This window comes from Helicoverpa zea, chromosome 7 (genome assembly GCF_022581195.2).
Source record: "Helicoverpa zea isolate HzStark_Cry1AcR chromosome 7, ilHelZeax1.1, whole genome shotgun sequence".
Classification (NCBI taxonomy): domain Eukaryota; kingdom Metazoa; phylum Arthropoda; class Insecta; order Lepidoptera; family Noctuidae; genus Helicoverpa; species Helicoverpa zea.
In genome coordinates, this window is record NC_061458.1 from 4,578,737 (window position 1) to 4,867,094 (window position 288,358).

Here is a 288,358-nt window from a genome sequence, read left to right on the forward strand (position 1 = left end):
ATCTTACAATAGTAATTTTATATTCCATCACGAGCTTATGAATAGCAGTGACTGAAACTTATTTTGTCAGCAGAATACCAGGCTTCAGGAACGAACAAGATTGAAAAAGGTATGCAATCTTTTGTCAGCTTTTTACAGTATTGACAAAACTTTCACGACTCACAGACGGCTTTCAGCGAGATGCCACGCAAAAGAATTCAGGAATAAATTGGTATTTTTTCCTTATTTATTCTTCTATTATGAGGAAAACAAAATAAGAACGATGCAACTAATAATTCGTTGGTGATCTATGATTTTGTTGCAACCGCTATTCGAAGAGGTGCATTCGAGAGATTACGGTATTTTTTGGTTATGCTGCATTTTTTATACCCACTCATAATAGACTGAAATTATGTCTTGATTGATGTTTCTCTTCTAAATACAAATAAACTTAAATCCATTGATACTGTTAAACAGTTAAATTCTAAATCTTTGGGGGAATATTCCCAAAAAAACATAGCCTAGCATTTTTCCTAGTATGTCGGGGTTGGCTTACAGTCTTATCAGATGCAACTGAGTATCAGTAAGTGATTGCCTATCTCATCAACCATGTTATCCGGGTAAATTGATATGTAGTAATGAATGCTAAAGATAAAGTAGTGAGCCAAAAGCCGCTCATTTAATTTAATATCGATTAAAAATTTCAAACAGCCAAGATGACATATTTTACTAGAGTTAGAATAAAGAGTTCTTTGTTTATAAACACGGTACCTACAAAACAATACACTAAACCATAACTGTGTATAATATTATCTCCATGTAAAGTTCAATAATGCTTTAATGACTATTTTTATGAAATTATTTGACGCCAGACCCACCAAACTACAATACTTTAGTCCTGGAACCAAAAGTTTAAACTTAGGCTTAAGATACCTACCTATTTCATTTTAAACCATGCCTAAAAATAACAAACAAATCTTAAAAAGATTATATGAGCAATCATCTTTTATAACCTTAAGCACCGTTGAAAGAGCTTCTGAAACTTAATGACCTGCCTAGTTCCAAAAGCCATTCCAAAAATAATAATTATAAATAAGCTGAAGCTTGTAAGAGGTAGTGAAATTAGTTATTTCATACACTCTAAACAGGCAAGCAACTTTGAAAGGTCATCAAAGTGGGCACCTATTATGAAAACAGACAAGTTCATTTTGCAAGAGGCCTATTCATTTAATAAAGAAAGGACATACAATGTTTCTTGCAATTATATTTAATCAAATACAATATGTGAGTGTGAAATTTGAGTAACTTATTACTAAGTTGTTAATTAATTACTTTATTATTCTTCTTTCAGCAACTGAAAAGTTCGTTGACCGGAGTTTGGAGTAAAAGGTATTTCAATAATTTGTTCATTTAGAAAAAAACGAAGGGCCGGCATGTGAAAAGGTATACCTAAGTGGTAGAGAAAAAGCTTAGGCTTGCTATTTATTTAATATGAAGTATCTATTTTTTTATTTCTTTGGCACTAAACTGTATCATGTCTCAACCCTCTGTCTGATCTTAGTGTTAAAGTATAGTTTTGGTATGCTTTTATCCCAATTAAAAATCTGTGCAATGTTTAGCTGTTGATCTACATGTAAGTTTAATTGATAACGATCACCTGTCTGTTTGACGCTTGCACTTTATTAAAAACTGCTGCCCACTCACTGCTCACTCCTTGAATTTTAATTCGACGACTACAAATCACGAATCTCTCTTGTAAGTGTCTGTTGAGGATTATTGCAATTTATTAGGGAGTGTTACTTGTGAGATGTCGTCATATAGGAATGTAATAAAATTGTTCAAATAAATATCTACACACATAATCAAGCTTCCACAAAGAAAAAATATATTTAAGCGACGAGCTATTTTCCCGCGGTTTCACCCGCAACCCGGGGAAACTTCTGCCCGTGCCCAGCCAAAATACAGCCTAGCGGCGAAAGTCTAGCTCACCAACAGTGAAATAATTTTTCAAATCGGACCATTGCTTTGGAGCCTTTAAGGTACACAAACAAAAAAAATGATTGATCTTTAGAATATTTGTATAGAGGACAGAGTTCAAATGATATTGATGTTCTATTACCAATTTCGAAGAATAAAGTGTACGCACAAAGTACAATAACTTTAGCTAGTTCAGAAGCTTCTGAAACCAGTGAAGTGCGATGTTTGAACGAACTTTATGAACTGGTTCCGTAACTATTGTAGCTGAACGTGGAAACATTGTGTTTTACAAATCATGTTAAACTAGAGAATACTCCTAAAGTGTTAAGGAACATAGGTGGATAGAATAATCTGTAATGTATGAGGATTGGGAGTTTAATGTTTAGTTATGTTATTATCACCCTGCTCTAATCTAATCTTAACTTCTTATTTAAGGTCTTATTTAGGTTTAAAATATACGACTTTATGTTATTTCTAAAATAAGTTTACTTAAAGGAAACCATTTTACTATTTTTAATGAAATATTTACTAAATCGTTATTTAATTTAAATTAATTTATAACCAACTCCAATATAAAGCATCTATCGCTGTAATAAAACAAATAATAATTAATGAAACTTATAAAATAACACCTTTAAGTTAGATTAATCAATCATTATTTCTATTTAGTTTCAAATAAAAACTCTGTTACATAAATAAATACTCCTAAATACAAAACTTTCGTCCCTCTAGTTACAAAGCGAGCCACCCTATCTATTCCCCTGCGTATCTTTAAGGGTGTCAAACCGGTGGGGTGGCAGCAGCATCCAGCTTTGTACTAATAATATCATGTACTGAGTCAACCCTATGAGCTAAACACCATGACTAAACTAGTATATAACATAATTAGCAACGGTATTACACTTGTTTAGCTGAAAGGGTTAGAGGGATCTTCAATAATAATATAATAAATCAAACTTTATAAATTTGATTTTTTTAATAAATGTTTTATACGGGAAACTACACACTTGGCGCTGATATTACAAACGTGAATGTTTTTTATTAATCTGTAATTTTGGAATTATATGTACATATTTACATGACGTAAAAATAAACTTATTTACACATATATAAAAGTCTACAAGCCTGGCTAGAACAGATTAAATATTTTTTAAAGCTTTCCAAAAATTGGCCAATTGTTTATACTAAATGTCCTTCTTTTGAAGGATCAGAACTAGTTTGGGAGATGTCTAAGTCCAGCAGTAGGCTGCAAAAGGACTGTTTAGATAAATTGATTGCCATCATAAGTTCCTCATAATCCTTGATTGGTAGATAGGTGACGTTTATTTGAATTCATATTTTTGCAAGTATTTTTACGAAAAGCTTATTTCTGATGTATAGAAATAACTGACTAACACCTACCTACTCTCCCTTTTACCTTAGAGCAAAATGCACCAGACATAATTAATTACGTTTTACACATACAGATGACAGCGGATGTCGTGGTCTATTCCTCAGAAATATTCTTTGATATCATTTTACAACATTACAGTTACACCGACGCCACGTGGAGACGCACTAAAACAAATTCTTATCAGTCGTAAGTCGGGTCAGACAACTTTGAAGACCAATATATGCCTCTCTCACGGCAAACTTTTTTTCAATATAGTTTTTTTTGTTATGCTTAAGAATGCTAATATACCTAGTGTGTAAAATCTGATTAATGTCTAGCTTTAAAATGGTAATTTTATGCGAAAATATATTGGTTTCGAGTTATTTTTAAATGCGTTGAAATAGTGCGTGGGAAAAAGTTTAATAGTGACATAATGATCCATGCTAAAATACGACAGGGGCAAATATAGGTTGATCTGCCTTGTAAAAAAATGCAATTATATCACCGAATATAAAACGATATGTAAGAACAGAAAATGTTTCACAAAAATAGTTAAAATAGTGCAAATAGATGAAACCATTGCAAGTATCCTATACTACTAAGTACACAAATACAATTTTGCACTTACAAACACCTCGTTACCTATAAATACGAAACAAAACACCGTACAACTGTTGTAATATTCTTAGAATTCGGAATGTGCTTGCCTTAAATTTATGACTATGTTAAATTTTTGACGCGACTCGTTATGATGCAAAATAATCATACCTATTGTACTATTGCGTACTATTTTCACAGTTACTTCCAGGAAAAGATGTGGTTATGTAATATTTCTTACTTTTGTAGCTTAAAAATAATTTAAAAACATTTATGAAGTGCAAGAAGTAAAGAAGGTGGCATGCTAGTTTATTACGAAAGTGTTTTCTGAATTGAAATCTTTTCTTGAGTCTGTATTCAATTTATTGAAAAGCAAAGACATATGGTCCTGAAAGGACTAGACAGCGTTCGTTTTAAGGTTGTTTTCTTTTAAGCGCCTTTTATTAATCTAAGTAATGTGTCTGTATTAAATTATTTTAAATTGTACCAAAATTGCTAACAATCTTTGAATAAATGGGTATAGGTATCTATGGTTGCAAGTCTTGAAAATATCAAGTTTTCTTTAGTCTATTCTGTCGTCAAGAATCCAAGCTTGATCTAAAACAGAAAGCTCATCTAATAATTTATGTTAAGTATTTTCGCATTATCCTTTAAATATTATTATTTAATTGCATATTATAAACTTATTTCATCAACAATGGAAACTGGTACTGATGAAAATATATTTTTAAATCTTGTTGCCAACTTAATCCAAATATTAAGACTTTTCCTTATTTAAAAAACCTGTATAAAACTGCTGATTTTGAGTTTTTGTTAAGGATGTTAGTAATAATAATAGTATAGGTAAATTAAATTAGGTAAATGTTTATTGCAAAATAAAAGCTTGATTAAACATTGTCATAACAGACCACCACTTGTGCACAAATGTGCTAGTGTAATCATGAGGTGTAAAATCACTTTTACTGAAATAAACTATTTGATTTAATTGAGTGCCTATGATTAAAACCATTTTAGGGGTCATCATTCTCCGTGTGAAAGGAGGCCTGTGCCCAGCAGTGGGACGATTAAAAGGCTGCAACAACAACAACAACAGGGGTTATCCTAAATAAGTCTGAATTAAGCAACGCTGCATTAAATATATATTGCTTTACCATAAATAAATATGAGAAGATATTACTATGTCTAATGACAAATAGTTTTACACCATCAGTATACTTAAGTAGTTTAAGAGCAAACTTCGGTGCTAACTAAATTTTTCTAGATTCATCCTACTTACTTTTGCTTATTAAGAAATTAGAATCGCACTGTTCGCCCGTACGCGGCAACTAGCGATGCAATTTTAAGGCTGTGTTGTCGCAACCGATGTCGCGATAATTAACAAATTAACTTTAAATATAGCGACGAAAGACAATTTTAAATAAGCAAAAGTTTTTATGAACTTACGAAATACTTATAGCACTTTTAAATTATGTAAAAAATGGACGTTGCGACATTATTCAGCAGATGAAAATTATTAGAACACTTTAAGAGAATTTTAGCTGAAAATTATTATAAAATTGTTAGTAATCGAGACGGTCGATCTGCTACTACTGTAATACTTAATTCCAGTTTTTCGATATTAAACATCGGATATGATATTCTAGGTAATAGTGGCACAGCCATCCAACGAAAGAAAAAAATAAAACAGATTTTAGGAAGCTTACCCTATACTAACTAAAACAAACAGAGTACCTACTACATCTTTGCTGTTTTCTTTACAACAAAATATTAAAATTGTCGAATCTATAATGTCACAATATTATACAATAGACTGAGACAAAAAAACTAAGATCTAGTCAAGTTTTTCTAGCACCCATGGCCTTGGTCAGATCATTTGCATCTTATGTCGTTGCAACGTTTAAATTAGTTTAGATAAAATGGTTTTTAGCCAACTTATTGGGCACTTATGGCACAACATAAACCAAGTTTTATTCAATATACATGAATTTTGATTGATGTTTAAGTTCATCTTATTTACCTATGCCCAATTTCTCCGACAGCATATATAAACGGCCATTTTTCTGTGGTTTACTTTTAAAATTGAATGTAAAAAAACGGAATTTTATGTTGACGGTGGATTTGGAATCCGTGTATGTAACAATGAACTTCGTATCTTAGTAGCATCAGGACTTATTAAGACTTTTAAATAAAGTTACATTACATTATATAATTAATTTAATAAATAAAGTTGAGTAGTTTACACCTCAATAGACAATTCATTGTTTTTTGATATAGGAATTATAATTAGTAGTTCGGTTGACTAACTAAGAGAACTTAAAAAAAGTAAAAAATGCAGTTCTGAAAGTTAGATTAGATAGACAAAAAACAGTGATGCGATGAAATCATCACATGATGAGTATTTCTTTAAAATACCATTTTTTCAAGCAGTCTATGCTAGCAATTGGAATGTTTTTCCACATGTATTTATATAAATAAGAAGCCTATAAAATTATGAAGTCTCTGTCAACCTGTGGCTCTAAATCACAAGTACCTAAATACAAGTTACTTATAAGTGTTCTGTGCTTTTAAAAGCTAGTCCTGGTCTAAGTTTCCGAACGTCTCAATGCATATTCAATCAAATTGTAGGAACAATCATTACTTTGTTTAGGATCCGTGCAACTCAAGTGCAGTCCTTCGTTTACGAGAGTTTCCTTCACCCGCCCTCAACTCGCACGTACTGTCATAAACTACTGATGCAAGTGACGTTATCTTATTTTCGATGGATAAACTAATTAAGGTAATTTGTGCAATGTTAGTAAACTAAAATGCATAGTGAGATGACAAGTCTAAGGTGCAGAATAGGTAATAGTTAAAAAATAAGTTAAAAAGTTGTTGTGTTCTCTTTGAGTTCCGAAGTTTTGAGTTTGTAGTTACATGGAATGTAAGAATGCATCACTAATTAAACAAAATAGTATGCAAACATTCGATTTGGTTTATTTATTCAACAGGACAACAAACATGCAAAACAAAGTCATATTTGAATATTTCAGAGTCGTGCTGAAAGATGCTTCCTGTTGCATTATGCACTTTATTTAGCTAGGTGCAAGCATTGGTTGAAATGGTTCTCGTGGCAAAAATATTAGAAGGTAACAATGACCTTTAATGTCAATGAAAAATATTTATATGCACATGCATACGCTTTATCATCGGCTTTTTGGTTGTGATAAAAATTATGCTGTTTAATATCTTGGTGAGTTTTATCTAACCTTGAGTGAAACATATTTATAATATCAGTGATATTATGTAAACGAATAGCAGCGAGAGATAGCAGTGCAGGCAAGCGTCGGCGGCGAGTGGTGAGCGCGGCGACGTACAGTGAAAGGCGATGCGCTTGACCGTCGCGGCGGCAGCGCCGGCCGCCGGAGAGGACGCAAGGGCGCCGTGCGTCTTGCCGAAATTATTCGGGGCTCGCTGCACAATCGATTTTTCCCGCCCGATGCGGAAAATTCTTCGGGGCGGGGCGGGTGTAGTGCGACGGGAGGAGGGGGGCCGAGCGAGGGGGGCATAGCGCCAGGGGGGCAGGCGGAGTGCAGCGGGGCGGTGCAACGCGCGCCGCCGTCCCGGCCGTCGGGCAGACAGTAGGACGGCGACGCCACTGAGAGTCGGTGACCACGGCGCGAGGAGCGCGCTCGCCGCACAGTGACATGTAGCGCGGCCGCCGCGCCGCAGCCCCGCGACCACTCCGCCGGTGGCGGCGCGCCGATGCGCCTGCCGCCCGGCCCGACGCCGACGCCCGCGCCGCGATACCTTCCCGCGATCCGCAACTAATCCTCACCAGTGTCACTTTCACTGTTACACCTGAAGCGAGCCCTTCAGCCCGTCTGTATTGACGACAGTCGTCGGATGGAACCCGGAGTGCGCCGATTCGCATCAAGGTTAGACGAATATTTGAATGTGAGTGTTAGTGCGCCGCCCGCCGACGATCCAGCGCGCCCTAGCGCACCCCTGTACTTCAGCTGTACGCGCACACTACAGTAACACATAGGTAGGTCGAAAACACGTGAGAACCCACTCGCCACTGACTCATGTAAAATTCCAACAGGCCGTTTTCGGCGGAACATTTTCCCGAAAACTTCCTTTCATGCTCCCTGAAGATAATCTAATGCAATTGTTACATGTATTTGAAACACATGATAATCGTTATAATTCCAGTGTTCCAAACGTTGAAGATTAGGAATCGTTTTCCCGCGTTTGTGTATTTAGCGCCAAACTGGTTTGTTATCCTCGTAGTATTAGATTGTCTGAGATTTAGTTTTTATAGTAGCCTGTATCAACATACTATGAGCGCATAGATGAGTTTTATATAAAAAATGCTCGTGAGTCAGTATTGGACTATAACGTGACATCGCACCGGGCGGAGCATGCGGTGAAATTGGAATGTTCTAAGTTTTTATTTTTCACATATGTAAACTTTTATATAAATACTAGTGTCTATTAATTAGTATGTTATGAGTAGACGTAGTCACCGAATATAGATGTGCATGCAGGTGGAACCTGGTATGTCGCACTGTGCGTGTCGCACATACAGGGGTACGCTGATCGCACGTTCGGTAAATATTTAAAAAGCAGCTTTTGTCCACCGCATACATCGCGTGATATTACCAATTGGAAAAATACATTACCTTCCGTCTATGCAGCGCTGGTTTTACCATTTGCTTAAACGATTATATCGATAAAATCGCATCGAATTGTCGGATAGCTTTGGACAGCGCGCGCCTTCACCGAAAAGTTTCAAATGATACTTTCATTTCAGGAAAATTTTCTGTATTTACCCTCATGTACAATTGTTCTGTAACAGTAATCGTAAAGTCTAGTATTTAAGATGTGTAGACAAGTTATTAAGAGCCTTAATTATGTTCTTTAATTATAGCTTTAAGTCAAATGTCTAAGACAAAGCCTCATTGCCGCCAGAAATAGTTTGCAATTCACATGTTCAAAATTATGCACGTTTATGTTTCATTGAATTGAGAACTTCATGTAATAAACAATGGCTTATATAACGCATAATTAAGGTACAGACGCAAAGTTTTCATTAAAATCGAATTAATTTTGTAGTTAAGCTTTACAGCATTGTCTTAACGTTGGTTCCGACTAACTGTATTTGTTAAACTTATGAAGGAAGTTTTAGTGATCGATTAACTATAGGTTAATTTTAGTTACCGGCTTTATTTATTTCAACAATAGAAACATAAGTTTGACATACAAAAATGGTTTAATGCCAACTTAATACACCCCTCAGCTGAAAACTTGCCTTGGTGACAAAAGATAGTTTACTTTTGATAAGATCTTGATAGTAGGGAAATGAATAAATTTAAGATTTTATTTCATAGTGCCTATAGTCATATCTATATGTTAACTTTTTAAAATCTTAACAGTAAAGTAGACAGGTTTTAATTGCATGTTATAAATAAATATAGGTAATATATGTTAGTGGGTGTATTTTATAACTAGACTGCAATATTTATTTGTAGCAATAAATATTTTCACTACAGCAACCACACTATTACAATAAGTTATACATATGATTGATGTTAAATATAGACTTTACATTATCTAATAGGTCATAATTTATATTTTTAAGGAATACTGGGGCGATCATTTTCATACCATTAGAAATATAAGTGTTTGATTAATACGTCTTTAACTAAAAAAAACAGGCTAAAAAAACTTCTAACTAAACCATAAATTAGGTTCTTCTGATGTTTATTTGTAAATATCATGAAATGAAACAATATATCAATTTACAATGATTTAAAACTTAGTAAGAAAAAGTTTCTTAGTTTGCCGGCGGTACTTTCATAGTCCACATTCATAGCAAAGTGTAACATACCAGTGTTTAATGTACCTAATCTTTCTTAGAACAAATTGCAATGGAAATACTGTAGATTAAGTGTGATTTCTTTATTGACGCGTATTTTATCAACGACTACTGAAACCACGGAGTTGTGTTTTGTTAACTTTAAACAAAACTTTTGGCATTTTTTCTTCACGTTCAACATACATTATAGTACGAATATTACCTACTTAGTACAATCATTTTGATTTAACTGTTGATTCAAAATTAAATATTAGAATTGGTGCAAATAAGACGCAGGTATTGATTGTGAAGGGATATAGATTAACTACAGGTAATCTTAAATATTACTTCAAAATATACATAAAGTCAAATACTTGGTTTTAAATAAGTGTTGTATACCTACCTACTTATAGGTACGTATCTTGGTAATCTAGTAGTTCGTATTGAAAACTTATTATATTTTATTTAAATAACTTTAGTGTTTCCTCCAATTACACAAAATAATACACATTTAGGGTACTGTTTAACATCATTCAACTAAATCGTATTATTACCTATATAATCATTATTACATCACGAATTTTATCGATCTTATTATTGTTACATCATAAACTTACAAAGGTGTAGATTTATCTTTTTATGTTTTGCATGATTCTTTCAATAAATCGATAAACGGTAGATATCTATAGTACACACTGGACCAGTAAATCCGGGTCATTTACAAATAAACAAAACTTCTCAAATATAGACATTTGTCTTGTCTTTTCTTCTTCTCTTATTGTTTTCAGAACTCTTTTGTCTATTACTAAAAAAAGTATATGCATTTATAAACCTACTCCTTGGACAGTGTTCCTAAGTTAACAATGAAACAGATCTTATAACTTTTATTTCTTTACAACTGACCAGGAATAATTGCACTTGAGTGTACAAAAACATAGGTATATTATTTTAATGGGATTTAATTATAATTAATATTAACGGTTCTTGCATTATAATATACAGTTCTTAACTTACTATACCATAGTATGGTGTTGGTTTACGGTAAGGAAATATCGTAAAGTCTGCACGTTCCTTTTTTGCGTCTCATAATTATAACGTTATAGGTAATAAGGTTCAACTTATTAATGTGCTCATAAATTAGCTCTCGAATGAATTTAATTGTTACTTTATGTTCATTACAAATAAATAAATATTTTTCTGGCACTTTCAAATATTTTAAAGCGTACCTAAGTTTAGCCTCCAATATTATATAAGTTATATTTTTAAATAAATTAATAGAGAATTTATAAATATTCAATTAAAAATAAGAAGGTATTGTAGGGACAACAATAGCCAATTAATGTTACTCTAGCCATTTAATAAGTAGGTACATACTTCATTTCAAAATTATATTCACCAAGACTTCAGCAATTATTAAAAACAATATAATTACAATAATTTCTGAATACACAATCAAAAAAACAGATTGTGTTACAGCCATATCACTTGACTTAAGTATCAGTTATCTTGATCATTCAAATAATTAATTGCTTGATCTGATCTGAAATTTATTTTTCTTCAAGAGGCTCTTAACAACTGAAAGTTAGCCCAGTTCAACGAAATTGATCTTCTAATATTACATTTGTCTAATACAACTATTTATGAAGGTTGTAACAGGATAAGTATAGCAAAATGGTTCCTAGTTAAAAAAACACAAATGTGTAGAAAGATTGTAGAGAAAGTCTTAAAACTATATACACCTTTGAGAATGCCTAATTTTATATCAGCTCCATTGCTCACTTTTCCTGAAGCACAAATCTCCGAAATTATTTTTACTATTGATCCAACATTTTTATTTTTACATTAAAAACTTATTTTTACTATTTAAAATTGTACCTATATTGCAAAAGAGTTATAGGTAGGTACTTTTTAAAATGGTAATTAACAAGGCCTAAGTGAACATTAAATGTCCAGATTTACAATCTACTGAAATGCCAAACATGTCATAAATTCTTCAATGTCTAAGGGATTGTTCACACCAAACGTATTGTCCGCCGCTGACTGTGAGTATACTCACAGTCGGCCTCAGTGTGAACGTCGACTCAATCTGCAGTACGCGTACTCACCAAGCCGACAATAGGCTATAGCGTACGATACGCTACATGTGTGAACAAAAGAATACGCTCGTGTAGGTTCACACTAGATGCGTACGCTGAGCGGCCGACTATTCTACACATAAAAGAGCTCAGTATTTGAAGTTGCTCGTAGTATTTTATAAACGATCTCTGAGATCACTCGTGGTTCCCATACGATAAAACTAGTGTATTTAAAAAAAAAATCGGACGTTTACTGATATTTCAATTAAATGATGCGCATTCAGATAGTTGCCATTTGCGAAGCTCTAGAGGAAGACGAAAATAATAAAAAGAAGAGATTGTGGGTACATCCCTTAAATTTGAAGAGATGTTTTCTTGGTCAATTTCATACTTTATATTTCGAATATAGACTTTATCCAAATAAGTTCAAGAAATATTTTCGTATGACAGTAAAAACATTCGATGAGTTACTATCTTTAATACGTATAAGTTTATATAAAAGGGACACTAATTATCGACGTGCTATTCAGCCAGAAGAAAGATTGACAATTACTTTAAGGTAAGAGGAAAACAACTTGTACTGTAATCAACACTTATTTATTATAATCAAATCAATCACGTTTAAACAATTGCGAAAAGAACAATGTCAGACGTCCATAGTAACTTAGGCTCAATCAAAATATTTCATGTACAGTGAAAATTCTTACAGTTTCTTGTGTAGTTTCCCGCTGATCCCCCCAAAGGATTGTTCCCCCCAAAAAATCCCCCGTGGGCAGAAAATACCCCCAAATTTGGGGGGAATCCCCCCAATCTGGCATCACTGCGCGGCGGTGCGGACGCGGCGGAGCGGCGGTGCGTACGCGGCGGAGCGGCGCTATTCGGCAACTGCGTCCGCGTAGCCAATCCGCGTCCGCCGTGCATAGTCGCGTAGTAAAATAATCGGCTACTGAGAGTCAGCTACAACAGACGACGTAACAGCGTATAGTCGGTTCGGTGTGAACGACAATTTCAATATATATGGAAAAGCAATAAACTGCGTAACGCGCGCTCACAGTCAGCGGCGGACAATACGTTTGGTGTGAACGATGCCTAATACTCAATTAATCCATACAATGATAGTGCAATTAATGGTATCAGCACACTACAAACTTTTAGTCGGCCGATAGTTTGTTGGCTCCTTGATCAGTATGAAGATATCAGACCGACTGAAAACTTGAGCTGAATAAAGAAAAAAAAAATTTTACCTACCATCGAGTCAACTGTGGGCCGACTGCTTAGTCTACAGTATGCGGGTAATCTAATAAAGACCTAAGTAAAACTGCTAATTCCGTCAAAATTAGCCAATATTGCTACATGTCTAGTTCGCGTTTTGTTCGTAACTATAATTTGTTAAGAAGTAACGCCCAAAAAAGGCCGATACTTATACACGCTAATTCAGAACATCCTGTCTGTATGTAATACTCGTTTACGCAGACTTCATGCTTACATGAGTAACGGAAAACATGATTGAACTAATAGATAAGTTACGCAAAACCTATAGGATACTAGTGATGTGACGGACCGCATTCATGAATTATTTGTCAATTCGATCTTACTAAAAGACATCATTCAAATATACTTTAAATTGACAAAGAAATTAACTAAATATCAAAGAAACAGTCTAATAGTACGAACAAATAATCTATGCACGTGTACCTATGTACCTATGTTACGATATCATTTTTTACGACTCCACTTGAATGCAAGAATGATTTAAATACGTTATTAATTCACAACAAAGTATAGGCATATTGTAACAGCAATTAATAATACTTTGTATAAATTATTCGAGTAGAACATTGCGTTCGTAAGTCTCATTTTTTCATTGAGTGGTCTCCATGCGATTGTAACAATACGATTTATGTTAACTTCCATGCATCGCTCGATTACGTTTATTCTGAGATTAAACGCAGCCGCTTTTCACGTAAAATTAACCATGTAATTAAAAAACTATAGAGCCGACGGCGTGAGTCTAGACTTAGGCATTCCTAGCATTGATTTCGTTGAGTATACTCGCATATCGGTAATTAAGCTGTCTGAAAAACTCGTGTGCTTGCAGATTGACTAATGAACAGGTTATAGTGTTGAATCTTGCAATTTGCCATTTCTCAAAATTGGATAGGCACCTGGTATTTTTAGAATAAGTATATAACAGGTAGTACACAGGTAGTACAGGTAAATGGTTAATTTATGTTTCAAGAAACAATTCAAAATCTAAGCGGTATCTAACGGTGCAATCAATGATAACAAATTCGACATATTTTATAATTTAACCGCCATTTGACCGTAGTCGAAATTAGAATTCAAGTACACAATGAGGATGTGTCATGAAGGAAAATAGGTACTTGTAAAACTACTTTCTTATAAATATTGATTGAAATGTACCTATTAGCTTGGTCTACATTAGGTATCTATTTTAGTGTGCAGTACTCATTCATATACCCACATAATATACCTGAAAAAGCCGCTATTTGAGTCCTATTTTTAGTCTCACTGGTTTAATTAAAAAAAAAAATGAAATAATGTTTAGACTTTCAAAAATTACGTCGTCAAAATGTTAGAATTGTAAAATTAATATTAAATTTTGAATTTTAATTAGTGGTTTTACAAATGAGCTTTAAATTGTAGACCCCAAGTTACTACAATATAAATAGGTTTAACTTAAATATAAATTATTAACAATTTACAAACATAGTATGTAGGTAATATAATAACATATAACTGCATAGAACAGGTACATACAAATCTATTTATAAGTATTTAAACAAAGCATTACCTAATTTTAAACACAAAACAAAAGAATTCCTGTTGACCTCCATGCACTGAACTGAACAAAAAGAAAATACGGCTAGCGGAAAAAAACATATTCAACACTTTTAAACAAATCTAAAATATATATATATTTACAAAATATATATAAACATAAAACAAAAATTTGCATAAAATAAAAAAAATTGTTAGTCAGAATAATTTCTAATTAAACGTTTATGAGTTTGCCATTGGTGAGTCAAACATCAAAACAATTAATGGCTCATTTCATTATTGTAGTTATAATTGTACTGATTTATATCTTGTGGTTCAACACTTTTTATTTACTTACCTAATAAAGATTTAAAAACTCAAAATTGATAAAATTTTCAACAATTACCGTCTTACCACAAAAACTTTTAAACGTCAGTTTATGCCTTGTCTAAAAAAATGTCAAATTATGACGTTGACATATGGTTCATTTTGCAGCCAAAATTTTATTAGACAAGTGTAAAACAGGGTTTAAAGTTTTTGTAGTAAGGCCCTTAGTGTTTATTCGATAATTATTTATATAAATTGCCGTTGTCTCATTGTAAACACAAATTCATATTTGTTACTTCTGTCACGTCGTTTCAAAACTACAATGTAGCAATTGTACCTTTTACCATATCTTGAAAAATAGTTCACTGATTGATCATGGCTTTTAGATTCATTTAGGTATAATGTTATGAAAAATGACCAATAATTTCAGTTCGGAACGGTATATACTAAGTAACATCCGTATGCCTAAGTAGAAACTAAGTCTATAATGACTGGTACCTACATAATATTTTACATTATCACGTAACATACATACCGAAATAATAATATTATCAAATTAACTGAATAACATCATTAACCGACAAAAATATAAACCGATACCGATATTTCATGTAACCTTTCCTTTAAATTCAATGTCATGAAATGCATTTGGTACCTTTTCTTTTCTATTTTCCTGCGTACATTTGAAATTCAAGGGAAAAAAGGTAATTGTTCTAATCTCATTTACCGTTACCCATAAAAGCTGTACTACATCCTTAGTTATATGCCCAAATGCGAAAGAACTAGGACTGTCTGCTTATCCGACATTCATGCCAAAATTGCCGTACAGATTTAATGTTTGGTACAAGTAACTTAACTAGAAGAACATTGCAGAAATTGACTGCACGTTAAAATGACCAGAGGAGTTGGGTACAAAGGCAGTTTTAAGTCTATCTTTTTTGTCTGGTTATGTAATGGTCAACGTAGAAAATGTCACGAAGTAGAAGCTAAAAGTAAATATATAATTTATGAAGTATTTTCAGTATGTATAAATTACATCACGGCTTTGTCGTGGGACAGGAAAGGTGCGAACGAAAACAAACATGTGATGAAGTGCTCGTCCGCTAATAGAAACACCTTATTATATACACAACTGCATCCTATTATATCAGTAAATACCTATAACAATGTACTAGGCTAGGAACTATTTGCTAGATTAACAAGCCAATTACTGGCGACTGAACAAATGCTAAAGAAAAATTCTGTTCCAATTCTTTTTTTAAATCACTGCATTTTTTATGAATAAAATTTGTTTTTTCTTTTGATAACTAATATTGTTCAAAATTAAGACTTCAATTTTATATTATTTAATATGATGACTTTAACGTGATGTATTAAACTGAAATTAATTCATGTCATTAAAGTGCACGTGCCTGTGTTAATATTTTTTTTGTTTATAATAGGTACTGATGCTATTATAAGCTGTGCCTTAAAAAAATATTTTAATAAATGCGTATAAATATTATATAATAATAGATGAGACTGAGACCCATGACACAATGCAAATTCATGGTGTTTTATCATTCAAGAAGTTTGTTAGACACTCACAGAGGCCCATTTATTTATTTTAATTCAATCATATTATTATTGAATTATATAAAAACATTTACACAGCGCCTAACATCCAATATAATCTATAAAAAATCGTTTTGAGCGCTATTGTAGCGGCACACAATAGTTAGCGCACATTATCTAAACGCGCGGGTGGGTGCGCTTGCGTTGCCTACCGTCTGACATCGGCGCCGCCGCCGCGCACTGTAATGCCTAGCAATTAACATTGACGCGAAATTCATCCGCGTTATATTTCGGGCATAGCAACTATATCTGCAAGCGAAAAAGTTACCCGCCGTCGCTGACGCACCCACACTAGCAAACAAAACACTAACACGACATGTGCATGCAGCACACAATAGGCCTAGGTATATATCGCCTACAGCAGTCTACACGCACACATCGCAGCGTATGCACATGTGTGCGTCCGGCCGCAGACTTTACCCTTGAACGCATGCGAAACGCTAGATAATTCCACACCGAATTGGTGCATTGATAAAAAATGATAACCTGAATAAACCGTTGGCAGGTTTCAGCGATGACATACGTACTTCGCAATTTTTTCGATTTTTATAGTTATAGTGTCATAAAAAACGCAATAAACTGTATTAGAATTATTACATTCAGAACTAGACAAAGACATGCCTATTATTGCCTATGTGTTGTAGTTTCGAAGGCTGAGAACATTACAGAACATGTATTTTATCCGCCAACAAACTAGAATCTTGTAAGATTAACGAATTCAAAAATAAAAATATGAAAGTGCAATTATCGTTTTGGCAGCACTTCAGGTGATTTATCGGGAGAGTTTTATCTTTAAAGATGTATTTAATTAAAGCACAGTCTTAGGATTTCAAATTCGGAGTATTGGTTATTCTTCGAGGCCTGATGATTATTTTATCCTGCCTACGCAAGATGTCTAAAACGCGTCACGATGAGTGACAAGCGGCCACAGATCTAGACTTATACGAAATTAGTCAGTCTGGAGTGTAGACACATGTTGTTAAATTCGTTTGTACGACCGCATGTAGTGTGACGATAGCACACAATTGCCTTCCTCGTATTAGATTAGCTCACCATCAATGTCAGTCATTCTTATCGGAAGTTCGGAGTTCTAACTTGTAGGCTTTTAATATCCTCTTTGGTAGACATTGCAGTTATCGATAATTTTATATATTAGTGGTGAGTTTTTTCCTTCAACACATACTTCGAACACATATAATATTTAAAATATATAGTAACTCTTATTGACGTCTAAGATCTTTTTTGACTATTTCTCTAATTGCATATTAAGTAGGTACCTACTAGATTAAGAATTCGTTTTTGTCATTTAAGTTACTTAAGTGCAGACTGCGAATGCAAAAAAGTACACGAAAAATACAGAAAACATGTTCTAAAATTTAAATGTTTGCAACCGCCATTTTGATAGTAATTTTATTCGTAGATTCTATTCAAATGAATTATAATTTAAAATTATGAAACATTCAAATTTTTTTTGTAAAAATTAAAACTGTGTACCTGTTGAAAAACATTGCTTTATTGAGACAAAAATGTGTGTTTAAGTTACACAATACACGAATTGACTATGTTATAATTTTTAACAAGTTAATTGTTATGAGACAAAACAAATGACTATTGTTCCCAAAAAAAGTTCAATTTTTTTTTCCTGCAGACTAAACAGTCGGCCGACAGTTACCCGATGGATGTAATTTTTTAAATCTTGATTCTGATCAAAGTTTACGTAACACGTAACCCAAGTTTTTGGTTCTTGAAGGTGTATTTATTTCATAAATTATGCAACAATTTTATTAGGTCTCTATGCATCAACAACTAAATTAGGTAACTAATGTCGAAAACGTAATACCTCGTGTCTGGGCCTACAATAACCTTGTGATTTTATGCATTTTAATTTGCAATTAAAAATGTTTGCCAATTCAAAATTGATACACAAGAAACCTGTTTAGCAAATGCCTTAATATTTTACATAAATAACATTAATAACGACGCATTTCCTTGTTGTAATATGTTTATTTTAACTAAATGCCTATTAATTAATAATTATAATGTACTAATAATTTAGATTGGATTATAACTAATATTACAGCCATAATCTATATATATATTTTCCAACATGATGATTGAAATACACTCAAACATTTTGACTGATTTTGTTCTGTAAGTCAACGATACTAATCTTCTAAAGAGGAAACATTTTTTGGCATCCTAAAGGTTCATAATCGGTACAGGCAGTCGTTTCCACGTGATGCAGGTGAAAACCTGGGAAAACAGCTAGTACTTAATAAACTTGCATTTTAGCAACTCTACTTTCAGCAGAGATTTATTTACAAATCTATGGGATATCGAGTTCTTCATAAGATACATCAGATTGTATAGAAACTGATATAGTACCTATAATACGATCTCAATCGAACTGGCAATATCTATAAACGCATTGCTAATTCCTGCGATTGACGCGATTGCTTACGTTATACGTTGCTATCGAATGCCGATTTCTTAGCTTGTTAATCGATATTTGGGTTAGAAATTTCTGGATATCGATTTTATTTTTCAGAATTTAGAATCCCTGCTTCATATTGAAAGGTGAAAAACACATGGTTATTATTTAGGAGATATGTTCTACCCTGAGACTATTTCATCCACTTGGATAAAAAATTAAAACCTACTAATATCTGTGTAAAAATCTCAACTTAGATCATTTCTCGGCATATCTTGAATATCATAGGAAAGTATTGCTTATAAGACTTTTTGCATATTTGTTGTGAAGGTCAGTTTAATAAAACCTTTCTAAAAAAATGCATGTGACATCAATTCTTGTAATATATATTTGACATACAAATCACAAAACTTTTATTCTGTTTCCAACATGACACATCACTTCAAAACTGCATTTACATATAAGTGTTAATTAGTTTTTATATTCCTAGAAGATTTTGTCGTACACGGAAGAGTAATATTGTATAAAGTTTTACATAAATGAACATGATAAAAGGCTGGCATCGTATGATTTTACCAACAAAACCTACCTCAACACAGACTCATTTGACTTTGAAAAGCATATCTGAATTTACGTCGCGTTACCTCGACACTTAGACTCGCGCGTTCAAGGTACGACCCGTCTTTCTCATTAATATTTAGTGATTGACTTGTTATTGTTTAATTAGTTAAATATTGGGCCTCAAAATTACAGTTTATTTGAAATGGTCTATGGCCAAGACTGCTTCTTAGTTGGTCTAAATAAGCTTGAAAAATAATACACTATTTGTGAGTCTAATCCGGTTACAAAAATAGTAGTATAAAAGAAATTAACAATCTATATTTTTAGCAATAAACTTATCTTTACATGATAATAAAGCAACACTTGCCATTGGCTGAAGTTAAACAGCTTTTAATAAAGTAACAAAGCCTGAACGAATTATATCGATTAAGTTATCTATATGTTTTGAAAGTCATCTTTATCACATCCCTTATCAAATTAACCGATTACTTATTATTATGTAATTACGTAGCTTATTTAATGTAAGTATAGGTATATTGAATAAGGATAACATTTTTAAAATTGCAATAAAATTGACCTAATTTACATCTCATAAAATTTAATTATGCTGATGACGTAAAATAATAAAAAATATATTAAACTAGTTTTTCATTTTAATAATTCATTTTTAACTAGAAAAAAAAATACATTATTTTTATTAAAAAATATTATAATTTATAATAAAAATAATTTATATTGGTGAGCGCCCGTTGATGTCTATTGAAGGGTTTCCTTTCTTCGTTTGTAGGGACAGCCGCAGTGTAAAGTCATAAGCGTCCGCGGGACACGTTCTAACAAATATTAGACATAAAAACTTTTTGCCTGCCTCTGTTCAAATTACTATTATTCTAGCATGTAGTCGGGTCAGACATCATCATATTTAAGTTTATTTATAGAACACTTATTTACAGCCTTTGTTTAAAATTAGAATGACCTAACCACGACTGACAGATAATGATATCTGAGGGCACGGCAGTGCCCCAGCCAAGACTCGAGCAAAGCGGACACGGCCGTACCATCTTTTCTCGAAGCGTTTCGCGGCTATTTCAGCCCCCTGTATCTTCCATGTGAACAAAGCTAGGAGTTTAGGTTTTCGATGACCAAGAGTAAGTATTAGAACAAGCTTAGTCTCAAAATTACAAGACATTTAAATAAATAGTTTACGAGTTATGAGCGATCAAAGTTACACCATTTTGTCACTGACTCACTGACCGATCATCAAAAGTCTAAGGTACTTCTAGCAAACTTAGAACCTTCAAATTTGGCACCAAGATAGGTTATTAGCTAGATATAAAGGGAAAATTATAAAAACCTTAAAACTTAATAAAGAAATAGGAAACAAATTATATTTGCGGTTTTTCAAGAACATTGTGTATGAATTTTGACTGCATTGATAACTGTGTTATTTATTTATGTACAAAATGTTCCTATTTGTTTTATTGTTACGTAGTGTGGTATATTGTTATTATGTATTAAATATACATAAATATGAATAAAAAAGCTAGGTTAAAATGAAATGAATAATGATAAAATCTTTCATATTAATGCAGTGCGATAAATACTGCATGCTCGCTCGATAGATGGCGTTGTCTGGTCTAAATCGCGCTATGGTTTCGTTACATAGCTTATAATAGTATAAGTAGTACTTAAAACAAAACAAATAATTTCATGTGATAGCGCCATCTACTTCTGAAATAAATCTCTTTTATTCTAAAAGATATTTAAGTGTACATATTTAGTGAGTTGCATGTAAGTTAATTTAAAATTTGTTATATACTTAGAGAAGAGAGACCTACAAAAAATAAATTAGATCCCACCAAAAACATTAAATGTAAAAATAAAGCCAATCCTCTACGCAATTCCTCCACCGTAAAAAGTTTTGAAATCGCATAGAAGCCAAGTCCTGTTCAACTTTATTTGTAATAATAAATCAATATTTTGTGACTATATCAATAGTTTTGTTCACATTACAATAATATTGTCTTGGCCATGAGCACAAGTTAAAAGTCGCTCCTTGAAATAATGTGTAAATACCATTGAATTGATAAATTCTATATGGACATGATTTTACGATTGGACTGATTATGGACTGATTGGAATTTGGATCACCATGGACTAAACATGCGCCATAGTACATGTGCAGTTCATTGATGTTGGATGAAACTGACTGTCGGTCATTTAGTAACAATTGAATAAACTAAAAGTATTTAATTCTGTGGTATTAAACTTCATGTTTGACTTTCACCTCTCCAAGATATGCTGTATTATATTTGTAGTTTATTGTGCTCATGGCCAAGTCAATATTATTGTAATGTGAACAAAACTATTGATATAGTCACAAAATATTGATTTATTATTACAAATAAAGTTGAACAGGACTTGGCTTCTATGCGATTTCAAAACTTTTTACGGTGGAGGAATTGCGTAGAGGATTGGCTTTATTTTTACATTTAATGTTTTTGGTGGGATGTTTTATATTCGAAGATTCGAATTGGCGGTTACCAATTTTTATAGCAAAGTTTTCTCTCTCTTTTTTGAATATATTTTATATAAGTAGCTAGGGATCGGATATAGACATCGGCAACACAGTTAGGTTCAATTATCGCAGTTAGGTACATTACATCTCAATATCGCACTCCTTACCATATTTACCTCCAGGAAACAACGTCGATCTATGCCAAATATTTGTTCTAAATCCAATAAAAAACATCAGCTTGGAGAAACCAGATAGCATCGTGGTTAGGTATAAAAAATCGTCAAGGTTAACAGGTCAACATAATGTTAGGCGCAGCTACAAAAAGCCTATGACGTGAAACACTAACCTTCGTAACATCTATCGCGGCTCAGCATTGTGTATATCTATGACAATCGTGCGTCTACGCAGTTTTTGTTACCGTTTTTGTTCAACTCTTGGCGATAAAAGATTAATGTTTTGTAGCAGTAAACTATGTTGCAATGTTTTTGAAAAAGACCTGGGCATGTATTTGAAGTTTTTTTAGTCCGTGACTACCGAAAAATAAAAAGGAACTTTGTTATTACGAACAATATTAAAAAAGGGTTAACTTATAATGACTGGTTTTTGACACTTTTCTGCTGATACTTATTGTCTTTTTTGTGATTAATCCGGAATATTGTCAATTAACATAGAAGTAGGTAGTATGTATATAAAATTCTCAGTTACTGGGAAGTATGATCAAACCGTCCGTCACCGTGAGCTAATATGAAAACGCATACAAACTTCTATAATTGACAATTACATACCCACGATGTCATCTAAATGATGCAAGTGATACTTGTACCGAGTTCAAAAGTTTTTAAACAGGAAAATGGTGCAAGTGAAACAGTTAAAATTAACTGAATTTATTGAAAATAATGCAACAGACGGAGTTGGTGCATTGGTTAGGTAATTACATCATTTGCCATATTTACGTGTTAATTAGATTCTTGCCTTTTTTTAGAGGTTGCATCAACATCTGTACCTACTGCCTGGAATGAAAACTGAATTGTCTGGTACATATAAGAAAAACTTTATACTTAAGTTTTGCTTTTTCGTATTTTAAAATGTTACCTATAGTCATCCTCCGAGCCTTTTCCCAAACTATGTTGGGGTCGGCTTCCAGTCTAACCGGATTCAGCAGAGTACCAGTGCTTTACAAGAAGCGACTGCCTATCTGACCTCCTCAACCCAGTTACCCGGGCAACCCGATACCCCTTGATTAGACTGGTGCCAGACTTACTGGCTTCTGACTACCCGTAACGACTGCCAAGGATGTTCAATGACAGCCGGAACCTACAGTTTAACGTGCCATCCGAAACACAGTCATTAGTGTCTAAGATATACTTAGAAAGTACATACAAACTTAGAAAAGTTGCATTGGTACTTGCCTGACCTGGAATCGAACCAGCGCCCTCTTAATCGAGAGGTTGGTTCTTTGCCCACTAGGCCACCACGACTTTTTGTATTCAAATGTTACCTATAGTAATAATTATAAAAAAAATATAATTTGGCGAAGCATTTTCAGCATTTTTTATGTCAATTCTGATATAGCCAACCTACAGATGAAACTTTTTTTTAAGTTATCGTATGGAAAGATTACAAAGCATGGGATTTAAACTGATTTTTCTAGGACCCGTTATTCCAATCAAAGGTTTTTCCATAGACATCATGGTTGCTTAGGAAAATCCGTGACAATATCAAGTTAAAAATAAACCATTAGCACGAAGGCATTACGTAAGATGTATGCTTAATATAAGGCTTTGCGTATTTTGATGAAGTGCACCGCAGTAGCAGATGCTCAGAACCTCCGATCACATTAAATTGAAGAAAAAGGTTTGACATAATTGTAATAACCTTATCTTAACGATTAAGCACCTCCCCTAATTCCACACTTAAATGTAAGTAGATAAGCGTTCAACCTTTTTTGTTACGAATATGGGTATTACTTCATTAGTTTTGACAAATTGTTTTGCAATTTAGAAGCTCCCCGAATTTTTTAACTGCCCATAAAAAGGGAGTGTTATGTTTTTAACGATTACTGACCACGTAGTAAGAAATTCCTTTAAGCAGCGGAGATATTATGGGGCATTAGCCCTTTATAAATGATCACTAAAATGACACGTTTTAACACCGGAACCGACAGGTGGCGCTATTGAGCCTGGCCTATAATTAACTCTTGACTTTTATAAAGTTATTTCTCTTCGTTAACAGCTGGTGACAACATTATTATTAGCTGACCGCTTATAAATAGTGGGCTTGAATTATTACCGGATTTGATTGGACATCACTTCGAGCCGAGACATATCGGATATTAAATATCGATAATCCTACAGCACTACGATTGCACGGCCATGTCTATACTCAGAAAAAGGACTTTCATAAACATTCGTCGGAAAGCCGCGTCTCTATAAACAATTGAATGCGTCGAACTATCACGTTTTCAAATGATGAACTTTTATTTGCTCTATTATGGTTTCCTCGTGTACCCTAGAATTATAATGCAAACTCGAAGTTCAAAACGCAATATGCGAACTCACGTTATTATAATGCCATAACATTAAACATGCAAATCGAGTAAAATAAGATTCTAATCGATCCAGTGTTACTCGATACATGAATGTATAAGAACACACTCCGATGCTCTGGTTACTAATTGCCCGCCTCTAAATTGTCCTTAACGTTCTCATTACGACTACGCAATGCGTGTAATTGCAGCGAACTTTAACGTTTAATTTACATCGTTCTAATAAAAGTCGGGGCTTTGTTCTCCCCTGTTAATTCAAACAAGTTCAACAGTCATGGGACTATCTATATATGTAATAAAAAACCCATAACTGTTATTTCTGCGAGCGCATATTCGCATCACTATACAACGCCATTATAGGGGGTTGCGTGTGTGCGTGAGTCACGACTGCCTGTATTTTTCTTGTCTTAGACGCACACATGTAAATGCAGAGCATCTGTAGTTACATAATTCTGTATGCAGTAACGCTATGTATTGTTGTGAGATTTAAAAAACGTGTTGATGTTGAGCTAAATCATTTAATAGGGTCACGAGCTTATCAGGTTTTTTATCGTAATTCTGTTATTTAAATTTTTGCATCAATTTTTAACGTTATCGCTAAAAAAATGCAATGTTTTAAGCTAATTCTACAATGTAACTATAATGCAGTGTTTTTGTTACTGTACCTACTTAGTTCTTGATAATTCCTGACATAAAATAATATTAAGCCAAAATTACCGAAAGGTTTATACCAGAGTTAAAGGTAAAGAGCTTTATATTAAATAAAATTTTTAGATTGCAAAAAAGTAAATAAGCATTTAGTAGTTTATTATTCTTATATTATTCTTCTTAACCTACCTATATTGATAGTTTAAAAACCACTTCAAACTATACAAAAGAACAATATTTTACAGGTACTTACACTATACAGCGTAAACTATAGTAGACATTATAAACCACCATAGAATGACTCCCAGCCAATACAATAAGTTCTGGCATTGCTCATCGCATTTCTAGCGCGACGACCTCCAAAGAGCGAATTTTTTGCCGTCCTCACATTTTGGGAATTCCCATATCTGGCCTGTTGTTGATCTATAATTTAAAAATAATAACAGAGCACTTACTACTAAAGAAGCAATAAGCATTATTATACCACAAAAGAACATAGTATTTGATTTAAAACCTTATAACTAACATCGTAAATCGCCCCTTATATTTTACTATTCTGGAATTATTTATTAACTTGAAGTCTTTACATTTATGATTAAAATGTCAATAAATAAATTAACATATTTATGTAAACTAAAGAAGGTATATTTATGAAATTTAAATTATCAAAAATATAGACACATAAATTTTTGACTACTAAGTCTAGGTAAAAAATATAATTAAAACAAATGCGTTGACTTTTGGCTTTGACGTCGATAAGAATATTTTGAACACGGTCTAGAGAGATCGAGGAAGTAAATGTCACTAGCTACCTAGTGACATTTACTTACTTACGTAGGTTGACCACATTATCCCAATCTTATCTTCTTATTATGTAATGTATTGATAAATGAGGAAGGAGAGGACTTCAGATACCTACATGTTTTCAGGAAAACGTTTTCTAAATAAAGTTTGGCTTTTGTAATTGCCAATGATGATGATAAATTGTAAGAATTTAAGTAAAGTGCACATAATTCTACAAGTATGATATAAGTATCATATAAGTATGATAACAATATTTTATTAAAATATGCTGCAACAACAACTTCTCAGTTCCGCATCACCCGAACGTTATGATTGCATAACATTGATCAAATCTGTATTTCAAACAAATTTCAAATACACCGGACTAAAACCGCTAAAGTTTAGTCTAAGTCTCGGCTGGCTAGACAGGTTTCACGCGCCAGAATATAAACAAAAAACCAGCCGAAATCTTCGTAGGTATATATTTAGAAGTTTTTACTAGATTCCAGTCTCGTTCGACCGATGTAGGTGCATTCATTGAAAAGAACGTTGCATGATTTTTACAATGGCTAAGACACCAGTTTAGTAGATTTTGAATTCGGAATAAAAAAAGAGGTCTGAAAACCACGTGAAAAATTATTTAGGTACATGAAATATTTTCCAATCAATGTTTTTTGAGTTCTTAATTTACTAAAAGTCATAGGTACATTGACATTTCCAGAATTATTTTAGATAACCGATCCATTTCCTTTTCTTATCGTAAGTACACTACCTATTATTATATTAATAATACCTATACCTACCTACAATCAATTTTCACTTGCATTGTGGATAAGATAATGCACAAAGGACAGCTTAACCCAGAATTGAGTTTTCTTATATCGATAAGTGATAGCTTATGCATATCAGGACATTATCTTGTTACTACAGAACCAATCTAACTCTCATTTTGTAAACAATATATTATTAGAGGCATGAAATCATGCAAGTTAGTCAAGTTATACCTACCTGTACTGATATAATTGAGAGGAAACATTTTTTTACCCTAAATTCTCCGAAACTATTGAACCGAATTGAAAAAATATTCCAGTGTTGGAAAGCTACAGTCTTCCCAGGTAACATAAGCTATGTATATTTTATCCGGGTACGGGCAATAGTTTCCACGGAACGCGAGTGAAACTAATTTAAGATATAAAACGATTAGTGAAAAATATTCAGTGATATTTTTTAACCTGAATAATAGAATTTAATGAAGATGCACTCCAAAGCGAATAGAATAATTTTGAACATGTTACGCACACTAATGCAATGTTTAATGTTTAATCCTTTTGACACCCAGACATGGATATAATACGAACATTTAAATTTTTATTATCTCCTAATCTGTCTGCAACATGAAATCAAGTTTTGAGAATGCAGCTATCCAACAAACTTTCACAGACTTAGACTACAAGTAATATTTTAATTTATTAGATTATCTACTATCAACGGATTTACATAATGCTAGTTTAAAAAGCTTTTATTTTAACGTTTTTTAATATACCGTTATAAACGCTATAAATAGCACTTAATTATAATAAATACCTTTTAACATATTTTGTCCTTGCTTTATACTTTTAGGTTGTATTTTTCTGTAGTGTACTACCATAACCACATGATACATACCGATTTCATTCATTGGATACAGACAAAAGATTACCAACTAAGTATTTATTATTCTTTTTTTCCTAAACCTAAACGATTAAAGTCAAAAACTGAAAAATAAAAAGTTAGACCTGAAAGTAGCAAACTTGCTTTCATAATTGTAACTTTCAACCAGGAAGTGCTTTTCCCACGCTTAAGCTTTTGAATAACTTGCTTATCTCAGAGTTTGTAATAATACACAAGTGTGTGAAGGCCTTCGTTTAGCTATTAATTATTACAGTGCGATCCGGTACTGATAACTTTACACTCAGGCGCAATCGATTCGGGTCACTTATGAACACCTCAATAAGTTTGTTTTACATGTTACACTTTTCGGTCAACAATAGTTTGTTTTTTGCATTGTCTGATTTTTTGCACTTATATGTAAGGAAGCATGCACAGGAACACAGCCTTTATTTATTCCTGTACCCAAATATATATCATGGGATATCCACAACAATATGATGTTATCCATCAATATGTTACAGTAATATCGATATAGGGGGTCATAAATCGGACATTTCGCAGTGTCACGCCCAAGCCAGTGACATGGTTTCCTACAATAATAGTGGATTTATTGCGACGATGTCGGATAGGCGGCGTTCCGGGCAAAAATCCTGCGTAGGCGCAACATATGCTCCGCCCGCGCTATTTGTGTACCCCATCACTGTATCGTACGCATAGTAATATCTTATTTTAATGGCGAGTATCGCTTCTATTGTACCACTTAATTCATGCCATAAAAATATTGAAATGTAGTCGCTTTTAAATTAAGAGAATGCTGCGTCATAATAACATATAAAATAATAGTTTTTAATTGAACACCTACTGCAGCATACAACTTACACGTAGATCTTGAATGGATTAATTAAGAACCTCCTCCTTTGTCAGAAATCGGTTAATAGATACTCGTAGGTAACCTGATAGAACTCTGCTTTTCATATTAAATAATTTTATTAACGCATTTTTTTATCTTTCTAACAAAATGCATTATTATTTCTAAGACAGTGGCATATCAGATAATGTAGTTCTAAAACAAAGTAATTAATTATTCACTAGTGGGTTTACCAACAGACGTTAACAAATGCACTACTTTGTCAACGAGCAAAAGTTTTGTAAAAAGTCGCCGGGACTTCAGAAGTGAATGTACAATGCAATGCAAAGCAAACAGATATGCAACAGATTTTGCTAAAAGTTTTAATATTCTTTTTTTAATGGTGTCGATTACAAACTTTTTGAAATGGAATTGTATCAAGAACAGAATATTTATTTAGAATTTTTTGTTCTAATCTTTGTTTATACATTCGGTTGCATAATAATATATTCTTAACTCCTTGCATTTTTGTGACCTTGTACAAGAATAAAATGACCTTTATCAATATCGCAAATTTTATCAAAATATCAGTCTGATTAGCATAGGCTTACAATATTTCGAGCGATTTAAATTCATATTTTATCACATGAATGAATAATTTAATCGATATTAGTTCATCTATTGGTTCGTGTTATTTTAATTATTATTACCACAAACAATATTAGGACCTACATTGTTTCTTGACGCAAGTGTAGTTACTACGCGCGTTCTACGACAGTGCTACGAGAAAGTATAAAATGATGTCTCATTATGCTACGACGTTTGAAACAAAACAAGAACATAAATAATATTTTACCAGCAAATTAGTTAGACGGCCGACATGCAAACAGTCGTAACTGAGAAAGATAAATCTTTTCAAGTCAATAGGCACATAATGTGTATTTGGAAAACGATGATGACGCATCGCCCTTGAATTGACTAATATTGTCTCGTGTATGTCTTGTTAGATTGCAGATTTACGAATGTAGATATTCATCCTAATCGATAATGCATTCTAAAAAAACTGATCAGAAAAGCACTCGCTTTTATTATGCACATGCATAATTATTTTGCATTTATTTAATTAACCTTTTACAGTTTTCATTATTATAATAATAAATAATTATCGTTTATTAAAACGTTAGAAGTCCATAAGAAAAAATGGTTGACGCCCACAAAATAATGGCCTGTAGTTTGATTAGTTGATATACAAAACAAAATGGAAATAAGGAATTCATATCGTGCGTGCTCGCTTCGCTCCAGTGATGCTCAGCCCTCCCCCAGAGCTCTCTGCATGATCTTAGGAGGATAGCGCCAGTAATCACCAACTTGGGAGACCAGATAAGCAATTTATACTTACGATAATATGCTGGTGTTGTTACTCACTGTATTGCAAACTCTTACAACACAGAATTTGAATATTTGTCTAGCCAACACTTTGTATGACACCTGGACGTTTATCAAAAAAGTTATAACCCTGACAGAAGCTATTAAAATATTTTAATTACCTTCACGTCTTAGTATTCGTGACATTTAAAATTTAAAAATACTTTGACGCCCTATTTTTATCTTTTTGCACTAGTGTATACCTTACATATTAAGGAATATAAGTAAATAAAAAGAGCAACCTTGAATAAAACATCAGCTGTTTTTTCTAGCACTATGTATATCAGGCTTTATTTTTCTCCTTGCAACCGTCTACAAGTTAGGCCTATTTTTAGCGTGCCTAGTCGGCGACTCGCACTTGCCCATTTTTTATGAGATAGATACGTGTATAAAATGAGCAACCTTCAGAAAATGCAAATATCGGCAACTGCATGTCAGTCGTTGCCCGGCCAGTCTGGCAGTGATTAGAACCAAGGCCGATACTGAGCTTCGAATTTTTAACAGGCTACTGTTGTTTTTTTTACATAAAATTAATAAGGTAGGTATATTTCCACGATTGATTCTAATTGTAATATTCATAGTTTACAACTAAGTGTTATTTAATTATTGTTCGAATACAGTTTAAAGCAAGGTTGTAAAAGATGAAAAAATTTGACAATTAGACATGACAATCATTTAAAAAATCACAACTTTTAGATGTGATTTGTAATAATTCGATATATAAAAGCTACCTAAACAACTACTAATAATCTCTTAATCAGTGCTATTAATCGATTTCCTATCTACCTGTTATATTCGAATGACAAACGTTGCGTAGACGGCACATGTCCTGTCTAAGAGGGTCATTACTCACTTATCAAGTCCGCATTGACTTTGGTCCAATTTCATAGCCATTATAGAGATGTGCTCAAATGCTCACTTATGCGACGGCCGCGGTTGGTGGCGGACATCGAACAAGAGTACTTCAAAGAATATTAGGAGTTTTGGGTCTTTCTAACGAGGGGAAAACAAAATTGATCAAAAGTGAACTGTCTAATCTAATTCATGTTTCTACGCAGGTTTCATTCAGAACGTATAAAATTATCATGGTCATAAATGATATCTTTGATTTCAGGCGGAAACGGTTATGCACATTCCTAATTAATTTTCAGAAGAGTCATTACTGAAATAAGTTTCCGTATATTGCCATCCTGTTCAACAGGATACAAATACACAATATGTATCACAATTACGATAAGGCGGTAAAGAAGCCTGAGAAACTAAAGGAACAATTTCCTTTTATTTAAATTCAGATTAAATTATGAAAGCAAAACCTGTTGATAATAATTTTAATTAAATATCTATTTTGCAGACGCGTCTAGTAGACGCGAAAGTAAAGCCGAATTCTTAATTGTTTTCAGTCCGTTGACATCTAAAACTTTTAGAGCTGCGAGTCTATTTTTGTAATATTTAACTACAAGAAACGTGACTTATTAATTAATAGAAATTATAAGCTCAATGCAATGAAATAGCAATAATAAATCTATTTTAAATAGGTACATCTTTAAACGAACGCTGAAAATTGTCTATCACAATTCCTATATATCAGTTCAATGGAATATGGATAGGTATGTATTACCTAATGTTTTTCAAATAAGGTTCGAATGCCGAATTAATTAATTAACTGAAAAATAGCATGCCCAATTTTGGATTACGTACAGGAAATAACAAAGTATTAAAAAAAAAACCGAGTGAGTAGTGCCAAAATTGTGGTGGCACCATTTTGATAAGGTCTCGTGGTAGGTATTATAGATTTAGGCGCGACCGGATGCCCGTGCGTTGTCGCTACAGACCGCCGTCGGGCGTCGGGCAGCGTCGGGCCGAAGATACCGCGTCCGTCGGCGACGTGCACCGGGCATATGCGTTATTTTACGCGACCTTGATCCCCACGCCGCGCGGCCCGATCCGCGCGTGTTATGTAAGGCCACTGCCACACACTGCAGTTTCAGGACAACGAGTGACGTCACCCCTATTGATTAGAGAACAGAACAAAAATAGAAAATGTTTAATGCAATTATTATGAATAATGAGTCTCTGTGTGCGTAGGCACGCGTTTCCTGTTTCATTTGTTTTGTTTTAGAATTTTATAATATTTTATGAGCGCTGTAAATCGTGGAGGAGATCAATGGGCTGTTTAAGTTGATTGATAAATTAAATCATCGCTGGCTAAGTTATCGATTCAAGAAAAAAATATGGTTATGGTACAATTGCTCACTAAACACAAGATGACGGCAGCTTAAGAAAATCCTAACAGTAAATGTGCATTGATTCGTCCTATCAAGGAAAACGATATGCACTAAGTTGAGTACCTACCTAATTTTATTTTCCTATTGCAAAAATTAATATATAATCATTTATAAACACGATTAATGACAATGCTAACCATGTTCATACATCACTGGACTATACCTAGGTACAGTCAGTTACAATTCTGTACGTTCCAATAATCTTTATTCAAGTTTAGGTCATAGCTATATCGAGCCACGTGACATAGCGAGCTAACACACTACACCTAGTACTGTAGTATCTATAGGACAAGTGCACACGCAAAATGTACGAAGTGACATACAAGTGTGAAAGACACCTAATGTACCATTAAATTAACATAGGACAGCTCATGTGAACTGCATCGTTAAGCCAAAGGTACACTGATTACTACAACAAAAACTTTGTTTGAACATCTAAGTATTGTTTTTTCATTTGAGACTCGCTAAGTACCTATGATTTATTAGTTTTACATTTGCTGTGCGTTGCAAAACGCTGTCCGATGATTTATGTATACCTACCTTTAAAATATTATAGGTAGGTACATGATTATTTTTAACATTTTTAATGTATTATCCTGTAAGCATACATGATACTTTTTTCAATTACCTATCTCGTATGATATAAAGTTTACTTTAATTAATTCTTCCTTACTTAATGCTGTCGCTTCGGGGTTGCCTTAATTCATAGATTCTTGCTTACTCAGGACAAGGTGTATAGCATTTTATTTCGAGCTTCTGCCAGCTGTTCTCTGTTGGTGTTTTTTTTAAGTGATTGTGATCTGTTGGAGATCTTTTGATTATAACTGAGAGCTTAATATTATCAAAAGTTTAATCTTCAATTTCTCATAAGCAAGTACAAGGTGTCACAATATTGTATGATGTAGTCGAATCCTTCATGAAAAATCATCAATGTGGAAATGCTACCTATTTAATAAAATTACTGATGATGACGTACGAATTTAAATTTCCTCATAAATGATGAAAACATTATTTGGGCATTGACTTCGTAATTTCAGATGAATTCATAAAGCTGTTATGTACCCATAAATGGATAGGTACCTAAGAAATTAATCAAAATTTTAAGAATTCAATACATTCAGATAGCTGCGTACTTAGTCGTAAGTACCTATAGGTACCTAAGTAAATTATTCTAACACCTAAGCTACATCTGTATGATCTAACTAAACCTACGTACACATAAAATAAACACAATGTGGCATTCGTCAGTGTGTCCACTCCTTTAAACATGTTAGCTAGACTATTGTGCTGCGAAGGTCGTTCATAGCTATACTTACCTAGCCTTACAAATGTACGCTAGCATTTGAGCTGAAGCGCTACTCTAATCTTACTTCCTATACGATTATATTCATATTATAAGAACTTACTAAGTAACGGCATTTGCATTTTTCGATTTTAATGCAAACTCTTTAGTTGAATAAGGCCTTCGCCAAAAAGAAGACCAATAAAAAAAACATAGTCCTTCAAAAGTCTATGGTCAGGTCATATTTGAATGGTTTCGAAACAAAACAAAATTGAATCGAAAATATCGTGTGTGAAAAAACCAAAACGACGAGAAAAACGAATTGATTGTTAAGAATTTTCTCTTAGTTAGTGGTGAGTAGGAAGAAAATAATTATTTGTTGAAATATATGTTCATTGGCCGATGTCTAATTGCTACGCAAGGGAACGTGCCGTTGAGATCCAGGTGCATAGCCGCAGGCTACGAGAAAAAAAACTATTTAAAAGTAGGTGTACGTTTTTACGGAATTTATTGACCCTTAAAGTAGGTATTGGTAACTTTTGAAACATCTTAGGTCTTAGTTGCAATTTTTGTCAAAGTTTTAAGAGACGAGAATTTACGTTTTATAAAATTTGGCTTAGCCTATCAAAATGTGAAGTTAGTACTTAGCTAATTTCGTTTAGATTCTTGCAGTTCACAAATCTTCAAACATTAAGTCTACAATAAAGACTTACACTCCTCAAATGAAAACTTACTTAAAAATTTTCTCAGTAAAATCGATCGATCAAACTTATTTAACCTACCCAGATTTTCCCCATGAATAATATAATTTATGAATAAAACGCATGAATTCGCGCCATTACCCGATAATATCTGACGAGATAACATCAAATGTCTGCGTAGCGTGTTAGCGGCAATCTATTGCATTTTTATCAAGTGCATTTTAGGAAGGTCATGAGATTACAGCCGTTTATATAATGGAAAATATTGTCCTGATATGGTCCTGATAATTTGTGATAGATTACAGTTTTATCTTTAAAAAGCCTAAACTGTGTAAGGACTAAAATAAACTGAAACATGATTACCTTTCCATAGTCACCTACATTATTGTTTAGGAACAAAATAAGTACCCACACAGTGTCATCTTAGGAATAGTAGGTAGATAAATGACGGTGTAGTGTAGCTAAGCACAAGGTTGCATTTCCTGAAAATTACTTCAACTTGTTGGTATTTGACGTTAGCATGTGTTTTGGAAAGTTTAAAAATATAGTAAGTAACGTTATGCTTCGATCTGACGGATGCGATGAGAAAAGGATTCAAAGGCTGTAAAAGAAAAAAAGACGACCTAAACAAAAACCGTACGGTCAAAAATTTAAAATAGAATGTTCCGCGTCCGCGGCCTTTACAACGAGCGTGTGATGTGAGAAGTGAGGAGTGGGGGGGACACAGACGGACCGATGACATCACATCGAGTTGCAGTGCGGTGCGACCGCCAACTCTTGCGCAATCGTGCGCCCTTGATCTTGACTGCGTCGCGGCCGCAGCCCGCACGCGTGTGCGCACAACACCTACGTTTAAATACTAGGTACACTCGCAGCTATATTTATCTTCGCGCATGTAGGCGCGAAGCGGTAATCACAGAATAAAAAATAATACACAAGTGGCGTTTTGTACTTATTAGCAAACCTGAGTGTTCCGGCTGCTGAACGTTGGTAGGTAAATATTGTAATTAACTGCGGATGCCGCAATAAATTTGATTTTAAGTTCAAACGCAGCGGTGCATTATTATTTACAGTTGACAGGTATTTATCTGATTGAAAACAGGGAAGGAAATGAATATCACGTGGCACATAAAATGTTGTATTGAATTCAATATAAGGACTAGGACGCACAAAATTTTATAACAATTTTTAGCATAAAATAATTACTTACCTATCGAAGCCTGTGTTCGACAAAAACCATTTAGGTAGGTACACCATGATGTTTTCGAGGTCGCAGACTAAAACCGTTTATCTTCACATATAAATTAGTATTAGGTAAATATAGGTACCTAGACACAATAGACTTTTGTATTTATGTTCGTAGATCTATGACTTAACATGTAGGTACCTACCTATAATATATGTGAGTAGGTATATAGGTACGTACTGTACGTTAATAAGCGGTAAATGAATAATGAGTCGTGACTGGTGTTGAAAATAGGCCTTAAAATTGATAACGCAAGTCTGTGGCAGACGCAGAAATACACGTGTAACGATAACTAAGAGTTGGTAGGTACCGTCATGAACGCAACTAGGGTTGGGACTACATAACCGACACGATACGGAAATATATCCCGTGTTTTAAACCGGAATTTACGACGGTTGAAAGGGCAAAGTTTATTGATGGATATTAGTACCTTAAACAAAGGTATGATACGTGTGATGATAATGGCACATCTCACGATAAATTAATGTATTATTGGCAGCATCAGTTCCTAACGGCTTTGATAGCTTCGAGCACATGTTTAGTGCAGAAATAAAATAATAACTTGTAAAAACCCAAGTAACCGCAATTATGTTTGTGGCCGCTATGGGAAGCACCGTAGATAAACGTTAACGACATGTTATACTGATTTTGTGCGCCTGGGAAGATTTGTTTTATGTGATCTGTCTAGATACACACGTTCAGCATTTTCAGAGAGATCTCTACACGCTAGTGTACTGAAATGTCGCACCAAGTCTTTTACTTCTAAAAAAAAGCTACCTCTAGATTCAATGCCTGTGCCCCTGTGCCAAGGTTCGATTCCTACACGGAAGAAATAAATAAACACTGAGTGTGTCTTTACAACCTAACCGTACTATATGTACAAATGACATTCTTGGCGCAATCAAAGTTCACACGTAAAATTCATCACCCCAAACTCACATACAAAGTGACCTATATATATATATATATATATATAAGAGGAAGAGATTCTTTAGGTGGGCGTTCGCATTTAGGTTTTTAAACTAATGACTAGGAAAGCAAGAAGATTGCTTTAATAAGATCTTATATGTGTTCCAGCGGCGGGAGCTAGCTCAGACATGGGAAGTGAGCACTATTGCCTAAGGTGGAACAATCATCAGAGCAACCTGCTGGGAGTATTCAGCCAGTTGCTGCACGACGAGAGTCTGGTGGACGTCACGCTAGCCTGCTCCGAAGGTGCATCCATTAGGGCTCATAAGGTAAAGCTTATCAATGTCACCTGTGCACAAATTGTTTACGGAATGCGAGCGAATGCAAATTGATTATCCATTTCGCTTTATCACAATTGCACCTTGATTGTCAGCGAATTTGTTTCAATTGCACCTAAATACAAATATACCTACATTGTTACTCCCAGATTGAAGTTGGGAGAATGGTTAAAGAAGAGTTTCTTGGTCCACCACATATTATGTCCTATTGTCGCTGAGTAGACCTGTAAAAAATATGAAGTCATTAACAACACCTATGACGATTTTATGGGAATTGCAAGATTACTATCGTTTTCAGTGGTGGCGATACTATGGTGGTCGTTTGATCAGCATTTAGACAGATATAAAACAAATTAAAGTGGATACTTAATCTCTGATCATCCGATGCCTAGACTGTACAAAAATGACACTTTCGATTTCCCTTTGAAGTTCTCACAGTTGGCACTTGGCATTGAGTGAGCGATAGTGATTCCGTATAAGTTTAATGACTTCTATTTAGTACCGCACGTGTAGAAACCTCTCGTTACGCTTCATTTCGATACTTTGTAAGTAGTTATTGTTAATCTTCGCGCTTTAAGGCCCAATATCACGTCCTTTGCTTCGGTCGCGCTCCGCAAAATCTGTCCACTTTGCTATTAGCTGTTTTTACGATCGATCTTGCCGATGACCTAGAGTAGGTACACGTGTCTTGGATAAGTTTCGGTTTATAACTGGAAATAAGATCGATTCAAAAACTTACCAGCATTACAGACTAGACTCTAGCTAGACCTACAGCCCATCCAAATGACACAATAACCAAACTGACTGAAAATGACCGAAGTGCACAATTAGGTAAAAAGCTCTTTTCTTATATATAACGGTTATAATCTTATTGAAATGTACATGTATGTAACTGTCCAAGAGTCGCTTTAAAAACAAATTAGGTATCTATATCCTGTAAGTAAGTAGGTAATTTAATGGATTATATGTATCCTAAACGATATGTTGAGGAGGCAAACCTACTTAGTCGTTCGTAATCCAGACATGTTTACAATGCTTGGCTCGCATTAATCTAGCCAAATGTTACCTTAGCATGTCTACAAGACAAACATCAATTTATTCTTATTGTTAATGCATGTTCTTACATTAACTATTAAATTAATATTCGATTAAATTAATATTCATTGCATCAAAATTTGTCATCACGCACTGCGTTAACCGAATACCTAGGTATGTTATCGTCTTTTGTTTCTTATTAGGAATAGGAAGTCATTAATCATAGGTCTTGTGAGATTAGTACACCTAGAAGGTCTGTTCTAATCGTCTACCTATCTAGGCACTTGGAATAGAGTTGGTCGATACAACAAAATTGAGCAGCCTACCTATTACTAACTTAACATTTCATTTTTGTACTTGGGCCTGCCTACAAATCAATAAGTTGAGTAGACTATGTATTATTTTTACTTCCAATTTTACCCGTATTACAATGATATCCTGAATTGTTATTAAAAATAGGAAAACAAAAGCAGGATCCTCTGCTAAAAAGATCGGTACGAACATGGCTGTTAAATCGGCAACTGCACTATCCTACCTACCTAATTACAATACATAGGTAGATTAATCAGCACAACAGCCTGGTAATGATCCTAAATGTAGTAAAACAGTTACATCTCCAGCTGCAGATGAAAGTATGCAGTCAATCCCTTTTAACATTTAGTAGCCATTAATCGGCAATACGGGGAAATACTTTCATCTCTGGCACGATCAGTTTCCATGAAATGAAGCGAGATAGTTAAGGCATTTGCAGTAAACGACTTGTATTACCTAGCCACTAGATTATGATGATATTTCGTGTATTCTTCCAAATGAAGCTGAGGAAGTATGAAGAACAGGTTAATATTAGGTATTGCGTACAATGGACAACACATGAGGTCAAATAAATATGATAGCAAAATGTGATTTTAAAGTCATAATGGTGCTTTTGGTTATCAATGTCTATGTCCTCTTTAAAAAGCTATTTTAGTAAAGCATAAAGAAAAACGACCGCTCCATTTTCAGGTAGTGCTGTCTGCGTGTTCATCGTACTTCCGATCTCTGTTCGTGGACCACCCGTCGCGTCATCCAATCGTGATCCTGAAAGACGTGGGCCTAGAGGAACTACGGACCCTTGTGGACTTCATGTACAAGGGCGAGGTCAACGTCCAGTATTGTCAACTGCCTGCTCTCCTCAAAACTGCCGAGAGCCTTCAGGTACCTATAACCTCAATACTTCTGCTCGAAAATGTTCACTCAAAATCAATGACTTTTTATTAGATAGATAGTCTACAGTTTCACAGATTCAAAGTCATAAAACTAGCATCTATTGGGACTGGTTTTCAGTCTGTCTACTCCCGCAAATAAAATATTAAGGTCAAGTCTATTTCAATTACCACTCTGACTATAACTGTGCCTATTTTTTTGTTAGGCCAGAGCTGTAATGCGTTATTTATCATTGAGTAGGTTTCAAGTAAGAAATATGATTGCTAGTTGAAATGACAAATGTTATAAATAGATTTATTTTATTTTCTAGGTAAAAGGACTAGCTGAAATGACTACTTTAAGCGCAGCCGGCATTGAAACAAGAAAAGTTCAAGAACCAATGGAAGAGTGTCAACCACAGGAGACAAGAGAAAGTTCAGAAACACATGAAAAGTTAGACGGCAGAGATCACAGAGAAAAGGAGGATCGGCGCGAACCGAAAGAGACACGGGAAGTCCGTGAAAGAGAAAACAAAGAGACTCGTGAAGTAAGAGAAACTCACGTTAGAGAGAGTCACACAAGAGAACCTCGAGAGTCGAGGGAATCAAGAGAACATAGAGACAGAGAACAAAGAGAACCTCGTGATCTAAGAGAGTCACGAGATATTAGAGAATCAAGAGACCCTCGTGACTTGAGGGATCCCCGCGAACTGCGGGAACATAGGGAATCTAGAGAATCGAGGGAAATTTCACGAGATTTAAGAGAGGTTCGGGATCCAAGGGACTTACGCGAATCTCGGGAAACTCGTGACCACAGAGAAATGCCAGAAGCGTCGCCCCCAAGAATATCGCCGTTACTTTCGGTGCGGCGATTTAGGCCAGACCTGTCGGGCGAGGCTCCTTCCCTCACACACCCTCCTATACCAAAAGACGAACCACCTGATGAGCCCATGCGATCATCGTCGCCAGAAGACGATACGGTGTCGATTAGATCAAATGGTGCACAAAATGAAAATATTGGTACGTATTATACTAGATAGTAAAAACAGGTTTAGGTACCTATTAATTGATTGTACCCGAAGTCGTTTCAGCCTAGAAAAGCAAAATTGGTAAAAACTTAGCTTATTAATCAAATTGGATGTCATGAATTCTCGTTTACAGTTGTTACCTATCTTTATTGCCTTGTGCTCCAAATTGTACTGCTTATAAAACAATTGTTATGGATATTACAGTATTTCGAATCTAGAAGTTTTATTTTTACAAAGACAAAACCCAACTTTCTGAAATTGTGTGAAAAAATAACACATTGACAATTAGTCATAATTTTCTACTCGACTAACATTCAATTCATATAATCGACTAAATAAAGATATTTTAGGCACGAGCATCCCTAGTTTGTTTTGACTTTTTTGGATTTGACAACCGACATCCAACGTCAAAACTGTCGAGAAGTTGTTTATTCGTCGGTATTTTCAGTTTTCAAAAAGTTACCACTGAAAACAGTCGGCAATAGTTTACAAAATGCATCATAATATTTCAATAATATCATTATCATACCTTAATTTTGTTTATATTAAATGCAGTAAGGTAACAATGTTTAATTTGGATGCAATCACTTGAAACACATAAGGTAAAGTCGAGGCTTAATGCAACAGGCTTGAGGCCCAAACTTAAAGTAGCATTTTACTTGAACATCATTATCTCCCTAGCCTTTTTCCCAAGGCTGAGTACCAGCATTCTACTGTACAGTATTTAAAGTATTGTTTGATGTAATTCCAGGGTTGAACATGACGATAAACAGCCACGGTGGTGGGGCCCTGGGCGCGCACTACGCGGCGGAGCGGCTGAGCGCGCTGGGCGGGCTGCACGGCGGCCTGCACGCGCCGCTCGCGCCGTCGCCGCGCGCCGAGCCCGTCGCCGGGCCCTCCGGCCTGCCGCCCGTGCAGCAGGTGCCCTTGGTGGGTATATGCCCAGATTTGTAATCAATTCGATAATGTTCTACATGTTACTGGTCTTTTCTCCAGTGTTCCTGGGCAGCAACGTTATTGGTACAGCTTCCCAGCGAAAGAATTTTCCAAATTGATTCGGTAGTTTCAGAGCCTGTATTATATATATTACTATAGACTGTGTACATAGATGTATGTATATTGATGCTATCAAAATGACCAAATGTCACTATCACTGCATAAATATTAAGCAAAGCCGCTTCCCACTGTTTGTTCCAATGTTGTTCAAATTCAAATTCCAATACTAACATCTTTAAAACTATGGGATAGATTCTCATGCAGGTTTATACACATGTGAAGCCACAGGTTACAAGTAGACGATAATTGCATGTAGAATTTAAATGTAGAAAAGCTTTAGTTATAAATGTCCAAATTTTTAACCCTTCAACTGTAATGTATGTAGGGTAGTTGGTAGGAATAAATAATTCTTAAAATATTCAAGTATCTGCGTCTTACTTACCATCTTGAAGTATGACCAAAAGTAGTAGTTTATCAGTGATGGATAGGAAATATATTACATATTCTAAAATACTGACAGAGGCTTATTATTGTAATTAAACCAAAACTCAAAATTTTCCAGTCATTGAAGAAAGAAATTGACTGGGACAGGACCAATGAAGAGAAGGCTGGTGGCGAGACATCCTCAGAGTACAGAATGCAACATGAATCCGTAAGTACATTGCCTTTCATATTCGATGTGTAAATGTACTGTATATTTATGTAGATAGAACACAATTTTAAGTAATTGTTCATGTATTTGTTTTTTTTTTTTGCTATTGGCAAAATCAGCTGCGAATTACAAAAAAAGAGAAAAACAAACTATCTAGAAACATCGGGACTTTTTAAAATTTAATATTTAACCTTTACGTTATTTAATGTTAAAAATATTAAATTATTAGAATGAGGAAGTTACATTGAACTGAAATCTAAAAGGAACTGAATAAATTCCAGCAACAATGCAATAAAATTCATGTAAAAATATATTGTGACTACTTAAACCTTGAAATTGGCAATTAATCTCATATCAACACTTCACATTGTGTTCTTAAACTTTAAACATTGACGAATGTCATTATATTTGTTTTCACAATCTTCTGACATTTGCCGATATTTATTGAGCTGTATTTTGTAATGTAGATAATGTGCAATGTGCATGTATGTATAAGTAGCTTTTAATAAATGTCTATAAACATAATGATAGATCTGTGTTGTCTTGCATGTTTCATTATTTTTTCCACAATCATGTAACTATTTGATGTTTATGTATTTACTTAAGTTTAAAAAAAAAAAAAAAAAAATAGAATTGAGCAATATAAATTCTTCTCTCTATTAAGAAAAAAAATACAAACTTTTTCAAACAATTCAAACCAAATGTTATATTTGTCCTTGTCAAGCAATAAATACTAAATACAGACCAGACTGCCTGGTGCTTGTCAACATTACAATAAGTTTCTTTAACTTGTAACACACTGATGTATGTTGTGATTGGCTGCTTAACAATACTATAGGAACATTGTCTATGTATGCCTACTAATTTGAGTGGTGGCACAAAATTAAGTGACTAACACAGGCTAGTGAGCATCCCGTAACAAAGAAGTATTATTTAATTTGTTGTTTGTTGATGTTTTATGTGTAAATTGATTTGTTACACGCATGCTTGTTTGATATGCTGCGCTACTTTGAACATCGAGTATTATGCCTTGCTGTCAAGAAGTTGACCTTCATTTTGTTGGCCATCATTTTTATATCCATTCATTTTGTTTGATATATATTTTGGGCAGTTTTTTATTTTAACTTTGGCCATATTACATGCATACGTTATAGTACGAATCTGTGATTCAGTACGCGTGCGCGTTGCTAAACAACAAGGCATTACGCGTAGCCGGCTCCCGGGTCACTCCTGCACATTCTTTGGGCAAAAATGAGCGTCAACTTCTTAATTAGATAGTGGAAATTAAAAATATACCGAGACTGCATCTCAATTTAGAAAGTAGTGGTAGAGATATTGCACACAGTTTGGTCCGTGTAAAATGGAACAAGAAAAAAGAAGTTGATGTTCTTTTTTGTGGTTGCAGGAGTACGATGGGTCCGGTAGGGTGCGAATTGAGGAAGGGGAGAGGGGCTACCCGTGCATACACTGCGGCGCCGCCTTCCCGCATCAGAGCAAACTGACGCGGCACATACTGACCACGCACACGCTGGACACGCTGAAGTACCGCGACGCGCTGCTGGGCCGGCCGCTGGGGCTGCCCATGATCGGCCAGTTCTCCGACCCCGCCTACCTCGCCATGCACGCCGAGGCCGAGCCCATCGAGCTGGAGCTCGGCGCCGTGGAGCCCGGCAACGTCGTGCTCTGCAAGTTCTGCGGCAAGAGCTTCCCCGACGTGTCCTCGCTCATCACGCACCTCCCAGTGCACACGGGCGACCGGCCCTTCAAATGTGAATTCTGTGGCAAGGCGTTTAAGTTAAGGCATCATATGAAGGATCACTGTAGAGTTCACACAGGTAAGCCCTCATTTATATTCTACTTGTACCTATAGGTATGAGCATTTTATAATCTAATTGCTAATTTATACACACATAGCTGTCACAGAATTAGAAGTTTTAGTGTTAGTAAATAATACTTCTAGATTCCTTAGCTGAATTCTACTTAGCTGTTTTACTCTCACACCAAATGCTTTTTAGTTATTTCTTATTTAAAAATACGCTGTTTTATAACCCTGTATAATTATTATGATCATCTACTTTTTATTTCAGGAGAGCGGCCGTTTCGTTGCGGGCTGTGCGGCAAGACGTTTTCGCGCTCGACGATCTTAAAAGCGCATGAGAAAACGCACTATCCAAAGTACGCGCGTAAGTTCCTGTCGCCCAGCCCCGTGGACACTGAGGAGGAGAGTCCACACCAGTGAACATACACCTACTTACATAAACTATTGTTCGAGTACTCGAAATAGTCAATCGTGAGCCAAGTGATAGTTGAATGAACAAAAGAAGGACAATATGTTGTAATTAGTTAAGAATGTGATTAAAACGCCGCAACTGTGATCTGAATGATATGAATAATATTTGATATTTCACTAATAGATAATTGACACACTAAAGTTGATTCTTCAATTTATTTGAACATTCTCGGTTCCATTATGTTTGCTTCGTTTTCTTAAGAATTTTTGAACATTAGGTGCTTTCTTTATGCTTTAGTTTGTAATAAAAAGTAAACTCATTCTAGGATGGGTCATTAGACGGCATAGCCAAAGTTAGCTAGAGAAGTATGAATCCTTTTTAATAACGTTACTTTCGAAATCGAGATAATAACAAATGCTTTTTAGTATAATTTGCTTGTACAAAAATGTGTTTAATTGTCAAGTCGTATTTGGTTGCAATTTCGTAAATTATCGAAATTAATAAAGAAATTGTAAAATATCATATTAATTTAGAGCTGGCATAATCTTTAGAGACTTGCATATTTATTATAGTAGTATCTTGTCAGAGTTGATTTTATAAACAAAATTAAAGATTGATTAAGAGTGCTTTAATTATTATTATTAGAGACCATACGAAAATTGCACTCAACATAGTTGGTAACAATTAAGAAGTTAGGGATTTGAGATTTTTACTAATTTTACGTCTTTCGAAGTTAACGACGCACGCTCCCCTGAGGTAATTCAAAAGCAATATTATGACATATAAATGTAAATAACATATAGTTTGATAATATCGGATTTTTAGGAAATTTATTAGAATGTAAACGCTTCGGTAGTTCTGTATTCGGTATACACGGGGAGGGTTGTGGATGTGATCATGGGAATCAAAGCTTTAAGCGCTATTTCTGTTCTGTCCGAATGCCATGCCTTTTGCTGCGTGGCATGTTGCAAGCCGCTACTGTCGACACTCTACAAACTGGTGTTACCTACACGATGTAAGAGGCATGGTATATACATATAACTATATATAAAATTTTCTATCTATTTTCATACTGCAAAACCACATTGATTTATGATTATTTAACAGTTTCAAACCCTGCGTATATCGGCGTTTATTAATACCGCACCGCACTTTAGATTTTATTGTCTGACATAATCCCTTTCCATTAGTTTATATATTCAGACAATCACTCGATCATTCGATCGCATAACGAATGTGCCCAGAGTTTGAAACTCCTCACAATAATCGCTGTGTTCAATAAATTCAACAGAGTCAAATACAGGGATATTTTATTGATCGTAAGATTAATTATTTTTCAACACCACCATATTTTTGTTCAAAATACGATTTTAGACATAGCCTTTATTTTTTGGGCTCAGAATTTATAGAAAATATTTGTTTGTAATTTACAAAGTTTCATAGTTCGACATCAAAACCAAGAAATTTAAAGCTTTGATTTGGAACTGATTGGATGTTGGCTCATATAGTCTGTAAGTTCAATGGAAAATTACTTATACATAATTGTTGACCTGCCCGCGGTACTCTCCGGCCACATGCTAATATCTTTATAGAAATTTATATCATTATCTTAATGTACCTAAATGGTTTACGTAATTTACTAGTAGATAGACTGAACTGCCTAATCATTTCATAATCTTTTGGTCATGGGACATATCATTTTTATATAAAAAATACTATTTCACGGATAAAATAAGGGTGTCGTTACACTTATTTTTAAATCTTTATATATTTAAAAGTAGGATATCAAACATTGATTGTAAACGTTTCGTTTTGAATGTAGGCGTTTAAATATCTTTGATCGTAAATTAGATATTTAGTGGTTCATGATTTTGGGTTCACTCAAAAGAAAGTATTATGGTAATATAGAAAAAGATCTGTGATATATGTCTAATACAAGTAAGGGTATTACATCTGGGAATGTATGATGCGATCTCAGAATGTGATTTCAAATATTTAGGACTTTAGGCCACATCGTCGAGATCTTAAATCTCGACATTATAATGAATTTAATGTTTTAAATTACTTTTTTGTGACAAAATAGAAATTAGCCTTTTCATAATTATTGTTGCGACCTGAATTAATTTGTTTATTGCTAGCAACATTAAAATTTACTCATTATTTGAAACTACAAGTGCAAAGAAGCGCATTTTGTTGTGAGACGGTCGGCATTAAAATTAGGAAACAAAAATTCTGCAACAGATCTCATTGCTATTTATAAGTTGTTTAGGCATCATGTAGAAATTAAGGCCAGTATGATATTCATTGATTTAATTTTGGTTTTAAAGTACTTATTTTAACTCTAATACATATTTGGATTGCAAACGCCTAACATTCCAAAATTATTCCAGTGAGTTCTTGGTTATTTTTAGCGAATGCCACCGATACGTATAGGTAAATATTATATGAGCTATTTAATATAAAATGTCTAAATTGTGTAGCATGACGGCCGCTAGTACCGGGGCATTTCAAATTGTTTATAAATAAGTTTATTTCGTTTGAATGGAATGTTACGATAATAGTTATTGAATTAATGATGTGGTAGTGTTCTTAGTAGAACCTCTTCCAGCACTTGGTAATATTACACTTGTTTTCCGAGTATTATGTGATTGTTTATATAATGGTTGAGAATGTGTGCTTTATATTGATGAAGGTGATTTGAAAAATTACTAGCAATATAATTTACATTCCGTAAACCAGTAAATTCTATGTCGACGTCTAAGCGCTAAATACTAGTAAATGTTTAAATTTACTTTCAGCCAGTTGATATGTTTCTGTTGAAATTTCTTTTCTTTCTAGCACTTGGCCAGGTCTTAGTCGTTTTAAGTGAATTTAAACATTCATGAACGATGGTGTGAATACATTATTTCAAACACTCCTGTGTAAAGTTTAGCGAATTTACTATGAACATAACTTGGGAAAGTAAAAATTAATGTTGGTCTATTGTTAAAACTCACACAGTATATAAAATGCATTTTAGATAATAGATTGGTAGATGCGCTACTTTCCGGAGCTAGAAATGAGAAATGAATAAAATTCAATAAAAATGATAAAAAAATGAAACACAAGAATGTTGCTATTTGAAAAGCTGCACTCGCTTTTGTTTTGTCAGAGTCGAACGTTACCAAACTGTATAGCAATATTGAAACCTTGATTAATGTTCCTCTTCTTATTTTAAGAAAGATTAAATATTTACAATTTACAGAAATACTTAATAGCAATAAATAAATGGTTAATAATGATGCGAATTAACAAATTTGTACGAGTTTTTATCGAAATAGTTTTTTATAATAATACAGAATGCAGTTTAAAATACTATTTTGTTTCCTAACTTTCAGAGGTAATATTTATTATTAAAATAATGATATTCAGATAGATGTTTATCTATGTATTTACGTGTATATAGGCAATGTGGTAAATGTTGTTAGTAAAGAATAAAGTAGGTACATTATGAACAATAGATTATACTTCCCCCAAGTGCAGTTATTCAAATTTTAACATTTGCCGGTTGTTGCCACGTCCCATGCAGAGTTCACACGCCGTTAGCACAAATAAATGATACATATATAATATATATATATATATTGATAAACTTTATTATATCTATATTTTAAATTTACGTAGGTATCTTTCTAAGTACCTACAGAGCATGATAACTTTAAGAAAACACTAGCACGAAATATTTCATGTGTTGAAATAGATACGACGTAGATTCATTTTTATATTATCATAAATTGTGACCACAGTTTTATATTTAGAGTGCCTCTTGCCTATACAAGACTTATATAAAGGCTGCAAATCACGGATTAAACATAGAATATGTAGCAGATAGAGAAAAACTGTAATTTTTATGGTGAAAATTGTAAGTTGCGTTATGATATGTGACTTGCCTCTTCTGTCCTATGGTTTGTACGCAGCAAGAGCACCCAAGGCGATCGTCCGACTTGACGACCAGGCGACTAGTGCCCGATACCTATGAAAAAGAAACATTGGTTTTCTTACGAACGGTAGCTTTGTGACGTCTGTTCTAAGAGGCTACTATCCGTATCTAGGAAAGCGAATCGTTTCTTGTTTGTAGGAAGCCGGCATAGGCGACCTAGCGCATTCCAACCGATGTGGCCCGAACACCCAGTGCTAGATTATGTTCTTGACCAATATTACAAGCAGTTGTGTTGTATAGTGTTAGATAGTATTGTTAAGTTTCGTCCGACATGATCGAGCTAGAGGTTGCTGAAGCGTGAACTGGTTAACTTACCATTTTTTTAAGTGGCATACCTAAATATAGAACTTATATTGCAATTTTTCTAAGTTCCTGTAGGTGTATTAATTATTGTATATCGGTACAATTTGTTTTAATAATTATAATGTGTTTATTATAAATTATTTAGAGTTAAACTTTCGTGACTAATATTTGTATTGGCATAATATACGATTAGGTTTTAGTCGCTTGAGTTCCCGTAGTGAATAACGAAATTTTAATCTTTGCTGTTTACATTTTCGGTCTTAGAAATGTATGTAGGTAAATAATGTACTTCGTATATTATGCTGGTATAAAATATTTTCAGCACAAGTTCAAATAACGTAGGTCCACTTTATTTATAGAGCTTAATATAGTTGTCGTTTCTTCGTCAGTGAAACGATAATTGTTTTCCCCTTAAGCTCTTTTATTTAACATACATTGTTGACATTTTAGATTAGAGAAAATCTGTTTTGCCTTAACATTATTAATAGTTCATAATGTTGTAACAAAGAGCAGTACAGTTTTGTTGAAAAAGTGTTACAGTATATCAGAACGGATCAAGGATCAAACGGTGTAATGTTTTGTCAATTTTGCAACAATCTAAACAGAGACCCATCGCTGTTGATCATTGTAACTTTTGAAACAAATATAAGCATATCATAGCTGTAAAAATACAATTTTGACAAATAAAAGCTCTACAATCATTACAGACCTATTCTTTTATTGAAATTTTACCCTGAAGCTGCTGCATGGACTGCCACAGGTATAGAAATTATCATTTTTCGGCCCGGTTTCTTATAAACAATAAAAACCGTGTCTTGTTTTAAGAACTGATCAAATTGCCTCATATTAAAGCTGTGATGTTCGGTTTCAGATGTGCCTGGACATGTCGTGCGGGTCCCCGAGCGTGGCGAGCCCCATCCCGGCGCGCAGCCCCACCGCGCTGCCGCTGTGGTCGCCGCTGCTGGCGCTGCAGGCCTGCCGCCTGCGCCGCTACCTCAGCGACGACTGCATGCTGTACCAGCACCGCCACCTGCTGCACGCGGAGCGGCGGCGCTGCGGCGTGTGCCTGGCGTCCTTCCCGTCCGCCTGGCTGCTCGAGCGCCACGCCGCGCTGCAGCACGCCGCCGCCGCGCCGCTGGACGACAAGCCCTTCGTGTGCGAGCAGTGCGGCCAGTCCTACCGCTACCGCTCCGCCTACGTCAAGCACCGCGAGCAGAACCACCGCGCCCGTCTGCCCGCCGACAAGCTCTTCACCTGCGACGTCTGCGGCATGCAGTTCCGCTACCTCAAGTCCTTCAAGAAGCACCGCCTCAACCACACCCTCGAGCGTCTCCACACCAAGAACACCGACGCGCCCGAGACCGACCAGGTCTCCAGCACCAACGAGGCGCTCATCGGCCAGTGCGGGGAAATGGATCTCTCTATGAAGAAGAAAAACAGAAATGATGCCTCTAAGACACCTACAGCTGAAGTAATCCGAGACGCTGAACAAGATAGCACTGTCGATTCGAACGGCGCCACTGACTCTGTAGTCACCGTCGACGATTCAATAGAGTGTCGCACTTCGGGTGCCGAGAGCGAGAGCAAAAGGGATGACGACACGACCTCAGAGGAAAAGAGGCGAGTCCCCGTTTCCTTCGCCAGCATCAGTTCTATGGCGGACAGTTCAGAGAACGAGTCCCGAGCTGACAGCAGCAAACACGAGAGCTCCAGCTCGCACTCCGGGATACTCAGCTTCATGCAAAACGACGAGAGACAGAGGGACAGGGAGCGGCGGTTCGCGTGCCCGTTCTGCGGCAAGTGCGTGCGCTCGAAGGAGAACCTGAAGCTGCACGTGCGCAAGCACACGGGCGAGCGGCCCTTCGTGTGCCTGTTCTGCGGCCGCGCGTTCGGCGGCAAGAGCGACCTCACGCGCCACCTGCGCATCCACACGGGCGAGCGGCCCTACCACTGCGAGGCGTGCGGCAAGTGCTTCGCGCGCGCCGACTACCTCTCCAAGCACCTCACCACGCACGTGCACAACACGCGCTGACCGCCCGCGCCCTCTCCGCATACCTCCGGCGCAATATAACTCCACTCCATGCAGCTCCCTCGATAAAGGTACGCTATTGTGAACAGGTTTTGCGGAATTCAATGACCGACCGAATGTCTCGAACCGTTTCGGGACTTGATGTTTAGGCTGGCGCGTTTCGATCTCGTACACAGTTGATGTTTGACATTGATGATCGTTTTAATTTATCGTTAGTGACGAGTGACACCCCCGTAAGTGCGGGGTGGTCACAGCACAGGGCAATGAACTACTGCATGGAGTCGGTAGTTACATTGTGCCCCTATAGTTAATGACCGAGTCATATTATAACAGTAAATGGGAATATTTTTTAAAAACGTTTTTAAACTTTACAACATTATTGATATAAGCAGGTTTAATTAGAATTTTACAGGACTATTTTTCGTTTTGGAGTGTTTTATGTATATTTATGAAAATAATTTTCTATATTTATTCTGGAAACAAATAGTGAATGAAAACTAGTTCTGTTTGCCGCAGAGCAATAATAACTATAGATGCTTATTTTTTTCATGCTGCAATTACATTTGTGTTGAACACAATGGCTTGAAAAACTGCTTACTTACGCTATGAGTTGCTGTCTCAGGCGAAACATTATTAATGAATTAGTATTTAACTATGCACACTTGAATCGTTTAACGTAAGAATTTTGCATTAATGTGCAGTGTTTGCTTGTCTCTCATCATGCCAGTAATTTAGCAGTCTCGTTTTGTGTAACGTAGTTATACAATGCAGCGCATTTGTTTTACGATGAGGGACCAAGTGTGACGCTTTGAAGGACACGAGCATTTGACTACAACTTATGTTCATCTGGCTAACGACCACGGTGTCAGTATAACTTATCACGGTGAACATTCACAATGTGACATCTTGACACACGATTTGCGTTTTAGTAAAAGGCTTAAACATAGTTTCTTTTGCCATATTTTTGTATGCCTACGTATAATAAGATTTTTTAAATAACTCATTCCATTAAAGAGGAACTAGAAAATTGGTAGTCGTGACGATAGGTTATTAGGAGAATGCAAAAACTGTGATTCGTACGATTAAGACCAGTCAAACAAGTTTTAGAACATCGAAAAATGTTTTATGTAATTTAAAAATAACGTTATCTAACAATTAATATACCTACGTATTAATTAACTTTAGTTTTAAGAAATCTCTCTGTGCCAAAATATGTACCTCATAAAAATAAACACTGAAGTAGATAAATTAATTGTCAATAATTGTTTGTACACATTTTGTTTTATATTTGATATTACAGTACAGAAAACAAGATATAATATAATAGATAGACTGGTTCTTCAGTCGAAACTCCTACGAGCCTAAAGGTTAGATTATATTGTCTATGGATTTTATTCAGTCGGCAAATAGTCGTCCGCAATGTTCCAGGAAATGCGTCCGATTGCCCTAATTCGCGCCATTTCGAATTTTAAGAATAATATATTTATATCCATCGATATATATGTACTACGTACTAGATAGAACGTTCCGAACAAAAAGCTTACCACACTGAACTGCAGTGCAGACTATGCAGTGCCCAAAATGGCAAATCAGAGCGATTTTGGCACCTGCGTCAGATGGATGTCTATGAAACGACAATTATAAAATAGAAAATACATATCAAGGTATAAACTTACACATATAAACTATTCGAGAGTCAAGTTAGTAAAATTACACGCTGTTCATGCTATTACAACGCTTGTATATCATACTTTTCATTTATAATTCAATTTTACAAATATGCATTAATTTGTTCCCGCCCGCCATCTTAAATTATGGATTAAGAAAATCGTGCAGAAACAGATGTGCCATAAAACTGGCAGTAGGTAAAATATCAATGAAAACAGACTTCAGTTTGTCATGGTATGTTCTTACTTTCAAGAAAAAATAATTAAATTCGCGAAAATTTGTGATAGCCCTCTTAAGAAAAAAAAACATCGTAATTAATATTAAAAACCCTAAAAATAAGTTCCTGGTTTTAATATATTACATGATTTTGCATTCAATTAGATATAAATAAACTTTTTGATATATTACATGATTTTGAATTCACTTAGATATAAACTTTTTGAGTAATGAAAAATGTAGGCAAAATACGAGCGACGTTTCTGCAATTAACATCAATGAGGATGACTACATGTCACAATACGTCATCGAGATGTCAACAGACGACATAAGCGGGTAAATTATTTGTATGGATGTTCTTGTCTATCGCTAGAATATATGTCAATGTTTATATCAATGTTTTCCGGTTTTAAAGAGACTTTATTTTTCACAGGAATCTAGTTATATTTTAATAATTATTACATCTCGTCAAGACGAATTTTAACTGCCGATCTTGTGATATTCTCTATCTATACAATACATTTTAAGCGCCGGTTTTCATATACCTCTGTCCTTCTGTCCATAGAGATACATAAATGTAATCAATACTATTTTCTTTCGATATTAAATCAAACTTAAGATTTATCAGAGACGAGTCCGTCAATTGCCAAGAATGTTTTAAATAATTAAACCACCACATTTTAAATGTACAACTGAGAGCTTTATTCTTTAAAAATATTTTAACACTTCATTTGTAAACCGATAAAGCCTATAATAATACTGTATAAAATACTGTCAATTAAGTCTAGGATAAGTAATAATATGCTGTTTATATAACAGTTGTCAGATATTTTAATTAAAAAACATTGCGGGCGAATATTTTCACCATATTTTGGAGTAGTGTTACTCTGTGACAGCCGTTTCCATAGAATGCCTACAGTTTACCACAGTTAGATAGGAAGTCAATGCAACGAAATATTCAGGTACAGGTAATGTTAAACGAAACATTTTTAATATAGCGTAATTGATTTAGTTAGTACGTTTTAACATAAGCCGGTTTTAACTGAGAATATTAACTTTTTTTATAGTTTTATTTGTTCATTGTTATACATGATACAGTTAAAATAAAGTGTATTAAAATATAATAGTGACTTTGCCAGAGGGATATAATAAGTAAGATAGGTAGTCGAAAACATTTAGTATAAACGAGAAGCAATACTCTGAATTTTTATTTTTACTACCGAAATACTCTATTGCTAGAGGAGCGAATATGGAGATTCGTCATTTACTATACAAGGTGTTGATTTGCATTTGTGCCATACTTCAGGAGGAGGACATAAAATACGTAAATAATCGATTGGAATTACAGTTAACGGGAAATAGTTAATATGCGCTGCTTTTTATGTCATTGTAATGTCATAGTATTTCAGAAATAATCCAATTTTATGAATGAAATTCATGAGTGATCGTTGCGAATGCTTTGTGTTTGCGTTTGTGTGAGGGCGCAGCACAGTTTTGAGGCCAGTAACACACGCGCCAAGTTTGAAAACGGGTAGGTGGCATTGACGAATTTCCGAAAAAAAATTAAAATCAAAAATTTTCGTGCCAATTTTTTTGTTAATTTGGGTTGAGAATCATTAGTATTATTACGTCCTTGACTATGGCACGGATGCAAAACAACAGCTTGTATAAATGAAAGAAACATGATTTTTATAAAATATAGCTACAGTTTGTTGAAGATTGCCATCCACTAATGTTTCACAGGCAGTGTCCGTATTCTCTCTTGAGTGTTATACCAACAATACTATCAAATAAACAATGTAATGCATTCACATTGTGTATAATGTAGATATTTTGCCATTACTTCAAATTTAAAATATAAATATTATTCAAAATTGATGTTGACTGTTTTTATAAGTATATCAGCGGTAGTTACTTGATGTTGTGGTGTAATTTAGTGTCTTATAGGTTTAAGGTCATAAACCACTCAAAGTAAGTCATTTTGTCTTAGTGTCTATGTCCGAAATATGTCAATGGCCAGTTTTATAATATTAAAAAAAGTCGATTTGAGATTCAAAAATATAACAGTTACTTTGAGTGGTTCATTATTTTGAATTCTCGTAGTGTTAAAATTGGTGTGGTATTCTTTATATCTGTTCTTGTAACATACATTTTAACTCTAATATATATGTATTAGATAATTTAATTTTAAATCAGATTCTAAAATATAGTAAGCACAGCAGACGTTATGTAAATATGCATGTGCTAACCAGGTCAAATGTGATAAATTAGGATTTAAGTGATCTTTCATTTTGTTAAGAACTGTAAAGAATTTCAAATGTAAACATTTTACCATGATTAGTTTGAAAGTCTACCATATTTTCTGTTCTGATATAAGAAGTGGGCATATAATATTTTTGAGCGTTATCATTATACCTATTTTTGTCGACTGTGAGGTTAACGGGCATTATTTATTGTACTACTTTAATAGTCTTCATCTTAAGAACTTCCGTGAAGGGAGGATAGGTAGAGAAATAAGATTGCGCCAGTCTGGAATAATGTTAGAACGTGCAGTGTTACAGTGACGCACAATTTTGACACTTTTTAAAGCGTTTTATATATTATCTCCGTCCACTAAATATTGTGTGTCTCGTTTCATTATTTTCACCGACTGATGGCATTGTAGAGTTACATTTTGATTACTGTTCCATTTTAATATTTATTATTTCAACATCTTCTGCAATAGATACCTACCTATAGAATTAATGGTTATGAGATACGGTTACAACGACTATTTATTACAAGTTTTTACATGTTTATGTACAGCAATAGGAAAATATTATACTGACGATCTTGTGTAGCTGATGTTATCTGGTGGGTTTAGTTAATTATGTGATGTGAGGCAAGCGGCCACGCTTGTCTGTTCTGGGGTTTATTTGTGGGAGGCGGTTACACGGAGCGAGCCACGAGCCACGCAACTATGACAACGTATAGGATATCGAATGTAGCTAATAGTGCGGTGATTGCAAAGAATGTGATATTATTTTACGAGGCAGGCGATGGCGAGGCACGGAGCCTTCACTGTACAGCCAACGACGATCGAACGTAGATAGACTGATTTTCGGGTAGAAGTAAAAGTAGGCCAGAAGTTTCGCAGTCAATAACTAATATTTATAAATAGGTGTTGATTTAAAAATGTTTTACAAGCCAAAACACAGTCTCAATAGCTTACGACATAAAACAATAAGAGAGTTTATTTAATTTTTAAACATAATTATACAGAATCTTTTATATACCAATCTTAAATTATTTTTCAGATGTATTGATTTTTATACATCTCCATATACAACAATGAATAGAGGTAAGTGTAGACATAGATGGGTCTATTAACCGCGTGGTGCTACAATGTGTAATGATATGTGATAGAAACTGTTCTTCAGAGACATTTTATTTATTGAAGCTTCCATAGGTAATAAATATAGTCACATTACACTATGATATACCCACATCAGCAATAATTTGGTTTAGGTAATTAATTACATAAGGATTTATTTTGTCCAGTATTTTAAAGGTGTCATGTGGTTGGTCGAATGTCTCTTAGAAACCAAAGTATCCAGTAATGTAAGGAATTGTGTGCGTAAGACTAAGATGGTGTAACCATTCCACAATTTTAATATTGTATCTTTTCACTTGTAATTTATTTCTATGAGATTTAAGTCGACCAAATGCCATCGACGTGGTGGTGCGAGTTTTAAAATTGTAGGTTTTTTAATTAATTATTTCTTATAAATACGTCCAAGTCTTATTAACATTCATGATAAGGCGAGATCGTTAATGTATTTAAACGTAATGCAGACAATGCTAGTTAGGAAATTTTCATTAGGTTTTGGCTGGTCAGAAGTATTGGCTCTCAAACAATACTGGAATATTATGTGTAAATTGTTTTATGGCCTTATTAAAATAAAGTTATCTCGGAATAAATTGTATGTATAGTAATAACATAAAACTTTCTTACCTGTTAAAGTAATGAAAATCGGACAAAGAAGTATTTTAATGATTTCGTTTTTATTTTTAATATATTATTCGTACTTTGAAATATTCGTAGTGTGTACCTATGTGCCGATGTCGGGCGCTAAGAATAAATTATATTGTATTTGTATATAATTCTGTATTTCTTCGATGAACGGTTTTTGTTAACAATCTTTATTTATGCCTTGGGTCAGTTAATCCGAAACCTAGTTGATAGTACATACATACTGTTACATAATATATTTTTTTTACTTGTATATTTCAGATAATTATTATTGTTATACAGATCGTTTTATATTTTTATCGTGATTAACTATTACTTGTTTTCAAGATTTTAATTTTGCAATATGACTATTCGTCTATAAAATAGTCCATTTAATTTATAATATCTTGTCCATTGTCCAAACTAACTTAGGCATAGTTCCATATTTTGGATGTGTATTATACCACAGTCTAAATTTAAACGCTATTGTGTATATTATTTCATTTTAATATCGATGTGCAAAATTATAGTAAATGTCTTGGATCTCTAAAAATAAGAAAAAAAAAAAGACAAAAACACTTTACGAAATTTCTAAATGTGCAATAAATATGTGTGTTGTAGTGTTACCATTAGGCGTAAAATTTTTAGCTTTGCAAGTGTTGCCACTGGTAATATATTGGACGATGCTGTCGTATCTTCCACCTTATGTTGTTTAATATTACAATGATCTCAGAATATTAACAGTAGCAACATTTGCAAAGCATATTAAATGAATATTTGGCACTTATAAAAAAGGCACATTTCCCTATCATATTGAAAATGGTTTGAAAACGTGTTGAAAATGGATTTGTTGGTAATTAATTTCATAATGAAATATATTTGTTTCATTAATCGAAAGTCTTTCATTAACACATTTATCTGTCTATAATTATTTCACCCGCCCCTGTCCTTTCCGAAAAAATGCGATTGTTTACATGAAAAATAGGACAAAAAATCTTAACCTAGACAAAACATAGAAACCACTATTCTGGAAACCCTAATTACTTATTTGCCAGAAATTATTTTATATTTTTCACAACGTAAAGACTTGTTTATGGTTTGTCCATAAAGCTCATCATTATATCTCAAATCTTGGTAATTAGGTAGCTAATATTCGTATCCGTACACTGATTGTTACCAGCCGACCCCTATTCTGAGGTAACAGCCTGCCGACCCTCGGGTCAGGTAATTAATACCCATCCTTTATGAGATGTTCGATCGATCAGCGTAATTAATTTTAACGTTTTGCTGCAAAGAACTGCTCGGCAAAGCAATAAGCAGGTATTTTTTGGGTCCGGTGACTAATTCGTTGGTAGTTACCTATATTTTTTTCCTTTTAGTAGGTAGTTAGTTTTTAAGTGCCTTAGTTTCAGTGGTGGATCTACCGTAGTGGGCACTGTGGGCAAGCCCCAATTGACTTAGGGCCGTCATTCAATCTAACGTTACCTATATTTCCTTACGTACTACCCCTATGTACCGATCTTTTTCGCGGGTCCACAGAGTACCTACAAAGCGATACCTAAGGTCCCGGGGCTGTGGGATTGTTTGAGTTTCAGCGGTCTAGGTACACAAAGGGCTCCAGAAAGACCATAGTGGCTTGTGGATAGTCAGTACGAGTTTGACATTTCCTGACGCTGCACCCACAGCGGTTGATGATTTCCAAAAAAAAAACCTTACCAAAGGGTAAGTATTTTAACGGTCTTCCCCTCTTTTTTCGTTGAGGATTAAAAAGGTATCATTTAATCTTTTTTTTCAATCTACATATCTTCTTTCTAGATATCTATTTATATTTACATCTGTCTAATTATTCAGTGTCTCCTATTAGCACCTACGCGTCAACGTGTCTATTCGAAATTGATGAGAACGTTATAATTTCACAGCACGGACGTGATTTCGTGTAATACAACGTCATGAATACAAAATAGTGACGAAACATGGGTTAGGTACGGAGGTGCCTCGTGCCCGGGATATTCTACATTTACTTACTTACATTTGGATACAGACCTACCTTATCGATAAAGGTAGGTAGGTACCTACCTATAGTTCAGCTTCAGACGTCGTACAGAGAACTATAAGGTGTACATTACTATTTAACTCCGACTGTATTTGCAGGTACTATACCAATAGTAAAATAAAAGTACCTAGGTATTAAAGCTAGGTACTTATGTCCAGCTCTGGGACGGATGAAATATCATGATAATTGACCTATAGCTTACAGTGCGTGGGAAGGCTTTAAAGAGACCCTTTGTCCGAATACAGAAAGGATTCATAATTTTAGGAACGATAAACCCACCCACTTTGAGTAGGTAGAGTGAGTAGGTTTTTAGAGACAACATCGCTGAACTATAGGACTTAAAGATTATCTTAAGGTCAAGAAGTATCCAAGTCAAAATGTTTTTCTACACCTTTGACTTACCTCAAACTTTCAAGGCTCTCTCCTCTGTAGGCGAAGAGTTTTCACTACGCAGGTACCTATCCAATCATAGTGACGGGTCCATCTTCATCTCCCAAGCCTTTTCCCAACTATGTTGGGGTCGGCTACCAGTCTTAGGCAGCTGAGTACCTACCAGTAGATATTTTTCGAGGTATCCCTATGAATAGAGTTGTATTCAATATTCATTAGTTTGGTTCAACTTTTTCTAGCCCATATAATATTACCTAATTACATGTTTGAGGTAAAATTACAAACTTTTAGGCCTACTTACCTAAAAAAGACCTTCAAAGCGTACCTAGGTAATAATAGCGTAGCAAACCTATTACAATATTAAAAGGTTTAGCCACAATTTCCGATCAAAACGTTCGGCCTGTTTTGTAAAAGTATAATTAGTGCCTAGAAAAATATATGTAGGCCTATTGATTTAGAGAACACAAATGCGACACTGTTCTGATAAGTAATGGGATGGGCGCCGTGTCGACAGGCAGCCTAGCTTCCTAAGAGCTATTACATAACCTGTTCTAAAACTTACCGCGAAGTGGTTTCAATTTCGAACACCTGTTTTTTCTCAGCTTGATTTAGGTGTACCTACTCTATGGCTATGGCCTGATATTTTTATAATGGAGAGGAATCTGTCTAAGGAGAGGCCCTATGTAAGGAGTTTGCATTTAAATGTTGTATTATTTTTAATACCCTGTTCTAGCTATAGACAACGTTTCCCGCCTCATTAACCTACTATTCTTAAGCTTTTTAGGTCATTGCAAGGGTTTTTCTGCATCCCTTCCCTTTCTATTTTTAGTGCATCTTTTTATTAGCGCACTTTAGCTTTTAGCAACGGTTTACCTCTTCGGTTTTGGAAGCAGGTAAGAATAATTTAATTTAAAATGACAGTGTGTAGCGTGGGGGAGACATTCATATAATTGTGTGCACAATGAAAATGTGGGTTCATGGTTTAATACTCTTGATGTTCAAGTTAATACCGTACCTTGGTTCTGTAAAAATAATTTTTTTTTATTTTGTCGTATGCGTTTTGGTCATTGCAGATTAAATTATCACCTTCATCGTCTCAAAATGGTCAGCTCAGCATATTGTGATTATTGTCAATTGCAAAAGGTTCAAACACTACATCACATCTTTTTTGAGTGTTCGTCTTTCAACATTCAGCGCCTTGTGTTGTCGGATGAGCTTCTAAAACTTTACAAAAATCCTGAAATGGTCCCGCTTAGCTTACAGGAGTTGCTTATGAATGCTTCAACTTATATATATTTGTACAGATTCATATTGGAAACCGTTAATGACATTTAAATGTTCATAAAAGTTAGCACTACCTTTGTATATATAATTTATATATAGTTTTTTAAAATATTCTATTATATTTGTCTAATTTATGGTGTATATGAATAAATAATAGCATAAGAATAGGGGAAAAAGGTAAAACCTTTAAAGAATATCAACTTGACGTAAAAAATACGTTGATACTGTCTAAAAAAAATGGATATGACTTGACATGAAATTATGCCTTTAACGGCTGGATTAGGAAAAAAACCTGGATTAATAAAAGAAGACAATGACTTGACAAAAAATTATTGATTTGACATGAATTAAACACGTATGACAATTTTTTTTTTAAATATTACGAAAGAAATTAATACCTACGAAAGACTAGGCAGTATGGTCGAAAGACTTTAGTCTGCCCTATGGGCAAAAAAATAAAAAAATAAAATGACAGGTTTAATTTTATGGCATCCATTATCTTGTAAACAGTCCCAACGATTGGATATCCTCTTCATTACCGTAGAGTGTACTTATGTAAGTTTTAGGAAAAATACTTTTTAAAATAAGTACTTATTGGGTTTAATTTTCGGCCTGAAACTTGACTACATTATTTTGGAAAAATACTAGACGAGTAGAAAGAAAGACGAAAGTTGGTACATGACAATAGTAGGTACAACAACGTGTAATTATCTAAATAAAAGCCCGACAATTACCGTACTTACTTTGTAAACAAAACTACTTTATACCCGTGTAAAAGCATTGTCAGACGCAACATTTCAGCACATATCATGAGCTCAAGGGCTCAACTCGATTAAAAATGTACAGAGACACCTCTGTAGCTACAGCGTTAAGTTAAAGCGCTTTTATATTTCCAAAGCGACACAGACAGCCATAATGTTCACAGTAACAGAGTTACGGACGTCCTATATGGTTTAGAGTGCATTTTGTACCGATTTCATTTTATCTCCTTGCAAGAGCTTTTCTCAGTTTAGTATTGAGGTGTCTTTAAAAATGGAATGTTATGTAAACGAAATTGTATTGCGCCATAATTCCATCAATATATTGCTAAGTATAATGCTTTACATTTATGCAGCTGTTCAGAGCCTGTATTTTGTCTACATCTAAAATAACTTATGAAACATATAATTATTTACTTATTGAGTAAATGTAAGTAGGTATAAAAATCTGAAGACATTATGAATGAGACATACACCTACACACAAAATAGGCACACGTGTAAAGGATCGCGTAAGAAAACCTTTTATGGAATGCCTGGATCATGAATCAGAACTTTAGGATTATTTTAGGTACGTGGTATAATTAAGTTAGAGGTAGGAAAAAGTTCTACCATAATTTGTATTGATTAAGAACACATCAGGATGTTTTAAGTACAAAATGTGATTTGATCAGAATTGATTTGCAAGTTGTTGTAAGTACGAGTAGGTAATATCTACCTACCACCATCATCAAATCGCCAGTCTATTACACCATTTCTTTAAATTGCACGAGTTAGAAGTAAACAAAGGTTTCGAGTAACATACTTAGTTTCTGGTTCCATTTTCTATATTTTATGCATGCAAAATGCAATAAGTAATTAGCGTAAAACCATTGTAGGCGTAAATGATTCGATTTGCATGCAAATTATTTTTCATTCAAAGTTCTATATTTAAAATCCACATACATACACACGGCTGCTCGACGTGCTGCAAACTGCCCGGGACATCTGACCACGCAATGCCATGCGTAATCATCAAGACCAAGCACATTATTTCAGGACAACTTATTGTAAAAAAAAACGATACTTGATTTTATTATCGCTAAGTTTCGGTTGTGCCACATCACTATTTAAGAATTGCAATAAACGGACAACACTCGTAATGTCAGTTTAGTCTGCGAGATTAAAAAACAGACTATAAGAGAACACAAAACCATAGTAAACATTAAGCCCTGGGGGCTGAACTGTGCCACACAAAGGATAATAGGCTCGCCCCTATTATATTGGGAACTAGTAATGATATCGGTAAACTTTAACTACCAGTATGTCTACCCAAAGTTATGGGTACGTATATCAATCGATATGAATGGTACCTAATATGTGTTACTGGTTGATCAAGCGTATATTTTAATAGAGAATACTGAATGTTTTGACATGTTTTTAAGAGAGATAATTTTTTAAATCAGTCGAGAAGTTCTTGAGATATGTTCAACTACTCAAGCAAACAAACTCTTCTGCTTTATAATACCACAGATTACCTTAATAGCATATGTAGGTAACAACAAAAATAATTATGTAGGTAGAGGAGGTAAGTGATAGGTTACCTATACCTTAACCTAAGTGTTTGAGGAAAAGGTCTGCATACTTACTTAATTGGGCGCTGGAAAAACCGCTAAATGCATGACAGTGTGAAGGTACACGTATAACACAGAGTAGGCTCCTAAACACATGAGGAGGTGTTCTAAAACATCGTAAAGAAATGCGAACGTAAGTAGAGACATATTAAAGTGAAACGTCATAAAGACATACGAACGTAGGTAACCCCATATTAAGGCGGTTGACAAATAACACAGTTTTAGTAATTTGCTGTGAAGCCCCATAAATGTAATATAAGAATATGTAAGTGCTGAAAATTAAATTAACATTGTCGTCATAATAAGGCTATCGAATTTCATATTCAATCCTAGTAATCCTACATAGAGTACCAGGGGTTTGGTAATACTTTTTGTATGTGTCCCGGCCAAAGAAACATTTTGTCCTACATGAAAAGTCCAGAAATCTCTATAGCGCACTTAGAACCCGCTTACCCTCTTAGATGTCGTGATTCTCACAAAATTCTCGTCCCTATGAAACTGTCCGTGAATACAAAATGTACATGAATAAGAATGTTGATAGACGCGCGCTGCAACGAGTAGTGGCGAGTCGTTGCGCACGTACGCCATCCCTATGATGATACTCCGAGCGAGTGTCAACTGCAACTAGCGTATATATATTTTACTGTACCTGTAACTAAAAGAAAAATAAAATTGGATCCCAAATAAATAATGAAAAATGCTAGAGGTATTTAATTGCGGTTGTCTCTGGTGACGAAGTGTAACAACTAATTTATCATTTATTTAGGAAAACCAAAGTACCTAAGCCCAATATTTAGGTATACCTTAACGCCACAAATAAGAACTGAAAACAAAACCCTTCAAAACCACTCCATTATTTATTCATTAGGTTCAATGTAATCAAGAAACTTCCCACCGAATGCCCCAATTTCGTCGAAATTTCACGAAAGAGCCGAACCACAACCGCGAATCTGCAATTATTTAATCGTTTTCGAGGTGTTGCTCCACGGAAACTGTGGATTTATAACAATATCGGCGATCCCTTGTGTGATCCAACTAGTTCGCTATACATTGAAGTTCGATAATGGAATAGGGAATTGTTTGGTTAGTGAAGCGAGTGATGGAATCGACGCTAGTCGGGCGCAGCGTTGTGTGTGTAGGAAGTAGTATGAGGTCATCGTATGGGGTGCCCCGGGCGCGATACCGTTCGGGGAAGAGTGATCATCCATGCCGCGTGCAGGCAAGCTGGGAGATTCTCCCCGAAATGGTGTAAATTGAAACAGCATAAGGACATTTGAGCAGGATGACTAAAAAGCATTTTATAAGCGCAATTATTTTTTTCAGCTATTGAAAGAATTTGAATTTCAATTGAAAAATTTCAAATTTTGAGTTTCAATCCGTCACTTCTTTAGAGACTGAAAATACAGATCTACTAAGTACTTTATTCAAAACCTGTACGTATTTGACCCTTTTTCAGATGTGTTTTGTTAAACTTCGCCAGAATCAACACAATCAAACTGAAAATTAGAAAAAGAAATAACAGCACTAACTCGTAGAATTTTCAGTAACTATTTCATAATCCCTGCCTTTGATAGCAGAAAAAAAGAAAAGCTCAACTTTTATTGGAAAAGTGGAAAACGTATTCACGCGCTCGCAACCCTGGGAGGCACCGGGCCAATTTCACTCCGCCGTTTAGTCTACTCTGTCACGTCGATGGAGACGCATCGCGGTCGGCCTCTCTCTCAATATTATTACTTTATTACCATACAAAACGTGAGTGAGTGTCTGTGAACTTATTCCAACTTGAGTGACGGTTAGTCCGGACCCTACAGCGAGCTGACAGTTCAACCAAGGTCATCGATCAGCAATTTGACACCTGTTGTGTTTATATACTATATGTATGTAATTTCATATTATGTTATAAAATAAATAGTTGTATTGTATAACATTGTGAGTTCGCTTTAGTTGATGTTTAGTTGACTTGATTTGCAGAATTAATAGACTAATTAATTAAGTAACGTAGATGTCACGGTTACGTGACAATTAGCTAATTAGTGCTTAACCTGTGTCTTGTAGTTAGTATGATTGAAGCTTTGAAGTTTTAATTGCTTTTAAAAGACGTCGTAGTAACTTTTTTATTTAATTTGAAGTAGATCGATCGCACTTTTTATTACTTTTACGATTTTCCTACCTTCTTAGTAAGTAATAACCCTATAGTTATTATTACCAATAGTAGCACATTTTTTTATAGTAGGTACTTAGCTATACCTAGTGAAGTACTCACGGAATTTTTATTTTATCGATTAACGATTAATTATAGGGCTCTACGGGCAGCTCTTATTACTATAAGAGGAAAAGGACACTCTACCTTAATTAATCACCTTCAAGACAGTACTTTTTTCTTTTGTACATTTTCGCCAGATTTTCCAACATTTTATTTTTTGTACTTCAAATACTTAGCCTACCTATCCGAGTACCGATACTCTTTAAATTTGAATAACTTAGAGGTAAATAGGAATAAAATCTAAATCCCAAAATATGTTTTCAAAACTAGGTCACACAGATAATAATTTACCTACATTCCAGTCCGCGAGTTACATAACGCGACGAAAATTCAAACCGAAATGTTTATAACAAATACGTCACACAAGTCATGCACTAAGGGAACACAAACAAACAGAAATACATATTTTAAAGTGGCAATTGGTATATCCTGCAGAGTTGGTCGAGCGCTTGCACGGCGGAAGCGTCGGGCTCATTCAAATAATTCAATTAAATCTCGTGCTGAGCTCAGGCCAGTCTCACTTTATGCTCTGAAATAGGGATGTCTAAACGTTTTCCTTCTAAATGCTGTTTAATTATTTTATGGTTCAGCTCGCGGTTGTACTGGGGACGGGGTTTTGATTTTAGGAGCTGTATTTTGCTTTGATGTATAAGGTCTCTGTTTTTGACGAAATTTTATTTGGATGAGTACTTTTTGGCTATTAGATATCATAATTTTTAACAGTGCCAAATAGTCTGTATTATGTACGAGTATGTTTTATGTCCATATAGATAGATGGCTTAAATATTTTACCCTGTAAGTAAGAACTATCTGTTCTTCGGAAACGATAAAAAACGCTTAGTAATTTCCTTGAGAAAATATCTTATCAGAATCTAACATCACAATACTGGATAGTCTTTTGTTTTAAAATATCGGATCTAGATAAACCTTTCAATCGCGTAATCGCTTTCGACATTTGTCAATCATTGATAACGCGCTCTAAATCGTAAAATATTATAAAATAATAGTGACATGACCTGAAATGGATATTATATTAATGTCACAGATAAAAGCTCTTTTCGACACCAGAATTAATTTTCGTATTTGTTGTCTAAAAGCAGAAAAATCCGTGAATTTGATTGAAAGACCTTTTATTGAATTTTGTTCTTAAGAAAAGACTGTTAAATGTATTTCGAGAATATATTTGTTTCTTTTCATTAGTATTTGCATGGAACAAAATATTAGACAGATGTAGAGACATCATCATACTGCCACAGCTCTAGGTAGATTGAGAAATATATATACAGATTGGGTTTTGGGAAAATATTCCCTAGCACAGTTTTTACAGAAGTGTTCTTTCAAAGCTTTGTTTCTCAAATCTAAAATGGTTTCTTGATATTACCATCAACAACCTGTACCTACGCGGCCTTGTTCAAAGTAGTACTAAAATCTGTAGGACCCTAATGTAATTCCATACCAATCGTTTCCTTTGCTGATTAACGTGCCATCTACAAGCATTTCTGGGAACAGGTCGAAGCGTAACTATACAAAGCACAGGTTAATTTACAAGGCAATTTACTAATGGAGTTACTTAGCTATACTCTATACCGAAAAGAAGATTTCCTCGCGGGTTTACAGGTTCCCGAAATGTTTTCTTAGCCACTGATAAATTGATTCCATTAATGGAAGCTAACTTCAATAAATTCCGCGTTCGGTTCGCCGCTATTGAAAATAAAGGTTATCTGAGAAAAAAAACGCTTTCAAACTTTGAAGACGCCTATTGACGTCCTTGAAAAGCAATTTGTGCGTATTCGCGACGCATCCTTACAAAAATTAAGTTTAACAGCTTAAAAAGTAAATTTGTTTTTTCTGTGAAGCACTTCAAGTGTCTGTTTTGTAAGAGATATGGATATGAGATTAAAAACAAACAAAAGTCTTGACCTACTGAAATTGTCGAATAATTTTTTTTTATCGACTTTGTCCCAGCACTAACCCTGCATGCGGCTAGAACGTGAGTCTAGCGCACACGTTCTGACGTTGACAGATATGCATCACCACCTCGTAAATTCGTGGCGGATAGATATAGGAGAAGCTCATGCCTAAAATAGGCGTATTGTGTTTAGATGTTGAAAGCTTGGACCTTTGTGTTATAATAGTCAGTACATAATTGTCTGTAGGACATTTTGGAGAACAATTAGGTACTAAAACTCAACGTAGGTATTCTATATTTTTTTTATGTAGGTAAAATTGCCACGATACGCCATTGAAACTGACTTATTTATGACAAGAATCTTAAAAAAAAACATCCAACAAAAAAAAAATGTCAATAGAAATGAGGCATAACCCTCCGTGGGCATAACGTTCATGAGATCCATTTTGATAGCAAATATTTTGTTTCATGTTTACGCAACTAGATTTTGAACTGAACCTAAAATCCTTCATAATTTTAGGACTATTTGGCAATTCTACTCTAGTCGAAAATCAATCAGGCCAACCGCCAATCTTGTTAATAACCTTTAGGTATAAAACAGCGGCCACTGTTTTCCTAAATATTACCTACATACTACATCAAAGCTATGATTTATAGAAGCGGTAAGTAATTAAAACTGCGGTCAGAAACAATAAATAATATAACAAGTAAGTAGCCGTTTGTGCAAACAAATCATTATCACTTCGTTGTTCTATATTCTGTTATTTTATTAGACAGTCCCCCTTGTGCCTTGTGGTTTGATTGACAAGATCGCGTGACATGTAAATTAGCTTTAAAAAGTTTAAGTTTCATGGGCGTTTTATTAGCGGTAAATTGAAAAAATAATTATCAAATGTCTAAGAAAAAATGATACAAATTATTTTACATTTAAAACCGTGTCTTTGAGAAGATTTTTTCGGTTACTATACATAGGAATTTGAATGGTTACTGTGTCTTCTTAACGTGCTTCAGAAAAACAAATGCATTTTTCAAGTAAAACCAAACCAATTTTTCAAAAAAAATACTGCAGATAATGATTGTATAAATAATGTTCCCTATATTTCGCGTCGGTTTTAATCACACGTAATTAAAATAAATGCAGCTTAAAGAGATACATTTCAAGTAAGAATAATGAACGTAGACGGCATAATGTGAAGGAATTAAATATTCGTAGGTGTTGTAGCAAAGGAAACCAAACACCTGAGGGTTTTAGCTTTATTTCATCTTCACTTAATGAAAGGTTTTTTACTTTTGTTCATTAATTATCTTCTAATCTAGAATGAAAAAAGAATGAAGAATATAGAGACTTTTATGGCTCAGTCATCAAATATAAGTACTTGAGCCTTCAAATTGAATGTTCTTAATAATTTACCGTTACCAGGTGCTCTTTAAGTCGTTTGTAAAAGTCATTAATCTCAGCACCCCGAGTTTTAATAAGATGATAATTGCCTTGAGCTATAGATAATAAAATAACTCATACAACTTTGTAATTTAGAGCTCAAATGGTATGAATAATGGTTTTTGTTTGAGAAGAAAACTTTGCTTTTACTGATGACAGATTTTTATGAAATATATTATGCTTCAATACTTCAGTTTTAAGTGTTCCAAGTAATGGTTGTGTCTCGTACAGCCTCGTAATGACTTCGTAGAATTTGAATTGACGACCTAAGACACAAAATGACAAAAACTATTTATCTTGGTTTTACGGTTAATTCTTTACGTACCTGGTTAAAATATTACCCTTGTTATGTTTCCCAATACTGAAAGAACTTTTCAAAACGGCTTAGTAATTTTGAGGCCTGACAAACAGACAAAAAACTACTTTTTTACAAACTAAAAATCAATTTTCATTCTGCATATTGCTCAAAATTTTCTCATCTCTCGTCTTTTAAGTAAGGAATATCTTGTCTTGTAAGTAACTTTTATTTTCTTATAAAACTACTTCTTAGCGCGTGAAACTTATTTGATATCTTTTTAGTTTCTAGTCAGAGTTTTACTACAAGAAAAAACTCTTTGACATATAAGTACCTACACAAAACGTTTACGAATTATTCAAGTCACACTTATTTACTACACATGATTTCAGCCTTTTAAATAAATTTGAAAAGCTAGCGCTTTGGAATATAATAGAATAGAATTTCATTTTGCAAGAATGGGTAAGTACAGAGGTCATAAAATATAATAAACTAGCCGTTTTCCCGCGGTTTCACCCGCGTCCCGTGGGAGCTACTGCCCGTACCCTGATAAAATATAGCCTATGTTACTCGCAGATAATATAGCTTTCTAATGGTGAAAGAATATTTAAAATTGGTCCAGTAGTTTTTGAGTTTATCCATTACAACCAAACAAACAAAGTTTTCCTCTAAATTTCCATGCAAACATTAACACTATCTATAGTCTTAGGTACATAGACGAGACCAATTAAATTAAGCCATACAATCACATAACTTTATCACTATGCTATGTAAAATAGACTGAGCAAAGATGTCAAATAGTTTCAGTGATTTACAATAACAGTTGTAGCAAGGTTCACAATTTACGGCTGTGGTTATCTTACCCCTGATAAATTCTCAACTTTATGTTATTGTTGTGTTGTTTTATAGGATCACAGTTTTTGTTTTGACAAACGATTTTACTACTGTTTGTTACATTTTATATGTAAGGCATGTGGAATGCTTGGTAACATTTTTTATTTCCTCGTTGCGATGTTGTCCTATAAAATATTTTGTCTGTATCAAAAGCATTGAAAAGTTGACAGTAAATTACACTTAAACCTATGTAGGTATTGGTCCTTTACATAAAAATGTTTAGTTTATTGTTATTTAATATTTGTTTAGTATTTCATATTTGTTGTGCACATTTAATTTACCCTACCTCTATCGAATGTCTCTATCGCTTTAAGGTTGGCTGTAAGAGAACCCAATTCTGGGTAAAGCTCGCCGTTGTACATAACTGTCTGTATCCCGTATGTATTTACTGTTTAGTGTGCAATAAAGAATAAGAATAAGAATAAATAATACATAGGTAGGTTATAAGGTAGAAGAATAAACCTTCAAATAAAATATGGCATGCCAATATAAAATACAGGAAATATAACTAAACATAATTAATTCTGTGTTTTATCTATTAATTTTATTGATTCCTTGAAGATCGACGCTCGCTTGCTTCAGGAGAATTTACCGCAACAATAATAATTCATCTCATGATCATAGAGTTTACGACATGCTTTCTATTGTTTAAAGGTACAACGCATACGACTTTAGGCGTCACTATACCTCTTAACCAGCTAGTGTGTTTAGTACTGATGTCAATTCTCCAATAACGGATATTTCCAGTAGATTATTGGTTCCCCAAAACTCCCCTTTATCGGTGACATCGGTATTCTATTTTCGCGTCACCTTTACTTCAGTCCCGAAATAAGTATGTGACGGAAAATCAAATGCTGGTTGACCGGTCAAATGTTCAATAACTTACCTTCGGGTCGCAAAAGATGGAATCGGTGGACGTTTCAGTTTTACCACTTTTTTCACGGGTATGAAATAAAAAACGCGTGATACCAAGAATTCGTATGCGAGCCGTACCTTAGTTGGTTTTGGAGGCCATGCAAATATTTCAAGGACCGTATGTTTGTCTGACGACTTTAAAAAACGTCCAAAAGTTGTGATTGTTTAATACCTGGTTAGAAACGTTCTTTTATCAGAACTAACTTGATATGGATTTGTATTTACCTTAACTTTGATCTTGAAATATTGTTGCAAAAAAAATGCTACAGCACTGATTTCAACCCAAATCTTTATAAAAGAATCCCTTTACAATTTTGAACCCGTTACAGGACAATACAGAAATTAGTCTACTGCAATCAGATGTTGATAACCTCTCCAAAGACATTGTCCATACCATTGTAGAGGCATCCAACAAATTCCATATGACGTGTTGGACAAGATAATCAATATTACGAGGGGTGGCGCAACTGGGCCCATATTAACAACTAAAAGGTTCCATCCCACAATTTATTAGCTACCCATAACCTCTTATATTTCCACTTCAAGCTCTCTTATCCTATTACTGTCTTTTGAGTTACGCAATCAATAACAAAAGACGTTCGATGTCGTGAAGAAAAATAAGTAATTTTATCGGCGAACAACATCGTATTGTTGTGAAATTCTCTTATTACTGCGATTGCCGCAGTATTGTTAGTACCCTCTGTTTCTTAGAAAACTATTTGTCCTCCAAGAAAAGTTTATGTTTTATCAAGGAAACATAAAGAATCAAACAAGAGTGGATACTTGGGATAACATTTCTTATAGACATAATATGTCGAGTTATTTATTACTTTGTTTGGGTTCAAGAATTAATTTGTTTTATTACCTTTCTGGAGACAGTCACCTAAACGGCATTCATGAGTCAAAATAAATTAATGTCTGTGGCTTTCCTCGTACCAGTTTTTAACAGAAATTAGTAACATTAAAATTAATTTAAAGTAGTAACATTTTTATTAATAAAAATTGGTTACAAAAATGATATGTGCGACATTTGATGACAAGGAAACTGCCATCAAACTTCGCACCGCAATTTTCGTCGTAAGACAACTACAGGAAGCACGCTTGCGATAATTTCCTCTTCAACTTGAACTAATGGAACAGCACTCAATTGGACTCCCATTATAGTTCTGAGAACGTCATATCGACGCACTATAATGGCTACAAGGTCACGATAAACTCCACTGTAGCATATTAATGTTGCAGAAATCAATTCCTTACGGATTATTGGCCACATAAATTATTTCGAACAATCTCTTGAAATATGCAAATTATAAGCCTAATTGCATTTACAAATGCGATTCATTTATTACGGTTAGTTATGGGTCAAAAGGGTTAATGGCAGGTAATTGGAAGATTTATGGTTAAATATTGTGTTGCTAATGGGTAATTGAAACATTGTTATAAATCACTAAAGATCTGTATTATCTATCTACGTGATATTATTATAATCATCACTGTACATTTATTGCAGTGAATTGTGTTAGTCTGTTCACAAAGTGTAAACGAATAAAGAGACTGTTCTGTAGAAATTAATATCTAGCTTGCCAACAATAGCTCTGAACGCGTTAAAGGAACTAATCCAATATACGGTGCACTCAGAAATTTCTTCAATAGATATTTATTTTACAAGAAATTCTACTATTCCGATTTCCGTAGCTATCAGAGATTTCTTTTTGCTATCGTGTAATGAGGTTAGGAAATACGGAGTGGCTAACGTAGGTAATTTGTAGCGACGACGCCCAGCTAGCCCGGAAGGCTATTCTTTTAGAAATCTTTAGTCCGGAAAATGTGTTATCAATTTTTGTAATATAAAAATTGTTATAGGCTTTTGTTTATATGGTTAAATATCTTTTACTCGTACCTTTTAGTTCTTCCTCTTACTCTTCATAAAAAATGTTTGGTGTCTTATTTTATTGGAGGTTTCTTTATACAGGAAATAAGAACATGTAAAAAAAGAAATAAGATATTATTAGATAACTTAATGAATATCATACAACATAGCTGCGGTGCTCATATAATTATAGGTGTGAAATCTATATCATGCCTGCCCCACACGAAACTCAATGAACCGCAGCGATTGTGGAGCCGTCGAGCTCCGGAAACTACACTTACCGTAGGTAACGTTTCACTAATTCATATTGTATTGATATATTCATCATGGATTGCTTGTTATTACTGCCAAAGGGAGCTTTTAATTATTGTTTTTGATTCTGACCTGATTTTTCGTTTAGGTAGAGCTGGGGTTGCTGGGTTTCTTTTATCATTTGCATTTATCGTAGACTTTGTAAATGTCAAAGTGTGAATTAGTTCAAACGGGAACGGGGTTTAAATGCTGTTTGAATCTTGTTTCGAAAATTCGTTTAAAATGTATTTCATGAGGAACACCAAAGAAATATTTAAGGAAGCCTAACTTCATGTGGTTACCTAACAAGCCCCAAGGAATTATGCATATTTAAAGAGACGCGTCCGTAATGCATTTTGTATTACTTATGACATAAGTTTGTGAACTCGTACAAAACAACGAGAACATTATTCATTCACGTGGAGGGACGCCTTTTGTTTTCAACGTTATGCTGTTGTTGAACATTTTTAAGCTGCGCGATTACGAAGGTAGTTTCCTGGCACGCGTTTATTTTGGCGGGCGTTACAAAGACCGGGCTTAGTAACGCAGCGATGACCTAATATGATATGCCCTTTACATATTTCAAAGTCGCTGACAGGATTAAGATATAACTATGTCCGAAGTCTAAAAATAGGCGGCCTATTTCTTGTCGTGTAAAAGGAGACTAAAGGATTTTACCAGGTGACTGGGCAGAGCGTTCACCGATAATGTCACACAGGGAATTATTGAAAAATGCTTTTGTTGGAGGTCAGCGACTTTCTGATGAAGGAAAGAGAAGAATGGGTTGCGAAAGTATAAAGGTTTCAAGTCGTGTAAAGCCCTGGGATGACAAGAGGGTTCGTAGGGTGCCAGTAATGTTGAAATAAGCTTTGAAATAAAACAATCGAATGAACTGAAATGCATATGTATGCACCAACTCTTTAATAAGCTTAAAGTTATCGGCACGGATATTGAGCTCTCGGCGGAAGAGCGGGCAGTGGGTACACATAATGCAATAAACCAATAAATCGCTTCTGCGCAGCTGAAGGTCAGGGCTCAATATCCGTGCCGATAACTATACTTACAGATCAAATTGGTAAGCATTAAGCAAGTCGTTAACATATAAGTATGCCTAATATTAAATTTAATATGGTACCTTTTTCAACATTTCTTACATCAAAAGTTAACAAGTATCTGGCCCACATAAAATAAAAATCCAGTCCTGCGTACTCAAGTATTCAGGAATTTTCCGTTTTTCTCTCCATGAGTACTGTGTATTCAGTTACAATGTGTACGAATGTTCTCGTTGAATTAACTGGCAGGATGCAATGCAATGTGTGTCTGCATAGTAAATACTGCAACTACGGTAGGTGAATTGGAGTTGTTTTTGAGGTTCAATAAAATCTAGAATAATCTGGAATGAGTTGATTTGTCTCTCAGTGTTTAATATTATTTAATGATATTGTTGAACTTATATAGGCAGGTATTTTAGTTCGTGAAAACCATTTTCAGGTATTAGCTGGTCAAGAGAAGGAACGAGCGTTACGGCCACTTGTGCGAAGCTATTTGTGCTTGAAAATTAGTCACGAGCCGCCATAATGTTTGGCAAGGACTATACCAATCAATCAGGCAGGAATAAATACAGTAAAACGTCGCTCGTAGATCCTAAAAAAAGATTCACGTTGGCTGCTACCAGTTACACACAAGACATTATATTATACTTCCTTAATACGAGACGTCCTACTTTATCTGTGGTACAATTAAAAATGTCACTGTCATTAGTCATGTCAATGTCATCTTACACGTGCTTGTTCCTTTTCAAGGACAAATGAATAATACATTAATAAATGGTACGGTAATCAGTGGGGAAGTATGAGGAGTTACGCTTTTAATAATCTTAATGTATGTTTGAGTTATACAGCTAAGATTACACAAACGCGAACTAAACATTAAAATCAGTAATGGTCCTCACAGGTGCACTTATTATTGGCGTTAAACCTATTTGCAGTCAGAGTCGTAGGTCATAAGTCATAAATTAATTTGCGTACCACTAAAGTCCTACACACCGACAGGAGTTCGTTTCCAAATAAAAATATGCACTATATTAAACTATATATAAAAATATACCCATATTATAATCGTAGAAACTAATAGCTATCCCCAATATTTATAAAAAAGTTATACCTGACAGTGAAGGATCAATATTTAAACATAAATTATTAATATTTGTCATTATTTATATTTAATTCACTTCACTTTCTTAAAAAAATATATCAATACTTCAATACTTCAATACTTCAATACTTTATTGCACTCCATAAGTTTCGTGATGGTGTTACATAATTATGTTGTTTTGTTACATTATGGACCCCGTCGGGCACGGCAACGTAGAAGAGAGGAGGAAGCTAGTTTTATAAATGTTATTATTGTACTATTTTATTTTTATATTAGACGGAATGTATGAGTTAAAATTTTTATTGCTTATTTCATTCTGGTTGTACTTATTTAAGTAATTTAGTTAGAGTGATGCTTATTTTATATATTATTTATTGTTTTTATTATACCTAAAGAGAATAGATGTGTTTATTATATTATAGTACTTGTATAGTTTTATATTAGGGGTTTTGAAATTATTATTATTTTATATATACATATATATCCAAATATACTGTTTATTTATTTATTTTAAGTTTTTATCATTCATGTACTCGTTAATATTATAGTATGCTTTATTTATGAGTATTTGTTTTAACTTTTTAATAAATAATATATTACTAGTTACTTTTTTTAGGGTTTCTGGAATCTTATTATATATTTTTATTGACATGACATATGGACTATTCGAATGTAGGGTCATGTTTGAAGTAGGTAACATTAATCTGTTTCTATGTCTTAGAGATCTGTTTGTATGCTTGTCTCCACGTTTGGTAAAGAAAGTAAGGTTGTTTCTCACAAATTTACATATTTCTAAAATGTATATACATGGTAAGGTAAGTATTTGGTGTTTTTTGAAATAGGGTTGGCAACTGTCCATTTGGTCTATGTTAGTTAGGATACGGATTAGTTTCTTTTGAAGAGTGAAAAGGGAAGGTGTGTCTGTGCTATTACCCCACAATATTATTCCGTAGCTAAGCCATGCGTATGCGTAGGCATAATAAGTGGTTAAAGCTGTATGAAAGTCGGTGGTCTTTTTGATTTCCCGGAGAGCGTAGGCGAATCTAGATAATTTTGATCGAATGTTTTTTACGTGCGTCTTCCAGTTTAAGTTTGTATCTATAGTTACTCCTAATAATGTGAATTCTTTGACATTTTCTATTTTTGTACCATTAGTTGTGAAGTTTATTTCTAAGGGAGATTTTTGATATGGATAGAACGTGATTAATTTAGTTTTCTCATAGTTGATTTCGAGATAATGATCTTTCATCCATTCTGCAATTTTATCGAAGATGTTTTGAAGCCGCTCATTTAAACCGACCGTGTTGTCGCATGCAGTTAGCAGTGATATATCATCCGCGAATAGTACACATGGTTCTTTTGTAATCTTCGGGAGGTCGTTGATATAGATTAAAAAAAGTAGGCATCCAATGACACTGCCTTGAGGTATTGATGCGTTTATGATTTTTTTATCAGATCTAATATTTATTATTTGTTTAAGGTCAGGATTGCAACTTTCTATTTCAACATATTGTTCCCTATTTTTTAAATATGATGTGAACCATTTGTGTGCTTTTCCACGAATCCCTATTTTATATAATTTATCCAGTAGAATGCTGAATTGGACTTTATCGTATGCTTTAGTCATGTCCAGGAGTATTCCGACCGCATATTGTTTTTTGTTTACTATATTAATGGCTTCCTGCATATATTTATAAACAGCAAGGGTTGTTGAGCGATGTTTACGGAAACCATTTTGGCTTTCATCTAAGATTTTGTATTTTTCGCAAAAATTGTATACGCGGTTGCACATGGTCTTTTCGAAAATTTTAGAAGCTGTGGGTAATAACGCTATAGGGCGGTAGTTATGCGGGTCTGTTTTAGAGTTTTTTTTATGTATCGGTTTAATTATGGCTTTTTTAAGTAGATCTGGGAATTTGCCTTCTTCGAAGGATTGATTGATTAATATACAGAAGGGTAATGTAAGTTCATCAGCACATTGTCTAATAAGGGAAGGTGGAAGTTCATCAGTACCGAAGCTTTTTTTTATCAAAAGTATATAATTTTTATCATACACAATTAATCAACATAATTGATTACAGTATTACATGATTATTATTGTTTAATTGCTCTCATAAATAAGCTTATGCGACGCGAATTTTAATTACACCATCAAACCAAATGAACTCGTTTACGTATCTGTCATAAACGCAGTAAGTGACAACATACTAACACACTGATTAGTTGGCATTATAATCAAGTTGAAATAATGGACGCCCCACTTGACAGCGGCGACGTAATATAAAATTAATTATTAGCTGTTGAAAAGCGACAAATTATAACAGGGTTTGTTGTATTGATAAATGAGCTACGTAGACAATAATTTTACTGTCTTTTTCAGTGGTTACATTACAAGCATTATAAAATCAGTTAAAAAAGCGATCCCTCTGATTCTTTTGGTTTTTCAAATAACCGATTTAAATAAATGAAGCAGCGTGTTGTTCTAAACACAAATCACAATTTCCTCCCACATACTCGAAAATAAGTTCTTACATAATTTACGAAGACAATCTGATTTTTGTAGCCGATGAACCAGTCTTGCAGATACTCAATCTTGAAGAACAAATTAAATATAAAAACCCAATATCTCTTGTACCTACAAATGCCCTCAAAAAGTCAATCTTACGTCAGGTGAAGTTTGGCCCGCCTACGCTCCAAAAAGTACTGGGACCGGGACTCGAGATTACGTAAAATGGTGATAGATTCCGTGCGATTCCCCGGGGGCTGTTCGAGGTTCTTATGAAGAAGTATTAACTCGCCGAGGAACTCTGTTTAAGTGGCTCATTTAGAGAAAAAGGTTTGTAGTATTAGGGTAATAAACAACACATGTATAAAAGATATACGGTTCCGAAAGCAGTTTCGAATTCCAAAGTAGATGTTTGCATTTTATTTTAATGTTACTTACGTTCGTGTGACTGAATGATGAGTTTTATTCAAATAGTTGGATGTTTTCCTTAAATAAATAAGATAGTACTTGAAAGACGGTTTTATTTTATGTCCGTAATAGTCAATTTTGCTGTTTTGTACAGAACTTCACAGAAAATCAACGATAAATTGGCTTCTGGTCAAAGGCTAGACAAACATACTCTCTACATAGAATACTCAGTAAAAGTAGGCGTATCAGATAAGTCTGGTATAATTCCCAGAAAAAATGTTCATAGGAGAGATGTCTTTCACATAAAAAGAACTCGATAAGCATTCCGTCCACGAAAGAGGGGTTGGGACGAGTGGGTCTTGGAGTCAGAATTAAGTGTGATTTATTACTTTTATGAGCCACTGGTAGTCCCCGACCGCCTTATTTGCGTGAGTGAGTGATGTACTTTTACGATGGCTAGTTTTGACTGATGCTTTCTTCACTGGCATTCGTTCAATCATGTAATGAGCTAAAGAGCTTGGGTGATAAAGATCAGTGTGTAAATGAATTAAATGGAAATAAACAGTTAAACTAATAAAAAAACATTTAAAATCTTCAATTAAAAATTACAAGTGGATGTGTTTTACATTATTACGCTTCCTAAACGGCATATCATTTGTATTTAAAACAAAGTCGTAATTTGTAGGTATCAAAGCGAAATTGTTTTCCATTATTGAAAATGTTTTGTTATCATGGATCTCGAGCCATCGAGCCCTCCTCAGGTATAATAATAATGGGCACGCAACCTGGGCTCAGTTTTCACTTATTTACTTGCCTATCTACCTTTTGCAGACCGAATACAATAATGGCTATAACATTCAAAGATAGAGTCTCTGAAAGAAATGTCGGAAATAATATTTAATTTGTGCTGAAGGCAGAAACACTTGACCTAATTCGTTTTGATGAAAATACTGTAAACATTTCATGGGGAAATGTTGAAAATTAATTATCAAACAAACGTGAACTTGTAACGTAGGTGTACCAATCAGAATTTTATTTGAATGTTTTTTATAAACGAGGAAAATATGTTAGGATATTCATCCTGTTTTATAAGTCAGAACACTTTGAAGACAAAACAATACATAATATTATATTTCAGTAGAACTTTCCTGTTAGTAGACAAATCGATTACCTTTTTTATTCGTTATTTATGTATCAATTGCGGCGTAGGAGTACAAATTTGATCGAAGTTGAGTATCAGATCATGTTGTAGGTGTTTGTATTTATTTGGTCTCGAACTAAAAGATGATGTTATATGATAGTTATCAAACGCCTGTCTACGAAGTTTGTACTTTTGTAGGTACAAAGCTTGCTGTCTACCTAGTGCTTGTAAAAGTTTTAGAGGTTGTTTAAGAATTTAATGAGGTAACGCGATAAGATCTTAAAGATGTGACGGCCGATTTGCCACTCGCCAAAAGTCTTAGTAAGATTCATTATTTATTTTTTGAGATGATTCCAAGATTTGTAGGCATTATTTATATTCCTGCCACTCACAAGTCCCTGTAATTATTGATTGATTGATCGGTAGTTAAAAAAACCTACTAAGAACTTTGAAAAGAAGTTCAGTTTACAAAAAGAATTATTACATTACTTTGGGGATGTAGCTTGTCGCCTGAAAATATTCTTTTATCGTAAAATGCAATTTCAACGTCGATATTGATTCCGTGATTATCATATTTTATAAGGTTATTGTGAGGGGATACTTCACAATCCCCATATGAATTTGAATTGAGAACAAAATGTAATATAATTACGTAATACGTTGCTATGTTTCGTGTGTAAAGAATACTAAATGATGAAGTATTTTTATAAAATGCCAGTACCTTTTTCGATAAATAATCAGCATCACGACTTTATGTCAGCGTCAGTGGATTTAAAAAAAGAACGAACAATATTAAATTAATTCCCGAATATTTCGGAGCGTTAAGCGACATATGCTGTTTTGCCGGTAAATACGGTTTCTGTGTAATCGTTTATATTTTACAAACTCGGTTTGTTTCGTCGGTACATGAATTAAATTTTCCCCAACGGAAAACGTGTGCTGTGTTCAGTGCTTTGTTGTTAAGTAACTAAGTTACAAGTTCGGTAGCTTTATGTTCAACTTTAGCTTATGAACGTTTACTGCAAATATTATCTAATATTGTTGTTATTATGCGTGTATGTTAAATTATTAGCTTGTGTATCCTCCCGTTAATGGCTGTTTTTTTAAATCATATCCATTATTTATCTTATACGTAATATCATGCATGTTGTGGGATATGAGCAAGTAAATGCTATTGTAAGCAAATGGAAGGAAAATTTCGAATTCTGCTGTAAAATTCCACGTCAATAACAATTTATATTAAACATTGACCAGTTTCGCTTTTATTTCGCCAAAACTGTATGATATCGATACTTCACTATGATTAAATCGATTACCAGAATGTCAACATTCCATCTTTGCATGTCAACACGACCAAACGTAGGTACCCTATTTTTTTATCCCAATGAAAACTCTTTTCACGGATACAAACAACCTTTTTTGCCACGAATGTAAAACGTTTACGCAAACCAGATACGGTACGATTATAAATCTGGTTTTAGAAATACATATACCTAAGTAGAAATATTGTGTATTGTAATAGCCTTTGAATATTAAGCTATTGTTCTTCCCCACTTTTGTGTTAGGTTATTCATTGGTCTTCTTTTTGTTAGAGAATTAGGGCGGGTTATAACTGCCTGTTGCTAGCTGAGGTATATGTGAACTATGCTGTGTGCGAGTGTACTAAACGTTAAGTGAAAATGCCATATTATTCAAATTGAATTATTGTGTTCGGCATTTGAATTTTATTATTAGTTGGGGTTGGAGCTAGACTGGGTAGCATAAAGGTGTATATTATTAAGACTTTCAAAACATAATTAGGTATGCTTAACACGGTGCAACTATTTACAAAAAAAAAATATTGATATTACAAACGATAGTAGATACCTGCGTAATAACTTTCTTTCACACAATTTTTGTTAAATTACATTGTTATTCATTAAAGTTGTGGTGGCCTAGTGGGCAAAGAACCAACCTCTCAAGTATGAGGGCGCGGGTTCGATTCCAGGTCAGGCAAGTACCAATGCAACTTTTCTAAGTTTGTATGTACTTTCTAAGTTAGACACCAATGACTGTGTTTCGGAGGGCACGTTAAACTGTAGGTCCCGGCTATCATTGAACATCCTTGGCAGTCGTTACGGGTAGTCAGAAGCCAGTAAGTCTGACACCAGTCTAACCAAGGGGTATCGGGTTGCCCGGGTAACTGGGTTGAGGAGGTCAGATAGGCAGTCGCTTCTTGTAAAGCACTGGTACTCAGCTGAATCCGGTTAGACTGGAAGCCGACCCCAACATAGTTTGGGAAAAAAGGCTCGGAGGATGATGACATTATTATTCATTCATTTCATTACACTCTTGCATACTCGGATGCCAATTTATGACAATAATGACCCGCTTATGGCATAATTTAAGGACCATTCATTAAAATGGTACTTTAGCACCCCATCTTTGAAAGCATAGCGCATTTGCAGTTCATTTTGTATAATATATGTAATGTCCTAATTGCTTCTCAAATGGGAATTCAAGAAACTTTGAGCGTTTCACTATAACCAAGTTTACCTACAGTATTCTCTTGACACGTAATTTGATTCAACCTCTATTCACATGCATTAAATTACCTTAGTGGCTCATAAACTAATAAAGCAGTAAATTATAACATATTTAGCTACACAATAGTTCCCGTGTCGTGACTATGGGACACAACTCATGGCGGCACGATGTAACTCTACAACTCAGAACCGAACTACCCTATTAATGTCAAGGGAACATTCATCAAGGTCGACTTATAACCGTATCGTTTGTTAATTTTATCGCGATATATTTGCTCGTTATTATTTACAGTTTTTCGGTATCGGTAGTAGTGCGCGGTAATTATGTATAATGGTTTTAATGATAAAGTTTGTATCTGCGTTGAAATAAATTTGCTTTTTCGATAATTTATCGGATATTTAATTAGATTTAAGTTTGACGAAAGCAGAGACATGGCAACATAAATAGGGATACCAGGCAAAAAAAAGGGTATTAGAATACTTTTTGAAGTCAGCTTAATCTAGGAAATACCAAGAAATAATACCTTAAAATATCAAGAAAGTAGGTACCTCTCTCATATATTTTTTTTAAACTTGTAAAAAAGTATGTATTTTCAATACTTTTTTGTAACATTATATACGCAAAGTAGAAACCATAAATTAGAGTAATCGCATCAACTTTAATTCGTGGGGGTTGCGCAAATTGTTACGTATAACCGATAATGAAATACCACTAACATATCATTACTTGGCCATTTTCTGAGGTTTTTTTACCTACCCATATAAAAACGATTATATTGGCATTAGAAGGTGTTTAAGTTGTGCTTCGTTGCTAACCAGAATTAAGTTTTTTACTTGTAGGTACTGGCCATGTAAACTGTAGGCACTTAATTCTAAGTAATGTTCATTAGTTGCTTTTTATTTATTAAAAATACCTTTCAAATTATTGTTGAAAGTAAAGAAAGTTTAAATTGTTAGAGGGAGAAGTTTCTTTTCAATATATTTGTTACGATGTAAGGCATCCATCAAAATGTATTGTTCCAAAAGAAAAACAATCCGTCAGAAATAGATTCCAAAAAAAACTGTCCTTTACTTTACCTATATACACCCACCCAACACGGTATGCATTTGATATGACATTTAAATACAGAAACACGTTTCACAAATGCTTGAGCCCAAAAAGTTTAGAGCGAACGTGTAAAAGCTGCTAAAATTTCCCGCCTATTAGAACATAGCTTGGGCAAGAGGAAAAAAGAAAATGGAAGCAATTAATAGTGATAAATACTAGTGCCTGACAGTACTCTCATAATAATGTGATCATAAAAAAGGTTTATTATGAAAAGAGGTGATAAAGTTTTATTTCTATGGTAGGCATGTTTTTTTTTTGTAGAGCTCCAATAAAATGCAGTGGCAAACAAATCGGACTATCTTTTGATTGAATATTAATCTCTCGGTCTTAAAGATTCATGATTATTGTCAGTGAATATCAAAACACAAGAGTTGGCAGGTACATTAGTATTGCGAATTAAACATTACGCCAAACTTAAGACCTACTATTTTCAGTCTTCAGACTTAGTTTGTAATAGAACAGACGTCTCATTGGGAATACGAAAGCTACTAGCCTTGTACTTTAGTAATCAAAGATATAATTCCAGAGAATTTCAGATTGGCACAAATAAGACTGGTACTCGACGGTACGGTACAGGAAAAAAATGTTCATTACAGCTTTGTGCTGAAGTACCTCTTTGTTTTATGTGTGAAGTTCCTGAACTGCAAAACTAATTACCGAACTCACTCTGAACTCGCTGGCATCCACATTATCACTGTCAAACTCTATTTGCAGCAGCTTTCATTACATATAGTGTAGTAGCTCCGAGAGAGATTTTTTTATAAAGTACCACCGGTTTTATATCAGAAAAATATTTATTGAATATTTTCACAGATATCATTATATTTGCGATGCTGTCTTCATCTGTCATCATCGACCTAGAAAGGCATAATTTACTTTTACGTATTCAGTAAACATTTTCTTTAAGAGACTGTTATAGTATTAAGATAAGCAGTGAGTAGGACCCTTCAAAGATCGTGATAGGAATTTTATATTCCCTTACAACGGGACGAAAATACTAAACAGTGTACCGCGAAGGAGTCAGTCGGTACTTGATGTAACGGAGTACATATAAGGGCGGCTCGCCTATTAATTAAAGGTATTGTTGAAGTATTCATCAGTCCCCACAAGGTAACTGAGATGTATTATTAACTAAAACATAGGTAATGTATATGATGTCGCGGCCTCGTCGCCCCGGCCTTGCTGCTATTTCTAACCGAGTCAGGCTTTGAAGGACTTTTCCAGCTCAAAATATCTGATCTAAATGCAAATATGGTTATTTTCACAATGTGCATATATTGCTTTTGTTTATGCCCGAGGCTAAATGCGTGCCCATCAATATTGTTGGAAACACACCGAACTTTGGTGACGTTCGTGTATTAAAATGGTAGTTTAGAATTGTCAAAATAAATGGTTTTGTATATTTATGACCCGAAAATTTTCATGTTGTCTGGATTTGTTTTTGTTTTTGATTATTCAATGCAAAATACAGCGAACACGCTATGTATTCAATACAGTGTCATCAGCCTTTTTTAACTGTTCGACTGCAGGGCACTGGCCTCTTCTCATGCAGGAAAAGAGACGTGCTCAAGGCAGATTAGCGATTTCAGATTTCACGTATCTTTAAGATGTTTTCCTTCAACTTTAATCAGGCATTGCTGGCCGACATGCACTTATAAAGACCATGTACTTGTTAAAATAAGTCAGATAGGTATTTGATGAACATAAAATAAGAGATACCTAACTCTCTTTTTATACGATTTATTTGACTCCCAATAGAGCAACATAATATCTATAAGCTATCTGGTGTGACAACGTACGTGTGAGAACGTAATAATCCTTAAGATTTATAAAAGCGCTATCATATTCTTATAGGATTAAGATATCATTTCAAATAGATATATAAAATACAATACGAAATATCATATTGGAATATACTTATATTTATCACCACACTGGTATAAATCACCCTAATGTGTGGAACATTTATTTTACTGCTGCAAAAATGTTTCAAATTCAGGAGAGAAAGTAGTCCCTATTATTTAGTCATGACTTTGAGTCATAATTCAACATATGTACCATCGTAACGGTCGCCTTGCATTTACTCTTCTTTAAATATTACTGCAAAGGGAATTATTTATTATCATATGTTTTTCATAGATGTTTTATAAAGAAGAAAAGTTTGTATCAAAGATCGTAAATTGACTGACTAGACTTCTATCGGGGTCTAACTGAATAAAACATGTGAATGCATCAGTGTACATTGATTTACTCAACATAATCAGACATATACCTAATGTTAAATGGAGGACCTTTAGGGTCGTCTTACTAAGGTTTAGGCTGCTTTACTTACGGGAAAAACTTGAGATGTTTGTCAGGCTTTTTAGCAGAAACATTCTATCTTGAGCTTTTAGGTTACAGGTTTGTATTTAGCTTCCTTTTTTCATTTTTTTTAGGCACTGCTTTTATGTTTTTATTATTAGCTGCTTTATAGCCTGCGAGGCTAAATTTATAATGAAACTTTTTTACTAAATTGCCATCTATAAAATAGAGAGCTTACTAATGGCAACTTTATTGCTATTCATTTGTTATTTTGAAGCTATACACAGCATGACACATTTGTTAAAGTCACAGCCAAAACACGAAAAGTTGTTTTGTTTTTCATTGAATTTACACGAGGTAGTTTATAGACTAATTTAATTTTGATTTTGACTCCTGTTGGTATCACAAGCCTATTATAGGATTATTTCGTACATAAGACTCACTGCAAATATTTAATAGGTCTTCTCAGGGCAAGGGAACATTCAATTAGTTGCTTTTGTTATTAAAATTGGTGATCAAGAGCATGACTTATTGAACGACTTTTTAAATTAAATGTAGGTACACATTACACCCTAAAAAAAATATTGAATATGTCTACTACTGAGTAAGTCCTGACTAACCTAGATTACGAAATAAATAGTGAAAAATAAATAAACTTTAGATTCATCTGCCATTGGTAGATACAGAAGCTACTTGAAGTTTTAAAAGCATTTACAAATTGTACCAAATTCCTATACGATACTTTACTTACATAGGTTTTTTGTCAATTCGGCTCTTTTTTGACTAGAAATTAATGTTCAAGGCAAGCAGTGACAACACTTTCGGACTAATGAGATCAGCAATAGTTACTAAGCTGAACGATTTATTAATTCGGGTATTGACCACACTTGAACCAAAATTCGAGTATATGTTACGTTCAAGTTAAAATGTTTTTTTAATATTCCCGTAGATTTTAAAACTTAAAGATACTACATTTAATAAAGTAATTCAAAGAAAACTTAATACGTAAAATGCTTTTATCATTTATCGTCATTGTTTACAAACTATCAACATTATTACACTCCATTAAAATAAGTGCTGTAAAATGCTTATTTTTTACTTAGAAAATCGCATCATTCGTTACAAAATGACTTTGTACTTTATACATAATCTTAGTTAAAAAAAGTTTAAAAGCTCCGTAAATTAAGGTTGATAACTTATTTAAGGTGTAACACTCCATGGCGTTTAGAAGAAAAAGAAAAGAAATTCTTCTTAATATCGCAATAAGATGGGATTGAGACTTAGATTGAAAGTTTCAAGCCGAGTTCTATTCACGCTTTGAAAAGTAAAACTAATCTACACTGCGAAAACTTCGTAACTGACTTTGTGGCTTTTTAATGATGATCTGTTCGCACCGATCGTATCAAACTTTTAAAGATTATATCGAAATAAATACTTATGTTCTTCGTAGTCCTTAGCGAGAGACTTATACAATGATGACTTACCCCCTTACTTATAAAATCTCTAATCACCTTCTAAGCAACGTTTTAACCAATCACTACTTAAAGTCTCAAGCATTGATTAAATGTTAGTTAAGACATGCTTAAGCAACGTTTATAAGTAAGAATTTTCTTAAGCAGCCCTTAAGTATTACTTATATTTAATTCACGTTTATAAGTAAGGCTGTAAATTATTAAATACCTTTAGAGATAGTTTAGATAAGTTTTATACATAACATTTTCATCTACTGACAAATTAGAACACTCATTGACATTTTCAATCCCAGCGACAATTTTCCTCGCAATTAAAATGATTGTTTCTCCTTACCCGACTGGTGAATAACGAAAGGAGTGTAATATATTTTTTAGTACGTTAGTATGTCGGCCAGTACGCCACTAGAGCGTCGAGAGGCGGCCCCGGATAGCGAGCGCGTGTCGTGCATAAATCAAAATTGTTTTAATTAATTTATTTGCTCTCTCGTACACCACTTATTTTTTATTAACTCGCCACTACGTAAATGCTGGAACAAAGGTCCGTTTTCCGCTTTTTATTATGTGTCTGAAATATGATTACTTGTTTCTTGATGTTTGTTTATTGTTTTCTGTTTTGGTTGAGAGAGCTCTGTGTTTTCGTCAGTTTATTTCATATCGAAATGATTTGATAGCTTTAAACTTTTGAATAGTGAAAAAAACTAATCCGAAATATTTATTTATTTATAATACTTTTTGCACAAATAGTACAATGGCGGACTTAACGCCTTAGGCGTTTTCTCCCAGTCTACCTTTGGGTGGTGGGGAAATAGCAGTGGTAGGTGCAGTTTTTAATACAATCTACATGCAAAGAAAAAAAAATATATATATAGAATATATGGCCAATAATACATAAAATATATACATACATACATACATATTACATTTGCCATGAGAGACAAAGGAATAAAAAAAGAATAGAAAAAAAGCTATGGTAGCGATTCTGCCTATTTCTTGTGAATGTGGTCGCGTAGTTTCTTTATAAAGGTATATCGACTGTTAACCATCCTGATTTCCAGAGGAAGCTCATTCCAGAGAAGAATGGATTTAACTTCTTCTTCTTCTTGGCGACTCGATGGATTTAACAAAAAAGGAAGAATGAATGATGTCTGAACGGTGAGTAGGGCAGTGCAGAAGACGATTATTTGAAGAACGAAGATTTTTGGAATGTTGAGAACACATATATTGGAAGTGAGGAGTTAAATAAGAAGGTGAAGTGGGAGAATGTAGAATAGAGAAAAGAGTAGTTAATGCCCTCATCACACGTCGTTGTCTTATCGGTAGCCATTTAAGTTGCGCTCGATACGCTGACACGTGATCGTACTTGCGGAGATTAAAAACGAATCGAATGCAATTGTTGAGAAGCCGGTCGAGTTTATTGAGCAGATCTGCATTCAGGTCATAGTAGCAAACATCACCATAGTCGATTATTGGAAATATTGAAAAGATTATCATTGAAAGAACCCTCAATATGTAGAAACCACAAATATTTTACAAAAGAAAATAAGTTCTTTGTTATGATCGCCCCTTTGTACCCAACTTTCAGATCATCTACGATTTACGTAGCATGAACCACCACAATTTATTATTCAAATGACTAAATAGAGGGATGCTCGTCTCCTCTCGACATAATCCGTTAGTCGCTGCTTACGACATCAAGCAAGACAAGGGTTGACCTTTTCCCTGCAAAACGCGACAATTTTACGTAATACCTATTAGGTAACTGTTGTTTATATCTTACAATAAAATCAGAGGAAGCCTATTTCTGATATATTTTATTGGATTTTGTCCCTAAGGATTACGGGTGTTCTATATCTCCTCATTTTAGTGGGTTTTGGTCAGAAAAATTGATATTTGAAATATGTTTTTTCCTCTTCACAATATTTCAGTTATGATTCACGGGTTTTGATGGTTCATGTTCTTAAAAAAAACTTGGTGGTTATGAGAGCGGTGAGAATTGAATGTTGAACTGCAGTTTTCCATACGAGGCTTCCTTTACGTTACCTACTTAGTGCTAGAAAAAGTTACACTAAAGGTACTTAAAATCTGCAAATTCTCAAGTAAGATGCAATGTCCTACAAACAAGGCCAATGTAATAATTGTAATTGATATCCTCTTATGTAACAGTTATTTATATAAACGAAGTGTGTCTGTAAATAAAATCAATCAGTCGAGTGAATCAATATTCCCAATTGGATAGCCACTGGAATATTATTTACTTCATACAATTATAGTACTTACATTACACAATAGTTACCCATCCTACTTCCTACTTATATATATATATATATATATATATTGTAACTTTCACATATATAAACTTAACATATAAACTTTCACATTTATAATATATATATATATATATATATATATTACTTATATGGATGTGAGAATGTATGGATGTATGTTTGTTATTCAATCACGCAAAAACGGCTGGACCGATTTGATTGTAATTTGGTATGTTGATAGGTGATACCCTGGATTAATACATGGGCTACTTTTTATCAACACACCACGCGGGCGAAGCTGCTGGCGGAAGCTAGTTTATTATATTTATGACCTATTTTGACATATTTTTTGCATTATGACGACGAAATAAAGTAAAAACTAATGTTTGCTTTTTTAATTGTAGTTCTAATTAATTGGAATTTGAACAGCTCAAACTTTTCAATGTTAATTAAGTTTTCTTTCGTGACCCTATTTTAAGTCTATAAAAACTATAGGTAAGTCTTACATGCAATTATTGAAATTATTTTAGCTTTAATTGACTCGTCGAGTATTTTTTATAAATTTTTAAATCATTTTATTATTATGTAAGTATTTCATCTGTTAGAAAAATTGTACAATTTATTGAGTGTCACACGAACCAAAGACATTTACAAATGGCTGCTCACTTGTTAACGTTTGCTCCTTTTAAAAGAAACCAGTGAACACTATTTATTTTCTCCTATTATTTCAAGAAGACTTTAGACTTGAATAAATACTGTTGCACTTAACATTTGAATATCAAAAGCCATTTATTATCTCGCGTAACATTAATTACAACGCTATGTAGCTTTGTAAAGTCTTTGACTAACAAAAAAGTCACTTTAAAAAATGAAACAAAAGAAGTGGCGAGAAACTATCGATTCTAGTAACATCGATATATCACGAAATCAAAACTCATCGACTCAGGCGCCGCGAGCGTGGGAGCCACCCAATCACTGGCCGCACGAGGTGTAATCATGCGTCAGCGAGTAATTAGGTCAGATGATATTCATTCGCTGTGGAGTGAAGACGTCTCGTTGGTAATGAACTTGAAAGTAGAACGGGGGTGTGTCTTGCAGGCTGCAAGCTCCCAAGGCCGTCCCACCGCATAGCATTGTATTACCCACATCGATTTATCGAGCGGCGCGCGCCGGCCTCTTGCTCGCCTCCCCCTCCCCAACCACCTCTTTTCCCCACTATAAGGCAGCAAACACACAGGTGAAGCGATCGCGGTAAGCGACAATATTACTATTTTTCTTATACCTATAAAAAGTTAGAAAAAGTTTACCTCTGTTTGTTTATCTGCAATGTTAATGTTGATGGTTTTGATTAATTAGTTTTACAGTAATTAAAGTTTCGTTTTGAATCAAAAACAAATTCTGCACACGCAAACCATAATTAGTGTTATCTAACCTTGATTGCCCTTTTGTTTTAATTTTTGAACTTTTGAACTTGGAGTAAGTCTATGGAGCATTGGAAAAATTAAAATTATATTGCACATATAAAAGTAAATAAAACACATTCTTTAAGACAGCGTAACATATTACTTCACAAATCTTTAAGGTTTTCATACGTCTTCGCCATCATTCCATTTTTCTGGAAATTCCCAAGAAAAGGTAGTAACCATTTCAGATGGGTCATCTTTTCCCTGCCAATGCTACTTACATCTGAGAAGAAAAAAATAGGTCTTAATAAAAAGTAAGGCAAGAGATATTCTCAAAACGGATTACGTGAACTTTTAGGGAAAAAGAGAAGCATCAAACTGAAAGTCAACACTGAATAATGAGCTCGTTCATTTTGCGACGTTGAAAAAATATTTGGGAGGCACTGCTTGTTTCAGACTTCGTGACGACTAACTTTAAATGGAATTATTATACTTGCTTGATAAAATCACGCTGAATAATAAAATGTACAGTAAATCAATTTCGTACAAACAAAATAAGTGTTCTTGTTTGTTCAAAATCACAAGATTAAATACCGTGTTAAAAGCCTCCGATAATTTGACTCTGATAGTAGGTCTTTAGGTTGTATCTTAATTTATGTTATTAGTTTTGACTTTGAATCGAGTCCGAATATTATTAGGTTATGAAAAGCTGAGAGGCTACATAATACATAGTTCACTTAAACTTTGATGATGGTAATAACGCCTGGCGCTTATTCACAAGAGGTTTCATCTCGCCCCTTTAGGAGCCGAAAATTTAACAGCGATGTACGCTATATAAGTTAGAGTCACATTGTCGTTTCGTAAACTTGTAGAGGCGGGCGTCTCGGACCTCGTTAGATGGCTCGACAGTCTGCATACATAGTGAGTGTAAGTTAATTTAGCCCGTGGACTGGTCCCGCGGGAAGCCGCTACTGATCTCGACAAACGTACTTTGATATGCGCTACCGTCATACATGAAAGGAATTTATTCACAACCTTTAATGATCAAGTTTAAGTGGTTTTCGCTTTGCATGGAGATCTTTGCTTCTTAATATCCTTTGGTTGGTTTCTGAAGTGTATTATGTTTTGAAGTTTCTGTTGACGAAACTACTGTCTTATCTCATTTTTATTCTGATATGTTAATCTGATAAATTGACTCGTAAGCCTGTTTTTTTCTCTTGGATGTACTGAAAATTACAGCTCTTTCGGCACATATGACCTCCCTCTATTTTATATTACATATAATACTGACAAATGTAAACTCGCACAGCGTGAAGTGTAGCATGCAACGAGGTCGCACCCATCAGCTGATCCGGGAGCCGTGCCGATCGCGTCATCAGTAATTCATTGTCCGCGGCCGACGCTATCACTTCTACAAACATACCTGATGGACCTCAAATATTTGGACAATATATTATTATGACGGTACGCTGAAATTCTGCAAAAGCTTACATAGCCTGCACGTGAAGTGGGAACAAGCTAGAGAGTTTGCTTTTCCTGTTAAACAACAGCTTTTAAATGCAATTTTCGTAACTGATTTTTTTTATGGCGCACGAAGCGCAGCTCGCGCACGAAGGGTTCCGTTCCATTATTTATAAAATTAGCAAAAATATCCCATTTGTTGTATGGGAACCCCCAAAAATATTTATTTTATTCTAGTTTTCAGTATTTGTTGTTATAGCGACAATAGAAATACATCATCTGTGAAAATTTCAACTCTCTATCTATCATGATTCATAAGATACAGCCTGGTGACAGACGGACGGACAGAGGAGCGAAAACAGTAGGGTCCCGTTTTACCCTTTGGGTACAGAACCCTAAAAAACATAAAACATATGAAAATGAATTGTAAGGGTCCCTTGCAATTCATCATCATCACAATTAACTGTATGTGAAGTAACTTAAATAACGTATAAAAACTAATAAATAAAAAGGCCGTAAGGACCGATCTTAGCGATCGGTCCTGCACAAGTTTGCCCGAATTAAAATCCTTTACATTCCACGCTTTGTAAAATTTGCTGAAAAAGTGCTTTCGTTTATCGTTATATTATCGTTATATTCGTTAAAAATCAAGACAATTTAATTGAGCCAGTGAAAGTGTATCGGGGCACTGCCATTATTTGATTCTTAGAACTTTGCTGTAAAATATATACCTCATTTAAGTGGGAATACAATGCGAATTAAAATAATGTTCCTCTAATTTCTTTAATGTTACCAAGTGATTTGACTAGTGCATTTATGGTGTCGGTTTTCCCATGTTTTTAGTTCAAAAAGTAGAAAACTTTCCAGTTGTTTTTTCTTTCAAACCCTGAGGGATGTACATACATCTTGTCTTTACCCGGAAAAATTACGACAAATAGACATGGAACGTATATTGTTACTTACGCATTTCTTTTAAACTTTGCCCTACATTCTGATTTTTCTCGTATTGTCATTTTTCTTTTGTAGAGGGAAATGAAAACCATTGCTCGTGCGAGGTGTTGCCAAGCCAATAATGTTTTCATACAGTTTATTAACATAAAGGCAGAATGTATGATCGCACATAAAACTTACTACTAGATAACTTTTTTTAAAGAATGTCCTATGAAAAAATAACACAAGTATTTATTATGTTTATTCTTCACAAAATCTAGATAACTAGGTTAAATATCGTACATAAGGCCCAAACTCAGTGACAAGATTTCACAAAGAAACATAACGACGACATTATCGATTCAGTTCAGGTCTTCGTAAAAGTTATAGGGAAACTTCTTCATGAAGGTAATTTTTGTATAAAAATCCAATAAGATGGTTTTATTATACGCCCAAAGCCCACATGTTATCGTTTGTAAATTGCCTCACAAGTTTACGTGCGCTTTGTATTCGAATCACTTACTGTAAATAAATAGCAATAGAATTCTTTGGAATTGAAAACTCGTGTTAGATATTGGAGCCCGGTAGAATGTACGGCGGAAAACGAATAGTTTTAGTGGGTAAAACAAATTGTATAACCACTCTTGTGAGTTGAACATACACTGTTTGAGATTGCGATCTTTTTGTTGGATTCGTGAATGTGATCGGTTTATTTTTATCGAATGAATCAATTTTGTGGTTTTTCTTTTTAATATTCGTAGCTTTGGTTTGAAATGCCACCAGCCCGCCATTAAATAATTGAAAAAATAAAATTGCACTTTTGTTTTTGACAAGCGAAACCTTGACGACTGATCGACCTACCTACTTCAATCTATACGCAAAATAAGTAGAAACAAATGAACAAATTCTGAGTTCCAAACTTGACCAAAAAAAAAAATCATTTCCACGAAAAAAATAACAACAACGAAAAACAAATGTCCCAAGCATCTCTATCCACAAAACTATTCATCTAGTTCCTACCCGCCACCAAACATGTGGTTTCCCATACATATGTATTGGTCCAGCACGTTCACTTCCTAAAAGCCGGCCAAGGGATTACCACCGCTAGAATTGGGGGACAATCGGGGAATCTGAGCGGGAATTAACAACCGACAACGATTAGTAATCTGCTCACACGTGTTTGTCGTAGTAGATCGAAAACAAAAATTATAACATTATTCTATTCTCTATGAATTTGCAGTTTCTTATTTCATAAAAAAAAAATCAGAACCATATTCATAGAAGCAGTGGGGATGAGTTGAAAAGTTATGTAAATTCAAAGTGAGCGTTGCTCTTAAATTCAGAATGACGTTCTTATTGTAAGAAAAATCTGTATTATTGTGTTGTGAAGTTTGATGTTTTATTTATTTGGTACAGTAAATATGCCCTTTGGTAACAGGACCTACCTAAAACAAAAATGGAGGTCAAAAACCTGATGTATAGGCATCTACTTTCTATGTTCCGGATTTCTCCAGTAATTGCTCGGCATTTGTTTACAAATTACCAAAGCTTCGACAAATAGCTCTTTCGTCCTTTTTCTGCTTCGTAAAACAAGGTTTGCGATGGCAGCCCTCAAAATGATACCCTTCTGTTAATCACCCTTTGTTTCGTCCTACTGATTTGTTGTTGTTACGTTAATTTCCAAAGCTCCTATTTACCTGACAAAGGAAAAAATATACTCCGCCGTAATTGTGACATTGGTTTCGTAAACACTATAAATTAGGTCAGGCAAAGACGTAACAATGTGTCAGCATGATAATACATTGTTATGTTGAACAAAACCGTAATCCATTCAAAACCTCATTACACGGGTTGACAATAAAAATCACCATGAAACAAATATTATTACGGGCGTTATATTCACTCGGCGCGGTGGCGGTGGGTCGAGCCGTCGGTTATGTGTCCCCTGCGGCCGATGAAATAATGATCGCCCGATCGGCACCGAGATCGGCGGATAAGCGCGACCTCATAGCCAAGCGAATAGAAAATAACCCTCGATTGACTATCTGTTGAATGCTGTAACTATGTGTTAGTTGAACGCCATCGCGCCTAATATCACAGTTTATGCTCTTCGTGTGTAATCGCGGTTATGGAAGCTATAGAAAATTGTTGCCTGTTTATGGCGAAAACTGTTTTCTTTTATTTGTCAACTTTTTTGCTTTGACAATATTTTCTTTAGGCTTATACAAACCAGGTTAGCGGCGCAATGAAAAACTTTTGATTGAAAAAGTAATGACCAAATATTCTTTAAAAAATCCAGATATCTGCAGTATTAAAAAAAGCACATAAATTCTTCATTGTCTTAGCGCTGGTATTCAAGTTTAAAGAATCCAGTGAGGTCAATCAATTTTAATGACTGTCCAGAAACCGGTATCTACAATCGTCGCCGTAGTCACTGAACTCTGAAGTATTTCGTGATTTTAAGGATGCTTATTATTTTGTCCAAAGAAATAACATTCTAAAGCTTCTGGAAAGGATTAAAAGTTGTGATAGTGACACGGATACCTAGCTTTATGTTATGTTTACAGTAAATAAGGTTACTTTTAGGTAAGCGCGTTACACCTTCGACTAGTCCATCGTCGTAACGTGAGATAGCAAAGGCACGCCAATAAATGTAGCCTATAATAATAATTAGAAGCAAAAGTAAAACTTAATAAAACATTTCAGTCAACTATAGTGTAGGTAACTATTTTATTCACACTGATGAAACATACTACAACTCCTGCATACCGCACGAAGCAATCAACAGAACGCTAGTTATGCCATTCTTAATTCATTAACCACATTTGAAACTTCGTACAAAGATCATTTAGTTTTCATGCCGTCTAGTCTGTACATTTCAGAGTTCACATAGGGGCAAACTCGTTCAAACGTTCACGTTCGCGTTATCTTTTATGGTGAACATATCTGAAGGTGCGCGGTTCTTAGTTTTCTAGCCAATCACCATTGCATTACGGGTAGGAGCTTCTTGCTAATAAGTTTTCTAGCGTCTTTTGTTTTATTTTGTTTACGGCTGTGTGATTACTTGGCAAAGGGCGATGTTTATAGGTAAACGAATAATGTGATTCGGTTATTGAACAGGTATTTAGTTGGACTGGTGGCCGACCCCAATATAGGTACTTAAGAAAAGAATAGGCAGATCATTCGCTATTGTACACTTTAGCAGTGTAATTTGCAACCACAATAAGTAAAGATTAATTTAGTTTAGATCTTTAAGCAAAAGCTAAACTTATTAAATCCATCCCCCATTTCTTTCGCTCAATAATATTAAGAAAAACTCAACAAAAGCTCTCACATTTTCCATTACAGAATGTTTTCAATAAATGACGTCAAGCCGTGCAGTAGCCATCACGCAGATAGCATCATTACTTTCACAATCCACTCACGGCCCACGATGGAACATTTGATTGTGATTGATTTACCATTTTCACGACATGTCAAGTTTTTTGTGAAGTATCAGCTAATGGCTTCATAAACAAACACGCTTTTGTTTCCATCTTAAAAGGTTGTTTTTGAAATACAGTATGAGTTTATGTTATTATGCTCGTGGTTTTTGGATCTTTATGAACTAGTGTTCTAAGGGTTCCGGTCCCAAAGGGTCAAACGCGTCCCTGTTACTAAAACTTCGCTCTCCGTCTAGTCATCTGTCACTAGGCTATCTCAAGACACAAACAATAGTGGAGATTTTTTGGATATTTTAAATAACGGCACGGAAAATTGATCGTTCGAATCTATGCAAAAAAGACTGGCTAAACTTGAGCAGGGACTTAGGATTACTTTTTTTGTGAATGTATGAAGTAGTTCAAAATAAAACTAACCAGTATAGTTCACCATAACCACTTTACAAAACAACCTCAATACATCAACCGCACTGCTCTGTTATCCAAATCGGCTCTTTGTGTGCGAAACCCCTCAATCACATTCTGTCGCTCAATGCTAAATTGAAGGGCACGTGGCCTGAGAGAATACAAATCTAGGGTCCTACGATACGGACAATTTATGTGGTTTACCTCTAGTTATAAGGGTGCACTAGTGAAGTGTTTTGTGATGGACAAGTTCAGGTAATTTTGGGTAATATTGAATTAGTTCTCTCTCAGGTTCGTTGTTTGTCACTAATTTTACTATAGTTCTAATCAAAATGGATCACCTTCATATGTTCTCCTTACAGTATTTCATAATACTATCCGATATTATGCGAGCATATCTGTAACATACACATGTATTTAAGAGTACGTACTATAATCATTACATGTTATTTCGTTTTAAGACACAAAGGCAGCTTTGAATACAAATATGTTTAAAAAATCTTTTGAAGTCTGAAAAATGTATTATACATTCCACATTCCTTCTAGGCATAAGTTTAAAGGCATAAAGTTTGATGTCTCTAAAGCCTTGTTACTCTACACCGGCTGTATCGACTAATTAATTAATCTCCGAGCGCCCGTTGGCGCTGTAAACGATACGTAATTTTAACGGTAATAGTAATTTTGCAAACATTATAGGAAATCATATAATATCTGAGAAGATTTACAAACTCAAAGTTCGTGACCACTATCTTGGGAAATTGGCAGGAACATAAACAGTCAGTTTCAAATTAATTTTCTTGATATGTTATTAGTATTGTATGTAGTGTACATATTTATATAGTTATATATACACATATATATTATTATTAACTTATTTGTGTATTTTAATATATGTAGGTTTATGTCTCATACTAGTTTTTCGGTTTTGTTTGCACCTACCAACACTTTCTCTCCGCCACCCAAAGGTAGACTGGTAGAGAACGCCTTAGGCGTTATGTCCGCCATTGTACTATATGTGCAAGAAGTATTAAATAAATAAATAAATAAGATTAAGATTGAACTGCCATTTTATGTACGTAATAATGTATATTCTATATGTACACTACATAGACTAGTCTGATAAGAATTGCTATCCTAAACGTACTCGTATTTTTCTAACACATTTTTTCTTTTCCAGGTACGACCACAACAGAATACCGCGTGCCCCTAGAAATGTGTTTCAACAAGTATCTCATTAAGCTGGCGGATTACTTCAGATTAGTTTCTGATACGTCTCGTTAATGCCAGTGCGAACAACAACATTCGAAATGATCAGCAACACGAAGATCGTGTTTACCAAGCTCCTGCTGTGCTGCTTCGTGTCAGGCGCCGTCGCGAGGTCGTGGGCCAACCACCACGACACCACTACGTCAACCACACAGACCACCCCCACCACTAGTCCTGTGCCTAAGAACTTCCATAATGATCCACTCATCGTCGAAACTAAAAGTGGCCTCGTCAAAGGCTACGCTAAGACAGTTATGGGCAGGGAAGTACATATCTTCACCGGTATTCCGTTCGCAAAGCCCCCTCTAGGACCGTTAAGATTCCGCAAACCGGTACCCATCGACCCGTGGCATGGAGTACTTGAAGCCACTGCGATGCCAAATAGCTGTTATCAAGAACGGTATGAGTACTTCCCCGGTTTTGAGGGAGAGGAAATGTGGAATCCAAACACAAATATATCAGAAGACTGTCTCTATCTAAACATTTGGGTTCCCCAGCACTTACGAGTCCGTCATCATCAAGATAAGCCTCTTGCGGAGAGGCCCAAAGTGCCGATACTAGTGTGGATTTACGGTGGCGGCTATATGAGTGGCACGGCAACACTCGACCTATATAAAGCAGACATAATGGCTTCTTCCAGTGATGTAATAGTAGCATCTATGCAATATAGGGTTGGGGCGTTCGGATTTTTATACTTGAATAAATATTTCTCGCCGGGCAGTGAAGAGGCGCCGGGAAATATGGGCTTATGGGATCAACAACTCGCTATTCGTTGGATTAAAGATAATGCTCGTGCTTTTGGTGGTGACCCAGAATTGATAACTTTGTTTGGAGAGTCGGCAGGCGGGGGAAGCGTGAGTTTGCATATGCTTTCACCAGAGATGAAGGGATTATTCAAAAGAGGCATCTTGCAATCTGGAACGTTAAACGCTCCATGGAGTTGGATGACAGGAGAGAGAGCACAAGACATAGGAAAAGTGTTAGTAGATGACTGTAATTGCAATAGCAGCCTGCTAGCTGCCGATCCGAGCTTAGTGATGGACTGTATGCGCGGAGTCGATGCAAAAACTATATCAGTACAGCAGTGGAATTCCTACACTGGCATATTGGGATTCCCGTCAGCTCCCACTGTGGACGGCGTGTTTTTGCCCAAAGACCCGGACACAATGATGAAAGAAGGCAATTTCCATAATACCGAGGTGCTTCTTGGAAGTAATCAAGACGAAGGTAAGTTTTTGTTGTATCTGACGTGCCTCCGCGTAGTTACAAGAGCTCTCGTTATTATTTAAAAAACTAAGGCCGGGAGATGAAAAGCAATTATCTTATTAAGACAAAATTAATATAAGAATTTTATATTACATTAATCTACTTAGTTATGTTTTGATGTTGGATAATATTTACTGTGTTCTTGAAACTGGCGATGGCACGCCGTAAATTGATCGTAGTGCGTAGTAGTATCAAAGAGGGTAGATATTGTGTGTTCCCGACACAAACAAACGTAGCGGCTTATCGGATTGTTATGAAATATTTATTGGTGGATAAGTGCCTACTTAAATAAATTGGGAAATTATGGCAAGTCATTGCCACCAATTGTTAGGCGACACTTAATGAATTTTTTGTTCCCAATACTCTAATGTTATTGGGTAAACAAAAACAGCACACATTTCATGCGCGGTGGCAACATTTACATAATCTGACTTAAGCGTGAAGTTGCCACATCTCATGTTATGGAACATTGTCAGTTCAGCCAGACACATTTACAAAACGAACGAATAAAAGCTTAAGTACGACTTATCAATATTTGGTGTGGAGTTCGAGGTCGTTCGCGTAGTCCGCACATCGGGTACGTACTCGGAGCGACGCGCATGCGCAAATCTATGTAGACACAACAACAACACGCTGTAGATTTGAGTCGTGTGGTTCGTACTACAGACTCGCCCACGTACCACGCGGCCCCCCTCCATCCCCCTACTCACCCCCACGCTGTTGCCACGCACCCCGCCACTCGAGTCTCCAGCTAAGGACAACTTGTAGAAAATGAGATATTTTATTGCCACCTGGAGCTTTGCCTTAAACTAGTCGAACAAATCTCAGGTTTTAAAGTTCCCTTTTTATTTGTCTGAGCGCCTTAGATTTGTATTGCTCGTCAAATTGAGACGAGACCGTGATACTGGGAGACATTTTTTATATTGGATTGGTTCAACAGCGAATTGTAGCTTCGAAACTTAGTTACAACTGAAGAGAAATTGAGAATATAAAGTTTTATTAACATTAGTTTCCATTATTTGAATACCTGCGTTTTTATTTTTAAGAAGGTGCACAATTGTAACTTCTGCAGCTTTCATTCTTGCATTCAATGTAACTTTACAAGATGATAGAGCTCCATACGTAAGTAAAATTGAATGCCTTGGAGAATAGGAACAGAACTTGCTGGATCATAAATTGAACTGAAAGCTTTCTGTGCTCACCATTTCCCAGTATAGCACTAAATCTAAACCGACCTAAAACTACAAATCCTGAATCTTATCTACAGTTGGTAGACGTGTGATACGGATGTCGTAAAACTGGTACAACTGTACAAGTTTTCGTTTATCGGACAAAACATTAAAAGTTGGGTACTACGATAAACTAGGAAAGAGTTTATGCAACATCTATTAAGTTTACCATATTCATCATGAATTTTGATTAAATTATTCATTAGAAACATAACCAACCGGTAGAGGTATGATACTGAAAACTTATGAAAACTATGCTACTAGAAGGTATAATATTTTTATTACTGTAATATTGTGCTGTAAAGAACTAAATAAATGCTTAATAAAGTCTCAACTACAAGGTTTGTAATACAAAAACTAGTAGTAAACTATCATAGCTCGGGAGACGTCGAAAACTTAATATTCTGCAGCGCTAGATCGGAGCAGAAAACATAAAATCATATTCCACGAGTGCTGGAATAAGCGAGGAAAATGCAAGCAGTAACGTTATGCAATACTCAGCCTGTTTTCAGACGCAATGTATCTGTTCAAGCACTAGTCGGATATTGCAACGGGCACGCTTCATCCTTGAAAGGATTTGCCAGTACTTCTCGCTACTGGAATTCTAAATGAAAGACGATGGTGAAGTTCTATACAACGTAAGCCCATAGATACTCGCGAACAGTAGTGGGCCAGTGCAGTTGAGTTCAAAGAAATGTTGGTACAAAACATATTGTTCTGTCTGGATTCTTCTGTATTCTGTAATGGTGGATACGCTTGCATAAAGATTAATATACTTTCTGATATATGCGGTTTTAGATACAGTGAAATTCACTCGTCAACTTGTATGAACTTTCAAACTTAATCTTAAAAATCTTAGCCATAGCCAATTTCTCTCCAAGTTCTGATTGCACATTATTTTCGCTCTCCAAAACAGCAACAAAAATGACGGGCATATTGAAACGAAATAGATTTGTATGGATTCTGTCAAAACAGTTTGATTGATCGTTATTTGTTTAGATTTATTATTCAAGCTAAAATGTTTTTGTCAGTCTTTTAATTCCATTTTAAGTTGGCATTGTTTGTGTAGCCTTTTGCACTTTGTCGTAACTTTTTACTTTTCAGAAGTACTTAGGAGGTTTTATTACCTACATATGGATGTATTGATACAGTACAGTACGTACCTATAACAAAAGTATATACTTATCGATATTAGACGCAAGTAACTGACTCAAATAAAATATATTTCAGCAAAATATTGTATAATCCATTTTATTAGCATCCTTTACGTCCTCACTTACTTCGAATTCAATCACGAAAATGGGTGCTTGTTCTCAAAGTGCAGTAATACGCGTACCGTGCAAATATTCCCCTTTGATATGAAGATTGTTATAAAGAGATTTTCCAGAACATTCCACCCCTACCCTCTTCTACTTGACCTTGACCGCGCAAACGTGGATTGCGAAGTTCCAATGTCACGCCGTACGTACTCCGGCGGCCATTTTTACGTGATTATCGCGTGTGTAGACCATAAATCATAGTATAATGCGCTAAACGTTTCATTATGAACTAGTTCGAAGTATTATGCCAGTTTGTTATTTTGTTTTTGATTAAGTTATAGTTTGTGATTTTGTTTAACTTGCGTTTTATGTTATTTGATTGCTTCATTCGTTTGTTTCTATTTATTTGATTTTATAAGTCCTAAATGTTAGAAGAAGTTTGAAAAACATTGCTCCTCTATTAGCGATAAAAAAATATCTTACTCGGTATCTACTCTAATTTTTAAAGCCTTGTTTCGCGAAAGATCTCTTCAAGTAGTTCAATTTGGAAATCAACGAATGGAAAATCTTCGTTTCACTTTGGTTTCAAGTAAAATAAAAATTAAGCTTGTCTTTATTAATGGAGGTTTACATTTCTGCGGAGGTTTTTTTTTTCAAATACAAAATGGAGGAAGCTATTTGCTTACCACGGATCAGGACCTAAAGGACTAACGACCATTGAAAATCTAAACTGTGATTGGTAGGCATGTCACCTGTTCCACATTCAAACACTACGGGCTATGTCCCTTAATTTGGCTTTGACAAGAAACCGCACAGTTTCTAAATACAAGTTCGTTTGGCAGCTATTTCACATACAAAATCAACAAAAACGGTTTAGTGAAATAAAATGCATAGATTGTTATTGACAGAGTTTATTTTAAGTTATTTTTGTATGTACACAAAATAGGCATAAATATATTCAATCTATCAATTCAACAGTTTACACAATAAAAATGTATAGACACAGAAATACGAGTACAAATACATAGCTTTCTGACGGCCAAAATTGAATGCGCATAACACTTAAAAGCTTATAGCAGAATAATGTAGTTCGCTGTTAGCGAATTCTTGGAACTGGCAAGTGCAGAATTTACAGGGAAATTATTACATGCAAACTGACTAACTTTACTTTCTATTATGATTGCTAAAATGGATACGTTAAACCGATTATGAACTTTAAACAAACTATTCAGTTTTGCAGTTAGGCAAGTGATTATGTAAAACATAACAGCATTTTACTAACTTTCTAATCAAATAATTATATATCAACAATTGGTCATCTCACGAGAAATACGTCGCAACAGCGACACCACAGAGAAAAGATTGAAGCGTGAACAGTGTAGGATACGTATGCATGTCTGTCTGCAATTGGATATCAGAACATCAGTCATATTGTGAACAAGTATAGCTAGCACTGAAGACCTATTTCGTTTGGGTCAAGACAGAAAATAATTCGCTGAGCTGTCCCGCTGTCCCCCTGTTGTGAAGAAACACCAGAGAAAAAAATATGTAGCTTTAATCATGCAATCCAAGTTTGATTTCACTGCGCTCAAAAATATGAAGTACCAAGTCTCAAAAGAGGTGCAGAGTTAATATTTTTCTGTAATCTGTTTCTCTGCCGTTTTCTCTAGCATCCCAAAGGAGTTAAGTCGTCATCATCTGTCTAACCTTTTCACGACTAAGTATATTGCGAGTAATTTCTTTTTGAAAAGAATAAAATATTAACGACACTCAAAGGCAGAAAAAAAATACGCATTGTAAGGATTATAGTAATTACCAGTATCCGCAGAAATCCGTAATAATTAATAGTATAATTTTCTCTAGCAACAACGGCCGTATTTTCTGAGTAGCAACAAGATTTTTCCGGTTTGTTGGCGCGCTGGTTACGATAGTTCGTTAGTTCCTCCGACGCCGTGACAAGCTTATTTCGTCTTGTTTATTGGTTCAGGTGTCAACGCCGTCTAGGTCCAAATATTAATATTTCTCTCGTGACCTAGTTATCGACCCATATTACACTACTCACAACTATGGACTGCTAGTAGTTTAGTCGTAATTGTAATTTTTTCCAAGGCCTCGTAAACGAGGGTTTCATTTAAAATTTAGGGGGTTCCGTTTTTCAGGGTTGAGATAAATGTCAGTAATCATTACAAGAAAAGGCATGAAAAATTATTAGGCTATTGGAAAAGACGTTTCTTTATATGACCTTTAAACGCTTAATAACGAGGATGATGATTACAGGTTTCGGATTGTACCAAAAGCATGCAATTAATTGCAATTTGTATACCATGACTGAAGAGCCAGTTTATCACTTTTAATGACCACCGAAACTGGCCCCAAGTCACTGTCCTCTAGGGTACTCTAGAGGACAGTGACTTGGGGCCAGTACACACTAAGCATGCCACATAAAAAATATTCCTAAACTACTAATGTAGCGTTAAATATTCATAGAAAAGGCATCAACATGCTCACCCGAGCAGTAGCTCTAACGCTCGTGCAAACTTCGTAACTAAGATACGTCGAAGTACTTCGCTCGTCTTACTTCTTCGTCTTATAGTGTTGCAAGTAGTGAAAGTTTATAGTCGACTTTTGTATTTTGTTTTGTTTTCGCGAAGGGAGGGAACTGAGCCCTAAGATGTGTTGTTTAAACTTTAAGGGTAGCTTTCTGTTGTTGCGCTCTCGTTTTTAATGTCACGGCCTAGGGCATGAACTGCATTAGGCTCTTCTTCTTGGGGTCGATTCCCCGGTCGAAAAATTGCTTAATGGTCAGAAGCTTTCGCAAAAGACCCAAATCTGGAAGTTAGAAATTGATACCCGTGCATCCTGAGCACGAACTCTCTCCAATCGTGTTTGAGTAAACGCTGGTGTTATATACCCCTTGCTTCAGCGCAGCTAGCTGATCTCATTAGATATATATAGGCTACTTTTTATCCCCTTCGGCAACCAGTAAAACTTGCAAATGCCATGGTTTTCTATCAAACGGTTCTGGTAGAACAATTTGAAAACCTGCGCGACGATAAGTGCAATCATTATAAAGACTGATAGAATTGATTAGTGGACGTTATATACGCAGTATGGGCACTTGTTACCACTAGAAGTAGAATGAAAAAGTGGTCATTGTTCTTTTATCCACAAGTACTTACGTCCGCCACGAGTGGTCCCAAGTGCTTGGAATGGTGCCCGGTAAATGTCAATAGACTCTATTCGTATGTAATTTAAAAACTTATGAAAATGTTAAGCTACACTACATATGTATTCTGGGATTATTCATTACATAAATTATCTTGCTTAAGAATCAAAATTCGTTCAGGAGTTTTCGAGTTTATCGCGATATTACGAGAAATTTATTTTGTAATATTATTCATTGTTAATTTGTTCATGATGATTTAGAGACTAAATTTTCCCAAAATCAAATAGCAATGGAATCAAAGTGGATATACGTTAGATAATGAGCGCGTTTAATACCAAATAAATCATACATGAAACCGCAAACAAATGTACGACAATCCGGTCATTTTATTATGTACATTGTTTGTTGATCCACATAACAATGAAATTACGAAAATCATTAACACGGTACAAAATTTAAACAGCCCAAATTGATTCTGGTTTTCAATAGTACCTACGTAAAATTGCTATAGATCTTGAAAACACGTGATAATAAAAAAACTAAAAATAAATGAGACTTACGAATTTTATATATTGATAATTTAGTTACTTACTCAACCTTTAAGTTAACAGTTTATATTTTTGGGAATATACACCAATATTTATAATTTCTCTCGGAAATAAACACGCAGAATCCAATAATCAAATATGCAAACATTTTTCACCGTTCAATGTGCTTAATGAATGTTGAAGATCTTCATCTTCAGTATTTGCATTCCTGGTCCATCTTTAATGGAACATTAACATAATAAATTATGTATTCTCGTTTCAGGAACCTATTTCTTACTATACGATTTCCTTGACTACTTCGAGAAGGATGGCCCCAGCTTCTTGCAGCGGGAGAAATTTCTAGAAATTGTCGACACCATATTCAAGGATTTCTCCAAAATAAAGAGGGAAGCTATCGTGTTCCAAGTAAGTATATCAACAGGACTTATAACTAATTCATACCTATCATAAAAGGTCACGTTACAAGGATTACATTGTTTAAAATTAAACAAAGTTTCTTCATTATGGTGAGGGTCAAGACCTGTGTAATTAGGCTACTATGTGTAATTACCATTCATTGCAAAGACCAACAAAAGTCCGTATGTTTATTACTTTATCTTTCTATTGATTGTGTGAAGACTGTTTGAATGTTCTATGTATAAGATATGAATGACTTAAAATGAGATAATATATTAACACTTAATTAACCTTTGACAATTCGAATAGAAAGGCACATTATACTCCAACAAACTGTGTATGAAACTAATCTCTTGAGGAAAAAAACTTTCGACAATTCTTCGGGATGACACATAAAAATTCTACGAATAAAAATGGCGTTTTGACGAGGATGAGGAAATATTTTGAGTTGAACAAATAATCTTCAACGTCAACTGTCAACATACTTTCAAATCAAAATACAAGCTTTTATAGGATCAGTGGATTGATAGAGAGGTACAATACGAGCTTTACGAGCCGAGAGTCTTTTGTTTACATGGATTAAAAGGAAAAAAGGGACAGAGGACAACGATCAATATGCCTGTCTTGTCCATTACCAATACATGGAGTTGAATTCAATTGTTTTTCTAATGCCCATTCTGCCAACAAAATTCAAGGAAGAATAAAAATTAAACGTCTCTTTAAGTTTATGTCCAACATTAACCGGACAGCACTTAAATGCACGCACCAATACTTACTTCGTTCGTAGAAATTGGTGTGATTTCATCACATCCCGACCAACTTGTAATAAGGATGTCCATCTTAAATTACCTTCAATAATGCGAAAATGCTTTTCTCATTGCTGCACTTGAATTCTCATTTTGTTTGTCTTAAATGCGGAAACATTTATGCGAAGCCAATTAAATACTAAATGGTATGCAGACGAGTAATTAAAATGTTTGCTTTCATTAGCCGGCAGTTCGTTTATCGTTAGTTTGAATGACTTTCCAATAATTATGCTAATTTATATGGACATCGTTTTCATTATACAATATTTTAAGGCTTTTATTTACTGATAGCATAATATAAAACCAAATGTAGCAAAATACAAATACAGAGGTAGATAAGAGAAAGATGATAGAGAGTCAGAGAGAGAGAGAGTGAGAGTAGTAGAAAAAGAAAGAGAAAGAGTGGAATTAAAAAAAAAATGGTCTATCAAACCGTTAACTACCCAGATTATATGGAGAATGTTCTCGTAATAAAGTACCAAAAAACATGCTTTGTTTACTTTTTAAAGCATTAATAAATGGTTTCTGTTCTAGTATACGGACTGGGAGGAAATTACCGATGGCTATCTGAACCAGAAAATGATAGCTGACGTGGTTGGCGACTATTTCTTCGTGTGCCCTACTAACTACTTCGCAGAAGTGCTGGCCGATTCAGGAGTTGATGTTTACTACTATTACTTCACACATGTAAGTTTTTTTGAGATTTTTTTATTCGAATTAGTTATATTACAAAGGTGGCTAAATAAAGCAACGACTAAAAGGCTCTTTTTGATTCTGAATTGGCGTCGACAACGATTTTACCCGACTGAGGAAAATAGTACATTTATGTAAGATAATATTAGGTAGGGGGAGTCCGGGATAGTTTAGCAGGTAGGAGGCAATAGCCACTGGTCATAGAATCTCTGTTTACCTAGATATTGCGACGTTGCCACACTTCTTACAACCCATAGGTGCCTGCCACCTTACTTACGCGACGGTGTTGCGTTCGGCAGTTTCGTTTTAGAGTTACAAGTAAATACACGTTTTCGAGCCCCGCAAGTACTTTTTTTCAATTTTCGATATTTGACTATTGTTGCTTACTGTTTATAGATTCCAGCATGTGATGAATATATACCCTTAGTGTAATTATCCTTATAACCTTTACGACAGACAGATTTTACTTGGATATTTTAGTTTCTTTTGTAAATTGAATAACGGATAGCTTGGCGTGGGGTGGGAGACATTATCATAGCGACGGGAGGAGACTTTACCCAGGGTAATCTCCCTCTGTTTCTGTTGCAGTAATATTTTTAAATGAAAAATAAATGAAACTGCAGAGACTAGAGCGAGTTCACCATCAATTTTGACGGAGGAATCTGAGCCAGCAATTTCAATAATAAGACAATCAGCAGAGTTAGCTTCTATATCTCAAGATCTAGATAGGACAACGGTAGATTCTGATTCACGACAAAAAACTAAAATAATTTTGCCACAAACGATTCATCCCTTTCCCAAAGCTTCTCCTAGAAAGAAAATCCGTCGTAGTAGACAGCCCGGAAAAACTTAAATTTTAACAAAAACACCAGAAAAGGGACACCAAGATGAGAATCAAGATGTAATCGGGCCAAAAAAAAATTAAAATAACTAAACAGTAACAAAAAGGTAAAGCAAGGACAAATACAGTGAAAAGACAACTTTTACAGTCAAGTGACAGTGAGACAGACCCTGAAGACAAACCCAAGTATGATGATAGCTCTGATAGTCCATGAGCTATCATCATACTTGGGTTTGTCTTCAGGGTCTGTGTATTAAGATATTGTTAAATGTACCAGATATTTTGCTGTAGACAGACTGAAACTATATAATTATTATATGCCATGTTTTTTTTAAATATTTCTTTATTTAATTGTAGTTTGTTATTTTTATTTTACCAAGGGTAAAGTCTCCCTTGTCGGGTGGTCAAGTCTCCCACCCAGACGGGAGATAATAGCCAAATCTCACTTCGGTAGAAATCGTTAATTACTCAAAAAGTATTAATGATTTACAAAACTTTCTTCAGAAAAAATAAACCTTAATAATGCAGCTTAAGGTAAAATAAAAAAAAAAAATAGTTTTTTATGAATATAAAGAGATTTATGAGCATTTTAGTCGAAGTCGGGTAAACTCTCCCGGACTCCCCCTACATTTGTCTGTTTATTATTAATGACCCTTTTAAAATCAAAGAAGTGAAATAAAATAGGGACCTTTTAAAGCAACAAAGAGTACACTTGTACAGATTCTACATTAATATAAAGTTTAATGAACTTTTAAGTAGCAATTAAAATAAAATCAAGTGTAAGCTACAAAGGTTTTACCACGGACAAAGCTGTTAGCATGTTATACAGACTATACAATAAAATGAGAATAATATACCTCTTTATGTAAAAATTAGAATAAAACAACATTTTGACCAACCGACTTCCCATAAAGGAGGAGGTTCTCATTCGGATATTTTATATTTTTTTAATATAATTCGATTTTAAGTCTGTATACATATAGTATTTTTATATGTATAATTTTGACGTAAAACGTTTAAAATACACTAAAATTCAAATATCAAAAGCGATACGGTTAAACTATAAACGGACATGCAGGCAACATTTCAAAGGAATAGCTGTGACGAAGACACACTTGAAACGGCAAAACCGGTCTGGGTTTAACACGTTAATTTGGCTAACGAACCATATACGAGAGCTCTTATAGTTTGCCGTGTACATCTGCTTTTTGCTTTGCCACTACTTTTGAGGATGGGACGCGTTTGTGTCGAAGTGCCTTTACGGTAATGTGCAGTCATTATGTAGCCTGAATTATCTAATAATATAGTCTTAAATTTATAAAAAATTATCATATGGCTTTTCCCAACTAATTTGGGGTTGGCTTCCAGCCAGTCTCAAGCTTCCATGCTGAAGCTGAGTATCAGTGTTTTACTTGGAGAGACACCTTTCTGACCTCCTCATCCCGACACCCTTTGGTTAGACTGGTTGTCAGACTTTCTGGCTTCTTTTCGGAAATTATTTAAATGTAGTAAACCTCCTAAATAAAATGATCTCTTTGAATATGGAACAACCTATTCCATATTCCCTTTTTGTATCATAAAAAAGTAATTTTAGAAATGTTTCAGTTTTCTGGTCGTTTGGGCCTGTTCTAGTTTTTCTAATCTCGTCCCGTTTCATTTGGGTTTGTCGTCAGATGAAATCAATAACTTGATGCTAAATATGCAACTCTAATATTGTGGCTATTCGGATTTGATAGACCTACCTAGGTACCCATTGTAGGGCAGACACAATTCTCTAGAACGTTTAAGTCCTATAATTAAGTAAAATAATATTGTTACAGAATAATATAAAAGGTGGTTTGTGGGAAAAACATAATTAAAAAACATACATTATTATCTTTTTCTTAGAAAACCGCAATATTATTGTAGAAATTTTAAATTGTGGTTATTTTATTGTGCATTTATGACAAAGATATTATGAGTCATAAGAAGAACAAAGAGCTGAGTATATTTCAATTATATTACCTCCCCTTTATTGAATAGGTACTGTTTTTACTACTGTTTTTTTTTTAACTTTTAATAATACTTAGGTATATTGAATTGAGTAGAGGAAATAATATTTACTTACTACTTCTAGTCTAATAGGATGCCATTGAGAACTTTCCAGTATTTTAAATGGAGCGACTATAGTTTGTACAGCTCGGGGAATCTGATACCCTTTAGTAAGACTAGTTGTCAGACATTCTAGCTTGGTCAAGATGTTCAAATAACCGCTGAGACTGTAAATGTAACGCGCCTTCCAAAACATGGACAAACGCGTCATGACCCATCCACGGATTGGCCGCCAAGCGTAGCTTAACCCCATGATCGATAGGCCCGTGGGGCTATTATATACGTAGCCATATTCCGTAATAAATCGAGAAAAGCTCACAAAAGTTATGAACATCGTGTAATAACGTTGACAAAGCCATAAAGAAACGCAAAGAAATATCGCTAGGGCCGCAATGTTCATTATTTTCAATTTGATAAGATACCTTTCCTCAAACGTAGTGTCAAGCTTGTTCGCAAGAAAATGTTCATTATAATAATTAGTTTTTCTTTCTAATAAGAAGTCTTGCTTGTTGTTCCTGCCTTACTTACACGTGCACTTCTTAGTTTTAATGAAATGAACAGCGGGATAAAAGCATGTGATATACTCGAGAATATACATACTAATGTGAGCGTGTTTTGTTTTTTTATAATGAAATGTTGTAATGGAGTACAATGTAAGGAATAGGGGCTTACTATTCAGATAATGGTTATTATTTAGTTCAGGAAATTGACAGCGAATAAACAATGAAAAGCATGACTGTCAATGTTCTGGAGAAGTATTATTTTACAGTGAAAAATCTCAATATAAGTATTAATCTTACATGACGCGTTTTTTTGGAGAAAAAGTGTCCAAAGATCCTTGCTGTCCTAATTTCAATTTAGTATAAATGGCATCTAAATATCAGTTCCAGCAACAGAACCCACACTTAATCTAACGACAACAGAGATCAGAATAAGTCCAATACATATTTCACGGGCGCGTCAAGTGCGGTATTCAATTGCACAGCTATCTGGCTATTGTCCGCGGATCTCACTCCACCCTCGTAGTTTTACTCCCTTTGTCATTCAATTCTGTAGAATAACCACTCAACATGCCCCTATTGTGGATCGCATTGGAATTTTCTCACGTTTGTCTTTTGTCCAAAATGTACGTATGTACCGAAAACTGTGTGTTGTAGAAAAATAGAGGGAAGTTATGATAGTTAAATTCAAAAATGCTGATATTATCGGTGATTAAATAATATTTAATTCACAAACGATGTTTAACTATTACAAGTAGATATCGATTTCCGAACATAGTTTCAAGTTCTCGATGACTCACGGTAAAACACTTGAACTACCAACAAGTTTTGTTACAAACTGACGGCTTTCCCAACAAATAATAACTTTACAAATTAAATAATTCTGTAAGAACGTACCACGCGACCGTTTCTCATTAATTAACCAAACGTTCTGAAATAAAACCGTCTAATTAACTATTAAATTCACTAGATCGATGTTGAATCGGCAACGAAGAGCTGGCCACATGAATTCTGTATTCTGAAAATTGGAGTTGAGGCCAACATAAATAACAATCTGTCTGTAAATAAAATGAAATGCTGTTTGATTGTAAAGGCGCGGCTCCACCGCAGTGCACGCTGTGCACGGACACGCGGCGCATTTTAGCTGCGTGTATTCATTTGTTTGACAACGTGGGTCTACGTTTCCACTGAAGTACACGAATATAACCCACGACTATGTATAGCGTGGCACGGCGCACGGGTAGACCCACGCTCACAGCGTTGAGCTACGTAACCGCTTACAACAACTGCTCTGCGATAACCGAGCTGTACATAGTCGTGGGTCTTATTCGTGTACTCCAGTGGAAACGTAGACCCACGTTGACAGCGTTGAGCTATGTAACCGCCTATTCGAGCAAGCCACGCGTGTATCAATGACGTCAATTCATGCGTAGCCTCTCCGTGGGTTGCAGTGGACACAACCACATACATTTTCTTACAAAGCGAAGCTTAATACACGTGCGTAGCCTCTCCGTGCACCGCGGTGGAGCCGCGCCTTTATGGCTTCCCTTGAGAATTACTGCACGGGATTTTCTGAATAACGCTCTTAGAAAAAGAAACGAGACGGGAATTTCTGAGAAAGACTGTTATATGTTGACGTTTGGTACGTTGGCTGTGCTAAAATGTAAATTAAGTGCACAATTAACCTATTAGGTTGATGACGTTTCAATTATAACTACAGACAAAGATACCAAAAAAAACTCACTTTTTCGTAAAACTACATTAAAATGATATCCGTTATCACCACTACCATCTCAAAATTTTCAAAAAAGTGCTAGATACAGGAAAGGGGAAAAATGTGTTACTGAAAAATGAACGTTGCAACATCAATCGGGTCAGCTAGTTTTAAAATAAAACTTCACTATTTTGTTACAGTTTCTAGCAAAGTTGATTGCCCAGCTATTTTAAAATGATGCTCTGAATATCGATTTTGCGATGCAACGTAGCTCACTCGCATCTATATAAAATTGAGAATCATAATCGAGTATGCTCTCCTGTCTGTAATAACTATTTTATTTAGCCCGTTTAATACCGGTGATTATTAAATAGACCTGTAATTTTTTATGATTACAACACACTATTGGGGCTACTAATATCATTTTATATTTACACCATGTCAAACTGTTTGTTGTGTTTCACGGAGTTTTAAGTGATCATTGTTATTCCATTCCGAATGGTTTCAGCTATTGTTATTCTGAAAAGGAGAATCGGCATTAAGTAAGGATTTATAAGATGACCTTTATCTTGGAATATTTCCTAACAGATTTATGTAGTAGGTAGGTACCTACCCATTGTTACTAATGCAGGTGACCTTTAGATTTCATGCTTTGAACCGAAAAATACTCTTTTGGGTGAATTAATATTTCTATACAGATTTGTTAAAAAGTCATCTCAAACTATAAGTCATTTTATCTTTGATCAAAATTACATTATAGCTGTTAATACCAGTACTATTTTCAAACAAAAGCTTTGGTATATAGGTCTAGGTACCCTTTCACTTTCCTTCCTATTAGTAGATAGCTTCCTCTATTATAATCAAGATCCAAACTACAAAAATACGAGCGAAAAAATCCCGAAAGAAACATGATAAATGACAGGCTACCATCTGCTGTAACTTAAAATGCGAAAGGTGTCGCCAATGATCCCGATATAAGAATATCGAGATAAATGGCCCTCTATAAATCAGTAAGTTAGTGGTGCGACAAGACTCGGGCTACCTCGCGATTTGTCGACGAAATACCAATTTGACGGACAGTGGTGACATAAAACCATTTTGTAGGTCAAGTCACGAGTCAAACCAGCCCTCTGCCTTTGGTGCTTTGGTGTACAACATTATGAATACTAAATAAGCTCCCTTTGAAGACTGGAACAACATAATCGATTGCATTCTTTCAGTAAAGATGTAAAAGATAGCTGCGTGCTTAGCGTGCTTGTCGTGAAAAGAAACATCATAATCTTGTGTTGTACGAAACAGTTTTTATTGTAGAAGATAAAATATTAAATTTATATCTTGCTTGAAATGTTTTACGGTGTAAAACCCGAGACAGAAGTTTTTGTTTCACGTAAAACATTAGTTCCTGTACATTCCGTAACAGATGCACATCATTTGATCATGTTTTTGCTCTAATTCCATATTTATTTGGAGTTGGCGCAGTGTTTTTTCTTTACGTGCACGAAAAATAATAACCTACACATTGGATGTCTCCTTCCAAGTTTAAACCATTAAAAAATATTTTAGAGGTGCACCAAAAAACAAAAACAAAAGAGTACGGTACAGCTGCAAATTCAAGGTTAGCACTAAAATTATCATTACAAGTAGCAAACCAGACGACGTGTATTTGTCAGTTACAAACGGCTGTAGGCACCTTTAATAAATTAGGCATGGCATGGGTCAGCCCTGGTCGGCGAGTCAAAGGTCACAGATTAACAACAAGCTATTTCGGGTTGTGACCTGTCGCCGTTCCATTTCTGCTCCCGACGTGCGTCTATTTCACTTTATAGCTTTATTTCCTGTATATCTTAGATGGGACCATTAAAACAATCGATTTGTGTCCTACGCTTCGATGTACGGTTGGAAAGGAATTGGGTTTTGTGCGTTCGATAGGATAATGTACGGCTGCGGTATGTATTATTTAAAGTAGGAATTGGTCTTATACGATTTTTCTATTACTGTGATCTGTGTGTTCTGTTCAGTTACAGTCAATTGTTTCTTCCTATTACATAGACAACGTATGCCGTAAAATTCTGAGAGAAATATTAGTCAAGTTGTACAAGATACGTTAGTGAAGAAAAAAATAAGTTGCTCAAGGCATGGTAGCCATTATAGGTACTATTGATCTTCCAAAGTGGGTGATCGATAGTGCAAGTTTCAATAATAAATTGTGTTGGTTAGGAATTATTTAGTATCACTTTGTACGGACTAATATTACCTGTGCATTTGTTTATCTAACATTGTACCACAATTTACAAATGGGAGCTTTCTTTTATAGCTCGTTGAAATCTAAGCGTTACATATTTTAAAACGATACTACTTTAAGTTGCACACAGCGGGCACCGCTTGTAGTTAATGTACATTATGTACTGTCTGTTTTATTACAGTAGTCCACGGAATTAAATTTATGTTTGTAGTGTTCTGAAATGTAAGCGTCTGACTTTTATATGTGTTAACATTCTTGCATGTGGTACTAACATAGTATCATTTGTAAGTGAGAGGATGATCTGCCTTGTTCGTTCAATGGTTTAGAAGCTTATGAAACTATGAGGACATAATGTCACTAAGTTATGTGAAAAAGTGATATTGATACCACTTGCCACGGAACTTATAATTTTGATTGTATAATAACATGTTTGACGTCAACTATTGATAAGTTTACCTTTTTATATTTTAGTGTAATTTATTATGGTAAAGTTAATCACCGCTTAACCATAGGCCATTTTTCCCACAAAAAAATCAATAGCAATATCAAATCTGGGAATCGAGCTGTAAGATTCATGTAGAAATAATCACAGAAGACTTTTTCTCTAACAACTACTCATATTGGAACGTGGTTAGTTTATTTTCCTAATCGTTTCAGTGATTACTTAAAGGTACCTATCTATCAGCTATCTAGGTAAGTCTTTGTGACTCCATAAAAACGACGTATGTAGGCGGACAGTAACAACGTTTACTCAACCAATAAAACGCTTGACAAGCGATAACCTAATTTCAAGTAAAAATATTACAGGCATGCGAACTTGATTTCCGCTAACAAGTTGGTTAGTAGACATTTTTACCCTATCCACGTTCTGCCATTCAGTTGTAATTCTTATGTCTTGTAGGTTATGATAAGCTTACTTTATGAAACATGAAGGAGTAAGCTTGAAAAGTTACTATGTATATAAGTAAGTTGTATCAAAACTGAAGGAATTTAGGCATTATTGTTCAATTACACTGGTAATTAGTATTCTCTTAAAAAAATGTACCAACTGGCAAACTAATGTATCAACTTCCAATGGCAATCTTTTTCAGCTTTAATTTTGAATTAGAACCGTAAACAAATAATAGCCAACTGTTGTCCAATTTATAATTCAAGATGGTTTGACTAACACACGACCTAATCCACTAAACCAGAAGGTACTAATATAGCTAAAATCGATTCGAAATCAGGTTACTAAGTAAATATTCAAGCTCCATATAATGTGTCGTGAAACAATTTTACATGTATCTTGCAAAAAGAAAAACCTGAAACACACATGTAGAATTCGCATTCATTATTCAATTTTGTTCGACCTTGGCCCACATTCGTATTTCCCTCGCACATTCAAACGATTAAGACGTCTTGCGAAGACTTTTCAGCAAATATGACTCGAGATTACACACACTTCGGAGCCGTTTCAGATGTTCAATTTGTTTTGTAACCAAATGTAATTCTGAAATTATGAAATCTGTACTTTTTAACGCGAAATTGAAAGCTTAGATTGCTGGAAAATGGATCTAAAATAAGTCATTGTTCCATTCTTCGACACGCATTGTGTTGACGTGTGTAGGTGGAACTATTTGTTAGCTGCTTAACCTTTTTCATTGTTTCTACTACGCATATAGATCCGTCTCCTGTCGTTACCAAATCCCGATACCTCACGCTGGGTGCTATTTAGATTCAGTTTTATTGAATGTGCGATTTATTAGACAGCTTCTGGAAGGTATGTCAGGCAAGTTACTTTGTGTAAGAGCTGACCTTTCGTGAGTGTGTAGGTTCAGGCTACCGACGTCACACTCATGCATGACAACGCATAATGTTGGCTGCCGACCGCGTGCATTATTAAAAGGGCTCTGCGTACCAAACGGCCGCTTTTAATTTAATGTCTGTGTCTAAAAACCTTAGTGGGAACGAGGGAATTGTTTTCAAGGTTTCAATTCAAAAGTTAGCATTGTTTGTGGGTATTTCGGATGTAGAGTATCCGTTGACTGGCAAACTAATGTGGCAACAATTAAGCCCCTCGTTTGTGGACCGAAACGGGCAATTACCTTATCTGCCATTAGTGCGTGGCGTCTCAGGGAGGGCGTGTGATACTCCTTATCCATCGATCTGAGGGTTTGACCTAGATTATATAGGTGTTCTGGTTTGATTGACAGTTCATACTTCCAGCATTTGCTTTTAATTTTTGATGTGTCACCATCATTTTACAGGTTCGTTTTTATTATCAATACATGTTGACATCAAAATAATAATATCAACATCCGTGTTTCATTTTGAATAACCACACTAAATTGTTAAATTACCATAGTCAGTATTGTGGTTGAGGCGGGTTAATTAACAGATAAATAAGCTGCCGTAGGATTTGTTTATGTTTTCCCCTTCAAAGGAAAAGAGGTATTTTTTATACCTACCTATTTATTATTTGACGAAAATGATTTCTGTCGCTCAGGGTTGTAGGTGTAATAATATTAAACTTTATGACCTTTTGATCGCTTTGATAGAATTTGAAGTTAATTATGTCAATAAAACTTTGTACGGTAGCATTATGGGTGAACAAACTTTTACTTGTTAAAGGCAAAAGTTTAAAGATTAAACAAATAAAGAACTGGGTTAGTGGGAATTCAATGCATTACCACCTACTTTATGTAAGGTAACTAGAAACAGAATATTTGATCTTTTATATTAAAAAAATATATATATTGGGTACCTACTTATGTAATTAATATTACATTACATACTTGCTTAACGAAATATTAGAGAACCACGTTACGTCCTTCCAGCTTCTATATTAAATAATCTAATATTGACTTTTGCTACGTCCAAACTAGGTCATGCAATACCGGTTAACCGGTTTCGTTTTTACCGGTAAATCGCCCATTTTTGCGGGTTTTAAATTACCGGTAAAAATAATATGAAACCGGTAATTTACCGGTTTTTACGTTTTTCTGATAAAATATAGCAATTGTTCATTTAACGTCAAATCTTTGTTATGTAGCCTGAATATAATGTAATGTTGCATACATTACGTATTGTAAGAGTGTTATAGTTGCTGTTTTTTAGAAAAGTAAACTTGTTTGTCCTTAACTATCTCTAGGTTAGATACAAATCTTCTTTCTCATCTTAATTTATAAAATCTAAACAAATTGTATTCATTCAGTTATTCTGTTTTTCCTCATAGCTGTCAGCTCATACTAGGTACAAATGTAGCTAATGCTTATTTTACCTACTCTATGACCTTACTGAGCAAGGGCTTTTACTTCACCACCATGCGGACTGCTCTGAGGACACGGTGGAGCACACAGTCCAGGTGTGCACTGCCTGGGAAGGGTACCGCCGTGTTGTCGTCGAGGCAATAGGCAGCGGCGACCTTTCGCGTCCTTCCCTGGTTCAAGCCATGGTCCGGAGCTAGACGGAATGGGAAGCCGTCGCCCCTTCTGCGAAGCAGTCATGCTCGAGGAGACGGCGGAGCGACTGCGAGTAGCACCTCTCATCCCAGCCGCTGTAGTGGACCAGGAAGACACCACGGGCGCCAAGGGTCGAGAGACGACTCCCGGCCACCGTAGGCGTCGGTCTGTGGGCGGTGAGTTCGAGTGGCTCATCGTTCCACCGTCTGCATAGACAACAGACCCTTGTCAGCGGCGCGCGTTGTTCCACGGGCTCCTCAGGGAGATGTCAGCAAACCCAGTGGGGCCCAGCAGGGCCAAGGCCTGCCGGGGCCGCGGGATTGTTCGAAAGAGTTACCGCTACCCTGGTCCATAAAACGCCTACTAAAAAACATGGGTTTTAGACAGAAAGAGTCTGTCATTTGATGATTTACCATAAAAAAGGGCTTTCCCTTCAATGAAAAATATATTTTTTACGGTAATTCTTAGCGTTTATCCCGTCTTGTGACGGGGTCGGCTTTCCGTATCTTCCTTCTTCCACTTCGCTCTATCCTCCTGAATAGACATCTTCCTCTTCGAGTTCGCATTTTTTTTTTCATGTCATTCATTACGACACTCAACCACCACGGTTTCGGCCTGCCTTTGCGCCTTTGACCGGGTATATTGAGATTGAGTATCTCATTCACACTGCCGGTGTCCTCAGGTGTCACTCCTTTTTAATGTCCGTACCATCGCAGCCGTTTCTCTTGCATTTTGTCGGCGACATCGCGTACGGATGGTACTGACATGTTTTTTGTTACGGCCCACGACACAAAAAAACGTTTACCACCTTATACTTTGCATATTTATTTAGTTTTTGCTTTAAGACTACCCAATCTTATTGTTATAATATCACATTTTAAAAAAATTACAAAAATTACCGTTTTACCGGTTTACCGGTAAAAATATTTTTATTACCGAATTTTTACCGGTAATTTTTGTTTTACCGAAATTGCATGCCCTAGTCCAAACGGAATATGTTATGTAGTTGAAATATGATACAGTGTTTTATCAGGCTATTTGAAATTGCCCCAAATTCAGAATTTGTTAGTAATTTTAGTACTTATCATGATAATAGTTCCTACGATAAGCCTTCCAATTTTCTAGTTTTTTTTTTACTTCGTTTACTAGACTAGTTTACTAGAACTAGCACAAATTAGATTGCACTAGGCTAAACTTTAAATTGAAGTAGATGCTTTCAAGATTCAAAATCAGATCGCTCCAGCCGACTCGACCATCGATCTGTGATTATTCCCGTTTACATCGAGATATTGTCAATTACGTAATAGATTTCTGGTCAGGACTGATATAAGCACAAATTACTAAGACAACTGAAATTACCTGTAAGTCTGACAATCAGTCTTACCTATGGGTATTCGGTTGCCCAGGTAATTGGGTTCAGGAAGCCAGATGGGCAGTAGCTCCTGGTAAAACACTGATACTCAGCTGCATCCGGTTATACTGGAAGCCGACTCCAACAATTGGGAAAATGCTAGGCAGATAAATGAGATGACTGAAAATTGTGGAAAATCGCTCAGAGGTACGACATTGGTTAAATGTCTCTCCGAGGAATATTTTTTGAGCTTGCTGATGCAATTTTCAAAAGTCATTTTAAAATAATTGTTTTAGTTCTCTAAAGCACATAATATTAAAAAAAACAATATGTTTTTACAACATATAAGCCGTTGCTGTAAAATTATCTTTTGTTCAAAGAAGCTTTGCCTTTGTCTGTTGAAAAGAAACATTAAAACTGGGTAGTTTTAATGTTTGTACACAGGACATTAGGGACATCTATCCATTTACCCGTCCATATGTAAGAACTTACTTTCTTTGTAATCCTGTTTCAAAAAGGATGTTGTTAGTTTAAATCTTCAGTTACAATCTCAAATATCAACCACAGTTTTTGAACTTGACATATTATTTTTAGAGGTCACAAATACATTTTTAACAATTTTCCTCAGTAGTGAACCTGACCTAATTTTTTTAGGAGAGCATGATTCTTTTGTGCCTAGAAAAACCAAGATAAATGACGAACAGAAGTTGCTTCTAAATATGTTTAACACCATGTTTTAATAATTTGATTAAGCTAATTATGCAGTATGTAAGTTTTAGTAAACTACAGCACGATTAAATTCTCGCGTGTTAATTCTCGTACGTTTTGTAGTGCCTTTACAAACACCTTGTGTTGTTTTGGCCTGAAATAATACTGTTTGAATGTCACTATTTGTTAAACCCTAAGGCACTGGGGTACTAAGTAACTATTCTAAAACAATATTCAAACATAAAGCTAAAGCTTGATACTGCGTCAATAAAAAAAAACTGTAATTTATATATTGTAAAGTCTTCTATAAAAACTTAGCCTCGATATAAAATAATATTTTGACATTGATCAATCACTAAATTACAATATGACAGTTGTAAATTGAATCTCTGTGGAGCATCGAAAACAATGCTCAAAATAAACAATTGCAATCCAAAATCTAGTTTGTATTTTATCAGTAAACTATTTTAAATGCATCTCCGGACGTCCATTAATCTGTGGTTAGAAATGCATTATTTATTTATTGTTTATACCTATAATAAAACTCAATTAGCCGCAGAAGAGTATCAATAGCTCAACAAGCTCCAGTATGAGTCGACTATCTTACTTATTTTTCGAGTATTTTATTAAATATAAAAGAAAATGAATAGTTTCCCTTTCTTGTAGTATCAGTTGAGTACGAACAAATACGTTTGAGATTGTATAAATGATACAAAATTTGAACGATAAAATTCGTCGAATTGTAAAAAGTCTGACCTTTGACATACAACTTGATTGTACCAAAACTCAGTGCTGAGGGCTACAATTGAAAATTTATGACGTAAAAGCGGGCCCATTGACGATTTTGCTCCAAGTTTTATTAATTTGTACAAAGTTTTGCTATTGTTTCTTAGTAATTATTTTGTGTGTTTGTTGTCTTTATTTTTGGGGTAAACTTAGTTTGATTAATGTTAAAAGCATCCGCCTACGTAGGTCTCCTGAAGTTCACGTTACGAAACAATATATTTTGTCAGTTTAAGATTTGCTTACGACTTTTAACGGCCTTGTTTTAAGTAATGTTGTAATTTGGGTTAACCCCTATAACTTTGAGTGGAATGCTTAGACCTGCTTTTAAGATCTTAATGGGAATCTGGAAATAGCACTTATTTTTACAACAAAAGCAGTTAACAACATAAAATTATGACAAGAATTTTCTCCTTACTTAAAAACAAGGCCTTTAATGGGCTATGTAGCTATGCATTGAACATAATATTTTCATAGTAGTTAAGTAAATAGTAAGTGAGAGAAAGCAAAGCAAATAAAGGAAATACAAAGAACTGAACTAACAATAAATATAATTTCAATCCATTGCCGCTGAGAGGAAACTGCATGGTTCTTTCACATCCTCACTCACTTCAATAAAAGTAATGTTGTTTATTTGTCTGTGTAATATTATGCTTATACGATAAACGATTTGTTGAATCATGTCTCTTTAAATTAAATTTAAGTTTGAAGAAAGAAATCATGGGAGAATCTAATGTGTTGCGCCGAGGCCAAGAAAAAAATGGGGTAGGCTAGTTTGGAAGGTTGATGCTGTATTCCTGTTCAAGAGTAACATTAACACAAAATATTATTTAAACTTGCACTATTTTGAACAATGAACAAAGTCAACTTTCTCTGATCTTAATTATGTATAAAAGGATATAAAACTTTCACTATAGTTCGGCCATTCAGAGAATGCGTTCCTGACACGTCGCGATTGAACTGACGACGTAATAACATTCATTGATTATTGATATAATAATGTTGTTTTAATGCTCCTCAATTGTTAAAACGGTAAACAACCAGCAAAAATATTTTTATCGTAACTGCAACGCCATTGCAAAGTTACGTCGTCAGTTCAATCGCGACGTGTCAGGAACGCATTCTCTGAATGGCCGAACTATACCAATAAAAAAATTCCCAGCAAAATTGTTAACGTGCTTAGAAAGTTAGCAATAGAGACTGGTATAGAAACAATGTTGCAACGTCGCGCCATGGTACGACAACCACACTGCGGTTAGCCCGGGACGTCATTAAGCCCCAATCTAAACTCGGTGCTTTCGCCACGGAGACGTTAACTTCGAATTCGCAATTTACAGACGATTTGAGGAGCTATAAACATTGGTGCAATCTGCGATAATAATATAGCTATATGAGAATGAGGGATACCAAGAAAAATAATATGTAATATATTTTTTGTTTATTCAGAGGAGATTTAAGTTCGGATCGTCTAGTAGATTCTAGAAAAAAATTCTAGTCACAAATTGCTGATTTTAACACATTGTTATAAGACTAAATCACTTGTTTTGTTTATTTTCTGGGAACTCCGCTCCGATTTATTACCTTCACAGCAAGAATAAGCAAGTAATAGATAGAATAAAAATTACTAGTTTTTACTAGTAATTTTTACTTCCTGTGAAGGTAATAAAATACCTACTTACAATGATACCTACTCATCGTTCCTCCATAATATGATGTACCCCTTTCACTTACTTTCGTTGCAAAGCTATAAAAGTACACTTTAAGACACATATGTATATTATGTTGGTCGTAAACGAAGGGTTTAACCCTTCTACTTATAAACCCTAATACGTAAATTTAATCTCTCATATTACTTATGTATGTATTGTGTACCCATGCCACGGTTACTCTGATTACAAAGCTAAACGTCAAATTCACCAAATTTCGATTCACGAAAGTTCAATTTTCTTCCACCTGTTAAGAAATTGGTATTGCTAATAGGAAGATGGAAATAATACGCTTGAAAACCAAACATGGTGGATGATATCAAATGTGCAGTGGGTTAAATTGTTATTTTTTGTTCATTTATATCATTTACCAAATCCAAAAATATTAATTTCTATCAACCAATTGACATTGTGTCAAAACCTTTCATAATAGGCATATATGTAGGTACACAAATATTTACCTAACACGGTCCTTATTGGTAAGAAATTGGAGCGTGGGGTCCAAAGAGACCTCGCCTGTGATGTTAAAGGTGAAGTTTCTCAATCTCATGAAATCAATTTCCCTGTTCCAATGGTCTGTTTGTTTATGGCGACTTGTTACATATTAGTTCAAACAACATCGAACTGTGATATTTACATCAAAGGTTATAGATATTTACTGGTAATAAACATACAAGTTATACACACGGGTGTATTGATTTAATAACTGTTCTGATTTTATTTAAACGAAGTATTTAATAGCTGTCCATACTAAGATGAAAAAAAGAATTTTGCAATCTTCAGTAATCAACACACGAATTGAACAAGGTGGATTAACGATTCTAGATTTATTTATTTTCATAAAAAAGGTACTAATAAAACCAATTTCTGCTCATCAGAATGAGCTTATAAGCTTTAAGTTTCCTCATTTTATTTATATAAGAAAGGAAGGACATGCTTAGACAAAAAATCCAACAGGATTTTCAAAATTGATATTAACGTCATATTCTAATAACAAGGCGTTTTTAATTTGACTTTTTTTCATTCTAGCGCACCAGCACAAGCCTCTGGGGTGAATGGATGGGCGTGATGCACGGCGATGAGATGGAGTATGTCTTCGGGCACCCGCTGAACATGTCCCTTCAATACCACACCAGGGAGAGGGACCTTGCTGCACACATCATGCAGTCCTTTACGAGATTCGCTCTGACTGGGTAAGTTGCCTTCCTAAGCTTGTTCTAAATAAACGACTTTTTCATCTAATGATTTGTTAAAAAAAATCTTTTGACGTTTCCTGAGACTCTGCTTGTTCTTTGATTTTAGTCAATTTTGGTGATAGTCAATTTGTTTTGGCGTTTAGGATTAGTTCGGGTTAGAGTATGAGTGTGTCCTAAAACATAAACCGTCTTACCACAAAAACTTTTTAACGTCAGTTTTAGACTTGTCTAAAAAAATGACAAATTATGACGTTGACATGAGGTTCATTTTCCAGACACAATTTTTAGACAAGTGTAAAACAGTTGTTAAAGTTTTTGTAGTAAGGCCAAAAATGTTTGGTGTGTTAATTAATTTCTTTGTCAACATTATCTGATCCTCTATATTTCTATTTTTATCCAGTCCAACAAATGCATACTTATAGATTGCACATTCGCGCATTCTAAGTATGGAAGCCTAATAAAGATGAAAAATACTTATGTAATTTATTTACATAGATTGACATGACAGCCCACACAAAGGCAATATGAGATCAGGAACTTCATATCATAATAAGACTAATTACTGCATTTGAGGGCAATATAGCTTCGATACCATGTTCTGGAAGCATCACAGCGGGCGTCTATAATTGGCTTTTGCCTCTGAACGTCAATTGTTATCGATATTCGGAACTAGCTGACCTATAATTGGAACTATGTTGTGCTAGGCTCTATTGTATAGACTCGATAGTGCTCCGGTGGTTTCAAAACGGCAATTTAATAGTTAAATTTAAAGTTAGTTCATTTTGTATACGATATATAAATTATTTAGGTACTATAATTGGCATACCTAGGTGTAGTTATTGAAGAAATGTACCTACCGTTTATATTTGTCTGTAAGTTAGAGCTTATTTCTATCGAAAATACTGTTGTAAATTCCAAATTCTATAATTATGTATGTAATCAAATGATAGAACTAATCAAAGCCCTATTGATTTAGCAAGTTTCTCAAAGCACTTCCCTCGCTCCTTGAACTTCAGTTTAATAGGGCAATGTTAAACAACTTGATTTATCTTCGGGATTTAGGCCAAATTATCGGGTAGTTCTACATATACAAATGTCAAGCTATTGATTTTAGGCTGGTACTGATATAGGAAGACTATTATAGCGACTATTTTGGGGTTCAATATCGATTTGAATATTTAATCTGCTTTGTGAGTCGTTTGCCTATTGGTTTTGTTTAGAAGTCATTTGGAAGAGATGACAGATAATAAAAGTATCTGTACAGTACCATATCGAAGAGTTGTTTTGCTTTAAAACCTCCTCAATGAACGCTTTAAATCTAACAACAGGACACCATCTTAAATACTGCATTTTTTTAATACACCAAATTATGCGACAGAAGTCCCATTCAAAAGCTAAATTTCTACAGTGCACTACCGTCATTACTTGATAATTGCGTCAGCTTATACAGAACAGTCTTTGCACCAACGTAATCATGTAGCAGCGTAACTGATGGCACTCTAGAGCGCTCTTAAAAATATAATTTGTGAGATAAATTCTGTCGTGTCGAGCTCTCAAAGCTTAGACGCTTCTTTCCCATATGACATAACAAGAGCGTTTTGCTATTGCGTTTCGCATTTCTCTCAAAACCTTAGCGTAATCCATATCACACCGTCAGTTAAAGCTTCATTAAATCTATTGCTGACACTTTTTATCTAAAGAGTCAGCAATAGATTTAAAGAAACTTTAACTTTAATGGAGCTTTGTGCAACTGATGGTCAGACTTCTATATAGAACACATAGGAACTTAACACACAACAACCTAGAGACAAAGCAAATATTGGTTTTGCTTGATATTTGCTTCCGTTTTAACCAAAAACCTCTCTTTCCTACTAAAAAGTAGTAACATGTGTAAAATCAACTTCCAGTGTTCGATTGGCCGCCTATCCATCGGGCCTCCACATCAGTTTCCTATTGTTTGCGTGCTAGATTAGCTGTGGCAATTATCCGACCTCACTGCTGTGGCCTACATGGATCAACTATTGTTCAACCTTCTTACTTCTTACAGCTTTCTTGTAAGCCTGTAATGACTTAGGTGCCAGTGCTTGGGTTTCATTAGGAAGTTAGTTTTTGTAATTACCTGTACAAGTTGGGTTTGGGTTTTGGTGGTTTCTGGGTAGTAGAGGGACGATGTCTGTCCTACAAAAAGCTGTTCCAAGACTTTGATCGTGACTTTGATGGTATCTAAGAATTGATGAACAATACAATAAGATTTATAATTCAAACTGACACTATGTCGGAGCTGGTTAGGGTTCGTCTAGAAATTCAAAATAAAAAAAAAACCTACGCAGCTATTAAAAAAAAACATAGTTAACTGCATAAGTTCTTATAAGAATCCGGGTTACTACTAAAAAAAAAATACAGAGTGGAAAATCCAATTACACGCTACATCTTCTCCACTAAGAAAACATCCCACATTACCATTACATACTTGAGATCCTCTAATAACTCCAACATTTATAATTTCAGCAAGCCTCATAAGCCGGACGAGAAATGGCCGCTGTACTCTCGCACGTCGCCTCACTACTACACTTACACCGCGGACGGGACTAGCGGGCCAGCCGGGCCGCGCGGGCCTAGGGCCTCCGCTTGCGCTTTCTGGAATGATTTCCTTAACAAGCTTAATGGTATGTATATGATTATTTGTTAGTGGCGATAAAATGAATTGTGTTGTAAGAACTACATAGTAAGAAATATGTGAAAAGGAGTATGACATAGGTACAGGGGGTAGTAGGTAGGGGGGTTACCAGGAATTTTGATACGAAGGTGGTTCTATACTTCTAGGAGGTCACCCATGTATCATATTACTTTACCCAAAGATCGATTAAAATACCAAAAGTTGGCAATCGCAACTTATTGACTAATTACCTACTAAGTTTTAAGCGCATTTTTTTTGTAATTTGTATCATGTTTAGATACAGTAAAATATGTAAACTATAAAATATCCAAGTATTGAAAATAAGACGTCTTTTGACGAGTTAAATTGAGCTGCATTGAAAGTAATCGAATAGTCCACAGGGAACAAACAGGCTTGAACAAATAATGGGATCATTCATCAAAATCAAACTTTATCAAACTGGAATTTTCAACTAAGTTGTTAAAAACCTTCAAGACATAATATTCCACATTTTCTTTCGAACCAATTATTTTATTATTGGATTTACCCTTGGCCTGCTGGCTTCAAGGTTTTCATAATGTCATATGTCAAGTGCATACGCATATATCATTAGTGTAATAATGCCTACGAAGAAATCACGGTTACGATATAATGAAAATTGTGTCATTTAAGGGAAGTTATGAAGGTTAACTAAACTAGGTAAATTGCATTCTTATAATGTTATAATGTATAGGGTCTTCATTGAAATCACCTACTCGTACTTACAGAAAATAAACTTATGGAATGAGCAAACGACAGTTTTCAATAACTTATCAACTGAAGATAAAAATTAACGTCACTTGAATTTTAAAATCTTAAGGCAAACAGTTACTATAATCTTTAGTAAGTGCATATTGTATACTTTACAAAATAATCATCTTCCGAGCTTTATCCAAAATATGTTGGGGTCGGCTTCCGCTTCCAGTCTAACCGGATTTAGCTGTGCTAATGTATACTTATTTTACAAGTAATGCCATTAAAATAACCTCATTGTAAGGTGCCCTAAATGCTCACACCGAACGTCCTTTTGCAACAACCTTCAAACATTTTATTCCAAATGCACGTGTCTGCCTTAAAGTTCAAACTATCACAAAGTAGGTCCAAAACTTGCAAGAAGCCCACTCAACGACTCCAAACTGTCTCGCAGTTAGTAAAATGTCCCATTTAAAACATTAACTTGAACCAAAACTTAAACTTTGTTAAATAAGAACTACTGAAGTTTTAATATTCACTTATGTTCTTGTTGAAACTGGGGTTTACTGTGATGACTTAACTAGACAATTATGTAATTTAATGTTAGCGTAACTGCTATATGAGTTTTTCAGTCACATTGCAATTTACGTACGTACATGAACATATGAGGTGATTTTTTTACATAAGTGTCACTGTACTGTAAGTTTAGAGTTTTGTGAGCCTTTTCCACTTTATTGACTCCTACCTACGTAGCTGAACCTATGTAATGCCCATTGCACAAAGACGAATATTTTGGCACTAAAACACATAAGTACTTACCGATTACTTTGTTATCTAAATTAGGGCTACTACTTTGTATGATTAGCTAATATTAATTTATTTATATTTAACATAGTTTTTATAACTTATCTTAATATTTTCAGAGCTGGAACACATGCCGTGTGACGGGGCCGTGACCGGCCCGTACAGTAGCGTCGCAGGCACCACCCTGCCGATAGTGCTGCTGACCACGCTCGCCACTACCGTCGCACTCTAAGCGACCGGCATTCACTCGTAGCAAACAGTAGACAAATTATTTATACAAACTAGAACAATAACGATGCAAATAAATGTTTTCACTTCATTAATAACCATAAAGTCAAAAATCTTAACTGAAATGAACTTTATGATTGTCAATGAAGGTCTAGAGTACGCAAATCGTATTTCGAATTTTAATATCGGCTACTAAAGTACTAGAAGTAAATTGTTGTATTAATTAAATATATTTTATCACAATCTTACATATCAAGCGTGGAACGTCAACAGGACAGTGAAAAGGAACGTTACAAAAATGGAACTTTACAAAAAAGTGATAACGTGATGTGAATTTGTACGTGAAATGTGAAGGATAAACATTATGAAAAAGCTGATTATTGTATTTATTTTCCTGTATAATAATTATTAATATTGTAGCAAAAGTATGTTGAATGTTAAATAATTTAGTTTACGATGTTCCTGTAACTAGTTGTTTCGTACGTTTGATGTTTCATATATTTAGTTAATGTGTATTTCATGTTATGAGTATTAAAGTATAATGTCGGCGGATTATTATAATACCTGTGCGTATATAATAATATGATATACTTAGAGAAAGTATTTATACGTCGGCTTTCATTGTTAAAGCGAAGCTTTCACACAGACAGTTTGATAAATCACTATACATATCAAAGTGTGCCTCTGCTTGAATAGCAAAATGACATATCTTATTCGTAGCAAATTTTACGATTTTATATATTAATGGTAAATATAGAAGTCGAGTGTATACTGTGAGATGAATTTTTATCAATATATTTACTACTGTTGTATTTAGGACGCTAATAATTCGTACCACTTGAGGATCTTATGAACTCCAAATTCTTATGACTTCGAACAGATAATAGTATATTTTGTGAATAGTCCCTTCTCTAGTATAGATTGCGATATTCTGAACGCTAAGTAGTCTTATCTGTACCTTACTTATTGTATTGATAGACAAAGCACAAGATACCGTAAATCAATTTAGTATAACTAAGTCAAACGATTCTGACACGTATTGTAAACACTGTATGATCGATTTTCCTTGATATTTTCAAAATCAATATACATATCATTAATATTAACCTAATTATTTAATATGTATATAAATATTTGTGGAAATAATATACAGGAATCTATTCGTCTTCACAATAGCAGTGAATTCCGAAACCGTACGTAAATCGTAGCTTAATAATGCTTTAAGTGAAAAATTATCTTATGAACTTAGTAACAATTGTTATACTTTTAACATAATATTTGTACTAATGAAACGTTAGCGGTAAAAATATTTATACCTATGCGATCGTCAATTACTATCCTTGAACAAGATGGAAGATGAAGTGGGGGACGTTGGAAGCAAGTGGACATGCTTAAGCGAAGTGACAAGAAAAAATGTTGATTTAGTACCGAATAATATCGATATTACCCTTACCCTAAAGTAATGTATTCATAACTGTCCTAAACACACTATAACCCTTTTTATAAGCACGAAGTAGTTTTATAATTTCATATCCCACCATTAAATTTCTTTCTACCAATCCTTACAGTGTATTTATATAAAAATATATAGGGTATATACTAAAATTGGCAAAAGATGCACGACACTCGCTTTCTTGTTGAATTAAGCACAATTTGAGAAGTTGTATGGGATAGCTTTAATTAGTAAGGATAAGATGTAAAGTGATCTAAATAAGGATTGTATTATAAGTAGCAATTTCAATAATTATAAGATCTGTTTTAACCAAAAGTATAATTTTAAACAAGTTGTAATAATATGCTTCATCAAATATAAAACTGTACACAAACATAAATATATTTTGTAGAAATATAAATAGGTAATATGTTTCATTCACGTTATATATTATAAAGCGAGTATTGCACTTAATTTAAACACGGTTTAACTTTGGATTTGCAAAATCTTTTTATTATATAAGAAATTACTGTTATACTTGTGTACGTGTAATCAACCCTTAAGGTTTCTCACGAAATTTGAAGAAATTAATAATTAATTTCAACCTAAAAATAAGTTATCCATCATAAATTATCTTTTGTTAAATATAAAGAAAAATATGTAACCATATTGATTTAAAAAAAGTGTAAAGTAATTATATAAAGCAAGTGTAGTGAGAGACATATTATTTTTTCTAGAACTCAATTGGTGAACGAAATCTGGTCATTATTTATTTCAATAGGCCTAAATTTGGTTTTCACTCATAGATCTATCTTAAAGTAGAAGTAGGGACTACCCTACATTCTATCGCTGTATGAGACGATATCAATACGTACTGTTTGTTAATATATTTGGTAAATAAGCTACTCATTAGGCGTAGTATATAGCTTAGCATATAAGACTTAGATTTGATGTGATTGCCATTAGAAGTTTGTGTAATACTGGACTCTTATTTTCTTCTACAAATACGGCTATGTAGGCGAACTGTCAGAACTATTATTGAACGGGGAATCTCTAAAGTGTATGCGTAACAATAATCACACTGTATGTATGTAATACAGCTCTTAAATGTGTAGTCAATTAGAAAAATCTACAATGGTATTATTTGTTAGATAAAATAAATGTTTAATGTTATTTGTGTAAAAGCTTATCTATATCTGTTATGCAAACGATAATAGTAGTTACTGCTTTACAAATTAGGTGCTAATTTAATGTGTACATGAGTGTGCACTTATTCGTTTGTTCACTGGAAACTAAATGCGGATGACGTCGACAATATGTGTTTTATGTGTTTGATCCATGTTTGATGTCGTGTGCTGTTAACGCTTTCAGTAGGTGAAACTAACCATGTTTTGTAACATGTTTCTTTCACAAGTTCATGTAATCGTAAAGCTAAATTACTATCAAATTAGTTATTATTATAATTGTCATAGAATTTAAATGTCGAAAAAAAATCTAGTATATTTTTATTATTACGTAAATTCGTTTGTACAGTTGCACTAATATTTATTTCACCGTAGCGGGAATAAACTATTTTTGTCAGAATACTGTTACACAATAGTGTATATTGCTTTTAAATAAGTATTTGTTTATTATCTCTATCCAAAAAAATACTCAATAAAATTTAATTAAAGGTTGTCCTTTTATTTCAGAAAAACTAAACAATAACCATTACCCAAACAAAGGCGAATAGCGCCATCTATGTGTTTATTGGAGCACCTTGTATCATCCTGGTTAGGTTAGGTTAGGTTAGGTTGTAAGCCAACTGGCTAGACCTCCGAACTCTAAGCATAAAGGTTTGGCTGCAAGCTATGTATTATAGAGGTCGCTAATATACATACTATTTTGTAAAATATTTTATTGGTCGTAAGGACTTTCTTTTTCTAAAAAGGTTTTTATTCCATTTCTATTCATGTTCAGCATCGCTGATTGTTAACAGAAACATTATTGGTTTATATTCGTAACGTACTTACTTTTATTTGATTCAAAGATCGTACACCATTCACCTTTATGTTCGGGTATTCCGGTTCGGTTCAAAAGGGCTTTGGTCCAGTTACTTTGATACAATTATTTTCATAAAGTAGTCATCCATATCATTTTGGTGTTTTATTTTGTATGTTATTGATATCACGAAGTCACTATAGCGTTATCATATTTGAACTTTTACCTCTAACGAATACCCCTTACTAGAGGGAAAGGTACGCAAGTAGATAGATACTTATCCTTTATAAGGTACAGCAATTTACATAACAAAAATAGATTTTATTGTGAGACTCCTTCTGACAAACACCCTTCCGGGTGAATGGATGATGGATTGAGAAAAGAAGAAAAATAACTAGGTTGTAATAATTCGCAGTTAACGAGCTTATATTAGGCATGTTAAGTAAACAGCTAAGGGTTAACAAACCTTTTTAGTACCTAATTGTCGTAACCTTGCCCTTTACATATCATTAGAATTTTGTTATGTTAAGTATTTAATTGAGGTCGTAAAAAAATATTGTGACAGGCATAACAAAATTCGACAATAGGTATCAATATTATGTAACTACGCTAGTGGTGAGTGATTGGTACTTACACTATTGATGATTTTTATAAGATAAATTCATCAAAGCAGCACCGTAGCAATAGTAGCGTAGTGTTTTCGTAGCCATAACGCGTTTTTGTAGCATTGTCGTAGCACTGTGATGGTGAACTTTTTTGCAGTTTAGTGTCAGAAAAGCGCATATTTCTAGAGATAGCTTTTAAATTGAGAATGGTCAGAAAATACTTCAACTTTTATTTGTTTTGATACGTTTACAGAATTGGTAATTAAAGCTGTGTGACAATAAAAACTCTCATTTTTTTAAAATATGTATCAGGCTGTATCAGGTACAAAAATAACCCTGATAAGTACCTATACGAATTTTTAAGAATACAAAATATTGATTCAACCCAACGCACTTATCGGTCAGTCTGCTTTATTTTCATGAATTGCGTGGTCATTATTGACCATACTAACTGATTATTTTCTGATAACTTCAATGATAAAGACATTGCCAGTTAATAAGTGCAAGTCTGCTAGTGAAACGCTGTTAAAGCTGGGATAGATGAAGTAAAAGAAAAACAATTGAACATTTACATTATTTATTGACAAATAGCTAGAGCGTTAACATTTAACGCAATCGTCTTAATGCATGACTAGATAGTGATACTGAATTTGGTAATAAACTTTATTTATTTCGGTAACACACGAACTACGTAACATTACGGCAAACTTATCAACAAAAGTGTCTTAAAACTACATTAAGTGATGTTAAGTATGTAGTCTACTTGTAAACTTAACTTATATCTAAACTGACACGGTGTGATACAATTTAGGGGTAAGTTCTCTCGCAATCAATTTGTGGCTACCACTTCCAATGATCCCTAATTTCGATGCAAGCGCGCGTCCTAACAGGCTTCGTCTAAATCTGGCATCGACGCTAAGTAGTGGAACTTACCTCTAATAGAGATGAATTGTTTGATCGAAGTTTGCGTCTAAGACATCAAGCTAAGTCCATAACGGCGCAAACTTTCACTCACTATTAATTGATTGATTATTCTAATATCTAGTTCTTATAATTTTTAATACACATAGTCTACCGTCATAATGTAGTGATAAAGTTAAGATTGATAAGTGACGTCAGCGTTTTAATATGTAGCTATTCTATCAACATCCAATCAGTAATTTTATTAAGACAAGAGAACGGAAAATCAACGGTCAGTTTATACTTCCACGTGGCTACGATATACGATGGAACTCGTAACATAGAACGTGAAAAAAGTTTGACGTGAAAAGAGTTTTGCATCCAAACGTCGTCCCCAGGGCCGAGATCGAGAGGCTTCGTGGCAGCGCGTGTTATTTCATTTACAGGTCATTCAGTCCGCACATAAGGTCAGCGTGCTCTAACTCCTCGAGGGGGAGAGGAGCGAAGGCGAGAGTGACGGAGTTGTGGTACCGGCCACTTGACACCAGCCGCACTACGGTGTCCTCACAAGCGATGAAGGCCGGACGCCGAGCTGAAAAATACCCTTTGTGTTAACATTTTAGCATAAATTTGCATTCGACAACATTCTCGCAGTGCAATAAGCCTTCTGGGCCTCTTTTAAGTGATTGCGAGGACAATAAAAACAATAAAGAGTGAAAAGTCTGACAGAAAAGCAATTTGAGAGTTACCCTGACACGGAAAATTCACAAAACAATCAATCCTTGAATTAATGCAGAGCCGGGACATATGAGGAATATATTTTGATGTTCCTAGAAAGTAACATCAGTTTTGAATTTTAAATCGGGGAAAACAATGAATAACACCAAGTCGTTTTTGCGTAGGGGGTTAAAAAGAATAAAGAGAAACGAAAATAAACCCCAGAATAGGTGGTTAATTGACTTTGGAATATAAATATTTCTGATTCTGATATCGCGTGCAAACAATTCCAAACTACATATATAGGAAATATGACAATTGATATATAGGGTAATTCAAAATGTATTTCACATCCGAATTTCCTCTTTGTCACCGAGTGTTAAAGATGAAAGAGCCCTACTTTATTTACACAGTCACTGCTTGCTATATATTTGAATACCACACAAGGGAAAACTATATTCAATTCCATTGTGAATATCATGAAATGTTCAAAAGACTTATATGCCAAGTAGCTAGAATGAAAATATTGTTGAAATTCTAGAAAGTATTGGTTTGTTAAACATTTTTCTATCATATCATCCTTCTTAAATTCAAGACTTTTACTTAAATAATATAAAAAATATTATAGGTCTACTGGAAGAGATTTCATTAGAAAAAAAAACAATATTATTTTAGAATATTTAGTACTTTTTCTGTCATTTGTTTACTATGTATATAAATATGTACATACTATTATTACAAAAGGACATAGATACATCTATTACATAGATACATAAACAATATTATGTATTTCAGGTTCCAGCGTACATAACTCGTTCAATTTTTTTTTTAAGAATATTATTGTAGCTTGTTTAAAATAGAATAGTTACCCTCATTAGAATCAAGTCCACACACGCTGTCCAGTACCTCCATTTTGGTATGGTCGAGTCCACTAGCGCCTCCGATATCCACGTAATCATACAAGCCGCGCTTTGGGCACTGTTGGAAACAAAAGAACTCGTTTACGTCACAAAAAAGAATGGTAACAATGACTGAAATATTCAATTATCCGACTTAGAAAAGGAATACGTGATGCTTTTGTTTTTTATTGCAAAAAACTTAGGTAACGTAACTCTACGTACGTTGTAAGGAAATGTAAAAGAAGTTTTAAAAAAGTACTCGCTTGGTTCTAGTTATAAATCATTGCTCCAAGCAAAGTCAAACCTAGCACTTAAGTCGGTACTTTGTAAGACCAGGTATTTTTTTTTCATAAAATAACAATACCAACTTAAACCTTTTATGTTGTTTTGAAATTGGTTATTTTATGTAGTAATCTATATTTTACAAAAAACGACCTATTTGAATTTTTGCCCCTATGGTTTCCGGATGAAAATTATTTAAACTACTTTCCACACATTTTCTATAGCGTGCCGAAAGAAATATCACATTTTTGCCAATCATTCGGGCTTAAGGGTTCAGCTCTAATGTGGTTTAGGCCCAAATTTATTAAAGGCCAAATTCTTTAGGGATATAGTGATTTACATTTATGAGAATCGAGATTGCATTTTTTGGTACCTATATATAGAGTTTAGGTATATTTATAGACGATATGTTTTTCCTTTTTATAATATACCTAAAATTAGACGTACCACTTAGTGCCGTCACCCATATGTATTTCAATATATCGATTAAGCTAAAATGTTTCACGTGCTTTTAGTACAACCATCAATCACATTTTAGGCCACATTTTAGACGAAGAAAGTACAAGAAAGTCCTTCACATTTTTATGACTTTATGCTCCTGTAGTTAGGTTTATACTATAAAAGCTTCTAAATCAGTAAAACAATAGGGCACCGGTCTATTCTTTGCTAGAACACGAACCTCCGGTATAGATCGATATCTAATTAACGGTACAGGGATGAAAATAATTCTCTAAAGAAATAACGAGGAACAGGCAAGCCATAGGAAATAGTTGAAGGTTTTTATCCTCCTATGTCCCTTGTATTACAATTTCAGCATGCATATGTGTGATCAATGCGGAAGTCTGTGAGTTTATATTATAAGAAAGGGAGGCGTTTTTCGGGGGTACTGTACAATGTAATTTAAAGTGAAAACGTGCTTATTTAAGAAACCTAATTTCAATAAATGAAATTTACTTTGTCACTTCATCTTGAACAAACATCTTAATGGAGTTTTAGGAAACTTGGCATTAACAGTATATATCAGTTTAAGAAATAGTTTAATTTTTATCCGGGTGCGAGAAATGGTTCCATCGGGAAGAGCGTGAATCCGCTGGCAAAAGCCAAATAGAACCTAAAAACGTAAATCGTGCGTCAAGGATTTCAATTTCAGTACAGGTATGTTATCTCAATATTGTATAATCCGGGTGTACTCAGATATTAATACCTGTGTATCCTGAACGTGATTCCAATGATGTTTTAATTAATATTGTATGGGCAATGGTGAGTATGAACATGGATTGTGTTGCGTTCTTTTCCCGTGGGCGTTGTTTATCATGGGAGGATTTAATTGGAGAGCAACGTCCTGCTGTGTGCTAATAAAGCTGTGCGTCAAATTATTGTGGCGCTTCATAGTTGTGGCAACATTTTCATTGGCGTCTGAGGAGCGTCTTATGAAGTTTCGGTACTTGATTAAATATAGAAACGACAAACCTATAAAATGTTTTATTAAAAAATATAATTTAAACGACTATTTTCTCTGTGTTGAGATTTAAACTAATATTTTTAAGTAAGTACCAATAAATATTATATTTTCAAACAAATCGAGGCGTTATAATAAAACTATGAGTAAGTTATAATATTCAAAATTTGAAACCACATCTAAACACCTTTCAACGCCAAAATACTCAATTAAAACGATGAACTAACAAAATAAATTAGTTTACTTTGACGAGCCTTTAAATTAAGTTTTACGCGTTTGTAAATTCATGGTCTCTTAATTTGTTGGAATTGTATCACTTTTAGTACCTAATCTCGCGGCATTTATTATGTAAATACCTTTGATGTCGTTTAAGTAATCTAGTTTCGAGTCTGATCACTTTCACAGTTAATTAATCTACAATTAATGTCGTCTATGCGAATAATAACGTTGTGTAAGACTGGCTGTTCCCCGCGGTTCCAAACGTGTCTTAAGGAATAATGACTTGTCGCACACGGATAAAAAGTAGCATCCTTTCTCAGTGTCCGGATTGTCTACCATTTTGTCAAAATGGGTTATCAGTTTATGCGTGAAAGTATCACAGACAATTAGCTTCGCATTTTTAATATTAAGTTAGAATTTTGTTTATGGTACTGCGTAAGTAAAATAGTAGAATTCATAACTTTAGATAAGTATGACCATGGTTTTGATGCTCGACTCATTTTTATCTAGCCTACGGATCTTCGTCCAACTTTGACATAACTGGCCAGCGATATCTCAACGGATTAAAAGAAAGTTTGGACACGTTTCCAATAAAAGAGTTCGGAAGAATATTTTCGTCGCGTCTGTTTAGTTTAAAAGTAAAACTGACGTTAGGCAAAGAGTAATGTGGCTTAGCTTCGTACTTCATCAAAAACTTTGTTCAGCTTTGGATGATAAAAACACGTTAAGAGATTATAGCGGCTTCAATACACTTCTACTAGCTTCTACCCACAGTTTCACCAGCATCTTTTGCGAACAATTTCAAGCACCTGACTCAAAACCCTTTAGAATTTCTTTGTTAGACAGTGACAGAATTTAAGGGACAAATCGGATCGTTAACTCCCCATACTTGCGCATTCAACTTGGTTCAACCAAATAAACTCCAGCTCTATATTATTGGCATCATTAAATATGTCAACAATTGTTCATTTTATTCAGCTATAACACCCAGTTTCATTTTCACACAACATTAGTGAAATTCACCGCCAATTCAATGAAACAATGTTTCCAACAGCGTCTGTCTATCATTGTGTCAGACAGAAGCCACTGGTGGCCACTAATTGTTTAATAAATTACAGTGACGTGTGCTATCGCATGCTGTTGTTTTATCGCACTGTTATTGTCAAGATTAAATTTTATTAAATTCGTGTGTAAACATGAGTTGCCAGAATTCTGCTTATGAAGAGATGCGATAAGTGTCATGAAATCTCTCCTTGTGGCTAATTTATCAGTTTTCTGATATAAGGAAATTGTTATTAAGTAAGTTGGCTTTCTTCCTTCGATTTTAGGTGAAAATATTCATTTTCAGCTACATATCTACCAGTCTATTTTCTTTTTTATTGGGCTCTCTTTTCACTCGTGTATTTTTATCATCTCCGTATTCCTAAAGCTTCTTTTGAAATTAAGCCGTATTTTCAAAGAACTGTTTAGCAGTTTTTTTGCACATGGCTTAGTGGCGAATATTTTCCTCGTATACTTATATAACTAGATGATAATAAAGAAATATTACCGACTTCTAAAAGCTTATAACTTAGACACGAACCAAGCGTACACTATTTTCTCCTCTTGAGAAACGCCAACGCCGTATATTTTACATACCGATTTTGAAATACCTAGTAATTAATATGTAAATCCACATGAAGGTACAAGATGTATTGAAAACGCCTCTGCTAAAGTAAATTTGAAGGAACTGATCCATGTAATTATCATTCTGGTTAATTTAAACTAAGCTGCTTTCAAATTATATTGATGTTTCTAACTAAAACTAGAGACTTGTAAATAAATGTTTAATTAAGAGATTCGATAACAAATTAAGAAGATTAAACTGTAGACAACATCCCAAATAACCAATAACATAATTTGAAACTAATACTCAAAATATTAATATCTTGTACTTTCAGGTCTTATCAGTAAACTTAATAATATAGTAAAGAGGTCGTATCCAGTTAAATATTCACACAAACCATAAATGATTCCGCAATAAAAACAAAACACTGGCTGGAAAGAATTATAACTAATCAAGAAGTTATTCTTTACTAGCTTCCGCCAGCAGCTTCGCCCGCGTGGTATGTTGATAAAAAGTAGCCTATGTGTTAATCCAGGGTATTACCTATCTACATACCAAATTTCAATCAAATCGGTCCAGCCGTTTTTGCGTGATTGAATGACAAACATACATCCATACATTCTCACAAACATTCACGTTTATAATATATGTAGGATTTAAAACTAAAGTATTCTATTTTTTTAACTCACGTGATGAATCGTCCCAGTTTCCATTTCAAGTAAGCGTCCCTTCTTGATGGTGACACCCACATTGAGGTCCAACACATGCACAGACGCTGGGGAGACGGCCAGCATAGAACAGTTGCCAGTCTCACCATGATTCCTCAGTGTGTATACTCCCTCGGCACCAAACAGCATCACATTGCAGGCTGTGGTAAACAGAAAATGTTATTTTCTACTTCATTGATTTTTCTTTTTCTTTAATTTTCTTTGACAGGTAATTAAGTGGAAATGAGATTGTGTTCATATGTGTATTGCCGCATTTTATTTATGTTTTAAAATGAAATGAAATGAGCAAAAGATGATATTCCCTAATGGCTTGGGTATATCCTAGATATGTCACAAAGCTTCAATGCAACTGATAGATAAGGGGCATTAAAAGGCAATGTGCAAAGGATACACCTAAAGAATTTAAGTTTAAACAATATGGGAGATTTTTCATCAATTTTCAATGAAATTACGAAGTTCAAAACTTTTTAGGAAGTGACTCGATGAACGTTTTTAGACTATTACCTACTTTTACAATAGTTTTGTCCTGTAAAAGGCAGCGGTCATAGTTTATACTCAAATAACATGAAAGTTTACATTGCTATTATTAATAATAATTTTATAAACAGTCCTAAACTCTAACTGACACAACCCAAACGTGGTACAATAATGTTTGCTTAAAATACCCATGTAGTGACCTCCATTCAAACTAAAAGTTTTACAGTTATGGCTACATTATGAACACTGACAACTTAACTAATGGATACCTTTGTTTATATTCCTCGTAACTAACCCGGTCGAAGAGGTACGGGGTAGTAATTACCATTAATATGTTTGAATAGATTTTGTAACTAATTTGCAAGGTAGCTTGTTGCGCCTCCGTGAAGTTCGAGCTAGCCAAATACGGGAATGGGTATTCAGCACGAATATTAATGCTATCGTAGAATATCTAATAATATATCTAATAATTATATATGGGTTAATTAAACATATCTATGAATAAATCTTTGGAAGCAGACGTGTGTGTTAGTTTTAATGCAATTTGTGTAGTCTTCTATTTGGATAAGTAATAAGTGGGAAACCAGTAGGTTCTTTTAAACTCAACAATTTATTTTGAGTCTCGTAAATAATGGAAAAGGCAGAGCTGTTTAAAAGCGTATTTGTATGACTGTATTGAAACACGTTTTTATTTATTTATATAAAGAAAAATAATAACGTAAAAGCCACAACTATCGCTATTTACTAGTTCAATAAATGGACCATCACAATTTGCGTGGGTGTACCTTTCAGAAGTCATCAACGATTTCCCTCAGAAAGCGTTTTAGTAGTTTTATTTTCAGAAACCGAGGGATAGTTCATCTTCCATAATGTTAATGTAAGTCATAAAACAAACCGAGAGTGAAGTGAAAACTACTAGAAAAACATTCGCTTATCGTCGTGTGCAAGTTGTTTTGTCCTTCGGGAGTTATTCTTAATGTGCCATTCCACAGAGGTAGATGTTTGTTTACCTAGTTCAGAATTTACTTTAAATATTGCTAGACATACTTCAAGTAAAGGCCAGCAATATTGTGTCTGATTGATATTTTATTTTGATTAAAAATAAATAACAAGTTCATAACTTTGTAATTTAAGCAAGTTTATCCATGTTTATCCTATTGCTAGGAAGAAGAACAGGATTTTTGGTATGAATTATAATATGATTTAGTGATATGTTTTTGTTTACTAAAGAATATATGCTAAGCTTTGACAAAAAGACCGACTATCACAGCAAAATTTAGTAGATCATTTAAAAATTTGCTTGCTGACCAATATATAAAAGTACTGACAGAACATTTTAGTGCTAGCTTAATAAATTCAGCACATGTCATACGTTCATTTCCTTTATAAAATATGTATGTCAATCCGAAACGTGTTTTGATGAGTTATCCGTGTAACAGATTTGATTAGCCTGCTCGATCGTGACGTCACCAATACATTGGTGAAATGGCAAATCTTGTAACTGAGTATGTTTATTCGTCGTAAGCACGTTTCAGTCGTAACTCCATCAATTTAGAAAGTACACAGCTTGTGTGACATAGTCACGTTGTTATTGCAAACAAAGTATTTATTCAAAAAACTAATCTAAATGAACGGGGCTTTTTTTTTTCCGACGTCAAAAATCATCAAATGACCCCTCCCGCTGTGGGTTAGCAGCGGTGAGGGAGTGTCAGACTCTTACTGACTAAAAACCGTCGTGTTCCGTCATAGGCCTTTTATGTACCAGGGCCGCGGTATCTCTTTCGAACAACCCGCAGCCCCGGCAGGCCTTGGCCCTGCTGGGCCCCGCTGGGGTTGCTGACATCTCTTTGAGGAGCGCGTGGAACAACGCGCGCCGTCGACACGGGTCTGTCGTCTAAGTAGACAGAGGGACGATGAGCCACCCGAACTCACCGCCCACAGACCCACGCCTACGGTGGCCGGGAGTCATCTCGCGACACCCGGCGCCCATGGTGTCTACCTGGTCCAGCGCGGCGGCCGGGATGAGAGGTGCGAACTCTCTGGCGTTCCGCCTCCTCCTTCTCGAGCATGACCGCTTCGCAGAAGGAGGCGACGGCATCCCATTCCCTCTCGCCCTGGACCATGGCCTGAACCAGGGCCGGACGCGAGAGGTCGCCGCCGCCCAAAGCCTCGACGAGGACCCGGCGGTGCCCTTCCCATGCGGGGCACACCTGGACTGTGTGGTCCACCGTGTCCTCGGGGCTGTCCGCACAATGGTGACACCCGGGCGCCTCCTCACGACCGATGCGGTGCAGGTACCTCCCGAAACAACCGTGTCCGGTGAGGACCTGCGTCATGCGGTACGTGAGGGCGCCGTGACTCCTCCCGAGCCACTCCTCAAAGAGGGGACTTACCGCCACGATGGTGGCGTGCCCTAAATGAACGGGGCTTAGTTGGAGTATCCAGTACATCACAAAAGTTAGGAATATTAAGTTCTTCTGATCGTTTTTATAAGACCTACTTCGTATTGGGCCACTAGTTTTCATTTCCATACATTAAAAATTCGTTTAACTGTACATATAATCTGATAGAAACACAAGACACTTTTTGATTTAATTTCTACTCAATTCTTTATCAGCATTACCAGCATCTTATGTACATTGTACCAGATAGACAAAATATGGACCCATTTATTCCAACTTTCATCATGATTTATTGTCATAGGATAGTATTTTTTGCACCCAAGTGTAGGGATGCTCACTGATTTACATATGTACAGAATCTGTAAGAATTAATATTCTACAAACGTTTGGACTCTAACCACAGTTCCGTTGCAAAACAAGCTCTCATAACTTGGAAAAACTGTTTTGATTTCTGAATTAACATTGAAATGGTAGGTACCTAAACAAATTTTGGGTGAAAATGATTTGAAAATATAATACAGGATTTACAGGCTGTATGTTTACTTATGCTAAACTTACGAAAGTCAGTGTACCTATTAGAAAAATACAGTGTGTGGATATAAAAGTATACGCACTGTGGTAATTGCATCATTGATAGTTTTAAAGTGATAGTGAAAAATATTATAGCAACGTAGTAGTAATATTAAACTCTCATTTTCATGGTATACTTAGGTAGATGTTTACATCTTCTTTTGAAACTTCCGTTTATTTCATTCATTTATTCAACAAAGTCAATCTTTATCCATTTTTTTTTTCATCAAAAACCGCTAAACATCATGTTACCACATCGCCGGCATTTCATAAGCGAAGTTTTAAAACAAGTTGTGCGACATTGAGATACTTCAAAACTAATATCTTCAGCTCGAGGTAAAGTTTAATTTACTATACTTTTACCGTGTAAGTAAATCTGTTTATACGTTCCTGAACGAAAGTGATAAGAAAACTTAAATAACATTAGTTTTGGTAATGCAAGGAATGTAGCTCTTTATGACACTAATGATTATGATGTTTGGCTTATTAAACGGTTTTATTTTAATCTGTAGACTGACTGTTATTGCAATAGATTTGTTTGTTTTATAGAGGTTTGTCAGACTTGCCCATGTAAAAATAAGGTGGCACTCGGTAGAAATAGGTGTCTTCGGTTTAAATATTGCTTTTGTCGGTTTACCACTTGGACAGTTTCATATTGAATACTTCCCATAGCAGAAGTCAAGTGGCATGCGTTTATGAAGGTTTTTTAGGGAAAGATAGGTAAAAAAATACGTATAAGGTAACATAGTTAAGTTATTGGACAAATGACGGCATTGATCTTCTTTTTATTTTTATATATGACTCCTTCGTTTTTTATTACATAAAAATCAATCAAATAGTCCAGTTATGACAACTCCTATAAAATAAAAGACTTACGTTTAGAATTCTTCAAGTGTCGTATAGTAACAGCAAAGCCCTTCCCTCTGGCGGGGACCCGGTACTGCACCAGCGCTGCATTCTGCCGGGAGACCAGTTTGCGTGAAGGCCTCTGGTCACAGGACTCCACGACCCTGTCGTCGTCCCAGGAGTCAGCTGGCCAGACTTGGCCGTTTAGCTCCCAGCCGTCCACCCACTGGAATGACCCATTGCTTGTTTAATATGTTTGTGCTTCAGCTTATATATAATAATATTGATTTTTAGTGCGTTTTTCAAAAAGTTTCGAGAGACATTGAAGTCATAAAATTGAAACTTTTAAAGAGCAATAGTATATTACATTAGGAAAAATAGACACACAAAATCATTGTAATAAGTTAAGGCAGCAGAATTGCATCCGTCGAAAATATAACTTAACTTCAAAGTCCGCTTAAAATAAGTTATTCAGATCAACCTGTACAAAGTTAACAGTACAAGAATAAAGATTATATAACACCGTTTTAAATAGACTGTAAAAATAATAAAGTATAACAAAAACGTCTGATCTAGTAAGCTACAGCGTGTTCTAACTAAAATAGGCGTCCGCACTAAGTGAAAAAAATTCAATTAAACTTTGCTTGGCAACTTTATTGTGATAAAAGTTTACGACACTTGCAGACTTATGATATTACGTCATCCGTTATCCCTTTTAGTGTTTTTGTACACGATAAATTAAGTTATTTTAGGAACATTGCAGTGAACATCTGGGAAATTAAATTCACTGCCCAAAATCAATAACAGGTTAAGGTTATCAATCAAAGAACTCGACTTCCCATTATATCGGGTGTGTTGTTCACAATCACATTAAATTCTATCGCATATACTTTATGATATTCTATGGCGAATTGTAAAAAAAATAACCTAAGTAATCCATTCAGTGGTTTAGTCACAGGAGTCATTTTTCGTTTTTATAATTTACAACATCATGTGTAAAGCAGAGATAAAGTTAGGAGTATCGAATGTTTTGATCAGTTGACAGCTGTCAGTTTTCAAGGGAGAGTTGTTTGTAATGACTGACTTTTATATGGTGTTCTAATTTTCGCACATTTTTATTCTATTTACTTTGTTTGAAAAATTCATTTTTTTATTTTTACGTATTTTTCTTTTCTCTTTGTGTTAATGGACATATATTAACCAGTATATTAACGCATTTCATTTAATGTGATTATGAACGACACACCCGATATAAAGTACCTACTGAAAAGAAGCAAAGTATGTATAAAAAATTTAAAATTAATTAATAAAATTTTTCACATGCCCTTTGCTGTAGCTAACCTACCTAACCAAAAGAGAAAAGGTTAACCCATTTTTTATTCCCAGAATTTTATGAACTATTTCACAATGTTACACCCAACTTGATCCCAAAAATATTGTTTATACCATGATTTATGTTCCAAGAAGGATACCTAAAAAGTATTTATAAGCCACTCCTACACTACCCTAAGTGGCATCAGCTGTTCTATCCCGGAAATAGCTGCATTCCCTAGAGAAAGCCCGCGAAGCTATGATACAAGCTGTTTCAAAAAATACATTACCGCGACCAATCCGCCGTTCTCACAGGGCACATCCAAATAGTTGAATATGACCTCAATCCTCTTGTCCGGTTCGGCTATCATGTAAATGCCACACACGACGGGGTCATCCGATGGGGACTTGAAGAACAATTCCCCTTCATCTGACGTCACCAGGAAACAATCTGCGCAAATTCAAAGTATAAGTCAAAGGTTTTTATTTCATACTAGCCGTTTTCCCGCGGTTTTACCCGCGTCCCGTGGTAACTACTGCCCGTACCGGGATAAAATATAGCCTATGTTACTCGTGGATAATGTAGCTTTCGAATGGTGAAAGAATTTTTAAAAACTTTCCAGTAGTTTTTGAGCCTATTCATTACAACCAAACAAACAAACAAAGTTTTCCTCTTTATAATATTAGTATAGATAGACCTATTGCAAGTGCTTAAGAAATGTCAAGCTAGTTGCGCGGTTCCAAAAAGTGGGTCTTAGTTACTGTATCATCATGTGAATTAAGAAAACAATTTGCTTCAACGATAGCATAATGAATTTTGAAGTTGGGATGAGTTAATAAAGTGTTTTAGCGAAAATGTGTAAATGTCGACGGGGTCATCCGACGGGGACTTGAAGAACAACTCCCCTTCATATGACGTCACCAGGAAACTGAGCAAATTGCTCTATCATCATCGACACTAATATTATACAGCTGAAGGGTTTGTTTGTTTGTTTGTTTGAACGCGCTAATCTCAGGAACTACTGGTCCGATTTGAAAATTTCTTTCAGTGTTAAATAGCCCATTCATCGAGAAAGGCTATAGGCTACTTTTTATCCCGGTACGGGAAGTAGTTCCCACGGGATGCGGGTGGAACCGCTGGCAGAAGCTAGTGTGTAATAAGAAAACAATTTACTCCGACAATTGCATTATGAATTACGTTGAATTTGGGATTTATTTATTTTATTTATTGGAAACTCAACAGCCTATTATAAAGGTGAAATTTTTAATGAAATTTTACCCCACTGTCAATGACCAGGTCATCCGATGGGGACTTGAAAAATAACTACGTCACCAGGAAACAATCTGCGCAAATTACTCTATCATCATGTGTAATAAGAAAACAATTTGCGCCGACAATTGCATTATGAATTAGGTTGAAGTTGGGATGAGTTAATAAAGTGTTTTAGCGAAAATGTTACCTTGGGTGTGTCGAAATTATGCGAGGTTAAAAGGAATACATTATAAAACGCTGACTGAGTTAGTATATGTAGTAATGAATTCAGGCTTTTTTCCTGTGGTTAATAATAAAATTAGAGATCTGTTTTTCCACCTGATAATAAATGTAAGTATATTTTAAATTAAAAGAAGTAACCCTACTCTTGTATGCAAATTTTCCAAGACCAAACAGGTTTTAAAATCTCACACAACCTAGACACATTGTCGGTAGCCTAAGTAAAGAAGGTTGTACGACACATCATAAATCTGAATATTTTTTAGCTTTCAGTTTTATGTACGTTACATTTTTAACAGTATAAATTATTTAAAAATATTGAAAGCAAACCTTCTTCAGGGTTTATAACGCGATGCGATGGTCTGGGTAGCCTCCGTATCCTGGAGAAACGAGATAAGGCTGATGCAGAACTCCTTTGCCCATACTCTTTGCCCTGTGAACAAAAAAAGTTAAGTTTAATCAACAGCACATCAGATCTATGTAACCCTTTCATTCAACGACTACATTGTTATTATATAATTCTAACTAAAGAATATATATATTTTGGCTGTACTTTTGACACTCCAAAAAAAGTTCCATTAGGTATCTTTGTACTGATGCCAGTCTCCTAAAAATAACCCAACGAAATCCTTAGCTTACTGTGCTGTCAATATAGCTTTACCCTAATTAATACTTGCATGTCAAACGTAATTAATTAGTTTGATGGTGTCCCTTCGCGACTCACAGTCCACTTTTAAGTACGGTACACTAAATACAACAAAAAATAAAGGATCCACAATTTAAAGTGGCTTTACAATTTTCTTTAATGCAGAATACAGTAGCATAGTCAGTCAGTCTCAGTTAATAAACTTAACTGAAATTGTAAAGTATAGGAGTTAATGGAGGAAGTATCTGTCTGACCCTTTATGGAACATACTTAGGCGTAATGTTATAATGTCAAACTAGTTGCATAACGCCGCTCCACTCGTGAAGCTGTGGGCTGTGAAACTAATCCCGTTACATAAAATTAATTCATGCAGAACACTATTTACAAGTAAACTGGCATCATAAAGCTAATTTTGCGTAACTATAATCTGAGTTCAGACCTAATATGAGCGAGTGGGCAGAGAGATAAGGAACCACAACATTTCAGAGGTCCAAGTTTGAGCGGATAAACACACAGGCGCCACTCACAAGTCAAGATAAATGTTCCTATCTGAGTGATTTTAAATGTAACGTGACCTTATGTCTCTGGTACGTGAATTCCATGCAAACGATCCTGTGGTGAGTTTCTTTTCAACTTCACAATGCATACAATGCTTTGAGATACACTGAAAAGACTCGGAACGTAATCCCGCAAATATTAAGTTGTATTCGGAGCTGTAGACGCGTATTTTCTAGCAGTTTTAAGCTTGTGGCACATTATAGCAGCACCGCAACAGCACGGCTGCAGCACGGCGTCGCCTCGAATTAAGACTACGGCTAGCTGCCAGCGCGCCAACCACGCGCTGTCCGCTCGCCGTCGGCGCGCCGGCCGCGAGGTGTAAGCTTGCTGTCACCGCAAACTCAATATTATTTTAAGACGATTATGATTGATGTTATGATTGAACACGACGTAATGACGTTGTTTCGGAGTCAGCGCGCAATCAGCACGCCGTCGCACAGTGAAGGAATCTCGCAATCTAGGGGGATTTAAATCAAAATATAAATTCTAATAATATATAATATAGTTATATCCTATTTATACCTAAGACCCCATTTGTCATAGCTACATATTAGAAATTCTTGTAGGTACTTTAAAAAAATTATAAAAAAATGTTAAAGTGGTAAGACAATAATCGTTGCAACTTTACAACACGAACAACAAAATTAAGGTGTCATCTTCACTTGAGATTACTGATCAAATTAATGTATAGTCTTATTTATTTGTTTATTATTGCATTCTGTACATCTTTCAAGGTAAGTTATTGTGTATTTTATGTAAGTAATAGTTAAACATTGATCTAATGACATGATTTAAAAGCACAGTTAAATTAAGCATTTTTTAGAGATGATATGCAAAATAAAAGGCGTGTAGAAAAAAATGCTCTCAATATCCCGGTGTTTCTATTGTTTCAGTTTATAGCTTAGAATCTTAACTTTTGAGAACAATTTACAAAACTTGCGATTTTGTGCGACCGTCAAACATTTTTTTTCGGTTTCCAGAATGACCGCCGAAATTACAAAAAAACAAATTTTTGATATTTGGACCTCAAATGCGAAAGAGGAGCGAATTAATGCTATTTTTGCATTTATAATAGGTAATTACCCTCAAGTACAGTTTTCGGAAGGTGCTGTTAATGAAATTGAGTTTTTTTAAAGAAAGTTCTGTAACAAACTTAACGAAAAATGGACAGCAAGCGTTAGATATCGCGAACGCTTTTTAAACAAGAATGTTACTTGGTTGAATGAATGCATTAAATTACCAGATAATGTTTTAAATGAAATACCATCTACATCTGGCCACTCACAAGGAAGACCACATAATTTTTTTGTAGAATGTTGCGATAAAACCAAAAAAACGCAAAGTTCAGAATCTAATATCGTCTACTAGCCCTGAAGAAATAGCGATTGCACATGAATGTAACCTTCGAAAAGCTGGTAAAAGGGACTCTGCAGCTATCGTAAAAGAACTTTCTATGAGTTCACCTAAGAGAGGTTCTATCATGAAAAGCGTACGAAAAAAATTCTTAGCGATAGCGTTCAAGTAACTGTGTCGGCCGATGAAGCATTAAGCATGATGGTAGTGCTGATATTACTGGGGTAAATTTAGAATTAATAACGAGGTTTCATATCATTTTAGGTTTCATATCATACTCTCGGGTCGGGTTTTACAGTCGATTTGGATTCCTTCAATAGTTACACAGAAGAAACCAGAAACTTGTATCTTAGGGAACACTCATGGTATAACATGCCAGTTAGTGTGCACAAAGTCTTATTTAATGTCCGGGATGTCATAGCTTCGTGTATTTTGCCGATTGGCCAGTTATCAGAGGAGGCACAAACCCGAAGATACAGGGAATTCTTCACTAGAAACACGACACGAATAGACACCAATACCGACCTACTTAACAGACTTCTCATATCATCAGATTCATATATATTCATAGCTTGGGACTTATAATGAAGAGAAAACGGAGTCCTTTAGATCCTGATGTCCTAAAATTGCTTTCTGTACCCACCGTAAATGAGGCCGAAAGTGGAAATAGTGAATAAAATATCAAAATTTATTCATATCGCATTTTTTCAAATAAAACTTTATTTTCTCTCACTATTTAAGTATTTTTATTTATTTGTAAACCAAGAAATATTATTTTTTAACTTGTATATTTTAATTAATTCAATTTGGAATTAAATCCCCCTAGATTGCGAGATTCTCACACTGTGCGTCGGCGCGCTGTACGCATGAGGTCCGCTCGCTTGCAGCACGCGGGCGGCGAGTCGAGTTGTGTGGAAGCGGCAAGCACGCTGACTGCTCGCCGTTGGCTTTTTCATATTGACATTACGAAATATATTATAATATACACGATTTAATGCTCTAAATTGAATGACAACTTAAATGCTGGTGTGGAGCCGTGCTGTTGCGGTGCCGCTATAATGTGCCATAACCTTTAAACCACATTTCATTTATTTACTATACTATTTACTATACTAATTTGGTATCGAAACAAAATTGGAAGTTTAAAAGTAATTAACGAATACAATGACTTCGGTTGGTCGGACACAGGCGATGTCTAGCTTAAAGGTCCGTGGTGTTAATCAAACTATAGCAATTTCTATCCTAAAATATACAGAAATAGTCTATCATTCTAACGAGGTTTCAGGAATTTTATAATGAATACCTCGAGTGCTTGTTTTGTTTGCAAAATAATGAAAGAGATGAAAGGGAATGAATGAACAAAATGATATACTTAGTGTGTATTCAGAATATATTATGCAAACCATTTTCGGTGGTAAAGAGTCATTTAACTTTTTTCTCATCAAGTGGGTTCAAAATGAAGGCGAAAAGCTAATAAATAATTTTTAGTAAAAATAGACTGTCTTTTGATCAGTTTTAACCAGCCTGACAAATGAAACAGTAGAAATCAAGCCTTAACTTTACTTATGTGAATAATATTTATACATTGGAAAAAAATACTTCTACTGTAAAGCATGCTTTCCATATTTTACATGCACTTTATAGCATACGTCAGCTTCGACCAACGTTAATATTTGGCCTGTTGAATAATGAACAGAAATCTCGGTACGCTACATACTCGTGGAGTTTTGTTTATGCTAAAATGCGGTACAGGTAGGTCACTTGGCTTAAAATGAAAGTTTTTTTTTTTGTGATATTGCTGAAAATCTCAATAAAGCCTGGTTCTTTACTAAGTACCTAGACCTAAATTTATGGTTTTATTGCATCAATTCAAGAATAAGTTGTTCTAAAGAAAAATGTGGAGCAAATAATACATCCGATACTCATTTAGAAGATTACGCACTTCATAAGTATTAAAAGCATAAAAAGTAACTTATTTGACTAAAGTAATTACGCAGGAATACTTTTACAGAGAGGCTTTTATATGTATACTTATTATTTCCTGAACTGTATCATATAGTCAGTAAAAAGTGATCTAGTAAAGAGTATCCTATAAAAATATTCTTACATTAATATCAATTTGTGTGAGCAAGCTAAATATTTTCAAAATACTCACAATTATTCTTGCCACAAAATTCTGATCTCAACTTAATTTTGCGTACATAGCTCAACGTAAGATTATGTTATAATGCCTTTATATATTAATAATAAGCACAGTTTATAACCTAAGCCGATGATACTACAATATTTTAAGGCTTGTACATAACTTGGGTACACTAATCCGTAGTAAGTCTTGTCCATAAAATATTTAAGTAAATGAAAAAGCTCATTTTGTTATGGTGCCTTAATTTTATTTATAAAGAAGACTAAGGTGTGCTATGTGATATATGTATAAACAATTAAATGTAAAAAAATCAGAGAAGGAAAATACAACATTTTTACACAACCTAGAATATAAAAACAAAATGGAAGAGTGAAATAACGGCTGAACGTTCCGTTATGCACTTATGCACCAGTAAGTCGAGGATTTGATAAAAGCGCGGTATAATTTGCCACAAGGTTCATACATAAGTTCCAGTATTCAAGTATGTTTTCGTGATTCTTTCATACACGCAGTTCCTACGTTTCAATTAAGGCATCTACAAATAAATAAAAACAAAGCGAATTTTGAAAGTTTGCAAATATCGCAAGGAAATTGTACACAAAATTCCCATTTGAACTTCTATATTGTACCTACCCAGTTAGTTGGAACGGGAGATTTTCGTCCAATAAAGGATTTAATATGTCCATTATAATTATGGTCAGTTTATTGGATCAGAGGGGAAATTTCCCACATTAGTGGGTATTTGTGGTGACTCCACATAGTGCAGAAATTCAGTTGTGGTTTTTACTCCATATTCTTAAATATAATAGGATTATATTTTATTTTTACACAAGCAAAGCTATAAAAGTTGTATTATTTTGTTTTGTTTATTTTTATTATGAAGATTATTTCTGTGACAAATGATCGGGTTCTAAAAACGATTTCAGTTATCAAAAAGCTTTTTTCTTCATCTATAAAAGGTGTTTTAAGAAAGCCGGTGTTTCTGCCTATATTAATTTTCTAAGAGCCATTAGGAATTTAAAAATATCACCTACGATATATCCCAACGCATTGTTTAAACATGATACTCCAATAGAAATAGCAAACAAGAGATAGGTTGTTTACCAATCTTATTTAAACCAATTTGCTCAGCGTAGGAGTAGTAACACAAACGTATTATGATACTATTAATACCGTAACTAATAATATTTGTCCACACCTACATACTAAATCAACCGGATCCGGAGTTAAGTCAATCTGGAGCCAGTCAATCCGGAGTTAGTGACTCCGGAGTTAGTCAATCCGGATTTGGGGATGATGGACGTAGACAATTTAGTGCCGGCCGTCTGACAGACAGTTTGCACGACATCGGCTGGTCGCGGGTAAACGTGACTAAATTCCGATCTGACAGTTACCCTTGTTCTAGGCCAGATTCCCATTTACATGGTACGATTTAGAATTGGAACATTTAATTGGGTGTCTGGTTTTTTTGTTTAGTTCCCTGGACAAAGCCTTTTTTTAACAATCTTGCATTGTTTTATAAGTGAGTGAGTATGAGAGTTTAAGATTTAGATCGTCAATGTGTTCCTGAAACGAAAAGTATTGGCTCGTGGCTAAGTCGCTTAGCGCGGCTAATAATGGATGGGTGGCCATAGTTTAGTAGATCACTGTACACTACTATTCAGCTGCATCTGTTTAAGACTGAAAGCTGACCCCAATACAGATAGGAAAAGGCTAGGCAGATGATTAAATTCCGTTCACCAAAAAATATTGAATCAATTACCTCAAGCTTGGCTAACAAGGCCATGTTTCACATTAAAGTATAAGTGTCTTGTAGAAACTGAACTGCAAGTTGATTATGTACAAAGTTTGTTTCGAACAGTCCAGGAACTCGGTTATAATGTTTTAATTAAAGCTTTTCCTGTGGTTTTACTAGTAAATCCTTGCCATAAATACTGTAGCTCATTTCAGCTGGTTGAAGCTTAGAAGGATTGCACAAAGTAATCTTAATTAGAAAATACAACAGAATTTTAAATTAAATGTTGCTTTAGAAACATCTGCTCATCAAGCGCTTGAGTGCAAAGAATCTGTTACTGGCTTTACCTGACAGCTTATTAAATTATCACAGTTAATTTGAGATAGTTGAGCATACATCGAAATGATTTCATAGACCAAATCATGCGGTTTCATACCATTTTGAATTCATTAAAATAATTAAGCATTGTACATAGGTATATTTATGCGTAGGTACCTACTTAATTATGTATACTATACTATACGGATTCGCAATAGTTCATATTCGATGAAAAATATACATTATATTCGTAAATGCGAAAACATGTTATTGGTCAATAGATGCATAATTTGTTATTTTTGTTACCTAGTTGTTAATACTGTATGTTTTCCGATTATAGTAAAATAAAATAAAATAAATAAAGTATATTTTTAAATTCAATTAAATACGTTAATACTACCGAATATTACTCTAAAATATACAAAAATACCTTTTTGTACTTAAAGGTCTGAATAAAATATCTGTAACGTAAAAACACTTAACTTTTATATTGCGTTGATTTGTTGAAAGAAATCTATGAATATTAATATGCTTCAGATGATTTTAATCTAGACACCTTTTCATCGTGCTAGAAATAATTTCAAATCAGATCTGAAAAATACTTTACAAGGTTATTGTTCAATATTATTAATTAATACTCACTTAAGCTTAAATAAAATGCTTAAAATAAAATGCTTACCTATAATTTGTTCCATTTGGTACAAAATGTTTTCATACAATCATTTCCGAGATATTCGATCATGTCCTAATAAATTGATAGCCTCAACAAAATCACTATTGACTCAAAAGCAGATTTGGTTCACCAGAATTTAATAAGCTTACCCTTGTCCATGTCAAATATGACTTTTCCCTTATAAAAAAAAACCGTAAGTAATCCGCTCTATTGACAGAAACTGTATTTTTACCACAACATCAAGAGATATCAAAATGTTGAAAACAAGCGTAACGGAACGTAAAGATGTACCTATGACCTTTGAACTTTTTTCAATGAATAGTTATAGATTACTTTCAAAGTATAGAAAAGTTTGTGATTGAAACCCTTTCAAACTGTTCATTTCAATGACTTTTGGATCACCTTTATAAACATCCAATCACAACGAGCGGATGTTTAATTACTTTCTTCCGATCGGTTTCATAATTTGGAACTGTATTTCGTTCACAATATTAAATATTAATGAACCGTGAGTTCGTGCAATGGCATGTTAATTCACTGGACGAGTAATGTTTGTGACACAAACTACACTCGTGTCACTCAATTGGTTTTGCTGTTTCATAATCGTTAATCGTTCACCGATATCGAATACTAGTTAACGAGTTAGCTTAGTCATCATTATTTCAACTGACGATTAACAATTGTAAAAGTGCATATAATAGATATCACTCTTCGAGAATAAAACTGTCTTGACAGTACACTATTCGTCACTTTTCGCATTTTTCAAACGTACGAGAACAATCGTTTAGAATCGAATGCTCGCGCCTACTGAAGCGAGAAATGCATTGCACTCCACTCTGACTCGTACCTTATCGAGTTCCTGTATCGATATTTTTTACGAAAACAATTCAAGTGCAAAAATCTATCCTAAAAGCGTTGGGTGTACAAAAGCGAATCTTTTTAGGGAAAAACGAAGAACGTTTTAAAGCGTTTGTAGTTGGCAACGTTTTGTAGTACTTTTTAAAAGATACTTTTATAGAAGGTACTCGATTAAAACGGCTAAAGGCAATTGAAACTGTTGATTCGATCCTTTCGATGCTGTCTATTGAATAGAATATTTAGTGAGGTTCATACAAAAGGGTTGTTTCGTTTCAGAGTTTACAATTTTTATGTCGGACAGAAAAATATTTGCTTTTAATTCAGATGAAAGAAAATACGTTTTTTTTTTTAATTTCGATTTTTATTTTTGCATGTTGCGATTTAATACTGATGATGAAACAAATTAATGAAGAAATAAAACTAAGCCCTTTTTAATAACTAACTCACTATTTATTGCTTTCAGCAATCAATTTACATGAGAGGAATAAAAATAAACACATTCTTTAATGGACTCACTAGGAGTTGCACTAGATGATAATGTATTATTCAAAATATTTTATTTACACTTTTTATTTAAGTTTTCAGCGAGAGAAAAAAAAGTGAAGTGCAAAATTCTCTCCGATAAAACTCAAAAACGTATCCAAGCATTTATAAATTGAAAAGTTTATACTTTTTGGACGTTCTATTTTATTTTGTTTTTTTTAGCCTGCACCTTAACTAAGATTTTGTTTACGTAAGCACAGCCTTTTCAAGCTACAAACAAGTTGAAGAAACTTTTCAAAGTGAGAACTAGGAGTAATTACGACACTTCTAATTTTGTACTTCATTAATAGCCATTCATAATATTATTTCGTTACAACCCTATTTATTTTTAAGTGAGGAAAGAAAAGTATGACATTGCTCTCTTACGTCGTTTAATTCAGTAATAAAACACGAAACCTCATTAACTTTTATGTTCAATGAAATTTGAGTGTTACGTTACCAGTGTAGTGAAAATATTTTATATTGACTTCTTAAATTTTGGACAGAAATTAAATTGCAGGCTCTGTGAAGGCATTTATATATCGGAAAAAAGTAAATTTTAAAAACTACTATAACAAGGAAAATATATAAGAAAAGTCGGTACCTATTTCGCTTCATCAATTTCCTATTATATGCGATGGAAGACTGCACATGTGTGCAATTTAAAGTCAACCTTTCACTGACTACCCATTAGTCATACGATCCCCTGAAAGACGCCCACACACAAAGAAACGTGTCGCATTCATAGTTCAGTACATCATATTCCACTATACATCAAATCAAAGTACCGAAGCTATCAGATTTCGATACAGGAAATCCCTAAGCTTATCTCGGAAGGTTTCTATTCCTTCCAAAATTTCACTAAGGGTCTAATAATATTATCAGGTTGTTACAAAGTCGTGTTACAAGATCCAATGTGCTCGAAGGTGGGTACAATTCTACATATTATGGACTGAATTACACGCAATAACAACCCTTTGACCTGAATAAATACTTACGGCCAAGTAACACACGTCAAATATTTGGAACCAACTAATTTTGTTAGGAGAATTGGTTGGTCACAAATATTGGCCATATTCAGCCTCTTTTATTATCAGAGCTTTTGAAAATGGAACCATATTTTTTTTTTGTTTTTTATCTATTAGGTACTTCTTATTCGAATATTATTTTTTTCAGTCAGTATTCCACGAACTGTACTAGCGAAATAAGGATTCAATAAATATGATAATTTTATTGGATGAATATATTTTATTATCAGCAATATCCTCGTAAAGTGAAGATGTTAGCTACACCTGTTTCTCTATAATAATCGTGTTCATATTCGCATGTTATTAAGTACAAATTGTATTTGAGTGCGGTTGTAATATGGTTATTTACAGCCTCGTAGTTGCAGCCAAGCGTGAGTTGTGACAGTATTAGTTTGCATTAATTTGTGAACGTTTAGTGGCTTCGAGTGAGAATTAATTACTGATGGGCATTTAATCAGGAGCTGGCGAGCATTGAAAGCGAGTTTTGAACCACAAGGTTTACAGGATTTTACAGATATCAAATGAATGACTTAAAGAGTTTTACTAAATAAATGTAAACCTACTACTTTAACAAGCTACATATATCAATTATGTACATTTGGCTACCATATTTTCACCAACACGAAAATATAAAAATATTGCTATTAATATATTAGACTTATATAACTTTACTATTATATTGTTGAGACTCGGAAGCCGAAAAATGGATAATCATGATCGTCACAGTTGGTACACGTAGGACATCAAGCCATAAAAAGCTTAAGTGCTCCGTGAGTGGTAATGTGCTTACAACCTTATTATATTTATTCCCGTTTTATTAAAAAGAACATCTAATTTTCCTTTTGCTTTTGGATAAAATGGTATGTTAAAAAAACTAACTATGGCTATAAAAAAATACAACAACATGAATTATTACTTCAATTGTGACTTACAATTCCTTAAGTGACTTACTTACACGTGCCATTTTTATTTATTAATACAATAATTATATGATGTTCATTCATGTTATTAGTGTTCATTTCAAACCCAGCAATCTGAAGTCAAAATTAGAACAAAGAAGAACAAAATGCGTTCATTCATTACCGAATACTTTTGAAATGTCCCTTTATTTCTTTCTAGCTAAAAACAGAATAAAATAATGTTCATATTGACAACCAAATTACTTTGACAAGTGATAATAATTTCAATTTTCAGAAGTAATATTTGCAACTGAAACAAAATGTCGAATGAACGAATGCAATAAAATATGACCGCTTCAAATTGAATTCGCATTACTGTCTCCTTGTATCGACATGTTATTGAATTTAACGTGCTGATACGTAATTTGCGATGTCAATACATTATATTGAAAGACATTTTGTAAATGAGTTATCTTGGCCTTTTTAGAATAGTACTACCACGCGTGCGTCACGTCATTTTATTACTGTCTTGTTCATTTCAAGCGCGACTAGTGGGACTTAAGGTCTCTGCACACAGCGGGCGCGGCCCGGCGGGACGGGACGGCGACGTGACACAATGTACTAGATCGTCGCGTCGCGTCGCGCCGAGCGCGACGGCTCTGTGTGATGTCGTCCGTAATATCTAGTACATTACAACTGCTCCGCGTCGCGTCGCCGTCCCGTCCCGCCGCGCCGCGCCCGCTGTGTGCAGAGACCATTAGCTTGGGCAAAATGAGTGTTGCATTAAATCCTTGAAGAGATTTTAAAAATCTGGTTCTACTTCATATGTTGCATATGACAATATTGGTTTATGCCTGATTTACTTTATCCTACTTATATTATAAATGTGAAAGTTTGTGAGAATGTATGGATGTATGTTTGTTATTCAATCACGCAAAAACCGCTGGACCGATTTGATTGAAATTTGGTATATAGATAGGTGATACCCTGGATTAACACATAGGCTACTTTTTATTAACACACCAAGCGGGCGAAGCCGCTGGCGGAAGCTAGTTATAAATATTTTTTTAACAAACTTATTTTTTGTTCATGAATTCATGTAGGTATTGCTCTACACCCTTTTATAAGGTAGGGAGAAAATGATTTCGTCTTCCTGATGTTGTCCAATCAGGTTTTCCTATATTATGCTGTATTTCAAACAATATTACTTTGTTCCTTATATCTTTTTGTGTCCTTTTATGGGAGAAAAGTATGGTTACCTATATATTTTTATTTGCGAGGAAAATATTCAAGTGACTATTTTTGATTATTTTGAGATTTTCAAATGCAAGGATATTGTTAGAACATTCATTTAACCTTGGTGTTGTTTTGCGCGTTCTAATAATATTAAGACAGTTATAATTGTATTTACAAATCTGCTTGCTCTTGACTTGTTTACGATAATCTTAAACGGTTTTTAATTAATTAAATATAAACTTGGTTAATGTAATTCGCAAAGCTTCGTGACGTGTTTAACTTTAAGCACAGCTTCCCTATTTGTTTTATTATGTTAATTGATGTAATGTAAATACAATATAACTTAGCTAAACAGTCCCGTATTCAAGGTAGGCCGTTATAAAAAATAGGTTTGATAATATTTAATGTTATTTTATAATACCTATGAGTTTCTGCCAGCGGTTTAGCTTCCAGGAACCACTTCACGCACCAGGGTAAAAAACCTTTATAGCATCCGTCGGTAAATCTGCTGTAATTATGTGCATAATCCAAATTGGACATTGGGTACTTTCATGTTGAGACCCCGATTCCTAGTATGAAAATGATGCTATTTTCCTGTTTACGTAAAGACGCTCAATGTCACTGTGCTTATGCAATTATGTCACGTATAATGATACCTGAAAGTATATTTAACACAATTCTGTCTTTTGCTTTATCTGACTCAAACAAATTAACTCTCTTTGACATTGAAATGGACACACTTGGTACCTACGAGTTCGTTTTCTTCCCGGGAATTTTTCAAAAATAGAATAAGATCACCATGAAGCGGTTAACCGAGATGTATGACCGTTGTTAGGAATCGGATAAAAAGGCTTCATAGTTTTGAGAAAGTATATGCAGACATAACATAGTTATGCCTGATCTAAAAAACAAAGGTATAAATAGCAATATAAAGTAAATAAAATAAAATCAGCCTACATAACATCTAATATGATAAGTAGATTACAATAGAACAGTTGTTAGAACTTCAATGCGGCGGGATAACAACCTCTATACTCGAGATTGTCCGGTTCTCTAACGATTTGCGGCTTCAAGAGGACTCGATAATCATGTACCGTGTCTCTGATACTTAAGATCTTCCTCATATTATGTCTGTACATATGTACTTACAGTAAGTACCTGTGATCCGATATTTACATCATACATTTCGTGTTTCGGAATAGCCACATTGCTTTGACAAAGTCAGCTTGTCTGTCACAGGGGTCTATTTTTAGAACAGTCCCTATGTATTTCAGTGCACTACAGAGTATTGGTGAATTCTACTGTCTCTTGCTTACCTACATGGTGAAAATACCTTGTAATAGTAGGAAGTTAGGATCAACTTAGACTGTCCGTTGACTCAGTGTCAGCTAAAAGTCTTTTATTGCATCGATGTAACAAATGTCGATGAGCAGAGGATTTTCAAAAGAAAAAAAAAGAAAGAAGGAAAGACACAAACTTTTTCTTGTACTATAAAGTTGGCACTTAAACTTACAAACTGTTAATTTAACACATTTTTTTCATTAAGACTCGAGTTTTACAAGTTAATGGACTTTTTATTTAAGTTCTGTCCCTCTACTTAAAAGTTGTGAACTGAAGATTCTGAGAGCATTGTCACCTCACCTTCTTTTACGCAGAGTACAAAGTACTTTTAACCTAGTTTTGACAGACTTGTCTGTTGCGGTCATCAGATACGCAAAGAAAGTTTAACTAAATTCGACTTTTAGTATACTAACGGCCAGTTTCTACATCAAAAGTTAAAGTTAAAGTTATGGCTAAAGTAATGTCTAAAGTAAAAGTAACGGTTAAATTCAATTTTTCTATTAGTTTTGCTGTCACTTTAGCCTTGAAAAAACGAATTTGACCGTTACTTTTACTTTAGACATAACTTTAACTTTAACTTTTGATGAAGAAACTGGCCGTTAGCAAGTACAATATTTTTTTTAGTATGTACGACTTGCCGATATTATGTGATTGATCACGTAAGTTAGGCGACTGTAGTCAAAGATGAGTGATTTTTAATCCACGGGGCAAAAAAAGTGTTACAAGTTTGACCGTTATGAGTACCTATTTGTCTGCCTGTCTGTAGCACCGTAGCTCATATCTTAATGCATTGTATCAATAAGTATTGCGAAAAATATTGTAGTGCCGTTGACTTGGGCTAAAAAGCAGACCTTACCAAAATCGTTTAAAAATGATATTATTAAAGGAAAGGTAGTCAACGAAGGATAAGTTAAAACTCATCTGAAATCGGAAACTTACCGAAAAATCTTGCCAATTTAGATTATATAGTAAAAAAAAGGAAAAATACTTATTCTCAATCTCGTTTTATCGCTTACAATATCGAGCTAATTTCAAGTGCATTGTGTTATCTCAACCGTGAAAAATACGAAACAAGAAGCTCTTTCGATGAACCTGAACGAAAAGGAATATAAGAAACATTTACCTCAAGAAAAACGGCAAAAAGAAAAAAAATAAGGATCCCATATAAAAATCATTTATGTCAATAATTTTTACGAAATATATTCAAGTTGTGGTAAGTAACTTATTTATTTTTGACAACTCACTAACTTATCAGTTTAATTTCGTATGCCCAACCAATGTTGACACGATATTTTGACGGCATCAAGATTATTGTAACTGATCCAGATGGTTATAAAATCATTAAAACCCTTCCTTCCTTGCTTTCCTTCGTATTTATGAAACAGTGCAGTGCATCATCTGCCTAGCCTTTTCCCAACTATGTTGGGGTCGGCTTCCAGCCTGACCTGTTGTAGCTGAGTACCATTGTTTTGCAAGGAGCAACTGCCTATCTGATCTGCTCAACCCAGTTACCCGAACTACCCAACACCACCCAGGTAAGAATGGTAACAAGACTTACTGGCTTCTGACCAACCAAAACGACTGCCAAAGATGTTCAAGTGACAGCCGGGACCTACAGTTTATCATGCTCTTCGAAATACATCAAATAGCGCAGTACATTTGTCAGTTATTACGAATGAACGAGCATTACGTGCACGGCGGTAGACGCCGCGTGATTTTACTCACTTACCGGTGTTCCATATTACGACTAAATTCCGAACCTTGATGCATACGAGCGCAGTTTATTCGAGACAGTTTTATATTTTATCCTCTTTTTCGATTGGAGTAAGCGACATCGCTTACTCCGCATTATAAATTATTTAAAAGCTAAATCATTATAAAGCTCAATCCGGTCGTAAGCCCCGCTGCTTTCGGTCGTGTTTAACTTAAACTACTATCGTCTTCTAATAGAAAACCAGTGTTTCTCAAAGATTTTTTTTTTCCCTTCGAATACGTTATTCAGCCACTACATTATAAAATGGAAAAGTGTGGTGTGTGCAGTGAAAATTTATCGGAAGGTGCTCATTGCGCAACATGTGAGCATTGGTTGCATTACCAATGTGCAGGAGTCACCAAGTCGGGCTACCAGAGGCTCTCCAAGGACAAAAAACTTAATTGGCATTGCGTGAAGTGCAAACCAACAGAATCTGCGCATCCACCAAACTCTCCTAGACCTGACTCAGAATCGGACCCCACAGGCACCGAAGCTGTCCTGATTGAGATACGTGCCCTGTCGGCAAAATTTGCACCATTAGAAGGCCTAAAAGAGGAAGTTTTAGCCCTGAAAAAAGAATTTCTGGACTTTAAATCTTCTATGAATACTCAATTCTCCGACGTCGTCAATGAATTCAGATCGAAAATTAATGACATGGAACAGCGCATTGTCCTAATGGAAAAAGTCCAATGTCAAGTTGATAAACTCCAGGAACGTATGGATAATCTAGAGGAAGGTTCGAATAGGAATGAACAGTGGCTTCGCATGAACAACATCGAGTTAAAGGGAGTTCCACAGTCTCACAATGAAAACCTTATTGATATTGTGACCAAGATTGGAGCTAGGATTAATTATCCGGTATCTAAAAATCTAATTAACTTTATATCTAGAGTTCCATCTCAGCAAAAAGAACACATCAAACCTATAATAGTAGGATTTTGTAACAGATATATAAAAGAAGACTTCATAGCTGCGGCCCGATATGAACTGAAGACATCGCCACTCACGGTCAGTCAATTAGGGCTGTCCGGTAATCAAAAAGTATTTATAAATGACCACCTTACCGCAAAAAACAAAAATCTTTTGTCAAAAGCAAAGAAGACCGCGGCAGAAATGAATTTTCAGTATGTGTGGGTCAAACACGCAAAGATCCACGTAAGAAAATCGGATACCACCCCAGTGATCTTGGTCAAATCAGAAAAGGATCTAACAAAAATAGTATAATTTTCATATATTTACATAACATTCGCTTAGTTGTATTGTTTAATTTGTATTCATTAGTTGTTTATTATCTTCAGTTTGAGAATCACTTCCCACGGCGTGCTAATCGTGTTTTCCTATTGACGCTGCACAGTGTCACAGTGCGTCAATGCAATATTCTTAAGTTCAACTTCTCTAATATTAGTCTAGCCTATTACATTATCAGCGTAAATACGTTTGCAATAAAGTCCTTTTTTCCACACCGCTCATTAACACTTCTTACTAAATGTTACTGGTTACCGTCGACTTGCTACCGGTTATCGCCTTTTGTTTTTTCTATTCAAAAGCTGCACTCAAAATACTCATTTGTGGTTTACTGTGTATTGCTGTGCCTACTAATCTTTTCTGTTAGGTTATTTATTTCTACCTGCATTTTTAATTATTATAGTATTGATTATGAATTAAATGATGAAATTTTGCTGTGCCTTTTAAAATACTACGTAAATTTGCATTATGAATATGTAATTAATTTCGCTATAGTTCATCTTGGGAATGGCTCCACTTAATATTTATTATCAAAATGTGCGCGGACTGCGTACGAAGACGGTTGATTTCTTTCGTAGTGTTTGTTCTAAGTCGTATGATGTTATAGTTTTAACCGAAACATGGTTAGACGAGAGTATTTATAGTAGTGAGTTATTTGACAATCGCTATCTTGTTTGGCGACGTGATCGCGATTATTCTCGTACCGCACAAAAACGAGGTGGTGGTGTATTGATTGCGGTCAAAAGTGAAATAACGGCAATTGGTAAAAAATGTTGGTGTAGCACTGCTGAAGATATCTGGGTGTCCCTTAGACTAAAACGATCTAGACCTCAAGTGACTTATAGTTTACATTTATGCGGGCTGTACCTTTGCAGTGAAAATACAGGTAATTCGTTCAACATTCAGTTATCTAATTACACAAATAAACTCAATAATTTATTGCTAACTCATCCATTGGATAAGTTTGTAATTTTGGGTGATTTTAATTTTGGAAAAAATGTAGATTGGTGTCAAAGTACGACTAACAATGCGGAGTTATTACCACGGATTAGTTCAGGTGAGCATATTATACAATTCTTCGATACTGTTCAGACTTATGGTTTATCGCAGTATAACGGTCAACGTAACGTTAATGACAGACTTTTAGACCTCGTTTTTTCTAACGATATCGTGCGTGTTACTGAAAATGCTGACCCGTTAGATATCCCCATTGATTCACATCACAAACCATTACTTATTCTTGCCGAGTTCGTAGAAATTCATAAGTTAGACCACAATATAACTAATCGGTATCACTACTCGATCGGTGACTACTCAGCCATTGCGTCCGAACTTAACAAGGTAAACTGGACCCCATTGTTACATAAAGATTATACGTCAATTGATGACGCCGTAGCAAATTTTTACAATAAATTATATGAAGTAAGAGACAAGCACATACCATTAAAATCGACAAAGTTTTCCACTTATCCTCCTTGGTATAACTCGGCCTTAATTAAAATTCTTAAAGAAAAATATAAATACCATCAAAAATATAAAAAATACGGCAACCTATCCGATTATCACTCATTTTCTTTACTGCGTACAAGGGCAAAGGACATGGATAAAAAATGTTTCAACATTTATATAGATAAAATTGAATCATCTATAATAAAAAATCCTAAAGCTTTCTGGTCGTATGTTAAGAATAGGATGCAATCAGGCACGTTACCCAATGTAATGCAATATAACGACATAACAGCGCATTCTGGTGAGGAGATTAGCAACTTGTTTGCTAATTATTTTTATTCCACATTCCAAGAACCAGATCTAAACATTTCTTTTAACAGTACTTGCCGTGGGGATGGGACTATGTCTATAAGTAACATTGAGGTAGATAAGTCACATGTGTTAAAATTGTTAAAGACATTAGACCTCTCTAAATCAGGTGGCCCTGATCTTATACCACCCATCTTTATAGTTAACTGTGCTGATAGCGTAGTGGAGCCTTTATGTATTTTGTTAAGACGATCTTTAAGTGAGGGGTATGTGCCAAAAATTTGGAAGTCGGCATTCGTCACTCCAGTCTTTAAGAAAGGGGATAAATCAGATATTAGAAATTATCGACCTATATCCAAAATATGTTTATTCTCAAAAATACTGGAGCGAATAGTATATAATGACGTTTACTCGGCACTACAATTTAATTTTGGCGATGAACAGCATGGCTTCCTTAAAAAGCGTTCAACGACAACTAATCTTATATTATCACATGAATACATAACTTCGGGTATGGAAGGGCACGCACAGGTTGACGTGATTTATACCGATTATAGTAAGTGCTTTGACCGTATAGATCATCAGGTACTTTTAGAGAAATTACTATCAGTCGGTATACACGGTGACCTGTTTCGTTGGTTCACCTCTTATATTAACAATCGGACTCAGGCTGTGGTACTTCATGGATACACGTCAGCATGGTGCACAATCCCATCGGGCGTGCCACAGGGCTCAATCTTGGGACCCCTATTATTCAATTTATTTATTTCGGATATTAGGCAATGTTTTAAGCACTCTTACATCATACTCTATGCCGATGATATGAAGGTACACAAAGTCATACGTAATTTTAGCGATACACAACAACTACAGGACGACCTTAACAGATTTTCTGCATACTGCACATGCAATAAGCTCCAATTAAATGTAGCAAAATGTTATCATGTGGCCTTCACACGTCGAAAATATGTAATAGATTCCAAATATACGATTAACAGTGAAATCATCAGCAAAGTTGGAACAATGAAAGATCTTGGAATCACACAAGATAGTAAGTTACTATATGACCAACATATTGATATTATTGTGAATAAAGCATTCAGAGCCCTTGGATTCATAATCAGAACTACAGCCTGTTTTCGATCATTAAAGCCTATTAAGATATTATACTGCTCATACGTACGCAGTCACTTGGAGTATGCGTCCCAGGTTTGGAACCCACAATATGCAATATATAAGACACGCATTGAAGGGGTTCAGCGTAAATTTCTAAGATATTTAGATTACAAGGCACAGCAATGGTCGGAAGATTATGTTCATCGTTGTAAGAGGTACCACTTTTTACCCCTGGAAAAAAGGCGTGAAATCAATGACGTATGTTTATTGATAAATATCGCGAATGGAGCGGTCGACTGTCCTGAACTACTAGGAAAAGTACAACTGCGTACCAATCACATTGGTTTCCGACAGCGACCGCTGCTTCACGTACCTTTTGCTTCCACGAAGTATAGACGTAACGCGTTCTTCTCACGTAGTGCACGTAGTTTTAATTCACTACCCCGGGATCTCGACATAGACCTTTTTTGCACAAAGTCTAACGTAGTAAGGCGACGTTTGGCAAAACTGTTCTTTTGCGAATGATTTTAAATAAAATTCTAAATAATGTAACTGGCTAGCAATTGTAATCAAACTGAAGGTATCTAGGGTATAAAGACTGTAACATTATGTTAATTGTTAATATGTTAAATTATGTTATAAAGACTGTAACATATTGTTGTAAATATCGATAGATTGAAATTATCTGTGGAGGCTTGTTGTTGGCAATTTAGTTATATAATATGTTACTTATAATATTGTGATTAGTCCGTAAGCCTTCTCTAAGAATAAATAAATAAATAAATAAATAAATAAATAAATTCCTAATGTATATTTACTTAAAGCAATAAAGTTATTTTATTTAGTTCGATTAAGATTTTTTTTTATTACATGTGAGTTTTTGAAACCCAAATTTCTCAAACTAATTAAGTTGTGATATTTTTTGTCTAGTATTTTTGTGGCATTGCAGTGAAGTTGCAAGTAAGTTTGTATAAGTTCAAGATATCTTTTTATTATTTAAGTGGAAGCCTTTGTTTTAGAAATGGGAAGTATTGGAGAGTATTTTTAATGACTGAAACCCGCCTCTGATTCCTTCTAAAGCTCTTTGATTGTGTACCAGGACCGCGTATCTTTCGAACAATCGACCAGAAGTAGACGCCTTATATATAAAATAAAAGATTTTATTCCAGAAAAAGCAACACAGTAATTTTTAAACCTTATGAAGTCTCAATTTTCTTGTACATTAAAAAAAAATCAGGCGTTTTGAATCCTAAAACTAAAGAAAACAGAAAACTTGTTCTTAATGGAAACACGTAATTGAACGGGTTACTTCCAAGAACTAGTCCTTAATTTCGTGTCGTTATGTCTATAAAGGTTTCTAACTTGTTTAAACTAAGAAAAGGAAAACTTTCACTGCCTTCATTTTGCTAAAATTGTTGATTTTATAAAACTTACACCGTGATTTGAAAGCTTGCGTTGAAAATTTTTGTACTTACTAGGTAATAAAACTATTTTGTGTTGGCCTTTTTAAATTGATGCATTCTATTTTCGAACATAAGTAATTATTTTTTCTTTGTAATCAACAAAATACGTTGTTCTTTATTCAATCTTTCCAGCACAAACAAAGCCAAGTTGATAAAAGAGTATTTATTCCAAAAAAAGATGCGTAGAAAAGATTTTCGTTCAATATTTATCTCAATATTCGTATTAGCGACGGATAATATCTAAGTAATCAACTTAACCAATGGACCGAACTTTTTCTTTCTGTGACGAAGTGATTAACAGCAGTACCTATTTCTGATGATTGGACAGTATTTTGTTGACAGTGTCTTTTTGTAGAAGATTTGAAATGGTGGCGAAATAAGATTTCTGTTTATACAATATTATTTGGCAATATTGGTTCAAACAAGAAATATTTCATATAAATCTTAAGTATTGGCATTGAAAGATGATTTTAAATATGTACTTAATGCTTAAGAGTACTTTATGGGGCTATGTTGTATAAATAAAATGTAATTTTTACGAAATAGTTTCAGGAACTTCTTTATCTTACAAACTTGAAACGAGAAGAAATAATGAGTCAATAAAAATGTTAATTGAAAAATACTCTTATTTACATTGTTGAGTGAGTCTAAAGTCTAAAGTTAATTAACTGGCTATTACGCTAATTATTTTGCACACACGTTAGAAATTTATTAATTACTGTTATAATGTAGTCAAACGTGACGCAGAAGTTCCAACGTAAAACAAATACGACTTTTAGTTAAGCTCTATTTGATCACTTAGTAGATAAGCATTAAAGATTGACAAATAGAAAATTTACGGCTATAAGATTACGGATATATGTTAAATTACTTAATTTTTTTACACATTTTAAAAGGTGTTTTATTGACCAGTTTTGTTAAAGATTAACTTCAACTTTTTTCTAATCATCGATTCGCATGAACTTTCTTATAAAAGGCAACAGTTGTGTTTAAAACTTTATAAAAAAAAAACTTACCGGTAAAAACAATGAATTAGCGACATCGCACGCCAGTACCACAGCTACCATATACAGGAACGCTTTCATTTTCAAAAGTAGCACAAAAACACTTCACGAAAAGAATTCGGGAGCGCAACTGAAAGTTGGGCTGGCTACTCCCAACTTTGCTGTGACGTCGGCGTCGGCTCACTTGTGAATGGGACGCGTATTCCCTTCCCTTTATAGGGCTAGTCAGTGTTACTGCGCACCCTGTACTGCGCTCTCTACGTCTAACACACGTGCCACTTCCGTATAATTCAAAAATTTAGATCTTTGACAGCACTAGCCAAAATAATTTAATACCTCCAAAAAATTATAAAAATAATTATTTGAAAAAAATATCTCGCCGAATATTTTTTGAATAATAAATATTCGATAAAATCATAGTTTTTGAATTAAAATTATACATTTTAGCGGTGTAATTAAAACACGTTGTCAGAACAAATTCTAGCGTAATGTGTTATCTGTTTGCCGCACGAGCGGATTTATCAGTGCCTCTTATTTGTTTTTCATCGGCAAATATTTTGAACGTTCCATTTATACAGATTTTATTATAGAGTAGACCAGTGTGTTTTGAATTAATTAATCTAGTTTGGTGGAATATTAATTATGGGAGCGAAAAACAGTAATAAATAATATTGGGTAATAATTTAAATCCCGCATTTTTGCTAATTATTTGTAGGCAACGCAATTTGAGTTACATTCTTATCTGCAAGACTTTATCTTTACTTCTCTAAGCCATTCATCCACGTTTATACTCATCACACGCGTAAAGATACGACGGTGTTCACTCTCCAGCAAATCTTATAACATGGCAAAACCACGACAAACAATTGCTTCTACAACATCCGCCTGTCTCAAATAAACGTAGGTAATTAAAAAAATATGTTTTTGAGGAAATACTTCCCACGATGTCATTGAGTGATTACCACCGAGATGAGTGGTAATCATAGCTGTTATCACTATTATTAAGATGGTTATAAACGCCTATTAAGTCGCCGGGGCGTGTACTAAAGGAGTCGTACCTATTTAAAATGTGACGACATATCTACGATTAAATAAATATCTGATAGTGTTTCGTATTTAGTCTGAGGCTGCATGTGGGGTATTTTAAAACTTGTAACACAATTACTCAGTAAACAAAAACCTAGACCATTGATCAGCTCACTTAAACTTGATGTAATTATTTGGTAGAGTTGTTAAAAAATATTAATCAAATATTCCCCTTAAAAAATTGCAGTTGTAAAAATAAATATTTATAACCATTTGAAGCGGAGTGTTCAAACACTATATCTATCAAAGCGGTAAGCTTATGCACGAACTGGCTTAACAAATAAAAACCAACAGGAACCGGCCATGTAGAAATAGAACTACCTGAAAATAGCTGAACTTAACAGCTGTAACAAAAATTCAGTCATCTGTTCATTGTAACTACTGAGTGAAAATAACTTCTCAGATTGTACAGAAGTGTATATTTCGCACCCAACTAATTTATCATCTGTGAGTGAATGAAAACCCTCACCTGACCTTTAACAACTGACTCTGACTGCTAAATAGTTAGAAACAAAAGTGTTACGTAGAAGCCTGCTATTTATCTCCAGTTGTGCTGAATTCAAAGTTGTTAGAGGACTTTATGAAGGAGCAAACGGCCTTCTGTTTATGACAGTACCAGAGTTGGGAAATAATGAGGTAAACATTAGTTAAACGGAACCACCACAAAGTTTTTGTATAATATTTATTTTTAGTTAATATTAAGTCATCCATGGATGGATGACTTATTTATCTTCTGCTGCACTTTCTCTGATTATGTAATGCGACTCCTTGCCGTTTTAAAAAAAATGATAGCGTTCTTTTTGTAATTTGACACATTAATAAAATAATACCTAAAATGATGAAGTAATTTACTTAAGACTTCTTTCCTTTGTCTGGGCTGGATTTGTTTAGGTGAATGGGAAGCGAAAGACCAATCTGTATTTTATAAAGGTGTTCCAATTCCATAGTCACGCGATGGTCTTAAATTCTTTTTTATTGAAGGTAAGTTCTTTAACAGAAAATATTTTGCATATTTTTCTAGTTCACTATGGTAGGTAAGTGTATTGTATAGAAATCTCGAACTACAGTTTTAATCAACTTGGAGAATGCTTTAAGTAATGAAAGTTTTTGTTTCTTATTTTTATCCAAGATATGACTTTTAGGCGTCGAGTTTTTCTTGTATTTTACTAGGTTTATATCTATAGTTATGCACAGGGTTTCAGTGATCAAACAGCCTAACAAATATGTATCTATCCAATAGGTAGAAAATGAATGCCTAATATTTTTAAGTAGTTTTTTTATAAAAGGTAAGGTATAGTTTGGGAATTTTAGACATGTACCTAAATTGTGGCGAGATAATAGCTCACCAAATATACTACGATAAAGTAATAAGGTAAAACCTTCATTTGTCTTACTTATCTATATTGTATTTGCGTTTATTAAGTTTGGCGTTCATCTCAGCAGGTATTAAATTATGGAGAAAGTTTTTGTACTATCGGTAGGCATATATACTTTATAATGTATTACCTGGTAGTAGCGTACCTTGAATACCTATTTTTTTTTCTTTTGGCTCCGTGGGTCGCAACAGTAGGTCGCAGTTTGCAACCACTAAAACATCGAGACAGTTTCAAATTACCTGCAAGCAGATTGCATGTGTAAAAATACTCATTTGAGATCCTACTATTCTGTAGCCAATTAGTTAGGGAGCTGCAGCAAGGCAGCGTAGGAGATTGCAACGCCCTATGAATTGATAATTGCAATGTGGTGTGTGCACGTGCTCGGTATTTATTTTCTTTAACGATTGTGAGAATTCTTTATCTCGATTTCTTGAATGAACTTTGCTAGAGGGTAACAAGTTCGTTTGATAGTGGTAAGTTGTCGTAAAATGGCTCAGTGGTAAAAAAAAGGTACTTATCCCATTAACGTTGGAGTTATGTTATTTCTAAAATCATGCTTAATATAGTATGAGATCACTTTGAAAAACCGTGTAAAACTAATTAGTAAGAAATTTATTGCTATCAGAGAAACTAACATAATGTAAAAAAACTGAAAAGTGATAGCATTGTTCGTGTTATATAACAGCGAATCAGAAGCTACTTAAATAATGTATTAACTGAATGAACATCTAGAAATAGAACGCAAACATTTATATTGAGATAGGAGTGCAAACTACAGATATAATTACTGAGCATGAATGTGTTGCATATTGTGATTGCATGTTGATTATGTAGCAGATAAAAAATGTAGTCATACTTTTGATAGTAAAATAATTGTCGTATGATATTGATGATTTTTGAACCTGTGGGAACATAGCGGGCAAGATGAAATCTTATTTGTTATTTTTTGTTCAGGGATTGAGCAATGTTATTAAAGCAATTGATAGCTACTATAGTATATACTTTATAGTACTATAGTACATACTAGCTCTTTTTTTTTCAAAAAACGCAAGGATTCAAATTGTTCTGTAAAGGTTTTTTGTTTAATATCATGTAACTTATTATCAGCTAGCTCTTTTTGAAGTTTGAACGCAAAGAAAGTGCTTGTGGGCTTCTTTTAAATAAAGAAGTTAGTTGTTTTAGAGTTTATTCAGTTTTTAAATCAGATATTATCGCCTATTTTACGCGTGCATTGACTTTACTGTTGTGTTGTAGTTTGTAAACAAACACAACTAACAATAAACATACTACAGGGATATACGTCATAATAATGTGTCGACACCACACGTTAACGCCTATTACTAAATGCTTTATGTGGGAAACATTTCACCCACGTATGAGGAGATAATTTTACGTTAAGAACAATACTGCATGAATTGAGAAATGTAGGCTTACGCCCACTCATTCCTTATGTTGTCAACCTCTGTAACATTTTCGGGTTATTTTTATCCAACCGCACTAGAAATATGTGGGTGTCAGTAACCGAGATTCTGGGATGAGTTTCGCTCATTTTTCTACGGGTACCTAATTAGGATGCAGTGTCGTATTCGTTAATGCGGTGAATAACTACCGTAAATATAAAATATGTAAAAATATCTAATGATAAAACTCATCATTTGGTATCAGTTATTTTTTAAGGAGTCAAATTCAGTCAATCAATCTTAGTTTTTAAATTCAGATAATGAACATGTTATCACAAAATCTCCATTATGTCTAAAAAATATATCAAGTAACATTAGAGAAGACATTATTAATGTATAAAAATTCACAAGACGTCACAAAATTTGACTACAAAAGAAATCCAAACAAACATCTACCTACATTATTCGATTTAAATATCTTAGAATTCAGTTCAGAGCGATTCCCCTTGATTCCCGGAATGCTTCTCATTTCGGAATTCAACTTTGAGATAAATCTGTTATTCCAGTATATTTCAATTCATTGTTAATATCTGATAGTACTGAATAGTCTCAGGATTTGCAATTATATGCTAAAGTAAACAAAGAGACTTTGGAACAACTGTACTTATCATTCACAAGTTGTTGAGACATTCAAATGAGGCAGAAGTGACATTAAGTAACAATTAAAATATGGATAGTGAGCTATTGTAGAATTATAAATATCCTTTCTATTAATAATCTTAGAATTTTAGCCAATAATGAAGCTTTGAAAATATTTATCAGTAAAAATAGAAAGATTTTTAAATAACATTTATTGTGATACAATAATGAATTATTTTTAACAACTTGGCTGTGGGCTTAGCCTACACAGCACCTCTTATTTTCCTTTTTGAACAAATTAGGTACACTTTTTTCAGGCGAGAGCTACGAAGAAACGTCCATTTGTATTATATTTTGCTTTCTTTGGTACCACAACGAATTAAAGGTTTGTGGGTGTTTTTTAGAAGCAATACATTTGTTATTCTTAACAAAACTCCTACAGGTCCTAATTTAATTTATGACATTATTCCAATCGATATCTGCCTGCCATTTAGATATAACAAAAAGTAAAATTATTTTGTGGTAATTTAGCTTCGTTTAAAAATAAAATAATTTTCCAATACGTGCCAAAGAAATTGTTGAGGAGATGTAGATTTTCATTCTAATCACGCTTCTGTCTGCAGTGAAATGGAAATAAATTTTATTTTATAATCACGAAGAAACAATTTGTTCAGACGCTTTATTTTCGCGTGGGTAGTTCATTACAATTACGAGAAAATTAACAGCTTACAAAAGTAACAGTATCCTTTAATCTGCAATATCTATTTATACCCAGTTATCTTATATAATAAATGCCAAAATATATTTTATTTAGAATTTATTTAGCAGATCACCCACCGCAAAAATATTTTATTTTTTTTAATTCATTTCATTGGCGCCTGGATTGCCAAACTCCACTCAAAGTTAATTGTTTTACGCTTTAATGAAAAACACGTATCCTATACCTAAATAAATTAAAAAATAAAGCCCTATATAAATATGAAGTTGATCCAATTCACAAAATACCTACCGATGACATAACACGAAATACAAATAATAAATGAAAAGGGATTACATACGCACACGCTTGTTGCCCTTTGACAGAAACAAGTAGGGTTTTGTTGTTAAGATATCATGTTGTTGAAAACACAAAATAATATAAAATAAACCGGCCAAGTGCGAGTCGGACTCGCGCACCGAGGGTTCCGTACAAATCCTGGTTAGATAAAAAGTGAGTCTCGCGCCAACCGTTCAGTTTAGAACAATCATAGTTATGGTAATTTCGTGAGAGTCAAAATAGCTAATATTTTTTATTTTATAATATAACTAAAATAGTAGGCCAGTACCTTGTAAAAGTTATTTTATTAAAGTTATTTATATACAAAATTTTATAGTCATCATTCAGAAATCTGATTGAAAATAACTAATTATGTCTTAAAGGTCATTGGGCATATCTGACCCGCTTTGTAAAAAGTGGCGGACATGAATCAAAGTAGTTTTAAATCGTGGAGAATGGTATGACGTTTCTTTGAATGTCCAGGATCGTTTGAAAAATATAATAGACAAGCAGTTTCAGAGGATTTTACAGGTTGCAATGCTAGTTTTTATTGTTAAAGACTTTTCATAAAGAAAGGATCTGGAAACCCTGAGTAATCGAGGGCAACTCTTGAATATTGTAGTCACGCATCGAGTCAAAACCAGACATGTGAGTGTATTTTTGAGGGTACTTGTAAACAGTGAAGGTTTGGAGCTGATTTGATTATGGAGACTACAGAGAGTCGAGGGAACTCCTGAACGGTATGTTGCAACTACCACGTGTTTGGGCTTATTTTATTCGTATTGGCGAAGACTTTCCACATAGATAGGTTTAACTGCCATTGTGGGATCGATAGCAAAGATCAGATATAGTTATGGGAACTCCTTTACAATTTATAACGTAACCTTGTGTTGGAGCTTATTTTATTTTAGGTGATGAGAATTCACTACTAATGGGATCTATTATTTTTTTAAACATGCATAGAGTTCTCTCGACTTTCTCACTTCTCCATCATCAGGTAAGCTCTAAACTTTCACTGTTTGATAGTATCACCAGACATACATCTGAGAATCAAGTTTTAATCCTATGCATGCCTACAATTTTTTATAGTTGCCCTCGATTTCTCAGGATTTCCATCATCAGATCCTGACCTGATGACAATGGAAATAAACGGCGAGTATACTCTTTCACTACAAAGAAATGATTTCTCAAATCCGTCAAATTTGGTCGTTTAAATTCCCCATTGAAATGAGGAAAATATTTGATGTTTACACCTGATTTTCTCTAGATTCTCACGGTTCACATAGATGCGACTAATGCCATAGTAAATCAGAGCCTTTATCATTATACTGTGCTATATTTCGTTCGTATCCGCCGTGGGTATGGTTTTCATACTAAGGTGCCCAATGACCTTTGAATGATTTAAAATTTTTCATAGTTTAGTGGCAATTATATTTAAGAAGTGTTTGATATGAATTTCAACTTTAATATCTCTACGCGTTCATGTAAAAAAGGGTAGTTAGTAAATTTATAATTATTAAAAAAATATTTTATGTCGTGTAAGCAAAAATAATATTTTTATATTTTATGTAACTTCAAATTTATCATTTTCGCAATTTTTCCTTTATCTGTACTATATAACGCTGCTTCGTGGCGAATTTCAAGATTCTGAGTTCACGGGAAGTACCTTGTAGGTTTTGATTCCCTAGCGTGTGACAGAAATTCGTCTAAGGTGTCGGTATAACTGCTGTATCTTTTGATCGCGTTAACTTAGAAGTTTGTTTTTTTCACTGCCTAAAGGGACAATAGACTTAGGTATTTGGTATAAATTTCAATTTGATACCTTTATTCGTTCGTGAGAAATAAGGTAGTAAGTTTCATTTTATTAAAATATATTTTTTTATATTATATAACTAAAAAAATGAGATTTTCGTAATTTTTCCTATATTTGCATTATATGACAATACTTCATGCCAAATTTCAAGACTCTGAGTTTACGGGAAGTACCCTGTAGGTTTTGATTCCTTTGCGAGTGTCGAGAATTTGTTGAAAATATCGACATAATCGGTTGTATCTTTTGATTGGCTTGGCTTAGAAGCTTGATATTTTCACAGCTTAAAGGGACAACAGACCTGAGCATTTCATGTGAATTTCATCTTGATACGTCCACGCGTTCTTGAGATAAAGGGTCTTGACAGACAGACAGACAGACAGACAGACAGACAGACAGACAGACAGACAGACAGACGGACAACAAAGTGATCCTATAAGGGTTCCGTTTTTTCCTTTTGAGGTACGGAACCCTAAAAAACTAAGTACACGGAAAATGTGTCTCCAGAAAGTCATAAAAACTTTACAAACACTTGAACTTCACCTTTTAAGAATTTAGCTACAACACATTTCCTCTTATATATTTAAAATTGAATGTCAAGATAAAATAGTTGCTAAACTAACATAATGCTAAGTGCCTTTTAAAAGCCGTTCTTAGAAGACGAGGCGTCGCTACCGTTTAACAGCTTCACTGTTTTCCATATTCCAGTGTATGAGAAAAGCATACTAAACTTGCACAATATTCATAACATTATGCAAAAATACTCATTGCACGTACTTCCTTCTGTGTAAACGAGGTTTAATCTGCTAAGTTGGTGTTTTTATAATAGTTAGAGGCACACATATTAAAGAGTCAGCCGATAGTTGACGCAATGGCTAAAAAATGTTAAGAAAATCTTTATTGCAATCACAGTTTTCAGTCGGTCGATACCAGCTATGTACCTGAACTTATTAATGTGCATACTACCATTCTCCTTCATACTGATTTATGAACCCAAACGAACTATCGGCCGACTAAAAATTTGCAGTGTTCGGGTCCTCTAAAAGGGGGTGAAAATCATCGTCTTTTTCCGAACCTTTTCATTACATGAAACTTTTCAAGGGACATACTTTTGAAATGATTGATTTATGTCAGTTTGGAAAAGATGACTGGTCATTTTTGGAAAAGGTATCAATTTGATTCATGTGGGTGTAATTTCAAGTTGATTGAGTCGCCTCGGCTTCTCAATTCAGTTGGTTCTATTTCTGTACAGCTCTTCGTACTAAAGAAACAAAGTCGTCAAGTCTAATTCACTTAGCCAACATTTGAGCAAACTGCTCTAAAGCACTTTGTAGAGTTTTTATAATGAATGGAAATAGAATGTACTAGAATTCTAGTACCTAAATAAATGTGAGACTGTTAGGCATCTTTATTTAAATAATAAATTTCACTACCAAGTTAGTTGACAGCCCACTATTAATAAGTAGATATATAAATAAAAACCTGAATTATGTTATCATATTTATTAAGAAGACTAGCTTTTGCTGACTTCGTTCGCATGGAATAGTGACTTCCGGCATATTTTTGGTTTGACCAATAGATGGCGCTATATGTCCGGAATAAATTTTATTTTTTATTTTTATATATATTTTTTTAAATAAAAACTATCCTATGTCCTTTCTCAAGTTCCAAACTATGTCTGTACCAAATTTCACACAAATCGGTTCAGTAGTTTAGGCGTGAAGAAAAGACAGACAGACAGACAGACAGACAGAGTTACTTTCACATTTATAATATTAGGATTAAAGACTGCGACCAAGTCATAGGTATTTATGTACAAGTGTGTATGCACTTTCACAGTAATAATCATAATTGCATCTGCTGTACTGAAGAACTAAATACCTTAAAACAACCTTTGGCTCGCTAATTCAGCATTATACTTTGATTTTTATAGCAATAACAAATAGCATGACTAACAAGTGTAAACAGGTTAATTCGCTCATCAAATTGAGAATCTGTGCAACAATATGCAATATTTACATGAATTGTTGCTAAGGCATACATAAGACAAAATTGAACGTTAAATGCTTCACTTAGTCAAGTTCTTTTTATTATTATTTTATAGGTAATGTTGTTTAGCATTCAATACAAGGTAAACCTAATACCTAAATACTTAGTATTTTAGCTCTGCCGCCTCAGGCGAAATTGGAAACATATTTAATTCTGCCTGTTGCTCCCGGGTAACAAGCGCCTAATTTGTTAATGATATGTTAATGGTTTATTCAAAACAAGTTCAAGAGCTAGCTGAAATATCACACGTAAGATAATATTTCACGTAAAGTGAACTAAGGTATGTTATTTTCATTTACATTTACTATAGAGGTTTGAAGACACTCATTCTTGCTTTAATGAGAGACTAAATAAGAATACAGCTTTTTAAATGGGCCTAGTTTCATTCAGTTTTGTTTCTGGGATAAGAACCATGATATAAATTAAATCAAAGTATGCAAGAAATTATAAAGAAAATAACATTACTTAAGTAACCGTTCGTCTATTTGCAATATTTATAAGCAGTTTCAATGACACCTCTTTTAAACAAATTCATAGACTAGTCAAAACCTTCTTCTTAACAAAATCTCGCTTATCTGGCATCCAATTACAATAACTAAAGCGTCTCATCAGACTTAAGACCTAGAATGTGGAAATTGAAAGCGGCTCCGGATACTAAGAACATAAGTATGGCGTCTCATCTACATGATAGACTGGAGCAATATTCGTTGATGAATTGAACACTTGAATAATTTAAGGAGGTTGCATCATCACGTCTGGGTAACTGAATCCTATATTAGTTAGGATTATACATGTGAAAGTAACTCTGTCTGTCTGTCTTTTCTTCAATCCTAGACTACTGAACCGATTTGTGTGACATTAGGTACAACGATAGTTTGGAACTTAAGAAATGACACAAGATAGTTTTTATTACAAAGAAATATAATAATAAAATTTATTCCTGACATATAGCGCCATCTATAAGTCAAACCAAAATCTGCCGGAAGTCACTATTCCACGCGAACGAAGTCGCGGGCAAAAGCCAGTGGTTGTATAAATATATAAAGATATAGCTGGATTTCTCGTCAAGCAAAGTCTCGATTAGCAAAGTGGATAATTGAATCTGGCTCACCTTTTTCCCGTTAGGATAGGGTGGATTTCTAGTCTAACCAGATACAGTAGAGGAATGAGTGTTTTACATCAAGTGACTGTCTATTTGACCTCCTCAACCCAGTTACTTGAACAATTCATAAACCATTTATAAGAGTGATTTTCAGACCTGGCTTTAGAGTTCCCGTAACGACTGCTAAAGATGTAGAACTCAAAACAAGAACCCATAAGTTAACGTGCCTTCCAAAGCGAGTCATAATTTAAAGGTTCTATAGCTACATAAATAGCACTACAACAAATATATTTTCTTGCCAGAAAACAGACATGTTAATGAGAATTTCGAGCTTCAAATTATTAGCAGTGAATATAATTAACCTGATTTTACTTACTGAGGTAAGGTGAGAGAACATTTAGTACAATATACACTGGCATCAGTCTAACTTTGATGAGTAATTGAATAACTGACCTCTTAAAATGTTCCGAAGAATATTGATGATTAGTGCAGTCAAGATAAATGCATACTTAACATTATCGGTGTAATTAATTATTATAATTGTCTTCGTAATCATTCCAATGGCCTACTTTCTGCAGTTTGTTTTGACAAAATAATTATTAGCTCTAGATTAATTGTTACACAACATTAAAGTTCTAAGACTTGATATTCTTTACTAATAATATAAAGAGGAAACATTTTTGTTCGTTTGTTTGTACAAAAAAAGCTACGACACTACTGAACCGGAGTGAAACATTCTTTCACTGAAGGAAAGCGACACTATCCAGATGAAACTGCGGGAAAAGTGTGAAACCAATATGTTTGATCATAATTTTAATCTTTATATTCGCGGTCAAAACCGAAGATTGCAAATAGTTAATACAATTCTTTTGCTAAGAAATATTTTAGCCCCTCTCGTTTTCCTAGAAATTATCTTCACAGATAACAAAACGGCTAACGAGGGGTCTTATTTCTTGTCAAAACGATAGCATTACCTCTTTGTATTATTATAATGGATTCAGATATTTAGGTAGCTAGATTATCTATAATATAAAAATGAATCGCAAAATGTGTTGGTAAGCGCATAACTCAACAACGCCTGGACCAATTTGGCTAATTCTTCTTTTGTTGTGTTTGTTATTGTCAGAAGAAGGTTCTTATGAAAAAAAATAGGGTAAAGTAGAGAAGTCAGTTGACGGGAGCGAAGCCGCGGGCAAAAGCTAGTTTACTATAAAATAATTACGATGAAGATTGGATATTCGATTGTTTTAATAGTTGTGTGTCATATACACGAATACCTCTACGTAAGTTTTCATGAAACTTGTTAAATTAGCTTATACGTCAGAATAAGATAATAAGTTACCTACTACATATGTATATCTGGTTCATGTTCAGAAAGTAAGTTTCTAGTTATTTTACAAGCTTTTATTTAACTTGCAATGTATGTATGTCTGTAACTATGTGTGTTCAGGTGGAATTTTACAACTCAATTTTTACCAGTATAGCCTATTACTAAAACTATAATGATTCACAAAAAACAGTTTTTTATTACCCATTAGCTTTTATCTATTAGTTATCAAGGTAACGAAGCTGCCTTCATGCCTTTGTGATAAAAATAACTCTTCATCCCCAGACTTGTAGCGAGACTTTTTAATCATGTCTACCCACGGAAGTTACGGGCGGTTAAAGTTTTTTTTTTATAATAAAGACTAAATGCTGGTAAAAGAGATAATCTAATACAAGGTCTTCGTTTACTGTTGTGTTAACACTGTTTATAAAGAAGACGCTCTTTTAGGTCAGTTAGGTTCCTATTAAATCCAGAGTTTTACCCAAAAAATATAGTTTCAGGTTCACTCATGTATGTGCATGACATTATCATATACCCATAGCACTTTTTTAAGGAAAATCATCAAATGACTCCTCCCGCAGTGGGTTAGCAGCGTGAGGGAGTGTCAGACTCTTACTGACTAAAACCCATCTGGTTCCATCGTAGGCCTTTTACAAGGGTCGTGGTAACTCTTTCGAACAATACCGTAGATACCAATAATAGTGTCCAATATGGTGTCACTAGTGAACACTACACTTGCTTAACCATATTGCGAAGTTGTACTACATTTATTATTTAATTTTAAAATGATTTATTTTTCTTTTCAAGTAGGTACTTACAAACAAACATAGCAACAAAACCTTTATGTATTTACACTAAAAACATCGACAGCTTCTCTATTTAAGTATAAACATCAATTTGTTTGTATTTAATTCCCTGATCAAGTTGGAATTGCTTTTGATGTAACTCATATAAACAATAGCTGGCTTGAGGGCCTTGGTTAATGAACTTTCATCAGTAAGTGTGTTACTAGCTTCTTTCTGCGGCATTCCTCACCCAATGTTTTCACATACGCTCCTTCAAACGTTCGTAATAGTCTAAAACCTCGGAGATATTTTGGATTCATTATAAATATTATCTGAAAATATCTTCACCTGTCAGGCCTACATTCATTTATGTTCAGACCGTTTTTTAGTGCAGTTGACAGTTCTATCAGTCAGTAAAACAATGCTATATTCTCTTGAAAATTGACAGTTGTCAACTGCACAAAACATGCAGTAAGTACCACTTACTACTTACTACATATGTATTACGTATTATGCAAGTTGAAAGCACCAAATAAGAATTCTAAGGTTTTTTTATCTAAACTCTTTGTAGACGCGGCAAGTCTGATTCAGCTCAGAAAGATGAATTAAATGTCTCCTGAAAATTAACTTTGTTCGTGACATTATCAATTAATAACAAAAAGTTTCCTGAACATTTCACGTTATAAATCATTTGGAAGTTAGGAGAAATATTTTGTTTAAATTATAAACTCAAATAATATATTGGAATGAAGAGTAATGATTGCATTTTGAGCTTATAGGTACGTAGTAGTTATTGAAAATATACACTCTAATATTAACAAGCCTTCTGATTTGTTATTTTTGAAAAAAAGTGCGTTTTGTTATTTTTCACCACTTGTTTTTATAAAATACTTTTATTATTGTTTAAAATAATGATAAAAAATATGATCTACTAAAATTACTTGCTTTGTTTTTGTTGATTGAAAAACGAAATGCTGAAAAAACATTCTAAGATCTTTATTTAAAACCAATTAGCAGTGAATATTCTACAAAAAGCTCACTCAATATTTTTAATCATTACTCATTCAATCCGGTTCGAACTTATGTTCGAATCAAAGATGAGCTCCGTAGAAACGCATTCGACTCGCGGACGCCGCTACCTTTGACAAGGAAATAGCTTGTGATTACATTGATTGCCTGTTACGTGACTTTAGACTTAGTTACCTTAACTGTAGATACACACTTGACTAAATTATGTACGAAGTTAATCTTAGTTCACTTTCTTTGATGAAAGAGAATAGATTGATTGAGTCCTGTTTGTCTTCACATTGAAGTCAAATAAAATATAATTTAGAAGCTCAAACTTTAGGGAGGTTGATATTAAACTTTTGTTTGCAGTTTTCACTGTCTCATGGGATCACCAGTTCGAACTTTCAAAATTATTTTTTGGTATAGAGCTCAGTGTCACTATCTTGGGTCTTGTACTACCACAGTTCCATAGTTTGACTAGTAACATTTTGGAATATGTGGCCGTGTTATATAACATGAGATATTTTTTTAGCGCCAATGAATCCAATTAGTCGCGTCAGCTGGCAGTGAGTGAGAATAGCTAACTAAAAGTTCAGACGGTACTGACCTTTCCACTTGGTATTTAAATGTTGGTAAGTATGTATATGGACTAAGATGGTATGATAAAAAAACACTCTCAAAATTTTAAACATTTATTTTTCATATTTCATTAACTACACACTACAACATTGTTCTATTAATAATTAGCATAAAATACATGTCTATTAGGGTAAAGCACTTGCGCTAAATACTGAAATATGCCACTAACTACATGATACAGAGCGTAAAACAATTGAACGAACACATCAAGCTGAAACGACAGTAGTGGGACTTTGAAAATGAAATCGATTGAACGGCAAATCGATTGCGTAGTCTGCTTGCACATCACCAGGTCTCGTTGTCAAGTCTGCAAGCGGTGTAGGAGCATCGATAGAGGTAAATATAGAACCTGGTACATCTGAAGGTCCAGCGTAAATCGGATAAACTCTAGGTTCCGCCTCCTTTTTAACAGCTTTCGGTAATTCGGGTTGCCACGTCACTATTTCTGGGCCTTTAGTTGTTTTGTGTTCTTTGTTAGTTGCGATGTGTATTCTATCGCGTTTTACGATCTCTGTATCAGTCCAAGGGTTGTGAACGGAGAGGGCGGGAGGAGGCGTGGCAGGCATGACGCCGGCTGGAGGCCAGTCGTCCCGACTCCTCTTCTCATAATAGTCGTATGGGTACGAGTGGTAAAACCCGTAGTTCACCGGACTTGAAGCGATCTGGAACAGAACATCTGTTAACGGGTTACCCCGGTGATTTTAGTACCAGTGCATTTAAAGCCTAAACTTGTGATCAACATTATTATGACTGCGTTAGAATTGTTAGATGATTAGGAAAGAAGTAAGATCGATTATTGAAATTCATACCTTCCCCCTGTCATGATACCCATCACTACTAGTGTCTACCTAAAAGAGAATGGTGTTATACATATTTATTATTTATGTTAGTAGGTATTGTTAATATTATTAAGTTCTTTCAATCTACTCTTTTCGTGTGACTTTTTCAGACGTTGTAACTTTGTTAGGGATTAATTTGTAAGTGTTAGCTATCTCTTACAAGGGGTAGTCCATACATTAATAGAATATTGTTTCGAAGAGCTGTTTGCTCTTTTTGATATAAAAGAGCCTAATAAAGTCTTAAAGTTGCTTTACAAACTTGTGCGATAAGTGTAGGAGCAAACTCCTTGAAGTTAAACATAATTTCGTTTTACGTATTAAAGTTAATATTTTATAATGCTCTATGTTAATAAAGTGTTTGGATATCTACCTTTTTCAGTCCTTGTATTGATGCGAGTATGAGGGCCATTTTTGCGAGCAATAGTGCCTTGCCGCCTAGGACCGCTAGGAATTGGAAGCCCATGGGGACTAGCACCATGCCGATGGAGACGATGCCGAACATCATCATCGTCATCATTTGGTGGCGCCGACGACCTCGGTATTCCACTGTCAAAGAGTTCAAAATAAGGAATAATGTAAAGAACAAAATATGCCTGATATTATTCTACCAACTACTATCGACGGGACAACTGATTATTATAAGTAATTTTTGTTTAAATTTAAGTTTAAAATAATTCCCGAACATTGAATAATTTGATGACTAGTCGTTATCTTACTGAAAATACACACTCTCTTACACTCAACCCCAAACTATTTCATCACTCACAAAAGTCTCAACATGTAACTCAATAAACGGAATAATTAACTAATATTAATGTATACCTTTCTCAATAGTTTTTCCATCGTCAAAGTCAAACTTGATTACGTGAGTTTTCAGAACTTTAGCCATTCGTTGTACAGCGAGTGTACGCCATTCGCCTTCATCCAATTCTTTCTCAGTCCAGGAACTATAAAAGACAAACGAACATGACAGCTCTTAGGCGTACTTTTAATAGGTTTTGGCAAGCATTTTCTCGTTTTAGAACCAACACAGAGCGTGTGCGAGTGTTGGGTTAAAAAGTATGAAATAATCCTGACATGCTATAAAAATATAACAGTTGTTTTGGTTTCGAGATAGATAAGAAAATTACCCTAATGTTATATACAGTACATTTATATTATGTAGGTATTTCTTTAAAAACATTACTTGCAATAAACTAAACTTCATGGGCTTTAAAAATCATGAAAGTTTATTCAAATCATGTTGTAACACTTGATGAACTTGGAAGAATGGAATAGAAAGGAATGCAAGACAGACAAATTGTATTATAAAGAATTATAAATTGAAAAATAAATTATGGCCAACACGTATCCTGAGACTGAAAATGAAAATTGTGGAAAACTGAAATTTGGAGCGAAAATTAAAATTCGAAGTCCCAGTGGATAACGTAAAGCGTGGTAAAGCGAATACATAATTTAATAAGAGGAAAAATAATAAATAAATTGGCTGAACACTTTTTGTACAGGAAAAATGTCTGCTTATTTTTCCAGTTGACAGTATTCAGGTAAATAGTTAATTCACCAAAGAAATCCAGATTTCTTCAGTAACGGTAAAAAGCTGCGAAAGAAATGATCTAATCCACTTATCCTAGAAAGTGATTTCCAAATAGTGTTTTAGAGTATCCTGGATAGAATAACATGGTTAGTAATATTCATGTGAAATGGACTTTCAAAATAAATAAGTAGCTACTGAATATTATGTAGGTATTATAATTTGAATTATTAGATGATCAAAATCGCGGTGAAGATAATGTTCACAAGAACAATTTGCATGATTTTTATAGTCACAATTTTTTACACTACCAAACAACTCTTTTTCTTTTCATCATACGAATATCTACCTATATATTCCGGATCAGTGTTTAATATAATAATCTTAATATATCAAAGGCAGCGTCGGGTTACTCTGATTTAATAGAATGTACGCCACCCGGCCGTCGAGTGTATCACAATTTTCGGCCATATCGTGTCGGCCTACGCTTGAGCGAAAGCCTTCGTGTAAATTTTCCGGGAAAACGAATAATGATATATATCCTTGTATTTAATGTACCGTATTACTTACTGAAGAGCATCACGACAATATGAGCAGACGTTGTTTGTGTAAAAATAGTACAGAAAAAATATAGGCGTAGCAATGGAAACTAGGATATAAATAGAATGTAGACTTGTACTAGTTTTGGTTATAAGCTGCTTTATGCCTAATTGCCATGATAATTTAATAGGGTTTGATGCACTAAATAATAAAGAATGTTACTGTAAAACATCGAGTTGCCCAGGTAACTATGGGTTTGATGGTTGGGGTCAGGTAGACAGTCACTACACGTAAAACTGTTACTCAGCTACATACGGTTGGACTGGTAGACGGCCACAACATAGTTGGGAAAAGGATCGGGAGTGTGAAACATCGGGTGACAATTTTATTGTAGGTAAGTATCAGATAAACTTTGTATGACTCAATTGTAGAATGTATGCATAATACACGTACAAAACAAAAGAATGGCAACCACGGTTATATAAAAAGTTTTTTTTTTAAATAACTGACGTGTGCCTTAATGTCGTCGTACGAAATTCAATATGGAGCACTCTAGACTTCATGATGTGATTCCTGTTAACTGAAGGGAAAAATCCACTAGCAAATGACGTGTAAACTACATAAATGGCTGATGTTAATCAGAACTGTTATTTTATTCGTTGCCTACAGAGAGTACAAATACAGGGAGTGAATAAGTGCACTTAGAAATTGCTTCTATAGGTATATCTTGTAATACATTATTTCTATCTGTTTGCTGTTTTAAATAAATGTCAATACAACTGACTTTAGAATCCAAAATATTTAGTGTAAATTTATGCAGATCGTAATTTAACGAACTTTTGTTACCTCTGATATTCTTAAAATTCATCTACGGTTGGTCTACGTCTTCCCTAAATGAAACTAAGCCATATCACATTTTCAGCTTGGCGCTTAACACTTGAGAAACAATTAAAATATTACACAAATACGTAAGTTTATTGTTATCGTATTAAGTACAAATATTTTGCAGAAACAACTGAAATAGGAGTCAGTTGCGCAATTTTATGCGACACCAGATTCGAACGACGTTGACGTATTGTCTCGGGGTCATTACCCTGACTTGTGTCTCGTACGATTGACGATCTTCGACATCACATTATAAAATGTTTGTACGAGTATTTTATTTAAAGGTATATTATTATAGAAATTGATGAAGTTAAACATCGGAAGGACTACTGAAAGAACATATCAAGGGTAGTATAGATAGAGAGGTGTAGGTAATTTTTACACTTTTTATTTTAGAACACTGATTAAAAAAATAATGCCGAGTTTTGTTTATAATTTAAAGATCAAAGTCAAAGTCAACAGACTTTGACTTTGATCTTTAAGAAAGAGTGCAGATTTTGTTTATAAATAGTACATTTTTACTCGCATTCCTAGCAATGCTTGTTTGTGTACAATTTATTAATATCAAAATGTCCCTATTATAACAGGTTCCAACCAAAATAATTGTGCCTCTAAATATCAAAAAACAACATATTATTTAATTAGTGTCGGATTAATACGATGACACCTAATTACGGCATCAAATCCCGAGCGTAATTAATGAATTGTGGTTGGTTAGAGTAAATAATTAACACTGCCGGTTCCTATATTATTTTAATTTTGGTGTCCTATAAATCCAATAATCGTTAAAAATGAAGGGCATTCAATTCAAAAATAATTAAATGCAGGAACTTTGCAGGAACTAAAATTGTACCGACGACAGAGGCATATAATGCAATTTTTTATTTGTATGATAAACAAAAGAAGAACGATTGAATGCAAAAGCCCCTTTAATTCAAATCATTAAAATAAGGTAAATTTGCAGTGATTTTTATCATAGACATTATTCTGAAAGATAGTTCCAAGAATAAAGACTGTCTGACATAGTACGTGATTAGCTAGAATTCTTTTCACACTGAAATTAATAAACTTTCTTAGAGCAAGTCATCTGAAAATCGATCATTTTTCCTGCAGGTATAGGTATGAAAATGCGCAGCAGGTTTAATTCTTGGAGACAAGACTTCATAATTTTATATTAAATGCTTAGTGTACTTTCTTGAAATATCTGCATGATAGTGATAAAACAATCATATAGCGTAGTTACCAAATAGGTAAAAAAGTTACATCTTAAATTATATCCTCATGCTTACCTGGTTTCGTTCTCAGGCATAACATTCCCAGATCTATCAACCAGTTCAAACCGCACCAAGTTGATCCCATCAGCCACAGGCACCACATCAGGGGTCAGTGACCTGTCGAGGGCTCTCAACGTCTTCCTCTTCATGCACCTTACGAACTTAGGGAAATACTCCTTGTGATCTATTACGTCTTTCACGTCCACTAACTAGGAAAAAAGGAGGAAATTTAATTTAAGGATGGGTCAAATATCTTCAGAGCAGGAGAAAATAATATGCTTTGATAAATGATCTTACACTCGAAATTGGATTTTGTTTTTTTTTTTGTGTACGATTGCTATTCGTGGACGTACCTACATTATAAATACCAATATCTTAATTATTATGTTTCTGAATAATAATAATTTAGTCCAATAAGGTAAACAAATAACTGAATTAAAATATTAGAACTTTTTTTCTTCTGAACGATAAATTATGATACGTTTATTCTCCATGTTTAATTCAGATAAATTTCAATATGACACTTTTTAATAGAGATTGGAAAATCTGTATTAAATATATTGAGTTTATTTCACTCCTAAACTACATATTGAATGCTGACTGAGCTATGTAATCTAGCTCTGTTAATTAAATAAACAAAAACGAAAAATAAGAAAAGATAAAAATAATACGTTTTAAAACGCTACATCTTTATAATTCTCTCAATATGTATAGGTATAATATAGACAGTACCCGTTGCCAAAGCCGATTAAGGCGATTTCAAGCGGCTACTGCAGGCTTATACGAGGCATCAACGTGGACTAAGGACACTGTTGACAAATAACCTTAATGGCCAATTTCAATCTCAAGTATGTACACACTCGAATAAGATAACAATAGGGGGAAGATTTCGAAGAAAAATGACCTTCAAATCGCTCAAGGCCTGTGGGTGCCTTTTGTGATGGTTTTTATTGATATCTAAGTACCTTTTCACATCAACAAAAGCCTATTTGGTCGACCTAATCGGTCAAGCAATTGAATATTCAAGAAGACGGATTACCGTCTCCTCAAAAATATTTCTAGGATTTATTTTCCATTTTATTTCCACGCTTTGAAAGTGTAGTCTTGTCACTAATTAATACACTACAGTTTCAAAAGGATGCACTTTAAAAACATCTTGAAAAGCAAGTAATAACAAGCTCGCAACTAATTTTAAAAATAAACTTTGAGTTCTCATTTTTCCTGTGACGCGATCACTATCTATTTGTAGAATTTTACACGACTATTTACTTAAATCTGAAGATATTAAGTTGATCAAGGCAATCTTAGAGAGGGGTGCCACAAAAATGGTGACAATAATCTTTGAAAAACACATATTAGCACTTACTTTTTTAGAGCAATCCCGCCAAATAATCCGGATGACATCGGCCCCCTCTAGCCATAAATCTGCTATGAGCTGACTCATGTACGAGTCTGGATCGGTCTGTTTTTGTTCGCCATGACACCCCGTGATTACAGACACGGTTATTAAAGTTATCACCGAGAGGAGGGAACACATTGTCACGTATTTCATATCCTCACTTCAGCCATTTCTTGATGCGCGTACAAAGAGCTTCGACTCTGAAAGGAAAGTTAGAAATACACATATATCGTGATATACTCCAAATGGAAAGGAATGTATTGGAGTGCCTATAAATATCTGGTAATAAAGCGGATACAGGTGTTAGCTGTTAATGGTGTCTTTCTTATAAATAATTCAATGAGACATATTTTGTGGTCTGCGGAGTTGAGCCTACGCGGTATTAGATGGTAACATATTTGGTACAGAATTATTTTATTGAATTTAGTTAGTGTTAATATTTTATTTGTTTTTTTTTTTTTACCATCTTATCCAAAATGAAGGTTAACTTTGTTCTAAAGAAAATCATAGAAGCATTCAACTAGCGATTCATTGACCAATTACAAAATATTTAGGATTTCATAAAAATGCCCAATTTCTTATTGTTCGTTTGAATAAGAAAGTTATAATAAACAATTATAAGTTCTGAAAGGGTAGAATGAGCAAATAAGTCGGTATGAAAGTTTGAAATGCCGACTCTTGCGTGTTCTGAAAAGTCTTGTACCGTGGGTCGTAATTTGTGAAACCAGTGCCTAAGAACTTAACCTGGATTTTTGGCAGGCTAAAGTATCAATATTTTTATCATTACCGAAATAGAATAAAATGGAGATTTAGGGGAATTCGAATTGAGAAAATCAACAGCTGATGAGAAATAATGAGAATGATTTCATTTATTTGTCTCACAAAAGCTATCGTAACAACTAAAGAATATATCTTAAAACTGCTTATTTCCTCATAATATAGATTTTGATTCGTATTTAAATATTTAACAAACACTCATCGCTTCTCCCTACAAAGATACTTACCTGCAAAGTTGTCGCGTTTCCGACATTTCCCGTAGGCGTTGATAAATGAATGATCCTACCTTTTCATTTAATTTTACTTATACTATTTATCACATCTAAACTTTTACTCTTTGAGGATTAATAGAAGTTAGTTAAAAACAAAGATTAAGTATTAAAACTTTTATCCTCCTATATTAGAATTAGAATCTTAAAAGTATATAATCCAAGAAGCTTAATATTTAAAGGTATATTTCAATATGAATTAAGGGCCTACTGTTTTGTATTTTACGATAAATACTGAAAACTAATAACTTTAAAATCTTTGGAATAATTTTAATATAAAATTCTAACCTAACCCTTACCTGCAAAGCTTGTAAAACCAACACTGAATATTCAGCCACTTCTTCAACTTGTAAATATTTCCACAACCGCGCTTGCACCCGTCGTTAGTCAAGGTCAAACAATAAATGAAGGAAACCGATTGACCCCCTTACCTTATAAGGCCATAGAATAATGGAAAGCTTACAATTTTCTACGTGATCACCGACCAAATCATGTTAATGGTTGACCATGCTTGTGTGTCAGTTTGTGCAAAACCGTGACTGTCACACCCACGTACATAACACATATCGGTGTCTTCAAGAAAATTATGTTGTTTTAGTATAAATTGCGGCTTTTATAGCAGTAGTTTTCTAATAAAATTGATAGTTTTGTTCGTCCTGAGATAGTTTGAAAAGGTTCTAAGAAATGTTTTCATTTCTAGAATGGTTTCTCAGGACAACTTGTGTTCTGTCTAGAATAATACGAGCTTTTAATGCAATGAGGTCCTGCTTTAGTATGGCTGTAATAAAATTAAGGGATAAGGCTCTAAAAGATTTAACATTTTAGGTACTCGAGTTAACAGGTACTCAAAAATTATAGAATTCTAAAAGTTTTATTTCTAGCAGTTAAATGTTATCTTCAAACTTACTAAAGTACAACTAGAAATAAAAATGTCGTTTACTAATACGACGAACACAAAGCCAATTAATAACCGTACACTTTTAATCTTTTAAGAACCGTTTGACATCAAATTCTATATTAAAGGTCAATCCCACACTCCGATTAGAGGTTCTTAGAAACATTAAGCTGATACTTGGCGATCTAAAAATATTTATTTTTAACAATACCAATCGAAAAAGATAACACTCAAGATACTTTCAAGGATCAAAGTTGTGTAAATCTGTAAAATTACGCGTCGTGTCCAGGAGTGCCGCTTTCATCCATCAAGCACTTGACCCAGCCGAAGAGCCTATTCAGGTGAAGGTCCAACCTCTTGACTTGTTTAACTTATTTTTAAACAGAATAGATAACAAGACTGACAACATAAAGGTGCGTGTTGAATTCTAGCTGCCGACTGCAACTGACGGCTGCAAATGCCGTGATTACATGAAGTTGGCCGCAGCTGTACTATGTAAAATGTCAGATATCTGACAGCTACTGCACATGCTGCTACCGCTCGATGAAAAACTATTTCACGTTAATACATACAAATAAGTAGTGCAGCTGCGGCCGACTTCATGCAGTCATGGCACTTGCAGTTGGCAGTTGCAGTCGGCAGCTAGAATTCAAAACGTACCTTTACGCTTCTTTGTAGGAACTGACGTCATTGCGGAAAATCAATGTTGACGTCATTCATGTTCAGGTACGTAAACTTCGACTTTTGTTTCAGAAATTCCATGATAAGATCGATAAATGCCTATACAAAAAAATGATTACTATAATAACTACCACTAGTAACTATAATGAAATTACCAGGTAGGTACGCGAGATTCGTTATTAAATTAACGTGATGTTTTTAAGACCTAATTTTAGTTGAAATGTGATCAGTCATCACAAAACACAGAACCTTCATTAAAATGGGGCCGTCACTAAACATTAGGTACAAAATATCTACATAACGTAGGTATTCATTTATATTGAAATACTAAACAGGACCCAAGCTCCTTGTAATGCTAATCAAGACCAACTTTATATGAAAATACACATTTAATAAACCATTCCTAGTTCAAAATCAGTTCGTTTTGGTTACTTATAGCTGAATCTTGCGTTTTCTTTCTAAATATCCATAAAAAGCCTTCTAGTTCATGAAGCCAGCCCTCTATATCGAACCGAATCTCATCCAAAATAGTTAAGTAATTTTAATTTTTTAAGTAATATTCTAACGTTCATAATATGGATCGTGTAAGTAAAACAGGACTATTCACGAGATTATGTCAATGGAAAATATACCAAGCGTGTCCATATGAATAAATATTTCATTCATACCTCAAAAGGCTTAGACGTAACAAAAATATATTCAGGTCATAATAATTTTGTCAGAATGGTTTATCATTTGTCAGTTTAATTCCCATGTCTGACAGAAGCTAAAACGATTTACCGATGTGTGTGACATTGCAGTATTTTATAAATCAAGTAAATAATGACAGCTCAAAGGTTTATATGAATGAGTATGAGTTTTTAAGCCGCAGACAGATTTTATCATTAATGTTCGTTGATAAACGTTGAAATATTTATGTCATAATTTTCGTGTTTTTATATTAGTAGGTAATGAATCTATGTAATGTTGTTGTAGTAGACAGACAGGTATATACATATTTATATATAAATATATATATGTATGTAATGGATAAAGCCCGAAGTGCAGCTCCACATAGCTTTAACCGGTTACACCCAGGTGTTGCCGGCCATATATGGCTAAACCTAGTTGTGTCCTCTTACACAGTAAGAGATTGCCCTTTGCAGTAAGACCACTTCAACTTAGCCATACAAGATTAACTTTTAAGTTTGTGTACCTTACAATGCAATAACTAAGTAGACTTTGTCGTTGGTCTGTATCTTTTAAGAAACGGACATAGGTACTTCATCTTTTGAAGTTGTGGAAAAACTGTTATAATTATAATAACTACTCTCTGTAAAATACAAATTAAGCTCGAGTACCGAGTTAGTTAGAATAGATAATCTTATTCTAACCTTGTTTTACAGAATCACAAATAAAATGGCATTTTAAAATGCGTTAATTCTATTAAAACATGGACTGCAAAAAGTACTTACTTGTAGTTCTAATTTAATACATAACGGAATTCTTAATAGGTACACAATTAATAAAGTCGCTGAAACTCATCTGAAACTATTCAAAAACTTTGAACTAGTCAAAACTATTTGCATAAAGTTTACGTAGCAATTAGCTGTTCCATTAATTTAATTGCTGACTTACTAAATTTATTTACAGAATTCATACTTACACTTTACCTTAACGCAAAGTAACAATGTCTGTCTGTCTTCAATCATACCAAACGACTTATGTTTAACTGATCACCAGAAATAGTAACAAATAGCAGACAAAAATAGTAAATGATCACCAAAATGAAACTCGCATTTTAATGTAAAATGATAACCAAAGTTTTAACACTTTGCTATCCCATTTAAGTGAAATTACTCCAAAATAAATCATGCGCAAGCCAAAAATAGTAAATGATCACCAAAATTAAACCACCATTTTAAAGTAAAATGATAACCAAAGTTTTTACATTCTGCTATCCTATTTAAGCAAAATGAGTCCAAATAAATCATTGTTATCCCAAAAGTAGTAAATGATCACCAAAAGTAGTGAATGATCATCAAAATTATACCAGCGTTTTAATATAAAATGATAATCAAAGTTTTTACATCTTGCTATCCTGTTTAAGTAAACTGACTCCAAAAAAATAAGTTCGGCCTGATACAATAAATGTAATTACATTATGGGGACCCTTTTCCTGCACTAGGGTGGAAAATTGTCTATTGCATGCCTCTAAACAGTGCGATAAGAGTGTGTTTTCGAGGGAGTGTATTGAGAAACACATTCTTCTTCTTCTTTCTCCTGCCCTGTTCCCAATTTTACTTGGGGTCGGCGCAATATGTCATTTTCTTCCATTTTCCCCTGTCACTCGTCATACTGACACTCACGCATGCATTGCAAGCCGGACACATAACTTAATATGGCATCATAATACTTTATTTGATAATAAGCCTACATTTTATGGCAATCACAGTGACTTATTTAGGCAAAAATAATACATTAATTTGGTCGTCAAGAGTTGGTGATCATTTACTAAATTTGGTGGTCGAATACAATTTAAAGTGAAGTCGTGACTAAAATAGCTGGTACTATTACATTTTTAGACTTTATTTTTCTGGTGTTCAGTAGATTTTTCTGGTTGCAAAACTAAGGGTATCAAAGCATTTTATGGTGGTCATTATATTTGTTCCCATACCAAACTACTAAACCGAGTCAATTTAATTCAGCCACCGGTAGCTACATGGAAATTCAACAGATATATATTTTTTCCGTCCTCCGATCACCGGTACAACCAGGTGTACCTAGTTAGTTGCATTTCGAGCTACGGATATTACGGGACGTAGCTTAATACAAGTAGGTACGTGCAAAACTTTATACCCATACCTTGCTGGTATATGCTTGCAACTTAACAGCATTAGGTATGTATATTGTAAAGGGATAAAGATCAATTAACTAATGGATCGTCCATGTCTCGATTATGCACTAATTGATTTGTTCTATGACCGCGCCTTTGCTTAAGTTAATATTGGAACACACGTCTCTTAGCAAGTCTAATAATAAATCTTGTGTTTGATGAACACCGAAGATAGCTTTAAATTAGAAAGTTTTCCAGTTACATACTTTATGAGGGTTATGCTTCTCCATTATCTGTCTAAAAGTGTTTTTTTTAATTGTTGCCCCTTCAACATTATCTTTATTTACATAATTACAAAATACGAAAACAGTACCTATAAATATTACTGAAATCTTCTTGACTACTACTACTACTACTACTACTGTTCACGGAGTTATCTACATGGGCGGTTTAAAAGGGCTTATGTTTAACTGACCACCAGATATAGTAACAAATAGCGGACAAAAATAGTAAATGATCACCAAAATGAAACTCGCATTTTAATGTAAAATTATAACCAAAGTTTTAGCACTTTGCTATCCTATTTAAGTAAAATTACTCCAAGTAAATCATGAGTAAGCCAAAAATAGTAAATGATCACCAAAATTAAACCAACATTTTAAAGTAAAAAAATTATAAACAAAGTTTCAACACTTTGCTATCCTATTTAAGTAAAATTACTCCAAGTAAATCATAAGTTAGCCAAAAATAGTAAATGATCACCAAAATTAAATTCTGCTATCCTATTTTAGCAAAATGAGTCCAAATAAATCATTTTTATCCCAAACTTGATGTACATATGTATATGTTAGCAGGCATGCAGCATGGAAGCAAACATGCAACATGCAGCAAGCATGGCTTCTGTCACGGCTCCGGCGCTGCGGGGCTCCGGCGGTCCCATGCGAGCTTTTCGTCGCAGATGGTTTTCACGCTCACCACCGCAGCTTCGGCTTGCTCCGCGCCTACGCGGTTTTGAATTGCACTCTAGGGGTAGGGCAAACAAGACTACCTTCGTGGAGTCTATATACACATAACTTAATATGGCATCATAATTTACTTTATTAAATAATATATAAGCCTGCATTTTATGGCAATCACAGTGATTTATTTAGGAAAAATAATACATTATTTTGATCGTCAAGATTTGGTGATCATTTACTAAAGGACATTGTTCAATTTTGGCCTAAGAACCGATGTGAATATAAATTATACTATAATTTTCATTTATTTTTATATTGTTTGAAACATATTTTAGTATTCCACGGACACTTCAAATAAATAAATTCCAAATAAAAAGTTGGGTCACAATTATTGATGCGTTATAAAATGTTTCCGTCAGCCAGTGCTGCCAGTTTCGGAAGTTTTCGCGATTTCGGTAAATACGGATCGAATTGAGAACCTCCTTTCCGAAGTCGGTTATTAAAATAAGTTGCTAACACTTTATTCATTTAAATACCTAAACTGACTAGCTAGAAAAAAACTAGTATTCTATATGTTTTAAGCGAAATCGCGAATTTCTAGCTTGGCATTCGAGTAGGATTATAGTTTTCGTAATTGGCAACACTGGTTTGCTAGAAGTCAGTTTGATTGCTTTGCGACTTTCGTTTCTTTTATGATTTTCTATGCGTTTCATGGTTTTATTCTAACAACTTTGGCTTGATTACGCACTCCGATTAGATTGCGTACTTGATAGACTCGGCTGTGTGTAAAGGACTGGATTTTCCTGGCATTTTCGGATATTGCTATAGTTGTATTATAATTACAACAATGGATGCAGAATATAGTATATTGTATAAATTGTGGATCTGCTGGAGGTTCTTTAGTATTAGAAAACGAAGATATACTTCGTTGCATACAACAATGGACTGTTCCCCGTATGGTAAGTGGTCTACGAAAGTGTTTTTCTAATTTTGATAAGAATGTTACTACCTACTTATGTTTTCATAAGCACTCAATTTCTCGGTTTTCAAATCAATTGCCACAATTGCAAGTTACTTGACATTTACTAATGTTTTATTGTATTTATTTATTACAGGTTGAAGCTCATGACCTTATATGTACGACGTGTTGGTCTGAAGCAGTCGAGCATAATAAGATGCAATGCACTGTTGGACGCAATTGTGTACTTTGTAAGAAGCTCCTACCATCAGGCGTTACTGTTGCAATTGTATCGTTGGGCGTAGAACAGTGGGCTGTTGTGCCCACATAATGACTATTATCTGGTATTTAAGCTGGGCGAGATATCAAAATTCAATTGAACTCCCTGCTCAGTTCTTAGATAATATATTATTGAGAAATATTGATGATTAAAAACCTTTAATTGAATATAAAAATTGTTTTTATTGCACATCCTCGAAAACCTCTTTCATTGTTATTGGTAAACCTTACTTTAACTGTTAAATTATTTTGTGTGGTAATGACATTTTTAGTATGGTCTGTGCCTTCTTGGTAATAGACCGCGGGTTCGATTCCCGCCTTATGGCATGTAGATAGCTAGGTAACTGTCTAATATAAAAGTAGTAACAATCATTTAAATAAATAATTCTCCATCGTAATAATATCGATATTTTATGAATTGTGGTGAATGGAACTCTTCCATTTTGGATACTTATGCGTTTTATCACAAATCCAAAGTGGATTCACTATATATTAAGAAACGTAACGTTGAAAGCAAAAGCGTTAAGGTAGTTGTTTTTCATAAAAATTCTAAGCATTTATGAAAACTAGTCACACGCCCCGTCTTCGCACGGTGGCAATGTAAAACCTTGGTGTAAACCTTCCTCTTGACCTACTCTATCTATTCAAAAAAATCGCATCCAAATCCATTGCGTAGTTTTAAAGATCTAAAGCATTCATAGGGACAGACAGAAAATGCAACTTTATAAAATGATCATTGTCAAAGAATTATCTTAAACTTGACTAGGTACTATCTCTTTTCCTAGTATCTAGTAGAGTAGTCTTTTCCTAGATCTAGAAGAGAACATATAGAGCTGTACATAGTATTGTTGATATTTTGTATAGTGTAGTTTGATAATACTACTCTGATATTTCACGCAAGCTTGGTTATTTTTTATTTATAACCTCAAAATATTAACTTTTTTCGTAATTATTTTAGTTTCCTGAAGTGTCCGTTCGTGAAAACTTATTTCCTAGGATTCCATATAATTTTAAGAGTTTATAGAAGTCACTTTCCATTCGAACGGTTCTTAGGCAGAACATGTATGGAGCCGGAACAATGTCCTTTGGTGGTCGAATACAAATTAAAGTGGAGTCGTGACTAAAATAGCTGGTACTATTATATTTTTAGACTTTATTTTTCTGGTGTTAAGTAGATATTTTTGGTTACAAAACTAAGGGTATCAAAGCATTTTATGGTGGTCAAAATATTTATTCCCGTTTAAAAGTGCCAAAATGTTATACATTACCAAAGAAGTATTCTTTTAAAAACTCCATCATATGTACATAAAAAAATTCTATCATCTAAAATGAGTTCCTTTTTATTTTTCGGAAATCGTTAAAGATACTTTACAATATTTTCGACTTATTTTCTTTCCTTGACGTTCAGTTATTGGACTGTCTGAACCGCTGTCGCGAATCACATTTTTGTGCAATATTCTATAACTGACAGTTACTGAATTACGCGCTTGCTGAAGCACGAAAGGGTTGTGATGCGTCGAGAATGACTAGACAAACAAAAAGAGTTTTGTCTACAAAAATGAGGTTTTATTTCACCTTTTTGATTGATGCTTTTCCACATAAGTATTGGTTTAAAAGGAAAAAAATATTCACCTAATAATGTTACATCAAGCTAGAAATACTATTTTTGTCATTATAATTGTTTTTTTTCATATCTAAAACTTGGTACTTTCATACATCCTGACTCGTATGAGAGTACCAACTTTTTTCTTTGGGATAATTTTAAAGTATGTAATCTTCGGGATGCTGTGAGCAGATGTGCGCCGAGTATTATGTTAATATACGCTACCCTATGTATCTTAAGCGTAAAGTCGTCTTTGAAATTCTACATGAATACAGCTACCCATAACTTCTCCTTTGTTGATAAGTAAATAATTAATTGCACTCTTAAAATGTGTAAAAACTAACAAATTCCAAAACATTATAATTATATCGTAGTAAATAATGTGTAAAAAAACTGTTGGACAGTTATTTCTTGACAAGTAAAAAATAAAAAATTGAAAGCTACATTTCTAGGCCCAGATATAATAATTTTCGTAATTTCGTCTAATAATTTGCAAGTCCGCAAATGCTTAATGTTTTGAATATGTTAGGGTAAGTACAAATCAACGTTTCGAAATAATCGGGTCATCGTTTTGTAGTGTATGTACTGGTTTGATGACACTGCGCGAATTCGTAACGATTTTACAGATATAGCATGTAACTTTTATTCTTTTTGCGTAATTTAGTGAAAGCCATTTTTAATAAGTAGGTTTCGATACTTTTTCAAGTTTCCTAAGAATTCTTAGGAACGAGCGAAGAATAGAAGAACATGCCATAAGTTTTATTACGAAAAATCGTTTTCTTTGGAAAGCTCATACACAACCAAATATAAATTGCGGGAATTAAATGATAAAATCCTTGTTTCCAGAATTTGATCTTTTAATGTATACAGTCAACTTCAGGTCAGTAGTAACAGTTTTATAGAAAAATCGTACTTATTACTATTGAGTTAAGGTACATGACAGTTACCACTGATGTGCGGTCTACTGTACAAATATTTTCAATTTCCAAATGCGCATCTAAATAATCAAAATTGTTTGTGACAAATTCTAAACTCAAATTTCTGACAGGACTAAGGAATTGCATTTTACGATTTGTCAATTGTTTGGAGTTCCTCATTTTATAAATTCCAATGCGCGATAGAATTAAGGATTCCAATTTCGAATTTCCTCATTGTTCGAATTTACTTTTGTCACAGTAAATAAAATAGAACGTATGATTCATATTCGAAACTTAAAAGTTTACGTCGAACGAAAAGTGTCAGCTTAACAATTGTGATTCTACCCGAAATCTACTGATCAGCAAATTGATTGAACTGAGTCAGTGGCCAGTGCGCCGGTCGCGGTCGCTCAGTGCTGTGGAGCAACATAAAACTTTGTTATTTTACATAGAAATGTGTTGTCATGATTAGTGAGTGATTGAATTTTAATTGTAGGGCAATGTAAGTACTATTTTTTTTATGTTTCAAAAGTTTTTGCTGCTGTGTTTATCATGAAACTATGCATGCAGTCTCATAATAAAGTTGTTATTGTTTGAGTTAACATGAACAAGATTTATGGAGTTTTTTTTTGGTGTTCAAAGTTTAGTAAGAATCAAAATCGGGAATCAAACAAGGAAATCTGTAAAAAAAATAGTGCCTGTTACTAAGGCAATGCACGATAAAACCTTACATCAAAATAATAAACAGAAAACTTCTCCTTTTGGAGTTAAAATACTCAAAACAAATTAAGTTCAGCAGAGTACATACCAAGACAATCATCTTGAAATTCGATATTTGAACGTTTTTGTAATTCTTCCCTTTGTCTATTATCTTCCCTTTGTCCGCTAGCTTGACAATGCTGACTCGTGAAAAGTTATTTTTGGCACGTTCAAAAATAGAATGACGGAAAAAGTCAGATTTAAAAAGGGAATTCCTTTTCGATTAATTGACAACCTTAATAGGAAGGAATGGGTTGCATTTCAGCCAGTATTCCGTAGCAGTTAGTATTGTACTGACTACTATGTTATTCCGGGAAGTTAATTTAATATAAACAACGTAGTAAGTACTAGAAACGTTTCAACAACAAAGGAATATAATGTCTAGTACCTGTCTTCAGTTTGAATTCGTTATTCGCAATACTGAACAAATAAACAATTTTGAAAGAGACGTTGAGTATTAACTTATTTCTGGGAAACTCATTAGAATTAGTAAAATAATTGTATAAAAAATATTGTACTTTTTAGGATGAAAAATGTTTTATATTTTTATTAGAAAAACCTAATAATAAAAACCCCGAAATAAAATGCAAACTGAAAAAGCGCGTATCCGATAATTGCATTGCATGTAACGATTTAATGTCATTTTAATATCAACCTCGCATATACGCGGAAATTCGATTCACGGGATCGGTGAAGTTTTGAGTGCCTAGCCCCTGCTGGTAGTATATAATATGAGCTTCCTGCTTGCAACTTTTGTAATGCTCAGAAGTTTCATTGTTCCTATGCATTAAAACTGAATAACGATACCTATTTCATATCTCTACTACTGCATACAATATGATGAAAATGCCGAGTCTGTCTGTTTACAACAAATTGAAAAAGTAATGTATTTATAAAGATCACTTACAGCCATTTTGATCATACTGACCGTACGTATTAACGTGCGACGTAGAAAAAGGCGCCTGACCTACCTTCCTTATGGCATCTGAGCATCTTTCTTTACTCCGTGCTTACAGTTCTTTCAATTTGATGAATTTTCCGCCCCGTCTTTACGCGAACAAAAAGCCGATTATGCGCGATATATTTCGAGACGCAAAAATCTGTCTTAACGTCATTTTTGTACTGGCAGTTGTCAATTGTTTATCGGTATCGCTTGGAAATCCATCAGTGTAAAAAAAACAGTTTTAGCAAAAGTGATTCCTTGCGTAAAGAGAATGGATCACTTTGCTTTATGACGAATTTAAGACATCAAGACTTCATGTCATTCACCCAGACATTTGTGTATTGTATACTGTGCACATACACTTAATTTATGTGCCATTACGAATATTAGGCGTGTCACACACGACTTGATATTTGATCAGCGCCAATGAGACAAGATCGACATTTAATATAATGAAATTGAATAATGTCGATTGCTTGCTACATAATATCACTTCATTTGAGTATTATTTTCGTCTTATATTACATGTATATTATGTATATTCTTAGGCACTTACAATATTCCTATTCTTGGATACCTCATTCATGCGTTCTTTTAATAATATCTTGATTAATTAATCAAAATGAAACACTTACGGTAGGAAATATATAAACAAAAAACAAGTCATTTAAAGTAAGTACTGGTCTAATTGGAAAAAATTGTACTGTTTATCTAGCTGATATAGGAAGTTTGTACAAGAGAAGCAAACTAAGTTGTTTACAAACCAATCGGTTACCTGCCTGTTTCCTTAACTTGAACTCAAGTCATGCCAAATTCATAAAGACCAGGAATTACACTGTTGTACTCTACTTAATTATGTACTCGATAGCTGCTAGCGGTAGTTTGACACAATATCAGCAGATAGATCAAGATTTAATAAAATTTCATTTTTTCAGATGACCAGTGAGAAAATAATGAAAGAACGTTGGGAGCAGCTGGGTCTGCCACCGATGGAGTTAGCAGAGTCCTCAGAAAATAGTACGTCTATTATTATTAATAGTATGTGTAACCTTGTTAATATCATTATATCGGGTGTGCCGTACCCTAATCACACTAAATTAAATACGTTAATATACTGGTTAATATATGTCAATTAGCCTAATTAGCACAAAGAAAAGAATAAAATACGTAAAAATAAAAACAAAAAACATTTTTCAATTCTTTTTTAAAGAAAATAGAATAAAAATGTGCGAGAATTAGAATACCATATAAGAGTCAGTCATCACAAATTTTTTTGGAAGTCAATATGTAGTTGGTAGTATGTATACATTTTCATATCCTTCACTTGGAATATACGCAAGCATCATGAGACTGTGTTGGAAAACATTATTAAACTATTAGCAAAGTAATATGATTTAGTCTTAATAAGCAAGGTCTCGGCAAACTAACGACCTTTGGTGCTTCCTGTACATATAACCAGATTTGTTAAGGAATATGACACAGTAATGATGTACTCTTAATGAATTGTATTGATCTAATTTCAGGTCGCGATAATAATGGTTTTTACAGATGTTTCCTCCCCACATTACAAAAAGTAATGGTTATGTTGTTACTGACAATATTTGGGGTAGGAACATATGTCCTACTGATAAAAATATCCGAGAGCTATGGTAAGTTGAATTTCAAAAGTTTAAATTCTTTTTTTTGTTTAATTATCACTTTGAAAATATAAGCACCTAATTCATTATTTTTATTGTGTCATTTATTTTAGATAATGGAAGAAATACCGAGATTATTATAGTCACCGGCAATAGTGAACTCCCAAACGTCACAGTTCACAACATGGAAATATTTCTACAATTAAAAAATGAAACATCAGACAAGAAACTGAAATCAGAACCAAAACGCATAAGAAAAAAAAGAAGCGCAATCACTCCAAGCGACTCTTCATCACTCATGGTCGATCCCATCGAAAATTTAAATGATGAACAACTACAAAAGGCAAGAGAAATAATATTAAAACATGACCTTTTATGCAACAATGACAACCATCAAGAAATATGCAAAAACTTTGTTTCCAAATTGAAAGCAATCGTACATAGTGATGATAAAACTAAAACAAAGGAAGATCCTTCTAGAATTAATTTAAAATTAAATGAAAACGATGGAAATGGCAATAAAATGACAAATGAAGATGTTGCTCCAACAGATCTCACTAAACGACAAGCATCGCCTACTATGAATATCGATAACATTATCGAAGCTGTTCCTTCAATACCAGTTGAAGGCAGAGGTGCTGCACCATTCACTAATGCTAATACTATGTCGCATTCATCTTCAAACCCACCACAGAATACTTTATTAGCTCGTCTTCTAAAACAAAACTGCCCTCACACAAAAGGTAAAACATCAAAAAGGTTATAAAGTTTTCCTTTAATGCAACAAACTTCTAACACACCTTTCTGTTTTACAGGGATTTATGAGCCAACATCTGACTACTTAGGAACACATTATGACCATCCATTAATGCATCATACCAGGTATGGAACCTCTTTGGTATGATTTATTTTCATTACTGCTGAGAACTGGCATAAAATTTTGTACTTTAATGTTCGCAGATTTTTATCCCCGCCCATGCACACCCCTTATCTTCATGAACGTGATATAGACTTGCATAGACAAAAGATACACCCTCAAGACATTGATATCATCTTGAGCATGTTGGAGTCAAAGTGAGTATTTACAAAGACATACTCATAAAAAAGACTGTGGAATGTCTATATGTAATTTATTTACCCTATAATTTTACCGTATATTTGTAAAAGTACTCGAATTAATTTAAGATTTGCTTTTTGCTTTTCACAGGTCAGAAGCAGCAGCAACGAAACGTATCTCTAATTCATCTCGAGAAACAGCATGTCCTTCAGGCACAATTTCTTGCGTGAGCGGAGACGCTTGCATTGACGAAAAGCAGTGGTGTGATGGCAACGTCGATTGTATTGATGTCAGCGATGAGGCTTCTTGCACCTGCAAAGAAAGAGTCGATAAGTCACGACTTTGTGACGGATATTTCGATTGTCCTTTCGGAGAGGACGAAATGGGTTGCTTTGGTAATTAATCTTTTGAAGACTCTATACCTATTTGTATAAGGATCAAAGTCGTTTGCTTTAACACTTAATTTTCTACTACTCCAGGTTGCAGTGAAGATAAGTTTAGCTGTGAGGATTTAGACATGAGTTCTCGAAGTACTTGCTTTAGCAAAGAACAGAGATGCAATAATTTCGTCGATTGTCCCAACCACAAAGATGAAGTCGAATGTAACATGCTAGCTCCCAGTCTTCTTAAAAAGCCTGTAAGTTATGTCAAAGTCTTACCTTCAATCAAAAATAGTTTTAATTTTAGTACAAAATGTAATAGTGAAGAATTTTCTTTTCTTTGTGAGAAGTTTTTTGTATTTTCACCTCCAATACTCATACATCAAAAGTGTAGATGACAGGTGACGGACATACCAATTTCACTTCACTTTCACTGAACACGAAATTGCATCGGTGACAACGTGAATTCGGAGGTTTTTGACTTAATCACAAAAGTTTGATGAAAATTCAGAAGACATCGAAACTAGACATGAAATGGTTTTAGTAGTTAACAAAGTGATTATAAAGTTATTGTTTTAATTCTAAATTAAGCTGGATCGGGAGTTAAATATGAAATTATATTGATGTTGGAAATGTAATAATACTTTTATTTATTTCATTTTAGCTATTTGCCATTTCGAATACTGAAGGATTCTTACATAGAAATTTCAAAGGAAACTGGTATGCAGTTTGCGAAAATCCTTACATGTGGGCTCATGACGCTTGCCGGAGGGAAACAGGCCTGATTATAAGGTAAGTTTTCCAATATGTGTTTTGAAAGTGAGCGATTCGTAAGTCAAACATAGCTGTATTTTTCAATACCAGCCTATATCTCAAGTTAATTACTATTGTGCAATGACTATAAAGTCATATAATTTTGAGGAAAATTACGTCGTTATTTAAAAAGTACATACGATTTTAATACAAAAGAAAAAAAATATTATATAGTGATGTTCCATTTACAGGCCACCTATCATACAAGTGGTCCCCATAGACCCCATGATAAAGATAGATTACCTGAACACTGGTCCCGGTGGTTTGATGCAAACAAGCGACACATGTATGAACTCATCGGCAGTGTACGTACATTGTCCCGACATGCTATGTGGAACTAGAGTGCAGTCTACGTCACAGCTACTTAGAGAGGTAATGTACTCGCAAATCCTGAAGAAAATATTGTTCACGCTTCGTAAGATATTTTTTGGATTCAGAAAATTTTTGCTCATATTTTTACAACGTCTCCATTTTATATTTGAAGTACGCTTCATTATTTTACCTATTGAAGACCTATTGAAGTTATGACAACGTCTCCCAAAATATTCATTGTAACCCTTCATACTATTTATAGAACGCTGCGATCGAAAATCATCTATTCGGAAGAAACAAAAGATATCTGTTACCGAGCCATCCTTACCCTTTGATGTTTTACGGCAACCGCATGAAAAGGAACATAGACAGGACCAGTCCTAAGATAAATTACGGGATTAAATTCGATACATTCAAGAGAGACGGCTTTGGAACAATGAGGAACAAAAGGACAGAGAGTAGGGTAGTGGGGGGAAAGCCAAGTCAGCCTGCAGCCTGGCCTTGGATGGTAGCTCTCTATAGAAATGGCATGTTCCATTGTGGAGGAGTCGTTATAACACATAGTTGGGTAGTATCCGCTGCTCATTGTGTTCACAAGTAAGATCACCTTTCAACTACTTATATAATGATTAAATAACAATTTAGTTTGTATCGAATTGAAATTGAATTTAAAAATCACAATTCCACAGATTCTGGGATCATTACTACGAGGTGCAAGTAGGAATGCTGCGTCGTTTTTCATTCTCGCCACAAGAACAAAGTCACAAAGTGACCCACGTCATAGTCAATCAACATTACAGTCAGACTGACATGAAAAACGATCTCTCTCTATTGAGAGTCGAACCCGCTATTCAATATAGTCGTTGGGTGCGACCGATATGCTTGCCCAGTCCCGATACGGCGGGCCCTGATTGGCTATGGGGCCCATCTCCGGGTACTGTGTGTACCGCTGTCGGTTGGGGAGCTACGACCGAAAAAGGACCCGATCGTGAGTAATCAGTTTTAGGGTTACGAAACAAAATGCTAAAAATAATCCTTTGGAATTTATTTTAAGTTCAAAGTTGAATTATTGTTTGAAATACATTCGGTTTTTTTTGCCTTTTAGCTGACCACATGAGAGAAGTAGAAGTACCTATTTGGGCCAAATGTAAGCACAGTGAAGATCAAGCTGGTAAAGAGATCTGTGCTGGTTTTGCTGAAGGTGGCAAGGATGCGTGCCAGGTAATTATTATTTTTTACACACAGCAAACACAATATATAATTAAGCAAAACGCAATAAATAATGCCTACAAATAACTCTCAACTGTCTACAAATAATTCTATTCAAAGCAAATTGCAAATAAAACACTTTATTTTTGTACAAAATTTGATTTGTTCGTTGTTTTTGTCTTTCAGAGATTTTGCTAATATACTTCTAATATAGCAGCATTTCATACATTTTACGTCAATTTCGTATCACGTCTTTGCAATAACATGTTGGATTATTTCAGGGCGACAGCGGAGGGCCTCTTTTATGCAGAAATCCTTTGAATTCCCAACAATGGTACATGGCAGGGATCGTAAGCCATGGTGACGGGTGCGCTCGGAAAGATGAGCCGGGCGTTTACACTCGAGTCAGTCTCTTCGTGAAATGGATTAGATATCATATTTGTAAGTACAAATTGTAACGCAAGTAAAATATATGAAGATATGTTTCCATATTGAAAATGAAATTTTATGCTTAAAAATCTTTATTTTTTTTGCTTTCTTTCAGCATCTAAGAATTTGCCCGTAGTTCAACCAATACAGGAATGTCCCGGATTCAAATGCGAAACAGGAATATCTAAATGTCTTCCAAATAAACGAAAATGTGATAAAATTGTGGATTGCTTGAACGGAGAAGATGAAACTAAGTGTGAATTTACTAGAACAGTGTCTACACTCGCTGATGAAATATTTAATTTAAATGGAGGTAGTACGTTAGGTTTATCAGAAACAAAAGAGGCGCAATCTGAACCCATGAAAACTGCAGAAAGTAATTTATCTAAAAGTATTCAAAATATAGAAGAAATAACAGCCGCAACAACGCAGTTGAATGAGAATACCACAAAACCTTCAATTACAGAAGAAGAAATTACTACTTCACCAACAGTTAAAGAAAGTTCAACAACTCCTAAAATCATTACATCTGAACGCAAAAGCGACAGTTTTGAATCAACTACAGCCAATGACTCTAATAAACAGGAACCTAAATCTAAAAACGATAACGGAATAAATGAACATAAAAAAGAACATCTGACACCTACTACACCTGACTTTGAACATGCATCGACTCTTGAAATCTTGAATGAAGCAAGCTCAGAAAACATCCCATCTTCACAAGAAACAGGCACAGTTGATCCTTTTAGTTCAATGATTACAGATCCTACTGATTCAAGTCGAGGAGATATGGAAATGATTACAATGGATATATCCAGAGAATTGCTGGAATCTGGATCCTCAGTATTGCAACATGTTGTAGCAACTACTACACAGAAAACATTTTCTCAAGAAGATACCACACGTAATGATTTCTTAGAACATAACTCCGATAATAACGATTTGAATGAAAAAATAATTCAAACATCGACCTCTATTCTTGAAAATATTGATATTGATAAAGAAAAAAATACTACTCCATTTAATCTGTTGGAGAGCACTGAAGAAAATAACCAAAAGAATAAAGTGAACTCGAATTCTACAGAAAATGACCAGGATACTTCAGACACAAAACTAATAGATATAGTAAATAATGAAACAATCAATGAATTTGAAGATAACACATCAGTGACAACATCGCCTGAAGACGAATCAGATGTTAAGACGAGTGGAGAAGTGCTCGCTACAAATCCTACTTCAACAGAAGCTGCGCAGGAATCTACTGAAACAAATACTATGGATGACGTAAAGAATGAAACTAGCAATGAACTTCAAGTCGATCCACCGGTAACGAAGCTACCTGAATTTGAAAATAAAACAGACGTTAAGACGAGTGAAGAAACACTTGCAATAAATCTACTTCCAAATTCTACTTTAGAAGAGAATCAGGAAGCTACTGAAACAATGGATGATATAAAGGAAATCACTTCAACTGAATTCCAAAAAGAGAAGCCAGTTAAGAAATTACCTGAAGAATCAGCAGCAAAGAAACTAGACTTTGAAGACAGTTCAGATATACTTAATGTTATAGAAGACGTTGGTACTTCTGAGATTGAACCAGCTAAATTAAGAAGGAAACATCGTGTTCCTAGCGAGTTTGAATGCCGACGGTAAGTTGAAATTATAATCCTACTAATATTATCAATGTAAAAGTTTGTGAGAATGTATGTTTGTTATTCTTTCACGCAAAAAAGGCTGGACCGATTTGGTGAATGATGGGTGATTCCCTTTATTAAGCCGCGGGCGTTTTATTATATTTTTGGTTCACAAACTTTTTTTCTTTTGACGTGTTTTTTTCTATATACTATGTTCTTCTTAACAGTATTGAACAAAGAATACCTTACTATCAGCGATGTGACCGTAAGGCGGATTGTGAAGACGGCACTGATGAGCTTGATTGTACATGCACTGACTTCATATCTACATTTGATGAGACACTGATATGTAACGGAGTCATTGACTGTGCAGATGGACAGGATGAATCGGATTGCTGTAAGTATTGCTATAAAAAAATATTCAAAAATTCCTGTTTTGCAACCACTTTTGAGTAAATGATTTGATTGTTTTGACTTGGTTTTATAATTTTCAATTAAAATTGTTTCTTTTATTTCAGTCAGCTGCCCAGAAAATCATTTCCTGTGTAAACGCAGTCGATTATGCTTACCAGAAAAACATGTTTGCGACGGAAGAGCTGAGTGCCCAGAAGGGGAAGATGAGCTTAATTGCTGTAAGTTTTATTTAAATAACAAAAAGAAGATATTAACGCCTTGTCATCCATCACCTAAATACGATAAAAATTATCACTTTGTATTAACCTTACGTTTATTTTTTCAGTTGCGTTATCAGACAGCGTAGCTATGGAATTTGATTTAGATGGCAAACCGCTTGTGAATTTAGAAGGCTTTCTTACAAAGAAACATTTGAACGACTGGCATGTTGAGTGTGTTGACAACCTATCGCTTGAACAGCAAGAGCAAGCTGCTACACATATTTGCCGTTATTTAGGATTCAGGTACACAGTCTCCAAAGAACTTTTTTATTTCTTTTATTAGATTAGATGAATTTGTATTTGTTCAAAATCCTAGCAATACTCGTCAAGAGGTCTTTTACTGCAGAAGTTTATTTCTGTACTGCGTTTATACTTAACCTGATTCAACGTTCTCAAACAAAGTTCCATTGCAGCTCTGCAAATACGTACAACGTGAAATACATAAACCTCAAAGAAGATGAAATCTTGGAACGCAGTTTAGACAACAAAAGGACTCGACGAGATACCATGGCGCGAGTTCCAGTACACTTCGCCTACAGGCAGGAAAGTGTTGAAAACGACACTTCGCGACATATCATTATAAAAGAGCCTCAAGTCATAAAAGAACAATGTGTACCGAACATTACAAAAACTTGCAAGTCTTTATATATCTCCTGTGATAATTCACTTTTTACTCAGTTTGATGATTTCGATAATATGTTGTTAAGAGATTCGGAATCTGTGAGAAATCACGCTTGGCCGTGGATTGCTAAAGTTTTTACTGAAGGCGATTATAAGTGCACTGGAGTTTTAGTCGATCTATCGTGGGTTTTAGTTAGTGACTCATGTCTTTGGGATTCTACGTGAGTATTTTCTAAAGAAAAGTTCCAAGTGCCCTGCTTTGTTTAAATGATTTTAATTAAAATGTTGTTGCAGACTGTCTCATCACTACATAACAGTTGTACTAGGATCGCATACAACTTTAGGGGTTATGAACGGTATGCAAGAACAAGTTTATCAAGTAGATGCCAAGAGAGATGTGTATCGTAGTAAGGCATCGTTATTGCATCTCAAGAAACCTGCACACTACTCGAATTCTGTAAAGCCAATGGTGGTTGCATTTTCGTAAGTTTCGACAAGTTATCTACGAACTTAAGAAGTCATTAAATTTCAATGAACAATTAAATAATATTTTTTGGGTTTTCAGCTATCCTTTAGAACAGAATGCAACGTGTGTAGCCGTTGGTCAAGATGACAAGAATACTACAATAAGCGTGTTTCTAGAAGAAACTTATGAAAACTGCCATCCAAGCAACCGTTGCTTTAAGCGAAAATCTAGTGAAAGTCTTTGTCCGGTACCAACAATTTTTTTTTTATAATAGTTTGAAACTCATATTTTTTTACCGTTAACAGTTTTTTGCTATTCCTCTGCTAGGTATGGGCTTGATTTATCAGAAAGCAGGGTATATAAATAAATTAGCGATTACTGTCTATTTTGAGTCCGGAAATCTGGACAATCCAATATTTTACACCTTTAGCCAGAGTGGCTTAATTACTATAGAATGCTATTAGTTTGTTTGGATATGGCGTCCAATTATTTTCTTGCTAACTTGTCCATTATTTTCTTAGCTCGATCGGTTACACCGTCACTGGGCCGGTATAGTAAGCTGCCACACCAACCAAGGCTGGTACCCAGCAGCCACATTCGTTGATGGCAGAGGTGAATGTGGACTCGGAGATCACATCAACGCTACTAATATTGAAAATCTTAAGAGCGAAATCAAACATCATTATCGTAAGTGCAAAATATTTAGATTATCGTAAAAATAGTAAAAATAATTGAGTATAAATGTAGGTATGGTACCAATTTATTTAGGAAAAGTTAAGAGAAGTTTATATCAAACAGTAGCTAAGCATCGATCTTAATCTTTTCAAAAGCCGCTAATGATTTATTAACCTTTCTTCATGAGATACGATTTTCCTCTTTTATTTTTTTACTAAGATTACTCACGCAGTTTCGACAGCTTTTTGATAAGTTTAGATTAACTTCATGCATCCTGATATTATTCATCGATTTAATAGGAACCTAGCATACGCGGTTAAACCGGTGTGATCTTAACAGACATACATTTACAAATATATTTAAAATTAAAAATACAAATTTAATCACCGAAATACACAATAAACACGCATAACGCAAACTTCCAAATGATATCACCAAATTGTTTTTATGTCTCCTTTCCTGCGATTTGTCTCAGAGGCAATGAGCTGGATTGGCATTTGTGATATAAAGATAATTATTTTTTATCGTAACACATTGTCAGGAGACGGTTTATATGGCAGAAAATTATTGTCAAATACGGTTTACGGTTGCGGCTATTTCTACTAAGTATATATTTCCACTGGCGTCGGCACACTCTTATACGCGGTCTAGCATGTATAGTTACTGAACTACCGTTCCTATACACGTACGCGCCCATGACTACACGTACATTTAAACGCTTCTCAGTATAAGCTTTAGGGTAAATCATGATTTATTTCTTAATATGTACCTATGAATCCCTGCAGGCAAGAAGACACTACCATCACCAACAGACAAGGAGCACAGCGACATCTGTGAAGGCATACGCTGCGGTCGCGGTCGATGCATACCCTCACTGCAAGTGTGTGATGGCGTGAGAGACTGCGAAGATGGCAATGACGAGTCTGAGGACGCATGTAAAATGAAACATGCGATCTGTGATAAGGACCCTTATCATAGAGGATGTGGTGAGTTAAAAAAGGAAAACTATGCTATAAAAACTTTAGGGTTTAATTAAATATTCATCAGTAGTGAAAGAAATAAACTGGTTCATCGTTTTTTTTGGGTCATTGAAAATCAATTTCATCTAGAATTAATCAAAACACTTTTTTAGATTTGATTTAAAAAAAAAACATGTTGAATTCTTGAAGAAAAAGTATACTCGAAGAAACTTCTATACTTTTTCTATTTTCTAGTGCCTGTAGCTTGATTCTAGCAACTTTGTATCTAACTAATTTCTTTGGAACAAGGTTATTCTTTCCAAAACGTTACATAAGATGACTTATAAATAACTATTCGTATTATATCCTCGTGTTACATAACTAGATAATGCTATATGATACTTTATTATATTGCCAATCCATACATCACCCTCAGGTGTTGACATCTCATTTTTGCCGTTAATAAAAATGGGTGTATCGGATCTCAATTGGTGATATCATATTTAACAGGCTTAAAAAGGGTCAACTATAGCTTATAGTGTGAATGTTATGGTATTTCTAAGTTCTACTTTATGCATTGTAGACATTATACAAATTAACTGTTTTTTTTTTTCTAGAGAAACACTTCAAACATGCACTGCAGACTAAACAGTCGATCCGATAGTTATAATTTTGTTTAAAGGATATCTTGATTCCAATCTAAGTTTTCAGTTTTCAGTCGGAAAAAACAAAAGGCTTAAAAATTGTATACCTTAATTACAGAATGCTCAGTGGGCCAAATGAAGTGCCGAAACGGTAAATGCATATCGAAGGAACTATTCAAGGACGGGAACGATGATTGTGGAGACAGAACCGATGAGCCAGGACAGACGACATGCTCCAACTACCTGGCTAGGGTGATGCCTTCGCGACTGTGTGATGGTGTATTGCACTGCCATGATAAAAGCGATGAGGATCCTGTGTTCTGCAAGTGCTTTGCTAAGAGGACTTTCAAGTGAGTAGATTCGAAAGAGAAAAAATAGTAAGTGGTAGAAGTAGGGGGTGGTACTTGTTATCTTATTCCTATCTTTATTATATGTCATGAATGCATATTGTATACTGCAATATGCCCAATGTATTCCAATTGATATACGAAACATTGTTGTCTCCTAACCTAGAGACAGCTGGGGATTTTCTTGCGCCACTTCTTCTTCCCAACAAAAGCATATAGGAAGTGGTGAAGGGTGGGGTATTTTGGGGACTGTCTTATGTTAATTTTTCACGTTCAAAAAGTGCTGTTTTGCAGCCAACTTTGAATAAATGATTTTGAATTTGAAGTTGATAGTGGAGAGAATAGGCACATTATACATACCTACCTGAGTTATAATTTTACTCGCCATATAAAAATACCGTTAGCAGTAATTAAAAGATAGAGTAGGAATGCTGAAATACTGCAAAATAATGCTTTTGTTCAAGTTCTTTGTTCGTTTGAGCACTCTAAATCAAGAGGAGCAAAAATCCATGCCTATACCTGAAATCAGATGAACGTTTCAGATGTGGTGCAAAATCCGGCGGCGTTGATCACTGCGTGGCTCCAGACACAGTGTGTGATGGTGTTCGCGACTGTCCTAACGGAGAGGATGAACAGAACTGCATTGGCCTTAATGCTCCACGCGGAACACCGTAAGTTTACAACAGAACTTCTTCTTTTGATAAATATGGCATTCTTATCTTCAACTATACTTAACTAAAAGGAAAAAAAAATGGTAACGGGGCAAATTGATTTATACCAACCTTAAAAAAATACGTTCGCAGTTTGAGCTGCATGTATGTTTGTGAGCGCAGTTACCACATAAATATTTGCCAAAATCGATTTATTTTTACCATAGCATACAAGAATTAACCTACAACACAAACCAACAACTATTAACCTATTCCCGATTACAAGCAATAATCATGGTGTGGTTCGATCATAATATGAACATTTATTAAAATTGTGTTTTGTCTTTGCAGATACGGAACTGGACAAGTAATAGTCTGTTCTCACGGCGTATGGCACTCCAAGTGTTACCCCACACAAAACCATACCAAATCAGAATTAGAAGCCATTTGCTCCGAAGTGGGTTTCATTGGCGGTCACGCGAAACAAATCAAACAAATGGAAAACTTCGTCCCTTACAATAATCTAGTAATAGACACTTTCAGCGATATTGTTCTAAACAATAATACTGTATTGAAAATGAGGAATACACAAGAGCCCATAGCTAAAGCCGTGTTTGATAAAGAACTGAAGAATTGCTACCCAGTTTTTATAGAATGTCGCTGATTAGATATTCGTAATTATTTATTTTTATTTATTGATATTTAGTGTTAGGTTAACCATGAGTTTCCTTGTTTTAAGAATAAACTATTTTTGTGTACATTAGTTTGTTTTAGTGGCAAAAAAAAACATTTATAACAAACACCAAAAATTACTTATTTTTTTTACCCTCCAGTGAAATATTCACGTATTATAAAAAGTGCCTGCTTTCGACACTCTTCGCCAGAAAACTTACAATAAGCGCCACCTCGCGGTAAAATGTACAATGAATAAACTTGAATCAAGTTATGTTTCAGTTACACTGATAACTTACACTGTATGTATAAAATTCTATAAACCATTTATAGATGGCGTTGTTTTAAAACATGATAATGACTTGAATGATTTGAAAATATATATATTGTCAGAATTTATATAATTCAGGTACATAGATGCAAGGATATAACCTTAATTATATGGTTAGTAAATAACTTATATTTAAATAAGGTAATTATTTAAGAGTTATTTTTTTCCTTTAATGACAGTTTAAATTACAAATAATAAGCAAAAATAATTAGCTAACATCATTTTATATTTAAATATACATAAATCCTGCTAATTGCATGCTACTTAAAAAAATAACCGATAAAATATTAGTTATAATTATGGTCGAGTATTCACACTTATCTGACATTTAAAATTAATTAGGGTATCAACCCAAATTAATAACAACTAACTTTATTTGTAAAATAAACTATTAAAAATAATCTCAAATGTTTATTTAAGCTACATCAAATTATTTATGTCTAGTTTAATGACTTCAAATTTTTTATTTATTTTTAACAATTACGAACACATTTAAATAATTAATTTTATATACAAAAACATATTTAAACGCTTATTCCATGAAGTTTTACGATTATGTGTTAATACATATTACAAATATTATTCATTTTTTAATAAACTTCAATTTTATGCACCGAGTAAAAAGATCAAAATAACCTGATTACCAATTTGAAAGTTATGGCTGTACTAAAATAGATTTTCTTGTAGGTACTCATTATTGGGTTTTGCATACAACAAAGTTATTTATATGAATATTTTTTAACATGTTGTATAACGTGGTTTACAAATACACTGTTTGTCTTTTACAATAGGTGATTTGTGCATTTACAGTACCTAATAATCTGTCTACTTGTGTATTTTACTTGCGAGTTTAAATATTATTATTCATGTACTTACTTGCCTTATTACGCTTGCCGTTAGTGTACTTAGATACCTACTTATATTTATTTAGTTTCTTCTATTTGAAATAAATTGTTAAATTAATTATTGAAAATCAGGAAAACTCGTACTTATGGCAAATATAAATATTATTTACTCTTCACATCCAACAACAAATGCTCACTGCACCTCTTCGTCATAGCAACTTAGTTACTAGCACTCTTTATAGCCATAAATTCTTAAACAAACTTAAAAACATAATTAATTGTTAGTCAATAACCACAGTGGCAAATAAAAGAATATAACAATTTATTAAACAAACTCCAGGGTCAAGTATGTCACCTCAAAAAATATCAATTTAATTCAAGCCATTAAACGATTGTGATTCATTTACTTAGACTCAACATTTAAAAAGGAAAAAACGTTAAGAAATAATATCAATAAATTAACATAACGTGTGTCCATTCAAATGATTGCAACTTACTAATAAAAAAGGTTTTCTTAAAATTTTGCACAATTATTAATTGTCGCATATTATATACTACAACGGCCATTTCGTCTATTGCAGACGATTTATGTGGTGGTGTCTGTGATACAACGCCTTTCATGACTGAACAGACCGATACGAGAGCGACATCTCTTGCCACAGGCTCGACAAGAGAAGTAACTGGACATTAGTGTCGAACTATGTTCATGTCTTTTCTGTCTCTTGTCAGCAAGCATTCCGAACCAGGCTTCATCGCAAAATTTGCGACCCTCTGCGACACGTTTGCGCCATTCAGGACGTTTTTCCGCGAGCTTCTCCCAGTCACGGTGGTCGATTTTAAATGCTGCCATGTCTCGCTTGATGCAGTCTTTGAAACGAAGCAACGGCCTCCCAACATCTCTTTTTGCATTCGCTACTGCACCAAGAAGAACACGTCGTGGTAATCGAGAGGGTTCCATCCTATGCACATGCCCTAGCCAACGCAGACGTCTCTGTTTGAGGAGCGCCATCAGACTAGGCAGCTGTGCAATTTCTAGAACCTTCTCGTTTGTGATCTTGTCTTGCCATGTTATACCCAAGATCTTTCGTAAGCAACGCATGTAAAAGCAGTTAAGACGACGTTCTTGTTTTGCATACGATGTCCAGGTTTCAGCTCCGTACAAGAGTATGCTTAAGATGGAAGCCTGAAAGACAACCATCTTGGTCTTAGTAGTAAGGTGCTTATTGTACCATACCCTTGTACCTAGCTTCCCGAACATGGTTGCCGCCTTGCCGATGCGAATGTCGATCTCGGCATTAAGCAAGAGATTGTTCGACACAATCGACCCTAAATAACTGATCTTGTCTACTACTTCTAACGGCGCGCCATCGAGTGAAATCGCCGGGGTAGTAGAAGCACCTTGTGCTAGCACAACTGTTTTTTTGGGATTTATAGACATGGCAAACAGAGAGCAGGCGTGCGAAAATTTATCCACCATGGACTGGAGCTCTTGTGCGGAATTAGACACGAAGGCTGCGTCATCAGCGAAGAGAAGACTATCAACGAAAAGATCCTCACGGGTTTTCTTAGATTTCAGGAGAGAGATATTAAACAGCTTTCCGTCATATTATATATTATATACTACATAGTCAATTATTATAGTTCGGCCATTCAGAGAATGCGTTCCTGACACGTCGCGATTGAACTGACGACGTAATAACATTCATTGATTATTGATATAATAATGTTGTTTTAATGCTCCTCAATTGTTAAAACGGTAAACAACCAGCAAAAATATTTTTATCGTAACTGCAACGCCATTGCAAAGTTACGTCGTCAGTTCAATCGCGACGTGTCAGGAACGCATTCTCTGAATGGCCGAACTATAATAAAAAAATCTAGAGCCATTAAAATTATTTTCAAACTTAGTTAAACTGCACTGAAAACTAAGAAGCGCCGCTCTGTCTAATATATCTTTACAATAAATTATAGACTGACATGTAGACAAGCAAATACACTAAATAGCTTTTATGTCTAGCCATATGCTCTTAAAAATCAGTTATCAAAATTGGCAATAGGTTTCACCTGACAACCCAGTAACTGTACCGATTGGCGATCTCCGTGACTATTCTCATTAATGGGCTCACAATATTTATGGACCATGAATATATTAATTTGGACAGACCACTCGGTCACGTAGTGTTACAAGTCTAAATGAAATCATAAATAACATGTAGGTATGTAATAAAACTGTAGATACAACGACTCGACGCCATAGAGTCTGCCCGTGATGATGACACCACTATTTCAATTTGGGCCATTTAATTCTGAATACATTAATGAGAAGACATTATGTAAATTTAAATTACTTTTAAGAAAAATTTCGATCGGACTTAAATATTTAACATAATATTATAATACACACTCCGTAAAGATGATAAATGAATAAGAGATTTACAATAAAACGTAAGCTTACATGTATTGCAGGATCATTGAATAAGGAGGTATAAATTTAACAATGTCCATTGTATTATAATTTTGGTTGTAAATCAGAATTTTTAATGCGTTTCTTTAATTTGCGCCGACCGATTTATTTTTGTACTAGCGTTCCGCGAGACGGCTTTGACAGCCCCTATATTTACTGCCTTGACACATGCAAACGATGCCAACTTTACTCTTTTTTTGTTTTAGTTTTATTTCGTATACATAATAATTTTCCACAGGTGCCAGAAATCACGTGAAGTATCTAAGCCGGTATGACCAATTGACCTTTTCCTGCATTTTTTATTATTATAGATTTTATCAATATCTGACAGTTTTACAACCCAATACATAAGCTATGCATGTTCTTTTGTATACATAAGTTTATCATGCTCGATCCGAAGTTAAAGCTCGTTGGTTATCTCATAATGTTAAACGAGTAGGCATGATTCAGCAACAACGGTATAAAATTGATCATTTGTTGTGGTGTCATTTACTTTAGCGAATTTATTTGGGTATCGATCAGTCGTTCTCATTACTCGTATAAAAGAGTCACACACCGAGTTGCCTTGAATCGAGATGTTGGGACTGGGGTATGCAATTTATTGGACGATGCGTCGCAGAGCGAAAGTAAATTTCTTCGTGTTACAAGTTTAAAGTTCACAATCATCACTGTTCATAGTATTTATAAAATAGGTACAACATACATCAGAAGTATGGTAAGTATTGATTATAATGAGTGTGGAATATATTTACAGAAAGAAGTAACTTCGAAAAGAAATTGCAGAACTTTAAATGACCATTGATTAAAAGCGGAATTTTGAGGACATAACGGAACTGTTTGTGGCCACAAAAAAATTCCCTTCAGCCCTCAACTCTGCCTTAAAGTGATACACGAATGCATTGACTTTTTGCGCTCCAAGGCTCTTTCGGATCCCAAGGTTTGTCGAAGTGGAACCAGTGGGTTTTTATTTCATGCACGTAGGTAACTGTTTTACTGATGGTTATCGCCAAAAATAACCTTTAATTACCGTGTAGTTTGAGCTACCCTGACCTTTCACACAGTCACTTACAGCCGCTGCCTCCCCATGTAGGTTTATGAATGAATTAGACTCGCCAAGCCCTTTGCTGTCCGAAGATAAAAAAAAAGATCATTATCGGCGAGCTGTTAATTACTTTGGCATTTGATTCAACAAACTATAATCTTGAATTGATATCTAAAAAATCATTGCTTTATCAAAACATACATACACCAAGGACGAATTTGGGGGCTAATTCCAGCTCAGGCAAGTACAAATTTTTGATGTCTAAGAAATGCGACTATAATAAACGAATTCAAAAGAATCCACAAATCAGGTAGGTGAATCGGTTAATTTTAAATACCTATAAAATATTTTCCAAATAAATCTGTCAAGTAGCGTCAAATCTATAGGAAGCATAGCGCTACATGCGGTCAGTTCATGAATTATGCGACACATTGATTACAAAACGGAACACAGTATCAATTCAGTGGCGGCCGCCTTTGAACTCCCTGCCACTTACTGGACGATATGCATTACTACTATATCTCATTGTCAAGTATTTACCGCCTTTCTCTTTTGACAGAATTAATGAAGCTTTAATTTCTGTTTCCTTATTTTCTGACTGATTAGAGACACGAAGCCTTTTAACACCATCCTTTATAGATTTCTCTAATCTTCTATGCTAACTTAAAGTTTTGACACCTCCGACACCTGATCAACGTGTATTGACCATTATAATCAGAGGCATCGCCAAACCCACATTATTTAATGATTTTTCAACAATAAAGACTTTGATTGATTTATGATCATTTTAATTTAGCTTCATAAGAATTTTAAAATAGTTTCGTATAGCGTAATTTAAGGTGTGCGCAAAATTAGGCGCAAAACAATGATGCACAAGATATCCCGAACACGGAAGAGTCGACAAAACATTACCTTGTACGAGTAATAAATCTGTCTCCCGGCACATATCAGAGGATCTTCATCGATAAAGAGCCAATAAAACGCATCTAATTAATGATTGTTCAAACATAAAAAAGCCGCTCCAACGCTTCCGACATCAAAATTTATTTACTTTTGAACCATTAAAAAATTTGCGCCACAACTTTGGACTCGACTTTTTGTGTCAAAATAAAAACGCACGCGTATCTATTTATCTTTTTCAATCAATCAACGATTGCTATTTACAGGTTTTTGCAAATGTCTTGTTATCTATTCGAGTTAGCGTTTCCTATACCATCTTTACGTTTTATTCATGAAGAGTTTGTTTACGTGGGTGTTGATAAATGTCAAAGTAGCATGAAAACGCAAAAAATCCGTATGATTGGCTCGCTTTGTACAATTACGCACGGTCCGCCGTTCCTTTTGTGGTGTTTTATTAAGATTCTTACGGCATGCCTGCTTATTCCGTGTAAACACACACAGGCTCGCGTCCATATGCACGCCCTTACACGTGGTTACACCGGCGCACATGCGAATAAATACAAAGGACTGCCGTGGAATATTTGTGAGGATAACTTCTTCGTAAGAGTATTGTGTTTACAAAGTATCGGCAAAACTTATTGCGAATCAACTACACACAATGTTCAACGTTCCTTTTATTGAGAATGTTCGACATTCTCTCTTAAACCCGTCTTGATTTTAAAATTAATCTTGCATCTTTTCATTATTTCTTTAAATTGAGATGAGACGTTAAAGTCGCCATAAAATACCATAAGAAGAAAACTATTAATACTGATTGTTGTGTATGACGTCAATATCAAATTGGTATCGATATATCAATTTATAGTGACAACTTATGAACTAAATTATTAAATTCATAAAGGTATCTAATTGTCTTCTATGATTTTAAAACTAATCTCATGATAAGCGTTTTGGCAAAGTTACGACACCGTCTGTTTTTTTATTGCCAAACATCCAAAAGCCCGCGATAAGTCGATAATAAAATTTTACACGCTCTGGTTCTAAAAATAATATCGTTTTTAAGTAGTTTAGAGTGTCCCACTGGTGTCTCATTCATATGCGAGGCGTTATAAGGACCACGCCCGCTTTTCGACATGGCTGTTTAATACGAAATAGAGTCATATCTTATGCCTCCACACATCTATTTAAGCGCATACGTGTAGATAACCGATTTTATTGTAAAATTTTGTTAATATATCCTAAAGAAGATGTGACTCACATTCGTGACATCATTTACTGTTTTACTTAATGTCCACAAAATGTTTAAATGTCGAAGAAATATTGATACTGCGCTTGAACCCCTGACCTGATACTAGGCACGTCGTTTATTAAGTAGTTTATTAAATCGAACGATACAGTAAAATGAGTCACTATTATATTTTCTTTTATTTAAAAAAATACTCAATGCCAATGAGTCAGTTCCAAAACCAGCCCTTTTCATACTTCCTTTTCATGTAATTTCCTACACTGCTTAATGGTTTTGCGAATTATTTTTCTTATGTCTAGTTTAAGGGAGTCAAGTTTATTTCACACTGCAGTAGCTAGACTAAACCCAAACTATACTAAAACGTCGCGGTGAAGAGTTTTTAAGCTACCAATAGAATTCTGTTATTCAAACCTCACAGCTCACGTCTCCGCCGACTCAATATCACTGAATACAAACTCCGCTCTCCTCTGCTTTTGTGGAGTCTCGGCCTAATAATGACACATGTAGATATTCGTCGTTGATGATGTTGATATCCTCATCCATTTTCCTGTAAATTAAATGCTTTTGATATTACCTATGTAACAAAAATAAACTACCTGTTTTTCCGCGTTTTCGTCCGCGTCCCTTAGGAACTATTTCCTTACCGGGATACAGTCTATGTTACTCAGGAATTGTGAAGCGAAATATTTTTTTCTAATTGGTTAAGTAGTTTCGGAGCATTTAGAGTACCTACAAACAAACAAAAAATATTCCTCTTTATTTATAAATAACTGAAGGAGGAAAGTAGCAGTGAACTCATTTAGTGTAAATGTAGCAATTAAACATAATAAGTAATTATTGATCATTCTTTGAACTTAGACCCGTACTTTGTGGGAACTACAGCAATTTAAGGCAAATATAGGTGGCTATAAAAATATTAACTACATAGTAATTGACCACAAACATGTGCCAAGATACAAAGTAGTAACTATTTAGTGATCAACTAGCTATTTGTTTGAACATTTCGCTTGCTGGAGTAATATTTATAAAAAGGAAAATTTTATTACTCATTGTAACAACTATGAACTGATGGAGTATAAAATTAGTATCTATATTTGTTTATTTTTTTCAGATCAGTATAATTCCGTAGCAATTTTTTTCATGAAAAGTAAAAAAATATGCTGCGTCCAAATTATTAGTTTTACGCCGACAGCTCAGCAATAAAAAAGATTGACAATTAAGTCATTGATTGCCCAAGTGATTAATTGCCATTTTGTTGCCACTTTTTTTCTTAATCAAACTGGCCAAATATAATTCCATAAGAGTATAAGATCCTCATTGGTGAACCTAAAAAAAGGTTGTATATGTCATCAGTCAAATTGCGACTATTCTCATCAGTGGTAACAATTTTATTGTTGAACTTATATAATTAAATATATTTATGGCTCCATAAACAAATGTTGTCACAACTAACAAAAGCTTTTTAGGGTATCGCAAAACAGATTCTAGATTGGGCTAAAGAATTAATTTGAATACAATTTTTAAGGAAGTCGGCCGATTTGTTTATCGATTGAATCTCGAGTGTATTGCGTACTAAAAAAAATGAGAAGGATCATAAAAATCGTGAAGTACAGGAGTTTCAGTTTAATAAGTATAATGTAGGAACTTTTTTTTAAATTACGTAATGCCATTTTACTTATACTCTTTATATCAAAACTTTTTTCAGCTAATCTATTCCACGTAATAAAACCGTACCTCAGGGGTGCCTACACTAACACCCAATTTGCGCAAACCGGGATATCCAAATAGCGGATAATGGCCCAATAATAGCCTCAGTACTAATTACCCGTTTCAGTCAACTGGACAGCTAATTTACCTCCGCAGAGACTGCGGTAGGGATGAGCCGTGAAGTCTCTTATACAAAAATCACAAAGAAATTGAGCGGCAATACTCGCTTCTGTTTACCGGTTTTGTCTTAAGAATCCCTTTATTTTACGAGCATATTAACTCTCTTTAGTAAAAAACAAATGATTGAATAAAGAATCGTTTTCAATTTTGTGTTCTCATGGTGAATAATTGACATAAAAAATTAGCCTTCAAACATACCACAGTTTTTATAAAAAGAGCTTAATTTCTGCGCAATTATCAGAAATTAATTAATAAAAACATAAAGTTATGCATAACAAAGAATATTGACATAATACAAATGTTTGACACGAGCGTTATTATGCATGCATACGTAATGTCATCCTCCGAGCCTTTTTCCCAATCATGTTGGGGTCGGCTTCCAGTCTAACCGGATTCAGCTGAGTACCAGTGCTTTACAAGAAGCGACTGCCTATCTGACCTCCTCAACCCAGTTACCCGGGCAACCCGATACCCCTTGGTTAGACTGGTGTCAGACTTACTGGCTACTGACTACCCGTAACGACTGCATACGTAATGTGAGCTAAGAATAAAATTGGGATTCCCCCTATGCATTATAATGCCAATTTCCCAAGCTAAAAGATAACAAATGACACGTTTATTATCACACACGATGAAACATAATACGCCTCAATCTAATTCGATATAAATTCTTAGTTTTTAGTTCTGTTTGTTACGTTTACAGATCTAAACAAATTGACCGATTTTTATGAAATTTAATCAGAAGACTGAGACCAAGTCTGGAAAGTATTTCCCTCAGGAAGCTGGGTGGGCAGGGCGTGCTCCTTTAGATATAGGAAATGAAGCAGCATAACCAACAAACAGACAGATTTTCCTACATATATATAATTCGTAAGCATGCCTGCGGTAGGTGCCAGTTCGACAGATAACTGAACAAGAAATATCGAAGGCTAACAAGGTGCTAAAGTAACACCGAACAACCATAAAAAATTTACGATCGAAAATTTTAAACTTGTCAAATGCAATGAAAAATATGGAAAGGCTGATGGGTAAGCGGCGTGTGTTTATATACCTGTGGTGTTTGTGTATCTATGGTAATGTGTATGACACACACATACTCGTTTCTACGAGTCTACCTGGTTACTAGAATTTCCGCTTAAATCCTAGCGTTTTGAGATTAGAAAATTCTGCCACATAACTAGTGATGTTTAAGTTTTTGAATTTGATTTGTATCAAATGATATGGTTGCAAGCGCTATCTAGTCGAGCGGGACTTTTCATGTTAGACATTTAGAGACATTATCTTCGCTACCATAAAATAAATTTTGCTCGAAATTAAAATATCAACTAATAAAGTAACAACTTGATAGTGTCGAAAATGTCACCAAAATCCTATTAAAAGTTATCTTATTTATTTTGTTTCGAAAAAAGTCAACATAAACTTTAAATCCGTTTCAAGAACTTGATTGAACCCGACACCAATAGAAACAAATACTTAGCATAGAAAAAACAATTAATTGGAAAATATTAATAAACTTGTCAAAGAGATGGCAATAAAAATATATTTCGCTTATTTCATATTATGTATAAAGAGTCGTGTTACCAAAGTTTTCAATGCTGTCACGTAATATGATATGTCAATTCTGTGACGTCGAAATTGTTGATAAATTATGTTAGAGTTAGCGAAATGCGATATTAGCAAAGTTTTGTATTTTTTTTTAGCTTTAACTGTATTTTATAAGCACACATCATCAAATCAGGCAATTGCCGTCCACTGTTAAATATAGGCCTCCCTTAACAAACCCACCATACCGGCTTTGGACAACCCACATTGGGGAATATATTAGGTATGGGTAAGTCGAATAGTATTTTTTTGTGATTGCATTGTTAGGCAAACAAAGTATTTTTGGTTAATTAGATTCACCCAAAAAAAAAACTCTAAAACTAGTTACAAAACTAATTGCAAACATGGAAAACTTCAAATAAGTAATTAATCAAAGCAACGCTGAACTTTAAGCCGTTTTTGTGCTTGGTTTCATAAAAAACGGCTCACCCAGCTTACATTAATCAAGTCTCAGTTTTTCGAGCTGACCAGGATTATTTGCTCCCGTACGTATTCAAGCAAATAAACCGAGACGTAATGTTGTTGCCATACTGTCTACAACATCGGTAGAAAAATTTACATAAGCACCTTCAACAACGTGACCAACCAGAATTTATATTAATCGTAAATTTCCAACGACAATATGAAAAGGAAACATAATGCTATGGCCACCTGACCAGTATAACTTAAGATAAAAATCAACAAGGAGATTTATTGTGTACCATCTCTACGATTAATCGTGAAATATTAATTAGCCCTGAGGTCAACGATCTGTTTATTAGTATTGCATTTAAATGAATCGATGTGGTGAAAGTATCGTTTAGACTAATTGTTATTTTGACACGTGTAAGTATGGTAGTCTATTCTGTTATGTGACCTAATTTGAAAGTAAATTAAGTTTGCTGGTATTATAATGAGGTAATTTTTAACTTTGCATATAAAAAAGTCAAATTCGCATAGGTATATTTTCCGCAGTCTTTTGTTTATCAGTAGGAAAATGGAATCAGTTTACATGAAATTGAGTGCATGTTCCTGTACAAAACGACTGGCTTCCAAGTTACATAACTCTAGAGTTCTATGTGAACTCCACTTTAGCATTTATTATTAAAAAAATCTTCATCAACTTGTTTTGCATGAGTGAGATGCATTTTAATGTCACGTGCAATTATTATGTGTGGAAAAAAATCACGATTTCAAAGAGATTTATTATTCACTTACTTTCTGACTTTTGCAACCTTGTTGCATCTGTTGAAATCTGTCTGTCAAAGAGAGTTATTCAATAAACTATTTAGGCTTTTCTAGAAAATTCTTTGTCATGAAAGAAAGATGTACAAACAAGTTTAGCAAGTTTTGTGGTCGTCAGTACCTATCAGTTCGCACGTGGCCTCTCTTGCGTGGGTTTCCACTTTTAACGAAATAATTCTGCCGTCTTTCTTATCTTTTTTATTAAATAACAAAATACACCCAATTTTCTCGAAAATTTTCCGACATAAAAATGTCAAGTGAGCTTTTTTATCTTTTATTGTCACACAAAATGGCATTATTAGTCCACAATTATAAATAATCTAATAAAAAAGATATAAATTATGTTTAAAATAGTTACAGAATGAATCACCCACACCTGCCGCTCTGATTAGCAAACTGAACAGAATATTAATATTATTCTAAATGATCACAAGTTTTTCAAACCATTTCAGGTACACGTTTGAGTCACTAGTGTATCATGATCCGATCTGCTTCCGATGCTCTGATAAAATGCAAATGAACTTTTTCATTCTTATTAAGAATTCTTGATTAGAACATAGGTTATCGAATTTTAATTTGAATCGTAAATGATTTTATTATCTCGTCGTTGAGGATAGAAATGGTTATGTAAATTGGGAAATACGCTGCCTGGTTGACGTATACATATAACTTTACCAGGAATGAAACTTCATCGTGCATATTATTTAATGACTATCAATATACCACCTCATTCAGCGGTCTATTAAGAACAGGTATACAAAAGCAAGTTCCCAAATTCACAGAACGCTACTGTTTCCTTAAAAAATATGAATTTACGTCAACATTAGATTTTTTCAGTCATCTCCTACCTATTTAGGTAAATTCAATTTATTTTTCTTCTTTGAAATGACTTTTAATTAATCAAGATTACCTGAAATTTATTAGGTGTCAAAATTCTACTTATTAGTAGGCAACTAGTTCACGCCTAATCTTAGTAACTAACTCATTTATATCAATTAAAGCTTAATGCACACCGTTTTAGAATAGGACCATGAAATATGGTTTAATTATGAACTGACCACAATATTAAAATCAGTGTATAAGATATACATATATTTCTATTTATAACAGAGAATATATGGTGGCCTGTTGACTTTTGACTTCTTGCCAACGGTACATATTTTAAAGTACTATAATTTTATGCATTTGGACTAATAGAGCAATAAATTCATAACAAAAAATATATAATTATCACTATAAGATTTTTGGGACTGAGCAATAATACTCATAATTCAAATTTTGTTAATCCAACTGCAATATTGTTTTTTTGAGTTTGACCTTTTGGCAATTTTTAGTTATCGCTACAAACACAGTAGGGCGTTTTAATATGAATAAGTATTTTTGTAGTAAAAACATACCGTTCTTGGCAGTCGGGTCAAAAGGTCAATAAGTATTGGCACCCTAATGCAGTAATTTCAGTTACTAAAACACCTTTTCATTTCAAAACTCTGGCAACACCGGCCGGGTGACTTGTCAAAAATCAGCTGTATAATTAAAAATTGTAATAAAATAGAATAATTAGCTAAATCGCCCTAAAAAGTTGATAATTTAATAGTAATAGTCGTAAATATAGTGTACAAATGTTTGTGACGTTATTGCAAAAGGATAACTCGTAAAAATCTACACAACACGGAGGCGGTCAGCTGTCAACCGCTCAGTTCAAATTAATCGGATTTTAACGGGAAGTATCTCTCTATTATAACTGTAACACGCTATATTATACTAATTCTCGTGCAGTAGATTATGTTATTTACTATAAAAGTGAGAATAACGGAAAAAAAATAAAAAATAATATCAATTTTGTAACCTACCTTATCTTAGAAAATTAAAAATTAAAATCAAATAAAACTAAAGAAGTCCCAATACATTCTTGATTCTCATATAAGTTACATGTTCCTTTAACAGTAACTTCTGTTACATTACACATTGAAGGCAAATTATAGATAATATATGTTAACAAAATCTATAGCTACACTTCAATTTTGTACTTAATTTTCTATCAATTAAATCAAACTCATTCTTTTCCATGCTATATAATCTTGAAACTACTAAATTCATATTTTAAATAATCCAACACCTAAGCCTATTACCTAAACCTATTCTTTTCTGTCTTTCTCATCTTGTTTACTCCACGCTTTCAGTAAATACCTGACACCATGTTCGTTATGACAAGGAAGGCCACTGCCAAGGACATGGAGGTGAAACTGAAGTTAGCCCTGGAAAAGCTCAAAACATCCGAAGAGCTCTGTCAACAACTGTTAAGGGAACGTGATGACAGCGAGGAAGAAATTCAGAAAATAATTAGTAAAAACTCTGAATTAAAGTCTCAACTTGCAGAATTACACATCCAATATATGGATGTGCTGGATCAGCGGGATAGGTTACAGGATTTTGTAGGTTCTTTTAGTGAATGTAGTGATGCTCATGAGAGGGCCTTGAGTCGCATTAAGGTACTGGAGACAAGCTTAAATGATGCTCACAAGTCAATAATATGCTTCAAGCAAACCCAACAACAACAGGAAAGTGATGACACTCACCGCCTTTTCAGTGAGCTTGTTACTTCAAATCCACTTCATATTAATAATTTGAGTCACAAAAAGATTAAAAAATACATAAGATTAAACAAATTGATACAAAAGATTAAGAAAGTGTGTCATAAACATAAATCCACACATAAATTAAATAATTTACTTAAAACTAAAGTTGACTTGAAAAATCAGTTAAATTTGTGCACTAACCAACTTTTACAAAGTAGGCTAATGTATGACCAAGACACACTAGTTCTGCAACAGGAAATGCTTGAACTGCAACGCGAATTAACAAAAATTACACACAAATATGAGACAGCCCAATATCAAGTAAAGGCACATATTTTGGCTACCGATGAGCTGCTCCAGTTAGGTAGTGAAAATATGGACCGTCTTGATTCTCTTAAAAATAAATATACCAACTGTACTTGTTCACAACCAGCAGTACAAGCTGACCCAGAGTTAACTTCGCCTAGTACTATGCAGTCAGCAGTGAGCAGTGACACAATACCACCTGTTGTCAATGTTCAGTGCAATATTCCACCATCAAGCATTTCATATAATAATAATTCGGAAAATCAAAACAATATATCACAAATATTTTCTGATAGATTTGGTCTTGGTTTTGGTAAATTAATCTCTCAATATTGTAAAAGTAAAATAATAAACAATTGTTCACCCGGTGCCAGCTACAATGAGATAATAGAAACAATTAAATTGACAAACCTTAATACCACTTCAACTGCCATTATGCTATTTGGAGATAGTCTAGCAGTCAAAAAACAAAATATAATAGAAAGTGTTGAATCAATGATAAAATTAAATAATACAACAAATTGCAAGTTTATAATCTGTGCCTTACCATATTCTAAAAATTTTACTATAGAACAAAATCAGTACATATTTAATTTAAACCTATTAATGTACAATATAACTAGGCAATACAATAATAGAATAATGTACTTTGATACAAATAAATTTATAAATAATTTTGTAGTGACAAATGATACAATGTATCTAAGTTTTTATTATAAACGACAAATTGCTATATTGATAGCAAATAATATACAAATTGACCCGGGTTCTACTACGGTAACCTCTTCTTTTAATAATATTAGTAGTTCTACTAATACAACTATTGATACACCTGATAGTTTAAACTACATGGTGCGACAAAGGGTGGGCCACATCAACTGAATGTTGTACATCAAAACATTCAGGGCCTTTCCGGCAAGGATTTAGAATTAAGTTTATTCATTGAACATTATATGGTACAAGTTATGTGCATAACTGAGCACTGGCACAGAAATAGTGAAATAATATTCCTTAATAACAGTAATTATACAGTACAAAGTTCATTCGTTAGAAAGGAAGCCATCCATGGTGGCTCTCTTATAATTGTAACTAATAATTTAAAGTGTAAGGAACGTTCAGATATAGTAAAATTATCAGTCGAGCGCAATGTAGAATTATCATGTGTTGAACTGGAGCAGTTTGTTATAATTTGTGTATACAGGCCTCCTTCAGGTGATTTTAACACTTTTGAATCAGTAATGGAAAATTCTCTCTCTAAACTTAATTCCACTAGTAAATCACTTTTAGTTTGCGGTGACTTCAATGTTAATATTTTAGAATCATCTTCTTTAACTACAAGGTTGCTAAACTTATTTAAATCATTTAACTTAGTAAATTTATTTCTAGAACCAACTCGAATTACGGCAACCTCGTCAACCTGTTTAGATAATATATTTACTAATTGTAGCGCCACAGAGACTCTGATTACCAGTGGCCTTCCTTCCGATCACCGTGGTCAACTGGCACGGTTTCCTGATAAAAAGAATAAAATCAAGCGGGAAATAACATGTCGGCCCTTAACAACCAGTCGTTTTAATAGTTTTAAAAATAATATTAACGCGAAACTAGACAATGAAATATTAAATAAAAACAATCCCCATTTAATGTACGGAGCACTATTTGATATAATAAAATACGAATTTAATTCTAGTTTTAAAACCAAAACGCTCGTACTAAAAGAAACGGCTAACTTCAATGAGTGGGCTTCCCCCGGCATTTACAAGAGTAGAGCTAAGCTGTATGAATTGTATGAAATGAAAAATTATAATTTTGATGAAAATTTTATTAGATATGTTAGGAATTATTCTAAATTGTTTAAAAAAGTTTGTCATGCGGCAAAATCAATGTATTTTAGTAATAAAATTAAGAATAGTAAGAGTATAATAAAAGCGACGTGGAATATTATAAATAGCGAGACCGGGAAAATCAAACAGCGTGATAATCAGTATAAAATCATTAATGAGAATCAAGTTTACGAGAAAGATTCTGATGTAGCTCGCGAATTTAACACATTCTTCTCTAATATTCCAATCAAGACCACTAGCGGCTTAGACTCCTCTGCCACCAACGCCGAAAAACTTTTACGTAGTAGTGTTAGTCAATGTGAAGCCACATTTACCTTTAGTTATATTTCACCTTATGACATAGTAAGAACCTTCAAGTCATTAAATTCAAAAAAGACAGGTGATTTATGGGGTGTCTCTGTTAAAGTCTTAAACTGTATTATTGACGATATTGCGCCCTATTTAGCTCGTATCTTTAATGAGTGCATTGACTCAGGTACCTTTCCTGAACTTATGAAATACAGTAAAGTTATACCTCTCTTTAAATCCGGGAGCAAGAACGATCTAGGCAACTTTAGACCGATTTCAATTCTGCCCGCGTTGAGCAAAATTTTTGAAAAGCTAATTTTAAATCAACTCCTCCGGCATTTTAATTCATACAATATTTTACATGCGGAACAATACGGTTTTACAAAGGGTCGCTCCACAACGGATGCCGGAGTTGCTCTACTGAAACATATATTCAGTGCGTGGGAGAAGTCACAGAATGCTATCGGGGTGTTCTGTGATCTTTCTAAAGCGTTCGACTGCGTCCAACATGAAACGCTTACCCAGAAGCTAAAGTACTATGGTATTAGAGACAGCGCACTTAGTGTTATTAGCTCATATTTAAGCGGTAGAATGCAATGTGTTGACGTTAATGGTGTCAAATCTTCCAATCTACCCGTTCGTTTGGGCGTACCGCAAGGGTCGATTTTAGGTCCATTTTTGTTTCTTGTATACATTAATGACTTGCCATATTATTTAAAATCATTGTGTGATGTAGTATTGTTTGCCGATGACACGTCTCTAATTTTTAAAGTTGATAGGAATAGAGTAGATTTTGATGACGTGAATTCTTGTCTTTCACTAGTAACGCAATGGTTTACAGCCAATAATTTAGTTATGAATACGAAGAAAACAAAATGTATTAAATTTGCTTTGCCTAATGTAAAAAATCTCGGTCCCGGTGTAATTTTGAACAATGAGGAACTTGAAACGGTACATGCTACGACTTTTCTAGGGATAACAGTAGACTCCAAAATTCAATGGGGTGAGCATATAACTGGCATCACGGGTAAATTAAGCTCTGCTGCGTACGCTGTCAGGAAAGTAAGAGCTCTCACCGATGTAGCCACGGCGCGTCTAGTGTACTTTAGCTATTTTCACTGCATCATGTCCTACGGAATTCTTATGTGGGGCAATGCTGCCGATATCGAGAATGTTTTCGTACTACAGAAGCGCGCTGTCCGTGCTATATACAAACTTGGTGCTAGAGTCTCCCTTAGGGAAAGGTTTAAGGACATTGGTATTCTGACTGTGGCGTCTCAATACATTTATGCCAATATAATATACGTAAGGCAAAACCTAGATTCATATAGTAAAAACAGCGACGTACATCATTTTAATACTAGAAATAAACATAAGTTAACCGCACCTAATTATCGTCTACATAAGGTGCACGGTTCATTTGTGGGGCTTTGTGTACGCATTTATAACAGGATTCCGGTTCATCTCTTGGAATTAACGGACAGTTCTTTTAAAAACAAAATCAAAGAAATTCTTGTTAAAAAGGCATATTATAATGTTAATGATTATTTCACAGATAAACGCAGATGGCAGCTCTGAAGTGGAACAAAAGTGCTTTATTTTTTGTATTTTTCGGTGTTTTAAATTAATAATTGATAAAATAGAATTGTATAATTGTAAAATAAATTAATAATAATTAAATTGTAATAGACAGCTGTGTTGCTGGGAAGTTTGTTCTTCACCACTTCTTCTTTCCAGCCATAACACTAGGAAGTGGTGAAAGGGGGGCGTTTTGGGGGTGCTGTCATTGTAAAATTTTGACGTTAAAAAGTGCTAATCGTATTAGCCTATTTTAATAAATGATTTTGACTTTGACTTTGACTTTGACTTCACATGAAATACTTAATCTTTCTAATAGTATTTTATTATATTTTCTTTTCAAAAACCACACAGGAAGAACACAGCTTGATAACCTATTTACCGTCCATAGTTTTCAATGTAATTATTAATATGGTTTCGTGAAACTAGGTTTTTCAGTAGAATTCAAATGACGTATGAAAATATGACTAATTTATAGGAAGCACTAATTTCCTGGCAACAGTGCTAGAGGTTTTTCCACCAGGATAATTTAGTAGCACTACGCAATCTAAACTTGTACTAATTACAAACTCTATTATGAGGGGGCCCATAACAGTAGATTCAGCAATATCCGATGACACTGCATCATAGTAAATTACCCAATTGGGATATTAAATGTCTTGCTTGAAGATAGACAGCAGCATCTCCAGAGCTAAAAATATCCCACACTGAGCGCTGTCTTCTAGCTAGACAACGACGACTGTACTTAGAATATCTAACTTGTTTGCCATTTTGAGTCTGTGACTTTTTTTTCTGATGAAATTCACTAAAGCGACCACTGCCGCTGTGGGAAAAGCGCGACCTATCAGACTCTTACTGAGTACGACTTATGTTATGACTTAGGTTTTTGGAGCCCTTTGTGTACTAACTATGTGTGGTACAGGCATACAGATACAAAAAAAAACATGGTCCTACAAATAAACAGTGTTTAAGTTCTTCTACTGTGATTCAAGAGACCCATGTTTAGTGGGGAGTGTTAAAATGGGAACACCGTTTGCCTTTGCAAAATGCATTATGTGTCATACATGTATGCATCACAGACATTTTATTTGCACACAATGGATACTTGAAATTCCTACCTATTCGAATTTATCAAAAGCGTTTATCTATGTAAAGTACTTTCTTTTGTTTGTTAGTATTGTACGCGTTGTTTTATTTAGGTATAGGTATTCACGGTGTTATTGTCCTTTATATGATGACATACAAATCAAAATATATTTTACATTTCAGTATAAAAATATATCTCAAGTTTTCACAATATGTAGTCAAGGTTTTAAGAAAAGTTATCAGTGCAGTTAGTAGTAGTAGCTTTTTTTTTGTTTTAGTATTAGGCAGGAGGAAATGTAAGCCAGGAGGACTATGCTTACTCATGGCATAAGTAGGTAAGTCACCAGAACAAACGTTCTTTAAGCTTACACATAAAATGCAATAAGTCTTTACTGTGATTGTAATAAAGTGTGACGACGTCTAAAGACATCTAGGAAGTTTCAAGTACTTTACCAAGAATGCTATTTTAAGATGAAGGCTTAGGATTTTTACTGCCTATTAACAGCATGAATGATTGACATAACTTAACCAGTTGTTCAGTTGCTCATCATAATAACTTGACACTTACTTGAGTTAAGACTCTTGACACAGAAATATTATGAACGTAATATGACGGATCTCTATTAATTTATTAAAGACTTGTCTTTGCATCAATACCTATATTATAAAGCTGAAGAGTTTTTGTGTTTGCTGGAACGTACCTACTAACCTCATGAATTACTAGACCAATTTGAAAAAAAACCCTCTGTGAACTTAACGATATTTTTTGTATGAAAATGCACAATTCTCTGTCAGATTAAACTTGAATTTCTGTTTGTAACTTAACTATGAAAATCTGGGTTCTCTAAAATGTGATAAACAATATGTAAAATGGGATCAATTAAAAGTTACTCAGAAATGCTATAAAATCTCGATCCAGTTATTATTTTTACTTTAAAGGCACATGCTAATTGTCACGTAGAAAGAAAATAAAAGGATATCGGATGTTTTTATTTTTAATGTTTATATCATCAAATTTTCCAATTCTAGGAATTAGTATCATATACGTGATGAAATGAGTGTGCGAATTAATACCTAATTTTATAGGCCATTAAATTAAGATCATGGAAATTCGGTCTCTTTCTTGAACCGGCTATAATTCCTTTTTTATGAATTTATGACATAACGTACGTGTAACATCGCACGTTGGATTCGAATTTGGAAAAGCTATCATTCATACATTTTATCGTCCTGTAGTTTACATACAAAGTCAATTTTGCATCGATAAGGAAAACTTGGATCTTCAATTAATACGGAAGCGTTAAAAATATAATTTTGTTAACAAAAACTGTAACCGCACCTTTGTGTTTAAAAAAAATATACATAATTGTATTCGGATTGATGTCTTCTTCCTCGTTTCCATTGCTGGCCAGTGACTAATCAATCTTAATTTGATAAGGTGTCAAACCGTGTCAAACTAAGACGGATTGGGATGTAGCTGGAGCACATCTGAGAAAGTAAAGGAATCCTTACCATGGACATGGTACCATTACATGTACTAGGACAATGATCTATCAGTGCGCTTTTGGGAATTTGATGTAAAGACGCAAGGATAGGAAGGAATTACTAATGAATTATTGGATGGATTTATGAATGCAATAGATTGATTGTATAAAGGACTAACCTATGGCTGGTGCTAGCGTCACTTGTGCAATGATAGTAATATTATACAGAGTAGTAGGTATATTAATTACTTCAGGACGCAAATAAGCACTAATTTAACTTTTTTTATAGTTTATTATTGGGTATTAATTCACTGAAAATCATTTCTAGGGAATAAACAATGATTATGATGATAAATGCAGAGAAAATAGAGAATTTTCTCACTCCTTAACATTATTTAAAGAGAAGACAGTTTGAGCTATTTAGTAATGTGAAGATACCGTTTTATCATGAATAGATCTAAGTATAACACATGTTAATACTTAAAGCCTGATTATTAATAAGATTTTAAAACAAATGCTAATACGGGACAAAGATTAATGAGATCATTAACTTTATTTAGTAGCCAGCAACAGCGATCCATTCATGAAACCAGAAGATTTTATATAAAAAAGTAGGCCCAGGTGCTCTTAAACCATTTTTTTATTAAAAACAATAAGATCAAGTTATACAATTTATTATAGCTCAAAATTAATGAGACCACTTCCATATTGAAATTATGTTTTAGTAGGTTGATAGGGTCAATAAACTTTTTTCTTAATCTGATTCAAAATGTAGGTACTGGATTTTTATGGAAATATCGTTAAACTGGAGTAATATTGTATGTTATAGAGATAAGCGTTTTCTAAATGTCTTATTTAATAGAATTACAGGTTGTTTTATAACCCGTATCATCCTTTCTTTTTGGCGTATTTTTGAATCATAATCTTCTATTCACCTCCTTTTTTATTGGATTTAATAACCTATTTTCAATTTAAGTCAGGAATCCATAGGAGTTAGGTTCATATTACATAGATGGCTACTGGAACCCATCTCCAAATAGGTCACTCGTGTTTGCTATAAAAATGGCCATCTATAATAAATTCAAAATTCGAATCATAGAAATATTTATAGTAAAAGCATTACCTACATAATATTGATTTAATACAAAGTCAAGGAGAAGTCAACGTCTATTAAAATGTCATTAAATACAATGGACATTTAAACTTCGAATAGATATAAAATTAAATTCTAAATTCGAATTATCTAGTTTTGGCTAAAGAGTGAACGGTGAAAGACCTTCTAAATTAAGCAAATCTCTGAATTTATGGTTGTGTGACAGTTTATCTAACAGTAAAGGCGGCAAGCACAACTTTTGTTTGCCGTATTTCTAGTTTCGTATAAATTATTATGGACCGTGACTAAAATCTATACCTAATAGGCCTACTTTCGGAAATATTATGTGTGTGCTGTCTGAGTATTCATCTGGTTCACATGTCTTAGATAAAATTTTGTTTCTATGCCACACCCACTGCAACGTCTAAGAGTTGAAACTAGAAAAGAGTCTTTATCATGATAAGGTTTGTCGGGTCAATATATATTTAGGTACTTAACTCTCCCGAATGATTTAACAATACAGTGTGTTTGAAAATTAAAAATATTAGAACATTCAGTATAAAAAGTTAGCTATAGGGTTAGCAGCAGGATTGTTTTAGTTTATCGTGAATTGTTTTAACATTTTAGACTAAGTGTTTTCCTATAATAGGCCTCATAAACTTACTAACTACAGCGTATCAGAGACACGCCTATTAAAATTTGCATTTACGCGTCATCTTTTTTCGCAAGTCACTGAATTTAAATATAAAATAGAATAATAATAATATCATGACATCATCAGCATTTTGAGATAAATGAATGAGAAAAAAGATTTTTACAAGTCTTCGAACCCTGGTTATGTAACAAAAAATGTGCTAAATAAATGTAAATCAGTTTTATTTAAAGATGCCTATAAAATTATTAGCGATTTTTGCGACTTCATGAATAAATATATAAAAGGTACTTGTGAAGGTTCATACCTACTCATTGATGACTATACAAGCTGTTGATTTGCATCCGTGCCATATTAAAGGAGGTAATTATGCTAATGATTCTCGACCCAAATCAATAAAAAAATTGGTACGTAATTTTTTTTCTTTAATTTTTTTTCGGAATTCCTTCTATGTCATCTAGCCTTATTTAAACTTGGCGCGTATGTTACTGGCGTTAAAACCGTGCTGCACCCTCACACAAACGCAAACACAAAGCATAAGCAACGATCACTCATAAATTTCATTCATAAAATTGAATTACTTCGGAAATACCACGACATTACAATGACAAAAAAAGCAGTGCATATTAGTTATTTCCCATCTACTGTAATTCCAATCGATTATTTACGTATTGTATGTCCTCCTCCTGAACTATGGCACACATGCAAATCAACACCTTGTATATACAACTACTATATCTGAAATTATCAGCTAATTTCAATAATGTATGGCAATAATGTTTGCGCCCACGCAAAGTTCCTAAATATACACATGTTTTATAAATATTACTGACAAGGACATCTGTATTTGTTGACAAGTATACATAATATTCAATAATCGGTTATTTGTTATACGTGACAAATAGCTGAACTGACCAATTTGCCCTTTATAATATTTTGTCGACTTTTGTATTTAGAATTGATGATGATGTCCTCCTAGCCGATTATCGGCTACGACGGCTGTTCTCACGTAAGGAGATTAGCCAACTACGCAGGACATATTATAGTGCACGAGCATTTGCGCAGACACAGGTGCACTCACTATTCCTTAACTCTCATAGCCCGATGGGACGGTAATCCGACACGACCGGAGAGAGATCAGGCGCAGGACCGACATTTACGTGCTCTCCGATGCACGGGTGTATCAATCACCAACTTCCAGGCTCCGGGCTGCTTTGTGAAAGTCTTCTAAAACCCACAAAGCGATTTCGGCCCGACTCGGGAATCGAACCCGAGACCTCGTGCTCAGCAGCCGCACTTGCGACAGCCAGACCAACGAGGCAGTTAGTTATTTAGAATTAAGATGATAAGATCATGTTTATGGATCTTACTCAACTTATTTCCTACATGCCTTGACCTACAAATACTTACATCAATAATTCCATAGAAGTAAAGTTCCATAGTTACTATAGATATTATTATAATAAATCATAATATCTAAAAAACTACATAAGAATTAGCTCTGTGTTTTATGTACTTTTTGCACAAGACTTAAGTGATGCTTCTCTAAGACATCGTTCTTATATTTAACCAGTATTTATCATATCATTTATTGCCTTTCATAATGTACATTAGGTGGAAAATATAAAATAATATAAGTAGTCACAATTATGGACCCTGATGGGCACAGCAAATAGTTAGATTAGAAGAGAGGAAGGCGTTTAATGTAATGTAGTAGTAATATATTATTAAAGTATTTATTTCACTTTTACTCTAAAATATATGCACTTCACTGTCCTATTGTCCAATATTGACATTGAATTCACATTAAACTATAAAGTGTGTATCTGTTATTTAGATTTTTAACTATTGTTATTATTTGACAAACAAGTCTGTAAAAACAAAATTTTTATCACTTCTTATTGGCAAAAAAATAAGAAAGATCACAATCTCATTACTATTTACCAGTAACTCCGATACACTGACGCACAAATGTTGCTAATTACCTACAATTTATTTGTCGCATACACACATGATATCTTCGCCGTTCATTTACTGTTTTTGGGTAACAACGTCACTCTACATTTCTATTCAGTGTCAAATGCGCACTCATTGGATCAAAATATTTGAACATTATGAACGCAACTATCACAAGCAGTTCGCCGTAAGCTCGCGACATTGACGTACATAACACTCTAAAACAAATAAACATTGCATCCATTCTCTTGAACCTTGAGTTCGAATACTAATTTTCCTGTTTTTGACGTCGTATTTTGTAGTAAAATCTATGATACAGTGTCAGTTTGTTTTCCCGGCTTCCCACACTCGTCTCGTATTCTACGAACATGCCTTTGTACACAAACTAAACAAAATATCACATGCAAGCCAGTGAACATTCATTAGCAGAAACATGTGACCACAAACCTGGAAAAATGTTTTAATTTGCGAAACAAACTAGTTTCACTAATTTAAAAAGAAATAGGTAAAAGCAAAACGAAACCTGTTACGAAATTAAATTTAATATCACACTTCCTGTCCGTTTGTTAAATTAATTATAATTTATTAAGCTTATAAAATCTCTAAATGAGCGGCGGGTTATCAAACTGTGATGGGTACCATGGAAACATCACAGATAGGTAGATAAAATTGGTACTTTATGATTGTTAATGATCATCATCAAACAGATGAAGAGGTTTGCTCGAATAATATTAATCCAATAGTTCGTTCACAAGTGTTTAACGAGCTATTTGATGTTTATTTAATCACATGTTCGATTGGATTGATAAAAAATAAAAGTATGAGAAGAAATGTGAATAAGATGTTTTGCATAAACTTTGCGAAACGGCAATTTTTAATGTTGATAAATAAACACGATGAGTAAACACATTAACGCCTGTGTATTCTACTTGCCACGGAGCTAAGAGAAAATATTAAATGACTAATAGACAAGTCGTCACAAGCATATAATTTCAGTGTCATCCATTAACTGTTGACCTTCAACTCTTTGAGACTATTTGACACATCTTAATGGTCAGAAAGCCAGTCACCGTTATCTTGTCATCATTTAAAATAGTAGCTATATAGTGGACACAAATTGAGTATTTCTATTAACCTGCGCGAAATCTTGGCCATTATGCTTTTGTAAGCCAGGAGCCGTATATCCTACTTTTATATTTTATGGGCTCTTGAAAGCGAGATGTTGGCGCTGATTTTTGAGAGATATTTATTTGATCAAGTGATAAATGTTGACCACTTTTTTCAAAGATAACATTAGGAATAGTTACTAGGAACAATATATTACATTACTAGCTTCCGCCAGTTCAAATACATTCCTTGGGTTTCGGCACTACTTATTGATTTAAAAGGAGTCCACAGTCTTCCTAGTTGAATTGCGCGTTCGAACAACAAACTCTTCAGTTTTATAATATTAAGTAGAGATTAAAATCGATGGCCTTGAAAATATGAGGCTTTAGCAGTAAGAATTTTCATAAGCTCCTGGTTTAATAATATAATAATAATATAAGTCAATGTAATCAAAGATATCGAACCATATCTCACAGCAATTTGGACATATTTTGCGCACAATTTCCATATTAATTGCTAGCACTTAAGAATATTTCGTCTTATGTAATCTGCTATACATATATTTGAGATTCCACTTTATTCATGGTTGTACAGTCGGCTTCATTAAATAATAACGTGTTTTATATGAATATTGGTTCCTGTTACCGAACAGAAGGTGAATACTAAAATAATCATGAATTGTTATAGTATCTGAGGAGCAAATGAATGGATGTGTTATCTAATTAATGAAACAAGGTTTCGAACGTCGCTTTACTTTACTTTACTTTACTAAACTTTACTCGCGGATCCTGTCCCTTATGCCAGCGACTACGGGGTCAGCAAAATCACTTGAACTTGAAAAATTGACTTGAAAACAACGGAATACGCATAGCCATTAGAAATGTTCCATATATTTAATTTTTGTACTTTAACGGTAAAAGCACAGCAGACTAAACAAAACGCTGAGAACTGAACCGCAATGGACGTGACCATAGGGATAAAAGTAGTGATTCTTATTAGTCCGCATTTAAGTTGTGTGTGGCAAAAATATTACACGTATTATTACGTAAAAAAACATTAAATGTTACTGAGATGATAAAGTCGTGATGACTTAGTGGAAGTCGTGGTGGTTTAGTGGGTAGAGAACCAATCTCTCAAGTATGAGCGTGCGTCTTTGATTCCAGGTCTGGCAAGTACCTGCCAATGCAACTTTTCTAAGTTCGTATGTACTTTTTACGTATATTTTGGATACCAATGACCGTTATTTGGAGGGGATGTTAAACTGTAGGTTCCGGCTGTCATTGAACATTCTTGGCAGTCGTTATGGGTAGTCAGAAGCCAGTAAGTCTGACCAGTTTTACTGAGGGGTGTTGGGTTGAGCGGTTAACCGGGTTGTGGAGGTCAAATAGGCAGTCGCTCCTTTTAAAACACTGGTACTCAGTTGCATCGTGACTGGAAGTCGACCCTAACATAATTGGGACAAAGGCTCTTGAGATAATAACGACAATAATAATGAGATATAAGCATCGCAGGACATCTGAGGCTGATGACGGGGAGTAGCGACCCCGCGGGGCATATATACTGAGTTCTCCAGGGAGAGTATACTGTCCCCCATCTCCGGCCGGTCGGAGTGAACCATGACGGGGGTAGGTCTCACGCTTCTGGCTTGGCTTGACCATCCAGAGTGGAGTCGCTTGAGCAGGGTTAGTAGCCCTGCTCGGAGGATAGGTGCCTCGTGGTAAGTGACCCACAGGGAGCGCGTAATCTGCGTTTAAAATCCGCCGAGGTATCCTCACACTTCAGCCGCTCATTCCTTGTTGCCCTTTTGTTGCTATTCAGTTACAGATTCCCGGGGGCCCAGTAAGTGAGCTGGCGAGTCTCCACCTGCCATTTTTACATGTATCTAATACATTGTCATCGGCAGGTGCCATAGTTCCCGTAGTTTCCCCATTCCTAGTCCATTAGCATCCCATCACAATAGCCCAAGTAGTATTCATCCACAGTTAGCAATGGTACAGCACAGATTATCTTTTTTTTAATGACGTTCACCGGGGATTGTCCTTGGGTTCATTTCTATAGTGTATAAAGGGATAATTGTCGGTTTTGTGTCACCATTTCATTAAAGTTGTCTCAAAAGGGCTTCAGCGTGTTGGCTTTGGCCTCACGTTTGCCTCCCAAAAATTCGGAAATCTGTAGTCCCGAGGTCTGGAAGAGACATACAAAATAATAATGGGATATATATAACGCAAAAAATTCGGAGAGTGGGGGCTCGTGACGCCACGTCTAGGTATGTAAAATTTGTACTAAGCAGTGACTTAACACAAAATTCAAGCGTGTTATATGTGAGAAGGAGAAAAGAAAAAATACGTGTCCATTATTTTAGGGTTATCTAAAAGACGGACTAATTACTTTTTTTGATTCACCATACCTATTTCATAACATTCATTTCTATACATTTCAAGTGTAGTATTGCTCTTGAAGTTCCACATCAGGTGTTCCAGATCTTCGATGTTTATATGTACGTCAATAGAGAGTGCTTATCAGATTGAACCACTTTTGCTAAAACGTCATATCTTCATATGCTATAGTCTAGCTGGGCTCCTGGAGTTCCACATCAGGTGTTTTAGAGAGTGCTTATCAGATTGAACAACTTTTGCTAAAACGTCATACCTCTATATGCTATAGTCTAGCTGGGCCCCTGGAGTTCCACATCAGGTGTTTTAGATCTTCAATTTGTATAAGTCAATAGAAAGTGCTTATCAAATTGAACAACTTTTGCTAAAACGGCATACCTGTATATGGTACAGAGAAGCTGGGCTCTTGGGGTTCCACATCAGGTGTTGCAGATCTTCAAATTTATTATCTCAGCTGAAAATGCTCATCACATGAAACAATTTTTGCCATGGCACCATTTTTGTATCTCTTATAGTTTTGTTGGTCTGTTGGTGTTCTGCATCAGGTCTTCAAGTTTCGAAGATATATTATAGCCTATATGTTGACCAGGCTTAATACTGACACAACAAAGAAAAAATCATTGAAATCCGTTCAGTAGTTCGGAAGATTAGCGTGTACAAACAAACAGACATACAGACATACAGACATACAGACATACAGACAGAATTTTTTTTTTGGATTTGTGCTCCATTACTGTTTCTAAACCCCACCCAATTATTATTTTTTTAATATATTCAATGTACAGACACAGTTTTTTTACAGATTTATTATATGTATAGATTACTAGGGTTGTCTCATTTATAAAATTATTCTGACTGTTTTGAGACAAATAAACATATATTTTTTTAAGTCATGAGTATCTAATATGTACGTTTATGTAAGTATCTATTATGTAGTTAATTAATTCTCTAAAATATTCAAACCACCCCTTACGTAACCGATAGACAACAAACCGTTGGTTAGTCACATATTCATACGGAATAATTAATTATGATAATACGCGATCATAAAAGTTACTTGTCCGATGATGCTGACTCACAGCCAAGATTAGAACTTTTATGTACAATATTATGCGATAAATTAATTTGTAATTATAATTTTTGTACAAATGTCTCGACGCCATTCAACAAGTTTAACAATCATTTTTTATGGGTGATTCGTCATTCAACCAAACACGGTTATATCCAAACTAATATTATAAATGCGAAAGTAACTCTGTCTGTCTGTCTGTCTTTTCTTCACGCCTAAACTACTGAACCGATTTGTGTGAAATTTGGTACAGACATAGTTTGAAACTTGAGAAAGGACATAGGATAGTTTTTATTACAAAAAAAATAAAAATAAAATTATTCCGGACATATAGCGCCATCTATTGGTCAAATCAAAAATCTGCTGGTAGTCACTATTCCACGCGAACGAAGTTGCGGGCAAAAGCTAGTTGTTACATACATTAGTTATAGGAAACCTCGTATCACCTAGATTCTAGAATATTCGCGCCATGCTTAGCTATTCGTATGTCTTGTAAATTGCTTTGCATTACTTTAAATATTATGCCTCTTAAATCATAACAAGCTATGCTTAAAGTTTACTCGTGATCCAGCTGCTTGTTTTAAAACCAAACTTACACTGCTACACATAGGTACACACGTTAGCAAAGGTTCCCAAAACTTGCTGTGTAAACTTTCTTTATTATCATCATGCAGGTGTTGGTTAGATTCATTGATGTTTCGGTTACATCCAAGTCTCTGTGAAAGTAAGTCCTTACCAGGAATAACGCTCATGAAAAACGAGGCTTTCTAAAGATTCAAAACACAAATCAGTTCAGTACATTCAGAGATTGATCCTACAAACTTACAATCTCACAAAATTTAAATAATATTAGTACCAATCGATGATACTGTACTAGTAACTCATTTATCTTTCTCCAAAAGGAGTCCAACACGCCTCTTTGTTACCACGGGCATAGCAAACCGAAGAGAAGACCTTTTACCGTAGTAGTAATTATGAACAAATCTATTGCTAAGAAACAGTAAGTAAAGCTTAAACAATGTCAATGTACTTTGCAAATTATCGTCCAACGTCTGTCCGTTCGTGCAGTGAACTTAGCTTAAACAAATAGGCTTCTACTGACCGGTATAATGGCCGGTCAAACAAGCCTTAGTGGCTAAAATTGACACATAAAACAAAATAACATCATTTAATTTAATAATACAATATGTGATTTATGTTAATTGTCTCAAAATACAATAGGAACACACATTTATGATCAATCTCTGACACGTGGTGGACAATTTATGAATTATTGTTCAGATTTGCTAATGCAAGAACTAAATGCCCTTTACAGTCTTTTTTTCTCTTTTTTTTAAGTTTATTGGCAAGAAGAAGTGTTGACAGCTACTACTACAAAAAACTGTGTAGTACATGATATTTTTAACGTTGTTTATCACTAATGAGGTGTATTCAATTAAGGTTCTGTTTACATTTTGAACATCTGTGCAGACCATTGCTTCTACTACGTAATAGTATGTTGATAAAACAAAATGCTTTAAGTTTATTCCTACTACTAGTACGCAGACAACGCATGGGTAGATAAAACTATATAGTGTTTGTCAGCAGACAAGATTATTTTGAAAGTAATGCCTTTTGTTGCATTTAATTTAAGCCATAAGCCAATTACGCAATTTATTTACGAGCTGAATGTAGGTAAATATTTTATGCACCTGATGAAAAGGCTAGGCAAATGATGATGCACTTGATGGCACAAAAGATAAGCCATCAGTCTAACAGCTATATTAGTCTTGAATGTTTATGTAATTTTTGATGAATGGTCATAAAAATTGACCTTTGCCACATTTTTTTCTCTAATTTTAAATATTTTGTTTGCTTCATAATTTTCCTAAAAAATGCCACTCAATTTAGGATGCTATTACTGCGGTTAGTCTAATCTTAATATTTGCACAATAACAATATATCCATAATTTATACTTTGACCTGTATTGGGACGAACAATCGATTAAGCCGATTCTAATTCAAATATACGATGCATTTTATAGGTTATTTTTTCAAAACAAAATGTTTCGATGTCATTTGCCGAACATCATTTTATTTTTGGATACCTATCGATTAATTCTACATTACTGGCTATTATACATTTTTTATTTATGACTTCATTAGATTTTTTACTTTCGATTTTTATAGTTCTAGAATCGATATTCAAATGTTACTTCTTATTACTAACTTCAGGTTTTTAAATGCAGGAAATGACATAAGTTCGAATACCTACAAAATTAAGACCATAGCCAATCATTGAGACCAAGATGATAAAACGTTTAGATGATACCTACATGGAGTAGAAATATGATTATTGGCAATGAACACGAGTTACAAACGTCAACAACCTTCGTAAACAGAGCCTTCATTCTAATAGACATACAAATAACATTTATTCACCTAGTGGTCATTACTTAGTAACATTAAAGACATCGTAGTGGAACGTTTTCAATGCTCTGTTTACATAGCCTTGTTTAGTTGACGCGTCATTAACACTTTCCTTACAAAAGCAGAAATGTACAGCAATGTGAACGTAGGAATACAGTGTCAGTAGTGTCACGTTTCATTGTATTGTGAGACATTATTTTGTCAGCTACTTTCAAAACCTTATGATTTTTTAATATACCTAACACAGTTTAATTGTTTAATAACTATTATTGATATTCGACTTTTTCATGTTCTTTCAATATATAGTATAAAGTAATTGTTTTCATTAGTACTCAAAAATTGACTAGTCAGTACTTGCTTATATTTTTACCATGATTTAATTTCGTTCAATACCACTTTTGTAAATGTAGCTATGATGTCCTTGCTGGAGAAAGAAAAGTGATTAAAACTGGAAAAACGTTAAACTTATAACATAAAGCATTATTACAACAAATAAGTATATTATATTTATTGTATTAAAACACATCTGAACGTGATGTGTGAGAACTGATTACATCGATTGTTCATCAATAGCCTTCTTCAAAGAGTCTTCTAGTAAATAAATGACGTGCAAAGTCTTGGAATTAGAAAAATGCATTCAGGAAAAACGTAAAATTACGTATGAGGAAATTAATATTAATATTTCAAATCACGTTGTTGCAAGGGTTACTACTGGGAGTATCAACTGTATTGGTAAACAACCACATACCTATGTAGGCCTTGCTTTTCCTATACCTATTCAATTGTCGATATAATTAAATAAACATTTTGATGTTATGGTGAAGTCAAACATAGAATTAAGTTAAAGGAAATTCTTCACACACTTTCACAGTTAATGGCCTTATCTTGACATATAAAGTAAGTATTCCAATTCTACTGAAACCCACTGTTTTCTAACCACAAACGGTTTGACAATAAACAACAACAAATCAAACACGTCATACTGTTTAAATTATTGCAGATAAATCAAAATAACATCCATTAACGGTCGACAAATTTCAAACTAGCTGATTAATTCCCTTGTTCCGAGAGGCTAAACAGTTTAATAAAGGAACAGCAATGATTAATTAAACATGTAGTCCTTAAAACAGATGGATATTCGACATATTGAACTTTTGACCAAGTGCTGACCTTAACTTTTACTGTCACCGTAACCATCCATATTTATCACTGGACGAGCTACGTAGCTTCGTATTAAATTAACGAGGAATACAAGCGGCTATTTTCTTTGAGGAAATAATGTTAATTGTTCGGATGGACGAAAAAATTGCGTTCTTGATGGTACTTTTGGTATGTTGGTGGGGAATGTTTGAGCGATGAAAATGTAGTAACTTTTAAATGACATTGAAACGGATAATTATTACAAGATTTTTAATATGTATGTATCTACTATATAATCACATTTTCCGACTAGGAATTTAATTAGTCTGGTTGAATAAATGTTAGCTAAGAATGTAACACAGGAAAATAGGTACAGGGTACTTCAATAAGTGCACAAGAAATCCTTGCAGATTTAGCTCACAATATACATAGGCCGAAAATCGATCTCAGTGGCGTGCACTTGGAGAGGCCTATGTCCAGCAGTGGACTGCTATAGGCTGATGATGAAAATGATGATGAATACATAGGCTTCCAATTTCAACAAGGTAAAAGTAATATCACTTTAAACCTGAGAAAGTAAAAGTAAAAAAACAAGCATATTAACAAAAGTAGAACAAGTCACGGTTGATAAATAGAGTTATAAATTAAAACGGTCTTTTCATTATACGATTAATATAATAATTAACACCTTTAATATTAACGTTTTGCTTCCTATATTAATGTTTCATAAATCATCGAACAAAGTGATTATTAGAGGCGACCTATACGGCTTTTTTTGTTAAATGATTTGTGAACTTACTCGTTACTTTGAAGAGCTAAGTAGGTAAGGTCAAACAACAGTTTTCTCACCGACATTATTATTTAAATGTCTTATTTTGATGCGGTTCTATTGCATGTATGAATAATAAATAATTAAATACATACAACGTTACGATCGTTTTTTGATATAATTTATTACCAAAATTAATAACTGATTTATTATTTTGAAAAAGGACAATTATACGGTTGATTTCACTTTTGTTTGTTAAGGATAAATATTTTGTTACATGCCAAGCAATTATATTTGTTTTGTATTTGTGTTTTTCTTGTTTTAAAGTTTTGTTATAAAATAATGTAGTTCTAATAATAATTCGTAGCTATAAAAATGTTTGAGTGTAATTTGATACCAAACAATTAAACTAAAATTATTGATTCCTGCCTAATCTTATCTTAGATCAGCTTTGTGTTTAACTGTTTTATTTTGTATTCTATTTATGTAATTGAGTTTATGTGTTGTTTATATTTAGGCATAAAAACAGTTGCTATTAAAGTGTATTTTTGTAAATGAACAGGCTCGCTTGAATTTCACAATAAGCATCTGATTGTCGAAGCATTTAAAATTAATTCTCAGATTTTTAACCGATTCTTTAATAGCTTGGCAGTTACATAAACTGGCCTTACACATAATTACCTCCTTTACGAAAACGGTAAAAAAAGGAAAGCTTTTAGAACTTCCTTATAAGAAGGAACCAAGGATAAATAACATAAAAATACGCAGAGCAATAAATAATAAGTAAGTATGATTATATGATTGACATTGCGAATAAGGTAAATATTTGTTTACGGATAATTCTCGTTCACCTTATCATGTTATAAAACGAAAGTCAAAAGTTCTTGACGTATCGATGGCTGGTGATTTCACCCAACTTTGACCCGCATACATATTTACCACTACTTGTTAACGCTCGGTCACGGCCGCGGAACTCAAAGTCAATGCTACATAAGGAACAAATAAAACCCATTAAATACAAACAATTATAAAAATAACACAGATAATATCAATTAAAATTTCGTATTACTAAAATAATACTATTAATAACACATTTATAATATTAAATTATTGTTTAATTGTCGACGAATTAGGAAGGAATGACAGTGATGAATGAACATTTGTTTCGTTTTCCGACAACCCTGTCTATTAATTAAAATTAGCCAATAAATAATAAACAATTATGTTTTAGATGATAGCCCAATTAAACTGGATTCTGAATTTAAGAAAAGTTTTTGTAACACTATTTGGTGTTATCATAGCGTAGGAACGTTATTTTAATGTTCTTTGTTAATAGGTTTGAAATGGGTTCTCTTATCTAAATGTATCAACATTTCTATGCAGATGTTTTATTAACGAATCCTTTAAAAATGTTGTAGTCACAACGTGAGCGAATCTTTATTTCTTCATGTGCTCTGATTAAGTTTATGGTGTCAATTATTTGGTATGATTTTTAATACGGTTTATGAGGAGGTAAAATAAACGCATTTAGACAATAGTAGGTAATACAATTTGTGATTTTCTATTAATGGATTCGTGACGCTTTATTCCACACCTTTTTTCATTTATCCGACATTCATTCAAGATTTTGACGTCAATGGATCATTATTTTCAACTCCAAAAATACAATCAAAATTATTTATTATACAGAATTAATTACGTGTTAAAATGTTAAGGATGTTTACAAATTGCTAATCATTTACTGCGATTTTTTGTTTCGTTATATTGTTTAGATTATCACAATACTATTGTATTTATTAATTCATTAATGCGAACAATCTTGTGTACGTGGCCACTTTAATGAGGAAGATTAATAAACTATATTTTTTATTGACACCTTTGAGAGCGTGTATTTCCTAATCACCTTTATATTCCGTAGAAATATTCGTGGGTAATGCTTTAATTGCTAGAGCTTTTTCAAGAATATTTTTCGAGACCACCAATAAGAAGATGAGAGTAAAAATAAATAAATAAAAACCTCTGCCTTGTTAGGAGAGTAACCCTTACAGCTAAATGGCGCATCCCACCTTTAAGGACCCATAACAAAAATGATATAAGTTTTGCAGGTCATATTGATGGGTCAATAGCCCGCATAGGTCTGCATTTGGGCACGAGCTTAACCACGTGTAGACATAAAAAAATAATTATAAAAAAATGGAATAAATAATCAACATATGTTTTGAACCAATATAATCGAAGTGACGCACAAAATGAGAAAAATAACTATAAAATAATAACAATAACATGTACGTGACTCCGAACGCCGTTCACAGATTGTCACGGGTCGTAAATTACTCAATATTAATGTTACTTTGACTTATAAATAAAACAATTAATTACATAATTTGTAATCAATATTTTGATGTATCGATTGTGAAGGTGTTGGAGCAGGAAATATTATTTCAATCGATTTACAAAGTGAATTCGAGTCTAGTAAAGGGTCTTCTTCCTTCACGGTCATTGACAACAAATAAGGAAAACAATTCTTCAGATGTGTCAAGGATTTACATTTATAACGTGATTTTTATGATCGCTTTATACAGCGCTGTAATTGAAAAGTGTGCTGCAGTCAAATTTATTTTATAACAAAAAAAATCGGATTGAATCCCTTTGCAGAAATAACAAATCATAAACATGAATGCAGCAAACAGAAATGACACGAACAACAAAGATGTGATATTTTTTATTTAATGTTATTACAATTTGATTTATAATAACTTTTGTTGAATGTTTATTATCTTTTCTTGTATTTCGATACCAATCGCAATATGAACGATATCAAAAAATAAAGTTTTTTACGTGGCTTTTTCTACTAAATGAAGTTCATTAGTCTGTGACATTGCTTAAGTCACATTGTAATGCCTGTATTAATTGGGTAAGCGTTAAAATTAACTTTGCAAACAAACGGCAAATAATTAAAGATCATCTTTGATATCAAAGCTATCAAATAAAAAAATAGGGAGCTATCAAAGGATCGAAAGATGTGGAGACAATATGGGGAGGCCTTTGCCCAGCAGTGGGACAAAAAGTGGGTAAGAAAAAAAAATTGATGATAAATTAATGTTCAACGCTTTTAAGCCATTTTAAGCCATACTTAGCTATGTTAGAAAAGCTAACAGTAACATCTCATTGCAGTTAATACGGCAATCATGAAGGCTACATCATTAATTGCCTATTAACATACTAAGTTCATGTTAATCCAAGATCCGATCATATGAAACACATACTCAGTATCGAAAGGAAGTTTTTACAAAACGTACAAACATATTGAAATATCATATTCAATTTTTCTATCTGTCACCGTTTTTGCACAGTGTTCGGTTATAAATCAAAAAAGTTTTTTTATAAAAAAGGTACGTAAATATAAATTATGTCCTTTTAATATTTTCTTTTATATGGTCCTAACTAATTCTCTGAAGGATTTGCTAGTGGGTTTTAGATGAAAAAAGATTAATAAATTATAAGCAGCTGTTTCTAAGTTGTATGTTATAAATTAGAGTGGGTTTATCGCTATAACGGATGGAACTTATTAATAATATTGTAGAAATTAACATAGAGATGACTAAATAGATGTAGCGGCAGACTGTCTGTCGGCTTTAGTAACAGCATTCAATTTTATTCTTGCAACGTGAAAATGAATCATTTTCTTAACAAATAAACTAAATGCTTCATGGTCTGTCTATGTTGTAGTAGGCGAATGTTTGAGTTCCAATTCGATTGTCATCAGTAGCCTAGAAGGGGAAATATCTTAAAAGGCACATAGAACACCTTTCTTAGATTTGGGATTCAATGGAGAGAAGTTAATGTTTAACTACAAATTAGGAGCAAATAATTCTAATTAATCATAATACTACGTGAACATTAGTTGTCCTGTAAAACACTAGTTCCTTTTTACGTGTTACTCACTGAATTACAGGTAAACCAACCATGTATACAATAGACATTCAAACAAACGACATACTAATTTAATATACTACATTTTCCTTATGGAATATATGAAAACCACCAATGTCCCACTTTGTGGTTTATAAGTACAAATGTAAGTGCTTAGTCATACTATTATTGCAGTTACCTACACTGACCACTACGAAAAAAAAGTGAATCGCCCATCCCATAACTGTGTTACCCAGTTATGAATCAATGAGTAACGGTCGCTTCGCACAATTACACACATACATACATTAAATACTATTAAAATTAATGTTTCATTTAATCAGGGACGGTAAACTTACGTTAATCGATATCAATTAGGCTCTAAAAGCTTTGAAAACGAGCACGACCTTCTCTTACAGGAACCTATTTAGATCACTCGACCTAAAGTAAGTACTATATCCTATAACACTTTACACGTTATATCCATTAATAATCACCTATCAATGCAAAATCTAAATACGATTTTAAGCGCTTATTTTAACATTTCTTATCTCAACCTTTTTACCCAAACCAAAGTATTTGAACAAATCGTGACCAAAGAAAAAGAACGACCACTAAAGGTTCGTCATCCCTGCACTAAACAAACAACTTTGACATGAGGTTGAAGTTCCGAGGACCACGGTCGGTGACCTTGTTTTTTTAACCTGTGGCATACTTACCGTGAATCATCATGCATTTACGATTCACTGCATGAAAGACAGCGAAATTGTTTGTCCATATCGGTGTTATGGTCATTTTTTGTTAGCATCCATTCTTTGAAAGCACTCTCGTATGTTTTAAATGTTCAAAGGAATGTTTAGTTGTTTTTTTTTTATTTCTCTCCGGTGATACTTACCAAGTGTTGTTTGTTTGGCTCACTATATAGTTCTCTACCATAAGGCACTTGAACCAAAAACACAAACATTATTTTTACTTCTCGTTCTTAGATGTTAATTCATCAAAGATTGATACTTACACGGAAACGTATGGTCGGTAACTATTGTGAACAATACCACCCAAAAGCAAAAACCTCTTTACTTCCTTTCGAAAAACGGAAACCATTCACACTTCACAAACAAATTACGAATATATAAAGTAAACATAATTGCAAGTGTAAAAAATGACAGCTCCAATGTAGGTAATATATTAATCCTTAAAATTAAAATGTACAGTCAGTCAATTAACGTCTACAATAAAGAATGTACTGAATAGGCAATATTTTCAAGTTAATTAGCCGAAACCCGTGTTATTTAAAACCTAGTAAAAACTACACGTACCTTCCGTCTTTAGCAGCCTTTTGCAGCGTCAATTTAAGGCAGTTTTCAGTTTTAGAATTTAGCTTCTTAATAAAATCTGAGCTATACAAATATTAGAAATCATTTATTTACTAATCTAATTTAGACCATTTTGGTAGAATGTCATCACATCACATCAACATTTAATAATTACTTATATTACCGAAACTTGACGTCCAAAACAGCCTAATTATCTTAATTTGCTGTTCCGAATTAAAATTCCGAGTTAATTTACTTACAAAAAAACTCCTGCCTTTTGTACAATTCAATCAACCTTAATACTCGCACCAATTACACCTTGATTTGCACTTTTTTCATTAACAAGTACATGCATGGTCTTATTTCCGCAGAATAAAATTTAAAGTCGTAAATTAATCAATCAATCGTATGTCGGTCAACTTTATGAGTCATGATCAAAACAAATATTGTATGTACAGAGAAAGTTAAAAAGTTCAAATATCTAAGAACTGTCATCGGCTTGTCAATTGTATAGATTATAGAAACTTAATCCGAGAAACAAAATCGAAAGTACTTCTAAGAAAGAGTTATTGTTCATTTGAGATGACTTGTACATTTGAGAGCGGTATCATATAGGAAAAAGGTAGTAGGTATTTACCAGTAATTGTTTTGTAAGTTATCCTTTGACATAGTACCTACATACAAAATCTATAATATAAAAATGAATCGCAAAATGTGTTGGTAAGCGCATAACTCAACAACGCCTGGACCAATTTGGCTAATTCTTTTTTTGTTGTGTTTGTTATTGTCAGGAGAAGGTTCTTATGAAAAAAAAAAATAGGGTAAAGTAAAGAAGTCAGATGACGGGAGCGAAGCCGCGGGCAAAAGCTAGTTACTAATATTTTTTATTTAAGGATTACATTCTTTCTTAAATAATTAAAAACTGAAGTTTTTCTTACTTTTCGTGTACAAAAAACTTAATTTTATAGAGGAAATTTATTATTTAAGTTATAGGATAAGGATATTATAACGATATTCCTTAGTTTTACTTCAAGCAGGAAATAAAGTATAAAAATCCTTAACTTTTTACTATGTTAAATTAATCATCATCATTCGTCTGCAGACAAATTATGTCATGATTCTATCGTAAATCTTCGGGAGTGATTTTATTTTAATTACTTTCTGCGAACTCTACGTATATGATGGTGATTAGTTTGTGTGATCTTCTTTCGCATCAACCTGAACTAAATAAATAAATTCATACCAAATAAACTCTTCAAGGTCTAGATTTTTCATAAAGATTTTCATTCCACACATCTATACTAATATTATAAAGCTGAAGAGTTTGTTTGTTTGTTTGAACGCGCTAATCTCAGTGTTAGATAGCCCATTTATCGAGGAAGGCTATAGGCTACTTTTTATCCGGGTTCGTGCAGAGGTTTCCACGGGATGCGGGTGAAACCGCTGGCAGAAGCTAGTATATTATACTTATTAAATTTGTCACTTACCCCCAGTTATAATAGCATTACATGTTTTCAATCAACTCCACATTTTTTTTGTAAATGGAGACAGCGAAAGTTTTTTTTTTTAAAGATGCGCTATACATACTTTAGGTTGATCACATAATTTTCACGTTAATCGCATCCAAATTTCAGTAAATGTATACATAATACATACTACTTTATACCCAACGAACACAATGTAGGTATTAGGACCAAAACACAACACTTCTCTGCATCATCTATATCCTTTCACATCTTCACGCATACATACGAATGACCAACCCAATTTTTCAATTTATGATAACACCAACGTACTAATCTATAACACTCCAGAGGCGCATCTGATGTCAACCTATTTCAACTAAGGCAATCCTCGTAGGTAGCAACCACCTTCTTCTGACCTTAAAGCCAATTCTCATATTACAAGAGAAACTTGATTTTTAATTATCCTAATAGAAAAAAAAAACGCACAAAATTACACGTGTTAACTTAGCGACGGGGTCGTCCTATAAATTTCCCATATACAAGTTAAACTAGATCATTACAAATTATTTCCAGACGAAAGTAGAAAAACAGGTATGGATACTAACGTATTCATAAAGTATACTGAGCAATACTTGTGGGTTTGTTTTATGATACGTTAAACAAATCAGCGGGACATCGCCTTATGATTTGTTACACGGCTCCTTGGCAGCAAGGCTATAAAAAGAAAATTTACATTTATCGACGAAAGTCGTTAATTAAGATGAAATACATATAAAGCTTAGTTTGGAGGTCATTAAATCCGAACTATCTCAGGTGGCTGGCCAATTATGTTCTCTTTGATTTACAAGCAGCCATTAAACTAAACGCTAATTAAAAATTGACTAAAGTATGATAAAGCTGTTGAACTGTAGATATTAAATTTACATTATTTTTGTACTGAAAAGAGGATTAGGTATAACGCGAATATTGTTACACAGTTTGGCCCTTGTAATGGCAAACTATTGATCTCTAATCCTCTAGAATACTTACGGCCTAAGCCTAACATAAAAGACAAAATAATCAATATCATATCGATCTTCTGTCGGCAATCACATAAGCTAAGAAGCATGTGGTTAACAAACCTATTTATTGATACAGGATGCTATAAATAACATAAAGGTCTCATCAGACAAACTGACGCACCCAACGAGCGGCCATCGTAAGAAAATCATAAAACAACCCGCCATTGACCTCTGGCTATCTTAGCAATTAAAAGTGATTACGTAAACTAATAGTTACGAAGGATCATGACAAATCTTATCGTTAAGTCATTTGTCAAAATCAATTTACTACTATCCGATATTACGTGCTTCTTTAATTTAATTAAAAGGTCACGGTTAATGTAACATTTATCAATGATGGTTTATTTGACGAACTAGATTTATTACTATTAATCATGTCAATTCATTCATCGAATGTTTTATAATTATTAATGGTTAATTAAGAGGAAGCAATTTACTCTGCACTTAACACTCAGTTTCTTAGTAAAGTGATCTTGGTCAACCGCAATGCCGTCCGCATTTGGTCTCGTGTGTGGTAACCTTTACAATTAGGTATCTTCTGGTGGGAAAAAGAACTTGAGTAACCGCCAACGTTAAACCATTTTTTTTATAAAAACGAATCCTCCCATTCTACCGTTTCATGTCGCTCTTAATCGGAGATTTAATAGATATCCATTTCAGAGATTAAAGTTATTTAGAGAGATTAATATTATAAAAAAGGTAATCTCAAATCAAAGTTAAGCGAATAGCATTAAATATACAGGTTGCTTTCGCATTTTCCCTATACATAATTTATAAAATTATCTGACTATACTTATAAGAGATTTACATTTTAGCTACCTATTAAAGAAATGGTATTCGTTTCTAACCTGTTCAAGTTATAATTGTTATATTATTATAAGTAGGTAGATTTTCCTTAATTTAAATTTGATGTAAGCAGGATGTACTCTGTTGTTTAAGAACAAACTTAGGTAGAGCCATGCGTATGTTTACTTTAACAACGTTGCTAGCAGAATAAAAGGATCCAAGATCAAGCAACCTTTTGTCAACTTTCTGCCCTAACTTTAAAGTACATAATCGAATGGTTACATCAAAGATCCTCTTAGTATCATATCGCCTATATACTTTTTAATATTCTAAGAACGCAATGTTTGGTAGCTGATCGCCTAGCATTTAGCTGTGTTTACTAATTAATCAAACGTTAGCATATTCAAATTAATTACCGTAAGTGTTGATGGTCAACATTAATATTATTCTATGCACAAATTCCACTTAAGACTATTGATTTATCTAAACTGTTATAACAATTAAATAATTAGGGAGACATGTTGAATATATTTTCCACAAAACTTCGATATCTTGATCCATGAACAATGCTTTCGTTAAGGTAAAGTTTACAATACACTTTAACTATACGGAAATCGAGATGTGTCGAACCACCTGTTTTGACATTGGGATTCATTGCAATGCACAATTACGCGCATACAGTACAAGTGTTTGATTCATGCAACGATACTGTGGCGAGCGGCCGACGCTTTGTCTGCCGGCGCGGACCCTGCCGAATACCTATACATCAGCGTCAGAAAGTTGCTCTCCGTAGTCGCCCACACACTCAGATGGAAAACTTTTACTAAAGGTGTTTTTGTATACGTTGTATTTATTAAATGGATGGATTTTGTGACAGTCGACACGGCTAGAAAGAACGTTACTTATGAGATGGCGACTGACAGAAGAGTATGGAAGAGGAAAACCTGCTGCGCTGACCTCAAATAAAAATTTGGATAAAGGCAGGCGGATGATGATGAGACAAATATTAAATGTGTATCTTAATAAGCCTAAAATGTTTACCTACTTGTGATAAATGTTTACTATTTAGATGTTAGAAGCATAAAACTGTCTGCGATTCATCATTACCACTAATTGATTACTTAGCAAATCTGCGTGTTATAAAACGACACACCGTATTTACTTTTTCAATCATTATCATCTTTGGTTGTGCTGATTCACAACAAAATCTACATCGTCAGCATTATGGGAGTACTTTATTTAAGGGCTTTATTAGACCCTAAACTTTACAGGAAAATATATGGCACGTTTAGTTAGTACCCCTATGCTTAGCTTACTTATCAAGCTTTACAACAGATATCGTAGTATTTAATCTAGTGGATGGTAGACCAGGACGTTTTCACTGTAATGATATTAATAAGGCTATTTATTTAAAGGTCAAATGAACTGGCTCTGACTTTCAAGATGGGTTCGACAGAATTTTATGGGTTATTACTATCAAAGATAAAAAGTATACGTGACGGATTTAACGTACCTAGAGATTATAATTCAGTGCAAGTCGTATGTAAAGTATCGTGAAAATACTCCGTTGAAAATTCACCTTGAAAAGTTCAAAAATAGTCTTTAATATCTTTTTAAAATATTGAACTCGCTTTTAGTGCCCATTCGCTCTTAAAATGTCAACAATGTTTACTTGCTCATCTTCGGCGAAATAACATATAATTCTCTATAGGTTAATCTTGACGGCATTTAATGTTATTGAGAAACTCAGTTATAATTTAGTGGCTAACACGAATAATTGACTTAAGTAGGTACATAAGACTGTAACGTGGCTAAAAACGTGTTGATATTTTTAATTTTTTGGATGGTCTAGATAAGTACCTAGCAAACTACAAATAAAATAAAAAAAATGCAGCAGAATTCTACATTATGCTAACAATATTACAACTTTTTCTGTGAATTCTGGAAATATCAAAAGTCACCAGAGGCGCCTTAGAGGTGTATGATTGATATATTTGATTTAACTTTTTCATTTATTTTTATTAAGATTTTGATAATAATTCGATGATCGGAAATGTTTTGCTGGACCGATACCTACTTATTTTATTAAGTCTATAATTATATATAGACAGGTTACAACAGCACACAAAAAGCAACTATATAGTAGGTAAAACTTTTATTTAATTTGAAAGATACAACCACCAATAAGTGAATGAATACCCAAAAGCCTCCAAAAGGCCATAAAATAGAAATCCCCGCATATATTTCAGAATTAAATATTGGCATGTTTTATCTTAATATTGAGTAAATTCCAAGAATTATTCGAATAAAAATTAAATTATTAATTACATTTTAAGCCCTAATAAATCAATTTAGTGATGTCCATTGAGTAAACGCTGGCAAGGTCAAGAAAGTCCACTGTCAAGGTTCGTGGTCGCTTAGAATTGCAAATTATCGTCTACCTCTAGAAATATTAGAATATTATCATCGATACACATTCATACTATTGATATTATATGTATCATCCAAAGCTTTGCCTCAATTCTTCATCTTTTGAAAAAACGGAATGTTAAAATATTGATTGTTTTAAAAGAAAACCGCCTTACATTACTTATACGATTTTACATAATTTTTAATTTGATACGTTCATTATCCTCAAGAAATAGCAATAAAAATAATTTATTTATATAAATAACCGTAACAACTAATTTTATGATATATATGTTAATCAGTGTGACTTGTAACGAATTCCTTTTACTTTATTTAAATCATGAGAAAATTGTAAAATATGTAATTGTTAATTTATTTAAATTTTGTAATACAATACTCTTCTCTCTTAAATTATATGTTAAAATGAGAGTAGGTATATTACAATTTAAAAATTTTATAACGAACGTTAAAAACCCATGTAACGATCTAACCACATTGAGAAAAAAAAGTTATAAAGTTAAAACTATATCGACTAAATATAACATCGATATGAGTTAGCAACTTTAATTAAAAAATGTCTAAACTTGGATAAAGTCTCGTAAAATAAAAAGTCAATAAAATAAAAGTCATTAATATGCAAATATTGAAGCACCGAGCGAAAATTCACCTCAGGTGGTAAACCGGATCGGTTGCTAACAGACTACATGTCACCTTATAGTTTTTGGTCAATTTTTGTCTTTAATTAACGACTAGCCATCGTTATTTCATTAGGTAAATTAGGAATTCACCTAAACCCATGAAAATATTTTATTATTACCTAAAGTACCTTCGAAAAACTATTTTTATGACCCAAATGTAACTTTGAAAATTTCCACGAATGGAAGATGGAAATGTACCTATGCATCAAGGAAAACACTTCATGAAACTCAAAAATACTAAAGAAAAGTTTTTGAATTTCTCAATAAGAGACCATCTAAATGCTCTATATCACCAGGTTAATGCCTACTTTGTCGACCAAATTATTCTTATCCATTGCAAAAATGCTAAAATAAAGTAGCCTTTGACATAAAAAGGGTGATTACAGATTATTCTTTCCTTGTTTTTAGCTGCTTATAATTTCGCTTAAAGACCACTTCCGTTCCGACCAATATCTGTCAACATATTTCCACGTTCGGCTCGAACACATCACAAGAACTCGATTTCATTGACAACCACCGTCTACAACATAATGAGTTTTAAATTATTACTGCAGATAAAAAGTAGCTGGCCGTTGTTCGTATAACCTTTCTTTATTTCGTAACTGAAGACACTACACGATCGAAGAATAGAGCATCCCGGGTATTGTATGCCAATCAACAGCGGTGAACATATTTAATTTGTTTAAAAAGGAAGTTAAATTGTAGCCAATTTAATTATTATGTTAAGTATAGTTTTAGTGTTACAAATGAAGGGTGTATTGTAGAGCGTGTGCGGTAGTAAGCGAGCGGTGCGGGCGGCTATGCGCAGACGCAGCGGGCGGCCGGCGTCGCTCCGTCTCCATGGTAACGCATGGTACATAAGCCTTCGCGTGGGCCGCTGCCCGCACAGATCGCTAAAGCCTGGAGAGCGCGCAGCACGTCGTGCTACGGATCACCGGGAAATATTAATAAGTTTGAAGTTTCGTAAATATAAGTGAACGCATCTTTAGTTACGAATCTCAACTTTACGCGTGAATTTTTCAGTTCAAGTGTTGTGAATTAACTTAAATCAATCAAGATGATATCCTTAGTGTTGTTTGTTATGGGAGGTCTCCTCGCATCGACAGAAGGCTGTGGTCCTGGAAAACAATTATTACGTAAGTCACCATTCATTATTTTCAGCACCTTCATTGTTACATGTCGTTATGTATTTCATTTACGATTTTTAGAGCATGTTCGTCTAAAAACGTTCAAAATGATAATAATAATTCAACAAAAGTGATGATAAATTAGGATTATAATAATTAAGCAACATGATTTGTAGCCTCATCTGATTTAAATTATAAACAATTTGTGTGTAATCCGGATACGTGATTAATTTATTTTTAAATATTTTCTCATGGCTGTAACAATATTTTCTTTATAACTTATGGGTCTATTCATTCAAATCCAAATTTATCTGAAGCACATAAAAATTCATGAAGTGTTAGTAATGATACCAAGAAACCATCAACTCAAATCGCCGCCACCCAGTCTGGATTTTGCAAACGAGTTTTTACCCAAAAAGATGCTCCTATTTTACATACTCGTATGGGTCGAGGTCGTAAAATTTTATTGACACAGACACCTGTATTAGCACGCACCGGTCTAATAAATCAGATCAATCCAACAGATCGTGAAGTCACTTGAAAAATTGCGTCGCCTTGACACTCACATTCGGATAATCTTCATATAAATTTAGGATTACGATATTTTATTTTAATCTCCTTTTCTTTTATTTGCAGGCTCTGGAGGATTGTCGGCGTACGAGAAGCAAGCTATAGTCGACGCACACAATCGTCTAAGGCAATCCGTTGCCTTAGGACAGGTCTCCAGCCAACCACCAGCGGCTAACATGATGGAAATGGTACGTAAAGCACAGAAATAGAAACCACTCAACAATATGAACTTGATCTTGACTTATTCATTGACATTTTGCCACAAATTTTAATTCAGTAGGGTAATAAAAAGTGACATCAGCCAGATACATTATTATCTAATAATGTAATGCAAATTCTAAATCTCCAGCTAAAAAGACATTTCAATCTAGTCTGTTATTCCAATAAACACGAAATACAAGACTTAAGATGTAAATTCAATTAATATGTTTGAGTATTTTATACGTTAAATTAGAATTTTATAATGGATACCTATTTCTAAGCATTCGATAGTTACTAAAAATATTTGATCTAGAAGTTTTCAAATTATGGGTATTTGGGACATTTGACGTAAATGCACAAAAAACTGATCGTCCGAATAAACACGCACAAGTGATGCTTTATAAAGTTCAGTGGCCGATGTATCGAAAATGAGCCAAACTAAACATTAACAAACGAGCATCTTCAAACCGAAACAAGATTGTTATAATTTTAACTAACGAACTGCTTTTTTTTGTTTGTAAAGGTATGGGATGACGACCTTGCCGCGACTGCCCAGCACTGGTCCGACCAGTGTATCACTGCTCACGACGGTGCCTCTCAGCGGTACGACGGTCGCTTCCCCGTGGGACAGAACCTCGCCGCCACTTGGACCACTCGCCCCCCGAGCGCCAACACTGACTCCGAACCCGACTTCAACAAGCAAATCAACGCCTGGTTCGACGAAGTACATATCTACGGCTTCAAGCCCATCACAAGAGGGCACGGCACTGGACATTACTCACAGGTAATTTGCAATTTAAATTCGGCAATTTAATAGTAAAGCCAATCGCCATTTCAATTCTGCGCCAAATGTGACATATGGAATATTTAATTTTGTAAATTATCTAATAATTCATTGTTACCTTCAAGAGTAGAGTCAAAGCCAGTATATTTTATTTTAAGTTATCGGGAAAAAAATCAAACAAGTTTCTAATATGTCTGACATTTTTTTTTTTATAGTTGGTTTGGGGCGAGACATCTAAAGTAGGCTGCGGTTTTACGTTCTACTACGATCCCTCTCGAGGCTACACCAAGCTCTACGTATGCAACTACGGTCCCGGTGGCAACGTCATCGGATCCAAGCCATACGAGAAGGGCTACCCATCATGCACCAACTACGGCCTCACAGAATCCAGCAAATACTCCGGCCTTTGCGGTAATTATCTTTTACTTTGTTCCATAATCTTTACTCGAAACGTATTATTAAATGCTATAAGTAAATAACCAATGATTACATCAAAGACAAGTGCCTTATTTTTTTATTCTTTGTTACAGCCGCCAGCTACACAGCGTCCACATCTTACCAAACGGTGGACAACAGCAACAGCTACATCTCGAACGCCATCCCCGACAGCTCCGCCGACACTCAGGGCTTCAACTATCAGTTCAGCAACCAGTTCTACAATCAGTACAACAACCAATACCAGTACAACTACCAGCAGCCCAACACTTACTACCGCCAAGAAACCTCCACCTTCAGGCCTATCATTAGCATCATCAAGACTGCCTCTAACCTGTTCAAGAAGCCACAGGTCCGGATCGGCACTGTCTATCTATAAGACGTGTCTCTCCCGAGCACGCTCATTGCAGTATTGTTTGTAAATTATTGTGACAGTTGTGTTACCCGACTGATATTCGAAACGCACAGTTTCGGAACCATGTATGATATTGTTATTCCTTGGTTTTACAAGGAACTTAATTAAGTTTTTCCTTCTTTACTTAAAATGTATTGAGTATCCAGCATTGTGAAGGTCTTGGTGATTTTATGTTAAAGTTGCGATGCTGTCGAGATGGCCTTCTAGTATTAGCAGAGTGTAAGCGAATTGTTATTTAGATAGATTTATATTTATATTTTTAAATAAATATTTCTTAATACAATACTTATTGCTTTTTATTTGAGCTGTGATGTAATTTCTATTTGATATTCAGAATTTTATTTTAATAAGGAGATGACGACATAACCGGTAGTTTAGGTGAGTAGGAATAATAATTCAGACAATACTGGACTTGATGTTTGCATAAAATTATATTATTTTATGTATGAACGATAGGCTCTGCGGTCAGCAACCCGCCAGCCTTAGTGACGGACATTACTCCGATAGAAAGCCTTTTATATACGTTATCTAAATAAGTGAATTCAATAACTAACCGTTTGAGTTTGTACAAGGTTATGCTGAGGTCAATAAAGATACGATAGTGTAATGCTGTTTATTCGAAGCCATTTATAGAATTATCATCATGTCGCTTTCACACTGAAATAACCTTTTAATCGAAACCAGCAGTTATAACACGGTTAATGTATAATGCCGAAAAGAATAGGTCGTCATCTTTTACATTGATTCATTTAATGTATTACTAGCACATAATTATGTACCTTGTGATACTATGACACAGAGTAGATACAAGTTTGAGGAAATAATGTTTAGCTGTTTGTTAATAAAGTTCAATATTATCCGTCAACGAGAACTATAGATCAATGTTTGATACACAAGAACTTGACTATAGTAAAAAAAATACTGTTGTCAATCAGTCATAGAGTAGTTTTCCCGTCGCGTGTCGGAAAATCAGCTGATGTGCTAGTGTATGAACTAATATTGCAGTCGTGTCTTTTTGCTATTTTAAATACCTTACGTTAGACGAAGTTTCTTAACTTCTATTTTACTAGCTTATAAGGTATGATTAAGGAGGTACTTAGGTTCTGTGACTTGAGCGTTAATGTTGTTGTATGGTGTTTTCTTTGACCTTTTGAATCAATTTTAAGAAACCAATCTACGTTATTTGGGAATGTCATAGGCTATATATAAATACTAGCTGGTGCCCGCGACTTCGTCTGCGCAGGTTTAGTATTTCGAACAATATGTTTACAAATTGTAGCCTATGTGTTATTCTGATGTATAAGCTATATTATTGTAAAGTTTCATTAAAATCCATTCAGTAGTTTTTGCGTGAAAGAGTAACAAACATCCATACATCCATACATACAAACTTTCGCGTTTATAATATTAGTAGGATTTCTGGGTGAGGGAAGTAGTTCCCCCGGGCCGCGGATGAAACCGCGATTATCAGCTGGTTGGATCCATATATTCAACACAATAATCGTTGCTAACAGGATTGAGGAAATCTCGATTAGTTATTTCCCGATGACTCCTTCCAAACCAGTTGGACAACATGTCACAGGATAAAAAAAAACTGAACTTTGTTTTATCGGCACTCTGTAATTTACTTCGAACAAACGTTCTGCGGTTAAACAACTGCATCCATTAGCCAGTTTTCCCACACACGTGACGATCATTATAAAGTAAGCATGTAATTAAAAAAAAAGACAATCGATTGTGACAAAATAACAATGGCGTTCGATTCACGTAAAATGCCGATATCGATAACTTAAAGGTACGTTTTGAATACTGGCTGCCGACTGCAACTGCCGACCGCACATGCGGTGACTGCATGTAAACAATCGATATCTGAGGGCGACTGCACGTGCTACTACCGCTTCAATCCAAAACGGTTTCATGTAAACAGTCAACAGTAGGCATTTAAAACATACCTTTGCGCGCTGGAGTTTAACAAACAATTAAACATATATTATTTTTACTGACGCCTTATATTTGTCTAACATCACGTAACAGACATATGATGGGTAGTTAAACATGATATGTTTTGAATATTTAATAGATTTTACGTAGGTACAGACAACCATGGCATTTATTTCTTATGATCATGTAGGCATGACATGACTGAACTTCTCGAATAGGTACAACTTCTCATTCCAGACGGTGTGAATTCAGTAACTACGTGAAATGATTCCTAATGACAAATTTTTGTACAACTCAAGCATTTTATTGACTATTCGATTTTATTCCGTAACTTTATCGGTAAGTAGTAAATAAAATGATATTTCAGTGTTTGAATTGAAAAATTCATTTTTTTATTTTTACGTATTTTTCTTTTTTCTTTGTGTTAATCGACATATATTAACCAGTACATTAACTCATTTAATTTAATGTGATTATGAACGACACACCCGATATAAGAAGCTACAACTACCTTTACGATCACGATTGTACAAGTGATCATAAGTATTATTTTGATATCCTGTTGTTTCTAACTGTACCTCGATAGGTATCCCAATATGATCAACAGCTTTTAGTGTTAGACTACCGAAGTACACAGTAAATATGTACATACACATGTTAGGCGGAGGTCACACAGAAACTCGAATATTATGTAAACGAGTACCAAATGTCCTTGACCTCTGCCGGGACACTACATCGGCAAACATGAGGTGTTAAAACCAATATTCGATTTTCGAACTTCGATTCACACTACCCGCATACGGCTTAGACCTAACGAATTGATAGCTTTGTTAGAAAACAAAGCAAATATACATCTGACACCTGTGCTTCGAGCTAGACTCCATTAGCTGATCACACCAGCCACTTAAGGATAGGGATAATTGAATAATCATATAAGCCGCTTGATATTTATTTAAACTAGAGTTAACGAAATCTATGTTATGAGGATAAAGACATAAATAAAATAAAATAAATAAAAAGACGCTTCAATTGCCATTGAGGTAGAAAGTACGCGAAAATGTACGTAATATTTGAAACTGTTACTGAACCGACGCGACGGACGTTAATTTCACCCCATATTTTGACTTTACAAATTGAAGTCATTATAGGTATTCTTTCCATTTAGGTAGATATATGCTTTGGGAATAACTTAAAGGAAATCAGTGAACGCAATCAAAAACTGGTTAGTTGAATATATTTGAGGAGATTTACTTACTCTTTTTGAAGTAAATCTAGAAGACATTGATGAAGGCAGGAAAATGAGAAGCTTAAAATCATCTTTCCAGCAACGATTGGAAAATAACATTCGCTAATAATTTTCCAACACCAGTTATTATAAAGAAAATTATATAGAAAACAGACTTTATATTTTGTAATTGTTTCCCCTTTACATCCGGCACGTGCAACCGTGTTTAAGTACTGTTTAACTTTCTTAAGTACAGTAACGCAAAGAACTTATATTGTTTAACTTTTACTAGCTGGGATATTATTTTGTATTTATTAGTATAAGACGTTACTTTGTAACTTTTTTCGTTTGACTGCCTTGTTGAGGTCGCAAGCGTGACAGCTGTGCACGAGGACTCGAGTTCCATTCCCGGGTCGGGCCGAAGTCAATTTGGGGGTTTTAGAAACATCCGCAAAGCAACCTGTTGTCTGGAAGTTGGTGATTGATACACCCGTGCATTGGAGATCAAGTTAATGTTGGTCCTTCGCATAATCTCTCTCCGGTCGTGTCGGATTATCGTCTCATCGGACTTTGAGAGTGAAGGAATAGAGAGTGCACCTGTGTCTGCGCAAATGCTCGTGCTCTAGGTTTAATATGTGCTGCGTAGCTGGTTGATCTCCTTATATGCCAACTGCCACCGTGACTGAAATCGGCCTCGGACGTTGTAACCCTTATCTTCATTTTTAATCTAATTACCAGTAAATAAATTCTATTAAGTTATTTTAATCAAAAAGAAGTAGGTACTGATTCGATTTGGTTGAACGACTAGAAATTAGATTTAGACCTCTATGTTTTATGTTTTTGTTTTCTATTTAAACGCAAGTTACTTTTTTTGTTTTCAGTAACCTACAGCTTTTCTAGATTATGATCCAATTTTAGAGAAAATGTACCTATATCTTACATTCTTGTGACTTGATGCTTTCTTTAAATATCTATGACAGACCCCCGACAGTTCAAATATGCAGCATAGCAATCAGTTCTAGTTAATTCTATATTTAAACTCCAACACTGCATGAAATCGTTCCAAATGTCAAGAGACCATAGATTAAATGCTCCTCAGTTTTGATAATGGAACAAAAAACAAATGAGATGACTAAGAAGGTCAAATGTTACCATAAACTACGCCATGTGACAATCAGGAATGTTATGTGAGTCATTGAATTAAGGAAAGGCAGTTGATTCATTCACACAATAAAATTAGGCTTTTATTACGTTTTTGATTTTCCTATTCTTGATAAAGAGGTGAGGGTTAGGTTGATTCGCGAATTGGTTAAAAGCTTTTTATGGGTGTGATAAAGTGACCCTTATTTTTACCTGAAGAGTGAGTTATAGCGCAGCTTTAGAATCTGATGATGATAATTGGAATATAATATATATATATATAGGTAAGATCATTGCATTTATCTTATCTAGTCTCTTTTATTTATCTATTCACCACATAAGCTTAGGCTATGCAGATTACCTACTTTTTAATATAACGTTTTATTCCACATACTTACTATTCATAAAATTGGCAGGCTTAGTTTTGGCGCATGGACAAAGTGTTAGTTGTAATTTTACACGTTAAACTCATTTTCGTCAAACTATGATTTCCTTCTACATTTTATTCAGTTATAAATAGACATGGTCACAAAAGGCTATGTAATATAAAAATTACTACCAATTTCTACACCTAGATACAATCTAATGAGGTAGGAAAGCCAAATATGTTCTGACGCCGGACGGCAGGCAAGTCGATATAATTGTGTTTGCCCTATCCTTAAAACATAGGGTGCTAATATTTTGTACCAACAATTTAGTACTTACGTACTATATAATGTATGTACTTTGAAAGTCAAAGATGTGATAAGTTATGGAGGGAAGAGAATTAAGTGAAATTAATAAGTCGTTGTCGTTTACATTAGTTCTCTTTTCAACATAGCTCCACAAACGTTTGCTACCGCCAGTCCTTCAGGCCGTCATTTCTCTCTGCTACCTTTCGTAGATTTAATAAGAGTTTGTTTTCTTGATAGTGGTTCTTATCGTTCTTTATTTGACACTATAGTTCTATAACAGCATTGCTACACTACAATTTTGATCATTATTGATCAGATCAGCGTAATCGGTATCCAATCTTTTACGTAACATTGAATAGGCAATGTTTGCCTTTGACTCACTCAAGCATCATGAAATCTATATAACACATATTCGTAGTGTGAAAAACATTATGTACACAATTATTATCAAGATAGCAACAGCGAAATGGTATCCGACTCGATAATCATGCAAAAACGGTCATATACATAGAAAATTATAGTCACACGTATGTGATAAAGTAATTATCGGATTTTTTATGCATATGTGTAGGTGATAGGTATCTGTTAGTGTTCGGATGTAATAGAAAATACATTATTGTTGGTATTGACATGTCTGTGACGCGGCGTTCTAATGTGAGTGGAGCACACTGGATGGAATCGTCACATACCGCACTTAGCTGAGTTAATTGATAGTTGATTGACGGTTTTGAGTAAGTAGTGGCGCTTGCAATGATAATGCTATTACCAATTTGCTATTTAGGTTACAAATTTTTGATAATCAAAATACAACGATTTGTGTACTTGAACATGTATTATTAGAAAAAAAAAAAAAACTTGCACAATGGGTGTGTTTATGTATTGAAAAAGAAGCAGTAAAACACACAGAAATTGTCTCATTTTATGTCTTTAAAGCCCGTTTAGATTTGTCATTTTTGCTTTATTTACTTGACTCTAACACAATGCGAGAAACAATGAGCATTGTGTCTTAAGTTTATCGACAGCTGTAAATGTGTACTTTTATTGTTATGAATTGAAACAGAGCAACAAATCAACCAAAGATTATTATGTAAGTGATTGTATCGTATTATTCATATGACGAAGGTACTGATTGTGCACAACACCGGGCCTAGGGTCTAGTATAGGAATAAGCTACAGGTATAAACAAAACCCTGAAGCTTTGAAGTAAATATATCTATTATGAAAACTAACAATGAATTAATAGTAATTTGGTACGTTCACGTTGTTTACCTAAGAATGAATTAGTTGAGAATCAATCTTGTTTTGGTAAAAACTTAGTATTTTTAGGAATCTTAATATTAACTAATAGATAGATGAAAAGTCTTTTCGATATTCCGTTGCAGCAAAATGTCCCAAAACGATGTTTTTTTTTATTTTGAAGTAGGCGATAATTATGAATTGAAAACATCGATATACTACGTACTAGATAGAACGTTCCGAACAAAAAGCTTACCACACTGAACTGCACTGCAGACTATGCAGTGCCCAAAATGGCAAATCAGAGCGATTTTGACACCTGCGTCAGATGGATGTCTATGAAACGACAATTATAAAATAGAAAATACATATCAAGGTATAAACTTACACATATAAACTATTCGAGAGTCAAGTTAGTAAAATTACACGCTGTTCATGCTATTACAACGCTTGTATATCATACTTTTCATTTATAATTCAATTTTACAAATATGCATTAATTTGTTCCCGCCCGCCATCTTAAATTATGGATTAAGAAAATCGTGCAGAAACAGATGTGCCATAAAACTGGCAGTAGGTAAAATATCAATGAAAACAGACTTCACTTTGTCATGGTATGTTCTTACTTTCAAGAAAAAATAATTAAATTCGCGAAAATTTGTGATAGCCCTCTTAAGAAAAAAAACATCGTAATTAATATTAAAAACTCTAAAAATAAGTTCCTGGTTTTAATATATTACATGATTTTGTATTCAATTAGATATAAATAAACTTTTTGATATATTACATGATTTTGAATTCACTTAGATATAAACTTTTTGAGTAATGAAAACTGTAGGCAAAATACGAGCGACACTTCAGCAATTAACATCAATGAGGATGACTACATGTCACAATACGTCAACGAGATGTCAACAGACGACATAAGCGGGTAAATTATTTGTATGGATGTTCTTGTCTATCGCTAGAATATATGTCAATGATTGAAAACAGCGCCATCTATGTTCTGTTAATTAAACCAAACGCTACGAAAACTACGTAGCCGTTAAGCATTAAAAACCTCGTGCTTGTGCTACGCGAAGGCTGTGTGTATAAGACACAGTTCTTACACAATCTTGTAGATGTCGCATGCGTAAGCTTCTCGCTTACACATAAATGAAAAAAAAATAAGTAACAAAAAATAGTTTTATCTATTAGGCGTTGAATAGTTTCCAAAAGAAATAAAACTACTAGCATTTTCAGTGCCCAATTTTCTATTATTTTTTTCATTTAATATTCTAAAATCAAACATATTATAATACTTAGTCTCAAGGTAATATAAGAAAAATAGCAAAAAAAAAGACAATTAATCAGTGCTAAAATTATCTCAAAAACGGCCTAAAGGTACTAGAATCTATGACGTAGCGGAAAACCGTTCCGTTGACAGGTAATATTAATCACGTCAAGGCGAAGAAGATGGGTAATAAATACTTATTTCAATGATTATCGGACATCAATAAACGGTTGGCTAATAACAAAACGCCTCGTTACGCGTAGATCCATTTAATTACGGTTATCCTGATGTATTGCGATTGGATCGCAGCAATAAATATCTGTATCTAATAACGGTGTTACATACGTTTAATTTATTATAGCACGTGCCTTTCAGTATTGAAGATTAAATTCATTGTTGATACTTGTATAAACGTGGCTGTTGAATTGCGATCGATTAAAAAAATATTTTGTAAGTACAAACTTCTTATTTAATTTTGCAATTACTACCTACATACCTCTGAACGATGTCAGTCATGGAGAAAGAAACATTGTCTTAACAATTAGCAGAAATATTTATTAAAAGTTTACTTCAAGAAGCTGAATAAAATTCAAAAGATTTTTCTTACACGCGTGTAATGTTTACCCACATCAACAAAGTAAAGACGTAAGTTGTAAAATACCGTTTTCTTGGAATTCTTACGAAGATTTTATCCTACTCTCACCACACCACATCATCTTGATCTTTATAAATTCTTTCGTCGAAATTTCTAGAAGCCGCCTTCAGACCGAAAAGAATGTAAAGGAAGCATTTGGGAAATTTCTGAGAAAACGTTCAAAGACGATATTGCATTTCCGTAGGTGAGTAGCTTTTCTCTCTTTGGATTTGCCGCTAATGAAAAACTAGACGAAAGCTCATCATTTGCTGGTAAAATGTTGTTATAAAGAGTTCTTTAGAATTCTGCGTATTATGATGATATTCATTTGGTTTGGATTGCTAATGAGAGGTTTTAGCGCGGTGAATGCAGCAGATTATGCACGTATGTATCTGCAAAAATATGTGTCGATATTTTTATATACCTACTTACTTACTTTTTTAAATAGGTTAGGAAATAAATCTCTTTACATATATTTTTTGTTTCCTAGTAAATACGTAATAGTAAACACGTGATACACAGATACATATTACACACAAAGATTCTTTTGTCATCTCTTTATGATTTTTGTAATATACATATTTTCTATAAGTACCAGCGTATTACCACCAGCAAATCTTTTTTTTGAATATTTTTTACTAGCCGTTTCCCCGCGGTTTCATCCGCGTCCCGTGGGAGCTACTGCCCGCACCGGGATAAAATATAGCCTATATTACTCGCAGATAATATAGCTTTCTAATGGTGAAAGAATATTTAAAATGGGTCCAGTAGTTTTTGAGTTTATCCATTACAACCAAACAAACAAACAAACAAAGTTTTCCTCTTTATAATATTAGTATAGATATAAACTAATATATCCGTTCATTTGATGGAATATTTCTAACAATAGGTCGTTCAATTTAGTTAGACCGAGTATTTTGTAAATTTCCCCTTTTTACTACATCTGGTTGATGGAGGAACGTTGTCAATTTACATTGTAACGAGAATACTGTCAACAAAGTATTCTTAACTATTTTATACTTAACTCAGCCTTGTTCTAGCTAGTCTTGGCATGTAATAGAAATATCAAGGCGATTATTTTTGATGGCAACAAGGGGTTATGTGTGAAAATGCCAACTGTAAATTTTTTGCTTATTAATTTTTAACTTCTTGTTTTTGAATGAGTATAAATAATACAAATAGAAAAATCTGGGAAAGTTACCTGTAACAAAAATAAAATATTTTTAACTTGGATCCCTAAATATTTTAAGCACCAAAATAACTTCATCTTTATCTATACATATAATAAATCTGTAGAAAAGTAATTTTTGTACATTGAAGACATTGACAAAAAAAATAGCCAGCATGTTAAAGGATAACTAACAAAACCCATTTCCATCATTTTTGTAATTTTTGTCTGTTTGTCTGTTTATCTGTTTGTTTGTTCGGGATTCACGTAAAATCTACGTATTAAATGCAGACAATGCTTATATACAAAAATTCTACGTAACTTGGGGTATTACTTAGTTTTTGTTTCATCGAAATCGATTCACTCTATCAAAAGATATGATTAATTTTGTGAATTCAAGATGTAAAATATTACGACACGCAATCTATTTGTCAAAACTGTACATTTGAATGTTGTACTTATATTAGTTGATCGGCCTATTATTAATCTTTACACAGAAAATCACACCTTTATAAGTACCTTCGGAAGAAAAAAAAAATGAAAATTTTGTTTAGCCAAGGTTAAAGTAGCTCCATCTGTGGTAAATAAAATACATCATCAATTTGTCAAAGGAGCGAGGTGGTAAATGACACATACATTCTTTATAGAGGATTATTATTTCAACAGATGGAGTTGTGTATTTTCCGTAATTCACCATATTTTAACACGAAGTGTAATTTTTCGATAGACATTTCAATTGTGTTTGTCAGTTTGCCGTGCCACATCAAAATCCAACTATAATTATTCCTTGATGAAAGGAAAATTAATAGTTCTCGGCCAAATTTAAAACGGTGCCATCTAAATTATTTTTTGAACATTATGTCAAAAATGATGACTTTAGTGGAACAATTACTTATCATTTAAAGTTACAGATGGAGTTCATATCAGGATTTTTTCATAAACATAGTTTAGCTTATCTTCCACTAATGTGGTGGCCTTAAAACAAATTACTTTGAGTGAGTAGTATTAAGTAGACCTTAATTATTTTTTCTGATGCAAAATATGTAAAATTAATCCTAGAAGAAATGAGGATCTATCTCTCGCAGGCGCTGCTAAGCGTGAGGTAGGTAATGTAGGATTCTGTAGCTTTAAAAACAAGCCCAGATACAAAGTGCAGATAAGAAATGGGAGCTTTCTCGATTTAATACCATACACACGTAAAATGCTTTATGCGTCTGAAAACGTACAAATTACGCGCCGCATACCAGAGACAAGTTTACTTTCAACTTCTGATCGCAAATACACTGTTCACGATTACGAACAGTCTCAGTAAGACCCGAGCCAAGTCTAAAAAAACACCTTTTATATAAAACTACGTTTGATGTCATTTAATCACAAAGACAGAATTGTTCTCCGTTGCAAATCCTATCCACCTATATCCTATCCTAATCCAGAATGCATTGCAGGTGTGCATTGCACAAAAACCAATGGTATCCTATTCGAGAAGTCAAAAGACTTGACCTGCTAACGTCAGCTTCTGCGCTAAGCAAGTGTTCTTAATAGTACCATCAGAATTACATTCATCGTTGAAAGAGGTGATTAAATTTTCAGAAACCACAATAACAGTAGGAGCCAAAGCGTATGATCGCTTCATAGAGCTCTGATTGGCCCCAGGTGACCAAGTCAGGTCTGATTTGTTTGTTCATCAGATCTTTGACAGTGTTTCGGTGGATACTTACTGTCGTCCTGTTTACGTGTGACACAAAATATGGTATATAAACGTCCTCCGCAATAGCGAAATTTTCCCGGTGTGCGGTAGTGACGCACAGTCAACACTTATGTTTCTTTTGATTTGCTGGCTCCACCAAGAAATTGGAAATTGCGAGCGTACATTTTGAAAATCTTGGCAAAACTGCAGGTTTCAAGTACGAACACATGAAGTGGACTCTCACAGATACGTACATTTTGCCTATTCGTGAACTAATGCAAACATTTCGGTGGAGTCCCGGCTTAGGCCACCACATTAGGCGTGCGCGATCCTCGGGCGTGTGAGTAGCGCGGGCGCCGCGCGTGCGTCGCGAGCGCGTTGCGTGACCGTCGTGTTTTGCTGCCCTGCGGCATTTGCAGCGCGCTCGCGGCTTGCACGCGCCGCTCTCCTTGACGTTTAACTGCTAAGGCGTTTAGCGGGCGGCGGGGATAGCGGGCGAAGGGGTAAGAACGCAACTCGAGCGCCGCGTGCTCGCCGCGAGCGCGTCGCTTGCACTCTTCACACAGGCCGCAGGGCAGCAAAACGCGACGTTCACGCAGCGCGCTCGCGACGCCCGCGCTACTCACACGCCCGAGGATCACGCACGCCTAATGTGGGGTCAGCCTTATCATAGTGAGTAAGTGCACAGAAAATCCCCGTCATTCAAGTGTTTCTCCCCAGTAGTGAAACTATCCTACCCTATGCGCCTGCTGATGATGATGACTCATTTTATCATCCATCCAGCTATTCCCCAACTATGTTGGTGTTGGCTTCCAGTCACCGAATCTGTTTGAGTACCAATATTTTGCTTGGAGCGACTACCTATCTACCTATCTTCAATCCAGTCAACTACACAAGACGATATCCATGGTAAGACTGACAGACTTTCTGGCTTCTGATTAGTCGCAGCAGCTGCAGAAAATGTACAAATGACAGCTTTGTCAGACTCAAAGCATATAGACATAGATTATAGCTGTTTCCTGTGAAAATTACTTACGCACCATACGTAATAATTTTCCAAATTGGCTGACTAGATCCAGAGATATTCACAACGTCACAAACTTTACTTCTTTTGTTTAGATAAATGGTCACATCCACAACACAACCTTGATCAATGAATCTATGCGACTGCTAAGTGCTAATCCTAATTATACTGTCACGTGAAAGAATGCACCTACGGGATAAGTAGTATTTTGACTATTCTATATTGCCCACGCAGACGAAGTTGCGGGCAACAGCTAGTCATTAATAAAATTAACAGCTGGTACTCCGACAATAAAATAGAAGTGACTATTAATTTGAACAGTTCCCAAACGTAACCAACCAAACCTGATAATTATGAAATTTAAAAGAGCCTTTAACAAAAAGACGTCTACATCCGATATTCATTTGCATAATTTGTAAGGAAGTATAATTTAAATTCTCATCAACTTTGATGTTCTCTCACAAAAATCAACCCTTGCCTAAAATTTTGCACAAAATGTATAATACCCGGTACCAGATGGAATAGAAAATTAGTTTCGCTCTGATAAGGATAAATTACAGCAATTTCAGACAGAATCTTTTAAAATATAAAAATGTAGGAAGTTGAAAGTGGTTTTTGATTTAGGGTGAGCGCTAATTTAATTATAGTTTTAGCTAAAACGTTTTACAAAGACTTCTTTACCTACATATCATAATTTCTCTTTAAAGCGTTATACCAAATTATTACGCCAAAATAGGATAACTTACCTATTTATTTTATAAAGTCTGAGATGGAAAATTCACGAATCAAGAAGGCAAGTTTAGTAAAAAAGATGTTATGTAATCTGAGGGCACGGCAGTGCCCCAGCCAAGACTCGAGCAAAGCGGGCACGGCCGTACCATCTTTTCTCGAAGCGTTTCGCGGCTATTTCAGTCCCCTGTATCTTCCATGTGAACAAAGCTAGGAGTTTAGGTTTTCGATGACCAAGAGTAAGTATTAGAACAAGTTCAGTCTCAAAATTACAAGACATTTGAATAAATAGTTTACCAGTTATGAGCGATCAAAGTTACACCATTTTGTCACTGACTCACTGACCGATCATCAAAAGTCTAAGGTACTTCTAGCAAACTTAGAACCTTCAAATTTGGCACCAAGGTAGGTTATTAGCTACATATAAAGGGAAAATTATAAAAACCTTAAAACTTAATAAAAAAATAAGAAACAAATTTATATTTGCGGTTTTTCAAGAACATTGTGTATGAATTTTGACTATTTGTTTTATTGTTACGTAGAGGTATATTGTTATTATGTATTAAATATACAACATATGAATAAAAAAGCTAGGTTTAAATGAAATGAATAATGATAAAATCTTTCATATTAATGCAGTGCGATAAACACTGCATGCTCGCTCGATAGATGGCGTTGTCCTGGTCTAAATCGCGCTATGGTTTCGTTACATAGCTTAGTATAAGTTGTACTTAAAAAAAAATCAAATAATTTCATGTGATAGCGTCATCTACCTCTGAAATAAATCTCTTTTATTCTAAAAGCTATTCGATTAAAAAATTCGACAATTTCGAATTTTTTTAGGTTAAAAAAAATATTGTTTACGTGCTACTTTAGGTGTACATATTTAGTTTGTTATATATTTAGTTAGTTGCATGTAAGTTAATTTAATTTGTTATATACTTAGAGAAGAAAGAGACCTACAAAAAATAAATTAGATCCCACCAAAAACATTAAATGTAAAAAAAAGCCAATCCTCTACGCAATTCCTCCACCGTAAAAAGTTTTGAGATCGCATAGAAGCCAAGTCCTGTTCTACTTTATTTGTAATAATAAATCAATATTTTGTGACTATATCAATAGTTTTGTTCACATTACAATAATACTGTCTTGGCCATGAGCACAAGTTAAAAGTCGCTCCTTGAAATAATGTGCGTTGATAAATTCTATATGGACATGATTTTACGATTGGACTGATTGGAATTTGAGATCACCATGGACTAAACATGCGCCATAGTACATGTGCAGTTCATTGATGTTGGATGAAACTGACTGTCGGTCATTTAGTAACAATTGAATAAACTAAAAGTATTTAATTCTGTGATATTAAACTTCATGTTTGACTTTCACCTCTCTAAGATATGCTGTATTATATTTGCAGTTTATTGTGCTCATGGCCAAGTCAATATTATTGTAAAGTGAACGAAACTATTGATATAGTCACAAAATATTGATTTATTATTACAAATAAAGTAGAACAGGACTTGGCTTCTATGCGATCTCAAAACTTTTTACGGTGGAGGAATTGCGTAGAGGATTGGCTTTTTTTTACATTTAATGTTTTTGGTGGGATTACAATTGTATGGCAGTTACTGATTGCTTGCGTCCTACCACGTTCAGTAGAACACCAGTATTTTAAGGAATCACTGTGTACCTGAATCCCGCAACCTAGTAACACAGTAAGGGGGTAATACGATACACATTGGTAGCACCGGCTGCGAAAATTTCTAGATATACGGCCAACAAAATTTGTAGATTTTCAACCGTGGAAAATCTACAAATTTTACGTAGTAGTAAGTAACTTAAGTATAAAAAGCTCCAATTGCTTTCGAACCTTAGGGGTACCAAGATAGCATAATTAGTAGGTTCTCCACATACCGGCCAAGCACAGCTCAACCTTATTTGACTTTACCTGATTGAACGACCCCAGCGGCTGTCACTGAGCCACAAGAGTAATTTAAAATAATAACCTATCTACCTACAGGTGGTTTAAAATTTCGTTATCCAAAGATTAAAAGCCGAGCTTTTTCATAATTGCAAATGGAGACACCAAAACACCTAAAGCTTCAATAAAATCAGTTTTCCAAAGTTGACTTTTTCAATTTGTCCGCAAAGATAAACAGTTCATATACTGTATTTCTGTTTCATTCCGCAATTAACATGAATCTAACTAGGAAACGTGGACAGAAATGTTCTAAAATCCTCTCTTCGTTACTAATTCGTTTATTTAGAACTTCAAGTCGATTTATTTCGTAGTCTGAATCGGTTTTTCTACCGCATTCAATCCGAATTTCTAGTGAATGAGCATATTCCTGAGTTAGCATGTTAACGGATTTTCAATGCAGAGCAACAACAGTTTCTAAAAATCGACATTACGTGCTGTTCCTTGCAGCAGCGAAATGAAAATTGTTACTAGTGACGGAATTCCGTATGTGTCGGATGTACCTAATACATAACTACAGGATCTACATATGAAATATATAAATATAGCGACATTTTCGTGACTATCAAAATAAGTGTAGCTTCCTACAGTTAGCAACAAATGCTTGAAGTGAAACAAGTTAAATAAGGCAGTTCAAACTAGCACGGGGCAGTCGGACATCTGCACCATATGTGTTCAATGCAGTATTCTGTGCAGCGAGGTTCTGTATTTGTCTATCATGACCGCACTGTATTTTGACCGGCTTCAAAAAAAGGAGTTTCTCGGATTGACATGTATGTAAGTTTGTATGCGATTATCACACGTTTGGTTAAGCTGATTTTGATATGGTTATTAGTATAGTATTTAAGTACCTATATTATTGTAGTGGTTTTTTTTAATAAGTTTATGTTTGAAATAATCAATCAAAAATCAAATCTTTTGAGTTCCATAATTTTGTACATTCTGTATTTAGAGCTAAAGACCCTTTCACTGGTACGCATGTCTATTCCGTTTATAATTTTGTCAGTTTATATTGACATCTTAGCATTGACTTTCTCTCTTTCTCTTTGCCACCGGGATTGAAGCATAGTTTTACATATCTATTTTTTACGTTACATTAAATGAAAAACACACAAGCAATCAACAGAAATCGCCTTTTATTCGAACACAAATTTATTTACGGGAACGCAAACATTGTTTTAAAGGTTATTTAAAAAATACATAAATCAATTTTACTTTTATTTCGAATACAAATAACGCGCAGATGAAATATTATTGTGCTGATTTCCGTTATGAAAATAAGTGTTACGGGACCCTGAATTTTAAAAACTACACGACATCATTGTAAGTAGGATTGTTACCAAACCAATCTAGGATCTTCGTCTCTCGAATATGCATTGTTTCCGAAATTAAAGCTGCAACGTCTAGCTTAAATCTGGTATCCATATTTTACCTTTTGAAAAGAGGAGTTATAGCTCCAAATTATTTATCTTTGCTATATTTAGTTACCTCACCCCTCGCTGTGGTTGTTTTGAGTTAAAAATTAATGTTTTTCTCTAAAATGGCTATATAGAAAACGCGTTCAAATATTTTTGAAATACGTTATACCAATAAATAAACCAGTATTTACAAGTATTTCTTTTAACTGTGTTCAGTTCTTACATATTCAGTGCAATGATAACGTTAGTTTCTCTCCGCGTTTTAATTCCCCAACGGAGTGAAGAGGGATTTCTTAATCGAATGTCAGTGAAGTCGATATATTCACTTGTCGGACACTAGCCGATAAAAGCAGCTATGTATAAAACGAATATATAAAAACTTTGTTGTAAACTAAAGTACGTCAACTTAAATAGAAAAAAGCATTGAAGATCTAAACTTAAGGAGATGGCAATTTGATTGATTACATCTGCGTTAGTTTTATCTGATTTCTACATAATTTGTAAAAGGACACTTGATTATCAACAGTCAGTCAGAAATACATTATGTAGGTTTTCTTTATCTCTAATTAATATACTTAGTTCATTTCTTTTGACAATCATTAACAGATTACGAGAGAATAAGGAACTTTAAGTTTGAGGCAAGCAATGGCCAAATAACATACGAAATATAACCTGTATACTATACTTTTGGAGCAATAATACCTAATCATAAATTTTGAGAATTAAAATACAAACAATTTACTTCTAAAAACAGCTTTCAAGTAGTATAAAATTAACACAGAATCAAAGCCCTAACCGCTAGCTGTCAGCTAGCCAAAAAGATAATTAAGAACAGAATTCAAATCGCTGCATTCACAACACAGCTCTGGTAAGCAGAGACAATAGAATGTAATTAACGGTTTGATTCGATAATCGAGTAATAATCGAACTGAAACGATTTTAATATAATCTAGATAGAGGATTGGGTATTGTTAGACAAACTTGTTTTATAAAAGTTTTCATTGTCACCCTAACTGAAGCTGATTACAAGTCTCAAAGAAAAAAATACACAATATGTTTAATCATAATAAAGCAATGTTTGTGGATCAAAGGAGGAGGCCTATGTTCAGCAGTGAACATCCTACGACGCCGAGAGGATGATGATGAGTAGTAGTGGATCAGAGATCCTTTGATTTTATAGTGGAATAGTAAACTGATATGGTCCATAAAGAATTTTAGTATATTATTAAAAGTATCAAATCAATATCAGTCTTGCTCTGAACTCACGACAAGAGAGAAAAAATATGTTCCTTTGTGCATACGTTACTTTCGAAAGCGAAATTCGATTGTGTAATGTTTTTAAACTATCGTACTAAAATCGAGTACGATTATAAATTGGTTTATCGAGTCGATACAATTTTTCATAACGATTGTTTTATTATACAATCAGGCAACTATTTGATTGTACTACGTCCGTGATGACATTTTTTTATTGACTCAGATTGCTGAAACATGCATGCGAATAACTGTTATTTTAATAAAATTCTGTTATGTAAGTTCATATTAATTTAGAGAGTTTGTTGTGATAAAATGTTTGGCGAGAGTAGGGTTGAATGTCAGGCAAACAATAAGTTCAGCTGCGTAGGTAGTTTGTAACAACAAATATAATATAATAAACGCTTAAGTCAATTAACTGTTATTGTCATCGCGTCAGTTGACCTTTACAATTATAGATACAGGAAATTTAATAAAAACTGTTCAATAATAGTATAACAGCATTTATGGATACCTACCCAATTATCTAAATAAAATAACTTTACAGAAATAGGTAAAACTTACCAGCTAGGCAGATAAGATAAATATAAAGAGATCTTAAAAAAACAAAAACCAACTTTAATTGTTAATCCTGGCCGTGATAATCCGATTGATCCGGATAACGAACTGAAAATCAATAAAACAATTTTAATAATTAGTGTTCTATTTTCACGAACGTCTTTTGTTTTCTTTGGAGTTCAGCTCAAGCGCCCTCACGTAACGGTATCAGTAATCTGATAATAATTCGGCTATAATTTACGTTTAATTACATCTCTAACTACAAAATAATATGAAATGTTCGCGTGTGCACTAGTAATTCACGCTTTTCGAAGGAGCTACCAAGCCACCTAATTATTTTCAACTCCCGTGATTTCATGACTTTCACGTAAGTATAGCGGTCGTTATATTTTTATTTCGCTTTAATAGAATATAAATTATGTATCGTAAGCAAGTTTACTTTTTTAAGCATATGTTGAAGTTCTTAAAATAAATTATTAGCTAGTTAAAAGCTTTATTTTCCTTTTTACTTGAGGGTTGTTTTAAGTCATATAAAACCAAGCAGTGAGCTTTTAAATGTTTTACAGTGTATAAAAAATGTTTGTATTAACTTAAGGGTGCGTCCACATCTGGCGAATGTGCCGCGAATGTGCAGCTCGCGAGCCGTTTGCGACCTGCCCGCGAGCTGCGCGCGTGCATTTTTGTTCGTGCGCCGCTTCTGCGCCGCCCGCGCGCAGCTCGCGCGCGACCTAAGCGCCGCACGCGAGCGGCGCGCAGGCGGCGCGCGACGTCTGCCATCTTCGATAGTACTGAGCCAATATACGGAACTGTAATGGTGTCTACACACCAAAGCCGCTGATGCCGGCGGCACAGCCCGGCGGCCCAAGCCGCCGGCCGTATTTTGTTCAATCATGCCGCATGATTGTACAAAATACGGCCGGCGGGTTGGGCCGCCGGGCTGTGCCGCCGGCATCTGCGGCTTTGGTGTGTAGACACCTTAAGGGCGAGAACTGATTGCGCGCAGATCGCGCGCCGCTCGCGCGCTCTATACGAGCCTTGCGTGAGTTGCGCTAAAGAGGCGCACCGAACTATTGCAGTGACTGCACGCGCGCAGCTCGCGGACAGCTCGCGATCGGCTCGCGTGCTGCGCATTCGCGGCGCATTCGCCAGATGTGGACGCACCCTAAAAACAAAACAAAATTCAAAGAACTGATAATCGCTTTATAGTTCAATACTTCTGTTTTTATTCCCAAGTCAATTTTTTTTTACGAAAAAACCTTCTGTTGTTAATCATCATCATACAACATGTCATCCTCCCACTGTATTAAGTCTACCAAAGTTAGAAAATAATAATTTTCTTTACCGCTTTCATTATTTCTTGGTAATCGTGGGAGTTTTTTAAACCAGCTATTGAAATAATTGTCAAAAGTTACTACAAAACATCAAACTTATTCAATAAATAAAAATGAATCCCTATCCTACCCACGCGAGAACGGCTGAACCAATTATGCTGAAAATAACAGTAGAGATTAGACTCCGGAGAAGGACATAGGATAGTTTTTGTCACCATTCGGCTACGGGAAGCAGTTATCTCGAGATAGAAGTAACATGGGGTTAGAGGGTTTGATACATTCCTTTTAGACCTCACTTTTCCATCGTGATAAATGATATTCAATAATTCAACAATAGAATATGAATTTTCTAATAAAGAACTTATTAATTAGAGTTAGGGAGATATCGCTCCAAAGATTCATCACAAAAATCACAGCCAAAAAACAATGAAACTCGCAAACGTAAGTGAGAACGAATACACTGAAAGGGGTACTTCATAAAACCGGGCACGTATTAGCAAGCTGTGAAACATAAATAACAAGTGAAACAATTTACCTACGCCGGCTGAGGTATTCTTACAACTGTTTAGTTTGTTCAATATATACCAGCGAAGTACGTGCTGCGAATCCGCCTTGCTGGATTCTGGGACACATGGAACTGTTCAGAAGGCTAACACTGTTGCAAGGCTGATGAATTGTTCAAAAGATCACAAAAAAACTTAAAAAGCTGCAAGGATGTTTTAAGTCAGCACCTCTAAATTTGTCTTTTTTTCGATCTACCGAGAGAGAAGGATTCCTTTTGATAATGTCCCGTGCAAAAAGAACACTAGATTTGAGACTCGAAAGTAGATTTTTTTTCTGGGTCTGATTCTCTTGCCAGATTTAATAAAGTCCTAAAGCCCTTAGTCCTGAAAATTGTCGTGGATACACAGTTGGAACATAGTAATAATGAGAAAGGATTATTAAAATAAACCTTTGTTTATAAAATAATGTTTTAAAATAATGTTCAGAAAATGGGTCTCTCGTCATTTGAAATTATAAAACCTCATTTCGCATATTATCTCACGTTAGTCCCTTGAAATAACAAGAAGACTTATTTTATTATACTGACGTGTTCAGTAGATAGAATCCTAAAAATAGGTAGTGCATAAAGTCTAGATTTACTGGGTTTGCAATTTACTGTGGCATATCGTGGTTTATGATGCGATGACTGTTCTGTATTGCTTGTAAGTCGCTGTTAGCTGGCATCAAGATTTTATACGTCTTCATTGGGCGGTTAGCATTTTTCCGCGGATATCAGAAATTATGGAAGCGCGTATTTTTAAATTACCCACAAAAATCGAGGAAATCTCTTTAAGTAAATATGAAAGACGTGAGTAAGGAAGGAAGCTGTTTTGTGGTGATGGCATATGTAATATCACTGTTGGTTTTATCTCAGGTCGCGTATAAGCAATCGCGCTACATACGCCACGTGCTGGCTTGTACGCGAAGCCGACGAATATATCTCATTTTATTTTGTTGACGTAGATGTTTATGCAAGGCTCGCGCGCTACTCGTGACCTGCATCAGGAAACATACGCGCTTTTCCCACATTCCAGTATTTGTGGCCACCCCTAACTGCAAAATGGGGTGCCTCGTTAGTGCGGAGGTTGCAGGCGTTAGTTAAACGAGGGGTGTTGGGTTCAAACCTACGGGTCTGTCTGTATCTTCTTTAATTTTTCAAACAGTCATAACAGGAACATAAAGGTTTTAACTAAGGTTCCAGAAATGGATATGAAGACCATTAAAAGAAACAAGCGAGTAGAAAATAAAGTAAGTCTATATTTAGATGGACATTATATAAGAAAGGGTGGAAGTAATACGACTAAAATAGTGATAGATATAAAGATGGATGGAACAAGAAGGGGGTCAAAAAGGATATGAACGAACCGATGAAGGATGGATTGTGTAAAGGGTAACGTAGATAGTATGGGAGATAGCGCTGAGACGTCGCCGTCGTATAGAACGGCTTGAAGAAAACGCCAAAATCAACGTGCCTTCAGATGATGGAATTGGCATTGTATATACGTAGAATAAAGGCTATACTCACCTACATATATGTTTGTACCTACATGCTTATACATATTATTATCTACCGCCTACATGCCATAAGGCCTGATGGTTCCATTATATTACTTCCGTATAATCAAAATTAAATTGTATTGGTTAACTTTTGGAATTTCTAGCGACACAACTTTTGTTAACGCGGATATGTAAAATTTTATCTGAAACTGGGGGTTGCTACAGTTACTGATAACAATGTAATGTTATGTTGCACCGAGGTCTGCCATTTTTGGACGACACCTCTATCCTTCTCGACCTATATACGATTATTAAAGTTTTCAAATTATTAAACAGGTTTTAGTTACCAACCTCGCTTTGTAATGGAAAATATTTGATCTATTAACACTTCTACTAATACAGTAGGTATTTTAATTAGTTTTACTTACTTAGCGAAGGACTAATATTTGACCATTTATTTCGAAGTTAAATATTATTTCACATAATAACATACCTTGTCCGTTTTTTTAGCGATGGATTCGTCATTAATACGCCAAATAGCGGTTTAAAAATAATATCAAATATTTATAAGTACACATAATCTACTTTATCATACTTTAATCATCCCATTTTTTATAACTCTATTAATTGGGGCTTAACGGTATTTAACACAGTAGTTAATTAACAGATCAATTTATTTGTTTTTCTTTTAGATATAAGAAATATACACTGGCAAAGTGTTTTTGTAAAGCTTCATTAATTTATAAATCACTCGACATTTTGCAACAAAAACATTCTCCGAGGATGTTAACGTTTTATTTTTAATTAACTTAGTAATAAAGAAAGAGTTTATTCTGAGATAAGAAAAATACGTGATTGTTTGCCGACTCGATGACTGAAGTGGGAATAATAATGTGGTTTTACAAAGAAAAGTTTTTCATTGTTAACTTTAAATATGTATTAACAAATGTTAATACATATTTAAAGTCTATTATCTGCAGTAAAATGTGCTGTGATCTCAAAGGTTTTTTGAATTGGCCCTAAGCTCACGTTAGATAAAATGTAATCAGCCAAACTAAAAGCCTCTAAATGTATTCTAAATAATACTGTTGAAAATAAATAAATTACTTAACCGTAATCTCTGAAACAGCGCGTGATAATGGCATTGGGTATAACTACAGTAATAATAATAACACTTTTAAGCAAATACAATATTTTGTAAAAACGAACGGCAAATCCCACTAAATCCTAGTTCGGAATCGAACTCAAAAAGGTAATAAGGCAATTTTCTTGAAAATCCCTAAACGTAATAATGTGCCGAAAACGTTTTCTAAATTTACACATATTGTGCTCAGAGAATCGCCCGACTAGCGTACGAACGGAATACTCAATGCGATAGGGTGAAATATCAGATACTTATAGTTACAATGCCACTTACATAAAAGATGGCGTGTTATTGCGTTACCATGCTTAAATAAATATGAGCGTAAAACTGTCATAAAAATCACACTGAAGATATAAACGGTGGGTACGGATCATAGGTTATGTACACACGGGAGCATTGAATTTGGGTTGGGGAAATAAAGCATGTTTTTTTTTATGTACGTTAGCCAAATACATAAAGAAATTCACAATCTGATCGTATAATATAAAGAATTTAAAAGCGTTAAACCTGTATAACGATTTTGAAAGCATCCAAATTCATTGTTCTCGAGTGTAGATATAAATTGTGAAAGATGCGGCGTTCAAATAGCTAAATAATTTTATTCAGATAGACCATTTGGGGTGTAGAACATGGAGTAAATTTATTATTTGAGCAGCGGGCCGCGGGCAAAGGATTTAGGTTTGCTGAATTATGCAAATAAATTCACCATTCTGTAACATTTGTTGGCAATGTCTTTATTTCTGTAGATTTCTTAAAAGGCCCTCAAGACTAATCCCGCTTTTGGCTTTTGAATCCTCCTAAGTTGAATGAACGTGCGTAAATACACCTGCTTGAAAGTATTTGCGTAGTATTATTTTAGCAGAATTTCTTTAAGAGATCTAGTTTTTCTATCTGAGCTTAGGTACAATAAATCCCTTGAGGAATTACGGTTTACGTAGCTTTTTGTGAAGCAATTTTGTACAAAACCAAAAATATACCTGAGTAATACGATTTCACTTATGCAACGTCTATATACTTAAATTACCTAATTGCTGAAATGTTCCAAAAATACCTCGGTGAAATATCTACTAAGTTGCATGCCGCAGAGCTAAAATTGCACGAACAACTAGCGCCATTACCACATTGAAAAAGAGCTTCTCGCAATATCCCCCAAATGAATGTCGAGAGAATCCCTTAAGAAACAGTTTTTGAATCCCAATGGTATATTTTCTGGAAAAAGACGATTCCTTAGTCGTTTAAGGCAATATAAAATGTTCTAGGGCTTTCACGCTTGATTTTATTCTTTGTAAAGATTTTATTGTGTTGTTACGGCGCACGTGTTGTTGCGCGGTGACGTCACGTCTTTAGAAACTGTAATAGAGAAAGTTAATAACTTGACAGAACAATACGAGGCTGAATACTCAATTTACAGTGTCGGGAACATTCGCTGGTCGTTATGTTTACAATGGGCGAGCGGGGCGCGCGTACCGAGACCACCTACTCGTCACACAGATAGTGAGGAACGCTATCGGCCGTCTCTTCGACAGCTCTGTAAACCGAGGTTCGGAATCAATTTCTAAGTATTTTCCTCAAGAGCCCAACAGGAAGTAGACATTATGCTTTAGAAAGCAAACACTGATATCCTCCGGGATCGTTCCGAAGCGATCTATTGATCGTCCCGGATCACTGACTATTGTCTCTTTAACTGTGTGCCAATGTTTGGTTACGGTTTGTTTATTATCTTTGAAAATGTAAGAAATACTAGATTTACTTTAAAAACTGGAGTTTAAAAATTATTTCTTAACGGTCTATAAAATAATCCTCTTCAATGTACCTACCCAACCCAGTTTACCCATCAAAAATTTCAATAAAGAAATGAAAAAAAGCGGCACAAATATGGCAAAAAGAAAATATGAGCATCCACTAATAGTTTAGTTAAGTAGGTACTTTACTAAGTTCAGTTTCTTTGTCATTTCTAACGACTCATGGTTTTTCCCCGAAGTGTAGCGATCGATCGCGTAGTCGCCTATCATTTAGGGGAAGAGCCAATAAACATCGAAACAATGCTTGTTTGATTGAATAATAGAAAAGCACGATGGTAATATAAATTCACTGATAGACAAATAAAACACATTCCCGTACGTGACTCCCAACATAAATTACCCAATGCCCCACGTGTCAGGTCAACATTCTAAACTAATTTCGACATCGCCGTGAAATACAAACAATAAAATGATACTGCTTATCCTTAAGACAAATATAAAAACAAATATTTTGATAGAACCTAGATCGACGAATTTTTATTAAGATACGCCCCAACACCAACAAACTAGGGAGCAAAAAAAACCTACTTTTTAAATCTCTCCGTCTTAACTGACAATAAAAATAAAGAGATCAACGTAAGATAAAATGTTTCTTTTCGCACCTTTATTTTCTTTTCGAAGCCTAAGAAAATATCTTCAATACTTTTTTATTGGAACAAGGCGAAAAGTTTATTTAAAATTATGTAAAATAAAAAATAAAATCAGCGATTAAATCCTGAGAAGTTTCTCCAATCTTTCTTAGATGCTTGATTCTGTGTAACGAAGCATAATGGTTCATTTTATTTGCATAAATTTGGATGCGAAGATTTATATCCGCGTCGTGTATAATTAGAAATTGAAATTAAATTAGTTTCGTTACTTCTCAACTTGAGTGTCATTTCAATTTTTTATGACGAATGAATTGAAAAAGGTTTTTTGGTAAAATTGAAATCTACCGATTGACATGGGGTGGAGTAGAATGGATGAATATTTAGCGTTATGTTGATTTTATCCTTGGCTGCATAATTTTGTGAAGCCTGCCACTGCGGAGAAAACCAAGGAGAAAAGATGACATTCAGCCCGTCTACGGGACCCGCTTATATATTTAATTATTTTCACACTTTTCACTCGTTTTTAAACCACGTAAAAAAGCTTTGACTTCGCAATATTCTTAAAACAACCACAAAAGTTTTGTAGGATTTATAAATCCTACTCATTTTCCACATAAAAGGCCTATTTTCTATATCGTAAGTTGATTTTCAACGAAACTAAACAAATCATACTGAAAACAGTATTCTTATATAGAACCTTTTTCTATGAACTTTATAAATCTAACGATAGAACATTCTATTTTTCTTACTGTATTTTTATTCAATATTTTAAAGCTAATATGATAAAATAATAATTTTTTATACAGGTTTCAACCAAAATTATGACAATAATGATTTATGCTTTACAAATTAAAAAAGATAGAGAAATTACTGAAATCCCACTTATCAAGGGCAGTGAGCTGTCTTTTGCTTGGGTACGCGAAGTAGGTAGTTGCCAAGAAAAACAGGTGAAACCGCGGGTGGAAGCCAGCGTACTACATGTATTAATTATCAGAAATATATATTAAAGTTATTCTTTTACTTACAATATCCAAGAAAAGAAGCGTAATATTCTCCATATATCAAGTATGACAGGATGAACTTCATATTACATACTGAGCGTACAAACATTCCTCCGCGCGTAGTGTCGTTGTAAATTAATAAGATTAATTACAGTTTAATGACTTCGCTACTTCATTACTGTACAGATACTTGATGAATTACAATCTGATAATAAACTTATATTATGTAGAATGATGCTTGGCAGTCGTTACGGGTAGTCAGAAGCCAGTAAGTCTGACACCAGTCTAACCAAAGGGTATCGGGTTACCCGGGTAACTGGGTTGAGCAGTCGCTTCTTGTAAAGCACTGGTACTCAGCTGAATCCGGTTAGACTGGAAGCCGACCCCAACATAGTCTGGGAAAAGGCTCGGAGGATGATATGTAGAATGATGCTTAGATTATTAGGTATCATTATATTATACTTTTTCTTTGTTTCACTAATAATTCAACTTGTAAATGAGAAAATAACTTTATTATTTCACGTATGTTTTTATTAATTAACACGTTTATATTAGCTCTACTTGTAACTATGTATGTAAGAAAATCTTAGAATCTTAATTTGACCCCCTTTCCGGTCTTCGATTAGGATCAAATTTTGCACACGCTCTGAGTTCTGATGACAATACATGACTAGCGTATTTTTTTAGTTTTTTTAGCCAGCAATTTGTTATAAACAATTAATTACAGATTTGAATAATATTAAACAAGACTATTTTTAAGTTAGACACACAAATAGGTGTGATACGTTTTATCACACCACATGTATGAATTTCTATGATAATACCGGTAAAGTCGCAGGTAGAAACTAGTATATATCTAAACCTACGGGTAATTAATCGGATTGACATAGTATAATTATGAATATATACACTACACATCCTCTTTCGTGATAGTTAACGAGATTGCCAAACTTCAGTTTACGGTTCAAAAGTGGTTTGAATTAAGTCGAAGTTGTATTAGGGATGTGTTAATAGGTGTAGGTCTAATAATAATCTCATGAATCTCATGAGTTTCCGGTCAGAAATTTTTAAAAATATACTGAAAAGCTTAAAATGCACAATACACAATGCTACATATAAGAATCTTTCTGACAACGAAATAGACTGTTATTTTTCAAAAAACTTCAAGCTCATCAGCCGTCAAACAGATCACAGCGATAACTCAAAAATGAAATAACAAAAATGAAAAATAAACATAAAGTAACAATACCTACAGAGCATAAAATCTTTACGTTTTCCTTAGCACAACAGGTTCATACGATGTTGACAGTGTATTCCTGAGTTCGCGTCGTCGCGCATTTCTGTAGGTACGAGTACGCACGGGGCGCCTTGCTTCTTCATCTATAATGCGTACGCCGAGAAATTCCCACTCGACCTCCTCGCTTCCTACTACAACTTGTTTCTCAAGTCATGTGTGAACACACATTTTACTAAGTATATATGTATATAACACATCTGCATACCTTTGCAGCCCACAGACTTATTCAGCACCAAACCTCCAAAGGAAAATTCATTCAAATT

At 34.4% G+C, this 288,358-nt stretch overlaps 8 protein-coding genes and 1 long non-coding RNA gene across 10 annotated transcripts; 6 read left to right on the forward strand and 3 right to left on the reverse strand.

The window, feature by feature from the left end:
- The first annotated feature begins 7,526 nt into the window (after positions 1-7,526).
- LOC124632166 (protein jim lovell-like) lies at positions 7,527-51,752 on the forward strand. 2 transcript variants are annotated; one of them, XM_047166872.1, is made up of 7 exons: positions 7,527-7,949; positions 36,555-36,715; positions 38,762-38,953; positions 39,273-39,960; positions 40,720-40,898; positions 41,527-41,616; positions 49,001-51,752. In XM_047166872.1, exons 2-7 carry the CDS (start codon positions 36,575-36,577, stop codon positions 50,159-50,161), a joined length of 2,451 nt encoding a protein of 816 aa, XP_047022828.1. In that variant the 5' UTR covers positions 7,527-7,949; positions 36,555-36,574; the 3' UTR covers positions 50,162-51,752. The 2 variants fall into 2 exon arrangements, with proteins under 2 accessions (XP_047022828.1, XP_047022830.1); XM_047166874.1 differs by having other exon boundaries at positions 7,527-7,839.
- Positions 51,753-59,474: 7,722 nt separating this feature from the next.
- Positions 59,475-59,955, reverse strand: LOC124631968. Its single transcript, XR_006984565.1, has 3 exons — positions 59,835-59,955; positions 59,563-59,694; positions 59,475-59,498 (listed from the first exon to the last, which is right to left on the reverse strand). It is a non-coding gene; the product is annotated as an uncharacterized LOC124631968 (long non-coding RNA).
- Positions 59,956-63,814: 3,859 nt separating this feature from the next.
- LOC124631802 (acetylcholinesterase-like) lies at positions 63,815-130,251 on the forward strand. The gene is made up of 7 exons (XM_047166410.1): positions 63,815-64,007; positions 96,701-98,016; positions 104,520-104,662; positions 105,994-106,146; positions 122,561-122,724; positions 125,236-125,393; positions 127,039-130,251. The coding sequence occupies exons 2-7, from the start codon at positions 96,804-96,806 to the stop codon at positions 127,149-127,151; spliced, it is 1,944 nt and encodes a 647-aa protein (XP_047022366.1). The 5' UTR covers positions 63,815-64,007; positions 96,701-96,803; the 3' UTR covers positions 127,152-130,251.
- Positions 130,252-131,724: 1,473 nt separating this feature from the next.
- LOC124631981 (corticotropin-releasing factor-binding protein) lies at positions 131,725-167,384 on the reverse strand. The gene is made up of 7 exons (XM_047166635.1): positions 166,734-167,384; positions 145,403-145,505; positions 143,871-144,031; positions 142,300-142,495; positions 137,936-138,114; positions 133,651-133,759; positions 131,725-132,656 (listed from the first exon to the last, which is right to left on the reverse strand). The coding sequence occupies exons 1-7, from the start codon at positions 166,800-166,802 to the stop codon at positions 132,505-132,507; spliced, it is 969 nt and encodes a 322-aa protein (XP_047022591.1). The 5' UTR covers positions 166,803-167,384; the 3' UTR covers positions 131,725-132,504.
- On the forward strand, positions 160,356-161,388 carry LOC124631982. Its single transcript, XM_047166636.1, has one exon. It carries the CDS (start codon positions 160,400-160,402, stop codon positions 161,357-161,359), a length of 960 nt encoding a protein of 319 aa, XP_047022592.1. The 5' UTR covers positions 160,356-160,399; the 3' UTR covers positions 161,360-161,388.
- A 13,800-nt stretch (positions 167,385-181,184) lies between the features above and the next one.
- LOC124632124 lies at positions 181,185-187,599 on the reverse strand. Its single transcript, XM_047166802.1, has 5 exons — positions 187,414-187,599; positions 186,063-186,256; positions 182,640-182,764; positions 182,188-182,363; positions 181,185-181,640 (listed from the first exon to the last, which is right to left on the reverse strand). The coding sequence occupies exons 1-5, from the start codon at positions 187,597-187,599 to the stop codon at positions 181,185-181,187; spliced, it is 1,137 nt and encodes a 378-aa protein (XP_047022758.1).
- Positions 187,600-200,236: 12,637 nt separating this feature from the next.
- On the forward strand, positions 200,237-212,566 carry LOC124632156 (serine protease nudel). Its single transcript, XM_047166842.1, has 25 exons — positions 200,237-200,318; positions 200,825-200,950; positions 201,052-201,681; positions 201,754-201,820; positions 201,899-202,012; positions 202,146-202,390; positions 202,475-202,632; positions 203,040-203,167; positions 203,380-203,560; positions 203,763-204,097; positions 204,190-204,488; positions 204,606-204,721; positions 204,991-205,150; positions 205,254-206,787; positions 207,000-207,169; positions 207,291-207,404; positions 207,512-207,689; positions 207,860-208,288; positions 208,362-208,550; positions 208,633-208,780; positions 209,055-209,220; positions 209,994-210,194; positions 210,930-211,161; positions 211,701-211,829; positions 212,160-212,566. The coding sequence occupies exons 1-25, from the start codon at positions 200,237-200,239 to the stop codon at positions 212,470-212,472; spliced, it is 6,444 nt and encodes a 2,147-aa protein (XP_047022798.1). The 3' UTR covers positions 212,473-212,566.
- A 12,939-nt stretch (positions 212,567-225,505) lies between these two features.
- On the forward strand, positions 225,506-230,650 carry LOC124631817. Its single transcript, XM_047166428.1, has 2 exons — positions 225,506-226,607; positions 230,591-230,650. Exons 1-2 carry the CDS (start codon positions 226,217-226,219, stop codon positions 230,611-230,613), a joined length of 414 nt encoding a protein of 137 aa, XP_047022384.1. The 5' UTR covers positions 225,506-226,216; the 3' UTR covers positions 230,614-230,650.
- Positions 230,651-258,273: 27,623 nt separating this feature from the next.
- On the forward strand, positions 258,274-261,233 carry LOC124632054 (venom allergen 5.01-like). Its single transcript, XM_047166707.1, has 5 exons — positions 258,274-258,552; positions 259,180-259,301; positions 259,838-260,098; positions 260,314-260,509; positions 260,629-261,233. The coding sequence occupies exons 1-5, from the start codon at positions 258,474-258,476 to the stop codon at positions 260,910-260,912; spliced, it is 942 nt and encodes a 313-aa protein (XP_047022663.1). The 5' UTR covers positions 258,274-258,473; the 3' UTR covers positions 260,913-261,233.
- The last annotated feature ends 27,125 nt before the right edge of the window (positions 261,234-288,358 follow it).

Excerpts from the sequence above, each read along its gene's own strand:
- LOC124631982 (XM_047166636.1), top strand. The coding sequence starts at position 160,400 with ATGGAAAAGTGTGGTGTGTGCAGTGAAAATTTATCGGAAGGTGCTCAT.
- LOC124632166 (XM_047166872.1), top strand. The coding sequence starts at position 36,575 with ATGGGAAGTGAGCACTATTGCCTAAGGTGGAACAATCATCAGAGCAAC. Across the intron at positions 38,954-39,272 it reads AAACTGCCGAGAGCCTTCAG|GTAAAAGGACTAGCTGAAAT; the intron begins GTACCTATAACC and ends TTTATTTTCTAG. Across the intron at positions 40,899-41,526 it reads CCGTGCAGCAGGTGCCCTTG|TCATTGAAGAAAGAAATTGA; the intron begins GTGGGTATATGC and ends AAAATTTTCCAG.
- LOC124631981 (XM_047166635.1), bottom strand. The coding sequence starts at position 166,802 with ATGAAAGCGTTCCTGTATATGGTAGCTGTGGTACTGGCGTGCGATGTC. Across the intron at positions 138,115-142,299 it reads ACACTTGAAGAATTCTAAAC|CCTGCAATGTGATGCTGTTT; the intron begins GTAAGTCTTTTA and ends TGTTTACCACAG. Across the intron at positions 132,657-133,650 it reads TGGACTTGATTCTAATGAGG|CTCGGCGTCCGGCCTTCATC; the intron begins GTAACTATTCTA and ends GGTATTTTTCAG.
- LOC124632124 (XM_047166802.1), bottom strand. The coding sequence starts at position 187,599 with ATGAAATACGTGACAATGTGTTCCCTCCTCTCGGTGATAACTTTAATA. Across the intron at positions 186,257-187,413 it reads GGCGGGATTGCTCTAAAAAA|TTAGTGGACGTGAAAGACGT; the intron begins GTAAGTGCTAAT and ends CTTTTTTCCTAG. Across the intron at positions 182,765-186,062 it reads ATGCCTGAGAACGAAACCAG|TTCCTGGACTGAGAAAGAAT; the intron begins GTAAGCATGAGG and ends TGTCTTTTATAG.
- LOC124632054 (XM_047166707.1), top strand. The coding sequence starts at position 258,474 with ATGATATCCTTAGTGTTGTTTGTTATGGGAGGTCTCCTCGCATCGACA. Across the intron at positions 260,099-260,313 it reads GCACTGGACATTACTCACAG|TTGGTTTGGGGCGAGACATC; the intron begins GTAATTTGCAAT and ends TTTTTTTTATAG. Across the intron at positions 260,510-260,628 it reads CAAATACTCCGGCCTTTGCG|CCGCCAGCTACACAGCGTCC; the intron begins GTAATTATCTTT and ends TCTTTGTTACAG.
- LOC124631802 (XM_047166410.1), top strand. The coding sequence starts at position 96,804 with ATGCCAGTGCGAACAACAACATTCGAAATGATCAGCAACACGAAGATC. Across the intron at positions 104,663-105,993 it reads GGGAAGCTATCGTGTTCCAA|TATACGGACTGGGAGGAAAT; the intron begins GTAAGTATATCA and ends TTTCTGTTCTAG. Across the intron at positions 125,394-127,038 it reads TTTCCTTAACAAGCTTAATG|AGCTGGAACACATGCCGTGT; the intron begins GTATGTATATGA and ends TAATATTTTCAG.
- LOC124631817 (XM_047166428.1), top strand. The coding sequence starts at position 226,217 with ATGTTCGTTATGACAAGGAAGGCCACTGCCAAGGACATGGAGGTGAAA. Across the intron at positions 226,608-230,590 it reads TGACACTCACCGCCTTTTCA|ATAAACGCAGATGGCAGCTC; the intron begins GTGAGCTTGTTA and ends ATTATTTCACAG.
- LOC124632156 (XM_047166842.1), top strand. The coding sequence starts at position 200,237 with ATGACCAGTGAGAAAATAATGAAAGAACGTTGGGAGCAGCTGGGTCTG. Across the intron at positions 200,319-200,824 it reads AGCAGAGTCCTCAGAAAATA|GTCGCGATAATAATGGTTTT; the intron begins GTACGTCTATTA and ends ATCTAATTTCAG. Across the intron at positions 210,195-210,929 it reads CCCTTATCATAGAGGATGTG|AATGCTCAGTGGGCCAAATG; the intron begins GTGAGTTAAAAA and ends CCTTAATTACAG.